Source organism: Salmo salar, chromosome ssa20, assembly GCF_905237065.1.
Source record: "Salmo salar chromosome ssa20, Ssal_v3.1, whole genome shotgun sequence".
Taxonomy (NCBI): domain Eukaryota; kingdom Metazoa; phylum Chordata; class Actinopteri; order Salmoniformes; family Salmonidae; genus Salmo; species Salmo salar.
In genome coordinates this window covers 63,850,963-64,093,573 of record NC_059461.1, presented here as the reverse complement: position 1 = coordinate 64,093,573, position 242,611 = coordinate 63,850,963, and the positions used below count along the sequence as shown (strand labels likewise).

At 42.4% G+C, this 242,611-nt stretch overlaps 13 protein-coding genes, 3 long non-coding RNA genes and 1 pseudogene across 26 annotated transcripts; 7 read left to right on the top strand and 10 right to left on the bottom strand.

Annotated features, from left to right (window-relative positions):
- The first annotated feature begins 1,134 nt into the window (after positions 1-1,134).
- On the top strand, positions 1,135-9,788 carry LOC106581192 (TLC domain-containing protein 1). 2 transcript variants are annotated; one of them, XM_014163087.2, is made up of 5 exons: positions 1,135-1,235; positions 2,231-2,851; positions 5,218-5,300; positions 6,392-6,474; positions 8,425-9,788. In XM_014163087.2, the coding sequence occupies exons 2-5, from the start codon at positions 2,646-2,648 to the stop codon at positions 8,824-8,826; spliced, it is 774 nt and encodes a 257-aa protein (XP_014018562.1). In that variant the 5' UTR covers positions 1,135-1,235; positions 2,231-2,645; the 3' UTR covers positions 8,827-9,788. The 2 variants fall into 2 exon arrangements, with proteins under 2 accessions (XP_014018562.1, XP_014018563.1); XM_014163088.2 differs by having other exon boundaries at positions 1,143-1,235; positions 2,192-2,851.
- Positions 9,789-16,812: 7,024 nt separating this feature from the next.
- On the top strand, positions 16,813-23,932 carry LOC106581193 (ras-related protein Rab-34). 3 transcript variants are annotated; one of them, XM_045703770.1, is made up of 12 exons: positions 16,813-17,295; positions 17,388-17,432; positions 20,729-20,829; positions 20,974-21,065; positions 21,209-21,277; positions 21,472-21,573; positions 21,664-21,728; positions 21,858-21,909; positions 22,019-22,100; positions 22,309-22,399; positions 22,564-22,671; positions 22,843-23,932. In XM_045703770.1, the coding sequence occupies exons 3-12, from the start codon at positions 20,755-20,757 to the stop codon at positions 22,908-22,910; spliced, it is 804 nt and encodes a 267-aa protein (XP_045559726.1). In that variant the 5' UTR covers positions 16,813-17,295; positions 17,388-17,432; positions 20,729-20,754; the 3' UTR covers positions 22,911-23,932. The 3 variants fall into 3 exon arrangements, with proteins under 3 accessions (XP_045559726.1, XP_014018567.1, XP_014018566.1); XM_014163091.2 differs by having other exon boundaries at positions 16,826-17,295; positions 21,212-21,277; XM_014163092.2 differs by lacking the exon at positions 21,209-21,277 and having other exon boundaries at positions 16,823-17,295.
- Positions 23,933-24,177: 245 nt separating this feature from the next.
- Positions 24,178-44,339, bottom strand: LOC106581196 (uncharacterized). 3 transcript variants are annotated; one of them, XR_006760995.1, is made up of 4 exons: positions 44,142-44,339; positions 26,333-26,450; positions 25,602-25,697; positions 24,178-25,438 (listed from the first exon to the last, which is right to left on the bottom strand). It is a non-coding gene; the product is annotated as an uncharacterized lncRNA (long non-coding RNA). The 3 variants fall into 3 exon arrangements; XR_006760994.1 differs by lacking the exon at positions 44,142-44,339 and adding an exon at positions 38,757-39,140; XR_006760993.1 differs by lacking the exon at positions 44,142-44,339 and adding an exon at positions 27,546-27,808.
- A 213-nt stretch (positions 44,340-44,552) lies between these two features.
- LOC106581195 (uncharacterized) lies at positions 44,553-48,713 on the top strand. 2 transcript variants are annotated; one of them, XM_014163094.2, is made up of 5 exons: positions 44,554-44,765; positions 45,366-45,652; positions 45,804-45,936; positions 46,197-46,331; positions 46,558-48,713. In XM_014163094.2, exons 2-5 carry the CDS (start codon positions 45,403-45,405, stop codon positions 48,434-48,436), a joined length of 2,397 nt encoding a protein of 798 aa, XP_014018569.1. In that variant the 5' UTR covers positions 44,554-44,765; positions 45,366-45,402; the 3' UTR covers positions 48,437-48,713. The 2 variants fall into 2 exon arrangements, with proteins under 2 accessions (XP_014018568.1, XP_014018569.1); XM_014163093.2 differs by having other exon boundaries at positions 44,553-45,652.
- Positions 48,714-51,550: 2,837 nt separating this feature from the next.
- Positions 51,551-95,501, bottom strand: LOC106581197 (transcription elongation factor SPT6). Of its 2 annotated transcripts, none has more exons than XM_014163096.2 (37): positions 95,290-95,501; positions 94,622-94,730; positions 94,312-94,485; positions 93,990-94,060; positions 93,621-93,810; positions 93,434-93,518; positions 92,944-93,199; positions 92,284-92,385; positions 92,064-92,177; positions 91,875-91,964; positions 91,635-91,777; positions 91,304-91,446; positions 91,106-91,222; positions 90,717-90,846; positions 90,364-90,514; positions 76,995-77,149; positions 74,295-74,490; positions 73,883-74,025; positions 72,424-72,541; positions 72,071-72,147; positions 71,751-71,886; positions 70,290-70,427; positions 58,724-58,891; positions 57,818-57,945; positions 57,439-57,646; positions 57,119-57,266; positions 56,777-56,919; positions 56,445-56,585; positions 56,093-56,288; positions 55,544-55,782; positions 55,246-55,359; positions 54,913-55,037; positions 54,294-54,406; positions 54,110-54,187; positions 53,438-53,616; positions 53,081-53,304; positions 51,551-52,850 (listed from the first exon to the last, which is right to left on the bottom strand). In XM_014163096.2, exons 2-37 carry the CDS (start codon positions 94,719-94,721, stop codon positions 52,664-52,666), a joined length of 5,220 nt encoding a protein of 1,739 aa, XP_014018571.1. In that variant the 5' UTR covers positions 94,722-94,730; positions 95,290-95,501; the 3' UTR covers positions 51,551-52,663. The 2 variants fall into 2 exon arrangements, with proteins under 2 accessions (XP_014018571.1, XP_014018572.1); XM_014163097.2 differs by lacking the exon at positions 95,290-95,501 and adding an exon at positions 95,075-95,178.
- A 198-nt stretch (positions 95,502-95,699) lies between these two features.
- Positions 95,700-98,667, bottom strand: dhr11 (Dehydrogenase/reductase SDR family member 11). Its single transcript, NM_001141040.1, is given in 7 exon segments — positions 95,700-96,021; positions 96,154-96,219; positions 96,311-96,403; positions 96,724-96,853; positions 96,972-97,066; positions 97,368-97,577; positions 98,200-98,667. Coding segments are annotated over 7 exon segments (768 nt in total). The 5' UTR covers positions 98,332-98,667; the 3' UTR covers positions 95,700-95,979.
- Positions 98,668-103,537: 4,870 nt separating this feature from the next.
- Positions 103,538-114,975, top strand: LOC106581086 (carbonic anhydrase 4). The gene is made up of 8 exons (XM_014162800.2): positions 103,538-103,836; positions 104,498-104,542; positions 106,483-106,647; positions 106,913-107,058; positions 107,228-107,320; positions 107,418-107,484; positions 114,059-114,222; positions 114,471-114,975. The coding sequence occupies exons 1-8, from the start codon at positions 103,782-103,784 to the stop codon at positions 114,648-114,650; spliced, it is 915 nt and encodes a 304-aa protein (XP_014018275.1). The 5' UTR covers positions 103,538-103,781; the 3' UTR covers positions 114,651-114,975.
- Positions 114,976-119,311: 4,336 nt separating this feature from the next.
- LOC123729280 (uncharacterized) lies at positions 119,312-120,388 on the top strand. Its single transcript, XR_006760992.1, has 2 exons — positions 119,312-119,756; positions 119,974-120,388. It is a non-coding gene; the product is annotated as an uncharacterized lncRNA (long non-coding RNA).
- Positions 119,733-123,091, bottom strand: LOC106581198 (RIMS-binding protein 2). The gene is made up of 5 exons (XM_014163098.2): positions 122,637-123,091; positions 122,001-122,163; positions 121,658-121,761; positions 121,414-121,485; positions 119,733-121,313 (listed from the first exon to the last, which is right to left on the bottom strand). Exons 1-5 carry the CDS (start codon positions 122,871-122,873, stop codon positions 121,248-121,250), a joined length of 642 nt encoding a protein of 213 aa, XP_014018573.1. The 5' UTR covers positions 122,874-123,091; the 3' UTR covers positions 119,733-121,247.
- Positions 123,092-127,365: 4,274 nt separating this feature from the next.
- Positions 127,366-136,439, top strand: 143g2 (14-3-3 protein gamma-2). The gene is made up of 2 exons (NM_001140016.1): positions 127,366-127,529; positions 134,122-136,439. Exons 1-2 carry the CDS (start codon positions 127,443-127,445, stop codon positions 134,779-134,781), a joined length of 747 nt encoding a protein of 248 aa, NP_001133488.1. The 5' UTR covers positions 127,366-127,442; the 3' UTR covers positions 134,782-136,439.
- Positions 136,440-149,041: 12,602 nt separating this feature from the next.
- Positions 149,042-165,440, bottom strand: LOC123729181 (heat shock protein beta-1-like; annotated as a pseudogene).
- LOC106581199 (calcium/calmodulin-dependent protein kinase kinase 1) lies at positions 151,466-169,834 on the bottom strand. Of its 2 annotated transcripts, none has more exons than XM_045703767.1 (16): positions 169,735-169,834; positions 168,819-169,077; positions 168,515-168,562; positions 168,303-168,356; positions 168,106-168,157; positions 167,869-168,002; positions 167,744-167,780; positions 167,527-167,548; positions 167,025-167,113; positions 166,440-166,639; positions 166,176-166,229; positions 165,844-165,917; positions 165,225-165,606; positions 164,723-164,826; positions 160,297-160,341; positions 151,466-153,992 (listed from the first exon to the last, which is right to left on the bottom strand). In XM_045703767.1, exons 2-13 carry the CDS (start codon positions 169,062-169,064, stop codon positions 165,480-165,482), a joined length of 1,137 nt encoding a protein of 378 aa, XP_045559723.1. In that variant the 5' UTR covers positions 169,065-169,077; positions 169,735-169,834; the 3' UTR covers positions 151,466-153,992; positions 160,297-160,341; positions 164,723-164,826; positions 165,225-165,479. The 2 variants fall into 2 exon arrangements, with proteins under 2 accessions (XP_045559723.1, XP_045559724.1); XM_045703768.1 differs by having other exon boundaries at positions 168,819-169,072; positions 169,735-169,833.
- A 6,969-nt stretch (positions 169,835-176,803) lies between these two features.
- LOC106581087 (uncharacterized) lies at positions 176,804-179,122 on the top strand. Its single transcript, XR_001323014.2, has 3 exons — positions 176,804-177,069; positions 177,846-177,988; positions 178,101-179,122. It is a non-coding gene; the product is annotated as an uncharacterized lncRNA (long non-coding RNA).
- A 1,044-nt stretch (positions 179,123-180,166) lies between these two features.
- Positions 180,167-183,574, bottom strand: LOC106581201 (mitochondrial uncoupling protein 2). 2 transcript variants are annotated; one of them, XM_014163102.1, is made up of 8 exons: positions 183,261-183,574; positions 182,937-183,049; positions 182,606-182,821; positions 182,114-182,321; positions 181,769-181,972; positions 181,451-181,552; positions 181,184-181,364; positions 180,167-181,043 (listed from the first exon to the last, which is right to left on the bottom strand). In XM_014163102.1, exons 3-8 carry the CDS (start codon positions 182,729-182,731, stop codon positions 180,929-180,931), a joined length of 936 nt encoding a protein of 311 aa, XP_014018577.1. In that variant the 5' UTR covers positions 182,732-182,821; positions 182,937-183,049; positions 183,261-183,574; the 3' UTR covers positions 180,167-180,928. The 2 variants fall into 2 exon arrangements, with proteins under 2 accessions (XP_014018577.1, XP_045559722.1); XM_045703766.1 differs by having other exon boundaries at positions 182,937-183,574.
- Positions 183,575-183,764: 190 nt separating this feature from the next.
- Positions 183,765-208,058, bottom strand: c2cd3 (C2 domain containing 3 centriole elongation regulator). 2 transcript variants are annotated; one of them, XM_014163100.2, is made up of 35 exons: positions 207,833-208,058; positions 207,058-207,327; positions 206,790-206,947; positions 205,529-205,731; positions 205,262-205,428; positions 203,463-203,595; positions 203,064-203,216; positions 202,771-202,909; positions 202,411-202,526; positions 200,509-200,712; positions 200,219-200,328; positions 199,896-200,014; positions 199,606-199,737; positions 197,959-198,202; positions 196,138-196,379; positions 195,617-195,768; positions 195,243-195,477; positions 194,894-195,077; positions 194,487-194,670; positions 194,002-194,174; positions 193,746-193,878; positions 192,802-192,976; positions 192,606-192,699; positions 191,897-191,977; positions 191,152-191,787; positions 190,610-190,948; positions 190,262-190,400; positions 189,528-189,607; positions 189,211-189,413; positions 188,876-189,009; positions 188,497-188,643; positions 188,133-188,323; positions 187,003-187,900; positions 186,730-186,835; positions 183,765-184,731 (listed from the first exon to the last, which is right to left on the bottom strand). In XM_014163100.2, the coding sequence occupies exons 1-35, from the start codon at positions 207,882-207,884 to the stop codon at positions 184,597-184,599; spliced, it is 6,861 nt and encodes a 2,286-aa protein (XP_014018575.1). In that variant the 5' UTR covers positions 207,885-208,058; the 3' UTR covers positions 183,765-184,596. The 2 variants fall into 2 exon arrangements, with proteins under 2 accessions (XP_014018575.1, XP_014018576.1); XM_014163101.2 differs by having other exon boundaries at positions 189,543-189,607.
- Positions 208,059-212,433: 4,375 nt separating this feature from the next.
- Positions 212,434-223,663, bottom strand: p4ha3 (prolyl 4-hydroxylase, alpha polypeptide III). Its single transcript, XM_014163104.2, has 13 exons — positions 223,115-223,663; positions 222,464-222,618; positions 222,085-222,314; positions 220,257-220,406; positions 220,058-220,109; positions 219,432-219,595; positions 218,928-219,104; positions 217,053-217,117; positions 216,439-216,598; positions 215,893-215,955; positions 215,492-215,560; positions 214,563-214,659; positions 212,434-213,927 (listed from the first exon to the last, which is right to left on the bottom strand). The coding sequence occupies exons 1-13, from the start codon at positions 223,303-223,305 to the stop codon at positions 213,857-213,859; spliced, it is 1,644 nt and encodes a 547-aa protein (XP_014018579.1). The 5' UTR covers positions 223,306-223,663; the 3' UTR covers positions 212,434-213,856.
- Positions 223,664-224,173: 510 nt separating this feature from the next.
- Positions 224,174-225,178, bottom strand: or95a1 (odorant receptor, family 95, subfamily A, member 1). Its single transcript, XM_014162790.2, has one exon. The coding sequence runs from the start codon at positions 225,137-225,139 to the stop codon at positions 224,174-224,176; it is 966 nt and encodes a 321-aa protein (XP_014018265.1). The 5' UTR covers positions 225,140-225,178.
- Between the last annotated feature and the right edge of the window lie 17,433 nt (positions 225,179-242,611).

The window sequence follows — 242,611 nt, the reverse complement described above, 5'->3', positions numbered from 1 at the left end:
TGTCCAATGGCCGATGAGCACCGATACGTTTTTATCTAATTTCTCTTCATATTGAAAAGGCTCGAAAAGGATTTGCAAGTAGATTGTCAACTTGATTCATGATGATGACTGCTAGCTTGCTAGCTAAGATTTTGAAAGTATGATGTTGGCATAATCAGTCTAATCATATCTACGGTAGATATAACGGGATTTGACGTCATTTTATCTGTGGCCAATGACCTTGAGCCTTCTTGGATGGGCACTTCTAATATAACTCTATGGCAAGGGGCTTGAATTTTCAAGCTTTACCAATAGATTTTGCAGTGACGTAGTGTCCTCATGAGTGACAGAACACTGACCCAATCACGGCACAACTAGAGAACATTACCAACCCCTACGCTTCGTATTTTCCACTGGCTGCTCCACCACCACAAAAAGCACTGAGCTAGGCTGAAACACCTGCATTTTGGAGCTGCCTTACTCAAGAAAGCAAAAAGAAACCATGTTTGTATGCAGCTTTATTAACTGAATTTTTTTTTATTCATTGTTTGCAAACTGATATGTGGCAGATTTATTTCTGTCAATATTCAACCCTAGTTTCAATCCTAGTTTAAGGGACTCATTGTCCCATTCTTTCCACTCAACCCTAGACTTAGTTTTCATGTGTCCATGCTGAACTTTGAATCTCTGGGAATGAGCAACATACCAAAATAACATTACATTTTAGTCATTTAGCAGACGCTCTTATCCAGAGCGACTTACAGTAGTGAATGCATACATCTCATACTTTTTTTATTTTTTTCCAGTGCTGGCCCCCCGTGGGAATCGAACCCACAACCCTGGCATTGCAAACACCATGCTCTTCCAACTGAGCTACAGACTAGACACAACCACATTTTGCCTTAATTAGGGTGCCAGTGTACTAAGGTCTTGAATTCCAAGATTGTAGGGGCTAATGATAACATAATGGGTCTAAGAGAGAATGGCACTGAGTGTATGGCTGTTTTAACTACAATAGCATTATCAATACAAGTGCAACAGGTTAGTTCTTGAATGCACCCCTGTTGCCCTGTCAGCAGCAGGTGTGTGGAATTGTAATTAAGGGTGGGGCTTCCAAGTAGGCCTGCCTTGTGTATACAAACTTGGCATTTTGTACCATTCAGGAATTTCCCCTTCACCTTGTGAAGGTTATTGTATGAAACGAGGACGAGAGTGGGGGTGTTGTGCTTTAGTTCAAATTCTATGGATCAAGATTTGTAAGTATGTTTCAGGTTTGAGTGCCCATACCCTTGAACTATTTATCTATCAAATCCCCCACATTACACAGGGTCTGCAACATCATGCTTTATATCCTACATATGCATCTTCATAACTTTTATGCATTCCTCCAAATCTCTAATTACATATAGTCTTCATAAAATGACAGGGAAAGCCACTGTTGTTTTGAAGGCGTGTTGAGACATTGAACTAATGAATTTAACCACTTAGTATTTGCTTTGTACTGTATGTGGGGGCTTGTAACTGACACATGTGTGACATGTTGTACACACAGGGCTGAATGTAAAAGGCATGTGTACATGGGTTCACTAGGAACCAAATAGGCTCAAAGGAGGGGCTAACCTGAACTTTTCCAATAACAAATGCAGAATTATTTTTCTTCCACCTTACATGGTTTGCTACGGTTTGCCCTAATGAATACACCCCATGTAGTGGTGCGTTGGTTGAGTGTGCAGGCCCTGGTATGTTGCCACTACTCCCCCCCTCCTCACTTCCCCAACTGGGCCAGAGAGGCCAGCTGTGGGGAGTATGTGTGCTCTGTTTATGGAAAAAGTGGAGGGGGGAGCAAGGTGGCGGGGGAGCACAAGACAGTGGTTTATGGAGCAGCACAGTTTCTCACTAAGTGAGGGAGTGTTAGTTGGCTGTTAAGCTAAACAAATTAGTTGATAGATTTGCTTTTCCATTTTAGTGAGAGTTTCAGAGCTGTGCTCTCTGTGGCTACCACCAAACTCAGTCGAAGTTGACAAATGTCTGTATCAAACCTCAAATTCACATTTTATACAGCCTGCTCTGTGACGGTGACTGTTTCTCCAGAGAAACATCAAAGAACAATGTTTCATAGTAATGATTTAAGTGACAACATTACACTCTATACCCTAATAATGTTTTTAACACTGTCATATAGTTCAACTTTCTTGTTTGTGTTTTACGTAAGATGTGGCCCCTCCTTGATTCTCTGGTTTTCTGGAAGCAGGCCACCCACACCACTCCCTCTCCACCACTCCCCCTTCTCTCTAGTCATAGTCAGACACAAGCAGACTGGTTGAGTGGCAACACACTACGAGCGGGGGGAAAAGATCTGTAGAATTTGAATGAGCTGTTTTAAGGGAGTCCTAGCTAGTCTCCCCCTCTGAGCCCGGGAAGAAGTGGAAAACGCTGCGCCTATTCTCCGAGTAGTTCTGAAAGGAGCACGAGGGGTAAAGACCACATCTATAAAAACGACTCCCTTCAAACTCCTGGAACTGTGACTGTCCTGAGGAGAACACTCCCCTCACACATACTCACCAACGGACCGTGGAGGCGTGAGAAGAGCCGTGGAGAGGAGCAGCTGACGCAAAACAGACGAAGCACAACGAGGAAGAGAGTAAAAAGGAGAGGGGGAGGAGAAGATGGAGGCCTTGCTTCCTGTGTTGCAGCGACACCCTGGACTGTCTGTGTTGGTGTGGGCTCTGATGTTCCGGGTGGCCCACCGACTACTACAGAACCTGCCTGTGCCCAAAGCGGTGGCGGTGGATGACTTCCGCTCCTGGAAGTGGAGGAACCTCTCGGTCTCTATGGTCCACTCCCTCCTGACAGGGACTTGGGCTGTGACCTGGTGAGTCACTCTCTGCACTGGGACACCATTGTTCATTCACAGTGGATCCACATGATGTGTTACGTAGGGGTATGTGGAGCCGTAACAGTCACTGACAGGGGACAGGAGGAGAGGGATGAGCATGTTCAGACAGGAAGATGTAAGGCGACTAAGGAATTTTCAAGTTGGGAGGGAAATGCCACAGTACAGCCTACCCAATGGCCTTCTCAGGAAACAAATACTTATTGAGCTCTGCGACACTACATAGGCAGCGAGATGTATTCATTTTATGCTTGTAGTTTAGAGTAGCTGATTAGGGCAGTAAATGTTCCCCTTTGTAGTTAATAACTATCTATGTGTCAGGTTATTGCAAATGAGGCAGATATTGAGTCCGCAAAGACGGCGCCTTAATCAGATTGTGGAAGTTTAAAAGCACATCTGTTTTGACATAAGAAAAGTTAAATATTCTTCAGAATCCACTCAAGTCAATTAGCCTAACTAAATTGGTGTCATGCCAAAGACAAAAAAATAATATCCACTCATGAGAATGGTGATGTAGCCCATTTTTGAGGAGAGCAAGTAGGTAAACTGGAAAAACCTGCTGGCTAGATGACTGTTGTAAAACCTGTTATGTGAGGTGGGGACTTCTGAAGGACTACAAATCGATCCTCCATTTAGGGCCAGATCGGAGCCATAACATGTTATGTTACACACACTGTTTATGTAGTACAAGTAGATATACAGTACCAGTCAAAAGTTAGGACACACCTACTCATTCAAGGGTTCTTCTTAATGTTTACTATTTTCTTCATTGTAGAATAATAGTGAAGACATCAAAACTATGAAATAACATATGGAATCATGTAGTAACAAAAAGTGCTGAACATATCAAAATATATTTTACATTTGTGATTCTTCAAAGTAGCCACCCTTTGCTGATCTAAATAAATCCGACAGTGTCACCAGCGAAGCACCATCACACCACCACAGATTTCCAACGGTCTAATGTCCATTGCACGTGTTTCTTGGCCCAAGCAAGTCTCTTCTTATTGGTGTCATTTTACTAGTGGATTCTTTGCAGCAATTCGACCATGAAGGCCTGACTCACGCAGTCTCCTCCGAACAGTTGATGTTGAGATGTCTGTTACTTGAACTCTGTGAAGCATTTACTTGGGCTGCAATCTGAGGTGCAGTTAATTCCAATGAACTTATCCTCTGCAGCAGATGTAACTCTGCGTTTTCGTTTCCTGTGGTGGTCCTCATGAGTGCCAGTTTCATCATAGCGACTGAACTTGAACAAACGTTCAAAGTTCTTGAGTTTCATTATTGACTGACCTTCATGTCTTAAAGTAATGATGCATTGTTTCTCTTTGCTTATTTGAGCTGTTCTTGCCATAATATGGACTTGGTCTTTTACCAAATATCTTCTCTGTACCACCCCTACCTTGTCACAACACAACTGATTGGCTCAAATGCATTGAGAAGGAAAAATACCACAAATTAACTTTTAAGAAGTCACACCTGTTAATTGAAATGCATTCCAGGTGACTACCTCATGAAGCTGGTTGAGAGAATGCCAAGAGTGTGCAAAGCGGTCAAGGCAAAGGGTGGCCACTTTGAATAATCTCAAATATAAAATATACATTGATTTAACACTTTTTTTTTTGGTTACTACATGATTCCATATGTTATTTATAGTTTATGTCTTCGCTATTATTCTACAATGTAGAAAATAGTAAAAATAAAGAACCCTTGAATGAGTAGGTGTCCAGACTTTTGACTGGTGTGTGTGTGTATATTACACAGTACCTACATTACTTGCATAGCTGACAACACATGCGTACATAGGCAGACTATACAATTTAGGCTAGTAATTGATGTTTTATAAAGTGAAAGCAGTTATATTCGACAAGCTGCTGTTCATGTAGTTCACTGATTATTGCTATACATGTTTTCACCCTGACCTGCTAGAAATCATCAGGTCATGCATTAACAAGGAAATGTACTGTCTCACCGTAGACTTTGCTATAGACCTTGTGAAGGCACAAATCATCTTGTAAAGAAGCAGGGGAATCGCTGTTACCAGATCATGATACTAAGTCTGCTTAGTCAGGCTATTCTCTACAGCAGGGTTTACAAAACTTGCTCCTGGGGCCTCCCCTGGTTGCACGTTTTAGTTTTTTGCTCTAGCGCTACACAGCTGATTTCAAATAATCAAAGCTTGATGATGGGTTGGTCATTTGAATCAGCTGTGTAGTGCTAGTGCAAAAACCAAAACGGGCCCCCAGGACCAAGTCTGGGAAACCCTGCTCCACAGTGAGCCCTGTGTCTGAATGAGAGGAACTCAAACTTAACTGTCCATAACCATGTATCCCTGTCCTCTCCAGTGTGATCATTTCGCCTGAGTTGGCAACCAACATTCACTCCTTCTACACGGCCCCGGCCTACATGCTCATCTGCATCTCATCAGGTCAGTCACTACCCCTTTAAGATGGCTGCTAAAAGACCTGTGTGTGTGAAAGGGTTAAATAAAGGTCAACTGGGAATTCATTAACATTGACCACCACTGGTGTGGGAGAGTGGGGTTCATCGTGGGGAGTGTGTAAACACTTCAACTTTTTGTTATAATGGCTTCAGTCTGACTTGATCCATTTTTATTTTTAATTAAAAGGCCTGGAGTGAATCTTGAGCTTGACAGCTCCTTTTGTTCCTAATAATAGCTGGGATATCCTGGGAAAATAAATACTCTCCCACCTTTCAGTGGCAGCCAGATTGAGAGAATGAGCAATGCAGATCTGCCCATCTCACCGGACTCAAATAGGGGATGGGCCACACCTTCGGATTGCTATGGGCACCAAAACGAATCCCCTAAAAACCCAGCAGTCTAAAGCCCTGCTGAAAGATGTGATGACGAGATGTGACCAGTGTTGGGTGTTATTATTCTGTGTGTCTCGCATGCATGTGTAACTGAAGCTGCAGGTCTGAGGAGAGCCAGCCTGACAACCGCAAACCTTCCATTCCATTGAGACAGATTGCCATATATAGAGGTTCACACAACACTCATTTTTGAAATCCAGTCTAAAGCGGTTTCCCTGTGTTTTCCTTTCAAGTGTAACACAAATGTCCATGGTGCTGATAATTAGGATGGACTATGCCAGTACGGTCCAATATATTTCTCTCCGCTGATATATGTAGATTAGATGGCTCTTAGATCAACTCTGTACTGGTATCCCATGTATATAGCCAAGTTATCGTTACTCATTGTGTATTTATTATTACATGTTTTACTTTTCAAATCACATTGTATTGGTCACATGCACACATTTAGATGTTTGTGGGTGTCGCAAAATGCTTGTGTTCCTAGCTCCAACAGTGCAGTAGTATCTAACAATACACACATCGAAAATGAAAACAATGGAGAAAACAATTCTTGGCATTGTTGGGAAGGGCCCATAAGTACGCATTTCACTAAGTCTACACCTGTTTGTGATGAATACAATTTTATTTAGAACGCTCAAAAAGGCCTCGACTGAGGCATTGCTCTTTACTCTCCTTTGACAGGATACTTTGTACAAGATGCAGGTGACATCATTCTAACTGGACATGCAAGAGGATCCTGGGAGTTCTTAATTCATCATGTTCTGGTAAGATAATTTACCTTTTATTGTTTCAGTTTGTACCTGGTAAGAATTTAAATATGGCCTTTTTTTATTTTGTGTGTGTATATATATATATATATATTTGTATTATTGTTACAGCAGCTACTGCTAGATTGTCTGAAGGTTAGATACAGTATTTTAATTCACTGGTGTTGTTTAATGACCTTTTAAAGGTGCCACAGTGAGGCCCTATTCTGTAATCTAAATGAATGCTCCTGTGTGCCCATCCCTGACTGCAAGGGAACAACACCCACCATTGTATGGGGGAGATGTGTGTTGTGTTGAACACAGGGCATCTTGCCACTGATCTGAGGCACACATTGAGCTGAGCTTCCCTGTGTCTCTGATCAGTCAGTGTACACTATATATACAAAAGTATGTGGACACCCCTTCAAATTAGTGGATTCTGCTATTTCAGCCACACATTGCTGACAGGTGTATAAAATCGAGCACACAGCCATGCACTCTCCATAAACAAACATTGGCAGTAGAATGGCCTTACTGAAGAGCTCAGTGACTTTCAACGTGGCACCGTCATAGGATGCCACCTTTCCATTAAATCAGTTTGTCAAATGTCTGCCCTGCTAGAGCTGCCCCAGTCAACTGTAAGTACTGTTATTGTGAAGTGGAAATGTCTAGGAGCATCAACAGCTGACAGAACGGGACCGCCAAGTGCTGAAGCTCGTAACTCGTAAAAATCGTCTGTCCTCGGTTGCAACACTCACTACTGAGTTCCAAACTACCTCTGAAAGCAACGTCAGCACACAAACTGTTCATCGGGAGCTTCATTAAATGGGTTTTCATGGCCTAAGATCCCCATGTGCAATGCCAAGCGTTAGCTGGAGTGGTGTAAAGCTCGCCACCATTGGACTCTGGCGCAGTGGAAGCACGTTCTCTGGAGTGATGAATTACACTTCATCATGTGGCAGTCTGACGGACAAATCTGGGTTTAGTGGATGCCAGGAGAAGGCTACCTGCCCAATTGCATAGTGCCAACTGTAAAGTTTGGTGGAGGAGGAATAATGGTCTGGGTGGTTTTTCATGGTTCGGGCTTGCCCCTGATTTCCAGTGAAGGGAAACCTTAATGCTACAGCATACAATGACTTTCAGGGGTGGGCAACTCCAGTCCTCAGGGGCCTGATTGTCACACTTTTTCTCCATCCCTAGCAAACACAGCTGATTTAATGAAATTGCATTCTAAACTGAAGATCATGATTAGGTGATTATTGGAGTCAGGTGTATTAGCTGGGGCAAAACTGTGACCCCAATCAGGCCCCCGAGGACTGGAATTGCCCACCCCTGCCAGACGATTCTGTGCTTCCAACTTTGTGGCAACAGTTTGGGGAAGGCCCTTTCCTGTTTCAGCATGACAATGCTCCCGTGCACAAAGCGAGGTCATTACAGAATGGTTCATCGATCGGTGTGGAAGAACTTGACTGGCCTGCAGAGCCCTGACCTCAACCCCATCAAACACGTTTTGGGATGAATTCGAATGCCGACTGCGAGCCAGGCCTAATCGCCCAACATCAGTGCCGGACTTCACTAATGCTCTTGTGACTGAATGGAAGCAAGTCCCCGCAGCAATGTTCCAACATCTAGTGGAAAGCTTTCTCAGAATAGTGGAGGCTGTTGTAGGAGCAAATGGATCAACTCCATATTAATGCCCATGATTTTGGAATGAGATGTTTGACAAGCAGGTGTCCACATACTTTTGGTCATGTAGTATTTGTCCCAATATTCTGACCACTAGTTGGTTGATTAGTGTTTTTTGTTTTGTTTTTTTGGTGATCCATTAATCATATAGTATATTAAATATAAATTGTTAATTTGTCCCTAGTTTTACTATTGCAAAGATTATGGTATCCCAATTGCCTTACAGCGGAGTGCCGTTGGTATATATTTTAACTACTTTCTCTCTGTCCTTCCCTTCCTCAGGTGCTCTGGTGCTTCCTGTATTCTCTATACTCGCACCTCTATGTGGCCGGTGCTGTGGTGGCTCTCTTTGTGGAGGTTAACAGTGTCACCCTGCATTTGAGGCTAATGCTGAAGCTAGCATCACAGCAGTCGTCCCCTCTGTACCAAATCAATAAGTTCCTCAACCTCTTCACCTACATCGTCTTCCGGCTCAGCGCACAGTTCTACCTCACATATTACATAGTCCAGAACTACTCCTGGATGGACAAAGGAGGCTACTTCCTAGTTACCATGACCCTCATGAACACCATGATCCTGATCTACTTTTATCGTCTTCTCCGCGCCGACTTCTTCCCCCGGAGCAGGGCTCTCATGGAGCAAAATGGCACCCACAACAACGTCAAAAAGTTCCTCAGTGAATGACACCGATAGTGACATGACCGTATACCAGATGGTGTGTTTGTTCAGTTACACATCTCATCGCATTGTGTCAAGCTGTGTCTTCATTATTAGTATTATTATAACAACAAAAAAGCTCTCTCTAAATGGCTCGTGTTGTAGTGAGAGGCGGCCAGGAAAAGAGGTGATTATGCCCAGTGTGGCTGAAGATCCCACTCACACAAACAGGGCAGCATACAGTGAGAGACTGGTCTGTTCACACTGACTGGGATAACCCTAATAAATTACTTCCAGGATACTGTGCCACTTTTGCTTCTGATCATAGCTAATACAATTGTTTACAATATAGGAATTTACATGATTCATGTGGAATGCTCTTTAACAGAAAAAATGCTAACAATCATGCATACATGCATGTTTCTCTACTGTATGCAAACTGCCAAGGATAACAGGCACCACCTTGGTTGCTGTACATCCCACCCAACAAATTCTGTCAGGTGTCGCTTAGCAACAGTTTTATTGAAATTTCCACTAATAGGATTTTGTAAATATAGTATAGTACAATCAATATCTGACACTAACAAACTGTCAGACAATACATCTGTTTCACTTTCATTCTTCCCTGTTTGGTCTCAAGGTCAACACCAATACATGGGTGAGCGGCATTCTTTCAACAGCGACCATTTATTCCATAAATGTAACGTAGTGAAATGCATGTATCCCCTGGAAAGTAGCTCAATGTACAGTCAGGTCAATTTTTATTTATTGAGGTTACAAGAATTGCTTCTCTTCAAATTATTTATCAAAGTGAAAACGGACACCAAACGGACAGGTCCAGAGGATGGGTTAGCCTTGAGTCTTGGTAAGCCATAGTAGTGCCTATACCGCAGTTCCTTCTCAACAATCTTCCCTGGATAGCCCCCACAGTATGTCTATAGAAGGTGTTGGGGAAGCTACTCTGAAAATAAACTCAGCAAAAAAAGAAATGTCTTCTCACTGTCGACTGCGTTTATTTTCAGCAAACTTAACATGTGTAAATATTTGTATGAACATAAGATTCAACAACTGAGACATAAACCGAACAATTTCCACAGACATGTGACTAACAGAAATTGAATAATGTGTCCCTGAACAAAGGAGGAGGGACACATTATTCAAAAGTAACAGTCACTATCTGGTGTGGCCACCAGCTGAATTAAGTACAGAAGTGCATCTCCTCCTCATGGACTGCACCAGATTAGCCAGATCTTGCTGTTTTTTTTAAATATTTTATTTCACCTTTATTTAACCAGGAAGGCCAGTTAAGAACAAGTTCTCATTTACAACTTCGACCTGGCCAAGATAAAGCAAAGCAGTGCGACCAAAAACAACACAGTTACACATGGGATAAAGAAATGTACAGTCAATAACACAATAGAAAAATATATGTACAAGTGTGTGCAAATGTAGTAAGATAAGGGATGTAAGGCAATAAATAGGCCATAGTGGTGAAATAATTACAATAGAGCATTAACACTGGAGTGAGAGATGTGCAGATGTGCAAGTAGATCTACTGGAATGCAAAAGAGCTAAAGAAAATATATAAAACAATATGGGGATAAGCTAGTTGGGTGTGCTATTTACAGATGAGCTGTGTACAGTGATTGGTAAGCTGCTCTGGCAGCTGAGGCTTAAAGTTAGAGAGGGAGAAAAGGCTTCAGTGATTAATTTTTTTTGCAATTCGTTCCAGTCATTGGCAGCAGAGAACTGGAAGGAAAGAAGGCCAAATGAGGTGTTGGCTTTGGGGAAGACCAGTGAAATATACCTGCTAGAGCGTGTGCTACGGGTGGGTGTTGCTATGGTGACCAGTGAGCTAAGGCGGGGCTTTTTAATGGTAGGTTTATTTGAACAGTGAGAGACAGAATAACAACAAAAAAATCCAGAAAAACGCCTGTCAAAAATGTTATAAATTGATTTGCATTTTAATGAGGGAAATAAGTCTTAACCCCCTCTCAATCAGAAAGATTTCTGGCTCCCAGGTGTCTTTTATACAGGTAACGAGCTGAGATTAGGAGCACACTCTTAAAGGGAGTGCTCCTAATCTCAGTTTGTTACCTGTATAAAAGACACCTGTCCACAGAAGCAATCACTCAGATTCCAAACTCTCCACCAGGGCCAAGACCAAATAGCTCTCCAAGGATGTCAGGGACAAGATTGTAGACCTACACAAGGCTGGAATGGGCTACAAGACCATCGCCAAACAGCTTGGTGAGAAGGTGACAACAGTTGGTGCGATTATTCGCAAATGGAAGAAACACAAAAGAACTGTCGATCTCCCTCGGCCTGGGGCTCCATGCAAGATCTCACCTCGTGGAGTTGCAATGATCATGAGAACGGCGAGGAATCAGCCCAGAATTACACGGGAGGATCTTGTCAATGATCTCAAGGCAGCTGGGACCATAGTCACCAAGAAAACAATTGGTAACACACTATGCCATGAAGGACTGAAATCCTGCAGCGCCCGCAAAGTCCCCCTGCTCAAGAAAGCACATATACATGCCCATCTGAAGTTTGCCAATGAACATCTGAATGATTCAGAGGACAACTGGGGGAAAGTGTTGTGGTCAGATGAGACCAAAATGGAGCTCTTTGGCATCGGCTCTACTCACTGTGTTTGGAGGAGGAGAATGCTGCCTATGACCCCAAGAACACCATCCCCACCGTCAAACATGGAGGTGGAAACATTAAGCTTTGGGGGTGTTTTTCTGCTAAGGGGACAGGACAACTTCACCGCATCAAAGGGATGATGGATGGGGCCATGTACCGTCAAATCTTGGGTGAGAACCTCCTTCCCTCAGCCAGGGCATTGAAAATGGGTCGTGGATGGGTATTCCAGCATGACGATGACCAAAAACACACGGCCAAGGCAACAAAGGAGTGGCTCAAGTCTCCAGACCTTAATCCCATAGAAAATCTGCAAAGAGGAGTGGGACAAAATTCCTCCTGAGATGTGTGCAAACCTGGTGGCCAACTACAAGAAACGTCTGACCTCTGTGATTGCCAACAAGGGATTTGCCACCAAGTACTAAGTCATGTTTTGCAGAGGGGTCAAATACTTATTTCCCTCATTAAAATACAAATCATTTCATAACATTTTTGACATGCGTTTTTCTGTATTTTCTTTGTTGTTATTCTGTCTCTCGCTGTTCAAATAAACCTACCATTAAAATTATAGACTGATCATTTCTTTGTCAGTGGGCAAACGTACAAAATCAGCAGGAGATCAAATACTTTTTCCCTCACTGTATGGGTCTTTGGTTGCAAAACAGATGGCACTGTGATAGACTGCATCCAATTTGCTGAGTAGAGTGTTAGAGGCTATTTAGTAAATGACAACGCCGAAGTCAAGGATCGGTAGGATAGTCAGTTTTACGAGGGTATGTTTGGCAGCATGAGTGAAGGATGCTTTGTTGCGAAATAGAAAGCCAATTCTGGATTTAATTTTGGATTGGAGATGCTTAATGTGAGTCTGGAAGGAGAGTTTACAGTCTAACCAGACACAGAATATGTGGACAACTACAAATACCTAAGTCAGAACCGTCCAGAGTAGTGATGCTGGACGGGCGGGCAGGTGTGGGCAGCGATCGGTTGAAGAGCATGCATTTAGTTTTACTTGTATTTAAGAGCAGTTGGAGGCTACGGAAGGGGAGTTGTATGGCATTGAAGCTCGTCTGGAGGTTAATTAACAGTGTCCAAAGAAGGGCCAGATGTATACAGAATGGTGTCGTCTGTGTAGAGGTGGATCAGAGAATCATCAGCAGCAAGAGCGACATCATTGATGTATACAGAGAAGAGGGTCGGCACGAGAATTTAACCCTGTGGCACCCCCATAGAGACTGCCAGAGGTCCGGACAACAGGCCCTCCGATTTCACACAGTGAACTCTGTCTGAGAAGTAGTTGGTCAACCAGGCATTTGAGAAACTAAGGCTGTTGAGTCTGCTGATAAGAATGTGGTGATTGACAGAGTCGAAAGCCTTGGCCAGGTTGATGAATACAGCTGCACAGTATTGTCTCTTATCGATGGAGGTTATGATATCTTTTAGGACCTTGTGCGTGGCTGAGGTGTACAAATGACCAGCTCGGAAACCAGATTGCATAGCGGAGAAGGTACGGTGGGATTCGAAATGGTCGGTGATCTGTTTGTTAACTTGGCTTTCAAAGACCTTAGAAAGGCAGGGTAGGATAGATATAGGTCTATAGCAGTTTGGGTCTAGAGTGTCTCCCCCTTTGAAGAGGGGGATGACCGCGGCAGTTTTCCAATCTTTGGGGATCTCAGACGATAGGAGAAGTTGAACAGGCTAGTAATAGGGGTTGCAACAATTTCAGCGGATACTTCTAGAAAGAGAGGGTCCAGATTGTCTAGCCCTGCTGATTTGTAGGGGTCCAGATTTTGCAGCTCTTTTAGAACATCAGCAATCTGGATTTGGGTGAAGGAGAAATGGGGGAGGCTTGGGAAAGTTCCTGTGGGGGGGGGGGTGCAGGGCTGTTGACTGGGGTAAGGGTAGCCAGGTGGAAAGCATGGCCAGCTATAGAAAAATGCTTATTGAAATTCTCAATTATCGTGGATTTATCGGTGGTGACAGTGTTTCCCAGTCTCAGTGTAGCGGGCAGCTGGGAAGAGGTGCTCTTATTCTCCATGGTGTACTTTACAGTGTACCAGAACTTTTTGGAGTTTGTGCTACCGGACGCAAATATCTGCTTGAAAAAGCTAGCCTTTGCTTTCCTAACTGCCTGTGTATATTGGTTCCTAACTTCCCAGAAAAGTTGCATATCGTGGGAGCTGTTCGATGCTAATGCAGTACGCCACAGGATGTTTTTGCGCTGGTCAAGGGCAGTCAGGTCTGGAGTGAACCAAGGGCTACATCTGTTCCTGGTTCAATTTTTTTTTGAATGGTGCATGCTTATTTAAGATGCTGAGGAAAGCACTTTTAAAGAATAACCAGGCATCCTCTACTGACGGAATGAGGTCAATATCCTTCCAGGATACCCGGGCCAGGTATCCTTCGATGATAAATGCGAATCCGACCATCACCCCTGGTGAGACAAAACCGCGACTCGTCAGAGAAAGAGCACTTTTTGCCAGTTCTGTCTGGTCCAGCGATGGTGGGTTTGTGACCATAGGCGACGTTGTTGCCGGTGATGTCTGGTGAGGACCTGCCATAAAACAGGCCTACAAGCCCTCAGTCCAGCCTCTCTGTCTATTGCGGACAGTCTGAGCACTGATTGTGCGTTCCTAGTGTAACTCAGGCAGTTGTTGTTGCCATCCTGTACCTGTCCCGCAGGTGTGATGCATTGTCCTGTGCAGGTGTTGTTACACGTGGTCTGCCACTGCGAGGACGATCAGCTGTCCGTCGTGTAGCTCTGTTATAGGGATCTCACAGTACGGACATTGCAATTTATTGCCCTGGCCACATCTGCATTCCTCATGCCTCCTTGCAGCATGCTTAAGGCCCGTTCACGCAGATGAGCAGGAACCCTGGGCATCTTTCTTTTGGTGTTGTTCAGAGTCAGTAGAAAGGCCTCTAGTGTCCTAAGTTTTCATAACTGTGACCTTAATTGCCTACCATCTGCAACTGTTAGTGTCTTAACGACCATTCCACAGGTGCGTGTTCATTAATTGTTTATGTTCATTGAACAAGCATGGGAAACAGTGTTAAAACCCTTTACAATGAAGATCTGTGAAGTTATTTGGATTTTTACTAATTATCTTTGAAAGACAGGGTCCTGAAAAAGGGACATTTTCTTTTTTTGCTGAGTTTAGTTTACCAAGCTACCAATTTCTTCACACTGGAAGAAGTTAAGGTGCACTAAAGCCACCCTTAAGAAAAATATAGTTTACGTAACTAAAGTTACTAAAGTTACAAAAAAATGATTAACTGCTTTTTCAAAGTTAACAGACAACTTTAATCTAAACTACTTTGTAGAAACATTGTACATCTTATATGACTTAGACTACAAATTTCAAGAACTGATCACTTTGGGGTCATATTGTAACAATGTGTAATTTAGCTAATTAAACACGTTTCAAGTGTGAATGGTCGTGCTGCTTCTCCAGTTTCAACCGTTTTGCCTGCGGCTATGGAACCCTGACCTGTTCACCGGACGTGCTACCTGTCCCAGACCTGCTGTTTTCAACTCTCTAGAGACAGCAGGAGCAGTAGAGGTGCTGACCTGTTGCACCCTCGACAACTACTGTGATTATTATTATTTGACCATGCTGGTCATTTATGAACATTTGAACATCTTGGCCATGTTCTGTTATAATCTCCACCCGGCACAGCCAGAAGAGGACTGGCCACCCCTCATAGCCTGGTTCCTATCTAAGTTTTTTTCCTAGGTTTTGGCCTTTCTAGGGAGGTTTTCCTAGCCACTGTGCTTCTACACCTGCATTGCTTGCTGTTTGGGGTTTTAGGCTGGGTTTCTGTACAGCACTTTGAGATACCAGCTGATCTAAGAAGGGCTATATAAATACATTTGATTTGATTTGAATGAGGCAGGTTTGATGCCAAAAAAGACAGGAAATTATTGCCTACTTCACCCATCTTTTATTTTTTCAAATAAAAGTGGTGTGCAGTTCCATGAGTTAGCTACACCACTACATGGCAAAAAAAGTAACAAACTACTGAAAACACTACAAAGATTTGAATTTAGTTCAACTACCACCAAGCTACTGCAAATATAGTAAAATTACTAGTTGAACTACATAGATAGCTCACTACTCCCCAACACTGTATAAATGTGACGCTAGACTGAATGATGTGGACAGAAATCTCTGTAGAAGAACTGTGTACAATAAACGGTCAGTGCCTTGTTTTGAAGAGCTATACGGGCTCTTGCCAAATATACTTTACATTTTGCATTCATTTTTTTGTTAAGTTTTGGTTCCATGAGCTGAAATAAGAGATCCCAGAAATGGTCCATATGCACAAAAACTTACTTCTCTCCAATTTTGTGTGCACATTTGTTTACATTTCTGTTAGTTGGCATTTCTCCTTTTGCCAAAATATGCCACACCTGTCAGGTGGATGGATTATCAAGAAGCGGATTAAACCGCATGATCATTACAAAGGTGCACCTTGTGCTGGCAATAAAAGGCCACTCTAAAATGTGCAGTTTTGTATCACAGTACTGCCACAGATGTCTCAAGTTTTGATGGAGTGTGCAATTGGCATGCTGACTGCAGGAGTTGCAGGATTGAATGTTAATTTCGCCTCCAACATCGTTTTAGAGAATTTGGCAGTACGTCCAACTGGCTTCACAACCACAGACCATGTGTAACCACGCCAGCCCAGGACCTTCACATCCAGCTTCTTCACCTGCTGGATCGTCTGAGACCAGAAGGACAGCTGATGAAACAGGAGTATTTTTGTCTGTAATAAAGCCCTTTTGTGGGAAAAAACTCATTCTGATTGGCTGGATCTGGCTCCCAAGTGGGTGGGCCTATGCCATCCCATGCCCACCCATGGCTGTGCCCCTGCCCAGTCATGTGAAATCCATAGATTAGGGCCAAATTAATTTATTTCAGTTGACTAATTTCCTTATTAACTGTAACTCAGTAAAATCATTGAAGTTGTTGCATGTTGCGTTTTATATTTTTATTCTGTATAGTAAAAAAAAAATACATATTACTGTAAAAAGTAAAATATACCTTAACATATAATAAATTATGAAGCAATTGCTTGACTCGAAGATGACATCTCTGATTTTAATAATTTGATTTGATGTGCCTTATTAAAGCCCTTTAAAAGCCTTTTGTTTGTTGAACGCTACTTCGTGATCTGTTGAACAAATAAATACCATTAGTTAAGGAAGGAAAACATTGTTTAACTGTTTTGAATTATAGTCCAATTGCGTAAAGATAAAATATTTTATGGATCTATGCCGCCCTCTAGAGCTGTTTTGTGTAAACTAAAGAGATTATTGATGCTGGTGCATATGCAAGACGAATATACCACCTCCAGGAAAGAAGCAACAAAACATACTGTATTTTGCAAGATGTGGAGTTAAAATCCTGCCTAATTGTACTTTTCCATTGGCTACTACTGGTAAGACACCCGACACCATGTATCCACGAGACAGGAAGTGTCGATGAGCAAAGAAATAGAAAAAGTGGCAAAGCAACATGGGCCTGTAGTAAATATCAAAGGACAGAAAACCCAGCGTTCTATCACTGGAATATGACGCCAATGGCTATAATGTTGCATTGTAGCCTACAAGATTTTGTATAATGAACAATGATGCAACAAATTAGAAAATAAATGCGTGTTTGGGCTACATTGTGTCCGATGATATCTGCCGCCAGGGGGAGTCAACTCGCAAAGACTTTATTTCCCAAATTCCAACGAGAACCTGGAGCTGAGTCAGAGGTCCGCCTAAAAACCTAAATAATTTGCAGACTACGTTATTTCCCACTCACTTCCGTAGGTCTGGTTTATTTGGTGTGAACGAATACGGTGAGCTTTTTTGAAAGATTCTAATTAATTTATGTAAATCCTCAAATCTTGAAACCAAACTAAAAGTCAAAGCTTTTCTTTATTGACTGAAGGGTTACGCTGCGTGACGAGAAAACTCCATCCAGTCCCGTTCCAAGGTATGTAGCTCCAGTGACATCCCAGCATGGACTCCGTTCGTTAGCAGCTTTTATTTTTCCTTTGTAGACAACTTCGGTTTTTATTAAACCATTTTGGGAGATCATGTTTCAATGTGTCCACGTGTTTGGTTCTTGAAGAGGCTAGAGTTGCTTCTTATCATGTGAATTATGATGAAGCATGATTACAATTATAAAGAACAACAATCCTTTTTTACAATCTATTATCGGTTCAATATGAATTAGCTATATTATTGTAACAGTAATTCATTTTTCTTTGTGCACAGAACAATAGGATTAAAATAGAGATTAGTGGATCATCTCCAGAACAGACGAGTTACTTGCTACTGACTCATAGGCTAATCAAATCAAAGTTTTTGTCACGTGCGCTGAATACAAAAGGTGTAGACTTTACAGTGAAATGCTTACTTACAGGCTCTAACCAATAGTGCAAAAAAAGGTATTAGGTGAACAGTGGGTAAGTAAAAAAATAAAACAACAGTAAAAAAGACAGTGAAAAATAACAGTAGCGAGGCTATACAAGTTGCAAGGCTACATACAGACACCGGTTAGTCAGGCTGATTGAGGTAGTATGTACATGTAGATATGGTTAAAATGACTATGCATATATGATGAAGAGAGAGTAGCAGTAGCGTAAAATTGTAATCGTGTAGTGGTGCGTCATCCCACATGTTGCATAGGCTACTCTTGCTCATAATTGTCATGTTAACAAAACCCAGTACTTAATTTGAGCCGAATCCTGTCGGAACATGATCCGGAACCTCTCAGTTTTGGACTGTTTCGTTCCGGAACCTATTTGCAACGATCCGGTAATCTCGTGTCATGATACATAATTTCCACTGTTTGCAATGTTTAAATTCGAATAAAAGCGATCAGTTAATTCGTGTTGCCGCCTCTGTAATTATCATAGCACCCTAAACACGTAGCCTAATGTGAAAACGTAGGTTTTCAGCCCGCGCCTGAATTTATTTGGTTTGGGCCATCCCGGGTTTATGATTTGCTCAACATTGTAGCCTAGAGACCAACTCTTTGCAGTTGCTGTGGTGCGAGAAAGGCTACAGGCACTCTGATAGACATGAGCCTGCAACTACCATCTCTCCAGAGTTGTACTTACATTTACATTTTAGTCATTTAGCAGACGCTCTTATCCAGAGCGACTTACAGTAATGAATACATTTCATTTCATGCATTACATTTTTTTGTACTGGCCCCCCGTGGGAATCGAACCCACAACCCTGGCGTTGCACACACCATGCACACACCATGCTCTACCAACTGAGCCACATTTATTTCCTTATAGACTCATAGCTATGGGAAGGGTGCTTCATCATTTATTTCCTTATAGACTCATAGCTATGGGAAGGAAGGGCGCTGGTGGTGCTACAGCACAGTAGATAAATTGAAATACATTTGCCAAAGTTATAGAATTACTGCCATATGTTGAGAAATAAATTAAATTAATTCACAATACTACACCAGGAGTAGGCCTATAATTTACCCAAGGGGGCCAATAGCTTCTTTTTTTATAGCCTAGCTGTGGATTGTGTGTAGTCCAATCACAAGGCATTGCCCACAGTCGGGATTGCGTGGCAAATCTGTCAGTGAACAGCATGCATTTGCAATATTTCAAATACTCAGCAAAAATATAAACACAACATGTAAGGTGTTGGTCCCATGTTTTATGAGCTGAAATAAAAGATCCCAGACATTTTCCATACGCACAAAAATATTACTTATCTCAAATGTTGTGCACACATTTTTTTACATCCCTGTTAGTGAGCATTTCTCCTTTGCTAAGATAATCCAGCCACCTGACATGTGTGGCATATCAAGAAGCGGATTAAACAGCATGATCATTACACAGGTGCACCTTGTACTGGGGACAATAAAAGGCCACTCTAAAATGTGCAGTTTTGTCATACAGCACAATGCCACAGAAGTCTCAAGTTTTGAGGGAACATGCAATTGTCCTGCTGACAGCAGGAATGTCCACCAGAAGCAGGAATGTCCACCAGCGCTGTTACCAGAGAATTGAATGTTAACTTCTCTACCAAAATGTCGTTTTAGAGAATTTGGCAGTACATCCAACTGGCCTCACAACCGCAGACCACGTTTACTCGGGGCTCCCGAGTGGCGCAGGGGGTCTAAGATACTGCATCTCAGTGTTAGAGGCATCACTACAGACCCTGGTTCGATTCCAGGATTTATCACAACCGGCTGTGATTGGGAGTCCCATACGGCGGCGCACAATTGGATTAGGGTTTGACTGGGATAGGCCATCGTTGTAAATAAGAATTTGTCCTTAACTGATTTGCCTAGTTAAATAAAATAAAATTCAAATAACCACGCCAGCCCAGGACCTCCACATCCGGCTTCTTCACCTGCGGGATCATCTGATACCAGACAGCTGATGAAACGGAGGAGTATTTCTGTCTGTAATAAATCCCTTTTTTGGGGGAAAACTAATTCTGATATGCTGGGCCTGGCTCCCAAGTGGATGGACCTATGTCCACCCATGGCTGCGCCCCTGCCCAGTCATATAAAATCCATAGATTAGGGCCTAATGAATATATTTCAATTTACTAATTTCCTTATATTAACTGTAATTCAGTAAAATCAGTGAAATTGTTGCATGTTGCGTTTATAGTTCAGTATAGAATTGTGGGATAGCACAGGTTGGAAAGCAAATGGCTCCTGCTGAAACAAAATTACTTATCTGTAGGCTAAGAAAATATTTGATCATCTTCTAAATAGGCCTAACGGCAAACAGCATTGTTTTTCCAAACTAAAACGATAGAGAAGCTTTTGCCATGAGTGCATCGGCCATCGCCGGTGAGTTAGTGAAACTGGAAAGCTTTTTTAGGGCTATAATTTCCCCCTCATATTGTACAATATGTGTGTCTCCTCCACACACCTAGGCCTAGTCTATTGATGGATTGAAGACGAGGTCATTTTTAATGATCTTACATTCTCAGTTTGTCAGTGTCAAAGTAGCCTGAAATTTCAATAATTTGTGTGGTATTAAAAAAGATTCAGCTAAAGTCTCCTGTCACATAAAATTGCATGAAATGCATTTATAAACGGCCACATTTTTCCTGGACACTAGACTAAAAAATAAATAATCTGCTAGCACCTCTACTCTACTGCTCTAGTCTAGACCACTATGCAAATGCGATGATATGCATGCAATGCTTTATTATAAAGGTGATTATAATTAAGCAATGACAAAACCTAAGTCTCTCTCTGCCCCCTCCACTTATTCATTCTGTACCCTGTAGGTCCCTCTGACTGTTATCTTGGCCTAATGTCTGTCCGAGTGCCATCCATGAGTGTGCTGCCTCCTGTTCGAAAGGACCGCGTCATTGCCCAGCTTCCTCAGGTAAGCATCATACAGTACATGCTAGCAGTCAAACAGTCATTTGAATGTGCTACCCTGTCTGTGCTTGCACACTTAGTTCCTTTGCCTTCTAGGCTGCTTAGGCCACCAATCTCATAAAGCTGTGTTCATTATGTTTTAATCTAGTGTTACAGTAAGAAGGCTGCTGTGCAAACTAAAGATGAGTTCAACTCCAAAGTGAAGACTGCCTGCCAGGAGCAACGCACTGGCACAGTAGGGTGGGTAGGCCACAAAGCCTTTTCATGTTCAAGATATACAGGTAGTATATCATAATGCCCTTATGGTATTATGAGGGTGGTATGTTGTCTCATTGTTATCTTTGATTGTCTCTATGTCTGTGGCACCTCCGATTTTAAACCAGTAGGTTTAAAATCGCTAAGGTCATAGTGGTTGGTGACCTGGCCGTGGGAAAAACCTGTCTGATTAATAGGTAAGCAAAGTTTAGATATTCCTGGTGCGTAGTACTTGATTGCAGTATCAGTCAACTGGGCCGTTTTGGTGAATTAATAACCAGATGGAATGCAGTGCATACACCAAACTGGAATACCGTCGGTTGTGTTTTTTTATAGGTTGTTTGCAAGTACAGATTGTTATCGGATTTTCCTAATAATTTACGCTTTTTAGGTTTTGCAAGGATGCATTTGACAAGAACTACAAGGCGACCATTGGTGTTGACTTTGAGATGGAGCGGTTTGAAGTGTTGGGGGTGCCTTTCAGTTTACAGTTGTGAGTCTCACTCTACTGGTGTGTTCTACAGTCTTAATCCCCAGAGCTAATCTGTGTCCCTTCACTCACCAATATCTCTCTCCTCTACAGATGGGACACTGCGGGGCAGGAGAGGTTCAAGTGTATTGCCTCCACATACTACAGGGGAGCTCAGAGTAAGGAAACTTTCTCTTTGAACAGTTTTTATGTTTATAATTTATTACAATCTAAAACGTGTTGCCATGTTTTTAGGGACAGATTTGATGAGGTTTGAGTTTACTAATGAAGTTAATTCTGTTTTCCAGCGATTGTTATTGTGTTTGATGTAAATGATGTGGCATCTTTGCGCCATGCAAGGTAAAATAAATTAGATTCAACTGACGTGAGTATGAATAAACATTTCAGCTGCACGTGTGCTCTGTAAATTCCATTTAACATATTTGAATGTCGCTATGTTTATCCACAGGCAGTGGCTTGAAGATGCCTTGAAGGAGAATGATCCTACCAATGTCCAGCTTTTCCTGGTGGGCACAAAGAAAGACCTGAGTGTATGTGTTCACTCTTTTTATATACAATCTGCAGAGGCACAATTGATCCGTTTTCTCCGCTCATGTCAACTTCCAGAAGTCGAAGTTCAGACTATATACTGGATACTAAAAATTAATGGAATACTGTATATTATTATTATTATTATAATAATAATAATATGTTTTGTATATCTATTGTGTTTCCCTCTTCTCTCTGTTATTTTCTCAGTCTCCTGCTCAGTACTCTCAGATTGAACAGGATGCCATCAAACTGGCTGAGGAAATCAAAGCAGAGTATTGGGCCTTGTCGTCATTGACTGGTTGGTGGGCTAATACATCAGATCAATGTTGAGACTGGTAGTAATAAGACAGGATACAGCCTACTTGTTTGTGAGACGGTATTATAATTTGTGTTAACTAATTGTCTAAACATCTGAAGAACAAATGTGACTTCATGTTTTTTCCCCTCCTGTTCTTGTTGTAGGGGAAAATGTGAGGGAATTTTTCTTCCGTGTTGCATCATTGGCATTTGAGGTCAACGTTCTGGCAGAGCTAGAGAAGAGTGGATCAAGACACATTGGGGACGTTATCAGTGAGTACACAGCTGTGCACTGTTAAAATATGGCACCATGCATTATGTAATACGAATAACATCACTTCTCTTGCCACGTTAACCCTAACTAGGTTACATACAGACCCTTGTATGAGTAACATAAGAAACACATAAGAGCCTTTTTTCATGCGAGTTTCTTGTTTGTTTCAGAAATTAACAGTAATTCAAACAACCTGTATGCAACATCAAAGAAGAAACAGTCAAACTGTTGTCAATGAAGACAAACATGACTACTACAGTAAAAAGGTACCAAAGCAAAAAGCATAATTTCCTCAGAAGAGAAACTGAGAACCCATGACCACCCCCAGAGACATGGAATTTGCAGTGAGGCAAGACAGAGACTTTTGCCTTCACAGACATTTGATTTTAATTTCTGCTGGCCCGGAAAGAACAGCTTCTTGGTTGGATGTGGATTCCTGTGGTGCTTGGCTCATTTTTGCCTATCCAGAGTTTCGGAATAGAATTTCCTCTGTGTCATTGTACTCCATACTGTACAATTCCAGTTCTTGAGTCCTGACAGATATTGTGATCGAGGTACTGCTTTAATAGCTATGGAGTATGGACAATCATGGATGTATTCAAATACCCAATATGGATATTTTTAAGACACTCCACCATTAGGCCTATTAGATTTTTTACAGCGTTGTTTTGTATAGTGTTGTTTCCATGCGACATGTTTTTTGCACAATTTGTAACTATTGCATAGATTAAAACTCATGACTCCTTCCTGGGATGTTATATTATGCTAGCTAAGGAGTATGATTACATAATCCTATTTTTAACAGCACAACTGCATTCATACAGTATGAGAGATGTGTATTAGTCAGATGTACCTCGTCTACACTAGATGGATACAATAATATAACTGAGAATTATTGATTTTTAATGATGTGTGATATTTGAATGACTGATCTTATATTATCCCTCTAGTTGAATACCATAATCAGAGTGAAAAGTGTATATGTTTAGTTTTCCTTTTAGACAAAGATTATTTCAGTCATTTTTGTAATGTTTAATTGCAGGTGCAAGTTTTAGCTCTATAAAGATACTGTATATCACAAATTACTACACTTAGCTCAAAATATACATGTAAGCTTTACAATCACTGCTCTGTATCAAATCAAACAACTTTTTACTGGTAATTAGACTTTATAATTATAAAACAAATACTTCTAAGTTATTATTGAATGTTCTATATAGGATGAATCACTAATCTGTTATTAAATTATGTTTAACTGTTTGTCATATTAGCCAGGGCCTCTTAATGACACAATTTATACATACAGTTGCTAGTGAAAGTCTACACACCCCTTGTACAGTCTTCAAATTTTGCTGCCTTAAAATTATACAGAACATTATTCAATGACATATTTTTCTTACAGTATCTATCTACACAACCTACTCTACATTTTCAAAGTGAATAAAAAATATATATATATATATATATATATATATATATATATATATATATTAAATTACTAAGGAATACAAAATGAGGATGCATTGATTGCATACTGTATGTCTTCACACCCCAGAGTTAATACTTGATGGAAGCACCTGTGAATCATTTTTAATAAGATTCTATCAACCTTACACAACTCTTAGGGCAACATACTGTATATCCATTGTTTTTGTCAAAATTGCTCAAGCTCAGTACATTTGGTTGGGAATCATTGATGGACTATTTAGGAACACTCAGCACCTGGAAAGCCATTCTGATACCCAAATTGTAATGCCAAAGATGTAATTGTTGTTGAATTTAAGACATCTATCCCAGGGTTAGGTTTTCAGAAGACTGAGGTGGGATTTCCTATAACTTTTTACCTGGGTTATGCTCCATACATTTTTATTTTCCTCCTATCCCCAGTCCCTGCTGGTGACAAGCATACCCATAACATGATGCTGCCACCACAAACCTGTAGTTTCTTCTTTGACCTCTCATCAACAAGCTGTTTTCGCCCACAGGACTGTCACAATTGTTTTTTTTATAATTTTTTTCGCACCATTCTCGGTAAAGTCTAGACACTGTTGTACACGAAAAGCCCAAGAGGCCTGTCGTTTCTGAGATACTGGAACCGGCCCGCCTGGCACCGACAATCATGCTACGCTCAAAGTCGCTTAGGTCACTCATTGTGCCCATTCTAACTTTCAATCTAACAGTAACTGAATGCCTGTCTGCCTGCTTTATATAGCAAGCCATGGCCACGTGACTCACTATCTGTAGGACTACACCATTTTTGTGAACAGGGTAGTGTACCTAATAAACTGGCGTGTATGTTGCCCTAAGAGTTGTACAAAGTTGGTAGAATATTATTCAAAATGATTCACAGCTGTAATTTCTTTCACTTTGAATATGTGGATCTGTAGAATAAAAAATGTTAATCCATTTTTATATTGAATTTGTTTAGACTTTCACTAGGTACTATATATACACAATATGCTTGTATAGAAGCCAAAATAATTGAATGCATTCACCACTCCAAGGCAATACATGATCTTAGTGACTTCTTGGACAAAGCACCATACTAGAGTAACAGAATCCTGGTCAGCACAGTTAGAGATTGCCTACCCTGCTCGGAACTGCATGACATTGAGTTTGAGCATTTAACTGGCAAAGCTCTTGGAAGGAGTCGAGATATTGTTTGTTAATTTGAATCTGTAGTTCCTCCGGGATGCAGTGAGAGCTTGTATTTCTCCTTGATCCACTTCCCTCCCTCGCTGTTCTCAATGGCCACAGCAGCAACACCTGCAAATATGCATTACTTTTAGTTGATTATAATTCACATAGAAAACTTTACATATACAGTTGTGATTAAAGTATATATTTTTAGCACTTTTCATTGATACAACAGATTAAATCTAGCCTACCTACAATGAGACATTGTCTGGCACTGTGATTACACACTGACCTACAACAGTAGCTCCCTGCCGCTCCACCAGTTTGATAGCAGCCTTCATGGTTCCGCCGGTCTCTATCCACTGGTCCACTATCAGTACCTGGAGCCCTGCAGCACACAACTAGTGGTTGTGGATACGTCCCAAATGGTACCCTATTCCCTACATAGTGCATTACTTGCCCTATGGGCACTGGTCAAAATAATGGAATAGGGTGCTATTTGGGATGTCCACTGTATTTATATTCATACTCTTAACTCACAGTATGCACACCGGCAGTCCTACTGAGTTACAGGACAAAACACATTCAGAGAATCTCCTTGAAGGGGAAATGTTTACTTAAATACAAAGGTGTTCAGTGGCTATACAAACTCTTTGCTACAGACTAGGGCCCTTGGTTCCTGCACCAACACTAGATTATGTGTTGTAGTGGTTATGTCAGGAAATGAGGCCATGCTTGCATTCATTGAAACAAATACAAACAGTCAGCCAAAACAGGCCATACTGCCTCTTAGCTTGTGGGTTCATTGAGCTGGTCTATCACACTGTATGTTGTCTTGCTACATTCATGTTAATGAGTCTGTCTCTTTATCCTTCACCTCTGGATTTAACAAACAAGGCAGGACTCTTGAAACATTAGATGAGTGATAGACCTTCATTAGCCATAGACTCTGAATGGTGACTTATTCACCAAGGAAAGCAATCGTGTCAGTGTGATGGTGACTCAGCTGGCCTTAACACATACAGGTGAACCTCCATCTTCTCTCTGCTTGAGTAGTCACTGTACTCTTTGCTCTGGATTTGTATGCACAGGTGTTCTGCTTTCAGAAAGCCCTTTCCAAGGGTTGTGGCCACAGACGATTCTGAAAACCACCAAGATAAAAATGACACCTTAGAAACAGCACAGATAGACTGTTGTTGTATTGATGAGATTGTGAGAGTTAATTTCACCAATCAATATTTTCTCTCAGAAGACTTATAAACCCGATTGTAGTGACAGCAGCATTCCATGTAGATCAAGCCATACAGATCCCTTTTACACATAGTATGATTGATTTTGCACGGCTTTTGTTTTGTGTTGCATGGTGTGATATTTTACTCTTAAAGCGTGTCATTGTGGCAATTCCCCAAGCAGGACCTAAATGTGTACTACCCCTAAATTAAGTATAATTCAGAGTGGTTAGATTTCCTGCCCTTTCAGTGGAGCTTGCTGGATGTGAAATAAAATTAGTATGCAGTAAATCGCATGCAGCCACACTTCAGCAACAACACATGAGCATATTCGTTGAGATCGTATGTTTTCCTGAAACATTATTGATGAATCCCATTGCATCTATACCCGCGACCAGGTCAATGGCCTCATTCTGGAATGGACAGAGAAGGTCCTTCACACAATCTGACAGTGCCTGGATTAGATACAGAATGAACCAGATTGACCTGCTATTGGTTTCCTTAAAGTATCTTTACAGTATATGCACTGGGAAAAATCAAAATTCTACACACTGCATTGGAAATTAGTTATAGTTAGTATTCACCCCCTTGTATTTCTTCACATTTTGTTTCCGTTACAAAGTGGGATTGAAATATATTTAATTGTGATTTGTCATTGATCTACACAAAATACTTGATCTTGATCTTTACAAATTAATTTTAAAAAATGTAAAAAAATACACTCGCTAGTCAGTTTATTAGGTACACCATCCATGTTTAATGCTTTTCGACCTGTTCCAAATTAATGTCAACCCAAACCGGCTGCCCACGTGCATAAATTTATTTTGTCCCTCCTACACCAAACGCGATCACTACACGCAGGTTAAAATATCAAAACAAACTCTGAACCAATGACATTAATTTGGGGACAGGTCAAAAAGCATTAAACATGTATGGCAATTTAGCTAGTTAGCTTGAACTTGCTAGCTAATTTGTCCTGGGATATAAATATTGAGTTGTTATTTTACCTGAAATGCACAAGGTCCTCTACTCCGACAATTAATCAACACAAAACGGTCAACCGAATCGTTTCTAGTCATCTCTCCTCCCAGGCTTTTTCATCTTTGAACTTATATGGTGATTGGCATCTAAACTTTCATAGTATTACCACAACGACCGGCAAAACAGTTGGTCTTTTAATCACCCATATGTGGGTATAAACAATGAGGAGATGGCACGTGGGTACCTGCTTCTATAAACCAATGAGGAGATGGGAGAGGCAGGACTTTCAACGCGATCTGCGTCAGAAATAGAAAGGAGTTCTATTTTAGCCCTTGGCAACGCAGACGCTCGTTTGCGCGCGCGAGCAGTGTGGGTGCAATAATTGAATAACATGGATTTCTACATTTATTTTGCGACGCTCGCGCACGCGACGTGTCCGGTCTGGTCAGTATGTAAGTGACTTTGAGCGTGGTATGATCGTCGGTGCCAGGCACGCCGGATCCAGTATCTCAGAAATGGCCGCCCTCCTGGCCTTTTCACGCACGACAGTGTAGGGTTTACAGAGAATAGTGCAACAAACAACATCCAGTCAGCGGCTGTCTTATGGGCAAAAAACAGCTTGTTGATGAGAGAGATCGAAGGAGAATGGCAAGAATCGTGTAAGTTAACAGGTGAGCCACAAAGGTGGGCTCAGTACAACAGTGGCGTGCAGAACAGAATCTCGAAACACACAACTCATCGATCCTTGTCACGGATGGGCTATCGCAGTAGACAACCACACCGGGTTCCACTCCTATCATCTAAAAGGAAGGCTCCAGTGGCCACGCGATCACCAACACTTAACAATGTGAGGAGTGGAAAAACATTGCCTGGTCCGACGAATCCCAGTTCCTGTTGCATCATGCTAATGCCAGAGTCAGGATTTGGCATAAACAGCATGAGTCCATGGACCCATCCTGTCTGGTACAAGCTGGTGGTGGTGTACTGGTGTGGGGAATGTTTTCCTAGCACACGTTAGGTCCCTTTATACCAATTGAGCAACAAACGTTTCCGACACCTTGTAGAATCCATGAATTCGGGCTGTTTTGGAGGCAAAGGGGGGTCCGACCTGGTACTATATAGGTGTACCTAATGTACTGGCCAGTGAGTGTATAGTCGTTGCATATGTGTTTACCCCCCTTTTTTTAGTCAAGCCTAAATTAGTTCAGGATCAACATTTGGCTTAACAAATCACATAAGTTACATGGATTCACTTTGTGTGAAATAATAGGAGTTGACATGATTTGTTTAATGACTACCCTTTCCTCTGTCCCCCATACATCCATCTGTAAGGTCCCTCAGTCAAGTGTTGAATTTCAAGCACAGATTCAACTACAAAAACCAGGGTGCTTTTCAAAAGCCTAATAAAGAAGGTCAGTGCTTGGTAGACGGGTAACAATAATAAATCAGACATTGAATATCTCTTTAAGCATGGTGAAGTTAATAAATATGCTTTGGATGATGTATTAAACCACCCAGACACATCAAAGATACAGTCGTCCTTCTGAACTGAGCTGCCGGACAGGAAGGAAAAATGCTCAGGGATGTCACCATGAGGCCATTGGTGATTTAAAAACAATTATAGAGTTCAATGGCTGTGATGGGAGAAAAATTAGGATAGATAAACAACATTGTAGTGACTCCACAATAAAGACATAAATACAAATATACAGAATAAAACAATTCTAAAACATACATCCTGTGCATATGCAATAAGGCACTAAAGTAATATTGAAAAAAAAAAAACATGGCAAAGGAATACACTTTTTGGCCTAAATGCAAAACCTATGTTTGTGGCAAACACAACACATCACTGAGTAACTGCCTCCTTATTTTCAAGCATGGTGGTGGCTGCATCATGGTATGGGTATGCTTGAAATTAACAAAGACTGATCAGGATAAAAAAGAAACAGGATGGTAACTAAAGGTGTATCACTAGTTCCTAGGAATTACAGTAAAGTCTTGATGGGTCCAACCAGGCAAACTTTGGTCCTTTGGTGTTTGGTGCCATTAGGGAAAGGTACCAGCCTTTCCCCCTGTCTGTTGGAACAGCCAAAGTGTTCATCCTGCTAGACCCTGATATTGTTATTGCAATATTTCAAATAATTTGAGTAATGTCAAGAAACCTTTTTGATCGCAAAATCAAAATTCACATGTAAATTAAACACACAATTGGAGCAAAGGTTAATATTATTGGTTAAAATGAAAATCGAATCGTTATTGCAATAATATGAAGTGTATTCCGCTCAAATAGCACAGAAGATGACTCTAAATAGGGCCAAAATATTTGAAAGTTTGCTGTTTAAATGATAAAACAAAATCTAAATTATGCAATGTATTTCATTGATTTTCAATTGACTTTCTGATAAATTAAGTTCTATTGCTATGTTTTTACAAGTTAACAATTACAACAAAAAGCTTTAACCATTACAAATGAAATAGACTTACAATGCTGTGGTGTGGTGGAGTCTGTGATGATGTACTGCACACAAATACCTGGTGAATCTCAAACGTAGAGAATGATAGAGGCCTCTAGTGGCCAAAAGTCCATTTTGGCATGGGCAGCACCATTGAGGGCTTCCACCATGCTTCTGCCATTTTAAAGTAATCACAGTACTCAACTGGGTGGGGATTCCTATGGGTTTTAGACGCAATGGCGCTGCCGATGCGGTCACGGACACTATAATGACACAGATATAAAGATGAGTCCTCTATCGATCGCTATGATCCCAAACCAGACCCTCTCCTTCAACTCGCTCGGAGGGCCCTACGTTGTCAAGTGTTGCTGTCGAAACTCAGAGGGTGATGCCTCGATCAGACCGACAGCGTCATTGTGTTTTGGTACACCTGAAGTACATTAATTTCCAATGGAACGCTGCGTTTGCCTTGCACACAGATTATCCATTATATTGACAATATACTCATGTGGCCGCTCTAACAATGGAAATAAATGTCTTAAAAAATCGAAGGCAGTCGGGAGGAGTCAAAATCAGGTGAGACCATTCTAGCCCATGAGAGGGAAGATACAGCAGCTTGCGAAAGTATTCACCCCCTTGGCATTTATCCTATTTTGTTGCCTTTACAACCTGGAATTAAAATACATTTTGGGGAGGGGGTTGTATCATTTGATTTACACAACATGCCTACCACTTTGAAGATGCAAAATATTTTTTATTGTTAAACAAACAAGAAATAAGACAAACAATTTAACTTGAGTGTGCATAAATATTAACCCCCCAAAGTCAATACTTTGTAGAGCCACCTTTTGCAGCAATTACAGCTGCAAGTCTCTTGGGATATGTCTCTATAAGCTTGGCACATCTAGCCACTGGGATTTTTGCCCATTCTTCAAGGCAAAACTGCTCCAGCTCCTTCAAGTTGGATGGGTTCCTGCTGGTGTACTGCAATCTTTAAGTCATACCACAGATTCTCAATTTGGATTGAGGTCTGGGCTTTGACTAGGCTCTTCCAAGACATTTAAATGTTTCCCCTTAAACCACTCAAGTGTTGCTTTAGCAGTATGCTTAAGGTCATTGTCCTGCTGGAAGGTGAACCTCCGTCCCAGTCTCAAATCTCTGGAAGACTGAAACAGGTTTCCCTCAAGAATTTCCCTGTACTTAGCGCCATCCATCATTCCTTCAATTCTGACCAGTTTCCCAGTCCCTGCCGATGAAAAACATCCCCACAGCATGATGCTGCCACCACCATGCTTCATTGTGGGGATGATGTTCTCGGGGTAATGAGAGGTGTTGGGTTTGTGCCAGACATAGCGTTTTCCTTGATGGCCATAAAGCTACTTTTTTGTCTTATCTGACCAGAGTACCTTCTTCCATATGTTTGGGGAGTCTCCCACATGCCTTTTGGCGAACACCAAATGTGTTTGCTTATTTTTTTCTTTAAGCAATGGCTTTTTTCTGGCCGCTCTTCCGTAAAGCCCAACTCTGTGGAGTGTATGGCTTAAAGTGGTCCTATGGACAGATACTCCAATCTCCGCTGTGGAGCTTTGCAGCTCCTTCAGGGTTATCTTTGGCCACTTTGTTGCCTCTCTGATTAATGCCCTCCTTGCCTGGTCTATGAGTTTTGGTGGGCGGCCCTCTCTTGGCAGGTTTGTTGTGGTGCAATACTCTTTCCATTTTTGGATTTAATGGTGCTCCGTGTGATGTTCAAAGTTTCTGATATTTTTTTATAACCCAACCCTGATCTGTACTTCTCCACAACTTTGTCCCTGACCTGTTTGACCTTTTTTAATTTTTGTAATTTTTTTGAAACAAGTTTTTTTTTTTCTTCATCTCACTTCACCAATTTGGACTATTTTGTGTATGTCTATTACATGAAATCCAAATAAAAATCAATTTAAATTACAGGTTGTAATGCAGCAAAATAGGAAAAACGCCAAGGGGGGTGAATACTTTTGCAAGGCACTGTATGCATGTGAACAACAGGCACTTATCCGATATAAGGTCTTTTTTCTCAAAGTTGCCGGGATGTCACGTGTCCTACTTATATCAGTATACTTGTAACAACTTAAGCATTACAAAATCTCTATTCGATCAAATAAGCCACACCTTGCAAATAAGCCATTACATTTTTTGTTAACCAAATTCGACACTAATTGAGCAAAGAAAACATCAGGCCACCGACGCGGCGCGGCCACCGACGCGGCCACCGACACTTACGAGCACTCGTTCTCCGTGGCCGACGTGAGTACGTAATTTAAACATGATAACCCTCACCAGATGGCATCCCAAGCCACGTCCTCAAAGCATGTGCAGACCAGCTGGCTGGAGTATTTACGGATACATCGTCCGTAAAGTACACCTTAGCCAAATACATTTAAACTCAGTTTTTCACAAAATTCCCTGTTTTAGGTCAGTTAGGATCACCACTATTTTAAGAATGTGAAATGTCAGAATAATAATAGAGATAATGATTTATTTCAGCTTTTATTTCTTTCATCACATTCCCAGTGGGTCAGAAGTTTACATACACTCAATTAGTATTTGGTAGCATTGCCTTTACATTGTTTAACTTGGGTCAAACGTTTCAGGTAGCCTTCCATAAGCTTCCCACAATAAGTTGGGTGAATTTTGCCCCATTCCTCCTGACAGAGCTGGTGTAACTGAGTCAGGTTTGTAGGCCTCCTTGCTTGCACACACTTTTTCAGTTCTGCCCACACATTTTCTATTAGATTGAGGTCAGTGCTTTGTGATGGCCACTCCAATACCTAGACTTTGTTGTCCTTAAGCCATTTTGCCACAACTTTGGAAGTATGCTTGGGGTCATTGTCCATTTGGAAGACCCATTTGTGACCAAGTTTTAACTACCTGACTGATGTCTTGAGATGTTGCTTCAATATATCCACATAATTGTTCTTCCTCATGATGCCATCTATTTTGTGAAGTGCACCAGTCTCTCCAGCAAAGCACCCCCACAACATGATGCTGCCTACCCCGTGCTTCACGGTTGGGATGGTGTTCTTTGGCTTGCAAGCCTCCCCCCTTTTCCTCCAAACATAATGATGGTCATTATGGCCAAACAGTTCTATTTTTGTTTCATCAGACCAGAGGACATTTCTCCAAAAAGTACGATCTTTGTCCCCATGTGCAGTTGCAAACCATAGTCTGGCTTTTTTATGGCGATTTTGGAGCAGTGGCTTCTTCCTTGCTGAGCGGCCTTTCAGGTTATGTCGATATAGTACTTGTTTTACTGTGGCTATAGATACTTTTGTACCGGTTTCCTCCAACATCTTCACAAGGTCCTTTGCTGTTGTTCTGGGATTGATTTTAACTTTTCGCACCAAAGCACGTTCATCTCTAGGAGACAGAACGCGTCTCCTTCCTGAGCGGTATGATGGCTGCGTGGTCCCATGGTGTTTATACTTGCGTACTATTGCTTGTACAGATGAACATGGTACCTTCAGGCGTTTGGAAATTGCTCCCAAGGATGAACCAGACTTGTGGAGGTCTACAATTTCTTTCTGAGGTCTTGGCTGATTTCTTTTGATTTTCCCATGATGTCAAGCAAAGATGCACAGATGTTTGAAGGTAGGCCTTGAAATACAGCCACCGGTACACCTGCAATTGACTCAAATTATGTCAATTAGCCTATCAGAAGCTTCTAAAGCCATGAAATCATTTTCTGGAATTTTCCACTTATATTCTTATATGTGCCTAAATGTTTGATATCCATAATTTGTATGATTATTTATTCGAATTGTGCTCCCTCTAGTTTTACCGGATGTTGTCCCGCTAGCGGGATGCCTATCCCTAATTATCAAGAAATTTGTGGAGTGGTTGAAAAACAAGTTTTAATGACTCCAAACTAAGTGTATGTAAATCTCCAACTTCAACTGTATTCAATCTTTCCATATCCCAGCCTGTTGGTCCCACTTGCTTCAAGATGTCCACCATTGTTCCTGTACCCAAGAAAGCTAAGGTAACTGAACTAAATGACTATCGCCCTGTAGTACTCACTTTTGTCATCATGAAGTGCTTTGAGAGGCTAGGTAAGGACCATGTCATCTCCACCTTACCCGGCACCCTAGACCCAATACAATTTGCATATCGTCCCAACAGATTCACAAACAACGCAATCGCCATTGTGCTGCACACTGCCCGATCCCACCTGGACAACAGAAATACCTATGTAAGAATGCTGTTCATCGACTATAGCTCAGCCTTCCACACCATAGAGCCCTCCAAGTTCATCAATAAGCTCAGGGTCCTGGGTCTAGACCCCTCCCTGTCTAACTGGGTGCTGAACTTCCTGACGGGCCGGTGAAGGTAGGCAACACTTCTGCCACGCTGATCCTCAACAAGGGGGCCCCACAGGGGTGCGTGCTTAACCCCCTCCTGTACTCCCTATTCACCCATAACTGCGTGGCCACACACGTTTCCAACTCAATCATCAAATTTGCTGACGACACAACAGGGGTAGGCCTGATTATCAACAACGATGAGACATCCTACAGGGAGGAGGTGAGAACCCAGATGGAGTGGTGCCATGAAAATAACCTCTCCCTCAACATCAACAAAAAGGAGCTGTCGTGGACTACAGGAGACAGCAGAGAGATCACGCCCCATCCACATCGACAGGGCCCCACTGTAGAGGGTCAAAAGCTTCAAGTTCCTCAGCGTGCATATCACTGACAACCTGAAATGGTGCATTCACACAGAGCGTGATGAAGAAGGCACAGCAGCGCCTCTTCAACCTCAGGAGGCTGAAGAAATGTGGCTTAATTGGGCACTGAATAATACAGAATGCTTCTGGCCTTTTAAAATACCAATCCCATAGGCCACAATGCAAATCTCTGTATATAAAATACATACTGGCTTATAGTGAAAAAAAATGTTTTTGTGCCAATGTAAAAGGAAGGTTGGGTGTACTCCGTAGGGTCTGTAAAATCTATATATGGTGTTATTTCATGGGGCACTGAATAATAAGCCAGTATGAAAGAGAATTAGAGGATACACTACTTCCAATTCAGAAATACCTGGCATTATAGTATCTGGCAATGCATGGGGTTGCTGTGGTGGATGTGACACTAAACTATGACTTTTCTCATCAATGCCCCCATTTTAGAAAACAGTCAGATGGTAATAGTTGTGGTGTTTGTGTGCTTGTTTTCTAGAGCAGTCTTATTAGAGCGCAATGTGAATAAGCTTTGTCACAATGGCGTGTGAGACTGTTTTACATTAGTTATCAGAAATTACTTAGTTGAAAGAAGTTAAGGTTTTAAGCTTGAAGAATACAGTAGACTCGTAATGCATTTTAAACTGTACAGAAAATGCCTTTGCTGATCTTGATAATCATCACAGTATAACAGTGAACTTTCTAAAGAAATATAAATACAATATTTTAAGGTGGTTGCAATGCAGTAAAAAAAAACGATTATACTGCACTAGAGTGCAAAACAAAATAAACATTGATTTCCCCCCTAGTTTAGCGTGTCTTTGTAGTGACGAATCTGTGATCCTGCTGCCAGGAGAACAGTAATCAATAAGACCATCAATTTCGGGACACACTAGTGACTTTAATGATGTAATTCATTTAAATAATAAAACAAAATTCTAATTAACAAGTCCCCCTTGTCATTTTACAACATATAAACCTCACTAACAGTTAAACATTTATTGTGGGATGTAGCCTATTTTGTTAAATTTGTTAAGCGGTGTGATATATCACAAATTGTGTAATAGCATTATTGTCACCCTAAAATATTTTAAATAAATACCGTTTATATGGGTTTTATATTTAGGCGTTGAAGACTTGAAAAATTAAAGGAGAGTGCACACTCTTGGAGCTCAGATGCAATCATTTAATAACCTAATAACCAACGTTTTGACAGAGAAGCTGTCTTCATCAGGCTATAATGACTGACACTGCGGGGTGACTAGTTTATATAGTGTCAAAGGACACACACAGGTGTCTAATCATGGCCGGGTGTGGCCTGATATCGTCTACGATGCTCCGAGATTCGTACTTTTAATTTGCGCTTTGTTTTACCCTCATCATTTTTACCACAAGGACAAGTTATAAGATAAATAACTGACTTAGTGGAGCACGTGATAACACCTTTGATTGGAATATGTTTCCCTGTTCTGGGGTGTTTAAAGGATCTACATTTATAAGCGCAAATAGACGTTGTACAGGGTGGTAAAATCAGTTACCAATTGATCTCAGAGATTTCTGCCCCACGAGAACACGATCAAGGGAGCGTCCGAAAACACCGATACTGTCATCGGAGTTTAGAATGTGCCAATGTTTGAATGATTCCCTTAATTTGTTCATAGCACTTTGAATAGCGCGTAGTTTAGAACGCAAGAATGCTTCTTTTTGCGAGACTGTCCTTGAAAAATGTATCGGTTTGTTTTGAATTTTCTCAATGGCAGTATTAATCTGACCATCTTTGTACCCCCTCTCCTTGAATTTTCTTTGCGTCTCAGCCATATTTCTGTCGAAATCTGATTGTTTTTTGCATTCTTTTTTTGGATTCGACAGAATTGGCTGTATGGCAAACTGTTTTTCAAGGGAAGCGGGTGACAACTATCAGCCCTCAACAAACTATTACGATCAGTAGGTTTCCTGTAAAGATCAGTGTATAGAACATTATCCTCACAGAAGATCAAGGAAACTGATTTGAAGTGTCAGATTGCAAAGTAAATCTCAAATGCTCAGGACAAGAGTTAAGAAAAGCATGGAATGCCTGGATCTGTTTTGCATCACCTCTCCATAGAACAAAAATATAATCAATATACCTTTTCCAAATAATGATGTTAGGCAAGAAAACATTTGAGAGAATTGAACATTGACTGTTTCTCCATGTAACCCACATACAAATTAGTATAGTTATAAGCCATGGGGGGTTCCATAGCAGTACCCTTCGTCTGAATAAAGAAATCATTTAGAAACATGAAGTAGTTGTGTGTGAGAGTACTATTTCAGCCAATGTTATAATGCATGCACTGGAAAGTAGTCCATTAGGGTCGCGTGCAGAAGAAAATGTTCCATAGCTTCAATACCGCCCTCGTATGGAATATTCGTGTATAACGACTCAACATCAAAGTAACTAACAAAGTATTATCAGGGAGAGGATCAAGAGATTCGATAAGAGATCATACTGCTGGTGTCCTTTACAAGAGGGCGCTGTTCTGCGAGTGGTCTAATAAATAAGTAAACAAAAGTCGAGAGGGGCAGTTACTGCATCAATGCCCGCTACAATAGGGCGCCCTGGAGATTTTGTAACATTCTTGTGTAATTTCGGCAAAGTATAAAAAGTAGCAATTTTAGGGTGTTGAATAGCCAAAAAGTCGTGTTCTTTTTTGGTTATCTGACCAGAACTTAAATACCCATCTAGGACAGTAAAGAGAGTGTTCTGAAATTGGTCAGTGGGGTCACATCTGAGTTTCTTGTAAAAGGTGTTGTCAAACAGTTGTCTATGACACTAATTTACTTAAACAGTCCTATCCATGAGCAGAACCGACCCACCCTTATCAGTAGGGCGAGTAAGGACTGACGTATCGGATTTAAAAACAAGCCTTAGGTAAATTATGGAAAGATATGTACTCCTGTTTGTTCTTAAGGAGATGAACGGTCTCTTTTTCAACGAGTCTGCAATATGTCTCAATATAGTGATTGCGATTGGATGGAGGTACAAAATAACTCTTACTTCTAAAAGGAGTCGGAGTATGTGCAGGTGAGCAACCTACATGTTCAATGGAAATATCACGATTAGGGGGGCTAAAGTATTCCCTTAAACGGATGTTTCTAAAACAAACAAAAAACTTAAACATGTCTACCTTAACATCGAAATCGTTGCACTGAGTTGTAGGCACAAAATATAACCCTCTATTAAGCAAGATGTGGTCAGGGCTCAATATCTTGCTTGATAAATTAGGGTGACCATACGTCCTCTTTTTCCCGGACATGTCCTCTTTTTGGACCAAAACAAATGCGTCCGGCCGGGATTTCTAAATGGCCCAAAATATCCGGGATTCGGTTTTTGCTTTCTACAGTCGCCATTCATTGTGTGCGTTTTTGGGGTTTTGCGTTGCTTTGACCTTTCTCTTTAGGTCCCGCCTTCTCACACGCCACCATTGGTGGGTCATGTAGGCCTACGCAAACATTGGTCAAACTGCATCTCAATCATTACCCTCACCATGGCAACAGCCAAGAGACAGTGCAGCAGCTTGCTTGTCAACAGTGGCACATGGCTCCAGAACAGCGTAAAAATGCCCAAACGCAAATGTAAATTCACAGACGATTTACAGAGAAAATTCCCGTGTTTTCGTCTTGGCCGGGATCCGTGTGAAGCAGAATGCATGACCTGCAAAGCTGGCACGTACGTGTCAGTGTCAAATAAAGGTGCTAGCGACCTAGAAGCCCACATAAGCTCCACAAAACACAAAATTGCAGCTAAAGGAGAGAGTTCGTCAGGTAAATTAACTGACTATTTTGTGAGAGCATGTAAAACAGAAGATGCTGTTACTGCTGCGGAGGGAGTTTTTGCATTCCACAACACGAAGCATCACAATAGCTACAGATCAATGGACTGCACGTCTGCCTTGTTAAAAAAGGCTTTCCTGATTCCGAGACTGCGCGAAAATTTTCAAGCGCTCGTACTAAGACCGAAGCAATTGTTAACGCTGTGATAGCACCAGATTCTGTCGACATAGCTCAGAAAGCACTAGAAGACATACCTTACTGTGGTGTTTCTACTGATGGGAGCAATCACGGTGCTGTGAAAATAGTCCCTCTGCTTATTCAGTATTTTGATTGGAAGAATGGTGGCATGCAAAGTAAATTAGTCGAAGTTAAAAACACTCCAAATGAGACAGCTGATACGATCGCGCAATACATCAAAGAAACACTGGAAAATAATGGGATTTTTTCCAAATGTATTGCATTTACAGGTGACAACTGCAATACAATGTTCGGGGGAATCCGGCGTGATGAAGAAGGAAGTCTTGAATCGGTGTGGGATGCCCAGCACACGTCTTGAACAATTGTGTTCATTACGGGGCAGACACACTAGATGTCGATATTGAGAACATCATCTTCAAAATATGTCAATACTTTCACATCTACACTGTGCGCACAGAGGATCTGAAGGAGTACTGTGAATTTGTTGATGTTGAATACAGAAGTCTCCTTTCTCACAGCAAGACGCGATGGCTGTCATTATTCCCAGGTATTGAGAGGCTGCTACAGATGTTTCCAGCCTTGAAAGCATTCTTTTTGTCACAGGAAAAAACACCCTCCTTGATCAATAAGTTTTTTGAAGATGAGTTCAGTGAAATTTACCTCTGTTTCATTCACACATTCAGGAGATGGAAAGGGAGAGTAATTCAATTGTGGAAGTGAAGAACCTTTTGAACAAAGTCCACACCATGCTTCTTGAACGCAAGACCAATAACTTCATGTCCCTTAAAGTTAAGGAACTATTGGCACAAAAGCACAAGAATGGACTTGGTAAGAATTGTGACCATTTCAGTGCTCAAGTACAGGGTCTGTACAGTTCATGCCTGGAGTATCTGGAGAAATGGATGGCACCCATGGAGGAGTTCTCCTCTTTCATGTGGATGGATCTGAGTGAGACACCTGACTGGAATGACATAGAAGCCTGTATAAAACACCTGGGAGAAAAGGGGGTGCCAATTGATGATGCAAAGTGCTTTAATCAGGTCACCAACCTGAAGAAATCCACATAAAGGTGTAACAGTGATGGAGAGTTCAGTAATCTGCAAGCACACAAGAAGTGGACCAAATATTTTGAAAGGTCCAAAAGCATAGATTTTCATTCAGAGCTACTGAAGATTGCACAGTTTTTCTTTGCTATTCCTTTTCACAATGCAAATGTAGAGAGAGTTTTTTCACTGATGCAAAGCTAGTGGACAAAGGAAAGGAATCACTTGTCTGTTGAGTCACTGAAGGGGCTTCTGTGTACACAATACAACTTTAAAAACATGTCTTGCAAAGACTTTCATGCCTACTTGATTGGTAATCAAGGACTGTTGGGAAAGATGCGATCTTCGGGAAAGTATACCAGAGAGCATCAGGAGGACTGACATTATTTTTGACTGAAATAGTGGATTTTTTTATAACAGTTTTTTTTTTTTAATTTAATTTTAACCTATAGCCATGAAAAGAAAGGTGTTAAAAGCTAAACTATTTAATTTTTTTGTTGTTATTATTCTATAGGGCCAACAGTTGAATGGAAAGGATGTATTACTTTATGTATTAATGTTTATATTAATAACATAGTTGCATGGTTGTGAACGCATTTGTATTTACCGCCCACTGTGTCCGTCTGCCTCCCGCTCCCACTGTCCCCTTTTTTGAAAACTAAAATATGGTCACCCTAGATAAATTGAAGACACTCAGACCCGTGGGGTCTGGGACCGTGTGAACGGCCCTCTCTGCCTCTGGTAGTTGTTTCTTCTTACCCCGTCGGGTGCGGCATCTCGTCGGTGCGCATGTCCGCGGCCACCTCTGCGCTTCCGTCGGCCCAGTCTCTCGTTGGATAAAAAAAACTGGCACTGGAAGCAGATGAGGCGCTGGTTGTAGAGAGTTGGTCAGTCGGGGTGGATAGAACGTAAGCGGCCTCCCTCCTGCGTTTGTCATGGAGAGGGGGACCTCTTTTATCAGGGTTTCTCCAGAAGTAGACTTTGTCTTCGGCCTTGTCTTTTTTGTTTTGGTTGAATTTCTTTATTTTAAGTTCCTTTATTTCTTTAGACAACTTGTCCTGGAGCGCTTGGTTAGTTTATAAGTTCATTGAATATGCCAGTCCATTTCAATATTTTTTTTTTCAACTGGTCAACAATTAATGTCATTAAATCAATCGAGCATTTGATGAGGATGGCACACCAGCGCTCCCAGAAATCATCTGTGCGCTGTCCCAGTGATGGCTCTTTTTGCCACCTGAGTCCCCGTGGAATAATGCCTTGACCCACATAATCACTAAGATTGACTATATGTAGATACATTCTCCTCTGGCTCTTAGATACATTTAACAGTTCTTTCGAGAGATCATAATTACCCCCGGAATATCAAAAAGGGACTCCTATATTATCTTATTACGTTCGCTTTGGCTATATTCAAAGTAATCTTGTTTGGGTCTTTGACCAGTGTCAGGAAGAAAACAAAAAATCTTTCGGCATCGTTTAAGAGCTTTTTGTCGGTAGGGTGCTGTTTACTGGGTAACAGATTAATCTAGAGGCAAAAGAAACACACACCAATTTAGGCGAGGTGCTGGCTAGCGGGGTAGATCACTTGAAACATTAAAGGAGAGTGCACACTCTAGGAGCTTAGATGCAATAATTTAATAACCTAATAACCAACGTTTCGACAGACAAGCTGTCTTCATCAGGCTATAATGACTGACACTGCGGGGTGACTAGTTTATATAGTGTCAAAGGACACACACAGGTGTCTGTAATCACAGCCGGGTGTGGCCTGATAGCATTGGTTAATTCTCAGATGTAAAAATAACATACCAAAAACATGAATGGATAGCATATGATCATGACGTGAGGGTTGGCGCCAACCCTTGGGTTGTGCAGTGGGGGAGATCTTTGTGGGCTATACTCGGCCTTGTCTAAGGATGGTAAGTTGGTGTTTGAAGATATCCCTCTAGTGGTGTGGGGGCTGTGCTTTGGCAAAGTGGGGGGGGGGGGGGGGGGGTTATATCCTGCCTGTTCGGAAGGGGCCACAGTGTCTCCCGACCCCTTCTGTCTCAGCCTCCAGTATTTATGCTGCAGTAGTTTGTGTCGGGGGGCTAGGGTCAGTCTGTTATATCTGAGTATTTCTCCTGTCTTATCTGGTGTCCTGTGTGAATTTAAGTATGCTCTCTCTAATTCTCTCTTTTTCTATCTTTCTCTCTTTCTTTTGTTCTTTCTCTCTCTCGAAGGACCTGAACCCTAGGACCATGCCTCAGGACTACCTGGCCTGATGACTCCTTGCTCCTCCGCCTGGTCGTGCTGCTGCTCCAGTTTCAACTGTTCTGCCTGCGGCTATGGAACCCTGACCTGTTCACCAGACGTGCTACCTGTCCCAGACCTGCTGTTTTCAACTCTCTAGAGACACTCTGAATGATCGGCTATGACAAGCCAACTGACATTTACTCCTGAGGTGCTGACCTTTTGCACCCTCGACAACCACTGTGATTATTATTATTTGACCCTGCTGGTCATCTATGAACATTTGAACATCTTGACCATGTTCTGTAATAATCTCCACCTGGTACAGCCAGAAGAGGACTGGCCACCCCTCATAGCCTGGTTCCTCTCTAGGTTTCTTCCTAGGTTCTGGCCTTTCTAGGGAGTTTTTCCTAGCCACCGTGCTTCTACACCTGTATTGCTTGTTGTTTGGGGTTTTAGGCTGGGTTTCTGTACAGCACTTTGTGACATCAGCTGATGTAAGAAGGGCTTTATAAGTACATTTGATTGATACATTTGATTGATAGATACAATTTGGCTACATGGGCATACAAACATTTACAATAGCAAAATCACGAGAATGGCTTCAGATCAAAGTCTATGTTGAGACCGAAGGGAGCAAGAGTCTTTAAATGAAAGATCCAGGAAGCCTCTCGTTTTAACAATAAATTGTCGACGTCACCCCCTCTCCTAGGGAGGGTGACATGTTCGATGCCGATATAACGTAGGGACGAAATCGAGTGGTTTGCTTCCAAAAAGTGGGCCGCTACTGGGTAAATCGAGTTTTTGCACCTAATATATGGGTTTTATACAAATTGTCTGTATAAATAGCCTTTATAATAAATGTGAACAGGCCAGAAATGTCTAAAAAATATATTGGAATGCTTTGAGTGCTATTATAATCAAATCAAATTCATTTATTCTGTATGATAAAATATCACCTACTTGTTGCACTTACAACTCGTCTAAGTCCTATCAACTGATTTGAGCCCGTATATGGCTGTGGATTGACTGCATTTTTTTATGGAATGTTGGCATATTGGCAGTTAATTTGAAAAATGTATGGAATCATTCCTCTAAAACTGGCTAGCTAACCAACATACAGTGCAGATCAATTCTTCAAATTCAGGATATTACACAATATTTTATCACAGTACTGGCAAACCATGGTTGACCAACTCCCTGACCAAATTGGCTGACCTTTATACCATCATAAGAAGGTTCATGTCCATTTGAGTCATTCCTAATTCTAGGTGATACTACACAGCCAACAGGTGGAGGTGAAGTGGCTCTACGCCTGCTTAGTTGTTTGCCTACTCTGTGACACCATAGTAAGAACAGAGAAATCGACAGAACCTTCCATTTAATAAAATTATATTTAATAGAAGGATCTGGAGAAATCAATTATTGTTGTCAGCAGATTGTTTAATCGTCTCTCATTTGTTTGTGCATAACAGTGTGAGCGTTTTGTAATTCAATGTGTGCGTATTAGTGTGAATAATTTCATTTTATAAATGTATTATTGTCACTTTCCATTAAAACTATCATTCTGATAATACAAACTGTAACTATTTGCCTATGAAAAGGGTTTACAAAGGCTGTGTTGTATAGGCTATGGAAGGGCCCCAAGGCTATCCAAAGGGATTACCAGCATATAGGCAGACTTTTTATCAATGTCAAAATGTAACACCAATGGAAACAAGCTATTTCAACTACAATATCTGGAGCACAGAATAATTATTGTTTTCCACCCACTTTATCCTTGTAGTAATGAACATTCAATTAACCCAAGGGCTTTTAGTTTAGTCGAATGTTGCCTCGGGTGATTTTGCATAATTTCTCTCCGCCTTCTAACAATACGAATCAAGTGTATTTGCGGAGAATACAAAATACCTACGCCTCTAACTGAAAGCTCATTGTAAGTCCTGCCTTGTGACAAAACAGTGGCCTGATTAGAACTCACCGCCGATTTTTGTCTGGACTAGTGATTGCACATGCAGACCTAGCCAATTGGGTGAAATATTGAATAGTCCATAAAACCTAAAAATGTTGCCAAAGCAGTATATGGATGGCAATATTTAAAATGCATAGTCCGTTTTTGTCAAATGAGTTCCATGATATTGCTAGGTACTTTAACAGATGGATTACCTGCCCGTGCCCCCATGCAGTGCCAGTCCAGCATTTACGCTTGGCTTGGGTACAGTAGTGCACCCTCTGACATGATCTCAACCTCAACTCTCCATCCTCCATCGGTAGTAGATTTCAACCTCTGAAAGAACATTAATTAAACCCAGTTTGCTCAGACATGCTGCTGAGAGAGAGCGGATTGCGTGCGAGTTTTGCAAACCTTTCCATTCTAGACAAAGAAAGACGTTTGTTCCAACATTCTAATTTAGGTCACCACCAATGCCTTTTGTGGAATCTAAAATATGTCCAATCTATTGGGTTGAAAGAATCACGCCATCCTTGTTACCATGGGAAGCGCGAGAAGAACCTCCTCCTTGCTTGCAGCGTCACCAAAGCTGAATCTCGATTTTTGGTGAAAAGGGGGACGGGGAGGTAACTTGCGGTCAACCCACGGCAGAGTAGCCTAGGCTGCCAGCAGTAGTACACGCCATCCTATTAACCATATCGGGTCTGCTTTCTTTGATTATTCGCCTATAAATAAATAGAATGCGTGTAAAAGACAAAAACGCACACAAACGTGCCTTCTTGTCAATATACTTTCCTGCAGTTATTGTCTCATTTGGATTTAACAAAATTCAGGCACAGGTAGGCTGATTATTTTCATGTTGAACTGCTAGTAATTGTAGAATAGTCGTGTTTTTATATTTAAGCAAGAGTTTGCGCACATTCTGAAATTAGCCTGGATTTACAATCTCAATGGATTCTGTTGAAATTATGGAAAGTGTGTAATCGGCCACTGAAGGGGTTAATTTTATGTGTCAGACCCCTCCCATTATTGTCAGTCATCGTATTAATAATCGCACCACTAGAAGTTTCGCTATAAAGCTGGTTTTGGCGAGAACACGGGAAAAGTAGTGGTGCTGTCTCAGTGCGCGTGGTGCTGAAAGTGCCATCTGAAGTAATGTGGTCGGTATTTTTTTTCTTTCTGTCTTATCTGGACAGAAACTTTGTCAAGGGAGAATTCCCCAATTATTCCCTAGATGCAGAGAAACAGAGTAAAGATGTGTTTTTCATGCTCAACAGCACATTCTGTGCCAAAATATCAGGCATTGGGGGAAATTGTCTTTACCAAGTGTCAGACGGAATTGAGGAAGTGCGCTCCGTGCATGACACGTCGGGTAAACTGGTGGACTGCTCAGTAACCATCAACCAGATGCAAGTGAAGTCATTCATGCATGTGTGCAGATTGGGACTGAAGCACCAGATAACCAACCCAGAATATATGGAGCTGAGTTTTGGAGACATGACAGAAGCCAAATACAACTGTCAAGCGTTCCAGGGGACATCAAAGTGCACGACGGTCACCACGGAGAGGATAGCCGCACCAACAGCACAGACACCGAAGGAGACGAGAGAGAATTCTGTCCACGAGGATGACAAGCAGGACATACGGAGATCCAAGCGAGGATTCACTTATCCTGGAACCCTGTGGTGTGGAGCTGGCAACATGGCTGATAATTACGACCATTTGGGTAGGTTGTGTAATTGCGTAAAGTTTGATGTTATTCTGTATTTTAGATGCATGATGAACTATTATCACCACATTTAGCCATTCAACTGTTTCCCTGATTTCGGTGCATGTTGGTTTGTTGTTATTTTTTAATATACATTCGCCGTTTGCAGGAGAGTTCGCGGCGACTGACAGTTGTTGCCGCGTTCATGACCACTGCCCCTACGTCATCCATGCGTTTTCCTCAAAATACGGCTACACCAATTTCAAATGGCATCCCCTTAGTCACTGTGACTGCGATAATGCGTGAGTTTCCTACATTATAGTTGAAACGCCTTTTTTTTGTTTAAAAAATAGAATGTTATGAGCAAAATGCAATGCCTTTGATCCATCTGTTTAAATAATCTATAAAGAATAAATAAATAAACTACTTCATACACTTGAGTAATTATGTTAGACAGTCAGAGGCTCAAACCAATTATATGATGTACTGCCTGTCAAACCATCCAGACAGGCTACAGTAACCAGGAGTGGGTCATTTTCTCTTTGTCACACTATCTGTGCAGGTTGAAGGAGTGTCTGAGGAAAGTCAATGACACCTCCTCCAGGGTGGTTGGCCAAGCTTTCTTCAATGTCATTGAGGTTCCCTGTTTCCAGTTCATATATGAAGAGCAATGTGTGGAGCGCCACTGGTATGGCGTGTAAGTACAGTGTTTACTGTAAATTCAAATAATGCACATGTTGTGGCAGGTGCAGCGTAATGCTTATGTTACTAGCATCGACAGTGAACTAGAATGTCTTGCAAATACAATACAAATAATTTTTAAAAATCAAACAAGAATTAACAATCCAAGCATTTTTAGTGGCTTTATAGTACACTACAGGGAGCACATTTTAAACCTCTCTCCATCTCTCTTATCCACACAGGTGTAAAAAATATGACAAGCTCCCGGTTGCAGTGCCTAGAGAGTCCATCCCGTATGATTTCGGAGGTATTGACGTTATTGACGTGCTGACCGTGGCTCCTCAGAAAGAGACAAAGAAAACAGGCACAGAGCAGGACAATCCTGAAGGCACAACACAGTCCACTGTGTCTGGCTCCCAGACCACTGGCCCTGAGGAGCCCTCCCTCAGGAACATGGTCACAGTCGCTGAGGACTTCATCAAATTTCTGGCCACCGTCTCCACCTCTCAGGGTTCGGCTACAGACAACACCAAAGGAGAGACACAGACCTCAGAGAAGAAGAAGAGGAAGAACACTGCAGGGAAAAATAAGAAAAATAACAAGAAAGGGAAAGGGAAAGGAAAAGGGAGAAAGAGGAAGCAGAAAATCGACTCAGTCTCAAAAAGAGCGGAGGAGTCCTACCAAGTTAGTCCTACCAAAGCAGAGGAAGTTGTCGATAAGAGTAACTTTGTAAATGAGCCTGAGAATGTTGACCAGTTGAACAGAAATGTCAACAGTTTCAGTGATGGTGAAAAAGAATGTGGAGGGAAAGAGGAGATTTTTAATGATGTCATGAGAGATGAACCACGTGTAGATGAAGAAAGTGCTGCAGATGCCTCTGTCACCACAGTCACTGCTGTCAAGAAGGAGCAGACAATGCTGGAAACTCCGGCTCTGAAGAATCACACAGAAACAGCGTCTCTTTCTGCAACCTCCAGCACACCCATTGTGATCACACAGAAAACCAAAAGGCAGAGGTCAAGAAAGGGGGAAGGGAGGAAAAAACAGAGCAACATAACGCCAACTGACACCCCTAAAGGAGTTGCACGCCATACCGCCATTAAACAGGACCTCCCAACAACCACAACAGAGAGCTCTGGCACCCAGACCGTCCCTACCAGCACTGCCATAATCTCTGCAGATCAGCCTGCGCAACAAAGGTTAGAGAACCACAGTGTTACGGCTACTGCCGGCACACCCATTGTGACTTTTATCAAAAGCAAAAGGCACAGGTCAAAGGAGAGAGAGAAAATAAATAAATGGAGGAAAATCACTCCCACTCTTCCCATGGTGGGGGATACTTTCCGAAACCCCACTGAAAAGGATCTTGAAGTGGTCACTACTGAGAGCACAAGTGCTCCAGCCGTCACCACCATCACTACTGTTAGCGTTGCAGGGCAGCCAGTGTCACACAGACCAGAAAGTCACAATGAGAAGGTGTCCAATACCACTACGACTGTAGGCTCAACTTTGAGTGAGACCAAAAGGCACAAGCTGAAAGAGAGGGAGGGAAGAAAGATGAGGAGAAAAGTCATATCAACTCTTTTGGCCGAGGGCACATCTCTTCAGAATCCCACTGAAGATGTCCTTCATACAGTCACTAATGACAGCACTGTTGTACTGAACATCCCCACAACCACCACTGTAGTCGCTGCAGAGCAGGCTGAGATGCTAGCGCCACAGAGCATAGAGAGTCACAGTGAAAAGGGACATCTCACCACAACAGCCAGCGACCCCGTTATGACTGGGAGAAGACAAGGATCAAAAGAGAGGGAGGGTAGAAAGAAAAGTAAAAAAGTGACCATACCCACTGTTGTCAAGGATGAGGTTCCTATCCATAATGACAATGAAACTAAACTTGAAGAAATAATGACAAGTATAAGTCTGACACCCTCAGCGTCAGAAATCTCATTCAAAGTTGATAAAGTAGGAGAGTTCAATCTACAGGAATCTGAGAACTACAGAGAACAGGCTCTCTTCCCTGTGCAGACCAGCACACACACTATAAGTCCAATAAAATCCACTGTCCAGAAAACAGGAGAGAGACTAGGTAGAAAGAAAAGGAGAAAACCACCACAATGAGACTCATACTAACAATGATGCTAGTATAGAATGAAAGAGTGAAATGATGTCCTAGATGACCAGTCATGCCCTTGGCTATCAGAAAAACCTGCTATGCAGACTCAGACGTAGGTGTATTATGTGTTAGTCGTCATCTTGTGTATGTTTTGTAAAATCAACATTTGTGCTACTATTCAACAGGAATTGAAACAAGTGAATGAAGAATCAGGATAATGTTTTGTATTATAGTATGTGCATTTAAACACCAATGATTAATAAAATATTGGAAAGAAGCATATATTGAGTGCAATGAATTCTAAAAGTGATGATTTCATTAATAACACATTCATGTACTGTAGGCATGTGCTGTACTCCCAAGACACAGCAGGGAATATTTAATACGGAACAAATTAGGGAATTCCAAGTTCAGGGAGTTCTCCATTTCATCTGCTTACTCGTAAACGGCTTACCTTTACTTTTCTGCAAACAATTCTTGCAATATTGTATACACAGACAGGCTCCAAGCCAAGAAAGCTGAGCCTTCTTCCAGGTTTAAATACTATTTCCTTTTTTCTGTGTGGGACTTTGGACCTCTAGTTTCTTCCAATGCGATATAAGGCATTGTGATGAAAGGGGTCACATTCCTAAAAAAGGATTACGTGCTCACTATGAACTCTATTCTCCCCACCTAAATGAGGGCTGTAAGACCCTGTAACACTGAGGCTCAAATCCCTAAGCTGATTCTTAAACACTACAATTTTTTTAATTTCATTTTTTTATTTAACCTTTATTTAACTAGGCAAGTCAGTTAAGAACAAATTCTTATTTACAATGACGGCCTATCCCGGTCAAACCCAGACAACACTGGGCCAATTGTGTGCCGCCCTATGGGACTCCCAATCACGGCCGGATGTGATACAGCCTGGAATCTAACCAGGGACTGTAGTGACGCCTCTAGCACTGAGATCAGTGCCTTAGACCGCTGTGCCACTCGGGAACCCAAATGAGGAGTTTCACAGAATGAGATTGACATGCTATACTGTTGCTTACTGTACAGACACAGATGTATAGAATAAGTAATGTAATTATGTCCAGCAGTTCATGGAAGGTGCACATGATGTTTTTGTATTTCTCACTTAAAGGCTATTAACATAAACAGCTCTAGTCCCCCGAACATGCAATTCCTGTTTCTGTCTTTTGTTTCTTGTCTGTTGTTTCGTGATATTTATTTAGCTAATTTACAATAAATTGACAGGATATGTTACAGACTGAAAACATCAGCTAGGATAATAAACTCAGCAAGAAAAGAAACGTCAATTTTTCAGGGACCTGTTTTTCAAAGAAAATTGGTAAAAATCCAAATAACTTCACAGATCTTCATTGTAAAGGTTTAAACACTGTTTCTCATGCTTGTTCAATGAACCATAAACAATTAATGAACATGCACCTGTGGAACGGTTGTTAAGACACTAACAGCTTACAGGTAGGCAATTAAGGTCACAGTTATGAAAACTTAGGACACCAAAGAGGCCTTTCTACTGACTCTGAAAAACACCAAAAGAAAGATGCCCAGGGTCCCTGCTCATCTGTGTGAACGTGCCTTAGGCATGCTGCAAGGAGGCATGAGGACTGCAAATGTGGACATGGCAATAAATTGCAATGTCCGTACTGTGACATGCCTAAGACAGCGCTTCAGGGAGACAAGACGGACAGCTGATCGTCCTCGCAGTGGCAGACCATGTGTAACAACACCTGCACAGGATCGGTACATCCGAACATCACACCTGCGGGACAGGTACAGGATGGCAACAGCAACTGCCCGAGTTACACCAGGAACGCACAATCCCTCCATCAGTGTTCAGACTGTCCGCAATAGGCTGAGAGAGGCTGGACTGAGGGCTTGTAGGACTGTTGTAGGACTGTTGTAAGGCAGGTCCTCACCAGATATCACCGGCAACAACGTCGCCTATGGGCACAAACCCACCGTCGCTGGACTAGACAGGACTGGCTAAAAGTGTTCTTCACTGACGAGTCACGGTTTTGTCTCACCAGGGGGGATGGTTGGATTCACATTTATCATCGAAGGAATGAGCGTTACACCGAGGCCTGTACTCTGGAGTGGGATCGATTTGGAGGTGGAGGGTCCATCATGGTCTAGGGAGGTGTGTCACAGCATCATTGGACTGAGCTTGTTGTCATTGCAGGCAATCTCAACGCTGTGCGTTACAGGGAAGACATCCTCCTCCCTCATGTGGTACCCTTCCTGCAGGCTCATCCTGACATGACCCTCCAGCATGACAATGCCACCAGCCATACTGCTCGTTCTGTGCGCGATTTCCTGCAAGACAGGAATGTCAGTGTTCTGCCATGGCCAGCAAAGAGCCCCGGATCTCAATCCCATTGAGCATGTCTGGGACCTGTTGGATCGGAGGGTGAGGGCCAGGGCCATTCCCCCCAGAAATGTCCGGGGATTTGCAGGTGCCTTGGTGGAAGAGTGGGGTAACATCTCACAGCAAGAACTGGCAAATCTGGTGCAGTCCATGAGGAGGAGATGCACTGCAGTACTTAATGCAGTTGGTGGCCACACCAGATACTGACTTACTTTTGATTTTGACCCCCCCTTTGTTCAGGGACACATTATTCAATTTCTGTTAGTCACATGTCTGTGGAACTTGTTCAGTTTATGTCTCAGTTGTTGAATCTTATGTTCATACAAATATTTACAAGTGTTAAGTTTGCTGAAAATAAACGCAGTTGAGAGTAAGAGGGCGTTTCTTTTTTTGCTGAGTTTAGTAAAACAGTTGGACACTTCAGTAAGCAGTGACTGGTTTTCAAAGCTTAATAACAAAGAGGACTTTCATGCTACTGATGGTGTTCCAGACTGGGACTAGACCCAAGCATTCAGACCAGCTCGGTTTGGGGGGACAGAGTGTTTAAGCAGTCCTGGCAACGTAGTAGGCTAGTTGGATCTGAGACAAAGTATAATCATTTCTCACCTCACACCACATTATATTAAATCAGCTGCATTGTCAGTGTTTTTCAATGGTCTTTTGAATGGAATCATATTGCATTTTGTATGGTCTGACTACTTGAGAGGAACAATTGTTCGCAATTGGCAAAGAAACAAGAGTCTTCTGTATTTGACATTTTTATGAAGGAAAGGCATTCAACAATGCTAACATACAGCTTTAATTAGTACTGCAAGCTGGCACTGATAGATCTCTTCTTTGTTATGGACTCATTTTGTTTGTGGATTACATGAGAACATGATGAATACTAAAAATAACGGACACTGTTCTTACATGAGTTGAATTCAACTACAGGAAGTGAATTTGATAGGTTTAAAATACATTCATATGGGTTAAATACATTGACAGAGGATAACATTTAAGTGTACTGTATATTACGGGACAGTAGCTGTAATGTGAATATGCTGATGTAGCACAGTATGCACAGACCACAACATGTTTCAGTTGGCAATGCATTTAAAAATACTAAAAACATTCAAAGTAAAAAAATAATACAGTTAGTAAAAGTGCTTGAGGTCCTATACCTATTCTGTTCAACACTTCCAAGTAATACTGTCAATGTTCTTCATTGTGTTACACTCAGAGTAGACATGAAGCATGTATAGCTAATGTAGGCTAAAACCTATACCTAGTCAGCTCTCAGGCAATACACCAAGCAGCAACTGGATATGAATCCAGAAACTTACAAGTCGTTAAAATGGCCTAAGACTCACGTGACAAAGATAAAATGGTATAGATATAATATACATGGTACTACAAATAGCCTTTTCAAACCCCTACTGAGAGATAGTTAATATTCATATAGCATATGTTACAGTAACCTCGGGTGTGATTCAGAAAGAAATAGTTTTCATTGGTTTTTGTTGCATCACATGCATTTGAAGTTAATACGCTTAAAACCTGGTTTAAACAAGGCATGCAGTTTTCATTGTTTCCAGTACATTCCACTAAAATTGCAAGCGAGAAACAGTGCTACCGAAGAAGTGATAATCAACGTTTCCAACCATCTTCTTTAGGTGAATTTGAAACAAACCACTGTTATCAAATACATTTTCCACGTGCAATTCAGTCATCCATGTTGGTCACCATCATCTTATTCTTCAATGTGACCAACTGAAGCAGTGAAGTGTATGCAGTAATATATAATGAGTCCAGTTCATATACAGTACAGTAGGGGTGAGTAACAGTGGGATCGGGAGAAGGAAAGTCTCCTCTGGACCTAGCGATCCATCTCATCCAGCAGTGGTGTGGCGTCTCCAGCGAGGGACATGGGCGTGCTCTCGATCATGGGGCTGGGAGAAGGTCGTGGGGTCATTCTGGGCCTCGTCTTCTTGCGCTCTGCCTCTTTCTCCTGGAGCCACTGCTCGGCCATCTTTCCCCAGTCCACCGCTGTGTGGGAAGTTGCCCTGAGGGTTGGGAGCAGGGAGAGAAGATAACTCACTATTTACTTACTCACTTGCAATGTAGCAGTTGTATGCTTCCTGAACAATTAGAGGTAAGTTATCTGCCGTTGGAAACTTCTGTAAGTACGCAGCTACATACATGGACCATAATCTCTCCATTTGAATGACCCAAATTGAAATAGTTTCTCTATTGGAAAATTCTGTCTAAGAGTTAGTTTTGAGAGGTGACTTACTTTGGTGTTGGTGTCCTGTGGTGGCGGGAGGAGGATGTTGATGATGGTGTGGAGGAGGAAGGGCGGTGTCCATGTCCGTGTGATCCGTGTGAGGACTGGGGAGTGTTGCTGGGGTACTGGGGCGTGGTGATAGTCTGCTGCTGGCTGGGGGTGGGGGTGGTGTATGAATAGCTGGGCGTCAGAAGGGGAGTAGCAATGGGCTGCTGAGCTGGTGTGGCAAACACCTGGGGCAGAAAAAATAAAGTTCAAGGGCTCATGTTGAACAGAAATATGAAAAACTGATAGAGATGAAAGTCCAAAGTCTTTGTGATTGTGACATTCAGATATACAGTAAGCGTCAGTGTATTCCAAACGTACATGATAGGCGCTGCTGCTCCCCCCTCCGCCGCTGCTGCCACCAGTATAGCCGTACTGGCTGGATGCCCATCCGGCAGGTGTGGTGTTGGGGTTCTGGCCCTGGCCCGTTACCGCGGCAATGGCACTGAACATCTGAGAGGTCATGTTCTGAGGGAGGGCGTTCACTGCACGAGTCAGATCTGAGTGACAGACACACAGGGCATACATAACACATACAACTTTATACATTAGGAGAAGATTAAACAGAAAGACTGTTTTTTAAAAGTCCTTAAAATGCTGACGATTTCAACCTTAGGATGCATGAAATGTTGAAAACCAATTGAGGTAACATACAGTACATATCATAGCCATAGAACTCCTGGGGAGTGAGTATACACAGTAACTGACATAGGACCAGAACAATACCAGTATCACGATACTCGTTAGTATCGTGGCAAGGAAACAAAGCACAAAGCAGATTTAACTTCTTTAGGAAAACAGCCCTAATGTTGGAAACACACATCATTATGTTGTCATCCAGAGTCACATGTATTTATTTTTACCAAGCTATAGCACACAATATTCTACATACAGCAGGTTTTAAATAACCAAAGAGTTTTGTCTGCTTCGTGTTTCCCTTTTTGCCATGGAAAACATGTGGCGATACTGGTATCGTCACAGCCCTAAACTGACCTGCAATGTTAATATTGGCTGGCGTGGCATTGACAGAGGCCGGGGTTCGTGTTCTACTGCTGCTGCTGGGAGTAATTCCTGTAGGAGAAATACCAAATATCAGATAACAGAAGTGATCCATCATTAGAGCACGATTACCCTGGACTGTAGGTTTCATTGTGTGGCATTCTGTGTAGGCTCTGACCTGCCACTGGCTCCTGGAAATGGTCTTTGAACCAGCGGAAGAGTCCATTGACTGTGTGAAAAATCTGGCCTCTGTATCTGAACCCCTCAGGCGTGACAGTCACAAACTCAACCCTGCATGCCAGAGAAAAGTCATGCCATTCTGATTATGACAATATAACAATGACAGTACATTATGTGACATTACATTACAACACCACAGTATAGTACTTTATGAAGGTTCACTGAACAGTGATGATTACTGTGGATACATGTGACAAACCCTCCTGAGCGAGTGAGAGAGAAGTAAATAAGGGTTCATGTTTATGTCCTTTCATGTCTCTAAACAAGCACCAATAATCACTCTTTCTCTTGGCAGGCAACAGCGGCAGAGACAAACAGGCGCTTTATGCTTCCCCTACTGTACTGACACACATTCTGTGTTTGGGTTTTGAGGGTGAGGCAGTTCCATTTCCAACACAAGAGCTTTTTTCTTTAGGGTGTCAATTGCACATGAAAAAAAATGAAGCCAAGTGCAACTCCAGCATTTCTATATCTATGCAAATTCATGCATTGTATGAATGGGTGTTTATTTGAATGACAAAGGCAGCGGCTGGTGTGGTTGGCAGTCCTGAGGTAACCTTGGTTTTCCGCGGGGCTGGTAACCGAGCAGAAACTTCCCTGGCAGCTCTCTACAGGCAGACACATAGTAGGGGATGAATGTAGGCTTTTCCTTCTTGCTTTTCACCAAGACCTCCTCCATTTTCTGCAATTCAAAAAACAGGGATGGAAGCTGATGATCAATCGAAGAGAATTGAAGGTTTCTATCCCATCTGTCTCTTTGAAACTCTTATTCTCTCTCTCTCAAACACACACACACACACACACACTGGCAGATAGACTGATACACACATAAATACACATTCATACACAATGATACTGTGAATTGAAAGAAAGTATATCCTTGTTCCTACCTTTCGGTCTCCACCATTGCATTCTTGAAAATACTTGTGACCAAGTAGATCGCGAGCAAACGCAGCCATTGGTTGAACGTATCTGGCTGTGATTTCATCCAGATCTTCAAATTCCTGATAAAAAGGTCAAACAACCTAGTGAAACACATTGGTTTCATGCCAAATGGTGCCATATTCCCTACATAGTGCACTACTTCTGTGGATTATACAGGGAAAGGGTGCCATTTTGGACGCACATAATTATATTCATACAGGCATATACTGCTTCATAATGAAGAAGCCTGTGAATGGAGCTGACCTCAGTGTTGATCCACAGGGTATGTCCCAGGCTGAAGGCGTTCTCCTTGCCCTCCTCTCGTACGTCAATGTGCTGGTAGATGCAATCAGCAACCTTCCAAGTAACAGTCAGGTGGTTCTCTCCCTTACTGCTGGGCCTGATGATCACATCTCCCTGGTCCATGGACTCCATCATCTTCTCTGCCTGCTTGAAGTTGATGTTATGGAACGATGGGTGGGCTATCACCCTCTTGATGTAGGCTACAGGGAGTGGAAAGATGTATTTTAGCGTTTGGTATTATATTATTAGGCCTGGTCTCCCAGACATAGATGTAGCCTAGTCCTGGACTAAAAAACACTTTAAATTGAACCTTTCCAATGACCATGCTTCTTATTCCAGGACTAGGCTTAAATCTGTGTCCCGGAAACCAGCCCAAAATCTACTCTTATTACCATTACCAAAATCAACCAATAATAAAAGATGAATCAAGAATGTCATTTTATCCATTTATCAATTCCAGCTATGTTCTCCATCTAGAGTTGTACATTAAGATCTCAGACAGGTTCACACTTGTTCTCTGCTGTTTCTTCTTGGCCTCCTCCTCCTGCTTCACATCCTCTGTCTCAGTGTCAAAGTCGTAGTAGGTGTCCTTGGGAAGCTTCCACTCATTGTTCTTATCCGACAGGTCTGACGTCCGACAGGTCAGATCCACACTGAGCTTCTCAATGTCAATCTTCATGATCCTGCAGTGCACTGTCATGCCCACCTACAGCAGGTTCAAGTTAAAGTGTTATGACTTTTATAAAGTATTATGACTTTTATAAAGTTCTATATGACTTTTATAAAGTGTTATATGACTTTGGTAATTGACTGTTAGTTATACTGAAATCGAGAGATATTTTTGGGGAAGCTACAGTGATACCTTAACCCTTTCTTCAGGGTGCTTGACCACTTTGTCACTGAGGAACTTGGTAGGGATAAAGCCGGTGACTCCATTGTCCATGCGACAGCGGACCCCAATAGCTTGGCCAGGGCAGGAGCCACTGTCAAAATGATTCCACACCTGCCAAAGAAAACAGAGGCTATGTCAGACTTTGTTGATCAAAAAGATAGCTGTGGTCAATAAAACTATAGCAACAAATAACAATAATCTAGAAACTTAAAACCCGATAACCCACCACTCTTCAGATGGGCTGTCACTCACAGTGTGCAAGTATAGATTGCAGCAGAATATGGAGCATATCAGATTCTCACCTCGCTGAGCTCAGGGAAGTTATCCTGCTGACAGAAAGGACACTGCCACAGACCTGTCTCATCATTCCTTATGGCCTGGTCATAACTCTCCCCCTGGGGGCGCCGGTGAGCAATGCCTGTCACCACACTGGTGATCAGTTTACCTAGAGAGCCACGATACCAGACAGACCGAGACCATGAAAACAGTGTTGAGATACCAATAAGGGAGTTATACATGATTTCTACTATGTCCACATTGGGGCTGTGACTCCCTGCACCAAAAAAGCATGGTAGTGTGCATGTTAACCCATCACTTTGAAAGAGATATCAATAAGGCCCTGGTTGAGAAGGAACATTACGTACCGATGTAAAAGGTCTCTGGTGTCTCCTTGGTGAGCAGGTTGAAGATCTCCTCTGTGTTAGGTCCTCTGTAGGTGGACCTCAGGTCTTTGTACCTGCAGCTCAGCTCAGCACGGATGTCATACAGGGTGATGCCCTTGTTACCATAGCCCTGTGGACACAGAGAGTCTCAAACAGTGAGCACTACAATGTCCTCAGATCAGGAAGAGTATGCAAGCGCTTCATAACCACCCAGAGTAGGACAACGGATGTGTTCCAAATGGCACCCTATTCCCTATATAGTGCACTACTTCTGGGATGCAGCCTACATCTCCCACACTGACCTGTCTTTCCAGTTCCTCAGCAAAGGCGTCCAAGTCTAAGTCTTTGAGCCGCTCCGGGTTTTCCAGGATCTCCTCCAGTGCTCCGGCCGGGTTGGCGTCCTCCGCTGACTCATCGTACTCCAGGGCATCCACGGCCATCTTCCTGGCCCACTCGTAGGTCTCTGGGTGCACCCGCGACCCGTCCAGAACCTCAATATAGGAGTCAGTACTGCAGGTAGGGAGAGACACTATTTAGTGAATTGGCTGTGTGATGATGTCAATAAATGTAGTAGTGAATGTTACTATTATGAGTTAAATTTCAAATCAAAATATGGTTTTAAGTCTCAGGAATTTTCTGCGGTATTGCATGAATGACCATGCCCAATGTTCTGAGACCGACCTGTCTCCAAGTGAAGCTGTGTCAATCTTGATGAAACCAGCACAGTTGATGAAGACCTTGGGGCCCATGTGACACATGGTGACCAGCTGAGTGCGGTTTTCCAGACGAGTGTTATTTTGCTTCAGGATCTGGAAACAGAGATGGATAAGTGTACATGTAAAAGTATCTGTTCAGATGTCAGTACAGTAGAGCAGTGGTTCCCAAACTGTGGGTTACGCAGGGTCCAGCTTTAAACTTACTCTTGAAAGTTGTAATAGTAGAATGCTAAAGGTGCAATTTCGAGTAGTGCATCATCAGTTTTCTCGTCATGTCTGTCATTGCATACCTTAGAGAGCTGTTTATAACTTGTCAGAAATGTCCAGATCAAGTAGCCCATGTCAGATAAAGTTTTTTTAGCTAGGGTTTTTTGCCCATAGATTTTGTGGAAAAGTTTGAGTCATTCAAATATCACATGAATACACATTAGACATGTATAGAATTGCAAGAAGATTTGCTTTAAAACCGCAAAATCTTCTCTGCACCCCATGACAAAATGTGTAGAATTGCAGAAAATAAACTTTAAACCTGCTAAATGTTCTCTCCACCAACAAAGGGGGTGTGAACAGTTTGTGTCATGAACAGTGCTTGCGCCCATAGAAATAGATGTGACGCGAGTGCAAGTGGGGGAATGGGATTTTCCACAATGCTGGAAGGGGGGCCTGAGTGAAAAAGTTGAGGAACCCCTGCAGTAGAGTAATGAGAAACTATAATAATAAAAACATATTGGTACATATTGCTACTGTATATTGATCAATTCTATCTGGTAACACTTGGTATATTGTTGCTTTTATATCTGTGTAGTAACACTGTAATTACATTGTATTAACATGTTGGCAATCTAGATGCCTTATGTGATCTATGTCTTACCCTGAGCAGGTGGGATCCCTTCCTGGGCCCCAGGCCACAGACGTACTGCACCAGGCTCTGGGTGTAGGGGTGGGCCATGGCCCGGTTCACATCCACACCCACTTCATTCACCCGGTTGATGAACTCACAGTACAGAGCATTCAGCAGGTCCTCCTTCACTACATGCTCCTGTTTGGGAAGCAAACAGAGAACAGTTAGACTCACTCTTTACAGACACATTGATTCACAGACTTTGATTCAAACCAGACTATGATTATCATGTACAGTCAACTAGACTTGCAGGAGCATTTGGGTGATTCCACTCCAGCATGGCCCGAAAATATTTATGTTATCACAGATTGTTCTGGGAATTCTCACAAAAACTGAATTAGGAGGAAGGATGTTCAACATGGTTTTTACATTTGTATCACAACATTTTTTTAGAACCATTTTAGGCCTTTTGAAAACTTAGACCTGCCTCCTGTAAGACCCTATGATCCCTGAACCATACATGTTACAGACAACATCTTGGTGTTTGGAACAATATACTCTTTAAACACATTACATTTCGAGAGTGGGCTCTCCATTTTATACATTGACATTACAGGTTATTAACCAATCACAGCTAGGGCTGTTATGATGACCAGAGTCATGACCGCAGTCAAATTCCACGTGACCATTTAGTCACGGTAACTAGGCCTCTTCAAGCTCTGATGCTGCTGATGGTCATTAGTAGCCTACCAAACTCAGCACTCTATTGTCCCTCTAATCACTCTGGCATCAATGCAAATGTAATCGAAAATGTAATCTATAGGCTATTCAATTGCGCTAGAAAACAGAGTTTTGATGGCTTCTATTAAAAAGAGGAGGTTCCCATCAGCTTTCTATAGGCTAGGCTTACTATATTTATTTCTCAACTAACCTAATATTAAGAAAATTGCTTTGCTTTACAACAGGAGTATAGCCTACCTGCCTGGAATGAAAATGAACCATGGCAAAAGCGTCCTCCATTTGCTATTTAAGTGCATAGATTACAATAATTTTTTCCCTCCGTCCCTGTTCCGAGATAGGTGCATGACAATGGTCCATTCTAAATAAAAACTAATTTCACACATACAGTATATTAATTAGCATACGTAAAGACAAGATTAAATTATGAATAGTCTGATGGGTGACAATATCACTTGTGAACTTGTGAATTACATATAATCTTTAACATTTTATTTCACCTTTATTTAACCAGGTAGGCTAATTGAGAACAAGTTCTCATTTACAACTGCAACCTGGCCAAGATAAAGCAAAGCAGTGCGACACAAACAACAACACAGAGTTACACATGGAATAAACAAACATACAGTCAATAACACAATAGGAAAAAAAGTCTATATACAGTGTTTGCAAATGAGGTAAGCTAAAGGAGGTAAGGCCATAGTGGTGAAATAATTACAATTTAGCAATTAAACACTGGAGTGATAGCTGTGCAGATGATGATGTGCAAGTAGAGATACTGGGGTGCAAAAGAGCAAAAACCAAAAAATAACAGTATGGGGATGAGGTAGTTGGATGGGCTATTTACAGATGGGCTATGTACAGGCGCAGTGATCTGTGAGCTGCTCTGACAGCTAGTGCTGAAAGTTAGTGAGGGAGATATGAGTCTCCAGCTTCAGTGATTTTTGCAATTCGTTCCAGTCATTGGCAGCAGAGAACTGGAAGGAAATGCGGCCAAAGGAGGAATTGGCATTGGGGGTGACCAGTGAAATATACCTGCTGAAGCGCGTGCTACGGGTGGGTGCTGCTATGGTGACCAGTGAGCTGAGATAAGGTGGGGCTTTACTTAGCAAAGACTTATAGATGACCTGGAGCCAGTGGGTTTGGCGACGAATATGAAGCGAGGGGCAGCCAACGAGAGCATTCAGGTTGCAGTGGTGAGTAGTATATGGAGCTTTGGTGACAAAACAGATGGCACTGTGATAGACTGCATCCAATTTGCTGAGTAGAGTGTTGGACGCTATTTTGTAAATGACATCGCTGAAGTCAAGGATCGGTAGGATAGTCCGTTTTACGAGGGTATGTTTGGCAGCATGAGTGAAGGATGCTTTGTTGCGAAATAGGAAGCCGATTGTAGATTTAATTTTGGATTGGAGATGCTTAATGTGAGTCTGGAAGGAGAGTTTACAGTCTAACCATACACTTAGGTATTTGTAGATGTCCCCATATTCTAAGTCAGAACCGTCCAGAGTAGTGATGCTGGACAGATGGGCAGGTGCTGGTAGCGATTAGTTGAAGAGCATGCATTTAGTTTTACTTGCATTTAAGAGCAGTTGGAGGCCACGGAAGGAGAGTACAGCATTGAATCTCGTCTGGAGGTTAGTTAACAGTGTCCAAAGAAGGGCCAGAAGTATACAGAATGGTGTCATCTGCGTAGAAGTGGATCAGAGAATCACCAACAGCAAGAGCGACATCATTGATGTATACAGAGAAAAGAGTCGGCACGAGAATTTAACCCTGTGGCACCCCCATAGAGACTGCCAGAGGTCCGGACAACAGGCCCTCTGATTTGACACACTGAACTCTGTCTGAGAAGTAGCTGGTGAACCAGGCGAGGCAGTCATTTGAGAAACTAAGGCTGTTGAGTCTGCCGATAAGAATGTGGTGATTGACAGAGTCGAAAGCCTTGGGCAGGTCTATGAATACAGCTGCACAGTATTGTCTCTTATCGATGGAGGTTATGATATCGTTTAGGACCTTGAGCGTGGCTGAGGTGCACCCATGACCAGCTCGGAAACCAGATTGCATAGCGGAGAAGGTACGGTGGGATTCGAAATGGTCGGTGATCTGTTTGTTAACTTGGCTTTCGAAGACCTTAGAAAGGCAGGATATGATAGATATAGGTTTGTAGCAGTTTGGGTCTAGAGTGTCTCCCCCTTTGAAGAGGGGGATGACTGGGGCAGCTTTCCAATCTTTGGGGATCTCAGATGATACGAAAGAGAGGTTGAACAGGCTAGTAATAAGGGTTGCAACAATTTTGGCTGATCATTTTAGAAAGAGAGGGTCCAGATTGTCTAGCCCTGCTGATTTGTAGAGGTCCAGATTTTGCAGCTCTTTCAGAACATCAGCTATCTTGATTTTGGTGAAGAAGAAATGGGGGAGGCTTGGGCAAGTTGCTGTGGGGGGTGCAGGGCTGTTGACCAGGGTAGGGGTGGCCAGGTGGAAAGCATGGCCAGCCGTAGAAAAATGCTTATTGAAATTCTCAATTATCGTGGATTTATTTATGTTTCCTAGCCTCAGTGCAGTGGGAAGCTGGGAGGAGGTGCTCTTATTCTCCATGGACTTTACAGTGTCCCAGAACATTTTGGAGTTTGTGCTGCAGGATGCAAATTTCTGTTTCAAAAAGCTAGTCTTTGCTCTCCTAACTGCCGGTGTATATTGGTTCCGAACTTCCCTGAAAAGTGCATATCGCGGGGGCTATTCGATGCTAATACAGTACGCCACAGGATGTTATTGTGCTGGTCAAGGGTAGTCAGGTCTGGAGTGAACCACGGGGTATATCTGTTCCTGGTTCTACATTTTTTGAATGGGGCATGCTTATTTAAGATTGTGAGGAAAGGACTTTTAAAGAATAACCAGGCATCTTCTACTGATGGAATGAGGTCAATATCCTTCCAGGATACCTGGGCGAGGTCGATTAGAAAGGCCTGCTCGCTGAAGTGTTTTAGGGAGCGTTTGACAGTGATGAAGGGTAGTCGTTTCACCGCAGTCCCATTACGGACGCAAGCAACAAGGCAGTGATCGCTGAGATCCTGGTTGAAGACAGCAGAGGTGTATTTGGAGGGCAGGTTGGTTAGGATGATATCTATGAGGGTGCCTGTGTTTACGGATTTGGGGTTGTACCTGGTAGGTGCATTGATAATTTGTGTGAGATTGAGGGCATCAAGCTTAGATTGTAGAATGGCCGGGGTGTTAAGCATGTCCCAGTTTAGGTCACCTAACAGCACGAGCTCTGAAGATAGATGGGCGGGCAATCAATTCATATATGGTGTCCAGGGCACAGCTGGGGGCAGAAGGTGGTCTTTAGCAAGAGGCAACGGTGAGAGACTTGTATCTGGAAAGCTGGATTTTTAAAAGTAGAAGCTCAAATTGTTTGGGCACAGACCTGGATAGTAAGACAGAACTCTGCAGGCTCTCTGCAGTAGATTGCAACTCTTTTCCCTTTGGCTGTTCTATCTTGTCGGAAAATGTTATAGTTAGGGATGGAAATTTCAGGGTTTCTGGTGGCCTTCCTAAGCCAGGATTCAGACACAGCTAGGACATCCGGGTTGGCGGAGTGTGCTAAATCAGTGAATAAAACAAACTTAGGGAGGAGGCTTCTAATGTTAACATGCGTGAAACCAAGGCTTTTACGGTTACAGAAGTCAACAAAATGAGAGCGCCTGGGGAATGGGAGTGGAGCTAGGCACTACAGGGCCTGGATTAACCTCTACATCACCAAAGGACCAGAGGAGGAGTAGGATAAGGGTACGGCTAAAGGCTATAAGAACTGGTCGTCTAGTAGAGGTCAACCGATTATGATTTTTCAACGGCGATACCGATTATTGGAGGACCAAAAAAAGACGTTACCGATTAATAGGCCGATCTTTTTAATTGTATTTATTTATTTGTAATAATGACAATTACAACAATACTGAATGAACACTTTTATTTTAACTTAATATAATCCATCAATCAAATCAATTTAGCTTCAAATAAATAATGAAACATGTTCAATTTGGTTTAAATAATGCAAAAACAAAGTGTTGGAGAAGAAAGTAAAAGTGCAATATGTGCCATGTAAAAAAGCTAACGTTTAAGTTCCTTGCTCAGAACATGAGAACATATGAAAGCTGGTGGTTCCTTTTAACATGAGTCTTCAATATTCCCAGTTAAGAAGTTTTAGGTTGAGATTATTATAGGAATTATAGGACTATTTCTCTCTATACCATTTGTATTTCATATACCTTTGACTATTGGATGTTCTTATAGGCACTTTAGTATTGCCAGTGTAACAGTATAGCTTCCGTCCCTCTCCTCGCCCCTACCTGGCCTCGAACCAGGAACACATCGACAACAGCCACCCTCGAAGCATCATTACCCATTGCTCCACAAAAGCCGGGGCCCTTGCAGAGCAAGGGGAACAACTACTCCAAGTCTCAGAGCGAGTGACGTTTGAAACGCTATTAGCGCGCACCCCGCTAACTAGCTAGCCAGTTCACATCGGTTACACCAGCCTAATCTCGGGAGTTGATAGGCTTGAAGTCATAAACAGCGCAATAGCTGCTGGCAAAAGCATGAAAGTGCTGTTTGAATGAATGCTTACGAGCCTGCTGCTGCCTACCACCGCTCAGTCAGACTGCTCTATCAAATATCAAATCATAGACTTAATTATAACATAATAACACACAGAAATACGAGCCTTAGGCCATTAATATGGTCAAATCCGTAAACTATCATTTCGAAAATAAAACGTTTATTCTTTCAGTGAAATACGGAACCGTTCCGTATTTTATCTAACGGGTGGTATCCATAAGTCTAAATATTCCTGTTACATTGCACAACCTTCAATGTTATGTCATAATTACGTAAAATTCTGGCAAATGAGTTCGCAACGAGCCAGGCGACCCAAACTGTTGCATATACCCTGAATCTGCATGCAATGAACGCAAGAGAAGTGACACAATTTCATTTACATTTACATTTAAGTCATTTAGCAGACGCTCTTATCCAGAGCGACTTACAAATTGGTGCATTCACCTTATGATATCCAGTGGAACAACCACTTTACAATAGTGCATCTAAATCTTTTAAGGGGGGGGTAGAAGGATTACTTTATCCTATCCTAGGTATTCCTTAAAGAGGTGGGGTTTCAGGTGTCTCCGGAAGGTGGTGATTGACTCCGCTGTCCTGGCATCGTGAGGGAGCTTGTTCCACCATTGGGGTGCCAGAGCAGCGAACAGTTTTGACTGGGCTGAGCGGGAACTGTGCTTCCTCAGAGGTAGGGGGGCCAGCAGGCCAGAGGTGGATGAACGCAGTGCCCTTGTTTGGGTGTAGGGCCTGATCAGAGCCTGAAGGTATGGAGGTGCCGTTCCCTTCACAGCTCCGTAGGCAATCACCATGGTCTTGTAGCGGATGCGAGCTTCAACTGGAAGCCAGTGGAGAGAGCGGAGGAGCGGGGTGACGTGAGAGAACTTGGGAAGGTTGAACACCAGACGGGCTGCGGCGTTCTGGATGAGTTGTAGGGGTTTAATGGCACAGGCAGGGAGCCCAGCCAACAGCGAGTTGCAGTAATCCAGACGGGAGATGACAAGTGCCTGGATTAGGACCTGCGCCGCTTCCTGTGTGAGGCAGGGTCGTACTCTGCGAATGTTGTAGAGCATGAACCTACAGGATCGGGTCAATTTCCCTAGTTTAATATTGCCTGCTAACATGAATTTCATTTAACTAAATATGCAGGTTTAAAAATATATACTTCTGTGTATTGATTTTAAGAAAGGCATTGATGTTTATGGTTAGGTACATTCTTGCAACGATTATGCATTTTTCGCAAATGCGCTTTTGTTAAATCATCCCCCGTTTGGCGAAGTTGGCTGTCTTTGTTAGAAAGAAATAGTCTCCGCAGTTCACAATGAGCCAGGCAGCCCAAACTGCTGCATATACCCTGACTCTGTTGCACAGAACGCAAGAGAAGTGAGACAATTGCCCTAGTTAAAAGAAATTCATGTTAGCAGGCAATATTAAGTAAATATGCAGGTTTAAAAATATATACTTGTGTATTGATTTTAAGAAAGGTTGTTTATGGTTAGGTACACATTGGTGCAACGACAATGCTTTTTCGCGAATGCGCTCGTTAAATCACCCGTTTGGCGAAGTAGGCTATGATTCAATGATAAATTAACAGGCACCGCATCGATTATATGCAACGCAGGACAAGCTTTATAAACTAGTAATATCATCAACCATGTGTATTTAACTAGTGATTATGTTAAGATTGATTGTTTTTTATAAGATATGTTTAATGCTAGCTAGCACCTTACCTTGACTCCTTGCTGCACTCGCATAACAGGTAGTCAGCCTGCCACGCAGTCTCCTCGTGGAGTGCAATGTAATCGGCCATGATCGGTGTCCAAAAATGCCGATTACCGATTGTTATGAAAACTTGAAATAGGCCCTGATTAATCGGTCAACCTCTATTGTCTAGTACTTTCGGAAAAGAGAGTAAAAGGAGCAGGTTTCTGGGCGCAGAAGAATAGATTCAAGGCATAATGTACAGACAAATGTATGGTAGGATGTGAATACAGTGGAGGTAAACCTAGGCATTGAGTGACGATGAGAGAGGTATTGTCTCTAGAGACATCAATTAAACCAGGTGAGGTCACCGCATGTGTGGGAGGTGGGACAAGAGGGTTAGCTGAGGCATATTGAGCAGGGCTGGAGGCTCTACAGTGAAATAAGACAATAATCACTAACCAAAACAGCAATGGACAAGGCATATTGACATTAGGGAGAGGCATGCGTAGCCGAGTGATCATAGGGTCCAGTGAGGAGCTGGGCGGGCTGAAGACACGGCGATTCAGACAGCTAGCGGGCCGGGGCTAGCAGAAGGGCCTTAGAGGGATGTCGCGACGGAAGAAGTCTGCTGTAGCCCCCTCGTGCGGTTACATCGGCAGACCGGTCGTGATGGATCAGCAGGGGTCCGTGTAGTAAAAGGGTCCAGGCCAATTGGAAAAATAGGTGTAGTTATAGTAGCCCAAGAAATTGGCTGATGGATCTCTTCAGCTAACAGTCCGGTTAGCTGAGTAGGGGTGTTAAGGGGTGTCCTGGCTAAATTCCCAAGCTGTCCAGCATACCATCATGGTCACCTAATCATCCCCAGCTTTACAATTGGCTCATTCATCCCCCTCCTCTCCCCTGTAACTATTCCCCAGGTCGTTGCTGTAAATGAGAACGTGTTCTCAGTCAACTTACCTGGTTAAATAATGGTAAAATAAAATAAATAAATAAAAATAAAAGCTCTAGACAGCTAGCAAGCCGCGGCTAGCAGGCTAGCAGATGGGCATTCAGGGGACGTCGCAACAGAGGAGCCTGTTGAAAACCCCCCTCGGGCAGATTACGTCAGTAGTCCAGTCGTGATGGATCAGCGAGGCTCCGTATCGGCAATAAAAGGGGTCCAGGCCAATTGGCAAAATAGGTATTGTAGCCCAAGGAGTGGCTGATGGACCTCTTCAGACAGCCGCGAGATGGGCCTAGCATAGGTTAGCTCCAGGCTAATTGGCGCTTGCTTTGGGACAGAGACGTTAGCCAGGAGAAGCCAATCGGATAGCAGCTAACTAGCTGCGATGATCCAGGTGAAGAGGTTCAGAGCTTGCAGTAGGAATCCGGCGATATGGAGAAAAAGAAGTCAGATAAGCTCTGGGTTGAATCGCGCTGTGCAGACTGGCAGGAGTTGTCCGGGCTAAAGGTTAGCTGATGACCGCTAGCAGTGGCTAGCTGACTACTAGCTAGTAGCTAGCTTCTGTTGGGGGTTCCGGATCTAAAGTAAAGAAAATAGCAGATCTATACCACATTGAGTGAGGTGGGTTGCAGTAGAGTATGTTGAAGTTGGGGTTAAGAAAAATATAAAAAATATATGCGAGGAAAAAAGATATAAAAATATATATATAAATATATATACACGGGACACGACAAGATGAAGACAAAGACGCCTGACTGCTACGCCACTTGTGAATGATGTATTATCACTTGTGAATGATGTATTATCACTTGTGAATGATGGATTATCACTTGTGATTGATGGATTAACACTTGTGAATGATCCCCAGCGTGTGCAGTAAGGCAAGAAACAGCACATGCCTTTTTTCTGCGTGACCTTTTCAAATCATAGTCGCACACCTCATGTAGTCTAGCCCATAGGCCTATATGTTTTGATAAATTTTGTATCACAACTTAAGTGACCAAATTACCTCTTAAAATTAAGCACAATAATCCGCTTTACAACTGGTGTAGAGCCTTACTGGTATACAAAGTGGGTGCGTGAGTTGCAAGTTTAGGAAAGATAAGTTTCACCATAAATATGCACCTTTATAATAAAGCATTACATCCATAATCTCATTTGCGGTCACTTTTGAGAACAGTATTTTCCCACTAATTGATTGCATTTTGGAATATTTGTGCTTATAGCCTACTGCCGTGTGTGCATTACTGCACTTATAATGTGAAGAAATAGCCTAATAGTTTATAAACCTTTTAAGATAAACGTTCTGATCTGTTGCATCAGCCTCATTGCTTTTTTTGTTGCAACAATTTCAATGATTTTACTGAGTTAAAGTTCATTTGAGGAAATCAATCAATTGAAATAAATTCCTTAGGCCTTAATCTTTGGATTTCACATGACTGGGAACCGATACCTTGAAAAAAAATGGGCCTCAGGATGTTGTTGCGGTATTTTTTTTCATTGAAATTGCCAATCGATAAAATGGAATTGTGTTCGTTGTCCGTACTGCCACATTCTCTAAAACGATGGAGGCGGATCATAGTAGAGACATTAACATAAAATTCTGTGCCAACAGCTCTGGTGGACATTCCTGCAGTCAGCAGGACAACTGCATGCTCCCTCAAAACTGTGGCATTTTAGAGTTTCCTTTTATTGTCCCCAGCACAAGGTACACATGTGTAATGATCATGCTGTTTAATCAGCTTCTTGATATGCCACATTTTCCAGGTTGATGGATTATCTTGGCAAAGGAGAAATGCTCACTAATAGGGATGTAAACAAATTTGGGCATCAAATTTGAGAGAAATAAGCTTTTTATGCATATGGAACATTTCCAGGATCTTTTATTTCAGTTTATGAAACATGGGACCAACACTTCACATGTTGCGTTGATATTTTTGTTCAGTGTAATTTGGGTTCTATCGCACCCCACAACTGTCCCAGAGTATGTTTGGAATATTTATTTCTCACACAGAAGGACAAGTTGACCAATAGAATAGGTCAACTTTTGTACTATGGGGGATAGTAGATTGACATAGGCTAGTGCTTTCGCTGTTTGTTAGGCTTACTCATCTTGCTGGCTGACAAAAACTAAATGTGGACAGTTCTTCTAACATCTTCAATATGCACCTCGGAATTCGATAAGAGGGACGCGCACAGTTACGTCCCCGATGTGTCGGTCTTCACTTGTAGCCTACTTCGGAGCTGAGATGCCTGTGAGAAGGACCCGATCACGTGATGGGCATTGGCTAATAACAATTGAGATATCTGAGAGATTCATGTAAGTGAGAGGTGCTTTGGAGCATGGCTGCAAAGAGAAGGGAATTATAATTATTATATTCAACCCAAGGGCAGAACGGCCACTTTGGCCGCAAAAGGCATGGATTTTTTAGGGGGCATTACGGCCACACAAGGGAGATGCCGCCAATAAATTCAAGGCATGGTGAGAATATTATCAAGTGCTTGTCAAATTATGAATGAGAGACTGATGAAGTGTGTGCAGCCTGCACAAGAAACAAAGCAGAGCTCATGCCTTCCATGTAACTTTTTTCAAATCATCATTAGTCACATCATGCAGCCTTAGAATGTATAAAAAAAATCTAAACATACAGTATAGCCCAATGTTTGTATCACAACTATAGTTGCTAAATTAAGCATATAGGAATCACTATTTCATTGTTAACCGCTCAACACAGAATAGCCGCACGTGCGTAGTCCCTCGGAAATCATTTGGAGAAAATATCCTTTGTATTTTATTCAGCTACGTTCAATTGTATTCTTCATACTATAAAATAAGATGAAAATAATGCCATGGAATTCTAAGCCAATCTTGTATGCTAAATGAACTAGTGTGGCCCACAGCCATATGGCATAGCTAGATCAGGGCATAACATAAGGACATTTCAGAGTATGCTATTCTGTTCTTCTGAAATAGACAACATTTTCTTCATAACATGTTTCTTAAGACCTGTTTAAAATAAATAATGGATTTATTGTGATTGTGAAGGCTATATTAAATGGATTTATTAGACTTTAAAAAAAAATGTAGACATTCCAAAGGTCTGCATCAGTGGCTTGTAGGCTATGCGTGGAAGCCAGGAGATGCTAAACGTGTTTATGTTAATTAGCGTGAGACTGGCAGTTAAAAGTATGATGACACCAAGGTGTTGTCTGTATCATGTACGGTTCACTGGGTCTTACAGGGGGCATGTATGGGTCAAAAAGGTCCTAAAATGGCCACTTTCATCATGATTTTACAAAAAAACGTAAAAAGCACATCAAACATTCTTCCTCCCAATGAAGTTTCTATGTGAGAATTTTGAGAACAATCTAAAATCCCCCCCCAAATTGGGCCATGCAGGCATGGAATTGTCCATTTAGTAGGGGTTTCTAAAGGATCTCTGTAAACCCTCAGTGTGATTTCATCAAAACCACCACTAGGTGATGATGATCTCCCAAGCATGCCTGGCCTAATGGAAACAGTAGTTGCATCCTGAATGGCACTCTATTCACTGTATTGTGCACTACTTTTAATCAAAGCCCTATTTGGAACTCAGTCTGTACCTGCAAAGGGTGTAACTTGAGGCAGAGGATATCTTCGTCACTGCTGCACACCTGAGCATACTCCACCAGGGGGTCCTGGATCTTCCTGGCCACAGACACAGCCTGTCTCAGGAGAGGGGGGTAGTCCCGGAAATCTGCCTGTGGATTGGAGAAATAGAAAAATACAGTACCAGTCAAAAGTTAGGACACATCTACTCATTCAAGGGTTTTTCTTTATTTTACTATTTTCTACATTGTAGAATAATAGTGAAGACATCAAAACTATGAAATAACACATACGGAATCATGTAGTAACTAAAAAAGTGTTAAACAAATCAAAATATATGTTATATGTTAGATTCTTCAAAGTAGCCACCCTTTGCCTTGATGACAGCTTCGCACAGTCTTGGCATTCTTTCAACCAGCTTCACCTGGAATGCTTTTCCAACAGTCTTGAAGGAGTTCCCACATATGCTGAGCACTTGTTGGCTGCTTTTCCTTCACTCTGCAGTCCAACTCATCCAAAACCATCTCAATTGGGTTGAGGTCGGTGATTGTGGAGGCCAGGTCATCTGATGCAGCACTCCATCACTCTCCTTCTTGGTAAAATAGCCCTTACACAGCCTGGAGGTGAATAATCTTTGAATAATCTTTTTTGGTTACTACATTTACATTTACGTCATTTAGCAGACGCTCTTATCCAGAGCGACTTACAAATTGGTGCATTCACCTTATGATATCCAGTGGAACAACCACTTTACAATAGTACATCTATATCTTTTTTTTGGGGGGGGGTTAGAAGGATTACTTTATCCTATCCCAGGTATTCCTTAAAGAGGTGGGGTTTCAGGTGTCTCCGGAAGGTGGTGATTGACTCCGCTGTCTTGGCGTCGTGAGGGAGCTTGTTCCACCATTGGGGTGCCAGAGCAGCAAACAGTTTTGACTGGGCTGAGCGGGAACTGTGCTTCCGCAGAGGTAGGGGGGCCAGCAGGCCAGAGGTGGATGAACGCAGTGCCCTTGTTTGGGTGTAGGGACTGATCAGAGCATGAAGGTACGGAGGTGCCGTTCCACTCACAGCTCCGTAGGCAAGCACCATGGTCTTGTAGCAGATGCGAGCTTCAACTGGAAGCCAGTGGAGTGATTCCATATGTGTTATTTCATAGTTGTGATGTCTTCACTGTTATTCTATAATATAGAAAATAGTACAAATAAAGAAGAACCCTTGAATGAGTAGGTGTGTCCAAACTTTTGACTGGTACTGTATGTAGAGTTAAGAGAAAAATCTATTTAAGTGTCACTCACTCCACAATATTAGTCATTGGCAATACATATTACATATTTAAAACCACATTGTGGACCACTCAGAGAGAGTTTCTGGAGGTACAGTATGTAGAAAACCTCCAATGTAGACAAAATTGAGATGAGGAAATGTCTTGTGAGAATAAAGAAAACATGTTTAGGGAAATGAGGGCAGGACTTCACCTCTGACTTCTTGCTGTTCATGTAGAGCATGGCCAGTTCATTGTCAACCAGCTCCACCCCGATGGTGGGGAAGGAGGACTCCTGCTCCAGCTCACTGGCAGTGCGTTTAATGTCCTCAATCACCATCTGGGCGTCCCTGCACAGGGAGTGAAGGGGGAACATTACAAACATTCAGGATGCGTCCCAAATGGCACCCAAGTAGTGCACTATATAGGGAATAGGGTGCTGTTTGGGATGCAACCTCAGTCATGTTAGTAAGCTTCTTCAAACAGCAGTCTAAGAAGGCCACAGGTGAAATAAACCAGGAGAGGGCTGCAAACCTGTTCTCCCCAGCTATAGCGATGATGTGAGGCTTCTTGCTGTTCAGAAACTTCTTCAGGGTTTCAATATCGTGGATCTAAAGGTAAGGTAGGACAAATATTACAATATTTACAACAATTATGGTCAATAATGGATGGTATGGTTATCTGAGCTTCTTCAAAACTCTTGCCTTGTGTCCCAAATGGACACTATTCCCTACATAGTGCACTACTTCTTTACAGAGCCCTATGGTACGAAAAAAAAGTATGAAAATGTAGCACTCACTACACTAATTGTAAGTCGCTCTGGATAAGAGCGTCTGCTAAATGACTAACATGTAAATGGGTGCCACTTGGTTTGGTTTTATATATACCTTTTTCTCCCTTTCATCCTCCCTCCATGCGTTCCTCCTCTTCAGGAAGTAAGGAAGCCTGAGGAAATCCCCCACCTCTCCGTCACCGTTCACCAGGGCACAGAACACTGGGGTGTCTCTGTAGACAGACAGAGGTTTGCAGTGAATAATAACTAAGTCATAAACATAGAGTTCCTATTAAATTTCTCGAGGGGCTATGTCATAAACCCTCAACATTCCAGAATGGGGTGAAAATGGTAGCCATATTGGCCAGGGAGAAATCCAAACCAGTCTAATTCGAATGAATGGCAGTAGAGGCATAATCCTGATTATACTTATGCAGGAAAACAAAAGTAAGGCATGTGATATTTAAAAAATGGTGTAATAGAATTGTCAACCTAAAATATTTTCAGATAATTATAAATACAGTTTTATACACATTTTCTGTATAAATAGCCTCTAAAATATATGCAAACAGACCATAAATGTCAAACATTTTGTTTTCTTGGAAAGTTTTGAGTGCTATTATTCTGTATGATACAATATCAGTACTTGTTGCATTTACAACTTGACTAAGTTCTATCATCAACTGATTTAGCCAGTGTATGGCTGTGGATTGACTGCATAGATGCAGTAAAGAGGTAAATGGAACTCAACCAAAATAATGGAAATACCATGGAAACGCGTGGGGTGAAAGATGCCGTGGGGGAAAGATCCCGAATCTCCTCATTGCCCTCCAGCAAAATTAGCCTACATTTAGGCTATTGTTTATACATGTCATGGTCACCAATCAAATGCATTACAGTTAAAAAGACTGACTAACACCACTTCTCTGTGCAAGCTATGCGGCAGGTAGCCTAGTGGTTAGAGCGCTGGACTAGTAACCGAAAGAAAGGTTGCAAGATCGAATCCCCGAGCTGACAAGGTAAAAATCTGTCGTTCGGCCCCTGAACAAGGCAGTTAACCCACTGTTCCTAGGCCGTCATTGAAAATAAGAATTTGTTCTTAACTGACTTGCCCAGTTAAATAAAGAATAAAAAAATGCTACCAGCTTATACAAACGGGAGTTAGCATAGCAGTCACTCAATATTTCTAAACCTGAGAAGGAACTACATCTAAATGTTATGCAGTGAAAACAGCCAAATATATCAAAATTGGACTTTAGTAACCACATTGTGGGCCAGACTTGACAAATATCCATTTTGATTGATCAGATTTGTGGAATGTGCGCCAATCCAGTGTCCTTCTATCCCCCACGATCTGCGTTCCATTGACCACTTACCACATCTATTGATTGAATGGAATGTTGGCATATTGGAAGTTCATTTGAGACAGTTAGAGAGACCCTATTCCCTATATGGTGCACTACTTTTGCCCAGAGGCACATAGGGTCTAATCAAAAGTAGTGCACTACATAGGGACTAGGGTGAAATTTGGGACACAAACAAAGTGAAGTCAGAGACAGTGTGCAGTACTCTACCTGCTGGATGAGAAAGCCACTCCCAGCACGCGGATCCCTTTGCCGTGGGCCTCAGACATGAGCTCCTCATCCTCCTCCTCCACTTGTTGGTCGGGCCGATAGGGCGCCACCTTCAGCCAGTTATACAGCTTCCTGCTGCAGGCCTGAGGGGCGGGCAACCACTATCACAACACTGTAGCAGGCTCAAAAAAATCAATGCTCTGAGCCGCCTGCTTTGGAAAGTCAATACCAGAATAAGAAAATAAGTCATCAATACCACAGTAGCAATGACGTCACATCAAAGTAAAGAAAAGAAGAAGAAAAATTGAATTAAATGTTGAGGTAATGTCTTCACAATATATCACAATAGATGTTTCTGCAGAAGATTTATCCTTGGGTGTGTGTGTGTGTGCGTGTGAGGGGGGAGGAGTACCTTGATGATGTTCTCCTTTGCTTCTGCAATAAGTTTGTTCTTCAGCTCTTTTGCCATCTGCGGGTAAAGGAACTGTTTGAGGGATCGTTCAATGGCCAGAGTGCGCTGTCTGTTCCACTCCTGAACCTGGTGGCTGAACTCATCTCTGTAGTAAAACTGCTTTATCTCTTCATAGTACGCCTGGTCACCTCCATACCTGCTCAACAAACATAGTGATATCATGGATACTTGACTGATTCAGAACAGTATACATGTAAACAGAACACATTTTGGAATATGTTATTACATGGTATTAATATGTTATTAATGGTTATTTCATGATATTAATATGTTATTACACAAGCTCAGAACCTGCGTTGCAAATGGCAACCTATTCCCTACATCAGTGGTTCCCAAACTTTTTATAGTCCCGTACCCCTTCTAACATTCAACCTCCAGCTGCGGACCCCCTCTAGCACCAGGGTCAGCACACTCTCAAATGTTGTTTTTTGCCATCATTGTAAGCCTGCCACACACACACTATAAGATACATTTATTAAACATAAGAATGAGTGTGAGTTTTTGTCACAATCCGGTTCGTGGGAAGTGACAAAGAGCTCTTATAGGACCAGGGCACAAATAAAAATAATCAATAATATTGCTCTTTATTTAGCCATCTTACATATAAAACCTTATTTGTTCATCAAAAATGGTGAATAACTCACCACAGGTTAATGAGAAGGGTGTGATTGAAAGGATGCACATAACTCTGCAATGTTGGGTTGTATTGAAGAGAGTCTCAGTCTAAAAGCATTTTCCACACACAGTCTGTGCCTGTATTTAGTTTTCATGCTAGTGAGGGCTGAGAATCCACTCTCAAATAGGTATGTGGTTGCAAAGGGCATCAGTGTCTTAACAGTGCTATTTGCCAAGGCAGGATACTCTGAGCGCAGCCCTATCCATAAATCTGGCAGTGGCTTCAAATTAAATTACGTTTCCACAGAACAGCTTGTTGCAATTTCGATGAGGATCTCTTGTTCAGATATCGGTAAGTGGACTGGAGGCAGGGAATGAAAGGGATAATGAATCCAGTTGTGTGGTCCATTTCGGGAAAGTACCTTTGTAATTGCGCACCCAACTCACTCATGTGCTTTGCTATATCACATTTGACATTGTCCGTAAGCTAGAGTTCATTTGCACACAAAAAAATCATACAATGATGGAAAGACCTGTGTGTTGTCCTTGTTAATGCAGACAGAGAAGAGCTCCAACTTCTTAATCATAGCCTCAATTTTGTCCTGCACATTGAATATAGTTGCGGAGAGTCCCTGTAATCCTAGATTCAGATCATTCAGGCGAGAAAAAACATCACCCAGATAGGCCAGTCGTGTGAAAAACTCGTCATCATGCAAGAGGTCAGACAAGTGAAAATTAGTAAAGAAAACTTTAAGCTTGTCTCTTGTCAATATTTTGCCCCTTGATAACCAGCGCACTGGTTATGTTGTAAAAGCGTTATTTGGTCGCTGCCATTTTCATTGCATAATGCAGAAAATACACGAGTGTTCAGGGGCCTTGCTTTAACAAAGTTAACTATTTTCACTGTAGTGTCCAAAACTTTCAAGATGTCAGGCATTCCCTTGGGAGCAAGAGCCTCTCGGTGGATGCTGCAGTGTACCCAAGTGGCGTCGGGAGCAACTGCTTGCACGCACGTTACCACTCCACTATGTCTCCCTGTCATCGCTTTTGCGCAATCAGTACTGATACCAACACATCTTGACCACCAAAGTCCATTTGATGTCACAAAGCTGTCCAGTAATTTAACAATATCCTCTCCTGTAGTCCTGGTTTGCAGAAGAGGATGTCTTCCTTAATTGACCCCCCCATAAACATAACAGACATATACCAGGAGCTGTGCCAGGCCCGCCACGTATGTTGACTCATCCAGCTGTAACGCATAGAATTCACTGACTTGTATGCAAAACAGTAATTGTTTCAAAACATCTCCTGCCATGTCACTGCTGCGTCGTGAAACAGTGTTGTTTGATGTATAGTCTGTATAGTTTTTTTTCACCTTTTCCCCAAGCATTGTCCCAGCCATATCCACGGCAGCAGGAAGGATTAAGTCCTCCACAATAGTATGGGGCTTGTCTGTCCTAGCCACTCGGTAGCTCACCATATAAGACGCTTCTAGTCCCTTCTTATTAATGGTATCTGTTGCTTTTATACATGTCTTACTACTCGAAAGTCGTCTTAATTCTCTCTCAAAAAACTCCCGTGGCTTATTTTTAAAATTGGCATGTTTAGTTTCTAAATTTCTGCGCAAGAGCGAAGGTTTCCTGTGACAGAGTAACGGTTAATGTGATTGGATGTTAATTATTTGACTAGGCTACCTGTATTTGACATTGTGTTGTTATTTCGAAGAAACACTAGATGGTTTAATTTTATTTTTGGCAGTGAAACGAGGATACTCAGGCGAGAAAAAAACATCACCCAAATGTATAGCCTTGTTGGAAAATCTAAATGGACTGTTTAAAAATGTGAATTACATTTTTATTTGGCTTACCCCCAACGGCATTGCGCTTATCACTGGGATAGCCGCCCTACATAATGCACAAAATTTGACCAGAGCGTAGTGCACTATTTAGTTAATATGGTGCCATTTGGGATGCTGACAATGTTATTAATATGTTATTACACAACGTTATAATAAAAAGCCCTCACCCCTTCACTCCAATCAGGTCAATACAGATGTTTATGGTGAGCAGGCCCTCTTCCTCTGCCTGGAACATCTTGAGGAACTGGTCTCCATTCAGCTCCTTTACAGGCTTGTTTTTCAGATACTTAAAGGAGTAACCATAATGGGCCTCATCCACATCCTATAGGAAAGATTAGACCACATACATGTCTGGTAGAGTACTTCAAACTAGATCACGACACATTAATATATGCACTAACTGTAAGTCGCTAAATGACTAAATGTAAAAATATGAGTCAATGAAAAGAACATGTTAGATGTATTTTTTCTATACAGTATGTACTGTGCCATCAGAAAGTATTCATACCCCTTCACTTATTACACATTTTGTTGTCTTACAGCCTGAATTCAAAATGTATTAAATAGATTTTGTTTTCCCCTCACCCATCTACACACAATACCCCATAATGACAAAGTGAAAACATGTTTTTTTATTTTTGCAAATATATAAAAAATGTAATACAGAAATATCTCATTCACTTAAGTATTCACACCCCTGAGTCAATACTTTGTGTTTCCAGTTTCAGAGATTTTTGTAGTTCGTTCCAGTCATTGGCAGCAGAGAACTGGAAGGAGAGACGACCAAAGGAGGAATTGGCTTTGGGGGTGACCAGAGAGATATACCTGCTGGAGCGCGTGCTACAGGTGGGTGCTGCTACGGTGACCAGTGAGCTGAGATAAGGGGGGACGTTACCTAGCAGAGACTTGTAGATGACCTGAAGACCTTAGAAAGGCAGGGTAGGATAGATAGAGGTCTGTAGCAGTTTGGGTCAAGAGTGTCCCCTCCTTTGAAGAGGGGGATGACAGCAGCTGCTTTCCAATCTTTTGGAATCTCAGACGACACGAAAGAGAGGTTGAACAGGCTAGTAATAGGGGTTGCAACAATTTTGGCAGATAATTTTAGAAAGAAAGGGTCCAGATTGTCTAGCCCGGCTGATTTGAATTCACACTTGAATCCAAGATGGCGTAGCAGTCAGACGTCTTTGTCCTTCGTCTTGTCGTGTCCTATTTACATATTTTCTTCGCATATCTTTTCATATATTTTTTTCTAAAAACTCAACCTCAAAACACTCTCCTGCAACCCGCCTCACCAATAAAAAAAAGAAAAAAGTATTATTTACCTCAAATCTGAAATCTGAAATCCACAACAGAAGCTAGCCAGAGGTTAGCCAGAGGCTGGCCAGTTCACTGGCTAACGTTGGAGTTCAGCTAGCCACGGTTGGCGGTCATCAGCTATCCCTTAGCTCGAAAAGCTATCGGCAGTTTTGTACAGCGCGACTCAGACCAAAGCATACCGGACCTATTTTCTTTCCATATCCCCGGATTTCTACCACAGGCTCTGGACATTTACACCTGGATCTTGCAGCTAGCTAGCTGCTACCCGAGTGACTATTGGCTAACGTCGGTCCCGAAGCTAACATCAATTATTCTGGAGCTAGCCAGCTGAAGAGTTCCATCAGCCACTCCTGGGCTACAATCACCTATCCGGACCCGTTTTACTGCCGATGCGGAGCCCCATCGGGCCTTCACGACTGGACTACCGACGTTATCTGCCCGAGGGAGTTATCCAACTGGCCCCTCCGTCGCAACGTAACCTGAACACCCATCTGCGGCCCGCTAATCGTTAGCTGTCTTATCGGCTGCTATCTGAATAGGTCTATCGGACAATTTTCTTGGGCCACTATAACTATTTTACCAATTGGACTGGTCCCCCCACCACACGGAACCCCACTAATCTACAGACGGAAACGCATGAAGTGGCTAAAAACAGACCTCCCTCCATCTTCTGCCAGCTTTCTACCTATGGCCCGGCTAGCTGTCTGAATCCCACGGGACCCTTATGATCACTCGGCTAAGCATGCCTCTCCTTAATGTCAATATACCTTGTCCATTGCTGTTCTGGTTAGTGTTTATTGGCTTATTTCACTGTAGAGCCTCTAGCCCTGCTCATTATACCTTATCCAACCTTTCAGTTCCACCACCCACACATGCTATGACATCTTCTGGTTTCAATGATGTTTCTAGAGACAATATCTCTCAATGCCTAGGTTTACCTCCACTGTATTCACATCCTACCATACCTTTGTCTGTACATTATACCTTGAAGCTATTTTATCGCCCCCAGAAACCTGCTGCTTTTACTCTCTATTCTGGGTGTCATAGATGACCAATTCTCATAGCTTTTAGCTGTACCCTTATCCAACTCCTCTTCTGTTCCTCTGGTGATGTAGAGGTGAATCCAGGCCCTGCAGTGCCTAGCTCCACTCCTATTCCCCAGGCGCTCTCTTTTGATGACTTCTGTAACCGTAATAGCCTTGGTTTCATGCATGTTAACATTCGAAGCCTTCTCCCTAAGTTTGTTTTATTCACTGATTTATTCCACTCTGCCAACCCGGATGTCCTAGCCGTGTCTGAATCCTGGCTTAGGAAGTCCACCAAAAATTCTGAAATCTTCATCCCTAACTACAACATATTCAGACAAGATAGAACAGCCAAAGGGGGTGGTGTTGCAATCTACTGCAGAGATTGCCTGCAGAGTTCTGTCCTACTATCCAGGTCTGTACCCAAACAATTTGAACTTCTGCTTTTAAAAATCCATCTCTCTAAAAACAAGTCTCTCACCGTTGCCACCTGCTATAGACCACCCTCTGCCCCCAGCTGTGCTCTGGACACCATATGTGAACTGATTTCCCCCCATCTATCTTCAGAGCTCGTGCTGCTAGGTGACCTAAACTGGGACATGCTTAACACCCGTGCCATCCTACAATCTAAGCTTGATGCCCTCAATCTCACACAAATTATCAATGAACCTACCAGGTACAACCCCAAAGCCTTAAACACGGGCACCCTCATAGATATCATCCTAACCAACTTGCCCTCTAAATACACCTCTGCTGTTTTCAACCAAGATCTCAGCGATCACTGCCTCATTGCCTGCATCTGTAATAGGGTCAGCGGTCAAACGACCTCCACTCATCACTGTCAAACGCTCCCTGAAACATTTCAGCGAGCAAGCCTTTCTAATCGACATGGCCCGGGTATCCTGGAAGGATATTGACCTCATCCCGTCAGTAGAGGATGCCTGGTTATTGTTTTTAAATGCCTTCCTCACCATCTTAAATAAGCATGCCCCATTCAAGAAATTTAGAACCAGGAACAGATATAGCCCTTGGTTCTCTCCAGACCTGACTGCCCTTAACCAACACAAAAACATCCTGTGGCGTTCTGCATTAGCCTCGAACAGCCCCCGTGATATGCAACTTTTCAGGGAAGTTAGAAACCAATATACACAGGCAGTTAGAAAAGCCAAGGCTAGCTTTTTCAAGCAGAAATTTGCTTCCTGCAACACAAACTCAAAAACGTTCTGGGACACTGTAAAGTCCATGGAGAATAAGAACACCTCCTCCCAGCTGCCCACTGCACTGAGGATAGGAAACTCTGTCACCTCCGATAAATCCACTATAATTGAGAATTTCAATAAGCATTTTTCTACAGCAGGCAATGAGGCAGTGATCGCTGAGATCTTGGTTGAAAACAGCAGAGGTGTATCCACCACTACGCGGTGGACTTTCGCACGTTGGCCGCTGAGAGTGCCTGAATTCCAGAGTCTCTTTTCGATACTTTTCTGCACGGATTATCTGAGGAGATTAAGGATGTGCTAGCTGCTCGGGAACTGCCGGTGGACCTCGACTTCCTTATCACTTCAACCATTAAAATTGATGGACGCCTAAGGGAACGCAAGAGTGAGAGGAGGTCTGGTCTCGGGCACATGGTGCGTTCACCTCCTATGGAATCCGGGAGTATCTGAAGGCAGCTCTTCCGAGAGGAGTCGAAGCCACCCGAGCTCTCTCGTGAATCTATGACGGGTGAGTTGGATACTCCTGAGCCTATGCAGTTGCGAAGAACTAGGCTATCAATTTGGGAGCACTCACGGAGGATGAACAGTAACTGTTGTCTGTACTGTGGAGGGGCAGGACATTTTATACCTACCTGCCCTATTAGGTAACCCTTTTCTTTAGTGGGTACTAGTACCATGGTGAGTCAGACTGGGAGTTCCCTAATTCCCATCACCTGCACACCCCTTTTTGCTCTTGTGCTGTGGGGAGACCAATCTAAGTCTCTCCGCGTGCTCATTGACCACAGTGAGACAATACAGTTCTTCCTCATGACATCTCCCCATGTTCCGGTTGTGTTGGGGTTTTCCTGGCTCCAAAAGCCCAATCTTGTGATTGACTGGACCACTAGTTCCATCCTGAGTTGGAGCCCATTTTGCCATTCCCACTGCCTTCAAGCAGCACAGCTTTCCTCAAGTCACCTTCCTCAGGATGTTAGCAAGACTGTGGATGTCTCTGCTATTCCCACAGAATACCATGACCACCTAGAAGTTTTCAGTAAGGCACGTGTTACTTCCATTCCCCCGCACCGTCTTATGATTGTGCCATTGATCTTCTCCCAAGCACTACACCACCTCGGGGTCGATTGTATTCTCTGTCTGGACCAGAGACCAAAGCTATGTAGGAGTACATAGAGGAGTCTCTGGCCACTGGGGCCGTCCGTCCGTCTACATCTCCTGCCGGCGCAGGGTTTTTCTTTGTGGAGAAGGAGAAGACCCTGCGTCCCTGCATTGACCACCGGGGACTTAATGACATTACTGTCAAGAATCATTACCCCCTTCCTCTCCTCTGCGGTTGAACCTCTCCAGGGGGCCACCATATTTTCCAAGTTGGACCTTTGAAATGCCTACCACCTGGTTCGGATATGTGAGGGGGATGAGTGGAAGACAGCCTCAACACAGCCAGTGGACATTATGAGTACCAGGTCATGCCATTTGGACTCACCAACGCCCCCGCTGTTTTCCAGGCTTTGGTCAATGATGTGCTTCGGGACATGCTAAACCGGTTTGTGTTCGTGTACCTTGACGACATCCTGTTTTTTTCCCCGATCGGCACAAGAATATGTTCTTCATGTCAGACAGGTCCATCAGCACCTCTTGGAGAACCAACTGTTCGTGAAAGCCGAGAAGTGCGAGTTCCACCGCTCTACTATCACCTTTCTGGGATATGTCATTGCTGAGGGCAATATTCAGATAGATCCTGGAAAGGTGAAAGCAGTGGTGGATTGGTCTCAACCAATGTCCATGGTGCAGTTGAAACGGTTTCTTGATTTGCAAACTTCTAACCGCCGTTTAATTCGGGACAACAGCAACCTGGCGGCACCCCCCTCGGTACTGACCTCTCCCAAGGTACCGTTCAAATGGTTTCCAGCTCTCGACAAAGCCTTTGTGGCCCTGAAGCATTGGTTCACAGCAGCACACATCCTCATCTATCCGGACCCCTCGTGTCAATGTGTGGTAGAAATGGATGCTTCTGATGTTGGAGTGGGGGCCATCCTGTCCCAGCGATCTGCCCAGGACCAGAAGCTTCATCCCTGTGCCTTCCTGTCCCATCGTCTCAATCCTGCTGAAAGGAACTACGATGTTGGCAACCGAGAACTCCTGGCGGAGAAGATGGCGTTGGAGGAGTGGAGGCACTAGCTGGAAGGAGCAGAACAGCCATTCCTGGTCTGGAACAACCATTAAAAACCTTGAATATCTCCATACAGCCAAGTGCCTCAACTCCAGGCAGGCCCGGTGGGCCCTCCTGTTCACCAGATTTAACTTCCCCATCTCCTACCGCCCAGGGTCTAAGAATGTGAAGCCTGACGCCCTCTCCCGCCTACACAGTTCCTCTGCCACACCCTCGACCTCTGAAACAATTCTCCCTACCTCATGCCTTGCTGCCACTGTGGATTGGGGTATTGAGAACCTGGTCCACGAGGCACAATGCTCCCAGCCTGGACCTGAAGGGGGCCTGGCTAACCGGCCGTCTGTCCCTAATCCAGTCCGGTCCCGGGTTCTGGAATGGGCTCATTCCTCCAGGCTGACCTGTCATCCAGGGTCCCGTCGTACACTAGCCTTCCTTCGACAACGTTTCTGGTGGCCCACAATGGCCCCTGACGTCTCTGCCTTCATCACCGCATGCACGGTGTGTGCTCACAACAAGACTCCAAGGCAAGCTCCTTCTGGCCTCCTGCAGCCACTACCGGTTCCTCATCGTCCCTGGTTTCATATATTTCTAGATTTTGTCACTGGGCTCCCTCCGTCTGATGGCAACACTGTCATTCTGATGGTAGTCAATCGGTTCTCCAAGGCCGCCCATTTCATCCCTCTCCCCAAACTACCTTCTGCCAAGGAGACGGCTCAGCTTATGGTGCAGCATGTCTTCAGGATCCATGGACTCCCGGTAGACATGGTCTCCGATTGGGGTTCTCGTCTCAGTTCTGGAAGGCATTCTGCACCCTTATTGGGTTGTCGGCCAGCATGATATCCCGATTCCATCCCCAAACTAACAGTCAGTCGGAGCGAGTCAACCAAGACCTGGAGACCACCTTAAGGTGCCTGGTCTCAACCAACCCCATTACCTGGAACCGTCAACTGGTCTGGGTGGAGTATGCCCAGAACACTCTTCCCAGTTCTGCCACGGGACTCTCCCCTTTCGAGTGCTCCATGGGGTATCAGCCTCCACTCTTCCCTGAACAAGAGCAGGAGGACAGCGTACCCTCGGCCCAGACGTTTGTCTGCCGCTGTCGACATACCTGGAGAAGAGCTATTCTCAAGACCAACTCCAGGTACCGCATTGGGCAGAGGGTATGGCTGTCCACACGTGACCTGCCCCTTCGGGTAGCGTCCCACAAACTGCCCCCCCCCCCGTTTTATTGGTCCTTTTCCCATCTACAAAGTCCTGAGTTCCACTGCTGTCCATCTTTTGTTACACCGTACCCTCCGTATTCACCCTACGTTCCATGTGTCTACAACTAAACCCGTATCTCACAGTTCTTTGTCTCCTGTCCCCAGGCCTACCCCTCCCTCCCCGTGTCATTGATGGCCATCCGGCATATGCGGTGAGACGTCTCCTGGGTGTTCGACCACGGGGCAGGGGTTTACAGTACCTGGTTGACTGGGAGGGTTACGGCCCAGAGGAGAGGTGCTGCGTTCCCGCTAGAGACATCCTGGATCCAGCCCTCATCGCCGACTTCCACCGCCAACACCCCGGACAACCAGGTGGCGCCCCTAGGGGGGGCGGGCGTAATGTACTTGTACTAATGTACTTGTCCTCTTGCTCAGTTGTGCTCCGGGGCCTCACACTCCTTTCTATTCTGGTTAGAGCCAGTTTGCGCTGTTCTGTGAAGGGAGTAGTACACAGCGTTGTATGAGAGCTTCAGTTTCTTGGCAATTTCTCGCATGGAATAGCCTTCATTTCTCAGAACAAGAATAGACTGATGAGTTTCAGAAGAGAGTTCTTGGTTTCTAGCCATTTTGAGCCTGTAATCAAACCCACTGATGCTCCAGATACTCAACTAGTCTAAAGAAGGCCAGTTTTATTGCTTCTTTAATCAGCACAACAGTTTTCAGCTGTGCTAACATAATTGCAAAGGGGTTTTCTAATGATCAATTAGCCTTTTAAAATGATAAACTTGGATTAGCTAACACAACGTGCCATTGGAACACAGGAGTGATGGTTGCTGTTAATGGGCCTCTGTACGCCTATGTAGATATTCCATAAAAAAATCTGCCGTTTCCAGCTACAATAGTCATTTACAACATTAACAATGTGTACACTGTATTTCTGATCAATTTGATGTTATTTTAATGGACAAAAAATGTGCTTTTCTTTCAAAAACAAGGACATTTCTAAGTGACCCCAAACTTTTGAAAGGTAGTGTAAATCTTCACGCCCAGTCTTAGGTTATTTGCACTCTGAAGCAGGTTCTCATCAAGGATTTGCCTGTATTTAGCTCCATTCATTGTTCCCTCTATCCTTACCAATCCCCCAGTCCCTGCCGTTGAAAACCATCTCCATAGCATGATACTGCACAGTTGGGATGGTGTTAGACAAGTGACGAGCTGTGCCTGGTTTTCTCCAGACATAGTATTTTTTTGCATTCAGGCCAATTTTTGTCTCATCAGACCACAGGCTCATTTGCCTTATTTTTTATTTTTATTTTTTTATTTCACCTTTATTTAACCAGGTAGGCAAGTTGAGAACAAGTTCTCATTTACAATTGCGACCTGGCCAAGATAAAGCAAAGCAGTTCGACAACATACAAAAACACAGAGTTACACATGGAGTAAAACAACATACAATCAATGATGCAGTAGAAAAAAAAATAAGACTATATACAATGTGAGCAAATGATGTGAGATAAGGGAGGTAAAGGCAAAAAAATGCCATGGTGGCAAAGTAAATAAAGTATAGCAAGAAAAACACTGGAATGGTAGATTTGTAGTTTGAAGAAAGTTCAGAGATAAAATATAAATAATATGGTGCAAAGGAGCAAAATAAATAAAATAAATAAATACAGTAGGGGAAGAGGTAGTAGTTTGGGCTAAATTATAGATGGGCTATGTACAGGTGCAGTGATCTGTGAGCTGCTCTGACAGCTGGTGCTTAAAGCTAGTGAGGGAGATAAGTGTTTCCAGTTTCAGAGATTTTTGTAGTTCGTTCCAGTCATTGGCAGCAGAGAACTGGAAGGAGAGACGACCAAAGGAGGAGTTGGCTTTAGGGGTGACCAGAGAGATATACCTGCTGGAGCGCGTGCTACAGGTGGGTGCTGCTATGGTGACCAGTGAGCGGAGATAAGGGGGGACTTTACCTAGCAGGGTCTTGTAGATGACCTGGAGCCAATGTGTTTGGCGACGATTATGAAGCGAAGGCCAGCCAACGAGAGCGTACAGGTCGCAGTGGTGGGTAGTATATGGGGCTTTGGTGACAAAACGGATGGCACTGTGATAGACTGCATCCAGCTTGTTGAGTAGGGTATTGGAAGCTATTTTGTAAATGACATCGCCGAAGTCGAGGATTGGTAGGATGGTCAGTTTTACGAGGGTATGTTTGGCAGCATGAGTGAAGGATGCTTTGTTGCGAAATAGGAAGCCAATTTGAGATTTCACTTTGGATTGGAGATGATTGATGTGAGTCTGGAAGGAGAGTTTACAGTCTAACCAGACACCTAGGTATTTGTAGTTGTCCACAAATTCTAAGTTAGAACCGTCCAGAGAAGTGATGCTGGACAGGCGGGCAGGTGCAGGCAGCGATCGGTTGAAGAGCATGCATTTAGTTTTACTTGTGTTTAGGAGCAGTTGGAGACCACGGAAGGAGAGTTGAATGGCATTGAAGCTCGTCTGGAGGGTTGTTAACACAGTGTCCAAAGAAGGGCCAGAAGTGTACAGAATGGTGTCGTCTGCGTAGAGGTGGATCAGAGATTCACCAGCAGCAAGAGCGACATCATTTATGTATACAGAGAAAAGAGTTGGCCCAAGAATTGAACCCTGTGGTACCCCCATAGAGACTGCCAGAGGTCCAGACAGTAGGCCCTCCGATTTGACACACTGAACTCTGTCAGAGAAGTAGTTGGTGAACCAGGCGACGCAATCGTTTGAGAAACCAAGGCTACTGAGTCTGCCGATGAGGATGTGGTGATTAACAGAGTCAAAAGCTTTGGCCAGGTCAATGAATACGGCAGCACAGTATTGTTTCTTATCGATGGCGGTTACGATGTCGTTTAGGACCTTGAGCGTGGCTGAGGTGCACCCATGACCAGCTCTGAAACCAGATTGCATAGCGGAGAGGGTGCGGAGGGATTCGAAATGGTCGGTAATCTGTTTGTTGACTTGGCTTTCGAAGACCTTAGAAAGGCAGGGTAGGATGGATATAGGTCTGTAGCAATTTGGGTCAAGAGTGTCACCTCCTTTGAAGAGGGGGATGACAGCAGCTGCTTTCCAATCTATGGGAATCTCAGACGACACGAAAGAGAGGTTGAACAGGCTAGTAATAGGGGTTGCAATAATTTCGGCAGATAATTTTAGAAAGAAAGGGTCCAGATTGTCAAGCCCAGCTGATTTGTAGGGGTCCAGATTTTGCAGCTCTTTCAGAACATCAGCTGAATGGATTTGGGAGAAGGAGAAATGGGGGAGGCTTGGGCGAGTAGCTGTGGGGGGTGCAGTGCTGTTGAATGCAGTAGGGGTAGTTAGGTGGAAAGCATGGCCAGCCGTAGAAAAATGCTTATTGAAATTCTCAATTATAGTGGGCTTATCGGTGGTGACAGAGTTTCCTATCCTCAGTGCAGTGGGCAGTTGGGAGGAGGTGTTCTTATTCTCCATGGACTTTACAATGTCCCAGAACTTTTTAGAGTTGGAGTTGCACGAAGCGAATTTCTGTTTGAAAAAGCTAGTCTTGGCGTTTCTAACTGCCTGTGTGTATTGGTTTCTAACTTCCCTAAAAAGTTGCATATCGCGGGGGCAGTTCGATGCTAATGCAGAACGCCACAGGATATTTTTGTGTTGGTTAAGGGCAGTCAGGTCTGGGGAGAACCAAGGGCTATATCTGTTCCTGGTTCTAAATTTCTTGAAAGGGGCATGCTTATTTAAGATGGAGAGGAAGGCATTTAAAAAAAATAACCAGGCTTCCTCTACTGACGGGATGAGGTCAATATCCTTCCAGGATACCAGGGCCAGGTCGATTAGAAAGGCTTGCTCGTTGAAATGTTTCAGGGAGCGTTTGACAGTGATGAGTGGAGGTCGTTTGACCGCTGACCCATTACGGGTGCAGGCAATGAGGCAGTGATCGCTGAGATCTTGGTTGAAAACAGCAGAGGTGTATTTAGAGGGCACGTTGGTTAGGATGATATCTATGAGGGTGCCAGTGTTTGCGGCTTTGGGGTTGTACCTGGTGGGTTCATTAATAATTTGTGTGAGATTGAGGGCATCAAGCTTGGATTGTAGGATGGCTGGGGTGTTAAGCATGTCCCAGTTTAGGTCACCTAGTAGCACGAGCTCTGAAGATAGATGGGGGGCAATCAGTTCACATATGGTGTCCAGAGCACAACTAGGGGCCGAGGGGGGTCTATAGCAGGCGGCAACGGTGGAAGACTTGTTTTTGGAGAGGTGGATTTTTAAAAGTAGAAGTTCAAATTGTTTGGGTACAGACCTGGATAGCAGGACAGAACTCTGCAGGCTATCTCTGCAGTAGATTGCAACACCGCTCTCATAGTCCTTCACGTGCCTTTTGGCAAACTCCAGGCGTGCTGTTTTGTGCCTTTTTCTCAGGAATGGCTTCCGTCTGGTCACTCTCATAAAGCCCAGATTAGTGAAGTGCGGTAGAGACTGTTGTCCTTCTGGCAGGTTCTCCCATCTCAACCAAGGAACTCTGTAGTTCTGTCAGTGGTCATTGTGTTCTTAGTCACCTCCCTGACCAAGGACCTTCTTGCCTGGTTGCTTAGTTTGGTCGGACGGCCAGCTCTAGGCAGAGTCTGGGTAGTTCCATATTTTTGATGGAGACCTCTGTGCTCTTGGAAACTTTCAAAACTTTAGAAATAGTTTTATACCCTTGTCCAGATATATGCCTCATCACAACTCTATCTCGGAGTGCTACGGACAGTTCCTTGGACTTCATGGTATAGTTTCTGCTCTGACATACACTGTCATCTGTGGGACCTTATATACAGTGCATTCGGAAAGTATTCAGACCCCTTCCCCTTTCCACATTTTGTTACGTTACAGCCTTATTCTAAAATGTATTCAATGTTTTTCATCAATCTACACACAATACCCCACAATAACAAAGCAAAAACAGTTTTTTTTTTTACATTTATACAAATGTATAAAAAATGTCAAACTGAAATACCTTATTTACATAAGTATTCAGACCCTTTGCTATGAGACTGGAAATTGAGCTCAGGTGCATCCTGTTTCTATTGATCATCCTTAAGATGTTTCAACAACTTGATTGGAGTCCACTTATGGTAAATTCAATTGATTGGAAATGATTTGGAAAGGCACACACCTGTCTATAAAAGGTCCCACAGTTGACAGTACATGTCAGAGCAAAAACCAAGCCATTTGGTCGAAGGAATTGTCCGTAGAGCTGCGAGATAGGATTGTGTCAAGGCACAGATATGGGGAAGGGTACGAAAACATGTCTGCAACATTGAAGGTCCCCAAGAACACAGTGGCATCCATAATTCTTAAATGAAAGAAGTTTGGAACCACCAAGACTCTTCCTAGAGCTGGCCGCCGAGCCAAACTGAGCAATTGGAGGAGAAGGACCTTGGTCAGGGAGGTGACCAAGAACCCGATGGTCACTCTGACAGAGCTCCTGAGTTCCTCTGTGGAGATGGTGATCCTGCTGGAAGGTTCTCCCATCTCTGCAGCACTCTACCAATCAGGCCTTTATGATAGTGGCCAGATGGAAGCCACTCCTCAGTAAAAGGCACGACAGCCCGCTTGGAGTTTGCCAAAATTCACCTAAAGGACTCTCAGACCATGAGAAGCAAGATTCTCTGGTCTGATGAAACCAAGATTGAACTCTTCGGCCTAAATGCCAAGCGTCACGTCTGGAAGAAACATGGCACCATGACTACAGTGAAGCATGGTGGAGGCAGCATCATGCTGTGGGGATATTTTTCAGCGGCTCGGACTGGGAGACTAGTCAGGATCGAGGAAAAGATGAACAAAGAGATCCTTGATGAAAACCTGCTCCAGAGCACTAAGGACCTCCGACTGGGGTTAAGGTTCACCTTCCAACAGGACAACAACCTTAAGCACACAGCCAAGACAATGCAGGAGTGGCTTCAGGACAAGTCTCTGAATGTCCTTTAGCGCCCCAGCCAGAGCCCAGACTTGAACCCAGACTGGAGAGTGCACTGTAGACAGGTGAGTTTCTTTCTAAATCATGTCCAAACAATTGAATTGGCCATAGGTAGACTCCAAACAAGTTGTAGTGACATCTCAAGGATGTTTCAAACTGTAACAAAACAAAATGTGGAAAAAGTCAGGGGGTATGAATAGGGAAAGGGGATACCTAGTCAGTTGCACAACTGAATCCATTCAACCAAAATGTGTCTTCCTCATTTAACCCAACCACTCTGAGTCAGAGGAACAGTTGTTGTGGGAGTTAACTGCCTTGCTAAAGGGCAGAACAGCAGATTTTTCCACCTTGCCGGCTCAGAGATTCAAACAAGCAACCTTGTGGTTACAGTCCCAATGCTCTAACCGCTAGGCTACCTGACACCTCTGAAGGTATTGTATATCCCATGAAAGACCTAAATAAACCACTTATACAACCAACAAATAAGTGGAGGTAATTGCAGAATAGGGTTGGAAAAATAACTTTCACAAATTCCCAGGAATTCCTGGTAGAAGGATAAAGGATTTCTTCCAACTGGGATTTCTGGAAAACCTGGGAATTTTTGGAAAGTTACTGTGATTTTTCAACCCTATTGCAAATAGATGGTGTATACCTTCTTTCCCTTCTTGGTGGGTTTGATGTTGATCTTGGCTCTTTCCTGGAACGTCTGTCGGAGCACATGTCTGACTAGAGGCTCCCGGGCGATCTGCATGGCAACCATGTAGCGAGTCCCCTCCAGTACTGCCTCCGCTGTGCTGAACTGGCTGCAAAGGCAGAGAGAACATAATATTAGTAATATTGTGGAAGGTATAGGTTTGCATCTGAAATGGTGCGACTTGAGATGCAGCCATGTACAAGTTTGCATATTCAACTCTCAATACCAACTCTGTTACTGCTAAACTGGTTGGGTTATCTTAATATTAAAGTGTATTCTGAATACAGTGCAATAATGTGTCGCCGGTTAACCTGCAGATGTAGTCCTTAGCCAGCTCCATGGGCTCAGCAGGAAACTGCTCCGTCTCGTGACGCTGGTAACTGTCACGTAGGTTTTCTCCAAACTGCTCTGGAGTCAGACCGAACTTCTTGGCCAGGCCATCTGACGAGAGAACCCTTTAAATGGTGGACTCAAAAACTGTTGCAAATACAGTTGGCTCGTGATACAGGAAGTGCACTTCGATTAGCAAACTCTGTTTAAGTACACTAGTCACAGTTTTCCAGTCACACATTCTTTCGCAAGTTTTTGTATTATCACGAGCTAACTGTATAGACCTGAAGATGTACTGTATAGCACATAAATCTGTCTGTAATAGGTGCTGATAGTGACACCTACTGGACACACATGATAAAGCACTTACCCAGTCCTGCACACTGGCAGATGCTGTACATATCCCTGCGAGATGCAAGCTTCAGGTCCGGCCCCTTTGACTGCTCCTCTTCTTCCTCTTCCTCCTCCTCTACTTCCTGCTCATTACCTGCGAACAGAATACATGAAAATTACTCTGGTGAGGGTAAAGGTGCTTTCCCCATCTTACAATATATAATCTAAAACGTACCATCTTCATCCACTTTGATCTTCTTCAGCTTTTTCTTGCTGGACCGGGCTGCATTCTGCATCTTTGGAATATCCCGGCCATAGTACAGCAGGAAATGGTTGTAGACGTCGCCCAGTTCATCACTAGACTGGACATCCTTCAGCCTTGTCAAAAAACATAATCAGGTATGCATTCAGATACAACAAAGATAATAAAGGTGTCATAACATGACTAGCGTACTGTCCAAGGGGTGTACTTGTACATCAAGTTGCCTCACTACAGAAACAGGACATGGGCTGTTCTGGCTCAAACAAGGCTTATTTACAAACATATTTGACATGACAAGCCTTACCTCTCTAAATCTGAAGTGTCTAGTGGTCGAATGCCATCAGCCAGTGGCTTATCTGGGTCAGCTGAGATCTGTTCAAACTGGTATCCCTGCATCTTCTGGAACAGGCGTCTCAGGTTCTGTTTGCGGGTTTTCAGCTGGGTCCACTGAGGAGGAAAGAAAGTCCCACATTAAACAGTAATTAAACAGAGAGAATAAATGAAGGGTTTAAGTTAACCAAAATCCAATGCTACAGTATATTACCTTCTCATCCCACTGCCAAACCTTCCACAGATCATTGATATTGAGTTCAGGCTCCACATACTCTTTCCTGTAGAACGCTATAAACGGAACCTAGAGGTGAAACAATGAAGACAGTTGTATTAACTAACTGTGAAAAATGATAGGGAAGAACTCAACTTTACATACACTGCTAGAAGGACTGTGTAGTACCTCAAAGTGTTGGTTTCTCATGAAATTCAAAGCCTCTTTAATCTTCTGGATGGTGCTGGGGCCTTTTCTGCTGAAAGTAGTGGTTGGACCTCTGTCCAAATAGTCTGCGTTCTCCTGAAAACACAGAATATTAGATTAAAAAAAACACAGACCTAGACTGTAGCATCAGCTTTAACTAATTATCTTATAAGACCTAGCTAAAATATCCTCACTCCAGTACCTGCATGGAGATGGTGAGAGTAGAGAAGGCATTCCTATAGATCCACTCAGCCTCCTGTTCCAGCTCATCATCCTCTGCTGGCTTCACACGAGTGGAGCGTAACTAAAAACAACAAGACCACACACACAGAAAAGGGTATGGGCTACAGCAGTGGTATTCAAAGTCAGTGGTATTCAAAGTCGGGTCGCGGGGGAACTACAGTGAAAAAATTAAGAGTATAGATTATTGTATGGGACATTATGCAAAGGTTTTTGAGAAAGATAATTGTAATTTATTTATTTTATTTAGTAAATGTATTTATTAGTTTCTTTTCATTTTGATAAGAGATGCAAATGTAATGAATTGAAGGTGATTTGTTTATGTAAAAATCTAAATGTACCGATTTTAATGTTGTGTCATATTTGGGGTGGAGTCATTGCGAAAAAAATGTGGTCCCCGGAAATTCTGGCTGAAGAAATGGAGTCCCCCCTGAAAAAGTTTGAATACCACAGGGCTACAGCGTCAAGCCCATAATAGTTATAGGTAAGTTTCAGGTGCTCATGTGTCCCAATGACTATGACTGTGACTGTGCACCCTATTCCCTATATAGTGCACTACTTTTGACCAGAGCCCATAGGGTCCGAGTGCCATTTAGAACGCAACCTATAGAAGTATACACACCTGGAACCTCTCTGGCATGTCAGTGGAGCGGATCTCGTTGTCCTGGTCCGTCATGTGACTGCTCTCCAGCTCGCTAGGCTCATAGATCTCAAAGATACTGCGTCGACCCACCCTCTTCTTGGCCTGCTTCTTGGGCCGGTCCCATGACTCTTCATCTGCATCCTCCTCCTCCTCCTCTGCATCTTCATAGGCTTCAGTGTCAAACTCGGCAAAGTCAAAGTCCCCTCCGAATATCTCTTGGGCCTCCTGAAGGGCTCTGTAAAAAGGCAGTGGTGCTCAGTACTAAATACTGCATGTGAGTACAGATAAACATGCCAGCGTCACAAATGGCACTCTATTATAGTGCCCTACTTTTGACCAGGGCCCATAGGGGAATAGGGTGCCATTTGGGAAACATCTACCATATCAAATTCTATTGCACAGCTTTCAGGGGGAGAGGCTACTGCAAATTGGGATCTAAGTGATTAAATGAAATGTCAGAATCACTTACGCATCTGTATATCCTGGCAGCTTCTTCCTCCACTTGGGTTTTTTCAAGGGCTGTCCGTCATCATCCACAATAAAGTCATCGATATCTGAGGAAAAAAAAAAAAAAACACTATGACTCAAATATTTTCGAGTGGCTAACTCAAAACAACTCGACTGTTTATAGATGAAGAAACTAAAATGTTTCATACCAGACTCTTCATCGTCCTCCTCCTCATCCTCCCCGGGATGCAAAGGCACATCCAATGCCTCGCCCTCATCCGCTCCCGTCCCCATGAAGATCTCATCCGCTATCATGTCCTTCTCATGGGCCTCCCTGACATCTTCATCTCCCTCCTCATCCTCATCGTCTGACATGTCTCGCAAACGACGGAACTTTTGCTGTTTATGATGATAAGGAAGGAGTAGAGATATCAGGAAAACATTTTAGCCAATCTCCTTTTACATAGTATTTTTAGAGAGTGGGACCATGGGACATGACACGAGACCTCCGCTGTGTGTTATACAATGTCCATGATGACAATTCATTTTGCTTGTCATAATGGCATCAGAATATTTACCCTTTTCACTTTTACTCCCAAATTCTCCTCAATGAGATCAATATCATCATCATCCAAGCGGTCGTCAAAGCCTGTAGACAGAAATCGCAAGATACACAAACACCAAAGGTGATTATTATTGGTATGCATGATTCTGCTGCACACTGTTTGGTGTCACAAATCATGAAGGCTTGAATCTGAATGGGCAAAATAGAATCAAAGGGTTTACGACATTATAGTTTATTCAATGACTGAAGATATAGCCTACAATGTGGCTAGGAAGCAATCACAGTGCAGCCCAGACATGAATAAATACAGGACCAATTTATGAATGACCACTTACTTCTCTTCCTCTTACGGTGTCCAATTTCCTCCCCAGAGTCACTATCACCTTCTTTATCTTTATTCCCTTCTTCCTCATCCTCTTCCTCCCCTTCCTCCACACCATCATCAATCAGACCACAGAGGTTTCCATCCGCATCTTGATCCTCTGTATTCTCCTCTTCCTCCTCCTCATCTAAGTCACAAATCAAGAAGTTGTACATTGTTAACATCGATCGAATTTAGGGTAGTTGTGATGATGATAACTCTGTCAAGGGACATCTTTGAAATAAAGTCTAAATGATTCACATGCTGTACAATGAATAGATTACCATCATTTGCTGCAGCATGCTTCAGTGCCTTTTTCTCTGTGTCCTCTGGACTCCCGAATTCCTCCTCAGACTCCTCTGCTTCCCTCTCGATGAAATCCATGTTTAGTGGCTGTTGAAGAGATAATAAACAACATGATTTTCATTTGCTGGTTATGTGTTAAAAAAACAGTTTTTGGAAATTATGTTATGGGACAAAATTATTCCATAATTTAAAAACGTTAACAAATTTAATACACCATATTTTACAGTTTAAGTATGGCTATGTCATAAGAAAACCTTATTGTAAACAATGAAATATTAGGCTACAATAAGCTATGATGATAAGACGCTGCTGTCTGCCATGGCTGACTGGTAGAGATGCAGTAGAACATTATTATAGCCAGGGGGCGAAGACATTGCTAGATATCACAAGGTTTAGCTAGTTAGCTACGATACAAATGTATATGACTTTACAAATAAGCAAAGGTAGCCGTAGCTATCCAACGGATATCAGGCTGGAGCTGCAGGTAGCGTTCTTCTTAGCTACAACAACATAGCTAACGTTAGCTAGCTTGCATAACAACAATGGAAAGAGATGGCTACCAAGCTAGCCCCATCTACTGTAGCTAGCATACAGCTGTATTGCCAGAAACAGCTGGCTGACTCCCATTGCCCATAACGGTACATACCTATGTGACAGGAGGCAGGACCGGCTCCTTTTTAAGTTGACTGATTAGCAAAGCGTGATATGGAAAATAGATTCATTTCTTGACGACAAAAATGTGTTAGCTATCTAGGCGCAAGCAAATTTCCAAGACTGGAATGCAGAAAAATCCCTCAAACTCCAAATGAAGGCGAGGCACGTCACAGATGAACACAGCTCTCCTTGGATTGCAGAGTGCAATCCTTGCATTATACTTTTCAATGTTGTCGTGTATAATTCTTCTAGTGTTATGCTATGTAACATAATACATTTCGTTTTTGCATTACTTTTCAATGTCTTCTTTTTGTAATATTTGTATGTAACATAGAAAATGTTATTCAGTTTAATTGGACCTTGTGTTTACTGTATTGTATCGACACCAGCACACAAAATTCACTTGAAATATAACTTTATTTTAGCAAACACATTAATTCAAAAAAGGATCTAAATATTGATGGAAAATTGCAATAGTGTTGTTACACAATGTCAGTATTATCAGGTTGTATCAGATTGTAAAGGGGCTGTAGTGTAGCCTACAATACTTTTCATGGCAAATAATAATTTTCGGATCAGACCCAAAATCACAATTCAAAAACTCCACAATCCTACAGCTTTAAGCCAACGTTCAATCCTCTGAGATGATCAAGGTGCATCAGATTCCTCCTGCAGGACTGCTCTATGACACTTGCTCCACAGGTCGCATTTGAACATCTCCAATCTAGATATGTAAAGACAGGAGTATGGTAGTTATTTGTCAGATTATGGAAAACTTTTCCCCCATTCATTCAAACATTGATGGAAGTGAACAGAGTGTGCAAAGAATACTGAGACAGACAAATGTCCAACTTACGTGAACATGTGGCGGTGTGCCTAAGACATACGTTACAGCACTGGCAATGTCGATTGCTTCCAAACACTGTAAGAAGGCAGTAGAATTATAACGTACACATTCAAAAACAATCATAAAGCCTGTATGCACAGATATCATTATTATTGTTATTATTCACCTTCATACTGTTGTAGGTAGCAGCAGCCTTCTCTGGATGGAGGCTGTGAAGCCGGAAAGCAAATTCTGTTTCCACCATACCAGGAGATATACACTGTTCAGAAGAAAACAGAAACACAGGGTTAGTGACAGTTTTTCATTAGATGGCTCTAACGATTACATTGTGCATTAGCTAGATAAATCGGTTGATTTGTAAACATCAATGTGGTCTATCATGAGGACACACTGGCCTGATATTGTGGAGTGTTGCCAATAATAGAACACCATCGTTTTCAGCAGTGTACTGTTGGTGTACAGTACTCACAATATGATAAATTAGCACAATTCAGTGCTGGGTGGGTATGGACAACTGATCAGCTCATTGACAATAGAATGAAATATTTCTAATAAGAAGACTAAGAATGAATAACTTACCGTGGCTCGAATGTGGGTTTTAGCCTCTCGCAGCTCTTGCCGCAGTCCTTCTGTCAGGGCAGTCACAGCATACTTGGTAGCACTATAGAAGTGTGTATCAGCACTGAAAACTACACGATGGCCACTCATACTAGAATAAAAGAAGATGCATTATGGTTTGTACCACCAGTGGATTGTCCAAAGAAAAGCATTCACTGCAACCCGAGTCCAATTGCATATCTGGAGGTAGAGATAGAGTTGTACGGTACCTGTTTATGTTGATGATATGTCCATCATCCACCTTCCTCTCCTTCATAGACTGGTATGCCTCTCGTGTGCAGATAGACAATGCAATGACGTTCACCTGTAAAATACAGCCGTTGAATATCAATGTGATATTAAATAATGGACTGAAGAAAGTGTGACGGCCATCCCTTGTTTTTTTTTTAGATAAATAAGGTCAGTGACAACACAGAGATTGAAACGTACATCAATAACAAATGTTATTAAATGATGGAGAGCATGACACAGGATAGCGAAAATCATGCTTTGCTTTTTGACTGTAAGTTGTTCTTGATAAGAGTGCCTGCTAAATGACTAAAAATAAAAGATAAATATGGACAGCAGTTGACATAAACACAGAGATCATTGCCAGTGACACCTACATCAATCATTGTCCTCCAGCCATCGGTTTTGCCATTCAACAGTGACTCTGAATGGGCCAGGCCAGCATTGTTGATGCACACATCCACTCCCTGATGGAGAGTCTTGATGGCAGAGAACATGGAAAGGATCTCCTCTTCATTTGAAAGGTCACATTTGTAGGGAACAAGGGTACCACTGTGCCCAGCGCTTTGACACTCTGCTGCCAGTTTCTAAAATCAAGAGGGAAGATGACTTCATGCTCTATGTTCCAAAGGTTAAAACAACATGGTGAAGCCATATGAAAGTAATTCCCAAATGTGCTTCATTTGACAAATAATATTTTCTACAATATCATATACTACTGTGACACACATCATAAAAGTAATGAAACAGTTTGCAAAGATTACTTCTCAATTGGTATAGATCAGGTGCCATTAGACTGTAGTAATCTATAATAAACCTACGTGCAGTAAAACGTGTGAGGCAAACCTTGTGACAGAATGCAGGTGACATGTAAATTATTTATTTGTTGGCCCATATAGGCTACATATGAAACAGTGCAGTAAGTGTGTATTTTGAATTTGTGAAATTGTTTGATGTTATATGAAAGTAGAGGGATTTATGTTTCCAGAACCGTACCGCAATTGATAATCTATTCAGTATTTGGCTGTTTAGTTTTCCAGAGCCAATTCGCCATTTAAACAAAACATGTAAGGTCATTGGAGTAAGGTTAGCTCCTTTAGTCCAATATTGGTCTAAGATAGTAGTAGAGTAGCCTAGTCAGTACAGTTCAAAAAGTAGCAACAACAAAAAGGCTACACTAACGCTTTACGTCACATACATGGCCCCCACCTCTATTTTCTCGACGTTCCTGGCACAGCCGACAACCTTCATGCCGTGCTGGACAAGAGCCTTGCAAATCGCCGCTCCGATTCCAACAGAAGCCCCGGTAACAAGCGCCACTCTACCTTTCCAGCGATCCATAGTCTATCAACACAACTGGATTTCCTAAAGTTGATCAATTGTACACTATTCTCAAATCGTTCCGAATTTTGCAGAGTATCAGCTACGTTGTATCCATTGATAGGTGCACAAACTCCCTAACTCGTGCCCAATGAAACTCAGGCCAAACCCCTTATCCCTCCGCACATGATTTAATATTCATAGGATGACTGATTGCTGTTCGAGCCTTTCCTTTCTTATTTTTATTTATTTAACCAGGCAAGTCAGTTAAGAAGAAATTCTTATTTACAATGACAAACCCAAACGACTCTGGGCTAATTGTGCGCTGCCCTATGGGACTCCAAATCACGCCCGGATGTGACGTAGCCTGTATTCGACCCAGGAACTACAGTGACAGCTCTTACACAGAGATGCAGTGCCTTAGACCGTTGCGCCACTCAGGAGTCCTATAGCCCTACTCTAGTGAAATGTGGTGTATTTAGCCAGCTACTCTCTCTGTCTGTCAATAAAAAGATGCGTGTTCAAATACAATTCAGCAGGGGCACAACTTTGGTTTTAGAAGTGGGGGAACATAACATTATTATTATTATTATTTTATCTGGTCAGATAAACACTCCAAACAGCCTACACAGCTGCTCAGTGTCTGCAGGGTCCAAAAGCACACCGTTGCCTCGTTTTGTATCACATTCCAATTATACAACCGAGGGGGACAAAAATGCAATTTCAGAATGTGGGGGATATCTCCCTGTCCCCAGTGGAAGTTGGGTCCCTGCTTCAGGGAACACACAACCTGATGATTTCACCATTTTTGATAGGCCTATATGTATATCCCTTTACAACAAATTGCTGGTAACTACAGTGCATTCGGCAAGTATTCAGACCCCTTGACTTTTTACACATTTTGTTACGTTACAGCCTTATTCTAAAATGGATAAAATAGTTTTTTCTCTCATCAAACAATACCACAAAAACAGGTTCTTAGAAATTTTTGCAAATGTATTGAAAAACAAAACTGAAATATCGCAATTACATAAGGATTCAGACCCTTACTCAGTACTTTGTTGAAGCGCCTTTGGCAACGATTACAGCCTCGAGACTTCTTGGGTATGACGCCCTTGTATTTGAGGAGTTTCTCCCATTCTTCTCTGCCGATCCTCTCAAGCTCTGTCAGGTTGGATGGGGAGTGTCGCTGCAGAGCTATTTTCAGGTCTCTCCAGAGATGTTAGATCGGGTTCAAGTCTGGGCTCTGGCTGGGACACTCAAGGACATTCAGAGACTTGTCCCTAAGCCACTCCTGCATTGTCTTGGCTGTGTGCTTAGAGTCATTGTCCTGTTGGAAGGTGAACCTTAGCCCCAGTCTGAGGTACTGAGCGCTCTGAAGCAGGTTTTCATCAAGGATCCTCTGTACTTTGCTCCATTCATCTTTCCCTCGATCCTGACTAGTCTTCCAGTCCCTGTCGCTGAAAAATCCCCACAGCATAATGCTACCACCACCACCATACTTCACCATAAGGATGGTGCCAGGTTCCGCCAGATGTGACACTTGGCATTCAGGCCAAAGAGTTCAATCTTGTTTTCATCAGACCAGAGAATGTTGGTCTGAGTCCTTTAGGTGCATTTGGGAAACTCCAAGCAGGCTGTCATGTGTCTTTTACTGAGGAGTGGCTTCCATCTGGCCACTATCATAAAGGCCTGATTGGTGGAGTGCTGCAGAGATGGTTGTCCTTCTGGAACGTTCTCCCATCTCCTCAGAGGAACTCAGGGGCTCTGTCAGAGTGACCATCGGGTTCATGGTCACCTCCCTGACCAAAGCCATTCTCCCCCAATTTCTCAGTTTGGCTCGGCGGCCAGCTCAAGGAAGAGTCTTGGTGGTTCCAAACTTCTTCCATTTAAGAATGATGGATGCCACTGTGTTCTTGGGGACCTTCAATGCTGCAGACATGTTTTGGTACCCTTCCCCAGATCTGTGCCTTGACACAATCCTGTCTCGGAGCTCTACGGATTCCCTTGACCTCATGGCTTGGTTTTTGCTCTGACATGTACTGTCAACTGTGGGACCTTTTATAGACAGGTGTGTGCCTTTCCAAATTATGTCCAATCAATTGAATTTAGCACAGGTGGACTCCAATCAAGTTGTATAAACATCTCAAGGATGATCAATGGAAACAGGATTCACCCAAGCTCATTTTCGAGTCTCATAGCAAAGGGTCTGAATACTTATGTAAATGTTATATTTCCTTTATATATTTAAAACAAATTTTTTATCTGCAAACCTGTTTTCGCTTTGCATTATGGGTATTGAGTGTAGATTGATGTGCGGTCTGAATACTTTCCGAATGCACTGTAGTTTACATGTTGTCAACAATCAAAGCCAAGTCCATCTGTTTTGCCCCATAGTTGCGTATTCTTCAGTTTTGTTGCTAAATAACCAACCCTTCTCTAGGAGAACCCTGGTTGATTCACAGGTAGAACAATTTTGGTTCCAAATATAACCGTTTTGGGTTCCATGTAGAACCCTTTCCACAGAGTGTTCTACATGGAACCCAAAATGGTCCTGCCTGGAACCAAAAAGTGATGTTACCTTTAACCAAAAAAAGGTTATCCTATGGGACAGCTGAAGAACCCTTTTTTCTAAGAGTGTATAACAATGAGCTCCAACATGGATTTGTAAATTATGTCATGTGAGGAGTATTCGAGAAGCGTTGAAATTACACATTGACTCCTGGGGGTTCTTGAGTGGTCAGTCTAAGTTCGGTTTTGGTTGAAAGTGAAAGTTGAAAAGACGTCTTTTCAAGTTGTTGTTTCGACGATTTAAACGTAATTCCAAAGTACTTGCCTACCACAGACACAGTATAAAAAATGTGTCTATGAACAATTTTATTAACAATCATACATCACTCCAGTATTTACACACAGTATTAATTTACAACATTCAAGTGCTAATTGTCTTTATTCCATTCCTGAAGAAGCATGACTGAAATCACCTACTCATATTTCAAACATCCAGCTTGACAAAAGCAAAAAAATATATTGTTCCATGCCTCACCATTAAGTAAATTATTGCCAATACATATTAACAAGGGGGTTTCCATTCGGTTTTTATATTTCATATTTACATTTCATGTAACATTTAGTAATCATCATTATTAATGTAACCAACTTAGAATGTATTTGTACATTTATATTGTCTACAGATTTTAAGCCTTGAGACTATTTAGACATGGATTGTGTGTGCACGACATACTGTAAGTGGGCGCTTAGGGCCCTCTGGCTGTCTATCTGCCCAATGGCAAAATAGTATAATTGCAACGTTTTCTCTCCGCGCCATGGCAAAATGTGTAGAATTGCAGAAAACTTGCTTTAAACTGCAACATTTTCTCTATGTCCCTTTGCAAAATATGTAGAATTACAAGAAAAAAATGTAAATAAATCTCTCCACAGGTCAAGAGGGGGGCCACTAAAATGTTTTGCCGCGAGGTGTGTGCCCCAACCAAATCTTGCTTAGGGCCCCCAAAAGGCTAGAGCCGGCTCTGTTGAGATCTATCGGGGACTCTATTTCTGCCTCAAAGGCCAGTACCCATCTAGCACATAACATTCTGAGAACCATATGTTTCTTAGAGCTTGGTGAGTTTGTGGTTGTCCTATGGCTATTTTGCATACAACCTTCCCACCACATTCTGGGAATGGTGCAGTATAGTTGCTTGGCTTTTGAACATTCTCAGTATGTTTAACCTTTTACTGCAGTGTGCTAAATCAGAGTCACACAGAGTGTTTCTTGGTAGTCTTAAACAAACATTCTTTGAAACAAAAGTATACCCCTCACACACATGGTTATGGGCTTAAAAACAAGTAGACACCGGTATCATGTCACATATAGAGTTGAAATGTATTCAATTTTGAGTTTGCATCCCAATATTACACTTTATATACATCACAGAAGACGGAAATATAACAAAACCATTTCAGATAGAAACACCAGATTTTCTGTGGGGAAAAAATGAATACTGTTAATTAATTATGAAATCATGAAAAATTATGACAAATTCCACCCATGAGGCCACTAGAGGGTGCTTTGGTAATTAGACCACAGGTTAGGGTAAGGAACTTGACAAAAAAATAGTAACTTTCTTAGTATTTCATTACTTAAGAGAATGTTTCCTAAAAGCTCAAACATGGTTACATTTCAGTTAAATTTTATTAATGTTCTAGGAATTTTCTCCAAATGGTTTGCCACTGGAAATATTCTCAAATAGTTCAGAGAACATGCAGCAATGTTTGGCTTTGGGAATTTTGCTACTTCAGCATAACATTTCCTACAGGTTTCTTCATAGTTCTATTTAAAGTCATGTTCTCAAATTGATCCGAGGACGTTAAGAAAACCTTCCATGAAAACCACAAGAAAACTTTATTAATGTTCAGAGAACAGTCTAACAATGTTATTTAAAAACATATACATTCCGTTCTCAGCATCAACAAAACTCTCTCTATCCTCTATCTTGTTAAGTGTGTTCAGGTTTGTTGGCCATGCCCACTAATTGGCTACACCTGATCTTAATGAGTGCTTGTTTCCTTTGAAACTGGGTCTGTTTGAATAGACTAAAATAAACAGATTTGTATGCGTATTAAAACATGGCATGCCAGCGCCATCCTGGTGGTGATGTGGACTAATTACATGGATAGAGAACAGAAGACTAGGTTTGAATCTCACTGATGCCGTGTCACAAAAAAATAAATGTGTTTGCATTATTAATGCCTAAGGAAATACATTTCCATGTGTCTTATCTGTGCTTGGAGTTTAAAAAAAGTTAACAAAAAATAAGCTAGCAATGTTTAAACACTTACTGAAACATTCAGTGAAAGTTAAGGAAGTTCTTGAAAACCCCCTAAATAACCTATAATTTCCATTCTCAGAGCCTTAATAAAACCACCCAGAGTAAAACATTCTCAGAACCTCCCTGCAACCAAAAATAAACCTTCCCAGAACAGGCAATGTTCACTTCTATTCTATCGGTCAGGTAACTTATGGCTTCATTCCCAGAACCAACAGGAAACCAAAAACGTATGATCCCACAACTTCCAAGGAAACAAATGTAGTACTGTTTATTTATCGTGTGAGAGTACACCACATCTCAAATCATAAAATGATATGCCAACTATCTAATCAGAGTAGTTCTGAGGAAATAGCCTACAAGGAGTGTCTCACTAATGTATTCAATAGTTTTGACTCATATCTGTCTATAAATAACTCTTGACTGGAGTATATGAGGTTTATTAACGAATTCCCGTCAATGTATAGATAACAAATGATAAGGGAACAGTCCCAGATAAATACATTTTATCAACAGGTATGGATACAACCTAGTGGGAGGAGTTGCCTTTTCTATTGGAATTTTTATGAGCTAGGTGCTCTGCTTATTGCCGTTATTTAGAAAAGAACTTCATCCGTTTGACCCAACCAAAAACGAATCACAATGAATTTACTTATTTCATTTTTCTTTGCCACCATTGTGAAGATTCAAGGGGCAGGTGAGTGTGTTAATTTATTCAATCCTAGTAACTAACATGGGTTGAAACTTGATCTATGTCTACTTGCATTGGGTATACAATGTTGAGGAAGCTACTCTGAAAATGTAGTTAGCTAAGTCATAAAGCTAAATATATTACAAACTACAGTAAACGCTTGGTACTTTGGAATTCCACAACAAATATCATAGAAATGCATGGCTGCATTTGGCTGAAATGTAATAAAACAAAGAACTGATGTGTCTCACAGTAGCAGATTAATCAGAAGGCAAAATGTTCAGTGTGTATGAAATATAAATGGTAAATTATAGAGACTTGATCAGCCCAACTGCCTGCTTATTGTAAGGAAATATCCAATGTTTTCTCATGAAATGCACTGGAATGAGAGGGAAATTATGACATTTTGTCAAAGCTTACCCCACTATGTGGTGATGAAACTACTGAATTAGATACATGATTTTGAAATTCAACTACCACTGTCTCAGAGAATGAAATGTTCTGAATATACATTTCTATCACCTGTGGCAAGTTAACCTTTCTAATGCTATCTGTCAAAAGCCAATAACATTGGGTGTTCCTTTATAGCTGTCTGTATCTGATTGACAAAGGTTAACCTTAACAGTGAACTTTGCCACACATCTTTGTCCTTAAATCCCTTCTCTAGATTGGTGCTACCAGTCCCAGGTTACATGCGGTGGCAACTGCACAGGTAAACCATATACAGTACATATGTGACTGTGTAGATTGCCTCTGTGTTGTATTTTGATTGGTGAACAGGTGTCCAGAGGATCAGGGTTGGTCTAATGATGCTTTATTTTCTGATAAAGAAACAAACAAAATCCACAAATTAAATGTTGTGCTGCCCTTATGCACCAACTCTTCTGTAAAGTATAAATTAACAACAGGGGACATGAATAGCCATGCTAGCCCAATGACGACATGTGAAGAGAAAACTACAATAACGCAAATCAAATCAAATGTTATTGGTCACATACACATGGTTATCAGATGTTAATGCGAGTGTATCGAAATGCTTGTGCTTCTAGTTCCAACAGTGCAGTAATATCTAACAAGTAATCTAACAATTCCACAACAACTAATACACACAAATCTAAAGGGATGGAATAAGAATATGCACATATAAATATACAGATGAGCGATGACCAAGCGGCATAGGCAAGATGCAATAGATGGTATAAAATACAGTATATACATATGAGATGAGTATGTAAGATATGTAAACATTATTAAAGTGTCATTATTAAAATGACCAGTTATCCATTTATTATAGTGGCCAATGATTTCGTGTTTGTATGTAGGCAGCAGCCTCTCTGTGTTAGTGATGGCTGTTTAACAGTCTGATGGCCTTGAGATAGAAGCTGTTTTTCAGTCTCTCGGTCCCAGCTTTGATGCACCTGTACTGACCTCACCTTCTGCATGGTAGTGGGGTGAACAGGCAGTGGCTCGGTTGGTTATTGTCCTTGATGATCTTTTTGACCTTCCTGCGACATTGGGTGCTGTACGTTTCCTGGAGGGCAGGTAGTTTGCCCTCAGTGACGCGTTGTGCAGACCGCACCACCCTCTGGGTAGCCTTGCCGTCGTGGGCAGTGCAGTTGCCATACCAGGCGGTGATACAGCCAGACAGGATGCTCTCAATTGTGCATCTGTAAAAGTTTGTGAGGGTCTTAAGTGACAAGGAAGTTTGAGTAGTAGTGATCCAGTGTATTGCCCGCACGAGTGCTACAATCAATATGGTGGTAGAATTTAGGTAGCCTTGTTCTCAAATTTGCTTTGTTAAAATCCCCAGCTACAATAAATGTAGCCTCAGGATATATGGTTTCCAGTTTGCATGGAGTCCAGTGAAGTTCCTTGAGGGCTGTCGTGGTATCGGCTTGAGGGGGATATACACGGCTGTGACAATCACCAAAGAGAATTCTCTTGGGAGATAATATTGTCGCCATTTGATTGTAAGGAATTCTAGGTCAGGTGAACAAAAGGACTTGAGTTCCTGTATGTTGTTATGATTACACATGAGTCGTTAATCATGAAGCATACACCCCCGCTAACTAGCTAGCATGTACAGCATTCACAAATCAACAGATACAAATCACAATATACTGGTAGAAGATATTACAATGTCAGTGACTATATAAATATTAAATATTATAATATTACAATGTCAGTGACTATATAAACTCAATATCAGTGTTTTAACATAATGGATTGATAAGGATTTTCATGGGACAATTTTACTTGAATCTTTTCCACATACAGTAGAAATGGAAGAGGTAAGGGAGGTCAGGGAATGTTTATGAGGAAGAATACAGAAGGAGAAGGAAGTGTGCGACATTAAAAAGGGAACTTACAACAACAAAAGGAATGTACACTAATATCAGGCATGGTATTTATAATTTTGTGTAATTATAAAACATGAAATGTAACACTTGTTGCACATATATTTGCTAAAATCCCCATTGGAATGGTGGTTTAACTGCCTTGTTCAGGAGCAGAACAGCAGATTTTTACCTTGTCAGCATGGGGATTTGATCTGGCAACCTTCCAGTTACTAGTCCAACACTCTAACCACTAGGCTATCTGCCACCCCAAATCAAACATAACTAATGTTCTGTCTCAATATTCGCTGAGAAGGACCTGATGGTTGGGCAACGGTTGCTGGGACATGTGACGGAACAGCCCAGTCTCCAATTAACATTGTGACGAGAAGAACCCTACCAGACGGACGCCTTACACCATTCACATTCACTGGGTACCAAGAGGCCTTCCACGGTTTCATCACAAACAATGGTCACACTGGTAAGTTGCTATATAGATGCTGCATTACATTTACAGTACAATGTCCCCTGCAAATTATACATTATATTCGCATGGTGTATTGTAGTTGTATTGAACATGAATAGCAAGGCCTATTCACCCTTTTAATGCCTTGATATTTCACAGATTTGATATAAACTCAAAGCTCCATAACATAGACTGAACAATACAATAGTACAGTACATGCAAGGTCCATGGACTCCAAATATCTGCTCTTACATGGACTAAATCTTTCATATCTCTGCAGTTCAAGTGGACCTGCCTGCCACAGCGAAGGTTCAGGGTGGAGATCTGGCAGTGCCATACAAGGCAGTACAGCTCCACCTGCACTGGGGCAAGGATGGAGGCCCTGGATCAGAACACACCATCGATGGAGAACGATATCCCATGGAGGTTTGATGACCAAAAGAAAGGAAACATTCACAGTACATTTTCATGCTCTTGATTTGTGTTTATTACATTGTTTTTAACGGTCATTTGGGTACAGTATGTTTACAGTAATTATACAGCAATCACATGTACATACACTATGAGTGTTCACATTTTATTTATTTGTCCTCAGCTGCATATTGTTAATATAAAAGAGGAATACAACTCTTTGGCTGAAGCTCTGAAAGACCCTGCAGGGGTTGGAGTTCTTGGATTCCTTTATGAGGTATTAACTATGAGATTATCCATGAGATGTACAACTGTAATATTTTTATTTGGGTTGTTAGGACATTTGATCGATGATACTTATCTTATATTTTCAGGAATCAAGAAGCTCCAACAAAAAATATGACGCCATTGTAAATGCTCTGAACACTATCAAACATCCCAGTAAGTCATACAATCCCATAAACAACAGCCATTGTAATGTATTATTGTATGGGATGGATCCAGGTAGATAATACTCCAGGATCAGGATCATACAGGGATAGGCCTATGTGAAAGTGCCCATAGTTTCCAGTCACATTGGCATAAGTGCCAAGAGTCTAAAGTACAACTGGCATGTTTCAAAGATTTCAAAAGTTTAATTGTCTCATGTACAAGATACAGCAGGTGTAAAATAGTACAGTTAAATATTTAACTTCTTTAGGATTGGTCGGTCCCCTGTGGGACGGTTGAGCTAACATAGGTTAATGCGATTAGCATGAGGTTGTAAGTAACAAGAACATTTCCTAAGACATAGCCATATCTGATATTGGCAGAAAGCTTAAATTCTTGTTAATCTAACTGCATTGTCCAATTTACAATAGCCATTACAGTGAAATAATACCATGCTATTGTTTGAGGAGAGTGCACAGTTTTGAACATGAAAACTTATTAATAAACAAATTAGGTACATTTTGGGCATTCTTGATACAAAATTTGGAACAGAAATGCAATGGTCCATTGGATCAGTCTGAAACTTTGCACATACATTGATGCCATCTAGTGGCCAAAATATAAATTGCACCTGGACTGGAATAATACATTATGGCCTTTCTCATTTCAAAAATGATTGTACCAAAAAAATACAAAAAGAACGGTTGTTTTTTTCTTTGTATTATCTTTTACGAGATCTATTGTGTTATATTCTCCTACATTCCTTTCACATTTCCACAAACTTCAAAGTGTTTCCTTTCAAATGGTACCAAGAATATGCATATCCTTGCTTCAGGGTTCTGAGCTACAGACAGTTAGATTTGGGTATGTCATTTTAGGCGAAAATTTAAAAAAAGGGGCCAATCCTTAAGAGTTAACTTGCAAGCTCTTTCCCAACAATGCAATAACGGTAATATACAGTTCCTTCAGAAAGTGACTCCTGTGGTGGGCCAGGTGCAGTGTGGCTGGGCTGGGCTGTGTTTTGGAGGACGCATTGCTCTCGACCTTCACCTCTCCCTAGTCCGTACAGGAGTTTCAGCGATGAGACAAGACTGTAACAATCAATTGGATACCACGAAAATGGGGGAAAATGTTGTTGTCAAAGTGAAATTATGTTTTTAGAAATGTGTACAACTTATTTAAAAATGAAAAGCTGAAATATCTTGAGTCAAGAAGTATTCAACCCCTTTGTTATGGCAAGCCTAAATAAATTCAGGAGTAAAAATTTGCTTAATTAACAAGTCACATAATAAGTTGCATGGAGTCACTCTGTGTGCAATAATAGTGTTTAACATTTTTTTATGACTACATCATCTCTGTCCAATTTTTTTTATTACTACATCAAATCAAAATCAAATCAAATTTTATTTGTCACATACACATGGTTAGCAGATGTTAATGCGAGTGTAGCGAAATGCTTGTGCTTCTAGTTCCGACCATGCAGTAATATCTAACAAGTAATCTAACCTAACAATTTCACAACAACTACCTTATACACACACAAGTGTAAAGGAATTAATAAGAATATGTACATAAAAATATATGAATGAGTGATGGCCGAACGGCATAGGCAAGATGCAGTAGATGTTATAGAGTACAGTATATACATATGAGATGAGTAATGTAGGGTATGTAAAAATTATATAAAGTGACATTGTTTAAAGTGGCTAGTGATACATTTATTACATCAAGATGGCAAGATGCAGTAGATGGTATAGAGTACAGTATATACATATGAGATGAGTAATGTAGGGTATGTAAACATTATATAAAGTGCCATTGTTTAAAGTGGCTAGTGATACCCCACACATACAGATAATTGTAAGGTCTCTCAGTCCAGCAGTGAATTTTTCAAACACAGATTCAACTCTATTGGTAGATGGGTAAGAAAAGCAGACATTGAATATCCCTTTGAGCATGGTGAAGTTATTAATTACACTTTGGATGGGGTATCAATACACCCAGTCACTACAAAGACACACCCATCCTTCCTAACTAATTTGCCGGAGAGGAAGGAAACCTGTCAGGCGGTGGGTGTAGCTGGTGCATGGAAGTCAGGCGCAGGAGAGCAGAGATGAGTGGACAAAGCACTTTACTGAGGCAATCATTTGAACAGAACGCAATCGCGTCACAAAAACAAATGCCCAAAGAACAAGTGAGGCAGCACAAAGTACCACAACCACGTACAAAGTACCGGCTGCCACAAAGCACGGGTATAAAACAAAACCCGGCACAAACCAACCGGAAGCGTGCCAACCTGACAATAAACAATTACACACACAGTCATGGGGGGGGGGACAGAGGGTTAAATACACGACAAGTAATGAGGGAAATGTAAACCAGGTGTGTGGGAAAACAAGACAAAACAAATGGAAAATGAAAGGTGGATCGGCGATGGATATAAGACCGGTGACGTCGACCGCCGAACGCCGCCTGAACATGGAGAGGAACCGACTTCGGCGGAAGTCGTGACAGTACCCCCCCTTGACGCGCGGGTCCAGCAGCGCGCCGACACCGGCCTCAGGGACGACCCGGAGGGCGAGGTGCAGGGCGATCCGGACGGAGATGGTGGAACTCCCGCAGCATTGAAGGGTCCAACACGTCCTCCACCGGAACCCAGCATCTCTCCTCCGGACCATACCCCTCCCACTCTACAAGGTACTGAAGGCCCCTCGCCTGACGCCTCGAATCCAGTATGGAGCGAACGGAATACGCCGGGGCCCCCTCAATGTCCAGAGGGGGCAGAGGAACCTCCCACACCTCAGACTCCTGGAGCGGACCAGCCACCACCGGCCTGAGGAGAGACACATGGAACGAGGGGTTAATACGGTAATCGGGGGGAAGCTATAACCTGTAACTAACCTCGTTCAGTCTCCTCAGGACTTTAAATGGCCCCACAAACCGCGGCCCCAGCTTCCGGCAGGGCAGGCGGAAGGGCAGGTTTCGGGTCGAGAGCCAGACCCGGTCCCCCGGTGCGAACACCGGGGCCTCACTGCGGTGACGGTCTGCACTTGCTTTCTGGCGCATCACGGCCCGCTGAAGGTGAACATGAGCGGCGTCCCATGTCTCCTCTGTGCGCCTGAACCAGTAGTCCACCGCAGGAGCCTCGATCCGACTCTGATGCCAAGGCGCCAGAACCGGCTGGTACCCCAGTACGCACTGAAAGGGGGAGAGGTTAGTGGAGGAGTGGTGGAGCGAGTTCTGGGCCATCTCTGCCCAGGACACGAACGCCGCCCACTCCCCCGGCCGGTCCTGGCAATAAGACCTCAGAAACCTACCCACATCCTGGTTCACTCTCTCCACCTGCCCGTTACTGATCGAGGCTGATCGAGACCCCCAGATGTTCCATGAACGCCTTCCAGACCCTCAAAGTGAACTGGGGACCCCGATCAGACACTATATCCTCAGGCACCCTGTAGTGCCGGAAGACGTGTGTAAACAAGGCCTCCGCAGTCTGTAGGGCCGTAGGGAGACCGGGCAGAGGGAGGAGACGGCAGGACTTAGAAAAACGGTCCACAACGACCAGGATCATGGTGTTACCCTGTGAGGGAGGAAGATCGGTAAGAAATTCCACCGACAGGTGCGTCCAAGGCCGTTGTGGAACGGGTAAGGGGTGTAGCTTACCTCTGGGCAGGTGCCTAGGAGCCTTACACTGGGCGCACACCAAGCAGGAGGAAACACAAACCCTCACGTTCTTAGCGAAAGTGGGCCACCAGTACTTCCCACTCAGACAGCGCACTGTCCGACAAATTCCTGGATGACCAGAGGAGGGTGACGTGTGGGCCCAATAGATCAGCCGGTCACGGACAGCAGACGGAACGTACAGACGCCCAGCGGGACACTGGAGGGGAGTGGGCTCTGCACGTAGCACCTGCTCAATGTCTGCATCCAGCTCCCACACTACCGGCGCCACCAGGCAGGAGGCCGGGAGTATGGGGGTGGGATCCACGGACCACTCCTCTGTGTCATACAGCCGGGACAATGCGTCTGCCTTCACGTTCTGGGAACGTGAATAAGATATTTATGTATTTAATTTTCAATAAATGTACAAACATTTCTAAAAACATGTTTTCACTGTCATTATGGGGTAATGGGTGTAGATGCGTAATTTTTGTAATAATAATTGTATCCGTAACACATGAAAATGTGGAATAAGTCAAGGGGTATGAATACTTTCTGAATGCACTGTAGATAAGAAGAAACACACGTGAAATACGATAAAATAAAAAAATTGAAACATGAGAATGCAGTTATATACAGGTCAGTGCCTGTACCATTAATACAATGCGCAGGGGTACTGGAGTGATTGGGATAGGTATGAACATGTAAATTATGTAAAAGTGACCAGTAGCAGGATAAATTGCAATGTTAATAATAATCATAATAATCAATAAAGCAGCAGTGAACGGTAATAATAATCACTATGGCAGCTATGTGGTGTGTGCATTGTGATGCGAGTGTACAGATATAGGATTTTAATTTGAGCCAGCCTACTACAGTAGGAAAATAATCCTGCAGCAACAGGAAATGTGAATTATATGGATTATAATTAATGGACATTTTTGTAGGGGTTGATACATTTTTTGTAAGGGGAAATCAAGTCTGAAATTTCAAAGTGGAAATGTAAGAGTTTCCTTTTGAGAATGTGGAGACCAATTTCTAACATGTATGGACCACTGATGTATAAAATAACCAAGACCTTAATCATGCAGCTGACCAATTTACGCAATATTTTAGTTCTGGGTTAACCAAGAAGAAGTGACTGGCTGCAATCGACACTTTGGTTTTGATAGAAAAGTCACTGCCAAGAAACTTCTATGTTAGCATTTTTAGACTAAAAACATTTTACCTAGCATAACACTATTACAACAGGGTGACTGTTTTGGAATAAAATTGTAAGTATATTCTCTTAAAACACCCACTATATTGTGTGCTTATTGTTAAACCATTGATATGTCCTAGTGGTCATTTTGAGACCTTAAGGAGCAACAGGTACTGCTGGAATGTTTACCAATGTCATGTTCATCTTTTTGTGAGAAATTATACTGGTCACTCAAAACCAGGGGTTGCAACTGGTTCAGAGAACAGAAATGAAAACAGAAAAATAACAAAATGTTCAGAGAAACGGAAACAGAACCAGGAACGAAAGGGATCTCTAGTGTTACGGAACAGAACTGTTATTTTCAAATCTTGAGAACGAGTCAATAACATTCTTTTTAGTTCCAAAAATATTCCTAATGTCTAGTATGTAATTCTGTATAATTAGAATGTTAGTATAGCCTAAACATGTTCCAATTCACGTCGTGATGTTCAGCGTTTCAAGCCAAGCAGCATGTCACTCTCTCCCGACCCGTGAAATTTCAGTCGGATCTTGCGCCTGCACTTATCTAACCAATCAAACATGTAAACAACTTTTACCTCTTGGGCTCCCGAGTGGCGCATCTCAGTGTAAGAGGCGTCACTACAGTCCCTGGTTTGAATCCAGGCTGAATCACATCTGGCCGTGATTGAGAGACCCATAGGTTGTCTGGGTTTGGCTGGGATAGGCCGTCATTGTAAATAATAATTTGTTCTTAACTGACTTGCCTAGTTAAATAAAAATACCTGTCCCACAGCAAGCTGCTCAATTGGCAATAATTGGAGGAGTAATTTAACGAGCTAAATGTAAAAATTATTTCACAGTTTAAGAAATTAACGAAAAGGAACTAAATGAACTGTTACTTTTTTGGGGTTCAAACCGCTTTAGAACTTTATTTTCTGGTCGGAACACTGGAACAAAAAAACATAGGGGTTCTGCTCGGAACGGAATGATTGGAAAAGTATTTCGGTTCCAGCCCCTGCTCAAAACATTTATAAAGTATTTATAAAGTATAAATATCCCACACTTTAGATGAGTCCACGCAAAAATACTTAACTAATGACTAGTAAATGGTTTATAAGGACCTACAGCATATTAAACATCTTATTAATGATCTTATGAATCATTATTAAATAGGTTACTAACTTTTACAAATGTGGGTGTAATGATGAATAAATGATGAATAAAATATTTAATAATTCATTATAAATGCTTTAATATGTGGAGTTATTATAAAGTGCTACCCAAGTTAAAAATGTCCGGCACTGCAGGAAAGTTTTCCTGCAGCAGGGTGATCAAATGAAGATCCTACATCTGTATGTGTGTGGCGTCAGTAGTGAGTGTGTGAGTGTGGGTGCATGAGTGCGTGTGCATGTGGGTATATGTGAATGAGAAGAGTGTCAGTGTAGGTGTGTGTGCCTGAGTGGTAGAGACCTGTGGTTGAGCATAGAGACAGAGCAGGTAGTCAGTGCGGAAAGTCTGGAAGAGAGGGAGGGCAGGGGTAGTTTACTTCTTCAACAGTCTTATGGCCTGGGGAAAGAAGCTATCTCAGTGTCTGTTGGTTTGAGACCCGATGCTCCGGTACCCCCTACCAGACGGGACCAGGGAGAACAGTCCATGGCTCGGGTGGCTGGAATCCTTGGCAACTGTATATTTATTTTCCATTGTATTTATTGTGTCCAACTTTAGGCTCAAACACTACCCTTAGTGAAGTGTCCCTGGACATGCTCATCCCCTCTCAGAGTAATATGACCAGCTACTTCCGCTACGATGGCTCTCTCACCACACCCGCCTGTGAAGAATCTGTCGTCTGGACAATGTTCGAAAATACCATTCCTCTCAGCAGGCAACAGGTGCTTTATAGAATCACCTTTGACATTATACTGTACCTCACCTATGTCACCTTTATACTTGACATTATACCTGTACAGTCAGGAAATTAACTGTAAAACTGCAAATGGTTAACTCTGCCCCATAACAATTTGTGTAGAATTGCAAGAAATTTTCCATTTCCCCCCAAAACTATCTAAGACCTTTTGGGGGCCATTCGAAACTGTGGTACGCCACTGGTCTAACATGTTTTCATCTTTGTGTCTTACAGCTTGCTGAATTTTCTCAGCTTCAGTTTGCTGATGGAAAGCCTATGGTGGGAACCTATCGCCCAGTCCAGCTATTGAATGGTCGCCAGGTGTATCGCTCTGGAAGTCAAGTTGTCTTAGTCAGCACTCTGCTACTCATCACCTCTGTGATATCAGCCATTGGACTCCCACTGCCCAACTAAATACCAGGATCTTTGGATTTGGGTATCAGTTAATTAGAGAGAGTGCCTGATATTGTCAAAATCTCAAATGCTTATATTTCACTTTTCTATGCAGATGTTCTCTTTCAAGTTCACTTTACTTGCCAAATTATAGTTGATACAGTTTATTCAAGGGGGTAATGTGTTTAAGGACACAGCATAAATAATGCACCAATAGATTCTATATTTTTATTGTTATGTATAAAATAATACTTGAGGGCATTGATCCAAGCATTGTTATTACCTTCTTCATATCATTATTGTTAATATTTAATTAACCTCATAAACTTCCTATAGTGACTGAACAGTCAATGTCATTACATGATCTGTGCTTTCCATAGAACCAGCAATACAACTGGTGAGAATCAGTATCAATGCACTGGAACTCTGATCTATATTGTCTGGTAACAAACCACAGCCATGTATTGGTCACATACATATGATTAGCAGATGTTACAGTGCAGTAATATCTAACAAGTAATATCTAACAAACTACACAACATATACCCAATACACACAAATCTAAGTAGGAATGAATTAAGACTATATACATATGGACGAGGGATGTCAGAGCGGAACGGACTGTAGAATAGTATAGAGATGAGTAATGCCAGATATGTAAACATCAAGTGAATGAGATACCGTAGAATAGTATAGAATACAGTATATCCATAAGAGAAGAATAATGCAAGATATGTAAACATTATTAAGTGACTAAGATACCGTAGAATAGTATAGAATACAGTATATCCATATGAGATGAGTAATGCCAGATATGTAAATATTATTAAAGTGACCAGTGTTCCATTATTAAAGTGGCCAGTGATTGCTAGTCTATGCCTATAGGCAGCAGCCTCGAATGTGCTAGTGATGGCTGTTTAACAGTCTGATGGCCTTGGGGCGGCAGGTAGCCTAGTGGTTAGAGCATTGGACTAGCAACTGGAAGGTTGCAAGATTGAATCCCCAAGCTGACAAGCTAAAAATCGGTCATTCTGCTCCTGAACAAGGCAATTAACCCACTGTTCCTAGGCCATCAACTGACTTGCCTAGTTAAAGAAAGGTAAATAAAAATAATAAGAAAAAAAGGCTATTTTGATTTATTCTTATGTAATTTCTTCAACAGTCCACCAAGTGGCAGTAATGAGTAACAGAGCACACCTACCATTCCTTTCTGCATCCTTTTTGACCATCACACTGCACAAAGCAATGCAAGACGTACAACTCCCTCACAAAGTGAGTACTTTCTTATTTACACCCAAAAGTTGTTGTCGAGAAATGGCTGCAATGGCAGATTCAGCGGTTTCCATAAGGGGAAAATGTGGTCATATGTGTTTTGACTGAAAATATAATTTCCACTCTGTAGACTTTAGACTTCCCATAGCCAGATCAGGTTAGTCAGGACACCCCAGACCTAACAATGTCACACTAGTCTAATCAGGGATAATTCAATCAATCCCTAGTCAACAACCTGTGGATAATAGCCACTGATTCCATTTAGGGCACTTCTTGTTTAGATACAGGTAGGCTACACTATCCATTTCACCTTAAGTAATCCCATGTTAAAAAGAAATAGCACTGCAGTGAGTTGAGCCAGGGGAACAATCTACCACCTACTCAATCATGTTTGGCTATTGCTATAGGCAGTGGCGATTTTAGCAGGTAAATGTTGGTGGGGCAAAAACTAAAAAGTGGGATGCATGCCAGCAAAGCCACTACACAACACAACACTAAACAATGCATTAATTTCACTATAACGGTGACAAACGGTGCCCACAAACTGTTAGGGCCTACATACAGCTGTCCCAACAGCAGAGTCCCAACAGCAGTCCCAACATCTTACCACTGCTACACCTGTCGATCAGCGGAGCCTTGTCTGGCAGCGAAACAGTTCATTCAGCCTAATTTACTGCCTTTTAAAAAAACATATCTGATATGGCTGACTTGCTTGAACAAATGTGGTTTCTAATGACAATTGAGATGTACAGACTATGTCATAAGGGGACGACAAGCGGATAAGAGGCAATCTGTAATTTAGATTAAGACGTTAATGAGCGAGCTAGGACGGACGTAGTCAATATAACTATTTGTTCAGCACTTTTGAAATGTACAGAATTCAGAACATCAGGCGTTCTTACAGTGTTCTCACAATACACCATGTCAGGATAAATAAAGGGGGCATATAAGCAGACATTGAAAGCTCTTACAATATTCAATGATTACATTTCTCTAAAACAGGTTATAGGCTGTTATGTGCACCACCAAGTCAGAACAGTAGGTGGAATTAAGAGTGGTAAATAGACCAAATTATTAGGGGGAGGCACATGGGCTACTAACATCTCACTACACAACAAACACTAGTATTACTTTCTTAGCTACAGTATACATATCTCCCTGGCATATTACATAATTTATGCAGCAACATACAAGACATTTTTGGACTCACCTTGTTGTGCTGTGCTCACTCGAACAAAACTCGTCATCAAAGTCTGGAATTCTCTGGATTTATGGTGCTTTCAAAACAACTGAGAACTTACAAAAAAGCAAGGTTGAATCATGATGACATCATTGATCTTCAGGTCGTAGCTCTAGAAAGAGGCCGGATTTACAATTCCGAGTTGGATGACTGTTCAAAGCTTCTTTTCCCAGTCGGAGCTCGTTTATTCCCGAGTTCCCAGTTGTCTTGAACTCAGTGAAGTCAAGTTTTCGCAGTTCCGAGTTAACAGTTGTTTTGAGCGTGGCACAAATCATGCTTCATTGACAGCATGGCCAATGTTGAATGTTTATCATTTTAAATTTGGAAAAGACCCTCTTATTCCCAGATTTGGGACCACACAGCCACTCCACTGAATAGCAGGCTAGTGATTGCTTTGCAATGCTTTCAGTTAGCCACTGTCACTGATTCCTTCCAAACCACTCATTGTTGAATTTGAGATTTCCAACTTGTTGTGTAATGTGTATGTCCAAATGCAAATGAGCACTGATAAATTGTATCTATAATTTCTCTTCATATGACAGGCATTCAAAAGGATTTTCCAGTAGATTGTCGACTTGATTCATGATGATGAGTGCTAGCTTAGATTTTGAAAGTATGGTGTTGACATGATCAGTCCAAACAAAGCTACTCTACATATAACGTTATTTGACGTCATTTTATCTGTGGTCAATGACCTTAAACCTTCTTGGATGGTCACTTCTAATGTAACTCTATGGCAGCACCCAAGGAGCTAGAATTTTCTAGCTCTACCCTTAGACTTGGCGGTGACGTAGTGTCCCCATGAGTGACAGAACCCTAACCAATCACAGGGCAAAGCTCCATATTTTCTGCTGGCTTGCCCCACCACCACAGAAAGCACTGAGCTAGGCTGAAACACCTGCATTTTGGAGCTGCCTTACTCAAGAAAACAAAAAAGAGACCATGTTTGTATGCGGCTTTATTAACTCAATGATATATATTTTTTTACATTGTTTGCAAACGGATATGTGACATGTATTAATGCCAAAATAATATGCAAAACACATATTTATTTATTTTTGCTAAAAATGTGGAGCTCAAAACAGGTGGGGCTCTGCCCTACCTGCCCTGAATGACGGGTCGCCACTGGCTATAGGACTTCTTCAAGGAGGCTAAAGCTGCATGTAACACCCTGGACCAGAGCTACTCAAGGACCATATTCTTACCATCTGTCTATAATACCTATATTATTTCATGGTAGTTACATAAGCAGGTACAGTGTAATTATGGTGTAGGGAGGTTGAAATATTAGTAGTGATGCCCATTGAAATCATTAAATGTGAGAGAAATGGTAGGTCTTCAAGTATCTTCAACTAAATAAAGAGAAGGTAGTGTGTAGGCGTGGAATGCATTGCTGTTTGTTGTCAACATTTCACAAAAATATCTTGCACAGTTTGCACACCCAGTTTCCACCCATCACCACTTCCTCCTCTCTCGCCTGACTTGACTCTGAGGTTTAGGTTGTCTTGACAACAGAGGACATATCTCACTTAAAAGTCATTTCACAAGTTTCAGTTGTGCCTATTACATATAGCCTATTTTATGCTGCTGTAAACTGGGTTAAAGGTATGTGTTAGTGTTCTTCTCTGTTGGCAAAATGCATTAGAAGACTCACTACTGTAAGTCGCTCTGGATAAGAGAATCTGCTACAGTAAATGACTCAAATGTAAAATGGAAGACAAAAGAATAAGCAGTAGCGTAACCTATCCCATCAAATCTTTTAAAGCAATGAAAAGCTGATATCTGCACCTCCTCTTTTTTTTTAAACAGGTTATGGATCAATTAATTATACCATGTCTGAGATACACCCTCATAAGAAGTAATTTTTATCCCTACACTCCTTTAATAGTGGATCTATTCTATTAAAAGCCTAAAACATTTTTTTTTTGTGAATCCCATCAAAGGTTCAGCACATCCTGAGCTTTTGATCTCTTCTCTAGGTTATAGTCAACATGGACAGCACGTCAATATGTCAAATCAATTTGAAAGCGATCAATAAAATATGCATCAATTTCACAATATCTAATTAGCTCATTTTTTAATTGGGCGGTAGGTAGCCTAGTGGTTAGACTGTTGGGCCAGTAACAGAAAGGTTGCTGGATTGAATCCCTGAGCAGACAAGGTCAAAAATCTGTTGTTCTGCCCCTGAACAAGGCACTGTTCCCCATCATTGTAAATAAGAATTTGTTCTTAACTGATTTGCCTGTTTAAAAAAAAAAGTTATGTTCTGCATACCCTTAAAAGAGGGGACCTCTCTGTGTCCCAAGTGGCACCCTATTCCTCATATAGTGCACTACTTTTGTCCAGAGCTCGATGGGCCCTGGTCAAAAGTAGTGCACTGTAAAGGAAAAAGAGTGCCATTTGGGGTACATACTCTGTCATCAGTGAAGATGTCTGTCTATGTGGGCTGTATGGGCGTAGGTTGGTTGGTGTATCTCAGAGACAGAAGGAGAGATCGCTGTAGAGGGACTGTTAGACCTCTTCCTGTGGTTTACACCACGTGACTACGAAGCTTAATAAGAACACCTCTGTTAGTTCACACTTCTGTTTCTGCTGGGATAGAGGAGAGAAAGATGGTAAGACCGTGTGATATACTGACTGAGATATATTAATTGAATATAATTTTGTATAAAACAGGAGAGGTTTACTATATGGTGGCAGTAATATATTGTAACATTTTATTGGTTCTACTGGTTGAGATGATTTTAGTACACTTTTATGAATTATGAGATCATTTTGTTACACATCAGCAATGTATTACAAAAAAAACATCACGTTTTTGTGACGATTTAGTTAGTTCCTGTTTTGAATTTGCTCAACGGATTGGACTGAGAAGGGGTTCTGAGCAGAACCAAACACGAAGCTGCCACAGCAACGAGAAGATACTGATGTACAGTGCAGTCATCCATAAAGTAGAGAGTACTACTAAACTCCTCTGCACAGTGTAGTGTTTCCTACTTTATGGATGACTGTACTGTTGGCTACGGAGGAAAATACTACAAGGACTCCATTGACATCAATGAACAATTCTGAAAAGCTTGGAGACCATGGTCTATTTTTAAGTTGTATTAAATTTTTGTACTAGAAATGCAGTCCTATGAATAAATGTTAAGTTCCCGTTAAGTATTCAGTCATGTTTCTCAAATGAAAGTAGATTTGATTGCAGTATTGTACTAATGAAAATAAATAAATTGTGTTTCTTGCTTTCCATGGTTTATGGTCATTCTACTATTGTAGATATTTGTATAACAATCACAGTGCAGTTGATAGTAAAAGTGGTTGTACAGTTATGATTGTTTCAGTGTTCAGCATCTGGTTTTGATGAAGATCCTGCGCAGTATAATTCTAAACCCACTCGCATGAGGAACAAGTGTATGAAACAGATTTTCAGAAAATGAACAGTTTAATAGTACTGCTAAATTCTGCATAGATATCTTCATTCAATGTGCTCAATGTTCCCATCAGAATCTCAGTTGGTATTTACCAAAATTAAAAAAACAAAAACAATTGTACATATTACTAAGGAAGAAAATAATATCTCTAACAGGAAAGATTGCTCACAGCCTTCACTATAAAATGTGCATGGATATTTCCTAAACCGAAAGATGTAGTAAGGCAAATATAGGCATAACTACAACATACATCCCCATCAGCAAAGTGAGAATAAAAATCATATTTTTAAGGCTACAATACCCTAGCTGCTGACAAAGCATTATGTAATATGATAACCATGATGTCATTATTTTGGCCAATCTTACTGCACCTTAAAATGTCCAACAAAAGGTTTGTAGTTCATAGGCTTTATTTGGACAGAGCTAAATCTGTCTACTGCGTTACTGCGCATGATAGCCTGCACACGGCTCATAAAAACCCTATTCCATGATCATTACAAATCCTGGAGGAGATTTCTGTGGTCACATGTACTTATGCAGAAGAAAAAATATGACAAAATCTTGATCTTTGACACAGTAATATCACTTCAGATATCCTTGAAAAAGTTGTTTTGTTCATTGTATCTGATTCTGATTCTTGGCATAATCTCATGTATCGGATGCTCCTTGTTAATCCTATTCCCATGGTAGTGGTTCCAGGTAGTTGGATGGCACCAGACCTCTCAGCCCATGAAGGTCCCCCTGGATGGAGATTAGACATTAGCAAAGCAGTTAGATATAGAACCAATGGAAAACAAGGTTCAATTTCCCCAAAGACTACTTAATGCAGTCCAGCACTCACATAATAGAATCCATCTTCATCCATATCACCAAACACATATATTATGTCCCCTGCACGGAAGGCGAGCTCAGCCTACAAGAAAATTATTGAGGGAAAAAGTTACTGTTCATTTGGTGTAGCTGTAATATGCACAGTAAGGCCCTATAACTGGGATTACCTCAGAATTGGAGTTCACTAAATTCAAAAGACCAAAATAAGAAAGTTAAAGTGGATTTGGACACCCATGTGGAGGTTCCACACTCACGTCGCTGTCCATGTTGGGAGAACTTTCCCAAGGGTCATACTCAAAGATGGCCACCATCCTGCGGACGACCAAGTCATCTAGCACGCTGGACTCCTCACTGGGATCTGATGGGAAACAGAGAGGTCAAGAGTTGAAGGATTAGATCATAGGATTGCATCTCAAATGGCACCAGGGCACTGGTCAAAAGTTGTACACTACAGTATATAGGGAATAGGGTGCCTTTGGGACGCACACCAGATCTCAATTGTCATCATGAAGAAATCTCAGATTATTTTTAATATAAATTATTTCAGAGAGAGTGAGAGAGAAAGAGAGTGTGAGCGAGAGTGAGAGAAAGAGATACCTGTACAGGTGTGGTCGACGGGCAGGAAACCCTGCTGCATGAGCTGATGTTTAAGGTAGTCATCATCCACTGGGATCTCAGATACCATGTTACTAGGCACGACACCAGACAGACCACCAGACTCCCCGTGGTAGAAACCATCATCGTCTTTATCTCCAAACACCTGGCAGAGACAGAGACAAAGTCAGCCATTTTGTTTTCAGGAGATTTGTTTGGTAATGATACAGATCTACTGTGCATGTGTGAAAGAAAGGAACATGAGTGGAAAGTTATCGGTTCAACATCAACCAGTTACAAATAATGACAGGAAATGAGGAAACCACAACTTTTGCACATCATGTAGGCCTACGCATTAACAGAGAACAAACAGGAAACACCAGCATCTAGAAAATCCAAAATACTGTATAATAGTTTATAATCTGCCTTCCTCATATTAACCCAGCCATGTTCAAACTTGGTTTGATCATATCTACCCCTTTAAAATGGGAGGTAACTCATTACATAAGGTATATTAAAGAGGAGTATTTAAAAAGGAGTTTATAAGTTGTTTATATACTGTCAATCATTGGTTGGTATAAACAGTTATTACACAACGGTTGATATTCTACAGTACAGATAAACTACTCAGTACATTACCTTGATGATCTGTCCTGGCACAAAAGGGAGCTCCTCCGCAGCGGTCTCAGGGTTTGGGGACATCGCAGCAGGGTTGTATGGGAAAAGAGCCACAAAGAGTCGGACGGGGGGTTCCTGGGACACCTGGCTGGACACCTGGCTGGCGGTCTCCAGCTCCCATTGCCTAATATCCTCTGGTGTAGCAATTCTCAGTCCATCAGGGTAAAGAAACACATCCACTCCTAGCATCCCCTCCATTAGCTCTTATGTGAGTGAGAGCAACCTTGATGCCGGTTAAGGGCCAGAATGTGTTGGTTTTAACAATAAAGAAGCATTTTTATCAACTTCCACTGTCCTCCAAGAGTTTCTGAATTCCCTCTTCACTTCAGTGAGAGCAACCCCTCTCAACTCTACACTGGGCAGACAGATGGCTGCTGGAGACAACAGGGCTCTCCTTACCCTCACCCTTTATGAAGCTAAGCTGCCTGAGGCTGTAATCCTCTTTGAGGAAAGTGGATAACATTCTCGTCCCAACCCTCTCTACCTGTGGGACACAGTCTGTCTGTAGAAGTGTAGTAGCAAGAGAAGAATGCTTAACTTTGCCTGCGTTAAAGATTGTTGGGGGAAGTTTAAATGAAAGATGATAGTGTATAGCACTACTAGGGTTTGGCTGGTGTAGGCCGTCATTGTAAATAAGAATTTGTTCTTAACTGACTTGCCTGGTTATATAAATAAATAAAAAGAAGAAAAAAAAAAAACATGCAGATGTCATTTTTTCAGTCAGCTACAAATGAGTGGTCAATGAGATACTATAAAGTGAATGTATGCAGGTCCGGCTCCACAGGGGGAAAAAGGGGGCTTAGCCCGCTCAGTAGAAACTTGTGCCCCCTCAGTTGTAGTTTTATGTCCCTATATAAAATCAGCAAAAAAATATATAATGATGAGTGACAAGTTGCTGCAAAATCTGTATCTCTGCTGTGCTGTGTCAGCACAATGGACAGAGTGCGTTGCAGTGTGTGTAGGAGGGCTATGGAAAAACACTGGGGTGCTGCAGAATCCTATGGGTTTCCATAAAAAGCGGGAAAAAACACTTCTCATCCATGGTAGACTAAGTGAATAACATGATACGCTTCCATCTGTAATATTTTATTTTGATTTATAAGGTCGGGGTCAAGTTCACCATTGAAGCTGCTTCACATAACTCTGCCTAGCTGTAAAAAGCATTCGTGTTATAAGCCTTAGCCTATTAGCTAGCTCGCACCAGCTAATCTGCCACTGCCATGATGGATATCAGAAACTGGCTTCTCCAAAGTACCCAAATAAAGCCAAAATGAGAGGAGAGCGATGAGCAGCAGCAGAATTCAATATAAATCAAATGCAAGAACATATTGGTATGTTTCATCATAGAAATAAGGATTTTCTTGGTAGCGTATTGGTTTTCTTGGTTGTAAATGGAACTGTACGTATTGGAAATGTGTTTACGGTAGGCTGACATTGCTTAATTGATTACGCGAGTCGAATTTGATCAACAGAAGTGTATTGTTCCATATCAGAAGGTGTTGCTGTACTCATGAGCAGCATGGTTTTCCATGTTTCATTTGTTTGGCAAGACAGCTGTGCATGGCTGCATCTCACTGTAGTAGGCTGTAGGCTATGTTTTGGTTATTTGGATCTCCATTTGCCTTTTGTTTACTGTGTTTGTTTACTGTTAATGTAACTAGCCTAAATATAAATTGTTTCATGCCTTTATCAACATGTAGTTTACTAGGCCTACTTGGTACCGCTGTTTTGTTCTGTTCACATTCATTCGTTGGCATTTGCAGTAGTGTTGGTTTTCTAAGCCAAACTGCTATTCAGTATTTTTGTTAGCATGCATGAATGACTAGGCTACTACTTTCAGCGTTTGCATTATTTTGGTAAGACAGCTGTGTGTATAGGTGCATTCACATAGGCTGTTTGTAATAGGTGAATTGCAGCCTATATCCATTACCACAAAGGCCTTGCTTTAGTGTATTGGGCGCTGTCCATTGTGCTGATACAGCGCAGCAGCGATTTTGCGCCAACCTGTCACTTCAAAAGCACTCAATTAATGGTCTCGGAGTCTCTGCATTTGAACTTTGTGTTTATTGGGGTATAGCATGATATAAGCAGAATTCAATATAATTCCAATGCAAGAACCCCGACAGCGTGTTCCAATTCCAGCATATATCCAGCAACTTCGCACAGCCATTGAAGAGGAGTGGGACAACATTCCACAGGCCACAATCAACAGCCTGATCAACTCTATGCGAAAGAGATGTCTTGCGCTGCATGAGGCAAATGGTGGTCACACCAGATACTGACTGGTTTTCTGATCCACGCCCCTACCTTTTTTCAAGGTATCTGTGACCAACAGATGCATATCTGTATTCCCAGTCATCTGAAATCCATAGATTAGGGCCTAACGAATTTATTTCAATTGACTGATGTCCTTATATGAATTGTAACTCAATAAAATTTTTGAAATTGTTGCACGTTACATTTATATTTTTGTTGAGTGTATTTGATTAAGAATTGTAGGACCCCTTTAGATATAAAAATATATAGACAAAAATGGTTTGATGAAACATTGAATTTGGCATTACTGCTATTAGTCCATAGAAACACATTGAATAACACATTAATTCAAGGAAAAACAGTTAGTCACTCCAAAAAATTCTAAAGGAAGTTTGTTTTGAAGTGTCTATCCTATATCTGAGAGATACACGAATGATCAGGATTTTTTTTTTTGAATGACACATATTTAATAGCTTTTTTAGTGGCTAAACTACTTGAATATATAATTCCATTCATTCATGGTACCAGGCTATCTTCAGGCGAGTCTTGTGGGCGTCCTAGAGCAAAACAACCGACATGTACGTATTCATGAGAGACTCACCTTTCCATAGAGGGGTCATAAACGCAGCCCATGCAAAAAAAAACAGATATCTCGAGCTTAAATAGACAGATTTTTATGGGGATATTTTTATTATGCTAATTCAATTTCCACAGGGGCACAGAAATTGACTCAAGACGATTTTAAGGTATTATTGAGACTCAACTCAACTTCCTTCTCTGCAACAGATTATCTCTCTCACCACTGCCTTGACAAATGGAAGGGGTTGAAACTAAGGTGAAGAGTGTGGAAACAGGGATTGAGTGAGAGGAGAGGAGAGAGAAAAATGGGGAGAGAGGGGAGTGAGAGTGTGAAAGGGAGAGAGAGAAGGACAGATGGCAGTATTCTATCTCCATAAGAAAGAGAGACAGAAATAAATAAATAAGAGTGATAGTGAGAGAAATAAAGAAAGAAAGAAGAGAGAGTGAGAGAAAGAAAGAAAGAAGAGCAAGTGAGAGAAAGAAAGAAAGAAAGAAAGAAAGAAGAGAGAGTGAGAGAAAGAAAGAGTGAGAGAAAGGCAGGCAGAGAGAAGAAAGAAGGGAAGCGTTGGTGCCTTTGCAGCCGTCCTACATTGAAGGTCTGAGAGACAGAAAATAATCATCTGACGTTTGTGATACCTTAATCAGCTTGGACCATCTTTACTAATTAGCTGATCTGTCCCTCCAGCTGGAGCCAGGTGTGAACCAACAGCGTCCTGATTCTACAGAATGCATGTTCGCCATTGTCCCCAATACAACAATACATGTAGGACTCTTATCCAGCTAATATTGAGACTTTTGTGACTGACAAAAGCATACTGCTTGCACCAATAGTACTCTGAAACTATGTAAAAAAAAATCCAAATACATGAAGTTTAGGGGTGAATCCTAAACTTCCACTTAGGTAAAATTTTCACTGCATTAACGTCAATGGGAAGTTGGGATTCACCCCTTACTGATTCGTAAATGCAAGTAGTTAGCACTGGCCGTGATGATTCATCCATCCTTTGCACTGAGTCATGACTTTGTACCATGCTGTACCAGCAGAGGGGGTTCTGACTGACTCATTATATTGGTGCTGATGGACTAAAGGTACAGAAAGCAGGAGGTCCCTTCTCCATCACTCCATCTCCCTGCAGAAATGAGATTTTAATGCACTGACATTGTGTCAAATATAGTGCACTACTTGGTCAACAGCATTTGGGACTTCCCACACCCATTGAATATGAATAAGGAGGATACCTGACCTTTGAAAAATGTTTGCAAGACTTCCAGTTGGGTTGCAACAATAGTATCTGATTTTCTCAGAAGAAACAGGTAGCACAGTCAAGTTGTGACACTAGTATATGCCAAATAGTTGTATTAAGCTTATCTTCCCAGGAGAGGTCACCCTTTGCATTTGTAACAGTGAGTGGTTTGTTCAGTGACAGGTGTTAGGTAGAGGTAGTGGTAGGTTTAGGGTTGAGCTGGGGTGTAGAGTTGAAGCTAGGGTTAGGGTTATGACTAGGGTTATTATGGTTATGCTTGAGCCGGGGAGTGGGCATGAAGTTAAGGATAAGGTTATGGCTGGTAATCGGTTAGGGTAATGGTTAGGTTTAGAATCACTAAGGAGTCCTATTGGACTAAATTTCCCACATTGATTGCTTAGTGGGAATGAAACAGGAAATCTGATTCGCTCTCATCCCAGATATGCAGTACCTCTGGATTCCCATGTAAGGACTGTTACATCAGTCGCAAGACACCCACCTTTCTGAGTGATGACGCAGCCGGGGGAAAGTGTGAGGAACGAGAAAGGGTGTCCCGTCGGCACTAGCACAGACTGCACAGAACAGCTGCAGCCTAGGTTCGCACAGAATTTCACGGCATTGCAAGTAGTAGACATATCATTTTATCCCAAAACCTATAGAATAACGTTCACACTAACCAAATATTAAAATGGTTGATCGCGAGCAGCTGGTGCAGAAAGCCAGGCTGGCTGAACAGGCTGAAAGATATGATGACATGGCAGCTGCCATGAAATCGGTAAGTCTCTCCTCCAAAACGAGTGCATGTGAATAGCCTACGAATAAGGTCTATGATTTGGTGTTCAATGAAACATAGAATTTTCAACAATGTAATTCTAATGAATATGAATTATCTCAATTTAGATATTTGATTCCATTCCTAGAGATTTTTCATGGATGTGATGTGTATAGAAATTAAACAATTTGATATTAGATTCAGTAAAGGTTTTGCCAGCAATCCTAGACATCACTACACTGCATTGAGATACTAGCCTACACCAATACTAGCCTACACCATTCAGATGATCAAGTCTGTTTCATAGGGCTCAATCACTGTTTAATTATAACGAACAGAATAGCCTACATGTGGAGCTCAAACATTCAAGAAACATTCAAGAAAGGCAATCAATGTATGCTATTGAATGCTCCTTGGGCGGTGCCGGTTTCGTGTCTTTAAAAGAAATGCAGTGGAGTAATATTACCACGAAATGTATTCAGAGGCACCAAATAACATTGATTTCTCTGTCAAACGTGTCCCTCACGTTATAAAATTACATTTGATAAATGTATTCTATGCCACTGGGTAGAGACGTCAATTCAACGTCTATTCCACGTTGGTTCAACGTAATTTCATTGAAATTACGTAGAAACAACGTTGGTTTAATGTATGCCCAGTGGGACTTAATTCCCCATGTGATTTGTTAAATTCAGATCAGTTAGAATTGGTCTTTAGGATTGTGCCATGTGAGGTTGCTTGAATATTGATTGATTCGCCCTGTAATATCTAGATTGAATTAAATAATAGCAATAATAGTAATTTTATAAAAGTATATTTCTGAGTTAAATCTGTCCTCTATTGAATATATATATATGTGTCTGTTAGTAGAGGCTACAGATGTTCTCTGAATGAGCATCTATTCCTGCATAAATGGTTATTCAGTTTCCAGCTCTTTACACAAAACAAATGTAGGAGGCAGCATAATTCTCTCTAGAATGTTCTGTATTTTGTCGTATTGCAGTGAGTCAATGATCAGATTGGATATTGGTCCTTTTGTTATCAGTCGTTGAGCTACATTAAGTTACTTGATCACATTATCATTCTGCATTGTACCTGTATGTCGCATTGTGTGTCACTGTCAACGTGTGCAGTAGCCTCTCTAGACGTACTGTATGTCTGGATATGGATAGGGTGAAGCTGTGTGTTCTTTAAAGCAATTTAATGAAATGTACATTATTGTTTGGTTTATTGATACAGGTCTCACACTGTGTGAAAAATGCATTGTCATTAGGCCCTAAACCTAAATGCCCAGTCTCCTCCAATCATTATGTAGCCTAGCCTAGTGCTTTAGAATTAAAACTGTACTTTTCTCACTGTAATTAAATGACATCTTAACCATTATTATTACTACCTAGTAACACTTTCGGTCTCATCGGCTGCATAATTTAGATCTATTTCTCCTGCAGATTTCTGGTTGCAAGCAATGGCATTTTAGTGATGTGTGCATGTGGGATTCCTTTCCCTTTAAGCAATCTGCTGGGTCAGTCCATGCAGTCAGAACTGGGCCTTTTTGCAGTGTAGGGGTGTGTACTCGTTCCCCTCTCCAATGGGAAATCCCTTGCCACTGCAGCCAGGGTTCACTTGATGGCAGGAAAAAGCAATGAGAGGTATAATTTTATGTTCTGATCTCACCTTGACCAGACATTTAACAGTACAGTACAATATTATTCTGCATACATTTTTGCATTGGTTCCTTAATTCATCAATGCAGTAAGATGCAATTATAAGCAGTGCTGCTGAATGGCATTTGTTTTATTTTATTATGTAATGTATTTACAGTAGCATAATGTGCTCAGGATAGTCTTGACAGATTTTTACCCAGCCCGTCAATAATTGTTTGGGCTGGCAATTAGGTATTCAGATCAGTATGGTAGGCTGCCTCTCTTTATTTATATTGACTGACATCAGCATTTTGGTACAATGATGATTCACTGACAAGAAATGCATATGATGGGCTTTTCCAACATCACTTGTGGTCTTTTGCACTCTATGTTTCTTACATATCCATCAAGATGGACTAACAATCAGACAGTAATTGAACATTTGCTTAGTAATACCATGGCATTTGAGCTGTCAATTGTATGTTCTTGCATTTAAAGCTGGGAAGGAAAAACGCCTGCTTAGAAGCATTCTGTCATCCATGCACACGATGGCTGTGACGTCACCTATCAGCCGCATTCTTTGTGCTCCTCTATCAGGCTGGGAGGGGAATGTTACATCAGCTCACCAGAAAGGAGAAATTTTAGCTTCTCAATGAGAGAGAGCACTTTGCTAGAATGGGCCACCCATTAAGCTGTATTTCCTCTGTAGCTGTATTTATACTGTAGCCTTGTGCTGTCTGCATCTTCCCTGTCTATAGTTATAATCTAGATAATCTAATTATTTAGCTGATATTGATTTAGATGGAGATAAAAACGTGTGTTTTATCGATGTAAGGTTATCTGGAAGTGGACTGGAAGTGATATGGTACGGAGCGTCTCAGGTCTTTACAGTTGCTCTTAATGTGATATTCAATGAAGATAGGGGGGTCATTCCACAAAATGAGTGTCTTTTGTATCACTTTGATATTTTAAGTATAAATTATGCACCAATATTGCATTTTAAAAGCCTGTAATATTAAATTAAGTGCCCTTTAATATAGACCACATGGATAATTCACCCTCTGACTTCCAGGAAGACTTTAAACCATTTAACTTCAGAATTTCACCATCATTCTAAAGCCCTAGTTATTTTGTTGTTTTGAAAAAGTAATTTCTGAATATTATTCTTTATTTCATGTGATTAGTGATTCATTTTAAGGTAAAAAAAAACACCTGTGTCACACTTGTCGTTGGAAATGGAGGACCAAAACGCAGCAGGTATGTGTATGCTCATCTTGCTCTTTAATAAATACAAAATGAACACCAAAATAACAAAGAACGACCGATCACCAAAAACAGTCTGGTAAGGCACAAGGCTAAACACAGAATAATCACCCACAAATAACAAACAAACACACCCTCATATATGGGACTCTCAATCAAAGGCAGATAGACAACACCTGCCTTCAACTGAGAGTCCCAACCCCAATTAACCAAACATAGAAACAGACATACTAGATAAATCATAGAATACCTGAAAACCAAACAGTGCCCAAAAACCCCGGAATACTTAAACCAAATGCCCCTTCAACAAACACACCACCCCGAACCACATAAAACGAATACCCTCTGCCACGTCCTGACCAAACTACAATACCAATTAACATTATACTGGTCAGGACGTGACAACCTGAACTGAACTCTGATTTTAATATGGTGAAAATATTCCATTTAATCTTTTTTTTTTTTTTTAAGAAACAAATGGGGTAGACTGACAGTGAAATGCTTACTTACGGGTCCTTTTCCAACAATGCAGAATTGAAGAGAAAATAAAATAAACATTGAACATCTAATAGGCAAATCATAGTTTAAAAGCAGGTGAGCTGGCTCTACTCATTTTGGCCATTTTCTAGTGTTTTGTGGTGGAAAACAGTGGGTTGAGCATAACACATCAACCCTGTTACCCATAGATATACAGACTATAAATGTTTTAACAATAAAAAAAAAAAAGCTTGCATTCAATTGCTCCTTCTGTAACATCCGTCGTTAAAGGTAGACCAAGGCCCAGCGTGGGTTGGGTTCATCATATTTTATTTAACGGTGAACCGGCAAAAAACAAAACAATGAACAACACAACAAACGAAAAGTTTTGCAGGCTACTAACAGCAATACAAAAACAAGATCATACAAACACAGGTGGAAAAAAGGCTGCCTAAGTATGGCTTCCAATCAGAAACGATAGACACCTGCCTCTGATTGGAAACCATACCCGGCCAAAATATAGAAAACAAAACATGGAATGCCCACCCCACACCCTGACCTAACCACATAGAGAAACAAACCCTCTCTCAGGTCAGGGCGTGACTGTACCCCCCCCAAAGGTGCGGACTCCCGGCTGCAAACCTGAACCTATAGGGGAGGGTCCGGGTGGGCATCTATACTTGGCGGCTGCTCTGGTTCGGGGCTTAGCCCCCACACCGCCCGCCCCCTTCTGTGTCGCCGGAGGAACCAGACCGTGGATCAGCGCCGGAGGCTCTGGGCTGCAGGTCGCCGCTGGAGGCTCGGGCTTGCGGAGCGTCGCTGGAGGCTCGGGCTTGCGGAGCGTCGCTGGAGGCTCGGGCTTGCGGAGCGTCGCTGGAGGCTCGGGCTTGCGGAGCGTCGCTGGAGGCTCGGGGCTGCGGAGCGTCGCTGGAGGCTCGGGGCTGCGGAGCGTCGCTGGAGGCTCGGGGCTGCGGAGCGTCGCTGGAGGCTCGGGGCTGCGGAGCGTCGCTGGAGGCTCGGGGCTGCGGAGCGTCGCTGGAGGCCTCCTACGTGGAGCTGGAACCGGTCTCACCGGACTGGGGAGACGCACAGGAGACTGGGTGCGCAGAGCAGGCACAGGGCACACTGGGCCATGGAGGCGCACCGGAGGTCTGGAGCTCAGGGCTGGCACACCCCGTCCTGGCTGGATGGTCACTGTAGCCCAGCAAGGGCGGGGCGCTGGTACAGGATGGACTGTGCTGCGCTGGTGAATGGGGGGTACCGTGCGTAGAGCAGGCGCAGGATAACCTGGGCCGTAGAGACGCACTGGAGACCAGATATGCTGAGCCGGCGCACTTCTTCCTGGCTGACGGCCAACTCTAGCACGGCAACGGTTAGGAGCTTGCACCGAGCGCACCGGGCTGTGATAGCGCACTGGCGACACAGTGCGCATCACCGCATAACACGGTGCTTGCTCGGTCACTCGCTCCCCACGGTAAGCACGGGGAGTTGGCTCAGGTCTTAAAACTGCCTTAGCCAATCTACCCGTGTGGCCCCCCACCATTTTGCTTTTTGCCGCTGCCTCTCGGGCCTCCGTTGTTGCCTTGCCTGTTGATCTCGTCGCTGTACCTCCCTCGCTGCTTCCACCTGTTCCCATGGGAGGCGATCCCTTCCGGCCTGGATCTCCTCCCACGTCCAGGATCCTTTGCCATCCAGGATGTCCTCCCATGTCCAGGCCATCGGCCCACTCTGCTTGGTCCTTTGGTGGTGGGATCTTCTGTAACGTCCGTCGTTAAAGGTAGACCAAGGCGCAGCGTGGGTTGGGTTCATCATATTTTATTTAACGGTGAACCAGCAAAAAACAAAACAATGAACAACACAACGAACAAAAAGTTTTGCAGGCTACTAACAGCAATACAAAAACAAGATCCCACAAACACAGGTGGGAAAAAAGGCTGCCTAAGTATGCCTTCCAATCAGAGACAACGATAGACACCTGCCTCTGATTGGAAACCATACCCGGCCAAAACGTAGAAAACAAAACATAGAATGCCCACCCCACACCCTGACCTAACCACATAGAGAAACAAACCCTCTCTCTCAGGTCAGGGCGTGACACCTTCCTGTTGCACACAATAAGCTTCCATTCCCCCTGTCACACGGGGATATATGGCTGATTTAAGTGTTACGGTCAACCCTGCTACTTTATTAGACTTTTTATTTATTTATTTAACCTCTTGAAATGGGAAAACATGTTTTTTTATTAAGTTAAACATGTGCTCATTATGACAGAATGTATGTGAAATCAAAATATTTTTTGCCACCAAGTTACACATCTCAAAAGGCAGCGAATTTGTGGAATGACCCAGGGAAGATACTGTATATGACATTTGTGTGTGGGTTAAACTGTTGAGAATATTTTTTGTTACTTATTGTAATTTGCTACCCAATGTCTTTCAGTAAGAGCCACTAAATACCTTGTAGGTTAGTGGAATGAGGTGTAGCATTTAGACCAAGTCAGGTTTTACAACGTTAAAAGTTCAAAGGTTACTTATCAATTGTGCTTTTTACAGTACACTATTTGACATTCCCGGGATTAACATGTTACCTCCTACCTTGTACGTATAGAGTCAAGTAGTAGGTGAAAAGCATGTCCTGGGTGACAGCATTACATGGGGTTTCAGACAGATGAAAAGGTCAGTTTAAAGCAGAGGAGAAGGTCAGGGAGACACGTGAACTGCCTGAGTGATGATCGACTGACCGTCTACACTTACACTGCAGCTGCCCCTGGGCTCCTCGTGGGAACATAGCTACCTCCAATCCTCTGCCCCCTCTCCAGTCCCAACCCCCACTCTCTCACTATCTTGAATATGGTTCTCCACTTGCTAGCATTAGCTGTCCACATGACAGCTGGAGCTACTGGTGCACTAAATGAGCTGATTGCCATGGAAACTGGGAATTGCACAGGATGAGTTGAATCTTGCTCATTCCCAAGAACAACATACTTTACAGTAGATATGATAGGTATGATACTGTATAGGGTTGTGACAGAGTACAGTAAATGCTCTGATATGATTTCCTGTAAAACCACACCTTCTGTACGTGATATTGTTGAAAGATAACTGTTTACATTCATGAATGCATAGTATAGGGGTTTATTGGCTGTCTTATACAGCTTCCAAAATCACTGCCGAGATAGTGCATTTATGACCACTGCTCTGTCCCCTCCTCAGGTAACAGAGCTGAATGAGGCCCTATCTAACGAGGAGAGGAACCTCCTGTCTGTGGCCTATAAGAATGTGGTGGGGGCCCGCCGTTCCTCTTGGAGGGTGATCTCTAGCATCGAGCAGAAGACCTCTGCAGATGGAAATGAGAAAAAGATTGAAATGGTTCGGGCCTACAGAGAGAAGATTGAGAAGGAGCTGGAGGCTGTGTGTCAGGACGTGCTCAACCTGCTGGATAACTACCTGATCAAGAACTGCAACGAGACGCAGCACGAGAGCAAGGTGTTTTACCTGAAGATGAAGGGCGACTACTACCGCTACCTGGCCGAGGTGGCCACGGGCGAGAAGAGGGCCACCGTCATCGAGTCATCAGAGAAGGCTTACAACGAGGCCCATGAGATCAGCAAAGAGCACATGCAGCCCACCCACCCTATCCGCCTCGGCTTGGCTCTCAACTACTCTGTGTTTTACTACGAGATCCAGAATGCCCCTGAGCAGGCCTGCCATCTGGCCAAGACCGCCTTCGATGACGCTATTGCTGAGCTGGACACCCTGAACGAGGACTCCTACAAAGACTCAACTCTCATCATGCAGCTGCTCCGAGACAACTTAACACTGTGGACAAGTGACCAGCAGGATGATGAGGGAGGGGAGGGCAACAAAGATTAATAAACCACACTTAGAAAAAAATATATAACGAAGGGCCAGTGGGCTTTGGTAGCCGCTTTTGCTGATGATTGTACCGCAGCAGCAGTTCTTTATTTTTCCATGTGTTAAAAGAAAAGAATCAAAAGAAAGGTGAGAGGGGAGGTTACATCTTAGTTTAATATATATAGAAATATATATGAATGGTTGAAAGGGCTGCCATCTTCTTGATTTTGTCTTTGACATTTGCCAAAACCACTGAAATGTCAGTCAATCCGCCTGAAGTGGTCGTTGTTGGATTGGTTTGGCAGCCTCACACTGGCATAGGGACTGGTGTCGTACCAAGGGAAGCTGCTTAGTTAGGTTTATGCATGATAGAGATGCAGACACTTGAGGAAGGGGGGAAAAAACACTTGAGTGAGAGTGCCTCACAAAAATAGCTTGCAATGGTTCCAGTACTAGTTTAAAGGCCAACTCGGCCACTTTTCAACCTCATATTCATTATCTCCAGCACCAAACCAGTGTCCACATATGTGAAACAGCGTATTTCTATGATCTGTGGTCCTACAAAAGGTCCTACAAAATGCTTCTCTGTGACATCACGAGTTTCTAGCCATTATGATATATAATATCACTCACTCTTGAAGGGAGTGCAGGAAAGCTAAAAGTATTAATCTGACCAAATCATCTAGAAAAAGTACAATGCAGATGTTTTGTAAAGGTTAGATGTTTATTGTAAAGTTAATGCCAACGATGGTAATGAGGTAAGGAGAAAATACTGTTATCAATTTCCTCTTTCACATGACTTTTAGTTTTAGGTCAATTTGGCATTAAATCCATTGTGACTGTCCTCTGACTGCTCTAAATATGATACTGGAACCAAAGCTTAACCTCCAATAGAGTCTATCTAAAGGCAGAGACAGTTTAAAACAGAAACATGATCTTAAAGCAGCTGCAGAGTTTGTGGTTTACTTCTGTGTTTGTTTTATTAAATGCACTTGCCTACTATACTGTTTCTTCAGTGTAAGATGATTACTACAATAATATCGATTATTCAGTATTGTGCATGCTGGTGATGTATTGAAACATACAGTAGCTTGACTTTATTAACTTATACTGTGGGTGTTAAGTATTCATATGATTGCGAAAACATAGGCTTTGTCTGATTATTTCTTATTTATAACTTATTCTTATTTTGTTTATATTTGCTATACCAAAATGGTGATCGTAAAAAATGTATATGTTATGAGCATTGCTTTAGTGGCATGCAATATGTGTATTTCATTTGTTAATGGAAGAAAAAAAGTGGGGAAAAACATACCAGTGATTGCTTAATCTTACCAGCTGGTGTTTGTAACGTTAAATTATAATAATGGCTTTGTCACATTAAATTATAATAATGGCATTGTAAAACAAATACTTTGTTCTTTGAACTATATTTGAGTACTTATTTTGTCATGTTATTAACCAGTTTGAACAATGGTGAAGTTTTCAGAATCAGTGTTTCTGTTATGAATTCACAACATGGACCACAATTTATTTCTGACAGTATACATTTTTTGTTTGTTTTTATACCTTTTAACTGTTCCTGAGTGACAAATATCTTGAATGTGAGTCATTATGTAGCAGTTGCACAAGAAACGAGATAACTATGATAATAAAAAAAGAATATGACAAAATGATAAATGCACCATTTCCATGGTGGTCGAGTGTATTGTTGTGATGTCACTAATAAGTCAACTTTTGCTTTTTAAAGAAAACTATTTAAGATAGAATGTTGTAACCTCTTGTGTGCTGCTAGTATGCTATTCTTGTGTGCCTCCTTTGCCACTTCAAATAGTTGATTCAGCATACTCCATAGGCATCCTCAATAACCATGTATGCAAACAGAGAATCACAAGGACACACTAAAAACCCACTTGCGCTTTTAGATCTACACAAACTTGTATGACACCAGTGCAGTGAGTGCACATGTCTGCTCATGCAATATAATGCAAATGCTAGTCCAATAATAGCTGGCGATTAGGACTTCAGGTTGAAGCAAACAGGGAGAGTCATTTGTCATACACTGTTAAAGTTATTTACCACTGAGGGCTGAATGTCCCAACTGAATGATTTCCACCACAACAGAATAATGGATCTAAATGATCTAGGACTTTAACAGCGTCACAAATGCCACCCTATTCCCTATATATTGCACTACTTTTGACCAGAGCCCTATTGGTCTTGGTCAAAAGTGATGCACTATATGTAATATGGTGTAATTTGGGAAGCCACCTACAGTCTTTAACCCACTCTGTACATCTCACATCCTCTGAGCTAACCATGTATCTAAATATATATTGCTGAGGATGTGGTTCTCTATCTTGCTGCTATGCTCTCTAGATTTTATTAGATGTATTATCTTGATCGTAATGGGCTAAAACTCAGCAAATTGTATTTTTTGGTGTCAGATATTATCACTTGCCCTGGCAAACCCAAACACCTTGAGGTGTGTCAGATTTAGATATTTAAATTCATAAGCCTACGGTGTTACTTTATGCCATTCATCTAGTGCCATCAACAGAGAGACACTGTTATACCTTTCATTTTTGCCATGCTAATCTCAGAACAGTTAACACATGTAATTTAGTAAGTACAGACTGTACATAATGACTCACAGTCTCTCTTACATGTGTTAACATGTAATTTAGTAAGTACAGTTAACACATGTAATTTAGTAAGTACAGTTAACACATGTAATTTAGTAAGTACAGTTAACACATGTAATTAAACCTGGTACTTAGTTATCTTACATAGTCCCTTCTGGGTCACAAGGCGACTTTTGAACACTGTATGTTACTTTTTCCGTCTGTATGTCAACGTAGGTAGAGAGAGTGAACGATTCAGATGACTTTGCATCGCATAGAAACTTTAAACTCTTTTATCATTTGTTTAGTTTAGTTTTTTGGACACATCAGAAGGGATGGTTCATACACTAAGAACATTTCATTAATTGTTTTGATATACAGTAATGTTTAATTTATTTATTTTTTTGCTATTTTGTTTGTGTTTATTTATTTAACTGTAATTTTGTTGGACACAGATCCTTGTGTCTGTCCGTTTAGGTAGAACAGTACTGTAACATGTATGCTCTCTTTTCTCTGAAATGGAATTCAACTTCAATTGAATCAAGTAAAGGGTTGGCACCATGGCTATACAACAGAAAAAATGTAGACTGAAGGCACATAATCTTATCAACAAATCGATTACTATTAAAATAGGTTTAATGAATCATGTACAGTGTGTTTTTAGGAAATTTCGTTGCTATCTGTTGCTCATTCAAGCTATTTGTTTGCCAGTATATACAGTATACATTATTTATTACAGTAGATATTTATTATTGTCATCTGAACTACCAGGTCATTCACTATACTTCATCCTATAAACTCAGTTCCGCAATGTTTCCTGTCCTCTCCAGTATTTCACTCAGTTCTACAATGTTTCCTGTCCTCTCCAGTATTTCACTCAGTTCTACAATGTTTCCTGTCCTCTCCAGTATTTCACTCAGTTCTACAATGTTTCCTGTCCTCTCCAGTATTTCACTCAGTTCTACAATGCTTCCTGTCCTCTCCAGTATTTCACTCAGTTCTACAATGTTTCCTGTCCTCTCCAGTATTTCACTCAGTTCTACAATGTTTCCTGTCCTCTCCAGTATTTCACTCAGTGCTACAATGTTTCCTGCCCTCTCGAGTATTTTACTCAGTGCTACAACGTTTCCAGTATTTTACTCATAGACATTTTAAAAATGAGAGTGTAGTGCACCATAGACATTTTAAAAAGGAGAGTGTAGTGCACCATAGACATTTAAAAAAGGAGAGTGTAGTGCACCATATACATATTAGAAAGGAGTGTAGTGCACCATATACATATTAGAAGGGAGAGTGTAGTGCACCATATACATATTATAAGGGAGAGTGTAGTGCACCATATACATATTAGAAAGGAGAGTGTAGTGCACCATATACATATTAGAAAGGAGAGTGTAGTGCACCATATACATATTAGAAGGGAGAGTGTAGTGCACCATATACATATTAGAAAGGAGAGTGTAGTGCACCATATACATATTAGAAAGGAGAGTGTAGTGCACCATATACATATTAGAAGGGAGAGTGTAGTGCACCATATACATATTAGAAAGGAGAGTGTAGTGCACCATATACATATTAGAAAGGAGAGTGTAGTGCACCATATACATATTAGAAAGGAGAGTGTAGTGCACCATATATATATTAGAAGGGAGAGTGTAGTGCACCATATACATATTAGAAAGGAGAGTGTAGTGCACCATATACATATTAGAAGGGAGAGTGTAGTGCACCATATACATATTAGAAAGGAGAGTGTAGTGCACCATATACATATTAGAAGGGAGAGTGTAGTGCACCATATACATATTAGAAAGGAGAGTGTATGGCACCATAGACATTTTAAAATGAGTGTAGTGCACCATTGGACAGTGTGACAGAGAAACCAATTTGGGACACTGTGCTCTCAGTTGAAACACTTATGTGCTGTTCATGTGCTGGGTCAGAGATGCTGGGTCAGAGGGCATAGTTCAAACAGGTTTGTATGTATCTGTGGAAACTGTGTATGTGTGCATGTGCATGTGTATGTGAGTGTGTGTATAAGAGAAAGAGTGAGAGTGAGAGAGACAGAGAGAGATAAGGTGCTTTGCACATCATCATCTATAAAATCCCAATATGGATCAAAGCATACTTCTAGGCGATAACAATAAAGACCACATATACTGTACTCTCTTCCTATGGGTGAAATATAGTGTTCTTACTCAAAACATACATTTCATTAACATAATTTGAAAGAAACTGATATGCTTGTTGGACAATACATCTCTGTCATGTGGATGCTATAAGCCAATGATATCTGCCATTCCCCGACAGTAGTTTCACATACACAAATTATTCATGCACATCTGTTTATTGCAATCCGGAAACAGAACCCCACAATGACTGATAAGATGAAATGGCAAGCTGTTGGATTCCCAAACCCTAGACTGCAGTCTCTTGCTGCAGCCTGCTGTACTGAAGCTTTCATGAGATGAATTTCTGTTCTTGGAATGGTCTCCCTTGCCAGCCAATAGCTGATAGGCTCACCCTGCGCAGCCACCAATCCCGTTCCTGTTGCTAGGGCTATAATAAGCCTCCTGTTATTAGCCCCAGTTCCTTGCTGCACTGTTCAGACACCTATAGCATCCTGCAAAAAAAGATGAAAGCTCAAGCAGCAGAGGAAGCATTAGAATTCAGCAGCACCAACCTGTCCCCCACGCTGTGTTGTAGTGCACTACATTATCTGCACCAAGGACGACAAGACCAACATTCATACGGTGTCCAATATATTGTGAAAGTATCTATGAAACAATGACAAAATTATTTATCTGCTAACATTGGTCCTTTTTTCCGACCTTCTAAGCATCTGATGATTTCCTGGATTGCGGCAACATAGACTAGACAGCAGTCAACAACGATACTACAGTATAATCAAGTTAACCAGATACATTCTCTCTATGTATAAATCACTGATAAATCATGTCAAACCTATTCTTAGGGCTCTATTCACATGGTAACACTTTAAAGGGTTTATATTGCATTTACAAATGATTAAATAACCGAAAACATAATTATAAACCTTTAAGAGGATGTGAGGTCAGTGTTCTTCCTCTGGTCAAAGTGTCATAATGAGGTCTGGGGTTTTAAAGCAGCCCACTGAGTTAAAAACCGAGAACCGAGAAGGCAGCATCCCGGAGTTGCCTCTTCACTGTTGACGTTGAGACTGGTGTTTTGCAGGTACTATTTAACGAAGCTGCCAGTTGAGGACTTGTGAGGTGTCTGTTTCTCAAACTAGACACTAATGTACTTGTCCTCTTGCTCAGTTGTGCACCGGGGCCTCCCACTCCTCTTTCTATTCTGGTTAGAGCCAGTTTGCGCTGTTCTGTGAAGGGAGTCGTACACAGCGTTGTACGAGATCCTCAGTTTCTTGTCAATTTCTCACTTGGAATAGCCTTCATTTCTCAGAACAAGAATAGACTGACTAGTTTCAGAAGAAAGTCCTTTGTTTCTGGCCATTTGAGCTTGTAATCAAACCCATAAATGCTGATGCTCCAGATACTCAACTAGTCTAAAGAAGGCCAGTTTTATTGCTTCTTTGATCAGAACAACAGTTTTCAGCTGTACTAACATAATTGAAAAAGGGTTTTCTAATGATCAATTAGCCTTTTAAAATGATAAACTTGGATTAGCTAACACAACGTGCCATTGGAACACAAGAGTGATGGTTGCTGATAATGGGCCTCTGTACACCTATGTAGATATTCCATCAAAAAATCATCAGTTTCCAGCTACAATAGTCATTTACAACATTAACAATGTCTACACTGTATTTCTGATCAATTTGATGTTATTTTAATGGACAAAAAATTAGCTTTTCTTTCAAAAACAAGGACATTTCTATGTGACCACAAACTTTTGAACGGTAGTGTATATAAACTTAATTCAAGACAATACATGTTTCTGTTTTCATTCATCCCTGACAAACAGTTGTGTGTATATATAGAGGAAACCTTATGGGCACCATCTGAACCATGCACTGCGTGTGTTAACAGTCTTTGACAAAATGAACCATGCTAGTGTACTATTTTAAAAAATTTTGGGGGTATTTTACCCTCTTTTTCTCCACAATTTTGATCTTGTCTCATCGCTGCAACTCCCCAACGGGCTCGGGAGGTGAAGGTCGAGTCTTGTGTCCTCCGAAACATGATCCACCAAACCGCGCTTCTTAACAGCGGCCCGCTTAACCCGGAAGCCAGCCTCACCAATGTGTCAGAGGAAACACTGTTCAACTGATGACCAAGGTCAACCTGCAGGCGCCCGGCCCGTCACAAGGAGTCGCTAGAGCGCGAAGAGCCATGTAAAGCCCCCCCAGCCAAACCCTCCCCTAACCCGGGCGACGCTGGGCCAATTGTCCGCCGCCCTATGGGACTTCCGAACACGGTCGGTGCGATACAGCCCAGGATCGAACCCGGGTCTGTAGTGACGCCTCTAGCACTGCGAAGCAGGGCCTTAGACCACTGTGCAACTCGGAACGCCCAATGCTATTGTATTCTATTCTTACATTAATATTACATAATTTGCCTGCTACGTCCACTGTGGAATCTGAAGCGAGCCTGCTGTGCTACAAAGGATTTCTTTACAGTGTAAATGACTATCATAACTTAGTCGGGATAGAGGGAGATGGTGTGCTAAATTTGGCTCAGAGTTTTTTTCTTGTTATGCAAGAGTATGTTGATGTCTGATGGACTGACTACACAGTAGCCTAGTCTTCGTGGTGGGCTGTCACATTGATGTACCCAGTCTACTCAGTGTCTACTCACAAGCTGCAGGCAGAGAGTACTATTATTAGAACTGTCTGTGTACTCAGCTTCTACAGTACTACTAGCTTTTTAATAGGATGATATTTCTGGAGCTCCACTGGCATTCTCTTTTTTTGGGGGGGGGGGGGTGTTCATGAATAACAAAATGCATGGTGATCTAATGCATCTACTTGTCTTCCGGCATCTTTTACATGTAGTAAGTTACGAGATCCAAAGTTACGAGTACACAAGTATTATGTAAGTTAGGAATACCAAAACAAAGTAGCTTCATAGTTCCATGTGGGATACACATAACAACATCTTGCAGGGTGTTGAATGGGAAACCTTATTGCTTGAGATGTTTGAAACTGCTAAAAATCTGGCATTCTATCAGACAATATTCTCTATCTAATCCAACTCCTTCAGGATTGGTGGGGCCCCTGCGGGACAGTTGAGCTAAGGTAGGCTAATGCGATTAGCATGAGGTTGTAAGTAACAAGAACATTTCCCAGGACATAGTCATACAGTTGAAGTCGGAAGTTTACATACACTTAGGTTGGAGTCATTAAAACCCGTTTTTCAACCACTCCACCAATGTATTGTTAACAAACTATAGTTTTGGTAAGTCGGTTAGGACGTCTACTTTGTGCATGACACAAGTAATTTTTCCAACAATTGTTAACAGACAGATTATTTCACTTATAATTCACTGTATCACAATTCAAGTGGGTCAGAAGTTTACATACACTAAGTTGACTGTGCCTTTAAACAGCTTGGAAAATTCCTGTAAATGATTTCATGGCTTTATAAGCTTCTGATTGACTCAAATTATGTCAGTTAGCCTATAGGAGGTGTACCTGTGGATGTATTTCAAGGCCTACCTTCAAACGCAGTGCCTCTTTGCTTGACATCATGGGAAAATCAATAGAAATCAGCCAAGACCTCAGAAAAAAATGGTGGGCCTCCACAAGTCTGTTTCATCCTTGGGAGCAATTTCCAAACGCCTGAAGGAACCACGTTCATCTTTACAAACAATAGTACGCAAGTATAAACACCGTGGGACGACACAGCCGTCATACCGCTCAGGAAGGAGTCGCGTTCTGTCTCCTAGAGATGAACGTACTTTGGTGTGAAAGGTGCAAATCAATCCCAGAACAACAGCAAAGGACCTTGTGAAGATGCTGGAGGAAACAGGTACAAAAGTATTTATATCCACAGTAAAACAAGTCCTATATCGACATAACCTGAAAGGCCGCTCAGCAAGGAAGAAGCCACTGCTCAAAACCCGCCAATAAAAAAAGCCAGACTACGGTTTGGGGACACTGCACATGGGGACAAAGATCATACCTTTTGGAGAAATGTCCTCTGGTCTGATGAAACAAAAATCTAACTATTTGGCCATAATGACCAACGTTATGTTTGGAGGAAAAAGGGGGAGGCTTGCAAGCTGAAGAACACCATCCCAAAAAGCTTGCAAGCTGAAGAACACCATCCCAAAAAGCTTGCAAGCTGAAGAACACCATCCCAAAAAAACACAGGGGTGGCAGCATCATGTTGTGGGGGTGCTTTGCTGCAGGAGGGACTGGTGCACTTCACAAAATAGATGGCATCACGAGGAGGACAATTCTGTGGATATACTGAAGCAACATCTCAAGACATCAGTCAGGAAGTTAAAGCTTGGTTGCAAGGGCCTTCCAAATGGACAATGACCCCAAGCATACTTCCAAAGTTGTGGCAAAATGGCTTTTTAAGAACAACAAAGTCAAGGTATTGGAGTGGCCATCACAAAGCCCTGACCTCAATCCTATAAAATTTGTGGGCAGAACTGAAAAAGTGTGTGCGAGCAAGGAGGCCTACAAACCTGACTCAGTTACACCAGCTCTGTCAAGAGGAATGGGCCAAAATTCACCCAACTTATTGTGGGAAGCTTGTGGAAGGCTACCTGAAACAGTTGACCAAAGTTAAACCATTTGAAGGAAATGGTGCCAAATACTAATTGAGTGTATGTTAACTTCTGACCCACTGGGAATGTGATGAAAGAAATAAAAACTGAAATAAATCATTATCTCTACTATTATTCTGACATTTCACATTCTTAAAATAAAGTGGTGATCCTAACTGACCTAAGACAGGGAATTTTTACTAGGATTAAATGTCAGGAATTGTGAAAAACTGAGTTTAAATGTATTTGGCTAAGGTGTATGTAAACTTCCGACTTTAACTGTATCTGATATTGGCAGAAAGCTTACATTCTTATTAATCTAACTGCACTGTTCAATTTACAGTGGCTATTACAGTGAAATAATACCATGCTATTGTTTGAGGGGAGTGCACAGTGTTGAACATGAAAAGATATTAATAAACAAATGAGGCACATTTGGGCAGTCTTGATTCAACATTTTTAACAGAAATACAACAATGGTTCATTGGATCAGCATAAAATCTTGCACGTACACTGCTGCCATCTAGTGGCCAAAATCTACATTGCATCTGGGCAGGAATAATACGTTATGGCCTTTCTCTTGCATTTCAAAGATGATGGTACAAAAAACATACAAAACAACTGTTGGTTTTTTCTTTGTATTATCTTTTACCAGATCTAATGTGTTATATTCTCCTACATTCCTTTCACATTTCCACAAACTTCAAAGTGTTTCCTTTCAAATGGTACCAAGAATATGCATATCCTTGCTTCAGGGCCTGACCTACAGGCAGTTAGATTTGTGCATGTCATTTTAGGCATTGTTTTTTTTAAAGGGTCCGATCCTTAAGAGGATTTATCAAACTTCAAGATTTGATGATCTGTTTTGAGGATTCAATTCCTCCTACTTAGATTTGTCTGGTTCGTTTGGCCATGGAATATACAGTACCAGTCAAAGGTTTGGACACACCTACTCATTCAAGGGTTTTTCTTTATTTTTACTATTTTCTACATTGCCTTGATGACAGCTTTGCACACTCTTGTGCTATTTCATAGTTTTGATGTCTTCACTATTATGTCTTCTATTATCTAGAAAATAGTAGAAATAAAGAAAAACCCTTGAATGAGTAGGTGTGTCCAAACCTTTGACTGGTACTGTATATTCCATGGCCAAACGAACCAGACAAATCTAAGTAGGAGGAATTGAATCCTCAAAACAGATCATCAAATCTTGAAACTTTTGACTGGTACTGTATATATTCTTCAACAAGGCAAAATAAAGACAAATAGTATGAATGACAAAATGTATTATTAATTCATATGAACATTTATAGACTTTGCTGTGTATTATTTATCAAAATAACCAGAATTTTCAGCTGAAATTTTTAAGAAACCTCCCATGAGTAAAACAGCAAAGAGAACTATCCCTTCCTATAATTCACTGGAAATGTCCACTATATTGAAAATACATTTTAAAAAGCACTGTACAGTATATATATATTTGAAATCAGAAGATTGAAACATGAGACTGCAGAAATATTGATTTCCAGGTGGAAACTTATCTCCCAACTCACTTTCATACAGCATCAAGTGTACATACATGGTCATTTACAGTATATAAAAAAGCGGGTCACACTTTATTTGGATAGTCCATCCGTAGATGCTCTACAGATGATAAGCAACTTTTTTCTAAGGTTACAGTTAGGGTTGGGGTAAGGTTTAGAATAAGGGTTCGGGTAAGGGTTAGAGTTAGGGCTAGCGTAAGGGTAAGGGTTAAGTTTAGGGTTAGGATAAAGGTTAAGGTTAGGGTTAGTAGATAGTTAGTTGAAATGTTAATAATAGTCTGTAAGCGCTTATCTCCAGTTGACGAATATCTACTGCAGATGATCTGTATGCTTGACTCTTCTTGCAATGATTGGTTGTTAGCTATTAGTCGCTAGTCCCAAACATCATCCCTGTTAATTAAAAATAACATACCAGTTGTCTGTCAGTTCTCCTGTCAGTTTTTCAAGAGAATAGAGAATAGAGAAAGGGTTGGAGCTACAAGACCAATGAATATATCAAAATGCAATTTTGCCGAAACAGGCCATTCAATGAGTTGATTGACAGTAACTACAAGAAGTGACACTACCAATGCAAGTTAAGGTATAAAATCCAAGCCACTGAAGAAGATGTCAAGTATTAGCCATGAATTGCACTTGAGAACTGGTCCCTGCAAAATTACACAATGTTGGAGGCTTACTCATGGGGAGTTTACTTCTTGCTGATGGCCATGGAGCACCCTCCTTCCTGGACTGATGACATGAGCAGTGGGACCTCGATGCTGAGCACACATTCTTTGGAGAGAGAGAGGAGATCACCTTCTCAGAGTCCACACCGGGGAGAATACTGTAGCCAGGAGACAGAACAAGTTTGTATCAGAGGAGAGTACTCTCATGTGACGGAAGTTATTATTATCAATATCAGCATCCCAAATTGCACCCTATTCCCTCTATACTGTAGTGTCCTTCTTTTGGCCAAGGCCTAAAGGGCTCTGGTCAAAAGTTGTGCACCATATAAAGAATAGTGTGCCATTTTGGACGTATCATTGCAATCAACACCCAAGGGATGTTACTTTAGCTTTACAGTTTTATAACTATTGAAATGTTCTGCTTTGTACTCACGTGTACTTCCTGGTGAAGTTTCATCTCTTCTCTCTTTGTGCTTTCCTGTTGATATTACAGACACATTGGGGTTAGGAGTGTATCTTCGGTGTGAACAGTATGTGTATGACTCTCTGTGCACAGATTGAGTTCGGTCTACAGTTTATGCTTTAGAGTGCACCTGGCTGTAGTATATTGTATGGGTACTGGGTTGCTATTTTGAAAGGCTTGACTCCCTCCTGAAGCTGCTCTGGGATACAATGTTTACCAACAAAGATTTGGCATTTATCCTTAACTATAGGCTGCAGTACTGTACGTGACTAAGAAATGTAGCATATCTTCTATCTTTGTCTATCCAGTAGGTAAGCAACTTTTTTATTTGTTTTATTATACACGAAAGATCAAAGCATAAACTGAACGACGACACTGATAATATAGAGCTGGTGGGATTTTCCATGCATCGGCAGGACAGAGAAGCTACGTCTGATAAGACGAGGGGTGGGGGTGTCTATTTGTCAATAACAGCTGGTGTGCAATGTCTAATATTAAAGAAGTCTTGAGGTATTGCTCGCCTGAGGTAGAGAACCTTATGATAAGCTGTAGAACATACTATCTACCAAGAGAGTTTTCATCTATATTATTCATAGCTGTCTACTTATATACTTACAAACCGATGCTGGCACTAAGACCGCACTCAACCAGCTGTATAAGGCTATAAGAAAACAAGAAAATGCTCACGCAGAAGCGGCACTCCTAGTGGCCAGGGACATTAATGCAGGCAAACTTAAATCTGTTTTACCTCATTTCTACCAGCATGTCACATGTGCATCCAGAGGAAAAAAAACTCTAGACCACCTTTACTCCACACACAGAGATGCATACAAAGCTCTCATTCGCTCTCATTTGGCAAATTTGACCATAATGCTATCCTCCTGATTCCTGCTTACAATCAAAAACAAATGTAGGAGTACCAGTTACTTGCTCAATAAGGAAGTGGTCAGATGATGCGGATGCTATGCTACAGGACTGTTTTGCTACCACAGACTGGAATATGTTCCGGGATTCATTCAATGGCATTGAGGAGCATACCACCTCAGTCATTGGCTTCATAAATAAGTGCATTGACGACGTCGTCCCCACAGTGACCGTATGTACATATCCCAACCAGAAGCCATGGATTATGGGAAACAGCCGCATCGAGCTAAAGGCTAGAGCTGTCGCTTTCAAGGAGCAGGACACTAATCCGGAACCCTTTAAGAAACCCTGCTACGCCCTCAGACGAACCATCAAACAGGCAAAGCGTCAATACAGGATTAAAATTGAATCCTACTACACCGGCTTTGACGATCGTCGGGTGTGGTAGGGCTTGAAAACTATTACAGACTACAAAGGGAAACCCAGGCGCGAGCTGCCCACACTGACAGTGTGGTGCCAGGACAACAACCTCTCACTCAATGTGAGCAAGACAAAGGAGTTGATCATGGACTACAAGAAAAGCCGAACAGGCCCCCATTAACATTGACGGGCTGTAGTGGAGCGGGTCGAGAGTTTCAAGTTCCTTGGTGTCCACAGCACCAACAAACTATCCTGGTCCAAACACAAGACAGTCATGAAGAGGGCACGACAACACCTTTTCCCCCTCAGGAGACCCCAGATCCTCAAAAGGTTCTATAGCTGCACCATTGAGGGCATCCTGACCGGTTGCGTCACCGCCTGGTATGGCAACTGCTCGGCATATGACCGTAAGACTGTACAGAGGGTAGTGAGTACAGCCCAGTACATCACTGAGGCCAAGCTTCCTGCCATCCAGGACCTATATACTAGGCGGAGTCAGAGGAAAGCCCGAAAAATTGTTGTCAAAGTCTCCAGTCACCCTAGTCATAGACTGTTCTCTCTGCTACCGCACGGCAAGCGGTACCAGAGCGCCAAGTCTAGGACTAAAAGGCTCCTTATTAATAGCTTCTACCCCCAAGCCATAAGACTCTTGAATAATTAATCAAATGGTTACCTGGACTATTGACACCCCCCCCCCCCACACTCAAATTTGTTTTTACACTGCTGCTACTCACTGTTTATTATCTATGCATAGTCACTTTACCCCTACCTACATGTACATATTACCTCGACTAACATGTACCCCCGCACATTGACTCGGTACCGGTACCCTCTGTATATAGCCTCGTTATTGTTATTTTATTGTGTTACTTTTTATTATTCTTTACTTGTATTCGGCACATGTGACAAATAAAGTTTGATTTGATCAATCTTGATTGCATGAGAATTGAGAGAGAAATACTGAATCATGTAAATCATCTAATTCAATAACATGAAGGAATACTGACCGATAATCTCTGTCACTCTCTATCCTTGGCCTTGACCATCAGCTCCTCAGGGACGAACAGGTTGACGTCCAGGCTGATGGGTCTGCTTCCTCTGAGACAGGCCAGATCTGAGCTGGCGGGACATTGTGCAGGTGTAGGGGTTGCCCATTAGGCAGTAGAAGTAGAAGCCTACATCCACGGAGGAGCCTGGGGGGCACATGTAGCTGGGCCAGCGGGAGCCTGGCCAGTGGGACCACTTGTCTGGGATCTGGGGCATCCCGAAGGACTGGTCAAAGAGCCGTGTGCCGTGGCGCCAGTTGCGGAAGGAGTCAAAGTTTGGCTCCCGGAGCATAGTGAAAGGGACATGATTTAAACTATTTGTTAGGAAACAAAGACAAGCTCATGTGTCCAAAGAAAACAAATACTTTGAGAAGACTGTCTGTGTAATCTGCAGTTATTCACATTGAGTTTAAAAACAATTCCATCCAACATTTTTGAATTAATAATCATGAAAAGCGGAACAGTGAAATAGTCTACCAAGGAGTATAGCCAAGAAATTAGCTCTCTGCCGCAGTGGCAGTTCTGAAAGTGATGATTTAATTTGTTGGTTTAGGACTTGATTGCATGTCAGTGACACCAGCATGGTCTTTGTGTGAAAATCAACCGGGACCTTAAAATTTCTTTGGGATAGGCGGTGGTATTTTGACGTCCGGATGAAAAGCGTGCCCAAAGTAAACTGCCTGCTACTCAGGCCCAGAAGCTAGGATATGCAGGCGAAACCCCCGAGGACAAACCATCCAGAAAAAAAGAAATTCAGTTCACTGTGTTTTCAATAGGTTTCTATGTTAAACTAGATTTATGAGGGACCTGGTTGCAGTTCCTATGGCTTCCACTAGATTTCAACAGTCTTTAGAAATTGGTTGATGTTTTTCCTTTGAGAAATAAAGAAGTACGGCTATTCAGAATGAGAGTCAAGCCAAGTGGACTCTTTGTTTGGGGCGCGCGACCTGTAGCTCGCTCCACTTTGATTTTATCCACTATTGAACACAGTATATTCCATCTTAAATTTGATCGATTATTTACGTTTTAGGATACCTAAGGATGGATTAGGAAAGTTGTTTAAAATGTTTGGACAAAGTTTACAGGTAACTTATTAGATAATTTGTAGTCATGTTGGGCGAGTTGGAACCGGTGTATTTCTGAATCAAACGCGGCAAATAAATGGACATTTTGGGGATATAAAAAAGGAGTTTATCGAACAAAAGGACCATTTGTGATGTTTCTGGGACATATTGGAGTGCCAACAGAAGAAGATCTTCAAAGGTAAGGCATGAATTATATCGTTATTTCTGACTTTTGTGTCGCCACCTGCCTGGTTGAAAATGATTGTTATGCATTTGTATGGTGGGGTGCTGTCCTCAAATAATCGTATGGTTTGCTTTCGTCGTAAAGCCTTTTTGAAATCTGACACCGCGGCTGGATTAACAAGAAGTTAAGCTTTATTTGGACATATTGCATGTGTATTTTCAAGATTGTTAAATATTTACAATTCTGAGGTTTGAATTTGGCGCCCTGCACTTTCACTGGATGTTGGTCAGGTGGGACGCTACCATCCCACCTAGCCTAGAGAGGTTTTAACGTGGGTCTAGGCCAGGTTTTGCAAACCAGTCAGTTATACGAAGCTCAGAGAGAAAGAGACATGGGCAACATGACTGCGAGCATGATGGAGTCGTGAGTGACTTAGAACAGACTGACAGAGTTGGGGATGGGAAATGGACTCTGAGAAAACCAAGCCCATGATGGTGCTGACTGGGTTGTAACAGCTGTTGTGGCTTTAGCTGGGCCGGGGGAGTCCCACTGGGCCTCTGCATTGGCCTGGCTGGCTCAGCCTGTTGCTGAGGCTGTCATGGCAGATGTCGCTGGCAAGGGAGCAGAAAATGATCAGCTATACAGCATACAGTTCTCCCAAAGAAGACAGGCTGTGCTGGAGGGTTGGTGGTCTCTGGAGCACAAAGGGGAGGTGTGATCTACAATACACAGGTACGTACTTCACACTGGATTAGGGAGCTTGTTTTTTTTAATCAGTTACAAAACAACACATTTTCTGTTTCCTGTGTAGCCTATTTTATGTAAGGAATCACAACAAATCAATTGTCAACTGAATTGTACCTCTATCAGTAGACCAGTGGATTTGTATATATAGTGTGGAGAAACAAGTCAGTTTTATGCATTCTATTTCTAAGGTGTGGTCCGATCAAAAACAGAGCACTACTGTGCTGTTGCTTGGCAACTGTTTCCACAGTAACCTTTGCTCAGAAACATTCCACTGTGGATTTCGAGGAGTACCATGTACATCAATGGGAAAACAAACTGATCACAAAAAAAGCCAATTAATGTGAAGAATGGTTAAACATGGTTCAAAGTGATGTGCATGTTTCAAGAAATTAATGAACATGCCTTTTTTATTTTGTTACAGATCACATGGAGGCTGTGCATTTAGCATGTACCCCTAACACCTGTGCAGTAAGTCACTCACTTCAATATAGGGAAACTTAACCCCTGGAGTGTTTATTTTAGATAAAGGGACTGTGTGTCTATCCAAATCCCCTGTCATAACACATATGACTCGTATCACAGCCCCTTGAGATAAATGGCTCTATAGTACACAGGATAAACACACCTATTTTTACCTCCTCTTGCTGAGGAGTGCATGACAGAGACGTATGGACTTCATATGTGCACCTCTTTCTTATCAAGAGTGGGCACACCTTTACATGCATTGTGTGACATCAAGGTGTTCCCTGACCATTGAAAGAAAAAAAGCATGGGACAAATGGCATGATGTTTCATTGTGGTCGTTGGCAAGTGGTATTAGATCATTCAACAGAAATACACAATAATATGTCTGAAGCAAGCCTAATGTAGCCTCTGTATGAAGAACAATGGAGAAAAAAACTGGCCTGAGGCACAATAGATGATACAGTTAGACAGAAGGGTGCCATCTAGTGGTATATTTACAAAGAAACAGGGACATTGAACATAAGGCCTGTGACTATATGTCTGTCAATTTTGAATAAACAAACACTGAAAATCAAAGTAGACACATACCTTAGTACAATTGCCCACACCCCAAACATTTCTTCAAAACAGCACAGTTCTCAAAATGGTTCTCAGACACAGTCTCCATCAACTTCAGGTACAAAATCGCTTACCTAAAAACGTCATACGGGCGCTTTGATACTTTTGACCTGTCCCATTCTAATTAAGGTCCCAGGGGCCCAAATTCACAGAGGCCCAGATTCACAAAATGTTCTTAAGAAAAAAATTATTTTTAACTGTCATTTTCTCCATAACTATAGACTTAAGAAGAAAGTTCAGAAAAGTTGCTATTCTTCAAAAAGGTTATTGGAAATGTTCTTGAGCTATTTCTCCTTAAGCAAAAAGTTAAGAAGAAATGTAGATTCTTGAACTAAAGTTATTGGAAATTCTAAGATAGTTTCAGTATTGATTATTTTAACCCAAGAACATGTTTTAGAACAGTAATCTCTAGGCAACCCATTTAGCTAGCTAGCTAGCTAGCTAGCAATGGTAATCATGTTGGCATATTTATTATTGCGATTACTGTTCTAAAACATGTTCTTGGGTTTAAAATAATCAATACTGAAACTTTCAGATTAAGTTTGAGGGTGAATTAAGAAGACATTTCTCTTGAGAAGGTTTTGTGAATCTGGGCCCAGGTTCCTACCCTGTCACAATAATACAAGTGTTATTCCAGTCGGTTTTTTACAAAAACATGTGGATGGTGTCAGAGAGCCATACTTGAATAGCTTACTGGGCCATGACATGAGGGAATATCAATATGAACAAATATGTGGCCATATTGTTGAAAATTATGTGGTAAACTTCAGAATTTCAAAAGCACCAATGAAAAAAGCCAAACCAAAAACAGGTCTTTTGTCTTATTCACATGTTTACATTGTGATATTATATGACTTTCATGTCAGCTGAGATGATTCAGAATAAGCGCCACTTTTTAGCTCCTCGCAATGCAGACTTTGTGTCGACACTTGTTTTTCACTCTTAAATCTGAATGTTGTCCTAAAAGCTGTGGTCAGGCTATTCTGACAAATGTTCCAGAAGTCCATTTGACATCTTGATGGAGTTCTAGATGTGATGTTATTCACTTCATCTTGTACAACAGTAAAAAAAAATATAATAAAGCATTTAGTCCTACTCTTTTTTTTTTTATCGGCTCCAGATTAAAGATTGCTTGCACTATAGGACGTTAATAACACCTGCGCGCAAGAGTCAGCACATCCTGTTAGAGAGAGCCATACAGAGAACAAACAAGAATGTTAATTTGCTAACTTTAACTATCGTCAACATCAACTGTATGAAAGCATGCAAAAATGACTTCTTTGGAATGGTAAATATTTACATTGTAACAACCACATTTCAGTTCAGCACATAGGTGTAATATTTGGAGAAACACAGAGCTAACAGTACAAAAGGCATTCAGGCTATTAAGAGTACTATAGTACAGTCATGAATAGACAATGAAACCTATGACACAAACATCATGCAGATGGGATAAGACAAAAGTTAAAACAAACTAACACATGGTTTGTACTGTAATTATATGATATATATAAGGTTTATCACAAATCTTTCTTAAAGACTGTATCGGGGTAAGCTCTTTCATTTGGATCTTTCTTCAAATACATCACATTAATATTACATACTATGTGAAGATACAGCAAAGAGTTTAAACAGGTCTGTCCATTAATTTAAACAGGTCAATGAGAAAATTAAAAAAACGAAATAAAAAAATAGTGTGGGAGCAGGTTTACCAGCAGGCCTATGCAAATGTACCATCATCTTCAGTAAGGTCCTCCAACTCTCCTTCCACGCTTCCATCCAACTCTGCTACTCTGCTTGACTTCCTGTGGGCAACATATGTTTTATTGTCTCCAATGATGAAATCGGGGCAAGTGGGACAACTATGGATCGGTCTCCGTACAACTGAAATTCCACAATTTGAGCAAGCATATCTCCTGTCCCATTTGAGATACAGTCATTATATTTTGTACATACAGTGCCTTGCAAAAGTATTCCGACGCCTTGGACTTCATCACATTTTAGTGTGTTACAAAGTGGGATATAAAAATATTTATTTTTAAGATGAATCTAAATTAAATAACTAAAATATAGTCGTTGCATAAGTATTCAGCTCCCTGAGTCAATGCATGTTACAAACACCTTTGGAATCAATTACAGCTGTGAGTCTTCTTGGGTAAGTCTATAAGAGCTTCGCACACCTGGATTGTACAATATTTGCCCATTATTCTTGTCAAAACTCTTCAAGCTCTGGCAAGATGTTGGGGATCATGCATAGACAGAAATGTGCAAGTCTTACCATAGATTTCCAAGCAGACTTAAGTCAAAACTGTAACTTGGCCACTCAGGAACATTCACTGTCTTCTTGGTACGAAACTCAAGTGTAGATTTGGACTCATGTAGTAAGTTTGCCATGCGGTAGCTGACAGAACAGTCTATGACTATGGTGGCTGGAGTTGTTGACAGTTTTCAGGGCCTTCCTCCTTTTTAGGGCCTGGTGTAGAGGTCCTGGATGGCAGGAAGCTTGGCTCCGGTGATGAAGTGGGCCTTACGCACTACCCTCTGTAGTGCCTTGCGGTCGGAGGCCGAGCAGTTGCCATACCAGTCAGTGATGCAACCAGTCAGGATGCACTCGATGGTGCATCTGTAGAACCTTTTGAGGATCTGAGGACCCATGACAAATCTTTTAAGTCTCCAGAGGGGGAATAGGTTTTGTTGTGCCCTCTTCACAACTGTCTTGGCATGCTTGGACCATGTTAGTTTGTTGGTGATGTGGACACCAAGGAACTTGAAGCTCTCAACCTGCTCCACTACAGCCCTGTTGATGAGAATGAGGGCACGCTCGGTCCTCCTTTTCCTGTAGTCCACAATCATCTCCTTTGTCTTGAGCACGTTGAGTTAGAGGTTGTTGTCCGGGCACCACACGGCCAGGTCTCTGACCTCCTCCCTATAGGCTGGCTCGTCGTTGTCAGTGATCAGGCCTACCACTGTGTCATCGGCAAACTTAATGATGGTGTTGGAGTTGTGCCTGGCCGTGCATTCATGAGTGAACAGGGCGTACAGGAGGGGACTGAGCACTCACCCTTGAGGGTCCCCAGTGTTGAGGATCAGCGTGGCGGATGTGTTGTTACCTACCCTTGCCACCTGAGGGCGGCCCGTCGGGAAGTCCAGGATCCAGTTGCAGAGGGAGGTGTTTAGTCCCAGTGTCCTTAGCTTATTGATGAGCTTTGAGGGCACTATGGTGTTGAGCGCTGAGTTGTAGTCAATGAAAGCATTCTCACATAGGTGTTCCTTTTGTTCAGGTGGGAAAGGGCAGTGTGGAGTGCAATAGATCTGTGAATCTGTTAGGGTGGTATGCAAATTGGAGTGGGTCTAGGGTTTCTGGGATAATAATGCTGATGTGAGCCATTACCAGACTTTCAAAGCACTTCATGGCTACAGACGTGAGTGCTACGGGTTGGTAGTCATTTAGGCAGGTTAACTTAGAGTTCTTGGGCACAGGGACTATGGTGGTCAGCTTGTTGGTATTACAGACTCGGACAGGTTAGTATTACAGACTCGGACAGGGAGAGGTTGAAAATGTCAGTGAAGACACTTGCCAGTTTGTAGTCCGTAATAGTTTTCAAACCCTGCCACATCCGACGAGCGTCGGAGCCGGTGTGGTACGATTCAATCTTAGTCCTGTATTGACACTTTGCCTGTTTGATGGTTCGCCGGAGGGCATAGCGGGATTTCTTATAAGCTTCCGGGTTAAAGTCCTGTTCCTTGAAAGCGGCAGCTCTAGCCATTAGCTCAGTGCGGATGTGTCCTGGCTTCTGGTTGGGGTATGTACGTACGGGCACTGTGGGGACGATGTCATCAATGCACTTATTGATGAAGCCGTTGACTGATGTGGTGTACTTCTCAATGCCATAGGAAGAATCCCGGAACATATTCCAGTCTGTGCTAGCAAAACAGTCCTGTAGCTTAGCATCTGTTTTGGACCATGGTAGTTTGTTGGTGATGTGGACACCAAGGAACTTGAAGCTCTCTGACCACTTTTTTATTGACCGAGTCACTGGTGCTTCCTGCACACATTTTTGCTTGTAAGCAGGAATCAGGAGGACCTCTATCCTCTTTTTCTCCGTCGTCTCTTCCCGCAAATGACGGGGGATTTTGGCCTGTTCCCGGGAAAGCAGTATGCCGTTCACGTCGGGCTCGTCGGACTCGTTGAAGGATAAAAAAGCTTCTGCCAGTTCGGGGTGAGTAATCACTGTTCTGATGTCCATAAGTTATTTTAAATCATAAGAGACGGTAGCAGCAACATTATGTACAAAAGTTTAAAAATAAGCTACATACAACGCAAATAAATTGACATAAAAACACAATCGGATAGGAGCACGTAAAACGTCAGCCATCTTCTCCGGCGCCGTCAATCACAGTTGTGTCCTAATGAAAGGTGAATTCCTCTCCCAGTCTGGTGTACAGCAAACTGAAGTAGGTTTTCTTCTAGGATTTTGCCTGTGCTTAGCTCTATCCTGTTTCTTTTTGTCCTGAAAAACTCCCCAGTATTTGCCAAGCATACCCATACCATGAGGCAGCCACCACCATGCATGAAAATAAGGAGGCAGTTACTCAGTGATGTGTTGTGTTGGATTTGCCCCAAGCATAAGGCTTTGGAGTATTACTTTAATACCTTGTTAAAACCAAGATGCAAGTTTTTATCATTTAGGTCAGTATTGTGGAGTACTACAATGTTGTTGATCCATCCTCAGTTTTCTGCCATCACAGACACTGAACTCTGCAGCTGTTTTAAAATCACCAATGGTCATTCCTGTCCGAAAGCTCAGTTTAGAAGGAGCACTATACCTTTGATGTGTCTGGGTGGTTTAATATATAATCCACAGCATAATTATTAACTTGACCATGCTTAAAGAGATATTCAATGTCTGATTTGTTACTGTTACCAATCTACCAATAACTGCCCTTCTTTATGAGGTTTTCAAAAAGCTCTCTGGTCTTTGTAGTTTTATCTGTGCTTGAAATGTAATACTTGACTGAAGGACCTTACAGATGTTGTATGTATGGGGGACAGAGGAAGGGTTAGTCATTCAAAAATCATGTAAACACCTATTATTTCAAACAGAGTGAGTCCTTGTAACTTATTATGTGATTTGTTAAGCAATATTTCACTCCTGAACTAATTTAGGCTTGCCTAAAAACGGGCTAAATACTTATGCAACGACTATATTTTAGTTATGTAATATATACAGTATATATAATTTTCTTCCACTTTGACATTACATTACTCATGCTGCCAAACATACCCTCGTAAAACTGACTATCCTCCCGATTCACGACTTCGGCGATGTCATTTACAAAATAGCCTCCAACTCTACTCAACAAATTGGATGCAGTTTATCACAGTGCCATCCGTTTTGTCACCAAAGCCCTATATACTACCCACAACTGCGACCTGTACGCTCTCATTGGCTGGCCCTCGCTTCATACTCGTCGCCAAACCCATTGGCTCCAGGTCATCTATAAGTCTTTGCTAGGTAAAGCCCTGCCTTATTTCAGTTCACTGGTCACCATAGCAGCACCCACCCGCAGCACGCGCTCCAGCAGATATACACTGCTCAAAAAAATAAAGGGAACACTTAAACAACACAATGTAACTCCAAGTCAATCACACTTCTGTGAAATCAAACTGTCCACTTAGGAAGCAACACTGATTGACAATACATTTCACATGCTGTTGTGCAAATGGAATAGACAACAGGTGGAAATTATAGGCAATAAGCAAGACACCCCCAATAAAGGAGTGGTTCTGCAGGTGGAGACCACAGACGACTTCTCAGTTCCTATGCTTCCTGGCTGATGTTTTGGTCACATTTGAATGCTGGCGGTGCTTTCACTCTAGTGGTAGCATGAGACGGAGTCTACAACCCACACAAGTGGCTCAGGTAGTGCAGCTCATCCAGGATGGCACATCAATGCGAGCTGTGGCAAGAAGGTTTGCTGTGTCTGTCAGCGTAGTGTCCAGAGCATGGAGGCGCTACCAGGAGACAGGCCAGTACATCAGGAGACGTGGAGGAGGCCGTAGGAGGGCAACAACCCAGCAGCAGGACCGCTACCTCCGCCTTTGTGCAAGGAGGAGCAGGAGGAGCACTGCCAGAGCCCTGCAAAATGACCTCCAGCAGGCCACAAATGTGCATGTGTCTGCTCAAACGGTCAGAAACAGACTCCATGAGGGTGGTATGAGGGCCCGACGTCCACAGGTGGGGGTTGTGCTTAAGGCCCAACACCGTGCAGGACGTTTGGCATTTGCCAGAGAACACCAAGATTGGCAAATTCGCCACTGGCGCCCTGTGCTCTTCACAGATGAAAGCAGGTTCACACTGAGCACGTGACAGATGTGACAGAGTCTGGAGATGCTGTGGAGAACGTTCTGCTGCCTGCAACATCCTCCAGCATGACCGGTTTGGCGGTGGGTCAGTCATGGTGTGGGGTGGCATTTCTTTGGGGGGCCGCACAGCCCTCCATGTGCTCGCCAGAGGTAGCCTGACTGCCATTAGGTACCGAGATGAGATCCTCAGACCCCTTGTGAGACCATATGCTGGTGTGGTTGGCCCTGGGTTCCTCCTAATGCAAGACAATGCTAGACCTCATGTGGCTGGAGTGTGTCAGCAGTTCCTGCAAGAGGAAGGCATTGATGCTATGGACTGGCCCGCCCGTTCCCCAGACCTGAATCCAATTGAGCACATCTGGGACATCATGTCTCGCTCCATCCACCAACACCACGTTGCACCACAGACTGTCCAGGAGTTGACGGATGCTTTAGTCCAGGTCTGGGAGGAGATCCCTCAGGAGACCATCCGCCACCTCATCAGGAGCATGCCCAGGCGTTGTAGGTAGGTCATACAGGCACGTGGAGGCCACACACACTACTGAGCCTCATTTTGACTTGTTTTAAGGACATTACATCAAAGTTGGGTCAGCCTGTAGTGTGGTTTTCCACTTTAATTTTGAGTGTGACTCCAAATCCAGACCTCCATGGGTTGATAAATTAGATTTCCATTGATTATTTTTGTGTGATTTTGTTGTCAGCACATTCAACTATGTAAAGAAAAAAGTACTTAATAAGATTATTTATTTCATTCAGATCTAGGATGTGTTGTTTAAGTGTTCCCTTTATTTTTTTGAGCAGTATATTTCACTCAAAGCCAATTCCTCCTTTGGCTGCCTTTCCTTCCAGTTCTCTTCTGCCAATGACTGGAACGAACTGCAAAAATCACTGAAGCTGGAGACTCATATCTCTCTCACTAACTTCAAACACCAGCTGTCAGAGCAGCTCACAGATCATTGCACCTGTACATAGCCCATCTGTAAATAGCCCATCCAACTACCTCATCCCCATACTGTATTTATTTATTTATTTTGCTCCTTTGCACCCCAGTATCTCTACTTGCACACTCTACTTGCACATCTATCACTCCAGTGTTTAATTGCTATATCGTAATTACCTCGCCACTATGGGCTATTTTATTGCCTTACCTCCCATATCTTACCTCATTTGCACACACTGTATATAGACTTTTGAGCTGCAGTCATTACATGTTGTACATATTAGCATCTCCTCATGATCCTGTTTTATATCAATGCATCTCCCTATCAGGCAGTGGAGCCCGGTCTCTGACATCCCGTCCATTGTGAGCTATCAAGTTTTGATTTCCAAGGGAAAAAAGACTTGACTGTTTTTTATCTTTCTCATTAATCCACGCAACAAACGTGAATAATTGGCACTCATTGGCCCAATGGGGGTGCTGCATAATTTGTGGGGGACAACATGTTTACTCTTGCCTTGTTACTGTGTGTTGTTAAAGGCAACTAGAAGGGGGAAGGGTCATGACAAGAAGAACACTACATTAAATGCCATTCATGTCAGGACCAGCATTACCCATCAAGTCCAATACACATAAACTCTCAGCAGCGATAGTACTGAGACCATAGAAAATAATCACATAGAGTAGAATGACAGTGATCAAACCCCAGAAGAAACCCTGTTAGCACAAGACTAAGGTTGCGTCCCAATTCCAAATTGCACCATATTCTCTATATAGTGTGTACTACTTTGATCAGGGCTCTTACCTCAACGAAGGATGAACCTTGGATTCCAAACTCCCCCAAGAGTCTCTGCAACAGGTAACAGATAGACAAGAACAGGACAATATCAGCAAATATGTGCTTGTTAAAGACTGTACGTCAATACAATTTAATCATAAAGTTACATTACATGATGGAGATAGATAAACAACGCATATCACAATATTCCAAAATACAATCATGGGAAAACAGTTTGGAAAGCAAATGGCTATTGCTGTAAACAGAAGTCAAAGACAATACTATAATCTGCCTTTAAGTTATAAAAATTCTCTACTTAATTGAGAGAACAGTATAGCCTATCTTCTTGGCGCCATATGCGTTGAGACAACGCATTATCAATGACCCAAGCCCAGCTCATTTAATCCCTACCATTGTGTCGCTGAGTTGTCATAATGCTTCAGCAAATGTACATTATCCCAGGGGTGTTGGAAGGCACAATATAAGAAACCTAATTTATGTCCCTCTTACTGCCCTGAATGCCTCTGCTGATCCTACAGCTATTGTATGCAGTAATCAAATGCCTATAACCACGGTTATACTGGTAGCACTGAAGTGGTGTGCCCTAGCAGGAAGTCCACTGTGTGCAGCTCACACTGCACTAACATAAATAACCCAAGCATGTCTACCTCTGCTAAGCTTCCCAGTAAAGCAAGAAAAACAATCAAGAATCCCAGAAAAGTGCTACAAATAGCCCACGTTAACATGTCATTTAAGAAAGAAGGTTCATGAAATCAGTAATTTGCTAGTAACAGATGACATTCATATTCTGACAATCTCTGAAACTCACTTAGATAATACCCTTGCTGATACAGTGGTAGCAATACATGGTTATAACAGAAATGCCAAAGGTGGAGGTGTGGCTGTTTATATTCAGAACCACATTCCTGTAAAGCTTAGAGAGGATCTCATGTTAAGCAGGTTAATCTGCCTCACCTAAAGCCTATTCTGGTGGGAAGCTGCTATAGACCACCAAGTGTTAAGTGTTAACAGTCAGTACCTGGATAACATGTGTGAAATGCTTGATAATGTATATGATATCAATAGAAAGGTCTATTTTCTGGGTGATTTAAATATTAAATGGTTTTCATCAGGCTGCCCACTCAAGAGAAAGCAACTAATGCCTGCAACCTGGTTCAGGCTATCAATCAACCTACAAGGGTAGGTTGATTGATAGCACAGGAATGAAATCCTCAACATGTATTGATTACATCTTTACTAATGCTGCAGAAAAGTGTTTGAAAGCAGTATCCAAATCCATCGGATGTAGTGATCACAATATAGTAGCTATATCTAGGAAAATCAAAGTTCCAAAGGCTGGGCCTAATATAGTGTATATGAGGTCATACAATAAGTTTTGTAGCGATTCCTATGTTGTTGAAAAATAATATTTATTTGTCCGTGGTGTGTAATGAGGAGCAACCAGATGCTGCACTTGACACATTTATGAAATTGCTTATCCCAGTTACTAATAAGTATGCACCCAATAAGAAAATGAATGCAAAAATGGTTAAATCCCTGTGTATTGCTGAGGAATTGATAAACTGTATGGTTGAGAGGGATGAGGCAAAAGAAATGGGAAATATGTCTGGCTGTACAACCGACTGGCAAACGATAATAGCAGATGATATTGCTCCTATTTGCCACATCATCAATTTAAGCCTACTAGAAAGTGTGTGCTCTCAGGCCTGGAGGGAAGCAAAAGTTATTCCCCTACCTATGGATAGTAAAGCCCCCTTCACTGGCTCAAATAGCCGACCAATTAGCCTACTACCAAGCCTTTGTAAACTTTTGGGGAAAAATGGTGTTTGACCAGATAAAATGCTATTTTACAGTAAACAAATTGACAGGGTTATAGGGAAGGACATTCAACAAGCACAGCACTTACACAAATGACTGATGATTGGCTGAGAGAAATTGATGATAAAAGATTGGGGGCTGTTTTGTTAGACTTCAGTGCGGCTTTTGACATTATCGATCACAGTCTATTGCTGGTAAAATGTATGTGTTATGGCTTTACACCCTCTACTATATTGTGGATAAAGAGTTATCTGTCTAACAGAAGACAGAGGGTGTACTTTAATGGAAGCCTCTCCAACAAAATCCAGGTAGAATCAGGAATTCTCCAGTGCAGCTGTCTAGGCCTTTTACTTTTTTCAATCTTTACTAATGACATGCCGCTGGCTTTGAGTAAAGACCGGAATAAGTTTGTCCAACATATTTCAAAAACTAAGATCATTGTATTTGGGACAAATCATTAATTAAACCCTAAATCTCAACTAAATCTTGTAATGAATAATGTGGGAATTGTAATTGTACAAAGAGAGCTATCATGACTAATATACATGTCAATCTCTCCTGGCTCAAAGTGGAGGAGAGATTGAGTACTATAGTACATGGAACTCTTTCCACATCAAGTAACTCATGCAAGCAGTAAAATTAGATAAAAATACACCTTATGGAACAGCGGGAACTGTGAAGCAACACAAACATAGGCACAGACACATGCATACAAACACACAAAAACATAAGCACTATACCCACACGTACATGGATTTTGGTTATAGATATGTGGTAGTAGAGTAGAGGCCTGAGGGCACACACTTAATGTGTTGTGAATGTATTGCAATGTTTTAAAAATGTATAACTGCCTTCCTTTTTCTGGACCCCTGGAAGAGTAGCTGCTGCCTTGGCCGGTGAGTGAGCATATTCACTCTTTATCATTGTTGGGTCAGTGCCACTTGAAAGTTTGTTTTTGGACAATCATTTCATCCTCCATGTTAGATGAACGTAATATGGTATTTGTGTCTCCCCTTCTCATAGGCATATTAGATGGATCAACATCGTATTTATTGATATGTTTGTCAGTGTCAGCAGAGTAGGCTACACTGTAAGTTTTGTTGAATTAAAAATATTATGCCAATATCTCCAGTCATATAAAGTATAGAATTGCATAAAAGGCAAACATTTTCCATTGCACAGAAAGGAGAAGAAACATATCTGATATAGCCTATAGCCTACTGTACGGCACTCAGCCAAGCATTTAACGGTCTTTTTTGTGAATAGTGACTGAGTAATATTATTCGCCTAAATTAGGACTATCAAATCTACTCATAACATTAGGAATAGTAGGCTCTTACATACAGTACCAGTCAAAAGTTTGGACACGCCTACTCATTCAAGGGTTTTTCCTTATTTTGACTATTTTCTACATTGTAGAATAATAGTGAAGACATCAAAACTATGAAATAACACATATGGAATCATGTAGTAACCAAGAAAGTGTTAAACCAATCAAAATATATTTTATATTTGAGATGCTTCAAAGTAGCCACCCTTTGCCTTCATTACAGCATAACGCCCTGTACCAGAACTAGCTAATTAGCTACAAAGCTACATCACTTCACAAGAAGCTATAATTAGCTGTGGCAGAGGCACCAAACAGCTCCGCACAGGTCCCAGTACACTTACTGTACACCCAGCCTGACTTTTTGGAAAACAAATGCAGCTGGCAGCACACAATTAGCTCTGCTTTCCTCAGGGCTTTCCTCTAAGCTTTTTAGGAGGGGCCAAATGCTTCTGCTACAGATACAGGTAACTGCCAAAATAAAGGAAACGCCAACACACCAAATAAAGGAAACACCAACATAAAGTCATATTAGGGCGTTGGGCCACGATGAGCTGCCAGAACAGCTTCAATGCGCCTTGGCATAGATTCTACAAAGTGTCTGGAACTCTATTGGAAGAATGTGACACCGTTCTCCTACAAGAAATTCCATAATTTTGTGTTCTGTTGATGGTTGTGAAAAACACTCTCAGGAGCTGCTCCAGAATCTCCCAAAAGTGATCAATTGGGTTCAGATCTGGTGACTGAGACGGCCATGGCATATAGTTTACACCAGGGTTCCCTAACTGGAGTCCCATGGGCAGTTTTATTTGGCCCGCCAAGTTTTCTGAACAAAAACATTTTTTTTATTATCTTCAAACATCAGGAAATCAGCTTCAAGTGATTACAATTTTGGAAATCTGTTCCCATGTATTCCCATGCATGATAAAGAGACACATAATCGTATACAAATGTAAGCAAGGTTTGAAATTATTATGTTTTAGTCAAATATTAGATCTGTTTGGGCTTCTTGCAGTCAATTTGCAGTCTACAAATGATTTGTAATTATGTTCCGCCCCCACGACCATCCAATCTAGTTGATGATCCCTGGGTTACATCATTTTTATGCTCATCAAACTATCCAGTGATCACTTGTGCCCTGTGGATGGGGGAATTGTCATCCTATGTTAATCCCATTTACAGTAGCCTATATAGCTAACCAACTCTGTGTATTTCTGTCACTTTGTTTTGTTTTGTTTTGTTTGGCAGATAGAGAAACCAGATAAGGAGGATTTCTAGCGGACTTACGCAAGAATACCTCCTGGAGCGGACATGGACCTCTCTGCCCTCCTGTTCTGACACACAAAGGGGTTACTGAAGGACCTCTTCCTCAGCATGGACTTCACCAGGATCTAATGTGGGGAGAGAGAGTGTCACAGAGTGTGTCCCAAATGGCACCCTATTCCCAATATAGTGCACTACTTTTGACCAGAGGCCCTGGTCAAAAGTAGTGCACTATATTGGGAATAGGGTGCCATTTAAGACAGAGCAATACTCTATCAATTTGCCTTATGACTTAACTTTTCCCTGACCATGTGTCTTGACCTGGAAAACTCTGGGCACTCAAGTTTTTCCTGTTGTAGGTCCCAGACTTTTTCCCTTATTAAGACACAGATGTTCAGGAAAAACTCCAGTCCCTATTTGTAATAGATGAGTAATTAAGTAAGTCTTGTCCGAGCCAGAACGGCTCATAGGGCAGGAGCCTATCTCCTGTACATCCCCTGGACAGGACACTTGTGAACTGACTCACCACAGCAGACAGACTGGGGATGAGTTTGATAGAGTTCTGGACCTCCTCCTCAGTGACCTCCACCACGGTGCAGTGTTCCTCCTCCAGGGGTAGAAGGTCAGTGCCATCCTCTGTCACCCACGGGTGCTCCTGGCAACACACAGGACAGGGAGGACAATAGTCACACAACACATGAGACAGCTCTACTGGGACAACTCTACTACTGTAACATTTCATTTGAAATGTCAAAGATGGTTTCATGAAGGACTGTTTTTTTTAAAGCACCATTGAAGGTCTAGCTCTGCCCGCTTTCACCTTGATTTCAGGAATGGTGATCCTTGTATAAGGATTTTTATCCAGCATCCTTACAATAAGATCCTTCAACTCCTTGCATACTTCCGGCCTGTGGTACCAAAGAGTGACTGAGATGAATACCCACCAAACCATCTACAGTACAGTAACTAGAGTAGCAGTGAATGGCTAACAACAATAAACAATACGATTACTATGTTATTATCGTGTGCTATTACATGCCATACTGTGAAGTTCTACCCATATTTTAGAGTGGTGCGAATAGTGCAGACTAAATATTCGGACATTGCTTTTACATGGTAAATAGTGTCCCCTTAGTTGAACTCACATGTCTGGGAACTCCACAGGCCTGTTCCTGATCTTATTGTGCAGGCCAATGATGTATTCATCGATGAAAGGGCACTGAGATAGGAAGATAGTGAAGAAAAAACATTAAAATGCTGCTATGAAAAGATAGGCTACATACATACACATGCTGTCTGTTCCCCACATAAATCATTCAAATGATTTATTTTAAAGCATTATTATGTGAGATGCATCGGCTGATCGAACAATATTTGTAGTCATCATCATAATGGACACAGTAAATCAGATGAGAAACCAGCAGGCCAAAACAATCCATGGCAGAATACCGTACATTATGATAATAACAGAACCTACCTTCCCATAGACAAAGCAGTACAGGGTGACTCCCATGGCCCACACATCCAAGGCCTAACAAACATAAACATTGACAATTACTTTACAAAGAGAGCTTGCTGTATATTTTACAGTACAGTAAAATGTTGACGTTTGATACCAAGTACTTTTCTAATTATTTTTGATACCAGTCAATACAATACATTTTAATGTGGTAAGTTTTATTTTTATGATATAATCAAAGATGAATGATCTAATTAGATACATTTGCGATTAGTGTCTAACCTTGCCAGTAAAGCTCTGTTCATGGTCAGTCATCATCTCTGGGGCCATGAAGGCTGGAGTCCCTGCTGAGCTAGACAGCAGAGCATCACTCCCCTCAAACTGGTTACTGACACCAAAGTCTGCAATCTTCACATGCCCATTGTCTCCCAGCAACAGGTTGGAAGGCTTGATGTCTCTGTGGATGATCTTCTGGTAGTGCACTGGGAGGCAGGTGTACCAGGGAAAAATGACAGGAGACACTGATTTAGCTCTTTTTTAAAAATCAACTTTTATACGTCTATGAACAGCATTGACCGAGTGATTTAGGTCTTGATATTCAGCTGTCAAAGCACCAATTGATCCTGTCTTTTCAGAACATATCTGACTAGTGACTTTTAAACCGATGTTTTGCTAAAGCGTGAGCAGGGTTAGCAGTATGCTGCAGGTCTCTGAGCAGAAGGCTAGTAGGTCCTACGTCCCAAATGGCACTCCATTCCCTATTTAGTGCACTACTTTTGACCATGGGCCATAGGGCTCGGGTCAAAAGTAGTGCACTATATAGGGAATAGGATGCCATTTGGGACGAAATCCAGGTGGAGGACTCACAGTATTCAATCCCCAGGATGATGTCTCTGAAGTAGAAGCGGGCTTGTTCCTCTGTGAAGGGAGTGTCTGAGGGCACCTCCATCACTGGGCTAGGCCCCAGGAAAAGCAACAGACACAGGCAAAGGTAATCAAGCATTACCACCATAATATTCCAAAAAGCGGTCTTCCTACCACTAAAAATGCCTGAACCTTGTCATTGTTATCTTATGTCCCTTAAAAATGGATACCTTATATTCACCAAATTCAGTAACTGGATGAGTTATATATAAATAACTAAATTCATCCTTTCAGTGTTATATATAATAATAATATAAACCATTTAGCAGACGCTTTAATCCAAAGTGAATTACAGTCATGCATGCATACATTTTGCATATGGGTGGTCCCGTGAATCAAACCCACTACCGTGGTGTTACAAGCACCATGCTCTACCAGCTGAGCTACAAATGACCAGTGTTATAATGTAATGCAATACAGTATATTCAGAAAGGGGTAAACTTACCCTTTTGGCATTAACTCAAAGGCTAGAAAAAAAACAAACAGAGAATGAAAGGACTAGTCAGAGCTCACATTAGTTTCTATGTAATAAACAAACTGGATAGACTGTATTATAGTCTACAAACTATGGACCTAGTACAAGGAGATACAACAGAAAACATACATTTACCACATAACACCTTATTTCACCATTTAGTGCACTGACATGAATGCATACTTACCCATGTGGAGATTATCTTCAGCAGGATCATCAAGAACCTACAATTGGAAATCTATTAAATTAATACAACTACATGTAATAGTAGAACCTTTTAAATCTTCCACTTATGCATGTCAGTGTGTTCACCTCCACCAAATGGACAATGTTAAGGTGGTCTAGTTTCTTCAGGATTGCGATCTCTTGGTAGACTCTCTCCAGTGGCCCCAGGGGTTTGGGTGGCAGTCCCTGTTCTGTGCTGGCTCCTCGAGGAGGGGGACGCCCTATAAACAACCGCCATTATATATAGTGGTGAGCATCACCAGTTAATGTTCATATCGGTACTAAAGCACATACTAAAGACTTAAAAAGAACATTTTCACCTACGAGGAAATCCACACATCTTCATCAACTTCTTTTTTGAAAAAACTTTCATTGCCTATGAAAGGAAAGACATGATCAGATTGTTCCTATGGTATAAGAGCTAATCAGGCCAAAACAGAGAGTTGAGTAACTGTACGTTTCTCTGCTTCCACAAAGGAGATGATAAGGAATGGAATATGCAGAGCTGAAAAGATGCTTACATAGTATTGTTCATCATCTTCATTGTAAGCTAATCTCACCACCCCATATGAGCCCTACAATAGAAAAAGAAGAAAGTCTGACAGAATCATTTTTTACTTATTACACAAGAATGCCTTATGAAATAATGTTTTTTCTTGTCAGACAAATTCAGCGTCTAGTTTTGATATACAGTTTTGTACCAGACTGAGTATTCTAACTTTTCTTTTCTTACCTTTCCAATCTCATCCTTCAACTTGTATTGGTTGAGCTGGATACAATTCTAGGGAGAAACAAAGTGAAGGGTATTTAGTGGTGGGATATTGCACATTGACTACACATTATTTAGGGTCATGCCTATTTATTTTGAGACTTCATAGATGAATCCCAAATGGAACCCTATCCCCCATATACTGCATCCTGAATGGCACCCTATTCCCTTATGGGCCCTTGTCAAAAGTAGTACACTGTATAAGGAATAGGGTGCCATTTGGGACACAGCCCTGACCTCCATTTGGGATGCAGCCTTGACCTCTGACCTGGGAATCTGAGATGGACACCCGCTTAGACTCGATGGTGGGCTGTCGGGCCTCTCGCGGCTGGGTTGATCGCTCCTGCAATGATAGCTTCCTGTCTGACAATGACAGCTTCCGGCGCGCTGGTGCAGGGGGCCTTCGGTGACCGTTGGGAGCGGTCATCCGGTTGGATGCCACGCTCATGGCGGCCACCATGTCGGCCAGCTCCGCATTGTCCAGCTCTGCTAGTCCATCAGTGTCTTCACTCATGGCTGTCCCTGTCCTTGTCCCAGTCCCGGTTTAATCACAGAGAAAGGTCAGAGATGTCACAGGGGTCAGCTAATTAGATAATTAACATTAAATTGTACATTTTAACCGACATTTACTAGTGTTCTGTACTTGTACATCAAGCTGCTTCATGCTACAGAAACAGGAGATTCTGCTGTAGAGATTCTGCCCTCAGACAAGGCTTACTTACTTAACCAACATTCAACTGTAACATCTCCCTGAAATGGGAGACTACACTATCCTGGCTATTATTTTATTTTTTTACTTTGAATATTGAACATATTTTCCAAATGTAATTTTGTAGAATTAAGGCACGCACATTAACTAGAAATAGCTTATTATATAACAGGGTAAATAAGAAAAAAACGGTATGTCAATTGAATTAATTGTAATTGGCTTGTACCTTTCTACATGTACAATACAAAATTAAATGACTATGACTTTTCATGGAATAATATGTCTAAACGCATCATAGATGACAACCACCTGAGCTCTGCTGCCTACCGATTCCTGTCAACACAAATATCACTAACTGCAAATCCCTCCCAAATCCACCACTAAAACGTTCACACCTACAAAAATCAGATTGTCTGCAGCAAACATAGCAAATTACATAAAGGACGCATTTTCATATTATGGTCGTTTTACTTACACACAGCTTGTGGATCCTACATTGCCTGTCAGTGTGGATGAGCTTCATGGTCTGTTCTGCTGATGTTTAAGAGAGAAAACACCTTTGAGTCTCAGGTCAGGACTTTCACTGCTGAGCCAAAGACTATAGGATTACTCCGGCCTTAAGGATAAATCTTGGCCGTATTTAGCCTCATTAAGGTTATTCTGAACGTAGCAATCAGTGTTTACATTGATAAACTTCACCCCTTGGCCAATGCAACAGGGGAAAAAAGGTAAATGAATGGACATTAGGAATCATGGGGACATTAGGTCTGCATCCCAAATAGCACCATATTCGCTACATAGTGCACTACTCTTGACCAAACACCTATGGGCTCTGGTTAAAAGTAGTGCACTATATAGGGAATATGGTACAATTTGGGACACGGACTAGGAGTTACGGCCAGGAAACAGTTAGATCTAATGGAGACAGGAGATTGATGTTAGGAAAACCACTGGAAGGGAAGGAGGACCAGTGGTGGTGGAACAACCTAATCTGTCTGTGATTTCTCAATGGACAATGCTATAGACATAATGGGAGTTTGCCAAGCTGAGTGCCCAAGGAAGTTCTTAAGCTTGCTGTTTCCCTCAGAGCAAATTGGCTCAAGTGTTACATAAAACCCCTGGAGAGAATTTTCCAACACTGAACATAGAATACCAATCAACCAGAAATTGTTGAAGATATTGCTTGTTTGGATGACTTCTAATACAAAACAATACAATTGTAACAAAATATTTGAAATACAAAATAAAAGCTATTGGATAATTGCAATCAATCCAGTTTATGCCCCCCAAAAAATTCAGGTATAACCTATTCCTAAATACTTGAATTATCACCCTCACAGCCAATGCAATGTTAATCACATAGTCTACAGTATCTACAAAGGCAGATGAACTGACTTTGCTGATAACTACTTAATTGAGGGAAAATATACTTGATATGACTGTGATACGATATGTGGTTCACCCAGGTGTCACACATGATTGTGGCTAATTTTAGCTAGGTGGCTAACATTAGGGGTTAGGGGTTAAAGTTAGGAGTTAGGTTAAAGGGTTAGGGGAAGTGTTGGCTAACATGCTAAGTAGTTGCAAAGTAGCTCAAACGTAATAAGTAGAGTTGTAAAGTTGCTAATTAGCTCAAATGCTAGTTGTCCGTGATGAGATTCAAACACGCAACCTTTGGGTTGCTAGACGTTTGCGTTATACGCCTACCCATCCACCCCGACCATCCCTTAAGTAACCTTTTGTCGTATGTAACCATACCAAACATGACGTATCATACTAATTTGAGTGTCCCGGATTCTCATTTACTATGTCTATAAGATCAGGCTGCGGAAAACCCTGCCATTGGGAAGTTGGGATACCTAGTCAGTTGTACAACTGAATGCCTTCAACTGAAATGTGTCTTCCGCATTTAACCCAACCCCTCTGAATCAGAGAGGTGCTTGGGGCTGCCTTAATTGACATCCACGGCACCCAAGGAACAGTGGGTTAACTGCCTTGCTCAGGGGCAGAACGACAGATATTTACCTTGTCAGCTCGGGGATTCGATCCAGCAACCTTTCGGTTACTAGCCCAACGCTCTAACCACTACCTGCCGCCCCATTTGTCTCACAGTCGTATGTCATTAATCCAGAGACCGATGTGGATGCATTCTCCTGTCACCATTTCTCTGATCGACACAGCCTGAGCGGTGAGGTTTGCAATAATAAGATTTAATAACTTGCTGTGACAGCAACATATCAAACTAGAGTTCATTTCCAACAATCCCAGTCACATTTTGCAACAATTTAAGATATAGCTATTTACATGTATTATTATTAGTTAGCTTATCTTAACTGAACTGGTTTAGGCAATACTGTGTATAGTGTTTTTGCAGTAATGTTAAACCCTGTTCTGTTTCACCTGCCTTTGTGACTGTCTCCACCCCCCTCCAGGTGTCGCCCATCTTCCCCATTATCCCCTGTGTATTTATACCTGTGTTCTCTGTTTGTCTGTTGCCAGTTCATCTTGTTTGTCGTCAACCAGCGTTTTTGTCTCAGCACCTGCTTTTCCCAGTCTCTCTTTTTCTTGCCCTCCTGGTTTTTACCCTTTTCTGTCCTGATTCTAAGCCCGCCTGCCTGACCACTCTGCCTGCCCCTGCCCCTTACCCTGAGCCTGCCTGCCGACCTGTACTTTTGCCCCACCTCTGGATTATTGACCTCTGCCTACCCTGAGCCTGTCTGCCGTCCAGTACCATTGCCCCACCTCTGGTTTACTGACCCCTGCCTACCTTGACCTGTCTATTGCCTGCCCCTGTTGGATTATTAAACCATTGTTAATTCGACGTTGTCTGCATCTGGGTCTTACCTTCATACCTGATAAGTACGTAGATGTACGTATTATGTGACCTGACAGAACTGTTGGCTTTCATTTTGTTTCTTTTGTTAAAGTGTTTCGCATTATAAAAATATTATCATGAACACTCACCACGCTGCGCTTTGGTCCCCTCCTTTCGACAGCCGTAACACTATGGTTCTGACTTGGTATACAGGGAGAACACTGTAAGAACGGCCCATGTTCTGAATTCTGTCGCTGTACATTTCAAAAGTGCTAAACAAATAGTTATATTGACTACGTCCGTCCTAGCTCGCTCATTAATGTCTTAATCGAAATTATGGATTGCCTCTTATCCGCTTGTCTTCCCCTTATGCCATAGTTTGAACAACTCAACTGTCATTAGAAACCACATTTTTTTAAGCAAGTCAGCCATATTAGCTATGTTTCTTTTAAAGTCAATAAATGAGGCTGAGTGAACTGTTTCGCTGCCAGACAAGGCTCCGCTGATAGCCAGGTGTAGCAGTGGTAAGATGTTGGAACTGCTTCGGGACAGCTTTATGTAGACCTTAACAGTTTGTGGCACCTTTTGTCACCGTTATAGTGCAATTAATGTAATGTTTAGTGTTGTGTTGTGTAGTGGCTTTGCTGGCATGCATCCCACTTTTATTTTTTGGGCCCCACCAAGATTTACATGCTACAATCGCCACTGATGTCCACGACCGGTCGGAAATCGAATTAGCATCATAAAAAAATCCCCCGATGACGTTGTCTCCACATACATACATACCCCAACCAGAATCCACGGATTACAGGCAACGTCCGCACTGAGCTAAAGGCTAGAGCTGCTGTTTTAAAGGAACGGGACTCTAACCCGGAAGCTTAAAAGAAATCCCGCTATGCCCTCCGAAGAACCACTAAACAGGCAAAGCGTCAATACAGGACTAAGATTGAATCGTACAACACCGGCTCTGGCGCTCGTCGGATGTGGCAGGGCTTGCAAACCATTACAGACTTCAAAGGGAAGCACAGCCGAGAGCTGCCCAGTGACACGAGCCTACCAGACGAGCTAAATAACTTCTATGCTTGCTTCGAGGCAAATAACACTGAGACATGCATGAGAGCACCAGCTGTTCCAGAAGACTGTGTGATCACGCTCTCAGCAGCCGATGTGAGGTAGACCTTTAAACAGGTCAACATTCACAAGGCCGCAGGGCCAGACGTGTTACCAGGATGTTTACTGCAAGCATGCGCTGACCAACTGGCATAGGTCTTCACTGACATTTTTAACCTCTCCCTGTCCGAGTCTGTAATACCAACATGTTTTAAGCAGACCACCATAGTGCCTGTGCCCAAGAACACTAAGGTAACCTGCCTAATTGACTACCTACCCGTAGCACTCCCGTCTGTAGCCATGAAGTGCTTTGAAAGGCTGATCATGGCTCACATCAACACCAATATCCCAGAAACCCTAGACCCACTCCAATTTGCATACCGCCCCAACAGATCCACAGATGATGCAATCTCTATTGCACTCCACGCTTCCCTTTCCCACCTGGACAAAAGGAACACCTATGTGAGAATGCTATTCATTGACTATAGTTCAGCGTTCAACACCATAGTGCCCTCAAAGCTCATCAATAAGCTAACAGCCCTGGGACTAAACACCTCCCTCTGCAACTGGATCCTGGACTTCCTGATGGGCCGCCCCCAGGTGGCAAGGGTAGGTAACAACACATCCGCCACTCTGATCATCAACACTGGGGCCCCTCAGGGGTGCGTGCTCAGTCCCCTCCTGTACTCCCTGTACTCCTGTACTCCAACACCATCATTAAGTTTGCCTATGACATAACAGTGGTAAGCCTGATAACCGACAACAACAAGCCAGCCTACAGGGAGGAGATCAGAGACCTGGCCGTGTGGTGCCAGGACAACAACCTCTCACTCAACGTGATCAAGACAAAGGAGATGATTGTGGTCTACAGGAAAAAGAGGACCGAGCGTTCCCCCATTCTCATCGACGGGGCTGCAGTGGAGCAGGTTGAGAGCTTCAAGTTCCTTGGTGTCCACATCACCAACAAACTAACATGGTCCAGTCACACCAAGACAGTCACGAAGAGGGCACAACAAAACCTATTCCCCCTCAGGAGACTAAAAAGATTTGGCATGGGTCCTCAGATCCTCAAAAGGTTCTACAGCTGCACCATCGAGTGCATCCTGACTGGTTGCATCACTGCCTGGTATGGTAACTGCTCGGCCTACGACCGCACGGCACTACAGAGGGTTGTGCGTATGGCCCAGTACATCACCGGGGCCAAGCTTCCTGCTGTATATACTGTATATCTCAGATATAGGACAGACACTTCAGAACAAACTTCCTTTTGATTTTTTGGGGTACTATCTGTTGTTCTATGTAGTGAATCTGTTATTTAATGTGTTGTATGGGCTAATAGCAGTAAGGCCCAAAAAATTTTTTCATCAAATAATTTTGTCATATATTTTTGGGATACTTAAAAGGGTCTTCAAATTCAAAATCCCCCTGCGTAGACAGGGCTTGAACCACAGGCTGTTCAGAATTTTGTTGCAGACCAGTCCGACCACCCCTGATTCTACTACTCTTGGTCATGTTGAGCAATTGATTATTAAAACAGGTGTGGTAGAATGGGGATTGAACAAAAGCCTGCTCATGCTGTGGCTCTGAGAGCAGGGTTAGCCACCCCTGACAAATACTGTAAGAAATGACATACTGTTAGGAAAATACCTGTTAAAAAGTGTCCTAAGATGTGCTTATGAACATAAACACTGTATTTAAAAGAACAGGCATATCATAAAATGACCACTCATCTAGATCTTTCTAAACAAATCAAATCAAATGGTATTTGTCACATGCGTCGAATACAACAGGTGTAGACCTTACAGTGAAATGCTTACTTACAAGCCCTTAGCCAACAATGCAGTTTCATGAAAAATACCTAAAAAAAGTAAGAAATAAAATAATTAAAGAGCAGCTGTAAAATAACAATAGCGAGGCTATATACATGGGGTACCGGTACAGAGTCAATGTGCGGGGGCACCGGTTAGTCGAGGTAATTGAGGTAATATGTAATATGTACATGTACGTAGAGCTATTAAAGTGACTATGCCTAGATAACAGAGAGTAGTAGCAGCAGCATAAAAGGGGGGGGGGGGGGGCAATGCAAATAGTCTGGGTAGCCATTTGATTAGATGTTCATGAGTCTTATGGCTTGGGGGTAGAAGCTGTTTAGAAGAATCTTGGACCTAACTTGACGCTCCGGTACCGCTTGCCGTGCGGTAGCAGAGAGAATAGTCTAGTCTGGGGTGGCCATTTGATTAGATGTTCTGGAGTCTTATGGCTTGGTGGTAGTAGGAGTTTAGAAGCATCTTGGACCTAGAATTGGCACTCCGGTACCGCTTGCCGTGCGGTAGCAGAGAGAAAAGTCTATGACTAGGGCGGCTGGATTATTTGACAATATTTAGGGCCTTCCTCTGACACCGCCTGGTATAGAGGTCCTGGATGGCAGGAAGCTTGGCCCCTGTGATGTAGTGGGCCGTACGCACTACCCTCTGTAGCCTTGCGGTCGGCGGCCGAGCAGTTGCCATACCAGGCGGTGATGCAACCCGTCAGAATGCTCTCGGACAAGTACTTTATTTTCTGTCAACTCATATACACGTTTTTTGAAAACTCTTCAGAATTGTAGTTTGTTGGTGTCACCGAGTACGCTGATACCCCAATTTATGGACCCAAGATCCATAGGTAAGGCTGTACAGTGCATATAAGTATGCCCCCAATGCAATTCTAATGTATAATACATCCACAGTGCGATTTCAAATGATTTCGACTTTTTATGTGCCAAATGAACTAATTGTCTTTTGTTGAATTTATATAACAACATTCCAACCTTGTTTAGCATTATCTAGTCCAAATATGGTATTATTCTACTATTTGTATCACTTTCACAGCTACCCCAACCCTAAACCATTTAAATTGTATTTTTATTTAACAAGGTATGTTGACTGAGAAAACATTGTCATTTAAAGCAATGACCTGGGGAATAATTACAGGGGAGACGAGATGAATGAGACAATTGGAAGCTGGGGATTATTAGGTGGCCACTAGGGCCAGATTGGGAATTTAGCCAGGACACCAGGGTTAACACCCCTACTCTTACGATAAGTGCCATAGGATATTTAGTGACCACAGAGAGTCAGGACACCTGTTCAGCGTCCCATCCGAAAGACCCTACACAGAGAAATGTACCCAATCACTGCCCTGGGGCATTGGGATCTTATTTTTCTTCAGAGAAAAGAGTGTCTCCTAACAGCCCTCCAACACCATCTGGTCTCCCATCCAGGGACTGACCTGGACACACCCGGCTTAGCTTCAGAGGCAAGCCAGCAGTGAGATGTAGGGTGGTATCAACTTCAGTGAGGTAGGGACATCCCCATAGCATGGACCATAAAGGAAACGGAGTGTTCTGATTGGCCCTGACGCCTTTAGAGCGAGTCTGAAAGCTCCCCCTGTAGAAATAGGCGGGGTTTATGACTTTGTGACTGTGGTAACTAGTGACGACCCTCCCGCGATATACCAGTAATACAATACTCAATATCATCTCAGAAACGCGTGTGCTTCTCAAAACCTACAGCAGAGGACGACACTTTCCATCTTTATTTTAGAGCGTGGTCTACGTTGCTCTTCATTGGAAGGGCAAACTGCAGTTTTATGGTGAAGATAATGACACTGTCATGTCATTACGAGTTACTAGGGTGATGATCATACGTAATTAATTACCCGATGCGCACCATGGGGACCAAATAAAGGATAATTTCCAGATAAAAAGTATGCTGCTTGGACATGATGCCTAGGCATTGCGACTCAAAGTCAGTATCTGACCAATTAAGGGTTTTGAGGACTGTTGAATTTCGGGAGCTTCTGCAGGATGAGGAATAAATTAGGCAGATCATCAGATTCAGCCAAAAGGTATTTTCCCTTTATTTACTGAAAATCTTACACACCGTTTGATGTTACTGTGTATAAAGAGCGTTTTGTTTCTTGTTTTTTAGTGATGCAACTTTTTATTCACTTTAGAATGGGTATATTTTGAGGGTCAGCAAATATTGCAATCTATTTATTAGTTCCTGTAAAATATGACCGAATGCAGGGTATTATTAGGGTCATTAGTAAGATATGACAAACATTTTTGGGGGGGAATGTCATTATCCTGTCCAGTTTCAGGGGCTTCAGGGGGCAAAGGAGACTGTGTTGGTCTCCAACAGTAGATTGGCAGAGACCAGTCTCTTTCATGAGCCAGATCTCAGCACTGGTAAACTATGGTTAGCTAAGAAGTACCAGGAACTGGAGAAACTTACCAATATCATCCAAGCCAAACATAACCAGCTTGGTGAGTTTGAATGTCACATTTTTTTATATATTATTTTAGGGAACATTAAAGTTCCAGAATGCTTGTCATTCTCTCCAACTGCTTCTGCAATTTTGTCAGTTAGTCAAAACCGTGTTTATTATGCCCCTTTTATTATACAAATATACTGTAGCCTTTCAAGTAGTTTTGCTAGAGAAACATAGCCTTCACATGGTCCAGTGGCTTCTCCTGAAGAAGCTAGCTCACTCTGAAGAATAATGTGCAGTAAGGCTGGAATAATTGTGTAACACAAATGATAAATTAAGCTATCATATTCCTATCCTCTTTGAGTGTAATAGTAGACTATACCAACATGTTGTGTCTTTCTATCTTAAAGGCTCTCTCACAGAAATTCACAGATGGGAGAATATCCCTGGAGAATTTTGTGGAGTCCTGTCAAAGATCTTGTAAGGTCTACCATGTCCGTCTGGTTCATCAAGCCGGAACAGAAACCCCAAAGGCCCACTGAGAATCACAATAGTAGGGAGCCTCCATCAGTTGACTTCCCCCTGAGCCCCCCTCCTAATATTTGCCATGTTTTCTATGGTCTCACCTCTGCTATTATTCTGCTTAACGTCTACCACTCCTTCAGCTCTGCTCCAGTCCACTGCCGGATGGGTCCATATCAACCGCCCCTGAGTGACCACATCAACATTGCTAAACCTGAGGCCTACAGCCTTGCCTTTTGACACTGGCCAGCCTGTAGGCCTTAGAGTGTATGGAAAGGGTCATGCTCCCAGTTGGCCAGCCAGACCTGTACGTCTGCAGCGACTCAACAACATATAGCCTAGACATCATCAGCAGGACCCACTGCCACATTGACACTGTTGGATAGAAAGGGCAACTGTTACTCTTTGGACTATAATGAATTTATGTACTTTATGATTGTCTGTAAAATAGCACCACATAGTTGAAACAAGTTGATTAAGAAGGGTGAATAAAGACAACACCTTGTGGGTTTTGTTTTATATCCAGGCTCCCCTAAAACATGTCATTGTAACATCATACTGTAGGCATCAATGCTTTCTTGGGGTAGGAAACCCCTGAACTCACTGTGCCTCAGTGCAGTAGGTCACAAGGTGTACTTAAACTCTTCACCTAGCTACACTTGATAGCTCAGATCATCCTCTCTCCACAGAGACTCCTGCTAAGGTCAGCCAAGGACCACGTCTGGAACTGTCAAACTGCAAGCTTTTTCAAGCCTCTAAATCACACTTTCTCTATAATTTTTATTACATCCAAAACCAATGTTGATTCATTGTTCCTAAAATTCATACTGAAAGCATAGTTGCCTGATTCCATTGAATGACTAACACTCTGCCTACCGTACTCAGTGGTTGTCGTTTGTTCCCCCAGTTATGTGGATCACCAGACCAAGGATTCGCCTGATCAGCCATAAGGTTAGCCAGACTGCCATCTAGCCTAATCAAGCTCACTGCACTAGTTAGCTGTCAGAGAGAGGCCAGTGAGTTTACAGGAGCTCATTAGTGATGCAGTGTCACGTCCTGACCCTAGTAAGATGTCATTTTCTATAGTAGAGTAGGTCAGGGTGTGTTTTGTGTTGTTCTATGTTTTCTATTTCTATGTTTAAGTTCTAGTTTTTCTATATCTATGTTGGGGTTGTTTCGGTTAATCTCCAATTGGAGGCAGCTGATCCTCGTTGCCTCTGATTGGAGATCATATTTAAGTAGGGGTTTTCTTCCTGGGTTTTGTTTTCTATTTAGTGTATGTCACCTGACGGAACTGCTGTCGGTCGTTTTGTTTAAGTATATTCATTAAAAGTAAATATGAGCACTCTACACGCTGCACCTTGGTCCCCTTTATACGACCCGCGTTACATGCAGTGGATGTGAAGGCCTTTGTCAGACAGCTTACTTCTGTTACAACTATGTCAGCAGCCCCTATTGTCCTAAGCGACTCTAATTGGGATATTTTCTCATCTGTCAACTCTGTGTCTCTCCTTTATTGGTTGAAGTCAATGGGCTCCAGTTATTTTATATCAATAGGTGAGTACTATACAATTTGCAGGCCACAAATGATCACAATTACTAAAGGAGTTTGGATTTAATGACACTATCCCATCACTGAAAGGTATCTGAAAGGACCCTCTTCAATGCACAGCAATACCAAATAAGGCTATCACTCTGGAATACATCTTGATGAGGGTGTTTATATTTCCTTCCTAGAACAACTACCTATGTGTATTGGAATTATGGAGTATCTGTGTCACCCTCCGTTGGTATAGTATGTATTGGGTGACTCTTAGCGGGGTTTAATTCTGTACGAATACATGTGGGGCAGCTTTGGCTAACCTAGTTCTGTGAACGTTCTCAAACTAACAAGCACCTGTGGGCTGCATTCCAAATGGCACCCTATTCCCCATGGACCCTGGTCAAAAGAAGTGCTTACTGGTACACCCTCTATATAGCCATGATATTTATTTTTTACTTGTTATTCACTGTGTATTAATTCCTCGTCACTATTTCTATTTTTACTCTGCATCGTTGGAAAGGGACCCATAAGTAAGCATTTTACTGTTAGTAAACAATAGGTGTAGACTAAGTATGTTACAAAAAGTAATTTGAATAGGTAATACGGTGTCATTTGTGACGCACCTCTGAACACTAAGCAGGAAAAGGCTACCACAGACAGCCATTCTGAAATTCAGTTCTTTTACTAATGAAAAAATAATATTTTACTTCTAAAATAGCATAACAGGACATAATAAATAACATATTTAGGAAATCCTATATTCATAATTATTTTGGACTCTTCAAGGCTTGGTCCAAAATTGCAGTTACTGCATATCAGCAGTAATAAAATATCAAACAACTTCACATAGTTGTAAAATGCACAGTACCACCTCCTTATCTAAAAGGTAATAACCATTAAATTGCATTGCTTACTAGAATGTTGGATTATTTATGAATCCAAAACCACCAGGATCATGGATATTTGGAGGTAAAGTTCTCATTCGTTACAAATAGTTATTATAAATAACACAACTTAAATAACATTTGAAGGTCACATTATGCACCTTATCGACCAGCGAGGAAGCATAATACAGTATCCCTAACCTAAACGCAAGTTAGATAAACCACTATCATTCCATTATTGAGTCACAAAGTTGTATCAATAGTCTCTGTGTGGCCCATGGTCTCGCTGTCTGGGACAAGGCATCATGGAGACACGTTGGGTCACACATCGTACTTTCCTGTACAGAAGTCAGACTCGTAGCTTGAGTGTCAGTCTGTTCGTGCTATCATGCCAGCTCCTTGTCACTCAAACATATCAGGGACCAGGCTAATACTTGTGTGGTTCCTCCTTTAGATGAAAATGTGCTCTGCCTATACAGGAGGTCATGGCTTGAACATCATAGTGAGTAGGAGAAATCCACACAGTCAGTCAGGATGAGACAGATCAGATAGGAGACTCCCAGGACTGCTGTGCTCTCATCACGTGTTTCTTGATTTGCTCATATGTGACAAACATTACGATGTTCCAGGAGCCAAGGCGAAGAAAAGAAGGCATGAACCTGGAGGGGAAGGAGAATCAGACTATTTAACCAAGCAGAACGATTTGCTTAATTCACTGTTCATATCTAGGTATCTTGATTCAGCCAAAGATGATTTGAAAGCAATTGGAATTTAGAAATGGCTTTTGATTACTACACACCCTTTATAGAAGGCTTTGGGTCCCTCATTTCTCATCATCGTAACAGCACAGTTAATAGCACTGTTGTATTTTCCAGCTGAAGAGTTCATGAACCGGGTCTTCACTACATCTACAGGAGATGCCACAATAGTGGTGATGAAACCAGCACTGAAGGCTGCTGTGAAATGGCAGGGCAGGTTATCTGAAAAAACAACAAAACACTTTGAAGTACTTGAAACGATTCATATGTACCCTATGTGATGTAAAACAAATCACATGCCTGCTTACCAGTCATGATGTTATACTGCAGGATCATTTCCTTGATGATGTCATAAGTCACCAGCTCCGAACAATTCACTATGGCGTTACGAGTTATGTTTGGGCCACAACCTGAAAGAAAAATGATGAATGAAACTGGTAATTACAATTACGGAATCATCTTTTATCTTTATTTAACTAGGCAAGTCAGTTAAGAACAGTGGGTTAACTGCCTTGTTCAGGGGCAGAATGACAGATTTTTACCTTGTCAGCTTGGGGATTCGATCTTTTATGCATGTAAAGCAAATGTTCCTAATTGGACTGAAATTCAGACTGCATTAGGCCTACCTTTCCAGAGCCCTCTGATGCCCTCAGTCCTGGCGATGGTCCTATAGGCATCCATGGTGCCACTATATCTCTTCACCCCCTCCGCTTCTGCTCCCCTGACTTGAGCCTGGAACCGCACTTTCACCACATCTGTTGGCTGAGCAAAGGCTACTGCCATGGCCCCGGTCGTACAGCCTGCCATCAGCCGACTCCCAATGCCTGCATCTATGAGAGTAGAGAGGAGTAGCGAGGATGAGAGATGCAGTCAAAACACCCAGCCACATTCATGATATTCTACTTGCACTAAATCAGACAGAAATGTATTTGAAAGATAAATAGACTGAACATGTCTGTTAGGTTACGTACTGTCTGTTCCCCGGGTGTAGAACTGCTTCATGGAGTCATAGAGGCCGATGCGGACCGAGGCAAAGCTCATCTGTCTCTGGAGACCTGCCACCAGGCCATTGTAGAGGCTCCTGGGCCCCTCTGTCTTCACCATGGTGTTGATGGTGCCAAACACACCTCTGTACTTCACCACCATCTTCCCTTCAGAGGACTTGGACTCGCCCTGGATCTAAGACAGACAAACACAAGTGTTAATTCATCTTTGTATTGAAAGTAATCCTAGTGACACAATTCAATCAAGACAGAATACCTTTACATAATCATTATGTAGAACATGGCTACATTGCAATGGCCATACTAACATACCACTTAAGAGTACATGTCCAATACATTTCATCGTTCTAAATAGTAAACTAGTGAAGATAATGGAACAGAAACCATTACTTACTTTTTAAGCATAATCATGGTTGCAAATATCACTGTACTGTATGTAAAGCATGTGCACGCTCTCACCTGCAGCCTAACTTTAGCTGTGTCCAAAGGGAAGGTGATCAGGTCAGCAAAACAGGCTGCAGTTCCAGCGCCAAAGAACTTAACAGCAGCTGTAGGGGCCAAGTCTGTGGGCTTCACTCCAGCCATGACTGAGATGGTGCAGATAATTTCCCAAAGAGTACTGAAGGTCTCACAAGTACAGTAGATAGACCGTAGTTTAATAGGTTCTGTCCGTTCCTAAAGAGAATAGAGCAAATAGTAAGTAATCAGAATGAATCAAGGAACACATAAAGATGGCTTTTTAGTCAGTATTCATTGAATGATTATTGTAAGCACCCCAAATTTCACTTACTTAGACAGATGCAAGTGATATTCAAGTTTCAGGTATTGGAAAGTTATCTTTATGAATGTAAGATCCTGTCTTTTGTTGTTCCATAAAATTGCTCCAAAAAAGCATACCACCGCCTGTGAAACATATGAACATGAAAAAAATACTTTGGCATGCCCTATAAGCATGTGTAAATTTAAAATAAGCTTTTAAAATGTATTACAATTTAGGTCATATCTCAAATTCTAAATTGAAGCTGTAGATAAATGTGAAGCAGACATTAGATGGGCAAAGTGGATATTGAACAAACTAGCAATACAACACATTTTGGTATAACATTAGGCTTACCTGATTGGAATGAAAAGTACTGTAATCCAAAATTTGAATTGGGAGGTTCTATTGAGGAGCACTGGCTTGAGAGAGTTAGGATTTGATTCTCACGCCCAGGGGTGGGTGTGGATTATTATAGCCTGCCCGTCCCTTGTCACACATAGTTCCATGACATACATTGACCTGAAAAGTATGCGCAAGCTCGTGTCGTACATGAGATATGTTGACACATGACTGGCTCATTGATTTGTCTAGTATGCGATGACAATGATCTGATTTTGTTACCGATTCAAACCAAATGAGTCAAGATTCCACACTTTCAACTGCCTTTAGCTTCTTTTTTGGTCAAAAACATTACTACAAAAATGTATATTCAAATCATGATGAAAGGTTCATATAAACTATTTCTCCCTTTTGGGAGTACAAGACAGTATGCAACATGTCAGTCAGTCTCACGGTTTACAACAGTCAATGTTCTGTTGAACCTTAAACATATGCATTGAATTATATCTGCACAAAAAATGCAAGACTCTTTGATACATTTATGTAATTTTCAGTTACACTGAACAGCCGATATGCAAGATACAGTAGTTGTCCTAAACTCAAAAGGTCTTACATCCAATGAATGTCATTGCAGCAGGGAGCCAAGGCAATAAGACGTGTTGAAATAGCACAGACCTAAATTAGACTTTATAATAATTATGTAACACTCCATAATGCTATGTTTAAAAAAACACCCATGGACCCATCCGCTGAGCCAATCCATACATGTCCCTGAGAGGCTGTGTGCCTGAGCTAGTGCATGTTTTCACTGTCAGAAGTTCCTACAGTCTCTGGTTTCAGGAACAGAAGCGGCTCTTGAATAGTGTGCGACTGCCTGGTGACGCAGAGAATAGAACAACATTCATATCCTAACACTAGCCCACTTACCATGACAGCTGTTGAAATCCAAACAAAGGTGACGTCATTTTAAGAACAAACTGTTCATCACTTTGTTGGGAAAAACAAGGACAACAAGGGGTCAACACTTGACACCCTTTTGACTACTTGAAAAAATGTTTTCCCCTGTGACAATAATCCTTAAAGGCTATGGGAGTCTCCCACATCAGTGATCATGGGTGCACACCTAATAATAAATAAATAAAATATCAGTTACACTGGCAAACCATTTAATTTATAAAAACTATTTAAATGAAATGTACATATTCTTTACATTATTAGAAAGCACTGTCCATGAGCTGCCACTTATGTAATCAAGATGTGTGGTCATTCATAAACCTTTAGAAAACATACAATCAACCTTATATACAGCACGACACACAATATCAAATAGCATTTAGAGAAAGTGCTAATGTTAGTCCTTAAAATGAGATGCAAATATCTTTGCTATTCTCTTGGTCTCGTCTTTCTTCATGGACGACGGTGGTATATTGGGCCTGGGACGAGGAACGCGCCGACAAAGAATCCCATGTCTAAGAGAGGTATTTTTCTGCAAAAAAGAGATTCAATCAATTGTTTAGCATAGAAACTGGCCTACTGTTCCTAGTTTGCAAGCAAACAAAATGCATCATTAAGCTTTAAATGGAGATACTGGGAGATAAAAAAACGTGAAAACGCAAAGATTTAAATGTCTACCATTGTGTGTTAATGAGTCAGTCCTTTCTCCATCAAACAGAACCAGCCCCACATTGGTCAAATACGTACATATGTGATCAATCACGCTGAACTCTACTCTTAAAAGGGCTGGTCAGATGTTTGTGCTAATATTAGCACAGAGTGACTAGCTGGAACTAGTTTCCTTTAGCATTGAGTGACTAGCTGGAACCAGTTCTATGACATGTCCTGCGAACTCTGTAGTCCCATTGCGTGATAAACAACTGCACCTTCACACCCCCAGACATGCCAGTCTGACGCAGGGGCCCAGACAAGCAGGCATACCTCCCTATCACCACAGTTGCCATTCAGTTGTTTAAGCTGTTGAACTGAGTTATGAGCCAAACCCTAATGATTACGCATTAGAACAACAACTCCTGAGCTATTAATGATAAAAGATAATGTTGATTTCTCACAAATAGTAGGCCTAAATCCCCCATAGCCAGACTGCCAAGTGTGTTACCACACAGACAGACATATCAGCCCAGTGACTGTGACCCCACAGTTAAAGGTCAACAACGCTGAGACGGAAAGACACTCAGGGTTCTTGTTTTATGATATTTCAGCCAATGGCGTGCTGAGTGCCCTGAGTCTCTCCCTCTCTCTAGAGATGAGCTTAATGGTTATCTTCTCCTTAGCTCAATAGCAATGCAACCATTTCAGAAAGATCACCCCACTGCTAAAGAGTTGGACTAATCCTCAGGGCAGGAAGGACAGTTCCTCATGATAAAAGCCCCCACCATAGAACTATATTTTAAGGCAGGCGGTGGCCTCATACTACTAGCTGCTGTACTGGCTCAGTTCTTGCAGTCACTAGACTGGCTCAGTTCTTGCAGTCACTAGACTGGCTCAGTTCTTGCAGTCACTAGACTGGCTCAGTTCTTGCAGTCACTAGACTGGCTCAGTTCTTGCAGTCACTAGACTGGCTCAGTTCTTGCAGTCACTAGACTGGTCTAGACTGGTGCACTCTTGGATTCCCAAGTGGCACAGCGGTCTAAGGCACAGCATCGCAGTGCTAGAGCCGTCACTACTGTCCCGGGTTCGATCACAACTGTCCTTGATCGAGAGTCCCATAGGGCAGTGCACAATTGGCCCAGCGTTGTCTGGGTTAGGGGAGGGTTTGGCCGGAGGGGCTTTAGTTGGTTCATCGCGCTCTCGCAACTTCTTGGGGCAGGCCGGGCGCCTGCAGGCTGACCTTGGTCGTCAGTTGAACGGTGTTTTCTCTGACACATTGGTGCGGCTGTCTTCCGGGTTAAGCGGCCCGGTGTTAAGAAGCGCGGTTTGGCGGGTCATTTTTCGGAGGATGCATGACTCGACCTTCGCCTCCCGAGCCCATTGGGGAGTTCAGCAATGAGACAAGATCGAAATTGGGGAGAAAAAAGGGGTATATAAAAAAAAAAAAAAAAGACTGTGCGACTCCTATACTGGCCCCCTTTACTCGCCGAGAGCCAAGCTGGATGAGGAATGGCACATAGTGACCTACTAGTAACTATGTCCTCCTTTGGCATTGGTATGACAGAATATTAGCACTGGAAGATGATGACTTGGCAACTTCAAGACTGTAGAGACAGTTTCCTTATTAGTCAGCAGCGTGCTCCATACACGCGCCTGATAGAATGAATGTCTCAATATTCTGTAACCCATGGCTTGTAATGCAACAATCAATCATTTTACAGTGGAATTTGTTACTACTCTAAATGTTGATCTGTGTCTCAGTTACTCATGTCTAGACTTGCAAAAACCTGTTATAATAGCATATTCAGGCTCAACCCAGAAGCAGAAGAAAAGGAGATTGAAGCAGAGAAAGAGGGGAGAGGGCTGGTACTGTACTTACTGGGTCAGAGGCCAGGGGGAAGACAGGTGCTATGCGTAGAGCTCTCATAGAAGCCTCCATGTGGTGAGATGAGAGGAAGAAATTAGGGATCTCCACAGGGTCAGAGCTGGACAAAAGGCAGTTAAGGAACAAGCAAAAACCAAGCATGCAAGTACTGTATTTATTCTTGGGTCCATGTTAAAACTGTAAACACTATATCAATGAAACTCTGCTTAAGCTAAACAGTTAGAATAACAAAGAGGTAAGAAAACAACGCTGACAATGCAAGGATACTGTTTAGACTTCCTGGTGTCTTCTTTGTGTAGGAACGTTTCTGGCTGATATTTGTCAGATGTGACAACAACATGTTCTGTGTCCTCATCTGAGAAAGCAGCTGTGTCGTACAACAACCCGGAGGTCTCAACCTCTGACAGAGCATCTCTGTCACCAGGAACCCTGCTAGCAGTCTCTCCACTACACAATAGGGACTGTTCATGTAGAGCAGCAGTGATGGACTCCTGATGTAGTGCTGCCTCATTGTCAGAGGTTTGGAGTGTCCTCTCACCATCACTCACCGTGTCTTCCTCCTCGTCTGCGTCTGGTCCATGAGAGAACTCTGAGTTAACATGTTGCTCCCTCTCCTCTAGTCTGCTGCCTATGGGCTCACTAGAGCTGCAAGCCTGCAGGGTGTCAGTCTGCAGATCTAACCTCTCCCTGTCCTGTTGGGTGAGGCTGGGGTGGTAGGAGTAGTCCAAGGCTTGGTGCTCCTCTGGTGTCTCCAGACTCTCCAGAGAGGCTAGGTCTGGGTCTGACAGCAGGCTGGTCCAGGGGCTGGTTCTGTCTGTTAGAGATGTAACCTCATTCAGAGGCCTGGGCTCTACCACTGTCTCCTCATAATCTCCATCCTCCTCTCTGGGACCTCCTCCTTCATCATCTTCAGATGCAGGGGCCTTGTCCTCCTCCTCTTCATCAGCCTGAGAATCACTGTGTTCCTGATAGATACATGATACAGGTGAAGGGACAGGAGACAAGTCCTCCTGGGGGGATCCTGATGCTTTATGGAAACATGGAGCACTCTGGGGGAATGTTTCATAGCCTTCAGGCAGGTGGTGGTCATCTGGAACAGGGGGAGTTGTTGAGCTGTTCTGGGGGCTAGAAGGTATTTTCTCCATGCGATGATGTCCCTGTAGACCTGGAGAAAGGAAAGAGATGTGTTGAGTGGCCTGACTCTAATAACAGTATAATAATAATAAATTAACAAGGCAATCCCCAAGACGTAGACATGAAGTAACATATTTTGGACACCCTTTGAATAGGTATGCATCCCAAATCTCATCCTATTCCCTATATAGTGCTCTACTTTAGAACAGAGCCCTATGGGAATAGGGTGCCATTTGGGACTAATCAGGTGAAGAGCATCTCACCACTGATGAGTTTGTTAACCTCCCCAACCAGGCAGGTGGACTTGAGAAGGAGCTGGGAGGAGTCTGTGTCTGAGACCCGGTGCTCGTCCAGTCTGGAGCGCTGGTCCTGCTCACTTTGAGAGGGGAAGGTAGGGGTGGACAGCTTATGGCTGAAGTACCTCTGGATGTCATCCAACTCACTTAGGTTTTTCCTGGAAAAAACACAACAAGCACATACCTTATTGAAAAGTTACATCGGTGATACTTTCTGTGTGGGTAGAGTAAACACAGTCCAGCCCCGCCCTATGGGCCCTGGTCAAAAGTAGTGCACTACATAGGGAATAGGGTCCCATTTGGGATGCAGACCTAATGTCCAATCATTTACCGGAGTGCTGAGAACAGAACAGAACTGGAGGAGTGGGCGTCCCCCGCAGCAGCACTGGTGGGGTGGCCCACTCCCCCCTCCTGAAGACTCTGGTGGTACAGTCGCACCCTGTCCATGTGCTCATCATGCCGGTCACTTTCACTGGACCTGAGACATCGGGGAGGAGGGGGACAGCAGAAAGGGGGAGGAGGGGGAGAGCAGGAGGAAAAGGAGACCAGGAAGAAAAAAAAGTAACACCATTACAAGTGGTTCTCCAAAGTGAATTTAGGGTAGGTTTGTATGATACCATACACTTTATGTTGCATCTCATTGAAATGGATTACTTGCATGTTAAAGAAAGAATTGTGAGGAACAGAGCTAGAGACGAGCCCTACAGTACCTTTCTGGCAGCAGCCTGTCTAGGTGGTGGGGTGTGGAGTTGATCCTCTGCTCTGTGTAGCGGCTGACGTGGGAGGGGAAGCTGCTGTACGTGGCTGTTGTGTGGTAATAGAAGGGCAGGGTCTGGAACAGAGCCTGACAAATAAACACATGCACCACGGCTGTTAAACCCACAAAGATATGCAAGTAGTACAAAACACTGATGCACTCAAATCCTTTTGTGACTGCTATGAGCCATTCTGGCTCAGACAAGGTTACTTACCTACTTACTAAATACTAAGATGCTTTAGGAAGAACCTAATACAGACTAACAGTGAAAGCCACTGCTGTACTCACTGAGGAGTCTTTGTTGCCGTCACAAACAGCCTGTCTCTGACCCCGCAGCTCCTGGACTCCCATAAGTGGGGTGACAGACACTTTGAGCTGGCCCTGGCACTGGCCATTGAAGTCAGTGATGTTGTACCAGCCACACACTGACTGGAAGCCTGACAGGAGAGGGGACAGGTCCACTGAGGCAAACCCAATCACCCGCTCCACATCTAACAAGACAAGACACAGGACCAATGAACTGCATTAATTAAACATTAAAACAACACTAACTTTACCCCTTCAAGAATTGTTGGCTGATAGCTAGAGTATTACTGTGTTACTACATCGCTGTACTGTACCGCCTTTGTGCCAGACTTTGAACACCAGGGACTGTTGTGGATCCAGAAGAAGTTGCTTTGACAGCCTGTGATTATCAAACAGTATATTAGTTCAGCGTGACACGGTCTGACAGAGGGCATTCTAAACTAGGCATGTTCCAATAATATCAACAGCACATTTGTTCATAATCATCCAAACAATCCTTAATATGGATTCATCTTTCACATCTTTGGGCCCATTAAACCTGAATATTACATAACCCCTGCAACACATATGGTTTAAAACAAAAATAAATACCATGACCAGAGATGGGCGATATCCCCCCCAAAAAATCCATATTGCGATAAATTGCCTGAATTGATGCGATAACGATAAATAGAACAATACGTTTATAACATTAATGTGCACCAGTTTTTTTTCAAAATAAACCTTTATTTTATTTCCAATCTCTAGCATAGTCTGCTTATCGTAATGAAGGACATCAGCTAAATGCCTGCGATAAGTGATTGGTATTGTATCCCCTTTCATACCAAAAAGTAATGACCATCATGGTTTAAGGGAAAGAGGGTGATTATATAAATGTATCAAACTGAGTTTGACCAATTCCAGTCCTTTTCAATATAAAAAATTAAATAAAAAGAATCCACATGACGTAAATCTGTCTCAGTGACGGAGAACTTTAACCCCTGTGTTGTCTAAACCTCTGAAGTAAGCTATAGATGGTACACAGGTAGTCTACCTGCACTCCTGCTGGTGGTCCCAGACGGGGCAGTGGCTGTCTGCTATGAGAGCTGTGGTGACTGGTTCAGCAGAGTCAGTCGTGACGTAGGACACACAACAACTAGGCAGCCCTCCACTACGCTCAGCTAGAGGACAGCCTGCCAAGGAGACGCAACACAACCATCAGACTCATCAACAAAGTGTTAAAGGACACAATCAAAATGGATGACCATACTGGAAGGATGTGTCCCAAATGGCACCCTATTGCCTATATAGGGCACTACTTTGAACGGTGCCCTATGGGCAATGGTCAAAAGTAGTGCACTAAATAGGAAATTGGATGCCATTTGGGAGGCAATCTGTGTACCTTTAAGACTGAGGTGCATGGCTCTGTCCACAGTGATGGTGACAGTGAACGTGTCCTCCATGCTGACCTCGGAGGGCTGTGAAGGCTCTACACTCATTGAGGACTTGATCTGGTGTCTGCTGGGTGTTCCAGACTGTCTGGACACAGCTGCTGTGGATGAGGGGACTCCCTGCCCTCCCTCCTTCTCCTCTCCCTGGCTGTCACAGTTCTCCTGGTCCCGGCTGTCCCCTCCTCCAGGTGTGTGCGGCTCTGGGAGGGATCCAGGGGTCAGGGTGATGTGGACCCTCAGGGCAGCTCCACTCAGATCTGGGGCGGAGCGCCTGAACAGGGGGTACACACCTACACAAACAAAACACTGGTGTTACTGATGACCCTTATGTAACATTATATTACAACATAGCATTTACAAAGGCTTGATAGTCAATGATTAGTTTGAGGTCGTCATTGACTGTTAGTTATATCAGTACTGTGCTATTTAGTATCTTGAAAGGAGCAAATAAAATGTCTTATTTTTTACTAAATGTATTATTAGTATTACGTACCACTGAGATTCAGCTTGTGCCTTGCCATCTTGGCCAGGGAGGAGAGGTCCACGAAGGCTGAGCCCACCAGCCGGTCCATGTCATGAGGCCTAGGTCTCCTGTCCTTCCCAAAGGCCACCCACACCTGAATCTCCAGCTTCTCCTCCCGGAGGTACCACAGCAGGGGCTGGCTGCTCCTCAGCTCCACAGTCCTGCTTCCTCTGAAGGCCACTGTGGCCAGGCCCTCTTCCCCTCCACCTCCCTCCTCCTCCACAGACAGGCCAGGGTGTCTCAGCTGGGAGCAGAAGGCCTCTCCGTCGTAGAGTTTATATCTAAAGTAGCAGTAGGTGGAGCGCTGCAGCTCGCTGTGTCCAGGCAGAAGGAGACAGTAGACAGGCAGCCAAGCTCTGGGTATGGACATGGTCAGGGACACCGTCCTCTGAGTCTCAGCCCACATCTCTCCCTCATTGGGTGGCTCCTCTTCCTCCTCCTCCCTCCCCACCTCCCAGCCCAAGCCCTGGGCGGCAGTGACGACCCTCTCTCTATCTGCATGGTGGGCAAAGTTGATGGAGATGTCCAGGCCACCCACGAATATGTGATGTCTGGGAGATGAGGTCAGGTCCCTCGGCAGAGACACTCCAAACCACCCACTGATCCCTGGGAATTTACGACACATACTGTACTGTTAGCAATCTGTTGGTTGGTAAAGACTGACCCACTGACCTTATAACAGCACTGACTGAGTGTATTACACAGCATACTGAACCTGTTCTTTTATGGATGAGATCAGCCAGCTGAATTCTCACTGTACCCAACAGAGTATTCTTTGATCTCGGGCTGACCATCACTGCAGTAATAAAACACACAAAATGCATAAATACATAAATCACATTGGATCAAGTTTCCATCAGTGTTACATTAGGAAGATGCGCAAACTGTGAAATTAAATTGTATAATAACATTTCCTTGTAACAATTGACGTTAATATTTCTTCAAATTATAAATCTATCATTCCAGTGTTTTACATGCTATACTTTATTTACTTTGCCACCATGGCCTTTTTTGCCTTTACCTCCCTTATCTCACATCATCTGCTCACATTGTATATAGTCTTATTTTTGTCTACTGTATCATTGATTGTATGTTGTTTTACTCCATGTGTAACTCTGTGTTTTTTTATGTTGTCGAACTGCTTTGCTTTATCTTGGCCAGGTCGCAAATGTAAATGAGAACTTGTTCTCAACTTGCCTACCTGGTTAAATAAAGGTGAAATAAATAAATAAATAAAATAAATATACAACTTGTAGGATCGAGTACTTGAGCTGCAGTGAACCCATGATTGTCAATTGGATATATTAATGTCTGATATGGCTTTTGTTCACAATTGCACCCAACAAATACATTAATAAATAAAATCATTCATGCAGACAGTATTCTGATTGTATGACTAAATCCCATTGCAGCTGCTTCCTCACCCTTGCGACTATCTCTATTCCAGACAGTGAAGACAGCTGTGGCCTCCTGCAGGAGCTCAGCCAGGCTGCAGGTCTCCCCAGAGCTCCTCTGGACCTGCATGAACCAATGAATTAATTAAATGATTGTTTTATTGTCCCATAGGAAAACTTGTGACAACAACACAGGCATTCATCTACATCATGTGAGTTCCATCACCTGCAGCTCACAGGGGAACTCGGTGTGGTGGTCAAACTCTGGGCAGAAGGTCCTGGCGGCCACACGGGTACTGCGCCTCTCACTCTCAGGCAGGAAGGAGAGATGAACAGTAACATACACGTTCACCCCAACATCAGCATAGTACTGAAACGTTTCATCTTGCTCTGACAAAGCCCTGTGGGAGTGTATGTTTGTTAGAAACAAATTGAGTTTAAATGCACATTTATTGTAAAGCACTTTGTGACAACAGCTGACATAAAAAGGTCTTTGATTTGTTTGAACCAATTGAAATGCAGTGAATATTTATCAAAGTGCAGCTCCTACTACCCTTAAACCTTTGGATGCCATCTACCATAGTGCCCTTCATTTTGTTACAGGTGACAGTTTTGATACTTGTCACTGGATCCTGTATCAAAAGGTAGCTGGACTTCGCTAAAGACGCGTAAATCTCTACATTAGTCCTTTTTTGTTTACAAGGCCCTACTTCATAAACTTCTGTCTTATCTAACTTTGCTGTTGAAGTATAGACACTTGAGTTGCCTAACATGTTCACAGGATTGGTTAACTTGAGGTTCCTATGGTCTCCACCGAGCTAGGTAAATCTGCTTTTAGTTTTAATGCACTGTATTTCTGTAACAAGATTCAAAATATATTTCATCTTGATGTTCTGGTTCCTTTCGGGTAATTTAAAGTATTGATTGTGGACTTATTTGTGGAAGAATGTAACCGTTTTCTGGGTGATTTGTGAAGTTTTAATTGTGCTTACCATGACTGTGTTTTCATATTTTAAGTGTGTGTATATATATATATATAAGTATTATACAGAGCGTACTTGGAAGAGACCTAGGTCTCAATGTTATCCCTTTTAAAATAAAGGTTAAATAAATAAAAAAAACGCAGAATATTCCAATGATTGGAATAGAGAGAGGGAGAGATGGAGGTACCGTGCTGCTGCCTGTAGTCCTGCTGCCCTGTGCACCTGAACCACCATGGTCACCACCTGAGAGGCAACCGCCCCACTCCTTACATCAGATCTCAACGGACGTTGTTTGTAATGAACAAACACATCAAGCAATCCTTGGAGAGTACATACAACAAAGTTAACTGATCAAATACTGTATGTATGTAAGGAAAGTGTCTTGATTTCAGGTTTTGTAAGTACAGTACAGCATTGCCAAAAGGAGTGCCTGTGTGTGTTACCTGAGGGCTGAGGTTGGTGTCCAGCAGGGCTGTCAGTCCTGGGCATCAGCGGAAGGGAGAAGACCTGGGCTTCAGTGGGCTGTTGTCTCTGCATGGTCACCATGGCACACAGCTTTGACAGGGGCAGCATCCCTTTAGCCACCAGCTGGTCCCGGACATTTGGGTAATAGTACCTACAAAGGTGGGTCAAATAAATTCTATTAAACCACCACTAAATTCCAAATCTTAAAGTGAAGTCTAAAAGAACTATGGAAGCTTGAGTGCCAATCTGTTTGTGCCATCATGTCAACTTGTCATCAAACATGGCTTGACAATGACAGAAATGGAGTTGACAAGAGCACAAACAGACCTGGGACCAGGCTAAAACAATGTTACGTCGTGTATACTGGCCTCTAGTGGTCAGGAGAGACATAACAGGTTCTGTCCCAAATGGCACTTAATTCCCTATATAGTGCACTACTTTTGACCAGGGCTCACAGACTGACCTGCACCACACTTCAAACGGGATGCCTCCTCCGTTGGCCAGGCCCTGGCTGGAGAAAGAGCTGAGTAGCATTCTCTGGACTGGGACTTCTACAGGAGCCAGCAGCACGTGACTCTCACTGTGGCTAAACACTGGGTCAGGAACACACAGGGTAGTGGTGGTACGGAACTGCCTCAGATTCACACCTAGAGAGGAGAGAAATGACAGTACATTAGCAGAGGATAAACAGACAAGACCTCAAACCCTCATGTCAAATGTGTATTCAAGGCTAGAACAAGAAAAATATTAGTGCAGTGCTGACTGTTATAACATTGAGACAAAGGGCCCTGGTCAAATGCACTGCACTATAAAGGGTATATGGTGGGATGCAGCCAAAGACAAGAAACTTAAACATGAGCTATTGCTTACTGCCGTTTAACAGATTTGGGTCCAGACTTTGAGCAGGAGGCTCCTCCTGAGTAGGGAAGGTGTACTGGACATAACAGTCAGCCTCCCCCCAGACTGTAGACTGTAGTGGTGTCAGCCCCTTCACTCTCTCCACTTTCACCACAAACAGGTGCTCTCTCATAGCCTCCTCGGGAGACGGCTTCACCTGGAGGATAACAAGGATAAAACTGTTACAAGGACCGCTGGAATTTAATTTACCCTGAAATCCTGGACTTGTATGAATAACATTGAGCAGCAAAATCCTGAAACAACTTGCATTAAAAACATTTTAAAGACAGAAAAAAAATGAATAGCTAATAAAATGTTGTTCCTTGTGTGGTTGGTGATCCAGCAAATGGGATGGTCTTGGGAGATGAGACACAGAGCCAAGTTCTTCATCCCTCATATGCTGCAGAGATACTATTTGGACAGATAGACCCATGGCTAGAAGCACCCGGAGGTTGCCCTTTATAATGCCTGAAAACACGTCAATGACTGGCATGTAGCTGTCCACCCCTAACACTGGGTACTGAGCCTGAAGCAGAAGGTGGGAAATCTTGGGATCTCTGAAAAACAAAAGAAGAATCAAACAAAAATACATTGTATTGAGTAGTTGTTTCCATAATGACAGGTGTTATATGACTCATTTATATATAGTACAAAGGTTGAGTTATAACAAGATAATGTATCAAACCTTTCCCTCACCTGAAGGACATGTAGAACTGGTGGAGGGGTAGTTTGACCAGCCCTAGGAGCCGATCCTGCCCTAAGCTTCCTGCTCTCTGCCAAACCTCAATCACCATCACATTGTTCCTCATCCTCTCTAGTAGCCTTGAGGTCAAGGCCACAGGAGCCACCTGAGAAACAGAGTATTTAAACTCACATCTAACAGGCAGACAGAATCACATCATAAGGGCACCCTATTCCTTTTATAGTTCACTACTTTTGACTAGGCTGAGGGCCCATTTGGGAGGGGTTTTCATCACCTATGATATGAATACCCTTAGCCAGTGGAGGCTGGTAGGAGGACGGGCTCATTGTAATGTCTGGAATGGAATCAATGGAACGGTATCAAACATATGGAAACTACATGTTGACTCCGTTCCATTTAAACCATTCCAGCCACTACAATGAGCCAAGACTCCTACAGTTCATCCTACCAGCCTCCTCTGCCTTCAGCAACATCACGCTGACTGGGTATAAAATTAATCTGTTCCATCAGTTACCTGTACAAAGTTGAACGAGGGGTTTGTCTGGCCCCAGCTGATCACTGATCTGGACGTCTCATCCTGGCCAAAGAGCTTACAGTTCAGGTAGACATTAGGAGGCTGCATGGGTCCACAGCTAAAGTCCTTTCCATTAGGCACCATGAGCAAAGCATGCAGCAGAACCTCACTGTCCTCCTCCACCACCTGATGGGCCTGAGGTCTGTGATGAGATGTCTGGAGGCTGGTGAGAGGTGAGGGACCTTGTGGGGCCATAAGAAAAACATTTACAGTTGAAGTCGGAAGTTTACATACACCTTAACCAAATACATTTAAACTCCGTTTTTCACAATTCCTGACATTTAATCCTAGTAAAAAAATCCCTGTCTTAGGTCAGTTAGGATCACAACTTTATTTTAAGAATGTGAAATGTCAGAATAATAGTAGAGAATGATTTATTTCAGCTTGGCCCATTCCTCCTGACAGAGCTGGTGTAACTGAGTCAGGTTTGTAGACCACCTTGCTCTCACAAACCTTTTCAGTTCTGCCCACACATTATCTATAGGATTGAGGTCAGGGCTTTGTGATGGCCACTCCAATACCTTGACTTTGTTGTACTTAAGCCATTTTTCCACAACTTTGGAAGTACGCTTGGGGGTCATTGTCCATTTGGAAGACCCATTTGCGACCAAGCTTTAACTTCCTGGCTGATGTCTTGAGATGTTTTCCTCCCTCATGATGCCATCTATTTTGTGAAGTGCACCAGTCCCTCCTGCAGGAAAGCACCCCCACAACATGATGCTCCCACCCCTTTGCTTCACGGTTGGGATGGTGTTCTTCGGCTTCCAAGTCTCCCCCTTTTTCCTACAAACATAATGATGGTCAATATGGCCAAAGAGTTCTATTTTTGTTTCATCAGAGCAGAGGACATTTCTCCAAAAAGTACGATCTTTGTCCCTATGTGCAGTTGCAAACCGTAGTATGGCTTTTTTATGGCGGTTTTGGAGCAGTGGCTTCTTCCTTGCTGAGCGGCCTTTCAGGTTATGTCGATATAGGACTCGTTTTACTGTAGATATAGATACTTTTGTACCCGTTTCCTACAGCATCTTCACAAGGTCCTTTGCTGTTGTTCTGGGATTGATTTGCACTTTTCGCACCAAAGTACGTTCATCTCTAGGAGACAACGTGTCTCCTTCCTGAGCGGCATGACGGCTGCGTGGTCCCATGGTGTTTATACTTGCGTACTATTATTTGTACAGATGAATGTGGTACCTTCAGGCATTTGGAAATTGCTCCCAAGGATGAACCAGACTTGCGGAGGTCTACAATTTTTTTTCTGAGGTCTTGGCTGATTTCTTTTGATTTTCCGATGATGTCAAGCAAAGAGGCACTGAGTTTGAAGGTTGGCCTTGAAATACATCCACAGCTACACCTCCAATTGACTCAAATGATGTCAATTAACCTATCAGAAGCTTCTAAAGCCATGACATCATTTTCTGGAATTTTCCAAGCTGTTTAAAGACACAGTCAGCTTAGTGTATGTAAACTTCTGACCCACTGGAATTGTGATACAGTGAGTTATAAGTGAAATAATCTGTCTGTAAACAACTGCTGAAAAAATGACTTGTGTCATGCACAAAGTAGACGTCCTAACCGACTTGCCAAAACTACAGTTTGTTAACAAGAAAGTTGTGGAGTGGTTGAAAAATGAGTTTTAATGACTCCAACCTAAGTGTATGTAAACTTCCAACTTCAACTGTATGTGATTGATTTTTGTTCCTAGTAGTCTTTTTATTCTTTACACACAAGGATGAGTTGAGCATGTTCTCTTCCTTTACTGACCTTGAGGGGCCACAGTTATTTTTCCCATCCTGGAATATCTATTATTAACAGTAGATAGAGGGATATCCTCCCCTCTAGTGTCGTGATGCTGAGGCCTACTGGTTGTCATGTCCACCCTTGAGGGGCTAGCTTCTCTCTGGGGACTGGTCAGGGCATGGGAGGGGGCTCTGTAACCAGCTCCAGCTGACCTTTGACCATTGGCTGATGAGAAATCTTTGTTGTCTGCAGCCAGATCAAGTGACACCTGGAGAAACAAAGACGTGAGATTTATTGAGATAATTGTTTTATTTATTTTTATTTAACCTTTATTTAACCAGGTAGGCTAGTTGAGAACAAGTTCTCATTTACAACTGCGACCTGGCCAAGATAAAGCAAAGCAGTGCGACACAAATAATAACAGAGTTACACATGGAATAGACAAACATACAGTCAATAACACAATAGGAAAAAAGTCTATAGTCTACAGTATGTGCAAATGAGGTAAGATAAGGGAGGTAAGGCAATAAATAGGCCATAGTGGAGAAATAATTACAATTTAGCAATTAAACACTGGAGTGATAGATGTGCAGAAGATGAATGTGCAAGTAGAGATACTGAGGTGCAAAGGAGCAACAACAACAACAAAAACAGTATGGGGATGAGGTAGTTGGATGGGCTATTTACAGATGGGCTATGTATAGGTGCAGTGATCTGCTCTGACAGCTGATGCTTAAAGTTGGTGAGGGAGATAAGAGTCTCCAGCTTCAGTGATTTTTGCAACTCGTTCCAGTCATTGGCAGCAGAGAACTAGAAGGAAAGGCGGCCAAAGGAAGTGTTGGCTTTGGGGATAACCAGTGAAATATACCTGCTGGAACGCGTGCTACGGGTGGGTGCTGCTATGGTGACCAGTGAGCTGAGATAAGGCAGGCCTTTACTTAGCAAAGACTTATAGACGACCTGGAGCCAGTGGGTTTGGCAATGAATATGAAGCGAGGGCCAGCCAACGAGAGCATACAGGTCACAGTGGTGGGTAGTATATGGGGCTTTGGTGACAAAACGGATGGCACTGTGATAGACTGCATCCAATTTGCTGAGTAGAGTGTTGGAGGCTATTATGTAAATGACATCGCCGAAGTCAAGGATCGGTAGTATAGTCAGTTTTACTAGGGTATGTTTGGCAGAATGAGTGAAGGATGCTTTGTTGCGAAATAGGAAGCCGATTCTGGATGTAATTTTGGATTGGAGATGCTTAATGTGAGTCTGGAAGGAGAGTTTACAGTCTAACCAGACACCTAGGTATTTGTAGTTGTCCACATATTCTAACCCTGTGGCACCCCCATAGAGACTGCCAGAGGTCCGGACAACAGGCCCTCCGATTTGACACACTGAACTCTGTCTGAGAAGTAGTTGGTGAACCAGGCGAGGCAGTCATTTGAGAAACCAAGGCTGTTGAGTCCACCGATAATGAGTAATATTCCAACACTACACTCAACATGTCAACAACCTCCTAAATATGATGAACGTAACAAAGGCTGTGTCCCAAATAGTACCATCTTTTCTATGTAACCCTATTCCCTTTGGGCTCTGGTCAAAAGTATGGCACTATAAAGGGAATAGGGTGCCATTTGGGATGTAGAAAAAATGGCGGACAGTGGCAGGCAGGCTCACCTTGAGGGGGCCGATGTCCTGGCTCTCACCAGTCCCCTGCAGACTCTGGACAGGCAGAATGATAGTCTGACTCAGCTGCTCCCTCTGCAGTAGACAGCGGAGGGGGAACACAGCCTTGCCAATGGCTACAGGCTGCAGAACAACACAGAACACATCCATTCAGGTGCAATATACCATCTATATGCGATCTATAAATACATAACTTGGGTAAAGCTGCACAGAGGCTTGGTTACTGTACAATAAAACATAAAAGAGAGTAGATTTTTGTTGTCATACAAGTGTCCACATACTTTCTTCTGGGAGCTTTTTCTGGAGTAGATGTTAAATGTGAGTTCTGTTCCCCACCACTGCTCAATAGTTGACCCACTGAAGTGGACTGGAAACACATTGCGCTGCTGGAAGTTAACCACTACAATGCAGAGTGAGACAGACATCTTTAACAAAACCTTAATGTTATCATTCCTAATAATTCACAATACAAATTGAAATATCAAACTCTCTGATAATGCTAAAGAAATGTGTCAACAACACAAATGGCACCAAAAGTAGTGCACTATATAGTAAACAGGGTGCCATAAAGGACACAATCTTTGTTAAAGTGTTAAAGTCTTACTTCCTCCTGTAACTTTACTAGAGAAGACTCGTGTCACCTCTGCTGCCATGGCCTGACTAGGATCATGCCTGCTGGAAGCTACGGGGAACAGGTACTCCACAAAATAGGAGCTATGAAAAGAGAGACAGACATGAAGCAGGAGCAGACATAGGTATTCTGTATTATAATGGTAATCAAACAAAAGGGGAGACAAACATATGAAACATTGGGCGCGTTAGTTTTGCATCCTAAAGGGAACCGAGCGATGCAAAACGAATGTGCCCATTGGCATGTTTCATTATGGTGAATACCATTTCTTAGAGGAGAGGGGTCGAGGAGGTTTCCCTTTGCCAGAGATCTTCTTAGGTGTATTGGTGGTGCTGTCTGCAGGCACAGTCAGGGAGTGGATCACCACTCTGGCCAACCGGACCTCACCTAGGACAGTGAGCTGGTCCATACACAGCCCAGGAAGCATATCCCCAGTCCCTGGAGTCTGCACATTTTCTGAGTCCAGGCTGACACAGAAGGTTCATTACTGTACAATGACTTAAATTCATTTTGAAATGTTCAATATATACTGCTGAAAAAAATAAAGGGAACACTTAAACAACACATCCTAGATCTGAATGAAAGACAATCTTATTAAATACTTTTTTCTTTACATAGTTGAATGTGCTGACAACAAAATCACACAAAAATAATCAATGGAAATCCAATTTATCAGCCCATGGAGGTCTGGATTTGGAGTCACACTCAAAATTAAAGTGGAAAACCACACTACAGGCTGATCCAACTTTGATGTCATGTCTTTAAAACAAGTTAAAATGAGGCTCAGTAGTGTGTGTGGCCTCCACATGCCTGTATGACCTCCCTACAACGCCTGGGCATGCTCCTGATGAGGTGGCGGATGGTCTCCTGAGGGATCTCCTCCCAGACCTGGACTAAAGCATCCGCCAACTCCTGGACAGTCTGTGGTGCAACGTGGCGTTGGTGGATGGAGCGAGACATGATGTCCCGGATGTGCTCAATTGGATTCAGGTCTGGGGAACGGGCGGGCCAGTCCATAGCATCAATGCCTTCCTCTTGCAGGAACTGCTGACACACTCTAGCCACATGAGGTCTAGCATTGTCTTGCATTAGGAGGAACCCAGAGCCAACCGCACCAGCATATGGTCTCACAAGGGGTCTGAGGATCTCATCTCGGTACCTAATAGAAGTCAGGCTACCTCTGGCGAGCACATGGAGGGCTGTGCGGCCCCCCAAAGAAATGCCACCCCACACCATGACTGACCCACCGCCAAACCGGTCATGCTGGAGGATGTTGCAGGCAGCAGAACGTTCTCCACGGCGTCTCCAGACTCTGTCACGTCTGTCACGTGCTCAGTGTGAACCTGCTTTCATCTGTGAAGAGCACAGGGCGCCAGTGGCGAATTTGCCAATCTTGGTGTTCTCTGGCAAATGCCAAACGTCCTGCACAGTGTTGGGCTGTAAGCACAACCCCCACCTGTGGACGTCGGGCCCTCATACCACCCTCATGGAGTCTGTTTCTGACTGTTTGAGCAGACACATGCACATTTGTGGCCTGCTGGAGGTCATTTTGCAGGGCTCTGGCAGTGCTTCTCCTGCTCCTCCTTGCACAAAGGCGGAGGTAGCGGTCCTGCTGCTGGGTTGTTGCCCTCCTATGGCCTCCTCCACGTCTCCTGATGTACTGGCCTGTCTCCTGGTAGCGCCTCCATGCTCTGGACACTACGCTGACAGACACAGCAAACCTTCTTGCCACAGCTCGCATTGATGTGCCATCCTGGATGAGCTGCACTACCTGAGCCACTTGTGTGGGTTGTAGACTCCGTCTCATGCTACCACTAGAGTGAAAGCACCGCCAGCATTCAAAAGTGACCTAAACATCAGCCAGGAAGCATAGGAACTGAGAAGTGGTCTGTGGTCCCCACCTGCAGAACCACTCCTTTATTGGGGGTGTCTTGCTAATTGCCTATAATTTCCACCTGTTGTCTATTCCATTTGCACAACAGCATGTGAAATTTATTGTCAATCAGTGTTGCTTCCTAAGTGGACAGTTTGATTTCACAGAAGTGTGATTGACTTGGAGTTACATTGTGTTGTTTAAGTGTTCCCTTTATTTTTTTGAGCAGTGTATCTTTACAAAGTAAAGATGGAGACACTAGTAGACAACAGCAAAAATTAGTATAACTGACCCTCCACTTTTCTTTGGACCAGAGTGCCTCAGCTCTTTATCATCACCCCTCTTCTTGAGATTCTTCTTTGGAGAAGGACCATCCTTGTCGTCATCACTTGGACTGCTGTTAGACATCTGAAGGACACAGAGGTAAAATAGTGACCCTAAAGACTACAGTATTGCCAATGTAAACATATACGATAATATTGGTAAACAGAGTGCAGGTATGCATCTTTTCCATGATCCTGCTTTTTCAAACTTGCGTACCTATAAGTGAATTTTATATTATTATTAAGGACTAGAAAAGAGTGCAGATGGCCACCCATTGTTTCCTTGGCAAACAGAGGACAGGTGTTGCTGACTAGTGGCTGACACTCACAGGAGCTTTGTAGAAGAGGTTCTCTAGCAGGCTCTGGTCATACTGTGGGTCATTGAGTTCACTGTCTCCATACACACTGAGGAAAGAATCAGGAGGAGAGCCCTCTCCATCCCAGACAGGGAGAGCAGATCCGTTCAAACTAACAAAAGGAGAGAGAACACGACACAGTTACTTATAGAACTATACTGCACAGTTACTTATACAGCTACAACGTTTAATCAACTTGGTACCAATTAATAGGTAAAGACAGTTTTGTTTGTTTCTTAATATGCTAAGATGGGGGTAAATGCTACCTGCCCAGCAGCAGATCCACTGCCCTGTTCTCAGTGTCAGCAGCAGTGCAGTCTGGGCTGAGGTAGTCTGGGGGACTGTGGGGAGACTGCAGGAGACTGGAGTCAGCATGCAGAATGTTCTGCAGTAGCCTCCCACAGGGAGGAATGGACGGCCTAGAGAAACAAAAACAAGACAAGTTCCCTAAGCCACGCATACGTCAATGAGAGAGATTTTTAAAAGGACTGGAGCCATATGTATCAAGCATCTCAGAGTAGGTGCACTGATGTAGGATCAGATTCCTCCTATCCATGTAGTCTTATTCCTTATGATTTAAAGGGCAAAACTGATCATAAATCAGCACTCCTACGTACTCTAAAACGCTTGATACATACGGCCCCTGATCTCAGTTTAATACTAACATTGGTGGTGCTCCTATGTTGTCCTTTGGAAGAGGTAGAGGAGTGTCTTTCAGAGCCAGTTCAGAATCCATGTCAGACTTTAAAGCTGATACCACCATGGCATTTCTAAGCTTGCTTCCACGCTCTAAAAGAACTAAAACAGGAAAGGATACAGTAGGGATGTTAGCAGAAGATAGACAGTTTCTCTACTGTACGCATACAGTGCATTCAGAAAGTACTCAGACGCCTTCCCTTTTTCCACATTTTGTTACGTAACAGCCTTATAATAAAATGTATTAAATAAAACATTTTCCTAATCTATCTACACACAACATCCCATAATGACAAAGCAAAAACAGGTTTAGACATTTTTGCAAATGTATTAAAAACAATAAACAGAAATACCTTATTTACATAAGTATTCAGACCCTTTGCTATGAGACTCAAATTCAGCTCAGGTGCATCCTGTTTCCACTGATCATCCTTGAGATGTTTCTACAACTTGGAGTCCACCTGCGGTAAATTCAATTGATTGGACATGATTTGGAAAGGAACACACCTGTCTATATAAGGTCCCACATTTGACAGTGCATGTCAGAGCAAAAACCAAGCCATGAGGTTGAAGGAATTGTCCGTAGAGCTCAGAGACAGGACTGTGTCGAGGCACAGATCAATCAAATACATGTATGAGCCATTTTTACATCAGCCGATGTCACAAAGTGCTATACAGAAACCCAGCCTAAAACCCCAAACAGCAAGCAATGCAGATGTAGAAGGGTACCAAAAAATGTCTGCAGCATTGAATGTCCCCAAGAACACAGCGCCCTCCCATCATTCTAAAATGGAAGAAGTTTGGAATCACCAAGACTCTTCTTAGAGCTTGCCGCCCGGCCAAACTGAGCAATCGGGGGAGAAGGGCCTTGGTCAGGGAGGTGACCAAGAACCCGATGGTCTCTCTGACAGAGCTCCAGAGTTCCTCTGTGGCGATGGGAGAATCATCCAGAAGGACAGCCATCTCGGCAGCACTCCACCAATCAGGTCAGACGGAAGTAAAAGGTACATGACAGCCTGCTTGGAATTTGCCAAAAGGCACCTAAAGGACTCTCAGACCATGAGAAACAAGATTCTCTAGCCTGATGAATCCAAGATTGAACTCTTCGGCCTGAATCCCAAGCGTCACTTCTGAAGGGAACCTGGCACCATCCCTATGGTGAAGCATGGTGGTGGCAGCATCATGCTGTGGGGATGTTTTTTAGCGGCTGGGACTGCGAGACTAGTCAGGATCGAGGGAAAGATTAACGGAGCAAAGTACAGAGAGATCCTTGATGAAAAACTGCTCCAGAGCGCTCAGGACCTCAGACTGGGACGAAGGTTCACATTCCAACAGAACAACAACCCTAAGTACACAGCCAAGACAACATAGGAGTGGCTTCGGGACAAGTCTCAATGTCCTTGAGTGGTCCAGCCAGAGCCCGGAGTTGAACTCGATCTAACATCTCTGGAGAGAGCTGAAAATAGCTGTGCAGCGACGCTCCACATCTAATCTGAACGAGCTTGAGAGGATCTGCAGAGAAGAATGGGAGAAACTACCCAAATACAGGTGTGCCAGGCTTGTAGCGTCATACCCAAGAAGAATTGAGGCTGTAATTACTGCCAAAGGTGCTTCAACAAAGTAATGCGTAAAGGGTCTAAATACTTATGTAAATAAGGCTGTAACGTAACAAATGTGGGAAAAAGTCAAGGGGTCTGAATGCTTTCCAAATGCCCTGTATACGATCCATTTACAGTATGTACATCATGATGCTGTAGTAAGCTACAACCTGAAAGTATGTCGTTGGTGGTCTGTCCGTGAGTTGATTCCTGCACTGTGGGATTTGCCGCTCCCTGTCCATGTTGAGATCTACTTGATGTTGGCTTTTGGTTCTCAATTGCCAAGTCAGTCTTTTTTTCCATCTGGGCATTTTGGAAGTACAAATGGTCTTTCCCTCTAAAAATATTACAAAAGCATGAAAGCATCACTGAAATGAGAGAGAGAGAGTAGCTGCTTGAACAGACAGTAGGTCTATGACATTAGGTAGACTGTCTACCTTGGCGTATTGCTCCCTGACTCTTTCCCACTGTTGACAGAGAGTGGTCTGGACAAGGAGGGCACCACCAGAATGTTTGGTTGAGATGCTGGCTTCACTGTGGACCTGAATGCAGACACAGCCGTTTCGATACTCAAGTCTGTGGTGGGAACTGAGCAGCTGCTGTCGTACGTTTCAGTCAGGGCCTCCAGAGCAAGCGACACCTGAAAAAAATGTTAATCAAGAACAATCTGTATGTAGACTCATCCAATTCACAGATGTCTTTTAACAGAGAGCCTGGTGTGGTGGATGAATCAGAATTGGTTGGGTAACATAGATGATTAAGATGTTTTATTAGTATAATATGCTTATGTGAGATACTTGTCATTAGAAAGTGTCCTTTGGACTCTGGTATGTTTCAGTTGCACGTTTCCCTTAGCTGGGGCTCAGAGACTTGGGGCCCAGAGAGGGGAGAGGTCAGACTTGTCTTTTATATGTGAATGTGTCTTTACCTATTCTTAAACCATGTGAAGGGATGGCGTGATTAATGGGGAACCAATGACTTGTCTCCACAATGTCTGTGAGCAAGTCACTCCCTCCTTTTCTTTATTGTGGTGAGGTTTATGGCAGTGTCTGGGAACATTGTATGTCCTCTCTTAGATCTCGCACTTATCCTGTGATAGTATATGGCCTAGAGGGTCACTCCCCTCAGTGAGCTTGTCCAGGAGTGGGAACAAAAGGTGTTTTACTGAGGATGGGCCACTATGAGATAGCACTGACAAAGGAGATTTATGGTGTATTTTGATAAGAACGCCTAAAAAGCATTCCAGAGGACATGAGCTAATGGTTTTGTTCTATACCGTACCAGGGAGGGACGGTTCTAGGGAGACCAGACACATAATGAACCCTGTTGACATAGCAGTTACTGTCTGCTGTGTTTTATGGATATTTGTCATACAAACTTAACCTTTGAACTGTTACTAAGATTTGTGGTTCGTCAACGTACGTTGAAAGGGGTGTATCTTTGCTATAAAATATCTCTGCAGCCATTGTGTAATCACCTTATTCAATGGTTCATTCAAGAGAGTGCATTATTGAAGGTCAAGAGCTTTTGCAAAAGTATCTTAATTATTAAAGATGTACTTAACTCGGACTGGTGTGTTTGTAACTCTCCTCATTTGGTAATGCAGAAATTAGCCACCACACTGGGAAAGCAAGATAAACCACATAGCATCTATCATAATTAAATAACACATTTTCAATTGGGTTGCAGCCTCCCTACCTGTAATTCTCCAAGCTTCTCAGACATTGGAGACACCAGGGTGAAGAACCCACTGATGGAGTGTGACAGAGAGAGACAAGAAATCCCAGCAACCTGAGCACGAGCAATTGGCAGGTGTTCTGGCTTTGTCAGCACCTCCAGCACCAAAGAGCCCATATCTGTAATACAGGGAAATATAGGGAAAAATCAACAACATCAGGAGGTAATTTGAATATTCTGAAGACAGCTTGGATCACACAATGTGGCATACCATGCATGCAATAGTTACCTGTTAAGTAGGATGTGAACTGCTTCGGTCCACATCGGATGGGAAAGCGAGCTGTGGACTTCACAGTCTTCTGTGTTGTTTGTGACCCATCCCGTGGTCTGAACTGGGTCCCATTGGAAGACTCTCCCCACCAGCGCAATCTGATAAAAGTTGTCGGGGAAGGCTTGGGGACTGTCCATAAAACTCTGCTTATTGTCACTCGTAGAAAGCATCGCAGCTGACCCTCAACCAGTGGAGGGAGGCTTGTGGTTGGGGACACATCACTGGGGACTGCAAAACAAATATTGTCAATGTACCTTACAGTACTAGCTCAGGTCAACGTGCATGAGTCGGATGTACAATACGAGGCATGCGCCTGGACACAAGGCGGTAAAAAGTCGTTATTTCGTATTTTGGAGAAATTACACCCTGCTCCTACCGCGAAGAGAAATTTAGCACCCTTGAAACATATTTAATCTGGCGCACAAAAGTATATGGAGCCAGTTAACGTTAATAAACAAAGTCAGTGCAGGTAACGTTATCTGTTGTTGTTGTTGTCGCTCGATGGACCAGAGCTAGCTAGCAACAACAACAAACAAGCGACAGAAATTGGCTTAGCTACTAGGTCCATCATTTGCGGTTGTAAGTGTTCACTATATCCATGTCATTAGCATGCAACTAACTAGTTAGCAGCAAGCAGCTTCAAATAACAATCTACATTTTTCACCAGTCACCACACAGCCAGCAGCATAACGTTAACTAGCTAATGAGATTGACGTTGGTCGTAGCTAGCTACCTTTCCTCCTGATGCTTCCACATTTGGTAGACTTCCATTTTTTTGTCTTCATTCCTTACCAATAAATGTGATATGACAATATTAAACCTAAATTACATTATGTAAACAAGTTGTCAGTGCAAACTGTCCCTGAGCAACAACGTTTGTTAACTTTCCTCAGTCCCGCCTCTAATCCAAAGACTGCCGCTGTTATCCCGTGGTGCACTGTGGGAAGTTGTGTCATTGCAACTCCCCAACCTCTCATCACCAGCACCAGAGAGCAGCACTGTACTGTACAATACTGATAATGTATCAGGTCCACCATCATCATAGATGGTGAAACTAAAATCAACGTTCACAAATCCTAGTCTTCAATTATTTGTGGGTACTGGGTTTGAGGCTTTTGTTCCAAACCCTGGTGTAACACACGACTCAGCAATTCAAGATCTTGATCAGCACTGTATACGTAAATCCAGATGTGCTAGAGCAGGTATTCCCAAACTGGGGTACGCGCAATGTCGTCGGGGGTACGCCAAATAAAAATGTGATTCATATTTAAAAAGAAAATAATACATTTTCAAACAGTCCATTTATATTTTTCAACGGGGCTATAAATTTTTTTTATTTATTTCTCGCCTGAGTAGCCTCGTTTCACTGCCAAAAATAAAATGAAACCATCTAGTGTTCAGCGAAATAACAACAAAATGTCAAATACAGGTAGCCGAGTCAAACAATTAACATCCAATCACGTTAACCGTTACTCTCTCGCTTCCAATAACGGAGCTGCTGCTCATTCCGTTTGCTTGAAAATTGATGATTGAAAATGGTTTAAAAAAGTAGGGCCCACGTCCATAGAGACACATGCCAGCTCTACTGGCAGTACTACACCTGCGCCTGTCGACGACACAAGTTGATCTGCTTCCACGAGCACCTCCAATGCTAGCATCAGTAATTCTACATTTGTTGTGAGCCCAGCTAGCATGGACACTGACAGTTGTGAATCTGATGCAGCCGAAGAGCTACTGCCCTCTTACCATGGAAAGCACCGAACAGTTGGACCATCGAAGAGGCGCAGATATGATGAGAACTACATTGATTTGGGGTTCACTTATATTGAGAGTAGTGCCTTTCCTCAGCCACAGTGTGTTATATGTGCAAAATGACTATCTCACAACTCGATGAAACCTTCACTCTTACGCAGACATTTTAAAACAAAACATGCTAATTTGGAAAATAAGCAAGAATTAAGACAACTTTCGAGTAGTAAGACATGTATAAAAGCATCAGATACCATTAATAAGAAGGGACTAGAAGCGTCTTATATGGTGAACTACCGAGTGGCTAGGACAGACAAGCCCCAAACTATTGTGGAGGACTTAATCCTTCCTGCTGCCGTGGATATGGCTGGGACAATTCTGGGGGAAAAGGCCCAAAAAACTACAGACAATGGCTTCATCAAACAACACTGTTTCACGAAGCATCAGTGACATGGCAAGAGATGTTTTGAAACAATTACTGCTTCGCATACAAGTCAGTGAATTCTATGCATTACAGCTGGATGAGTCAACAGACGTGGCGGGCCTGGCACAGCTCCTGGTATATGTCTGTTATGTTTATGGGGCGTCAATTCAGGAAGACCTCCTGCAAACCACTGGAAACCAGGACTACAGGAGAGGATATTGTTAAAGTACTGGACAGCTTTGTGACATCAAGTGGACAAGGTGGTCAAGATGTGTTGGTATCTGTACTGATGGCGCAAAAGCGATGACAGGGAGACATAGTGGAGTGGTAACGTGCGTGCAAGCAGTTGCTCCCGACGCCACTTGAGTACACTGCAGCATCCACGAGAGGCTCTTGCTGCCAAGGGAATGCCTGATAGCTTGAAAGATGTTTTGGACTCTACAGTGAAAATGGTTAACTTTGTTAAAGCAATGCCTTGTGTATTTTCTGCACTATGCAATGATATGGCAGCGACCATGTAACGCTTTTACAAGGGGCAAAGTTTTGACACGTTTTTTTCTTTTATCGCTTGCATGATGACAAGTTTTTCACACGACTGGCCTATCTGAGTGAGGTTTTTTCTCGCCTGAATGATCTTAGTCTAGGATTACAGGGACTCTCCGCAACTATATTCAATGTGCGGGACAAAATTGAGGCTATGATTAAGAAGTTGGAGCTCTTCTCTGTCTGCATTAACAAGGACAACACCCATGTCTTTCCATCATTGTATGTTTTTTTTGTGTGCAAATTAACTTAAACTTACGTACAATGTCAAATGTGATATAGCGAAGCACATGAGTGAGTTGGGTGCGCAATTACGAAGGTACTTTCCTGAAACGGATGACACAAACAACTGGATTAGTTATCCCTTTCATTCCCGGCCTCCAGTCCACTTACCGATATCTGAACAAGAGAGCCTCATCGAAATTACAACAAGCGGTTCTGTGAAAATTGAATTTAATCAAAAGCCACTGACAGATTTCTGGATTGGGCTGCGCTCAGAGTATCCTGCCTTGGCAAATCGTGCTGTTAAGACACTGATGCCCTTTGCAACCACGTGCCTATGTGAGAGTGGATTCTCGGCCCTCACTAGCATGAAAACTAAATACAGGCACAGTCTGTGTGTGGAAGATTATTTAAGACTGGGACTCTCCAATACAACCCAACATTGCAGTTATGTGCATCCTTTCAAGCACACCCTTCTCATTAACATGTGGTGAGTTATTCACAATTTTTGATGAACAAATAATGTTTTATATGTAATATGGCTAAATAAAGAGCAAAATGATTGATTATTATATTATTATATGTGCCCTGGTCCTATAAGAGCTCTTTGTCACTTCCCACGAGCCGGGTTGTGACAAAAATGTCTCATTTAGTGTGTGTGTGGCAGGCTTACAATGATGGCAAAAAACAACATTTGAGAGTGCACTGACCCTGGTGCTAGAGGGGGTACGCAGCTGTAGGTTGAATGTTTGAAGGGGTACGGGACTATAAAAAACATTTGAGAGTGCACTGACCCTGGTGCTAGAGGGGGTATGCAGCTGGAGGTTGAATGTTTGAAGGGTTGGGAACCACTGTTAGAGCCTTCAAATTTAAATCTGGACCTTGAAGCCAGTTCTGCTTTTTTTCATGCTTTTTCAGGGACTGATTTCAACCTGAGACACCAGGTGGGTGCAATTCATTATTAGGTAGTAGAACAAAAAACTAGCAATAGTACAGACTTTGTAGGGTAAGATATGAATATGCCTGTGCTAGAGGCTAGAGCTGGGCTGTAACAAATCCCTGTACACATGCACCCAGTAGCCACCCCTGTTGTACACAGTAGCCTACTGATAAAGTTCTGATGCCACATGGCATCAAAGATCTACATTTTAATACCCCATTTACTCTAGTTTATTTTCACTTGATCTACCAGACATTGGTTGCAACATATACAATTTTATTTATTTACAATACAGTGTGTTCTTCTGGTCATTGTAGGTTGATGATCTACTGTAAGTTTCCTCTCCTGATACAAGTCACGTGCCTCAAATGTTTGGACAGTGAGGAAGAAATTCTTCTTCTTCATCTTCTATGGTATTATGCCAGTCTGCAATAAAACTTGGAAGAAACTCTGAAGTGCCTAGCAACTAGGACCACAGAAGCCATGTGTGTTGTTGTGATGGTAGCAACACTGTGTCAATGGCGGATAGGAATTCCCACAGAGCAAAGTAAAGGCCTGTTCCCTGTGAACTGAGGAAATTGCAAGTTTCACTCTTTCACAGCAGTGTTGTGTCAAAGAATGCCACCACTTTTAGGAGAAACATTTATCTGCCACTTCACTACAGTTCTAATAGTTTACATTTATGCAACAAATTGGTGCTGTAGCGTAGCATTTCCCATGTTGTCTGTTACATGTAGGCTAAGACACTATGCAGTGTTCATATTCTGTGATAATATTTCAGTCACCAAAATTGAGTTAAGCAACATCAGTGTTTCTGCAAAGTAAGCCTGCTCGACAACTTCATCAGTAGGGTCGGTCAGCGCATCTTTTTAAATGTTTTATGCCAGATGGAGTATGATGGCATTTAGTCGCATTAAAATTATAATTACCTCCAGCTGCCCACTTCAATCCTATTTACAATTTCTATGTCCCACATCAAATCAACCCCTCCCAACTGGGAAATTCTGCATCGACTTAATATTAAGACCCCTTCTCCTTTCCAACTGCGGTCTGGGATTCCAAATGTAGTATTAGTTCACCCAGTACCAGATGTCTCAGAGGGAACACCATTGTCATGCACTCGTTGAACTTCCTTGTTGTCATAGATGCAGTAATAGATAAACCTCTTAGCCAGGGTTTGGGAGGGCTCAACAATTGGACAGTACAGTACACTTAAATACAATAGCACAATACGCATCCTATGCTCACATATTAGACAGCTACATGGAATCAGACTGTACACTGATTTCCATATGACATGCTTGGGCCAGTCAGGAATGAACGCAGTGTACGAGAGGAGAAATTCAATTTCCTCAATGTGCAACGTCAACTATATATAGTCTGTTGAATCTAAGCATAGTAAATATGCTTTTGTGAATGTTCTGTTTTAAGTGCTTAGTAATGAGGCAGACATAGCTTTAACAAAAATATGTATTTATTTTAAAACCATATAAAGATTGAGAATTCCAGAGAATACTCTTTCTTGGTTGGAGAAACTCCAAAGGCACAACCTCCATCCTCCATGCATTTTATCAAGTATGGGCCTCCTGTCAATCCACTCCAGGGGGAACAATCAAGGTCTACTGTTAAGGAATGCAGTTGGGAGCATGTAGCATTCCTGTAGTATATGGCCCCTGTGTTTGTATCGGTGTGTGTGTGTGTCTAAAGGGGAGGAGTGGTAGGGGGTTGTGCACTGGAGGGAATACTTCCTTACATCCCAGCAGGCAGAGATATAGTTCCTGTTGAACCCCTCTCCCTTCCTCAACACTCCCTGTCACTCAAAAGGCAGCAGCACTGACAGAAAAGCCCCTTGGAGCCTACAGCTCCTATAGTAAGTACATTACACTCCTCACCCTCATAGACTAGGTGTGAAAGCTAGCATGCACTCTCTGACCTACATACAGACAAATCTTTTGTCTGGTTGGTATGCAGCTAGACACCCAGGATTTGAGGTCAAAGACTCGATACTAAAGCAGATGCATTCCCACTTTCCAATCATCTGGTTTACAGACCATGACTAATGAATGATGCCACTGAATGGGAGTTAGAAGACTAAACAGGTTTGACTCATATCCATCCCATTAGCTACAAGGAGATGAGCAATAGAGAACACACCAAATGTCATCAAGCCCCTCAGTGAGAGAGACGACGACCTCATCTCCTTTGATTTCCTGAACTGACTGAGCATGAATGGGAAACAGTCACAATAACCCTTTTCCTCTGAATCACAGCACCGCTCTTAACTACATTCTTAAGGTGTGAGATGGTTACAGAAATATAATTCTAAAACGAAATATTCTGATAAAGATCAGTGCTGTGCTAATGAGATCAGTCCATGTGAAGAGTATCCTGCCAGATTCAGTGCATCACTTTTCAAAAGGATGCATTATACGTTTTTTCCCCCCAAACAAACTGACACCGGAGGCAAACAGCCTAGCAGAGTTAACTGAAACCAGCCCAGTGTGTGAGGGTAGAGGCCTCTCTCTCTCTGCTCCAGCAGGGACTGACTGGGGAGTTGGCGCAAGAGGCCGCTCTGCCTTTGGGGCTGATTGCCAAATGCCCCCCTCCACCCCCACCACCTCCTTCCCAAAACCAACTCAGCCCCCCTGCCATTCCAGCCCCCTCCAGCAGTGTCTGTGCTCCTCATTCCCATGGGCCTGAAGCTCCAATCACAGATGCAGGCTGCTCCTTAGTTGCCTTCCCCTCCCCCAGCCGCTAGCGCTCTCTCATGCCCTCTCTCGTTCCCTCCCTCTCTCGCTCTGCCTGCGTGGTGCGCGCGGCTCCATTGTGGAGACTGGCTCTTGTACTCCAAGCGGTCCCAGCAGCTGCTTTCGCTCTTCTCACTCCTCAGGATTGGGGCTACAGCGTCTCTGGAACTCCTGGCCGTACTCATGGATCCATTTGTTAGCCACTGGAACAGGGCATGGACAACAGAGAGTGTGTGTTAGTGGTGTATGTCACACAGTAGTCAAACAAACATAAAATATAATATACAGGTCTGTAAAAAGGAGTCGTTAAATACTCACTGACCCCCTAAAAGTGTTGACAAACATTTGTATATTCAAATGAAATCCCTTGTATAGAGCCATCAATAATGGCAAATGGGGCCCTATTTCCTTGTTATACTCTTAGTTCAAATACATAAACATACAGTAAAAAGGTATATACTGTACTTGCTCCTGTAAATGTCTCTCAGATGCAGCCTCTCACAGTAATGACTAATACCCCTCTCTGTGCGTTTCCTTTAGCCTTGTCACTGACTGTGGGATCCAGGACAGAGTAAAATTATGTAAAATGGAGGCCCACATGTTTAGCATCCCAGAGCAGTGCTCAGTACCTGACTTCCTCTCTATATCATCCCTAACTATCTGTCTAATGCAGTGCAGATGTGGCCCCGGGCTCCTGCTGTGACTTCAGTATGACAGACAGGCTACTGGAATAGACGTAGGATTCTTAGCTTTCCACATCTGACACTGCTCAGTGTGCCTGTATGCTTTTCTATAGGAACTATGTGGTGTTCCCGGTTGTCTCATTAAAGCTTCTTACCCCATTTGTCCCCAACAAGGACAGGGCAGCCAGCATGCAGAGTGTCACCATCTCCTTGACCGTTCCGATGGAGGTTCCACCAGAAGAGGGCAGCATTCTGGAACACGAGAGACAATGGAAATGTGTCACTAAAAAACATAAGAAAGAAACATTTTAAATCGTGCCTGGATTTTGTGTGGGCCACTATCGTGCCTGGAATTTGTTTGGACTTCTCCTCTACTTGACAATCCTAAGACATTGTTCCTCCATAAAAAAATGTATTTTGTTTACTTGCAAGTTAAAATCCCACGTGCATAGCTGTGCTCCAAGTACAACATCTTTGACATGGATATGGGGCAGGAAGTGAAACCATAATAAAATCCAGGTTGAGAGGTTAAAACCTGGTGAGGGCCTGTGTCTTTTCAACAGCAGCTAATTTATTAAACCAAACACTACACTGTGGTTGCGTCCCAAATGGCATCAAATTCCCTATATAATGTACTACTTTTGACCAGGGCCCTGACCAGGGCTCTGATCAAAAGTAGTACACTATAAAGGGAATTGAGTGCCATTTGGGACACAGCCTTTGGCTCCTCTTTTCTCAACATGCCTACTGTCATAAGAACAGTACTTCTCAACAGTACTACTCAAAACATCTTAAGAAATGATGTGAACTTTCTGAGGAAGGAATCTCTTATTATTCTTGATGCCATTTTAACAGAGTGAAGGCTTATGCGCGTACGTGTTCTGGCTTGAAGCAATTTCGATGGGTAAACAGAAGAAGATTAAGTATATGTCCCAAATAGCACCCTATTCCCTATATAGTGCACTACTTTTGACAAACAGCCTGGTAAAAAAAAAAAAAAAGGTAGTGCACTATGTAGGGAATAGGGTGCCATTTGGGACATAGACTAAGTTTAGCCAGCAGCTGACGTGTGCAGTGCATTTACCTCCAGAACAGGAACGCTGAAGTTAGCATGGATGAAGGCTGTGGACCCACCTGCATCCACAGAGCTGAGCTGTGGAGGATGACAACATTCTCACTGAGTTGTGTCTAGTCTAGCCACTGTGTGCACATGTCATAAAAAAGCCATCTGTGCCGGAATACGGAGTGTGGAGTTTGTCCAAAACTTACAAGCAGACATTTTTTTCCATACCGCCTTAACTGGAAGTTTGAAATTGGACTAAAATATATCTCATTGCAATTTTCAATAAGATAATACTGAATTATTGTGCTGATAAATGCAATCTAGCGTACACTATCTCCAAAGATGTTTTTACTGGATTTCCACAAATGAGACGATCATGCACATATAATAAGATAACAAGATAAAACAAATTATTAACTTACGTATATCATGAAGGTTGCCACTCGATTCCCAGCGTTGAGCTTAAAAAGGGGGCTTGATGCTGACTGGTTATATGTAGGAAATAGTAATCATAAATATATCATGTCCTTCCTTACTTTACCGCCAAAGACTATGGTAACGTCTCAAATGGTACCCTATTCCCCTATATAGAGCACTAATTTTGACCAGAGAACTATGGGCCCTGGTCAAAAGTAGTGTACTAGGGCAGTGGTTCCCAAACTGTGGGGCGCGCTCGGCGGGGGGGGGGGGTACCCCTCCCTCAAATAAGTTGTAATAGTAGAATGCACAAGGTGCAATTTTGAAATTGGGTAGTTCATCATCAGTTTTCCTCTTGTCATGTCAGTGTGTCTGAGTGAAAAAGTTTAGGAACCCCTGTACTAGCGAATAGGGTGACGTTTGGGACACTGCCCATCACTCAACACTAACACAGAAAATGAGGGTACACTATTGCATCAAGTGTTGGTTAATGTAGTAAATCTTGGGTTTATTCAAGATCTACTGTTCTAAATGTAGAGAAACCCACTCACCGTTGCATGGTCAAAATGGGGTTCATAGTGTCCTCCAATCCCATAGTTCACCACTTGGAGGTACTCTGCATACGGAGGCTGCACATTGAGACCTGTGAGCAAGGTGATTCTCTGGTCCAGCCTCCCAATGATAGGGTGGGCTGTCTCCTTTAACCATGCACTGAAAAACAAACCACAAACGCTCATAATACAGATAATGTTACTGTCTTGGTTTGAGCTCGACCTGATGCTCTTCTGACAGGTGGTGTCATTCCTTCGTGATGTGCAGTCCTAAACCAATTAGTGCAGATACTCGTCTTGCTACCTGACGTAAGACAATGATGTACACTTCCTCTTCCACTGATACTGTAGGTTCCAGAGGTGTTCAGCCACTTTCCATTCAAAGGTTAAAGTTTATCCCACAGTTAACTATCATACATTACATATAGCTAATAGGCCTGCAAATCATGTGTGCACCATAAAATTAGCCCAAGCATTTTATAGTGTTATACAGTATATTCACTGGTTGTTGTGAGGGTGCATTGATCTGCTTGGTGCTTTATTACTGCTGTAAGTGTTATGAGGAGGAACAGTAAACTATACATTTAATGGTGGCATGTTTCTGATAGTAGTACCTCTTGCTGATGCGATACTCTGCAGTAGCCTGTTCCTCTCCAGATGCCACCACAGATCTCCTTAACTTATGGCACAAAAATAAAGAAAACTGTCAATACTCAATTTTATACAGCAATAACTTTTTAAGATCCAACTGCAGGGCTCTGTCTGACAAGAGAAACATTAATGATGTGAGGATAGAGAACAGAACATCCAAAAGAGCTCAGTAAATAAACATTCTTTTTTGAATATGTCAAAACTCAACAACTGGCAACCGCAGTAATTTTCCAATGAAGCCATGCCTGACGGAAATACTTGACTGGCATTTCTATCTACACTCTCTCTAAATACTTTGGACTAGACAGCTAATACTAAACCATTGGAGCCAAGCATGAACACACAAATGCCATGCTCAGGCAATGATGTATGTGTCTATGTACTCAGGGCAAGGAGTGCTGCACGTGCTCCAGGCTCCAAATGACTAATACTCCAGATGTGACTCCCAAATGGCAGCCTATTCCCTATATAGTTCGCTACTTTTGTAGTGCACTATATAGGGAATAAGATGCTATTTGAGATGCAGGCCAGGCCTGGTTTTAATCAACCCACCAGAGTGCCATCAAATGTTGACATAATAATGGAATAAGTAGAGGGATTTCCATTTGAAGAAGGGGTGGAAAACCCGTTGAACAGTGCCAAAACCTCACACAATCTAGGAGATCATTTGGGTTACAGCATCTCGCCAGAAAAACTGAGTCATCATAAACACTATTAGGATGATAGATCTTTCTATGCTGCTAGCACAGGACAGACACAGTATTATTTTCCATTAGCTATTGAGATGAGAAGTCAGTTTTTACCCATAGCCCTCAGCAATTTGGACCGTCTGAGGCACTCCGCCAAAGATCGGAAGTAATGTATCCTTTATTACTTTAACCTTTGCTTAATGGTTGGAACAATATCAACTATTCCTCCAATGGGTTTTTGAGAGATCCCTAAACCTCTCACTATTGTTCAACTTTTCTTAGATTGGGATCAGTACAAAGTAAAGTCAATTCAGTCAGACGTTCTTCTTGCAAACCAGCGTGATGGACATATTTGCGCTCTTTTTGGCATGTATTATCAGATTGTAAATATTTGTTAATATTCTCAAAATTGCAACCAGGTCACAGAACTGAGACTGAGCCTTTCTAAAACCCTTGGTAGATTAAGTATTTGAGATCACAAACATGCAAGAATAGAAAGATTACTATATGATAAAAATCCTATCATAGCCTGCCAATGTAATCTAAGGTGTAACTATTACTCAGGTGAAAAACTAGCACCTCAGTTCAGTGGCAGTCTAAGCGGCCAGACCACAAGGAAAAAAAGATGGCCGATGGGAAATTTCCAGAAATAACCGTTATCCCAGCAGAGCCAAAACGAACACTGTTCGATGTGTAGAGTCACTCTCCTGCACAATCTTTACTGGAGTCATAAAATAGGCCATTGACATGTAATACATTTAATAATCCTTCAGATGTGCAAAAACGAATCATGACACAGGGGGTCTCTTTTATCAGTTATGTTATTTAAAAGACAGTCCTCATTTTCAATGGACTTTGAATGTGGTAATCTCAATCAATGTTATGACAATGGAATCTGGGGCCATATGTATCAAGCGTCTCAGAGTTGGATGGCTGATTTAGGTCAGTTTTGCCTTTTAGATCACAATGAATAAGACTGGATGGGGAGGACTGGATCCTAGATCAGCACTTCTTATCCGAGGCGTTTACATTTACATTTAAGTCATTTAGCAGACGCTCTTATCCAGAGCGACTTACAAATACATACTGTGCCTGATAGGCCTTTTCTGAGTAAAAGGGTTGATACCATGGCAGTAGATAGACACTCACCCCTGTCTGGGCGAGGTCCCTGATGCTCTCTGCCTCTGAGTCAGTGATGAAGCTGTGGTAGAGGACCACGTAAGGCTGCAGGCTCAGCATCTCACGTCTGATTGGCTGCAGTAGCAACCCAGGACTGTCATTGTTGAAATAGTCACAGAACAGCCGGGGGTTTTCATAATGCGTTGGCTGTGAGGAGAGAATGGCATCTGAAGTCCATTACTGGAGCCCAAACATGGAAAGAAAGCAGTATTTTCTTTTCATCCTCAAAACTTGTATTTTAAAACTCTTTTCGCTTTCTGTGAGCTCCAGACTGTAGCCAAGTCTCTGCACATTATTTGAAAACCACAACTGTTTTCCTCATATGGTGGTTCATATGGTGTCATACATTAAGAAGGACAGTATGATTTCTGTTGCTGTTTGGAGCATTTCTAAAAGTTAGCAAATGTATCACTCAATTGCTACCGCATATAGCCGGGTGGGTGGACAAGATTATAATATCATAGATGAGTATACCTGAGTGCCCTGTGTCCGACATAGTCTCTCATAGGTGTTCCTTGTCCGTAGATAGGTGGTGTTGGGCCTCTTCAATCCAGTGTCAGTGCTTAGTAAAGGTGGACTGTCAACTAGCAGTCGCTCATACTTCTGTACATTCTTTAAAACTCTCCCGTTCATGGGATCTTCAGGAAGGGAATCATGTAAATACCATCAATGTGATACCATGAGTTTGGACAAACAAATCACAGCGTCCAGTTGGTCAAATATAAACAAGCAAGCATGTTTTCCTGGTCACGTTACAGGAAATGTATTTACTTTTATTAAAAGAGGCCTGAATTGTTAGGTCCAGGTCCACGTCTGCATTATCCACAGTAAGTACCGTATGGGGAAATAGGCTGATATACAAAGAAGGCTGCCTCTATATACCGTGGGACAGTAGTGGGATGTTTTTTTATGGAGTGGGGCAGTCCCAATCATTTCATATTTTTATGTTTATTGGACAGGATAAAGAGAAAGGAAGGAGTAGTGGGTCGGAGTAAAACCCATGCTCGCAACGGTGTATGTGTGATCCAGAGACAGCTGTTTAGACCGCTGGACCACCCCAGGCCACAGTATAGTGGAATGTTTTAAGTGAACAGGCTTACCATGGTTCAACAACTCCTGAGAGAGACTCAGTGCATAGGAAATGTTTCCTGTCTGAAACAAAACAAAAAAGTTACATTTGGTCAACAAAATGCTAAAAGAATCACATCTTCTCTCAATTAAATTTTTTTTTCAACCAATAGGTCTATCTATTTTGAAAAGAGTCAGAATAACTTGTATTTCTATGTGCAAAATAGACACCTTGAAGTGAGAAAAGGCCAGGTGATCCAGAGCATCTTCCAGAGTTCCCTCATTCTCTGGGCTCCATTCCCCTCCTGCCCCTCGGAACAGACGCACTGACTCCTCCAGCCACTGCACTGAGTGGTAGTAGTCCTCCAGCTCATAGGCAACCTGCAATACAACAACAGGATGTTAGCATTAGAAAACAACAGAAAGATTTTATAATGAGAAATTGAGACATTGTTTTCCTGAACAGTCATATACACATACTTGGAAATGTTTATCTGTAATCAAAACTTATGTTGGAAGGAAAGAGTAAACACCTTTTAAAGCATTGTAAATATCATTCTCTCGCATCTAGAGCTGAAGAGAAGAGAGCCACGTAAAGTACATGTAGCACTATGATTGTTGATGGTGGCTGCGGCTTTGTACGCGCCCCGGAAATGTGAGAAATAAAGCTAACCCTTAGCTTACCCTGCTGGTTTTAACGACTGGGTTTTAGCCACCATAAAAGCGCAGTTGTAGAACTGTTACTGTATGCTGACTCACAACACCCCAAACCGAGCATCTGTTTACACATGATCACAGTCAGATAATCTTGGTGTTAACAAAAGTGTAGCAAACGCCCCTACTCCACATTCTTAGACTTCCCTAAACAGAGATTATGTATTTTCCACACTGTCTCTCCCACACAGTGCCCCTTGTGCACTGCCACTGTACATAAACAATAGGATCCATTGTGAAGTGACTCATCATGAGGAAGACTTTTCCGTGTCCCAAATGTTACCCTATTCTCTTTATATTGCACTACTTTTGACCAGGACATATAGGAATCTGGTCAAATGTAGTGCAGTAAATAGGGAATAATCTGCCATATGGGATGCACATCATGCACCCTTTTTAAATTTGTCTGAGAGAACACACCGGTCTTGTCTCTCTATATGAATCCCCCTGACACACAGGAAGAGGACTTTACTCCATCTCTAACCACAGAATATGACAGGCTCAGAACAAAACAGTGTTTTATGGTCTTCTGCTAATGCTAATCAGGGAAGCCAGATCTCACAGCACCATCTACCCAGCAGGTTAGCACTCCTCCTGTTACATGCCCTCCTCCTCTCCATGACTCCAACAGCACATCTCCAGTTGACACTTTATAGAGTGCAATGTGAGCAGGGATTACCTTTTGGTCACACCCCATAGTGAGCAGATGCCAAAAGGAAATGAAGCAAAATGAAGCCATAAAGGCTACGTCCCTTTTCTCCACCCTTTTCCAGAAGTGTGTACTTGCACAATCCCCATCATTAAAAACATGGTATAGGATGAACTTTAATGTCCTCAAGGTGAAAATGGTCTTGAACACACAAAAAAAAAAACACTGTACATGACACAATCAACATAATACATACATTGTATGTATTATGTATTACGTTGTGACATTGCATACTAAACGTTGTGACAGCGTAGAAGAATAAACCCATACTATTACAGACAGAAGCAACAATGCTAGGACCAATATGTACAGACAATAGTCTAAAGATATCTCCCCCCCCCCCTCCCATCCTTATCATACACACTCCTCATATAGCCACATACTGTACATAATACATATTGCACATTCCCTTATTCAGTCAGTGGAGTACTATTACAGTTCAGGTATGATGGACATGGGAATGAATGAGCGCTTATACCAGTTCATTTTACACATGGGATTTGTGTAATCTTTGGCTGGAGGGAGATTCCATCATTGTTAGATCCACGCGAGACAGTGTGCAAGTGCACACTTCAGGAGAAGGGTGGAGAATCAGGCAGAGCCAAAGATTAAATGGGTGAGTTATTGGTGGCTTACCTTCCCAACCAGGAAGCAATCATCCCCAGAAAGAGGAACAGATACTGTGGGACTGTAGATGTCAATGGGGTTGCCGTCAGTGATCCTCTGGAAGTGACCTCTCACAAGTCCCCCCACTTGAAGGGCATACACATCCTGCAGCCTCATCAGCCCCTTGGCAGCCCCCTGAAGGTCCTCCAGTTTGGGCAAGCTGCCCTCCTTCTCCACCTCCTTGTAACCAGACCTGAAGGCTGAAACACAACAAAGGGGAATGAGTGGGAGTGATGTAATGATAGGACACAAGAAGCGGGGGATGAAGCTTTGACAAACTTAGGTCCCAGGTGATGTCAGTTGTAAGGACCAGATGTGTTTTTTAAAGAGAGTCATAAAGGGAAACAACCTTGGGTGTTCTCTTGTGCTTCATCACTGTAGATCAGATTCAGCCACTCGGACTGCAAGCGCTTGATAAGAGTGAACGCCACCAAGGGGTTTGCCATAGCAGCTGATGGTCCACTGTACACCTCACTGTGCAAGTCTGACACCTTTGCATAAAACCTGCAGAAAGAATCTATAAGTATTACACGTTTAGAGAGAATATATCCCCTTAAGGTGACATCATGATAGGGGAGACAACCATGCAATGATATATGCATGAGGCTTTCCATGGAAATTCTTCTCCTAAACTAGTATAGAACTCATCTTGAGTTTATGATAGGCTTTAGAACGAACTTAACATTAGTAAATGAGTCATTATAAATGTTAAGTTTATTCTAAAGTTACCTACACGGATGGAGGCGATTCATCGATGACATATGTTCCGCAAGGAATACAACGCCTTAAGTAAGACGATAACAGTAGCCTATCATGAAATTGTATGGAAAAAAATATAATAAAGGACACATAGCCCAAACTTACAAACAATTATTTATCTTTATTTGTTCTCTGTCTCCCTCTAAAACCACCCACTCAAAAGCCTTAATAATTAAGCCTAAAATATAAGTGGTAGTCTATCAAGCGTGCATCATGACAACATTCCCTGTCTGTTACTCACCTTTTGATGTCTTCAAGTCTCTCCGATTCGTGTTCGATGTAAGTTTCTAAATGATCAATAAGTTGTCTTTCAACATTGATGGCTTGTTTTACGTTCAATAATGACGTATACATCTCACCAAAAGATAACGGCATCAAAATTACACTGATTATAACACAGGCTGAGTAAATGGATTTGAAATAATATAGCATTTTGCGCGCGTATGATCCCCTCAACTATGTTTAAAATGTTGCCTATGCTTGTGCTAGATATTTGTCAACTCTAATCTACAATGGTTCTTGCTGTAAATGTATGCAGTGTAGCGCAGTTTCTTGTTTGAAACCACTCAAGGCTGCCCTACGGGAAAGCTGCGCTTGGTCCTGCAGTTCTGTGTGAATCTCTGCAATGTTCTTTCTCAACAGCGCGCCGGTCACACCTGAGACATCAGCTTTCACCACTTCACATGATCTGTCATCCGGAGGAATAGTTCAACAATACCAATCTCATATATGAAGTTGTATGATTAATGAACAATCAAATTACATTAGGTAGTTTAGGAAAACTGTATTTACTCAAAATGTATTGCAACAGTTTGCTTTTTGGAATTGTGATGGGTGAATGTGCCCAGTCCCTGCCTTCCAGTTATATAATAGTCTCGTTAAATTGTTTCATAATAACTCTGAATATCAAATCATCTAACCCTTATTGCTTTAGCTATCAGTGTTTTAATTTCGCCAAAGAAACTGAACGTCTTCCTGTGGGCGCACATTCATCCAGTGCGGTGACCCAAGTTGGACCACTTGATAAATGTGGAATTATAGTGACATCTAGCGTACGAGTTTACGATATCTCAAAGTATTTTGAAGCAATCTTCTCTATTCCAAACAAGCCTCTGTGTTTGAAGAAGAATGTACAGTTTTGTTAGATAGTAACCAACGAATCAAATTTTTTAAAAGACACCAGCTTTATAATGACATAATGGTTGTCATCCAGCCAAGGTTTTACTCTTTTAATGAACTAACATATACAGGCTGCTAGACTGTACATTGATTTGACAAGTGGCTCCGCTTCAGGACCAGTTCATTTGACCCTGGGCTTGGTGGCCAGGGCTCTGGGGCTGATCCTGTGTCTGTGTGAGCAGCACAGGACAGCTCCCCTCATGTAGCCCCTTAGGGACTCATCTCTCAGGCCGTAGATGAGCGGGCTGAGGAAGCGTGGCAGTAGAATGAAGCAGAAGTAGTTGAAGAAGGAGATGTGCTCTTGCAGCCAGCCGGCCTGCATACTGATGCGGCTCTCTGTGACCGGGTGGGTGAAGGCGCTCATGCACAGCAGCAGCTGAAAACCATGGAGCAGCACTGTGTGCATGGCCTTGCCCACCGATGCCCGGTCCTGACGCATCTTCCTGGTCTCCAGCAGGATCCTCATGTAGGTGAACATGATGATGGCCGCCACCACAGTGAAGAACAGACCGTTGAGCGACACCTTGAACAGTGTCTGGACGGGGGATGAGTTGAGGACCACGGTTTTGCAGAGCACCGGGGTGGAGAAGACGTTCATGCCAGGCTTAGTCTCTCCCAGAGAGAAGTCCACAATGGGCAGGATGCAGCTGACCAGCCACAGGCTCAGGATGATGACCCAGATGCGGTCAGCGCGCCAGGCAGCCGGGCGCTGCAGAGGGTAGAAGATGGCCACGTAGCGCTCCAGGGACATAGCTGCCAGGATCAGAGGGGTGTTCTGGAAGGTAGAGGTGGAGAAGAAAAGTAGAGGTGCACAGTAGACGATGGCAAACTTCACATTTCCCATGATGAAGAGGAAGAGGAGGACAGAGGAGAGGAGCTGGAGAGTGTCGTTGATCAGCATGTAGGCAAACAGGATGTAGCGGGAGTTGTCCAGGAAATGTCTGTGGGAGGCGAACGTGTGCAGCATGACCACGATGCAGTAGAGGAAGATGCAGAAGAAGGGGATCACCACACACACCTTGATTATCACAGACAGGCTCTTCTGTGAGTTGGTGGCATTGCCTGGAAAGTTGGTCAGATTCTGCATTTTTCAATGTGGCCTGCTTGAGGAATGGTCGATGTCGGCAAATCTGAAATGTTGTGGAAAACAAAGACTTGATATGCACACAGAAAAATGTATGACAATATACATGATCCCAAAGATGAATAAATGTGCAACTAACCTTGTCCTCTGATGGAGAAAGTAAAGGTTTTGGAGGGATGGGTTGTGGATCTTTATACATTTTTCTCCATAACATCACCATGATACAAAACATCTCTGGGAAGAGGCATTTCCTTATTCTAAATGTTTTGACAGTGTCTTGATTTCTCAAGGGATAAATTAATTTCATTCCATTCTCAAAGTGCATTATGTTCATAATTATTGCTCAAGTTTCTCAACAGGGAAAAGGTCTAATAGGTGCTTAACTTTTACTTAGGGAACTCTTCAAATTACCTAATTAGAACAACTAATTAGAAGTAATGATAGTATGGTCTGACTATTTGAGCCATTATGTGGACCATGCAAGAATCAAACCTACAACACTTGCAAGCACCTTGTCCAACCATTAGAGCCATCTTTACTCAGATTAACTGATAAAAAAAAACAGCTTTCACAATAGTGCAAAATCATATAGGCCATTTTGTCACTTTAAAATGGTGATCACATTTGATGAACTATGGGCTCTATTTAATCAACACCAATTAAAATTTTCCTGGATAAGTCGAGCACATTATCCTTGTGCAGGGACAAAAGCATGTCTGAATTTACATGCAGGCCAGTTTCTTTTTCTTTGAATTTGGAAAATGGTTACATTTTGAAAGGGCCCTATGTTTTGAAATTAAGGCTCAACAGGAGGCCTGCTATTTATGAAATGTGACTTAGACCGATCAATGTTTCTTCAAATGTGTTTATTTACCTCAGCACTGTCATGCCAGTATTTGGAATACAGTATAACATATTGGAGCGATCCTTGCTTTATGAGCACGTTACAATTCACACCAAGTGGGTTAATCCTATTGGTGCAATGCATAGGGTGTTTGCCTTTCACACCAGCCAGCCGGGTTCTCCTCCCTGTCCCACCATTCACTACATGGGTGTCAGTAGTGGGATGGTGGCCGTGAGGCCAAAGGAAAGCAAAGATGTGTAAGGGGGCTGAGTAGTCAAAGCATGGGGACGTGCCTTCCTGTTCTGTGGGGGCCGTGTAGCGATCCTTTCTATGTGAGCCACATTACAATTCCCACCAAGTGGATTTACCCTATTGGTGCGATGTGTAGGGTGTTTACCTTTCACGCCAGTGACCTGGTTTTGCTACTCTGCTCCGCCGTTTGCTACAATATCTATAAAACCTTGTTCTATTTTTAAATGGTGTTATATCAACCTTTGGTGAAATGCATGCAGACCAGGGCAAAGAGTAAAAGGCATGTCTGTCTACCAGCGTTTGTTATTCTTTTCAGAGAGAATGATGAAACCGTAAACGTTGGCATAAGTTGTTTGTGAGGGGACTTGCATGGACTGCATTTGATGAACAGGGAGGTGTGTTTACTGTGTTGCCAGATGGATATCTCCAGAGTACAGTTAGAGAGAGAGTGTGTCCCCTGTTCCCTGATTAGTAATTAACAGACTGGTTGATTATTAACGGAGTCGAGCCTAATTGTGCAACCTTATGTTTTGTTTTATTTGGCAAACAAGATGACTCTGTTGAGACCAGCACACCAGGGCTTGGTCTGCTCTTGACGTAAGTCATGCGTCAGTAGTGAAGACAGCTGGGGCCAGGTCCAAACAGTGTGTTCTCCCTGGGACTCTGGGCCCCAGACAAACCTGATGTTCGTTGGACTCCTGTACTGTAAACACCAGCTCAGCATTCCCCCAAAATGAAAACTACATGTATTGTTCCAGTCAAACTATCATAAAAAAAAATGGCCACTAACATCAACTTCTGAAACAACAGAGATAGGGTTTAAAACATTATAGATTTAATAGATTTAGTTTCTGTCCATCCTGTCTCCCTATAGCGCTGTCTTAGGCGACAAACAGTACGGACATTGCAATTTATTGCCCTGGCCACATCTGCAGTCCTCATGCTTCCTTGCAGCATGCCTAAGGCACATTCACGCAGATGAGCAGGTACCCTGGGCATCTTTCTTTTGGTGTTTTTCAGAGTCAGTAGAAAGACCTCTTTGGTGTCCTAAGTTTTCATAACTGTGACCTTAATTGCCTACCGTCTGTAAGCTGTTAGTGTCTTAACGGCCGTTCCACAGGTGCATGTTCATTAATTGTTTATGGTTCATTGAACAAGCATGAGAAACAGTGTTTAAACACTTTACAATGAAGATCTGTGAAGTTATTTGGATTTTTACCAATTATCTTTGAAAGACAGGGTCCTGAAAAAGGGCAGTTTCTTTTTTTGCTGAGTTTAGTAATTTGTCAGTACCAACATTGACCATCATAAGACACACCTTTTTACTACTACATAAAGAATGTCAGCAGAATCTGAAATAAATGTGAGAAAGTGGTCTTACTGTAATCCTTTAATAACAATAACAGTAACTATTGAAAAATAACTAGAACCTATTATGGTATCAATATGTTTGTCTCTAAAAGGTTCATTGATGTCAAACACAACCCTTGCCCAGTCTCCTCCTCCTGTCCCTAGCTAGGACATTTATTGTATTCTAAAGGCATCTCACCTTCACCTGTCTAATGATCATTTCACACACAGTATTGCTTGAATGACACATGATTGCTGTGTGAATTGTGGTGGCTAATTTCTGCATTACCAAATGAGGAGAGTTACAAACACACCAGTCCGAGTTAACTACATCTTTAATAATTAAGATACTTTTGCAAAAGCACTTGACCTTCAATGATGCCATTGAAAAAGGTGACACCTTCAATACAAAGAGCTTTTATACTCAAGATCCACCCCTCTCAACGTACATGACAAACCACAGATGCATAGAATGGGTCACAAGGTTAAGTTTTGTATGAAAATATATCTATATAACACAGCAACTGCTATATCAACAGAGTCATTATATAGACCAGTGTCTGGTCTCCCTAAAACCGTCCTATTAGCTCATATCCTCTGGAATGCTTTTTAGGTGTTCTTATCAAAATACACCATAAATCTCATAGAGGCCCATCCTCAGTAAGACACCTCTTGTTCCCACTCCTGGAGAAGCACACTGAGGGAAGTGACCTGCGCACAGACATTGTGGAGACAAATAATTGGTTCCCCATTAATTATGCCATCCCTTCACATGGTTTAAGAATAGGTAAAGACACATTCACATGAAGACAATGTTTCATTCTGTCCTCCTCTCTTGCTGATATTCTGCATAGCAACAGAGACATGTAAAAAACAAGTCTGACCTCTCCCCTCTCTGGGCCCCAAGTGACTGAGCCCCAGGTAAGGGAAACGCGCAACTGAAAGACACCAGAGTCCAAAGGACACTTTCTAATGACAAGTATCTCACATAAGCATATTATACTAATAAAACATCTTAATTATCTATGTTACCCAACTAATTCATCCACCACAGAATCAACAGGATTTAGAATCGGTTTGTCTTGACCTCATCTTCACTAGATGCGGTTCTTCTACTAATCTCACTGCAACTCCCCTCCAAGTCTCCGATCACTACCTTGTATCCTTTTCCCTCTCGCTCTCCTCCAACACTACTCACTCTGCCCCTACTCAGATGGTATTGCGTCGTCGCAACCTTCGCTCTCTCTCTCCTGCTACTCTCTCCTCTTCCATCCTATCATCTCTTCCCTCTGCTCAATCCATCTCCAACCAATCTCCTGATTCTGCCTCCTCAACCCTCCTCTCCTCCCTTTCTGCATCCTTTGACTCTCTATGTCCCGTATCCTCCCGACCGGCTCGGTCCTCCCCTCCTGCTCCGTGGCTTGACGACTCATTGCGAGCTCACAGAATAGGGCTCCGGGCAACCGAGCGGAAATGGAGAAAAACTAGCCTCCCTGCGGACCTGGCATCTTTTCACTTCCTCCTCTCTACATTTTCCTCCTCTGTTTCTGCTGCTAAAGCCACTTTCTACCACTCTAACTTCCAAGCATCTGCCTCTAACCCTAGGAAGCTCTTTGCCACCTTCTCCTCCCTCCTGAATCCTCCTCCCCCTCCCTCCTCCCTCTCTGCGGATGACTTCGTCAACATTTTTGAAAAGAAGGTCGACGACATCCGATCCTCGTTTGTTAAGTCAAACGACACCGCTGGTCCTGCTCACATTGCCCTACCCTATGCTTTGACCTCTTTCTCCCCTCTCTCTCCAGATGAAATCTTGCGTCTTGTGACGACCGGCCGCCCAACAACCTGCCCGCTTGACCCTATCCCCTCCTCTCTCCTCCAGACCATTTCCGGAGACCTTCTCCCTTACATCACCTCACTCATCAACTCATCCTTGACCGCTGGCTACGTCCCTTCCGTCTTCAAGAGAGCGAGAGTTGCACCCCTTCTCAAAAAACCGACACTCGATCCCTCCGATGTCAACAACTACAGACCAGTATCCCTTCTTTCTTTTCTCTCCAAAACTCTTGAACGTGCCGTCCTTGGCCAGCTCTCCTGCTATCTCTCTCAGAATTACTTTCTCGATCCAAATCAGTCAGGTTTCAAGGCTGGTCATTCAACTGAGACTGCTCTTCTCTGTGTCACGGAGGCTCTCCGCACTGCTAAAGCTAACTCTCTCTCCTCTGCTCTCATCCTTCTAGACCTATCTGCTGCCTTTGATACTGTGAACCATCAGATCCTCCTCTCCACCCTCTCCGAGTTGGGTATCTCCGGCGCGGCTCACTCTTGGATTGCGTCCTACCTGATAGGTCGCTCCTACCAGGTGGCATGACGAGAATCCGTCTCCGCACCACGTGCTCTCACCACTGGTGTCCCCCAGGGCTCAGTTCTAGGCCCTCTCCTATTCTCGCTATACACCAAGTCACTTGGCTCTGTCATATCCTCACATGGTCTCTCCTATCATTGCTACGCAGATGACACAATTAATCTTCTCCTTTCCCCCTTCTGATAACCAGGTGGCGAATCGCATCTCTGCATGTCTGGCAGACATATCAGTGTGGATGACGGATCACCACCTCAAGCTGAACCTCGGCAAGACGGAGCTGCCGAGGTTTAGCACGATATATTACGTTCGACTGCTTTAGTATGATATGCTACGTTAGGTTAAGGTTAGGGTTAGGAGTTAGTTTAAAGGGTTAGCTAACATGCTAAGTAGCAAGTAATTGCAAATTAGCTAAAGTTGTCCATGATGAGATTTGAACACGTGACTTTTGGGTTGTTAGACGTTCGTGTTATAGACCCTACTGTTTGAATAAATGTGGTTATTAGGCCTAGTGACGGTTGATACTGATAGCAGCTAATATTTAGCATGATAGAAATAGGAAAGAGAGAATGTTAGGGTAACCTATACTTATTCGAGAGTGCCTATCCCTGCAATTTAAAAGGCTGTTCAATAAAAATGTTTCTTAATGGCACAGCATTCCATAAACCTTACTGTATGAAAGGTAATATGTTGATATGTTTCAGTTTGCTGCCATATGACTGGTTTCACATTTGTCTCCAGCAATTATAAGGTAAAATAGATCTAAAACAAGTGTAATTTACACTTATAATTCCCTTTTCCAATCGGATTACTCATCTCAAACTATTATCAGTTGTCATGCCCTGACCTGAGAGAGATGGTTTGTTTCTCCATGTGGTTAGGTCAGGGTGTGGGGTGGGGTGGGCATTCTATGGAGTCTATTTCTTTGTGTTGAGCCGAGTATGGTTCCTAATCAGAGGCAGCTGTCTATCGTTGTCCCTGATTAGGAATCATACTTAGGCAGCCTTTCCCCGCCTGTAGTTGTGGGATCTTGTTTTTGTATTGCTGTTAGTAGCCTGCAAAACTTTTAGTTCGGTGTTTCGTTTTTTGCTGGTTCACCATTAAATAAAATATGATGAACCCAACACACGCTGTGCCTTGGTCTACCTTTAACGACAGACGTGACATCAATAGCTCTTATCAAGTTGTAAATTACAGTGCATGGAGAATGGTGTTATTTCTATCTGAAAAAAATTAAGTAGATGATTTTCCAACTTTATTCATGGTTTCCTTGCGCGCTAAGGTGGTGGAATTATTAGGGAATTAAGTCAAGGTCAGAATATTGTTTTTCAGACACACTTGGCCACACCTTCATTTATTCAATCTCCATCCCAAACTAATAGCGGGTAAATAGCTTGCTATTCTCATGCTTAAGTTCAAGGTCAGAATACACACATCGAGAAACGTGCATAAAAACTGAATTACATTCCATTTAAGCGTGTTTACCTCGGGTCAGAATTGGGCCCAAAGTGATTTAATTCCTCTGTGACCAAGAGAAAGTGGTCTTGTTTAAATTCTATGAACTTGTTTAGTACTTCTTTCTTGTTGAGAGTTCTAAATCCGGCTGAGAATATCTCAGCGAGATGAAACTACAACAGTTGGATTCGCTAAACGGTCGCCTTTCATATGCCATCTCCCAGGATGGTGTCCATCCAGGGAAATAGCATCCTGTGCCTCTTCAGTCGAGACTACTGGAAGGAACTTGGAAGTCAAAACATCAGATTCCTCCCTTAGTTACACACTGTGTGTGTGTGTAGCCAGCCAGCCAGGTAGAAAAATGGCAGAAAAATAAAAGACGGACATCAGAGTATTTTTCAGTACACCAAAACGCAAAGTAAGAACCCTAGTAGCCTAATATCTCAAAGACTAGTTGATAAAATGTTCATAAGAAAGAAATGAAATTCTAATGGAAATGTTTCACAATGATGTCATTAGGCAGAGCAGGCAACAGATGGCACACAGACAGCAGAGTTGGGGACAGATATGCAGGGACAGACTGGCAGAGACAGGGAGTCTCAGGTAAGTTTGTTGAGTCTTTGTTTGGCAACATTATGAAAGGTTCTCAATTTTTTTTACTTGTAAAATAGGAACATAATTGGAAAATGCCATGGATACCCCCACTCTCAACTTAAACTGGTGACTGAACTAAGATTTGTTAAAGGCAATGGTATTGCTGTTGTGAGTAGTTGTGTAGTTTTGGGTACCGGTAGTTAGGAGTACGGCAAACACCTTATTTCTTTGGTTCCTCAATATACATTTACCATATTACAATGTAGGCTATGTGTTACAGCACTACTTTTGGTGTCCCCCTCAGGAATTGCTCTTGAGAAAATGTCATGTAATTGTCCCCCCCAAAGTTGATATCAGATTTTCGCCCCTGCCTGGGCTTGGTGGTCGGGGCTCTGGGGCTGATCCTGACCCTGTGTCTGTGTGAGCAGTGCAGGACAGCTCCCCTCATTTAGCCCCTCTGACACCAAGTGGGGATGTCAGTTATAAGGATCAGATGTGTTTTTAAAGAGAGTCGTAAAAGGACATTACCTTGGGTGTTCTCTTGTGCTTCATCCCTGTAGACTAGAAGCCTCAATTCGTCGGGGCATGGACAAGGTGTCGAAAACATTCCACAGGGATGCTGGCCCATGTTGACTCTAATGCTTCCCACAGTTGTGTCAAGTTGGCTCGATGTCCTTTGGGTGATGAACCATTCTTGATACACACAGGAAATTGCTGAGCATGAAAAACCCAGCAGTGTTGCAGTTCTTGACACAAACCGGTGTGCCTGGCACTTAAATCTTTTGTCTTGCCTATTCACCCTCTGAATGGCACACAGACAATTCATGTCTCAATTGTGTCACAGGCCAGCTCATAGCATGTGGCAAAAATGAGGGGACATGAACAACAGGTATAGGCCAATCAAAAGGTTCTTTATTGTAAACCAAAAACTATTAACTGTAAACAAAGAAAAAGGAATGAGGTGTGGAAATGTCATAATGTAGGGTGTATGTAAAGTGCATGGATGCATGAATCTGTGTGTGTGAACATGACTGAGTGGAAACTAAGTAAACCTACAAAGGAACAAACAAAACAGGATCATACCTGGAGGAGCAGAGAGAGAGAGAAGAGTGGTTAGTGAAGCAGTTTAAATACCCTGAGCCCAGGTGGCTCCAATCACGCCAGCTCCAATCACTAACGACCCTCCTCTGCCTGCAGGAGGGGCCGTGACAATTGTCTCAAGGCTTAAAAATCCTTCTTTAATCTGTCTCCTCTTCATCTACACTGATTGATGTGGATTTAGTGACATCAATAAGGGATCATAGCTTTCACCTGGATTCACATGGTCAGTCTATGTCATGGAATATTTTGTACACTTGGTGTACACTGAAGTTGCTTACCAAAATGACATTGAATGTTCCAGAGGGGCCTAGTTACAGTTTTGACATAAATCGTCTTGAAAATATATGGCAAGACTTGAAAATGGCTGTCTAGCAATGATCAACAACCAACTTGAGAGAGCTTGAAGAATTCTGAAAAGAATAATGCGCAAATATTGTACAATCCAGGTGTGCAAAGCCCTTAGACTTACTCAGGAAGACTCACAGCTGTAATCACTGCCAAAGGTGATTCTAACATGTATTGAGTCAGGGGTGTGAATACTTATGTAAATGAGATATTGCTGTATTTCATTTTCAATAAATGTGCAAATATTTCTAACAACATGTTTTCACTTTGTCATTATGGGGTACTTTGTATAGATGGATGAGAAAAACAATCAATTGAATCTATGTTGAATTCAGGCTGTAACACAACAAAATGTATAATAAGTCAAGGGATATGAATAATTTCTGAAGGCAATGTAGGCCATTTTGTCATATTTAATCACTTTGAAATGATAATCACATGTGAGAAACTATGCTCTCTATTCAATCAAGACCAGTTCTAAGTTTTCCTGAATAAGTCAAGATAATTATTCCTGGGTAAGGATAAAGCATACTGTTTAGTTTATTTTCATTTGGATTTGGAAAATGGTTACCTATGTTTTGAAAGGGCCCTACACATGTTTAGGTTCCACCTCTGAAGAATGACGATGGCTACTTAAAGATATTCACGAATTGGGTGTGGGAATTTCCACTTGGAGTTGATAACTTAGTTTAGTTTATTAATTCGACCATTTTAAAAAACAAGCACACCTGAAACTTAAAAGCCATACATGCACATGAATAAAATCATCGAGGATAACACACAATAAAGTCTGGGACTTATTTCCATTGTGGTCCTCTTGAGACAAGATGGCTAGACAAGATGAAACACGTCTAAGGCACCGCCTCTCATTGCAAGAGGTGTCCTTGCAGTCCCTGGTTTGAATCCAGGCTGCATTGCATCTGGCTGTGATTGGGCGGTGCACAATTGGCCCAGCGTTGTCTGGGTTTGGCAGGGAATTTGCTCTTAACTGACTTGCCTGGTTAAATAAATAAAAATGATCTAACTAGCTAATGTTATCTGTTGTTGCAGGTTTTTTAACTACACCGTATTCAAAAGATTAGCCAGCTGGCTCTCTGGCTGGTTCTGGAGCTTGATTTGTCATAAGCATTGATTTAGGGAAAACTTGCCACAGATGGAGGCAAAATTTTAGTGGTCAAAATCAGGGGCGCAACTTTCACTGAGGACAGTAGCGGTGTACTTTAGGTACGTTTTTAAACGAGGTGGCGGTGTACTTTAGGACCTTGCAGACGCCTCCGAGCAGTCGGGTAGGCTGTTTGGAGTGTTTATCTGACAGATAAAAAATATATAATAATAATAAAGTATGTCCCCCCCCACTTCTAAAAACAAAGTTGCACCCCCGGTCAAAACCATTCATCTTGGAGCAACAGGTTTGCTAAATGTTATCATATCACGCAATTATACCATTTATAAAATGGTAATTTATAAACTGGGTGGTTCGAGCCCTGAATGCTGTTTGGCTGACAGATGAGGTATATCAGAACGTATACCACGGTATGACAAAACATTTATTTTTACTGCTCTAATTACATTGGTAATCAGTTTATAGTAGCGGTATATGGTATATGTGGTATATGGACAATATACCATGGCTAAGCGCTGTATCCAGGCACTCTGCGTTGCGTCGTGCTTAAGAACAGCCCTTAGCCGTGGTGTATTGGCCATATACCCTACCTCCTCGTGGCTTATTGCTTAATAAATGTTGTATACAGACTAGCTGAGAAAAAAAAGAAACCCGTACACTGCTCTTGATAGTATCACTGCTCTTTAATAAGCTTCACGTATTGGCCTCAAGGCCTTTGTCAGAGCTTTTGTGAGTTTTATACAGACTAGCTAAAAAATAAGTGAAAATTGACAAATTATCCAATAGATTATCATAATTTAAAAAAAGTGGAGGTGTAAAAAGTTTGCACCCCCTATTTTAATTTGCTCAGGTGGCCAACTGGACACAAGGCTGTTTGGCTCATCTCAGTCGCGAAGAGGAATAACTGTTTCTGGTTGATAAACAATGTCATGCTGGTATAGTATGTGGTACAATTAAAATAAAACCCAGCCTATGAAACAAAATGTTGGCTGAAAATGAATTGTATGTCATATAATAGGAAAAGACATCGCATTCACATGGATTTGCATGATGTGGGCAGTTCTGATTTGTCACTTCATGGCCAAATATACAGTTGAAGTCGGAAGTTTACATACTGTCACAATCTTCTTTGTCAGATGATAAAGAAAAATCATTGTCGGACCAAAACGCAACGGGGTTATGTGCACTTATCTTCTTTTATTGACTTGGCAAAGAAGGAAAAACCAAAATAAACACGTACACAAAACACAATGACGACTAACAGGCCGGTAAGGCATTAAGGCTATACCTAGCACAATCTCCCACAAACTACAAACACAAACACATACCTATATATAGGACTCTCAGTAAGAGGCAACTAGGAAACACCTGCCTCCAATTGAGAGTCCAACACCCAATACCTAAACAAATAAATACTAATACTAGAATGAACATAGAAATACAAAACATAACATAGCCCAAAACCCGGAAATAATAAATCAAACACCCTTCTAAACAACCAACCTCCCCGAACCACATAAAACAAATACCCCCTGCCACGTCCTGACCAAACTACAATTCAAATAACCCCTATTACTGGTCAGGACGTGACACATACACTTAGGTTGGAGTCATTAAAACTCGTTTTTCAACCACTCCACACATTTCTTGTTAACAAACTATAGTTTTGGCAAGTCGGTTAGGACATCATCTTTGTGCATGACACAAGTAATTTTTCCAACAATTATTTACGTACAGATTATTTCACTTATAATTCACTGTATCACAATTCCAGTGGGTCAGAAGTGTACATACATTAAGTTGACTGTGCCTTGGTGAAGTGGTGAAATAAGTATAGCCAGTTACAATTGTAATGGCCTAGCAGATAATAAGAAAAGACGATCAGTATTTACCTGGCTAAAAGAGAAGGAATATAATATCTATTGTTTACAGGAAACCCATTCAACAATTTTAGATGAAGATTTGTGGAAAAGCAACTGGGGGGGTGAAATATATTTCTCCCATGGGCAAAGAAATTCAAAACGGGTGATGGTTTTAATTAACAGTAATTTTGATCCAAATGTGCAAATTGACCAAACAGATTATCAAGGTAGATGGATTATTTTAAATATGTTATTGGACAATAAACAGATATGGCTTATTAACCTATACGGTCCAAATAATGATGATCCAAGCTTCTTTGAAAATATATATAAGAATTTATCAACTCTACAAGCAACACTAGACTCTATTATTATGGTGGGAGATTTTAATACGGTCTTAAATACCTCTATGGACCGGAAAGGAAATCACACTACAATCATGAATGTCATGGATATATTGGAATTAGTGGATATATGGAGGCTTAATCAAGCTAGTCGTCTTGACTACTTTCTTATGCCATTCTCTCTGGCACGAAGAGTTTAAAAAGTGTTGATAGGGGACAGAATGCGGTCAGATCATCACATAATTGGCATATATTACTCTTACAAAATTTCCACGTGGGTGAGGATATTGGAAATTTAACCAAAGCCTACTAGATGATAAATTGTTTAGACCTAGGACAGAAGAATTTATAACTGACTTTTTCAAACATAACATAGGTACAGCAGATCCCCTTAATGCATGGGAAACTTTTAAGTGTGCCTTTAGAGGCCATGCAATTCAGTACTCATCTATAAAACAAAAGCAATTTAGTTCAAAAGAGTCCATATTAACAAAGGAAATTGAAGGACTAACAGTACAGTTAGATAGCAATAAAAACAATACCATAGAGGCACAGAATAAGTTAGAGGAAAAACAAAAACAAATGTAGGAACTTATTCAAGAAAGATCCAGTGTAATATATTACAAAAAATAAAGCGAACGTAATGGAATATGGGGAAAAATGCACCAAATTCTTTTTCAATCTTCAATATAGAAATGCTACCAATTTTTTTTTATTAAAACTTGTTACAAATGATGGAGTCACGCATGATTCACCAAATGATATTTTGAAAGAGGAAGTAAAGTACTTTAAGAATATATTTTCGTTTCAGGCTCCTCCATCTCCGCTAACTGAAACTAATTGTATGGATTTTCTTCCTAGTAATAATGTAAAATTAACATCTGTACAGAAAGACTCATGTGAAGGCCAAATTACAGAGGAGGAACTGCTTGATGCAATTGGGGCCTTTAAGGATGGGAAACTCCAGGGCTGGATGGCATACCAGTGGAAGTATACAAAACTTTTTTTTATATACTCAAAGGACCATTATTAGCATGTTTTAACCACTCCTATATAAATGGTTGATTATCAGGCACGCAAAACAAGAAGGTCTGATATCATTATTACTGAAACAGGACCGAAGTGGTATATATAAAGATCCAGTCCATTTAAAATATTGGAGACATCTTACACTTCAGTGTTGTGATGCAAAAATCCTAGCAAAATGCTTGGCGCATAGAATTAAAAAAGTATTGTCAGATATTATTCATCCTAATCAGACAGGTTTTTTACATGGACGATACATTGGAGATAATATAAGACAAGTACTGGAAAGAATAGAATACTATGAAATATCGGGGACACCAGGCCTGGTTTTCATAGCTGATTTTGAAAAGGCTTTTGATAAAGTACGACTGGAGTTTATATATAAATGCCTAGAATATTTCAATTTTGGGGAATCTTTTATAAAATGGGTTAAGGTTAGTTATAGTAACCCTAGGTGTAAAATAGTAAATAATGGCTACATCTCAGAAAGTTTTAAACTATCTAGAGGAGTAAAACAAGGTTGTCCACTATCGGCATATCTATTTCTTATTGCCATCGAAATGTTAGCTGTTAAGATTAGATAAAAAAATAATATTAAGGGATTAGAAATCCGTGGCTTAAAAACGAAGGTGTCATTGTACCCCGATGATTCATGTTGTCTTTTAAAACCACAATTAGAGTCTCTCCACGGCCTCATAGAGGGTCTAGATACTTTTTCTATCCTCTCTGGATTAAAACCAAATTATGATAAGTGATATTACGTTTTGGATCACAAAAAAATGCTAATTTTACATTACCATGTAGTTTATCAATTAAATGGTCTAACAGAGATGTGGACATACTCGGTATACAAATCCCAAAAGAAAGAAATTATCTCACTCCAATAGATTTTTATAGAAAGTTTGCAAAAATAGATACGATCTTGCTACCATGGAAAGGAAAATACCTGTCTATTTGTGAAAAAATCACCCTGATTAACTCTTTAGTCATATCACAGTTCACCTATTTGCTTATGGCTTTTCCTACACCTAGTGACCTGCTTTTTAAATTATATGAACAAAAAATATTAAATTTTATTTGGAACGGCAAGCCAGATAAAATTAAAAGGGCCTATTTATATAACGAATATGAATTCGGAGGGCAGAAATGATTAAATATTAAAGCATTAGACCTCTCACTAAAGGCATCAGTCATACCAAAGTTATACTTAAATCAAAACTGTTTTTCTAGTAAATTGGTACGAATGTCTCATCCTATGTTCAAGAAGGGCCTTTTCCCCTTTATTCAGATTACACCTGCCCACTTTTGGTTGTTTGAAAAGGAAATAATCTCCAAAATATCTTTATTTTTTAAACAAGCCTTAGAAAGTTGGTTGCAATTTCAGTTTAATCCACCTGAAAAGACAGAACAAATAACACAACAAATATTGTGGTTAAATTCAAATATAGTAATTGATTAAAAAAAAACTGTATTTTTCAAGGACATTTTTAAAAAAGGTACACTTTTAGTGAATGATATTATAAATAGGACTGGTGAAGTAATGTCACACATGCAGCTAACACAGACATATGAACATGTCTGCTCTGCCCAAAATTACAACCAATTAATTGCAGCATTACCACAAAAATGGAAGAGGCAAGTAGAAGGGGAAAAAAGTAAGGAACTTGTATGTCGGCCCTGTATTAAATAACATAAATGGTTAAAGAAAAGTGTGATAAATAAAAACATACACCAATTTCATTTAAGGACCAAAAAACTAACAGCTGTGCCATATAAATTGCAAAATAGTTGGGAAGAGATTTTCGATGTACCCATTCCATGGCACATGGTTTATGAATTGATACGCAAAACAACGCCGGATTCAAAACTTCGAATTTTTCAATTTAAATTTGTAACGGTCGTCGTGAACACAGGACCAAAACGCAGCGGGAATATGAATGCTCATCTTTTTTAATATTGAGAAACGTGAACACTTACAAAATAAACAAAACAACGACTACACAGTTCCATAAGGCAAAGCAGCTATACAGAAAACAACTACCCACAAAACCCCAAAGGAAAACAGGCTGCCTAAGTATGACTCCCAATCAATGACAATGATGTACAGCTGTCCCTGATTGAGAGCCATACCAGGCCAAAACAAAGAAATATAAAAACATAGAAAAAAGGTAATAGAATGCCCACCCAAATCACACCCTGACCAAACCTAAATAGAGACATAAAAAGGTTATCTCAGGTCAGGGCGTGACAGTACCCCCCCAAAGGTGCGGACTCCGGCCGCAAAACCTGAACCTATAGGGGAGGGTCTGGGTGGGCATTTCTCCGCGGTGGAGGCTCTGGAGCGGGATGCAGACCCCACTCCACCACTGGCACACCCCACTTCAATGGCTCCCCTCGAGCGTGATCTCCTGCCGCCGACCACGGACTGGGGACCCTCGCAGCGGGCCCCGGACTGGAGTGCAACCCTGGCTGCTCCGGACAGGCGGGCGGCGCTGGCTGCTCCGGACAGGCGGGCGGCTCTGGCTGCTCCGGACAGGCGGGCGGCTCTGGCTGCTCCGGACAGGCGGGCGGCTCTGGCTGCTCCGGACAGGCGGGCGGCTCTGGCTGCTCCGGACAGGCGGGCGGCTCTGGCGGCTCCGGACTGGCGGGCGGCTCTGGCGGCTCCGGACTGGCGGGCGGCTCTGGCGGCTCCGGACTGGCGGGCGGCTCTGGTGGCTCCAGACTGGCTCTGGGCGCAGGCACAAGATTCACCAGGCTGGGGAGACATGCAGGAGGCCTGGCTCTGGGCGCAGGCACAGGACTCACCAGGCTGGGGAGACATGCAGGAGGCCTGGCTCTGGGCGCAGGCACAGGAAGCCTGATGCGTGGGGCTGGTAATGGAGGTACCAGACTGGATACACGCACCTCAGGGCTAGTGCGAGGAGCAGGAACAGGGCGTATTGGACTGTGAGGTCACACTGGAGATCTGGTGCGTAGGCTTGTTACCCATCTTCCAGGCTGAATAACCAACCTAGCCCGGCGCGGGTGGAGCGCTGGCACAGGACGAACTGATTCCTCCCAGCACTCCGGAGACATAGTACGCAGCGCCGGCGCAGGATAACCTTGACCCGAGACAGCGCACCGGAGACCAAATGTGCTGAGCTGGAACACTCCGCCCCGGCTCAATGCCCACTCTCGCCCGGCAGATGTTAGGAGCTGGGATGTAGCGCACCGGGCGCTCAACGCGTACTGGGGACACCGTGCGCTCTGCCGCATAACACGGTGCCTGACCAGTACTACGCTGCCTCCTGTAAGCACGGGAAGTTGGCTCAGAATTCCTTCCTGACTCAGGCCAACTTCTCGTGTGCCCCCCCAAAAACATTTTTGGGGGCTGTCTCTCGTGCCTGCTGCGCTCCCTTGCCTCATATCACCACCTCTCAGCTTTCGCTGCCTCCAGTTCCTCTTTCGGGCGGCGATATTCCCCAGCTTGTCTCCATGGTCCCTTTCCGTCCAGAATTTCCTCCCAAGTCCACGAATCCTGAACCCTCTGCTCCTTGTTCCCACGCTGCTTGGTCCTCTTATGGTGGGTAGATCTGTAACGGTCGTCGTGAACACAGGACCAAAACGCAGCGGGAATATGAATGCTCATCTTTTTTAATATTGAGAAAAGTGAACACTTACAAAATAAACAAAACAACGACTGTACAGTTTCATAAGGCAAAGTAGCTATACAGAAAACAACTACCCACAAAACCCCAAAGGAAAACAGGCTGCCTAAGTATGACTCCCAATCAACGACAACGATGTACAGCTGTCCCTGATCGAGAGCCATACCAGGCCAAAACAAAGAAATATAAAAACATAGAAAAAAGGACATAGAATGCCCACCCAAATCACACCCTGACCAAACCTAAATAGAGACATAAAAAGGCTCTCTCAGGTCAGGGCGTGACAAAATTACTATACAAAATTCTTGCAACTAATAGAATGTTATATATATGGGGGATAAAATCTTCCCAGCTCTGCAGATTCTGCTGTGAGGAGGCAGAGTCATTAGATCATTTATTTTGGTATTGTCCATATGTAGCTCGTTTTTGGTCACAGGTCCAGGAATGGCTGAAGAATTGCAACATTTGCCTTGAACTAACGCTGCAGATAGCAATACTGGGTGATTTGAAAAGCCATAGTCAATCAATTAATAATATAATTATTATTTTAGCAAAAAAATATATTTTTAATTTACAATCTGTATAAGCTATGAGAATAGAAAGGTTCAATTGTTTTGTGAAGCATTACAGCACAGTTGAAAAATATATGGCAAATAGAAATCCGAAATGGTTGATGTTGACAGATAGATGGGAGAAGTTGAATGGAGCTGAAGGGTGGGACTAATAACAAGATAAACGATGTAAAACATACGGGGTCTGTAAAATGTATATAGGTTCAGAACTTTTGTGAAATAGCACAGTTACAAATAGAGGAAGGACTAAAAACAAACAAAATCAGAAATAGAGGAAGGACTAAAAACAAACAAAAAATAACTATTGTAAAATAGACTGTGTTTGTAAAATGTGTATAAGATGAATAAATTGAAGGTAAAGGCCAAAGTGTTTATTAGTTTACTCCAATTGGGGGGTCGGTGGTAGGGTTTGCGGGGAATAATAATAAAGGTATATATTTTTTAAAGTATGTATATCTATATAGGTATGTGTATGTATATATGTGTATATGTATGCATGCGTGTATGGATATATATATTTACCCAAAAAATATATGGGGGATTGGAAATGATGCAGACAATTACATTGATAGAAGTAATATTCTTTCTGCAATATTAAGCT

What these genes read in the sequence shown, in the direction of transcription:
- LOC106581192 (XM_014163087.2), top strand. Translation starts at nt 2,646, where the DNA reads ATGGAGGCCTTGCTTCCTGTGTTGCAGCGACACCCTGGACTGTCTGTG. An exon ending in GGGACTTGGGCTGTGACCTG is followed by an intron (nt 2,852 to 5,217) that starts GTGAGTCACTCT and finishes TGTCCTCTCCAG; the next exon opens with TGTGATCATTTCGCCTGAGT. An exon ending in TCTTAATTCATCATGTTCTG is followed by an intron (nt 6,475 to 8,424) that starts GTAAGATAATTT and finishes TCCCTTCCTCAG; the next exon opens with GTGCTCTGGTGCTTCCTGTA.
- LOC106581193 (XM_045703770.1), top strand. Translation starts at nt 20,755, where the DNA reads ATGTCTGTCCGAGTGCCATCCATGAGTGTGCTGCCTCCTGTTCGAAAG. An exon ending in CAACGCACTGGCACAGTAGG is followed by an intron (nt 21,066 to 21,208) that starts GTGGGTAGGCCA and finishes ATTTTAAACCAG; the next exon opens with TAGGTTTAAAATCGCTAAGG. An exon ending in AAAACCTGTCTGATTAATAG is followed by an intron (nt 21,278 to 21,471) that starts GTAAGCAAAGTT and finishes TACGCTTTTTAG; the next exon opens with GTTTTGCAAGGATGCATTTG.
- LOC106581195 (XM_014163093.2), top strand. Translation starts at nt 45,082, where the DNA reads ATGTGGTCGGTATTTTTTTTCTTTCTGTCTTATCTGGACAGAAACTTT. An exon ending in TGATAATTACGACCATTTGG is followed by an intron (nt 45,653 to 45,803) that starts GTAGGTTGTGTA and finishes CGCCGTTTGCAG; the next exon opens with GAGAGTTCGCGGCGACTGAC. An exon ending in GAGCGCCACTGGTATGGCGT is followed by an intron (nt 46,332 to 46,557) that starts GTAAGTACAGTG and finishes TTATCCACACAG; the next exon opens with GTGTAAAAAATATGACAAGC.
- LOC106581197 (XM_014163096.2), bottom strand. Translation starts at nt 94,721, where the DNA reads ATGGATTTCATCGAGAGGGAAGCAGAGGAGTCTGAGGAGGAATTCGGG. An exon ending in CCACCAAGAAGGGAAAGAAG is followed by an intron (nt 77,150 to 90,363) that starts GTATACACCATC and finishes TCTTTCCTATAG; the next exon opens with GATGTGGATGAGGCCCATTA. An exon ending in GTGGCTTTCTCATCCAGCAG is followed by an intron (nt 72,542 to 73,882) that starts GTAGAGTACTGC and finishes GTCTGTCTACAG; the next exon opens with AGACACCCCAGTGTTCTGTG.
- LOC106581086 (XM_014162800.2), top strand. Translation starts at nt 103,782, where the DNA reads ATGAATTTACTTATTTCATTTTTCTTTGCCACCATTGTGAAGATTCAA. An exon ending in ATGCGGTGGCAACTGCACAG is followed by an intron (nt 104,543 to 106,482) that starts GTAAACCATATA and finishes TTCGCTGAGAAG; the next exon opens with GACCTGATGGTTGGGCAACG. An exon ending in GAGAACGATATCCCATGGAG is followed by an intron (nt 107,059 to 107,227) that starts GTTTGATGACCA and finishes ATTTGTCCTCAG; the next exon opens with CTGCATATTGTTAATATAAA.
- LOC106581198 (XM_014163098.2), bottom strand. Translation starts at nt 122,873, where the DNA reads ATGGAGGGGATGCTAGGAGTGGATGTGTTTCTTTACCCTGATGGACTG. An exon ending in CGTCGACCACACCTGTACAG is followed by an intron (nt 121,762 to 122,000) that starts GTATCTCTTTCT and finishes GTTTCCCATCAG; the next exon opens with ATCCCAGTGAGGAGTCCAGC. An exon ending in ATGAAGATGGATTCTATTAT is followed by an intron (nt 121,314 to 121,413) that starts GTGAGTGCTGGA and finishes ATCTCCATCCAG; the next exon opens with GGGGACCTTCATGGGCTGAG.
- 143g2 (NM_001140016.1), top strand. Translation starts at nt 127,443, where the DNA reads ATGGTTGATCGCGAGCAGCTGGTGCAGAAAGCCAGGCTGGCTGAACAG. An exon ending in TGGCAGCTGCCATGAAATCG is followed by an intron (nt 127,530 to 134,121) that starts GTAAGTCTCTCC and finishes TCCCCTCCTCAG; the next exon opens with GTAACAGAGCTGAATGAGGC.
- LOC106581199 (XM_045703767.1), bottom strand. Translation starts at nt 169,064, where the DNA reads ATGAGTGAAGACACTGATGGACTAGCAGAGCTGGACAATGCGGAGCTG. An exon ending in CATCCTGGGGATTGAATACT is followed by an intron (nt 166,640 to 167,024) that starts GTGAGTCCTCCA and finishes CCTGCCTCCCAG; the next exon opens with TGCACTACCAGAAGATCATC. An exon ending in CCTGTGGAGTTCCCAGACAT is followed by an intron (nt 165,607 to 165,843) that starts GTGAGTTCAACT and finishes TTGGTACCACAG; the next exon opens with GCCGGAAGTATGCAAGGAGT.
- LOC106581201 (XM_045703766.1), bottom strand. Translation starts at nt 182,731, where the DNA reads ATGGCTGGAGTGAAGCCCACAGACTTGGCCCCTACAGCTGCTGTTAAG. An exon ending in CAGCTAAAGTTAGGCTGCAG is followed by an intron (nt 182,322 to 182,605) that starts GTGAGAGCGTGC and finishes TGTCTGTCTTAG; the next exon opens with ATCCAGGGCGAGTCCAAGTC. An exon ending in GCAGTATAACATCATGACTG is followed by an intron (nt 181,365 to 181,450) that starts GTAAGCAGGCAT and finishes TTGTTTTTTCAG; the next exon opens with ATAACCTGCCCTGCCATTTC.
- c2cd3 (XM_014163100.2), bottom strand. Translation starts at nt 207,884, where the DNA reads ATGAAGACAAAAAAATGGAAGTCTACCAAATGTGGAAGCATCAGGAGG. An exon ending in CAGTTCTACATGTCCTTCAG is followed by an intron (nt 195,478 to 195,616) that starts GTGAGGGAAAGG and finishes TTTGTTTTTCAG; the next exon opens with AGATCCCAAGATTTCCCACC. An exon ending in AGGCGGTACAGTACAGCGAT is followed by an intron (nt 189,414 to 189,527) that starts GTAGTAACACAG and finishes TTGTCTTGTTAG; the next exon opens with ATGTGGAGCGGGTGATTGGG.
- p4ha3 (XM_014163104.2), bottom strand. Translation starts at nt 223,305, where the DNA reads ATGCTATATTATTTCAAATCCATTTACTCAGCCTGTGTTATAATCAGT. An exon ending in GGGACCTCGCCCAGACAGGG is followed by an intron (nt 217,118 to 218,927) that starts GTGAGTGTCTAT and finishes TTGTGCCATAAG; the next exon opens with TTAAGGAGATCTGTGGTGGC. An exon ending in TGGCAACCTTCATGATATAC is followed by an intron (nt 215,561 to 215,892) that starts GTAAGTTAATAA and finishes CATCCTCCACAG; the next exon opens with CTCAGCTCTGTGGATGCAGG.
- or95a1 (XM_014162790.2), bottom strand. Translation starts at nt 225,139, where the DNA reads ATGCAGAATCTGACCAACTTTCCAGGCAATGCCACCAACTCACAGAAG.